The sequence below is a fragment of the Budorcas taxicolor genome, chromosome 6 (assembly GCF_023091745.1).
Source record: "Budorcas taxicolor isolate Tak-1 chromosome 6, Takin1.1, whole genome shotgun sequence".
Classification (NCBI taxonomy): Eukaryota; Metazoa; Chordata; class Mammalia; order Artiodactyla; family Bovidae; genus Budorcas; species Budorcas taxicolor.
Window position 1 is genome coordinate 6,700,857 of NC_068915.1, and position 243,793 is coordinate 6,944,649.

At 40.6% G+C, this 243,793-nt stretch overlaps 1 protein-coding gene, 1 long non-coding RNA gene and 1 other non-coding gene across 3 annotated transcripts; 2 read left to right on the plus strand and 1 right to left on the minus strand.

Moving 5' to 3' along the window:
• Positions 1-38,838: 38,838 nt before the first annotated feature.
• Positions 38,839-237,373, minus strand: SYNPO2 (synaptopodin 2). The gene is made up of 5 exons (XM_052641749.1): positions 237,269-237,373; positions 76,762-76,913; positions 72,719-73,518; positions 68,124-70,309; positions 38,839-39,378 (listed from the first exon to the last, which is right to left on the minus strand). The coding sequence occupies exons 1-5, from the start codon at positions 237,371-237,373 to the stop codon at positions 38,839-38,841; spliced, it is 3,783 nt and encodes a 1,260-aa protein (XP_052497709.1).
• Positions 125,980-136,090, plus strand: LOC128049487 (uncharacterized). Its single transcript, XR_008199591.1, has 3 exons — positions 125,980-126,170; positions 126,705-126,846; positions 133,501-136,090. It is a non-coding gene; the product is annotated as an uncharacterized LOC128049487 (long non-coding RNA).
• On the plus strand, positions 229,741-229,813 carry TRNAE-UUC (transfer RNA glutamic acid (anticodon UUC)). The gene has a single exon. It is a non-coding gene; the product is annotated as a tRNA-Glu (tRNA).
• Positions 237,374-243,793: the final 6,420 nt, after the last annotated feature.

The following is a 243,793-nucleotide window of genomic DNA, read 5'->3' on the forward strand; positions in this document are numbered from 1 at the left end:
AAACTATGACTTGAAGGACAAATTGGCCTACCATCTTTTTCAATTAAAAAAATATTTTATTGAAGCTCAATCATGGTCATTTGTCTGTCTTTCCATTTGTCTGGCTTTGGCACTTACAACAACACAGTTAAGTAGTCATGAAAGTGGAGAAGGAAATGGCAACCCAATCCAGTACTCTTGCCTGGAAAATCCCATGGACAGAGGAGCCTGGTGGGCTACAGTCCATGGGGTCGCACAGAGTCGAACACAACTGACTTCACTTTCACTTTTCACTTTCATGCATTGGAGAAGGAAATGGCAACCCACTCCAGTGTTCTTGCCTGGAGAATCCCAGGGACAGAGGGGCCTGGTGGGCTGCTGTCTATGGGGTCACACAGAGTTGGACACGACTGAAGCGACTTAGCAGTAGCAGCAGCAGCAGTCATGAAAGACACTGTATGGATCACAAAGCCTAAAATACTTATTGACCTTTTATAGAAAAGGTTGTTCCACCCCTGCACTAGACTACAAGCCACACAAAGGAAGGATCTTTGTTTTGTGCTCTCCCGTATCCCTGATACCTAGAAGAATACATGAGACTCAATAATTATTTGTTGAAGAAAGAAAATAAAGAATAAATGAATCATCTCTGGAACCATCTTGATTCAGTCTTCTCTGTCTTCAGTATCCTTCTTCCGTTTTCTATAAATGTCTGTCCTCTGATTTGTTTCCTCCATTAACCTTTTTTTTTTCCACATAAAATTTCCAGTTGGAGAAAAAACTCTAAAAATAGCTAAAAATTTTGGAAACATGAAAGTTAAGTTAGAGGAATTATTTTTCCTCTGGCACTAGTATTAAAAATATGTCTAAAACAATTAAAAATGCCAACATATGGAGGCTGAACAACATGCTGCTGAATAACCAACAAATCACAGAAGAAATCAAAATATGCGTAGACACGAATGAAAATGAAAACACAACAACCCAAAACCTATGGGACACTGTAAAAGCAGTGCTGAGGGGAAGGTTCATAGCCATACAGGCTTACCTCAAGAAACAAGAAAAAAGTCAAACAAATTACCTAACTCTACACCTAAAGCAACTTGAAAAGGAAGAAATTAGAACCCCAGGGTTAGTAGAAGGAAAGAAATCTTAAAAATTAGGGCAGAAATAAATGCAAAAGAAACAAAAGAGACCATAGCAATAATCAACAAAACCAGAAGCTGGTTCTTTGAGATAAATAAAAATGACAAACCATTAGCCAGACTCATCAAGAAACAAAGGGAGAAAAATCAAATCAACAAAATTAGAAATGAAAATGGAGAGATCACAACAGACAACACAGAAATACAAAGGATCATAAGAGAATATTATTAGCAACTATAAGCAAATAAAGTGGACAACTTGGAAGAAATGGACAAATTCTTAGAAAAGTACAACTTTCTAAATTGAACCAGGAAGAAATAGAAAATCTTAAGACCCATCGGAAATTGAAACTGTAATCAGAAATCTTCCAACAAAAGCCCAGGACCAGACAACTTCACAGCTGAATTCTACCAAAAATTTAGAGCAGAACTAACACCTAACCTATTCAAACTCTTCCAGAAAATTGCAGAAGAAGGTAAACTTCCAAACTCATTCTATGAGGCCACCATCACCTTAATACCAAAACCTGACAAAGATGCTACAAAAAAAAAAGAGAAAACTTCAGGCCAATATCACAGATGAACATAGACACAAAAACCCTTAACAAAATTCCAGCAAACAGAATCCAACAACATATTAAAAAGATTATACATCATGACCAAATGGGCTTTATCCCAGGGATGCAAGGATTCTTCAATATCCACAAATCAATCAATGTAATGACTATGCCAAAGCCTTTGACTGTGTGGATCACAATAAACTGTGGAAAATTCTGAAACAGATGGGAATACCAGACCACCTGACCTGCCTCTTGAGAAACCTGTATGCAGGTCAGGAAACAACTGTTAGAACTGGACATGGAACAACAGACTGGTTCCAAATAGGAAAAGGAGTACGTCAAGGCTGTATATTGTCACCCTGCTTATTTAACTTATATGCAGAGTACATCATGAGAAACGCTGGACTGGAAGAAACACAAGCTGGAATCAAGATTGCCAGGAGAAATATCAATCACCTCAGATATGCAGATGACACCACCCTTATGGCAGAAGTGAAGAGGAACTCAAAAGCCTCTTGATGAAAGTGAAGGAGGAGAATGAAAAAGTTGGCTTAAAGCTCAACATTCAGAAAACGAAGATCATGGCATCTGGTCCCATCACTTCATGGGAAATAGATGGGGAAACAGTAGAATCGGTGTCAGACTAAATTTTTTTGGGCTCCAAAATCACTGCAGATGGTGATTGCAGCCATGAAATTAAAAGACACTTACTCCTTGGAAGGAACGTTATGACCAACCTAGACAGCATATTCAAAAGTAGAGACATTGCTTTGCCAACTAAGGTCCGTCTAGTAAAGGCTATGGTTTTTCCTGTGGTCATGTATGGATGTGAGAGTTGGACTGTGAAGAAGGCTGAGCACTGAAGAATTGATGCTTTTGAACTGTGGTGTTGGAGAAGACTCTTGAGGGTTCCTTGGACTACAAGGAGATCCAACCAGTCCATTCTGAAGGAGATCAGCCCTGGGATTTCTTTGGAAGGAATGATGCTAAAGCTGAAACTCCAGTACTTTGGCTACCTCATGTGAAGAGTCGACTCATTGGAAAAGACTCTGATGCTGGGAGAGATTGGGGGCAGGAGGAGAAGGGGACGACCCAGGATGAGATGGCTGGATGGCATCACTGACTCGATGGACGTGAGTCTGAGTGAACTCTGGTAGTTGGTGATGGACAGGGAGCCCTAGCGTGTTGCAATTCATGGGGTCACAAAGAGTCGGACACGACTGAGCGACTGAACTGAACTGAACTGAATACACCACATTAACAAACTGAAAAATAAAAGCAATATGATTATCTCAATAGATGCAGAGAAAGCCTTTGACAAAGTTCAACATCCATTTATGATTTAAAATACCCTCTAGAAATCAGGCATAGAAGGAACATACCTCAACATAATAAAAGCTATATATGACAAACCCTCAGCAAACATTATCCTCAATGGTGAAAAACTGAAAGCATTTCCCCTAAAGTCAGGAACAAGACAAGAGTGCCCACTCTCACCACTACTCTTCAACATAGTTTTGGAAGTTTTAGCTGCAACAATCCGAGCAGAAAAACAAATAAAAGGAATCCAGATTGGAAAAGAAGAAGTAAAACTCTCAGTGTTTGCAGATGACATGATCCTCTACATAGAAAACCCTAAGGGCTCCACCAGAAAATTACTAGAGCTAATCAATGAATATAGTAAATTTGCAGGATATAAAATTAACACACAGAAATCCCTTGCATTCTTATACACTAACAATAACAAAACAGAAAGAGAAATTAAGGAAACAATTCCATTCACCATTGCTATGAAAAGAATCAAATACTTAGGAATATATCTACTTAAAGAAACTAAAGACCTATATATAGAAAAGTATAAACCACTGGTGAAAGAAATCAAAGAAGACACAAATAGATGGAGAAATATACTGTGTTCATGGATCAGAAGAGTCAATATAGTGAAAATGAGTATACTACGCAAAGCAATCTATAGATTCAATGCAATCCCTAACAAGCTACAAACGGTATTTTTCAGAGAACTAGAACAAATAATTTCACATTTGTATGGAAATACAAAAAACCTCGAATAGCTAAAGCAATCTTGAGAAAGAAGAATGGAACTGGAGGAATCAACCTGCCTGACTTCAGTCTCACTACAAAGCCACAGTCATCAAGACAGTATGGTACTGGCACAAAGACAGAAATATAGATCAATGGAACAAAACAGAAAGCCCAGAGATAAATCCACACACCTATGGACACCTTGTCTTCGACAAAGGAGGCAAGAATATACAATGGATTAAAGACAATCTCTTTTACAAGTGGTGCTAGGAAAACTGGTCAACCACTTGTAAAAGAATGAAACTAGAACACTTTCTAACACCATACACAAAAATAAACTCAAAATGGATTAAAGATCTAAATGTAAGACCAGAAACTATTAAACTCCTAGAGGAAAACATAGGCAAAACACTCTCCGACATAGACCACAGCAGGATCCTCTATGACCCACCTTCCAGAATATTGGAAATAAAAGCAAAAATAAACAAATGGGACCTAATTAAACTTAAAGGCTTCTGCACAACAAAGGAAACTATAAGCAAGGTGAAAAGACAGCCTTCAGAATGGGAGAAAATAATAGCAAACGAAGCAATGGACAAAGAATTAATCTAAAAAATATACAAGCAACACCTGCAGCTCAATTTCAGAAAAATAAAAGACCCAATGAAAAAATGGGCCAAAGAACTAAACAGACATTTCTCCAAAGAAGACATACAGATTGCTAACAAACACATGAAAAGATGCTCAACATCACTCATTATCAGAGAAATGCAAATCAAAACCACAATGAGGTACCATTTCATGCCAGTCAGAATGGCTGCTATCCAAAAGTCCACAAGCAATAAATGCTGGAGAAGGTGTGGAGAAAAGGGAACCCTCTTACACTGTTGGTGGGAATGCAAACTAGTACAGCCACTATGGAGAACAGTGTGGAGATTCTTAAAAGACTGGAAATAGAACTGCCTTATGACCCAGCAATCCCACTGCTGGGCATACACACCGAGGAAACCAGAATGGAAAGAGAAACGTGTACCCCAATGTTCATTGTAGCACTGTTTATAATAGGCAGGACATGGAAGCAACCTAGATGTCTGTCAGCAGATGAATGGATAAGAAAGCTGTGGTACATATACACAATGGAGTATTACTCAGCCATTAAAAATAATACATTTGAATCAGTTCTAATGAGGTGGATGAAACTGGAGCCTATTATCCAGAGTGAAGTAAGCCAGAAAGAAAAACACCAATACAGTATACTAACGCATATATATGGAATTTAGAAAGATGGTAATGATAACCCTGTATGCGAGACAGCAAAAGAGACACAGATGTATTGAACAGTCTTTTGTACTTGTGGGAGAGGGTGAGGGCAGGATGATATGGGAGATTGGCATTGAAATATGTATAATATCATATGTGAAACAAATCGCCAGTCCAGGTTCAATGCATGAGACAGGACGCTCGGGGCTGGTGCACTGGGGTGACCAGAAAGATGGGATGGGGAGGGAAGTGGGAGGGAGGTTCAGGATGGGGAACACATGTATACTCATGGCGGATTCAAGTCAATGTATGGCAAAACTAATACAATATTATAAAGTAAAATTAATAATAACTTTTTTAAAAAGAAAAAAATCTTTTTTTAAAAAATTTCTACCATCTGTATCATTGTGTTCATTTTGAAGCAAAAATTTTGTCAGGATATTTGTAAATAATAAAAACATAAATGATATTTCTTCTAACAGTCATTTTCCACAACTAGTCATCTAGCATATTGCTTGATACTCTTGGCAGTCTTTTTGCTAATAATGTTGACACCTGTTTTAGCTGTTTTAAAAAATTCATTTTATGGAGTTTGATTTTTATAGAGCAATCTTTCATATTTGGCTGCCTGAACACTTTTTATTATTAATATGTAATGTACTTACCCCTTCTTCAATTTTCACTCATGAGTCTCTCTCCAAAAAGTAAACTCTCTTGACACGTGCAGTTGTTTTGATTTCACAACTTACCCATGCCGGAGATAGTTTCCATACTAACTTTGATCTCTTGCAGATAGAGAACAAAACCAGTACTAAATAAGTGAACTTTCTATGCCTATACTTAAGACAAAAGAAAACAAACAAAAGCTTCTGCTGGATCTGATTACTCCTAGGTGACTAAAAATTCTATGAACCTGTGGAATCTGGAATGTACTGATAACAGAGCTGGGATTACCTAATGGAGTCTTGGATTATGATTTTTAAATAGGAGGTTAAAGCTCTGCTGTATCCCAAAATAACTCAAAGTGTGGAGTTGCTCCCTTAGAAGAAAATTCATAATTGTATAGTATCTATGGTAAAAGTATGTGATTCTGAATATGCAGTTATGTGTTAAGAGTGAATGCATGAAATCAGATCTAGCATTATTGTCCTGACGTGATCACTTTTGTCACCTGCTTCTAATACTGAAGAGACCTTCATGGTTCCTCAGTCTCCATGGTTCCTTCATGGTTCCTCAGAGGTGATTTAATGCTGCTGTATAACAAGTAATGATGAAGACACTTGCCCCTTCTCTCTGTCTCTAGCTCTGACCTCATTTATTTAAATTCTGAGGTTAACTCCTGACAGATCTTCAGTTTACATTCCACCTCACCTATATCTCCGTGCCCTCACTTGTGCAAGTCGCTTCAGGCATGTCTGAATCTTTGCTACCCTAGGACTGTAGCCCACCAGGCTCTTCCATCCACAAGATTCTCCAGGCAAGAAAGCTGGTGTGGGTTGCCATGCTGTCCTACAGGGGACCTTTCCGACCCAGGGATTGAACCCACATCTCTTACATCTCCCACATTGGCAGGCACGTTCTTTACCACTAGCTGCATCTGGGAAGCCTCCTATATCTCCTTAGTTACAATTTATTTGAGGCTCATAAGTAGTGATAATGGCAGAGAAATCCGATGAAAGATTTTTATTTCTAAATATCTAAATAAATTCCTAAGTTTATTTCAAAATATAGTTTGTAAATAATAAATGTTTTTTCTTTAATAATAATGACATCCCTAAATAACTTTGACATTTTCTAGTTTTCTAACTACTGTGCTAGTAAAGACAACTAAGATACTGGGAAACAAAAATATTCACCTATACTATGTGATGGAAAGTTGTTTGTTTGTTTACATATATAATTTATGCATTCATTTCGGCTTTATTTTTTTAATTAGTTTATTTTTTGGCTGTGGTGAGTCTTCATTACTGCACGCAGGCTTTTCTCTAGTGTCTGTGAGTGGGGGCTACTCTTCACGAACTTCTCATTGCAGTGGCTTCTCTTGTTGTGAGACACAGGCTCTGGGTACATAGGCTTCAGTAGTTGAGGTGAATGGAGTCAGTAGTTGCTGCTCGCAGGCTCTAGAACGCTGGCTCAGTAGTTGAGGTGCATGGGTTTAGTTGCTCTGCGACATGTGGGTCTTCCCAGACCAAGAGTGGAACCAGTGTCCCTGCATTGCAAGGTGGACTGTTAAACACTGGACCACCAGGGGACCCCTGGCTTTTGTTTTATTTTTGAATTCCAGTGGATTGTTTTTGCTCATTTTTCATAAATTTCTGACATTAGGTACTCAAACTAAATTTACAAAAATCTATCAAGTTTACTAAACATATTTATGATTTTTTTTTTTTTGGTAAAATAAAGCCTGCATATTACATGATAGCAATTCTTATTTGGCTTCTAGGCAGTTTCTATTGATTGTGGAAGGCCAAGAACCCTGGTTGGTATCAAAATTCCTGTGGTTTATAGTGATCATTCAGTGAAAGGTAACAATTATATTTTTTTAAAAAAGAAAAAGAAAAAAGAAGTTCCTGGGAATCAGGAGACCTTGTCCTGGAATTGCCTCTGTTTTGTGATTCTAAACAGGTCACATAACTTCTCTGGGATTTGGTTTCCTCATCAGTGATGGGAGAGGATTGAATTATGTGATCTCTCTTCCCTTCCAGTCTTACACTGGAATAGTCTCACACTCTATTTTAAGGCCTCTGGGATATGTGTTGTGAAAATAAATCCACAAACTGAAATCCAGGTGTTATATATCCCTACTTCCATCTTTAATTTTTTTGTTGTTACTTTCAGTATTTAGCTCAAAATGAGGATCAAAGTAAGTTCTTTTAGTTTATTCATCTTTTGTTATTCCAAAGGCACACCCAAACATGGGTCAGTGAGAAAAATGTTCAAACATTGGTCAACAATCAACTATCCTAATGTGAAGGCCAACCAAGCAGAATCCTAAACAGGGCAAGGCAATGAAAGCAGTCTGAAGTTCTGGCTCGGACTCCTTTAAGGGGTCCAGAATTAGGATTCTTTGTTAACTGTATCCTTTTTATCTCCCTTCCTTTTATAGCAGTGTTTTATTGCTTCAGGCAGAAATGGTGTGGAAAGATAATGCAGCTGACTCGCTGAAACATAAATCTCAGCATAATGATTTAAACACTGTGACTTTGTATTGGGCAGATACCAGGCAGGGTGATCGGGCAACCTGACTCAATACCAGACTGCACAATCTGTGAAGGGCAACCTGATGTTTTGAGTGCCCAGACAAAGCCTGTTGCTAAAAAAAACTTAAAATGTTGGTTGAAAAAAATCTTGATTGCATTCATAAGCTGGAATGCTCAGCCATGAAATCAAAGAAGGTGGTAAACCAGAGAAAGCAGCAGAGTAGTACATCTTTTGAGTTTATTTCCTGACTTGGATGAACTTAAGGGTTGATATTTGTATCTTTGCAATTTTATGGGGCTGGGTAACACCCAGAGGTGAAAGAATGACACCTTTGCTGGTAACCTGGCAGGAAAAGGATATCTGGAGAAGTGGAAAAATGTCTACCAGGAATTTTCAAATGAGTGGTCAGCTCTAGAGCTGTGTGCTTTGAATATTTCTTCCTTTGTTTCCATAAAATCTTTTGTCAACTTCAATTTTCTCAGCAATATTTTTCTGTGAAGTGGATTCATTATTTTGTGTATGATTGGAGAGGCTATTGGGGAGCTCAAAGAGAAGAACCAGGAGACAGATGAAATCTGAGTTGCATTTACACATGATTTCCTAATTTAAGCTGCCAAGGATACTTTTTCAACTATAGGAGAAAAGGAAGCGAAGATTGAATGGACTGAGTAAAAACAGAAAGGCTGTTTTCTCTAAAAACTCAGCATGACTTTAGGGTAGTGCCGCTTAATCCAGATGCCACGAACTGAGAAGAGAATCATCCTTCCATCTTTGACCTGTAGCTGGGCATTCTCTGGGGAGGAAGTGCACAGTAGTCCTTTTGAGCCCACAGTCTTGAGCAGCCCTGAGCCACAGTACAAGGTTTGACAGTAAAAGAGTCATGCGTGTCAGGAGATATACTGTGGGCATGTGGACTTGCTATTGTTAGCCTGGAGGAAATAGCAAGACAGAGAGTCTAAGAAACTTGCTCAAGGTCGCAAAGCGAGGAAGTGATGGAACTAGGATTTGAACACAGGCCACCTGACTGCAGAATCAGGTTCCTCACCACCATACTAGATCCTAGAGGACACGTTCTGGAAATCAGACACCTGAAATGTTCTCAGGCTCCACAACTGTATTCCATAGACTGTAAGCTCCATGGAAGTAAACTGGACAAGGCAAGGAGTATGTGTCTGCTCTGCTCATCAATGTACACTCAGCAGCTGTTAAATGGTAGGTATTCAGTAAATATTTATAGAATGAGTACAGTGAGATGTATCACTGCATACACAGGATGTCTTCTCTCATCCAGACTGGAATTCTCTACACTGTACAAGTCCATAGGATGTACAAGTCAGAGCAGAAGTATTTTTAAATTGTTGTTTTCCTTTGAAGGATAAAAGAGAATGATCTCCAATAAACTCATAGGGATTAAAGGAATATGACACAACACACCAACTTTATAAGTGAGCAAGACCCAGAGTGGTAGGAATCTGCCAAGGTCGCACCATCCAGACAGACTAGGATGGTGTTAGGAAAGGCAAACCAAACATGTGTCAGGGAGTGGTGACAGAGAGAGAGAAAGAGAGAGGTCATCTCTATAACTAGTTTGTTCAAAATGTAAAAATCACAAAATCTAGAAAAACAATTATCCTAATTTCAGCACATGGGTAAGTTATGTGTTATTAAAAACATTGATGTGTTATTTGAATTACATAATGGGAGCAGTGGTGGACCCATAGTTTTTGTATGCTTGGGACCTAGAAAGATCTAAATCCTACCCAAACCAGAACCAGGAACTGGACTCAGACAGCTTCTCCTCCTCCCACCCCACAACTGTCAGTCTATGCATTCCTCTTGAAACTAAGCAGGACCCTGCAAGGCCCTCCTGAGTCCAAGGGCCCATGCCTTCCATTTCCTGTTTGCAGAAAAAGGCTTCAGTCTCATAGGCCTTCCCTGAGTTCCAAGGTGCAGATTCAAGCAGTTACTACTTAGGTAAGTGAGAGAATGCAGAAACAAAGGAAAAGCAGACAAGAAAAAATAGTTCAGTGATAAAACACAATCCTAAACTTCATGATGGTGGAAACTTGAAAGAGTCTTTTACCACTCTGGATATAGTTGCTCATGTATAAAGTTGGTGTGTCATAGTCCCCTAATGTCTAGTTTCTCCTCAAGGGATACCCATAACAACCGAGCACACATCTTTGAGTTATTCTGCAGGAACTAAGACCCCCACCCAGATGGAGGGTGATGACTTCATGCTGCACACAAGCTAGTAGACTCCAGATTGGTCAGTACCAGGCTGGCGATTGAGATTGCTGAAACACCACCCTGTTACCTCACCACCAGCCAAATCAGAAGAAAGTAGTGCACCCCGCACCCCTCACCCCAGATGTTGCCTGTAAAATTCTTCCCTGAAAGCCATCAGAATTCCAGTCTTCTGAGTAGGAGCTGCTTGTTCTCCTTGCTTGGACCTGGCAGTAAACCTTTCTCCGCTCTAAACTTGAATGTTTCTATTTGTTTGGGCTCTATGTGCGACAGGCACACAAACTTAGGTTCAACACCACTCTTTCTCCTTTTTGTCACATGGAGCTATTATGTCAGGGCCTGGCTGGATTCTGAAGGAAATGCTGAAGGAGGGGTGGGGTGCAGAGAAGGAATGTGGATGACAGATTCTCAGCCCATCATTCCTTTCCTTTTGCACAGGGAGGCCACACATGACACAGGGAAGAACTGGACTCATTAATCGTGTTCTTTGTCATATGTCCTTCTTCCCTTTTCCCCTTGCTTCTAACTTCCCACTTCCCCTCACTTCCCAACCACAACAAGCGTGTTTTACTCTGAAATTTCAGACAGATCATAGGATTGGTGTGAACTGATGACACTGAGTGAGCCCGTGTGATGCATTTTCTGTTAGTAGCTCAGAACCATGGTATTCTGCTGTTCCTGAAGTATTTGTTATCTTTCTTTTCCTTCCTTATTTTCTAGTTCACTTCTCTTTTGGGGGCGTGGGTGGTAGGAAAGGAGAGAGACAATAGGAAACTCTCGATCAGAGGCCGCACCCTCTTTCTCTACCCTAGGGGAGGACTCAGGGGGCGGTGCTGAGCCTCTCCCATTCAATGTTCAGGAGGAAGCCTTTACCACACAGAAAATCCTCCCGAAGCACTATTGACTTTTCTTTAAGCTTTGTTTACAAAAATCTGTGACCATAGATAATCATCTGTCTTGGAACTAGAGGTGGCTCCAAGTTTTGTGGAGCCTGTTGTTGTTGTTCAGCCACTAAGTTGTGTCTGACTCTTTGCCACCCCATAAACTGCAGTACGCCAGGCTTTCCTGTCCTTCACTGTCTTCTAGAGTTTGCTCAAACACATGTCCGTTGTGTTGGTGATGCCATCCAGCCATCTCATCCTCTGACGTCCCCTTCTCCTCCTGCCCTCAATCTTCCCCAGCATCAGGGTCTTTTCCAGTTAGTCTGCTCTTCACATCAGGTGGCCAAAGTATTGGAGTTTCAGCTTCAGCATCAGTCCTTCCAGTGAATATTCAGAGTTGATTTCCTTTCAGATTGACTGGCTTGATCTCCTTGCAGTCCAAGGCACTCTCAAGAGTCTTCTCCAGCACCACTTCTCCAAAAGCATCACTTCTTCAGCACTCAGCGTTCTTTATGGTCCAACTCTCATATCCATACATGACTACTGGAAAAACGATAGCTTTGAGTATAAGGACGTTTGGTGGCAAAGTGATGTCTCTGGTTTTTAATATGCTGTCTAGTTTTGTCATAGCTTTTCTTCCAAAGAGCAAGCGTCTTTTAATTTCATGGCTGCAGTCACTGTCCACAGTGATTTTGGAGCCCAAGAAAATAAATTTTGTCACTGTTTCCACATTCCCTCCATCTATTTGCCATGAAGTGATGGGACTGGATGCCATGATCTTAGTTTTTTGAATGTTGAGTTTTAAACTAGCTTTTAAACAGACATTTCTCCAAAGAAGACATACAGATGGCTAACAAACACATGAAAAGATGCTCAACATCACTCATTATCAGAGAAATGCAAATCAAAACTGCAATGAGGTACCATTTCACGCCAGTCAGAATGGCTGCTATCCAAAAGTCTACAAGCAATAAATGCTGGTGAGGGTGTGAAGAAAAGGGAACCCTCTTACACTGTTCATGGGAATGCAAACTAGTACAGCCACTATGGAGAACAGTGTGGAGATTCCTTAAAAAACTGGAAATTGGGACTTCCCTGGTGGTCCAGTGGCTAAGACCCTGAGCTCCCAGTGCAGGGGGCCCAGGTTCGATCCCTGGTCAGGGAGCTAGATCCCACATGCTACAACTAAGACCCAGAGCAGCCAAATAAATAAATAAAACTGGAAAGAGAACTGCTATACGACCCAGCGATCCCACTGCTGGGCATACACACCGAGGAAACCAGAATGGAAAGAGAAACGTGTACCCCAATGTTCATTGCAGCACTGTTTATAATAGCCAGGACATGGAAGCAACCTAGATGTCCGTCAGCAGATGAATGGATAAGAAAGCTGTGGTACATATACACAATGGAGTATTACTCAGCCATTAAAAATAATACATTTGAATCAGTTCTAATGAGGTGGATGAAACTGGAGCCTATTATCCAGAGTGAAGTAAGCCAGAAAGAAAAACACCAATACAGTATACTAACGCATATATATGGAATTTAGAAAGATGGTAATGATAACCCTGTATGCGAGACAGCAAAAGAGACACAGATGTATAGAACAGTCTTATGGACTCTGTGGGAGAGAGCGAGAGAAAGATGATTTGGGAGAATGGCATTGAAACATGTATATTATCATATGTGAAACTAATTGCCAGTCCAGGTTCAATGCATGATACAGGATGCTTGGGGCTGGTGCACTGGCATGACCCAGAGAGATGGGATGGGGAGGAAGGTGGGTGGGGGGGTTCAGGATGGGGAACACATGTACACCCGTGGTGGATTCATGTTGATGTATGGCAAAACCAATATAATATTGTAAAGTAAAAAAATATATATATGAATACAAAAATAAACAAGCTTTTTCACTCTCCTTTTTCACTCCCATCAAAAGGGGAGTGAAATGCTTTCTGCCATTCAGGTTCCTGTGGAGCCTAAAATATGTCCAGATTTGGGCTCCACCCCCCCTTTAAGAAAATAAAGACGTAAAGTTAAAAATATAAAATTAGCACAGAACTTAAAAGGGACCTCTATAAATCAAGTCCCTTAAACTACATGAAAGTAGCTTAAAATATATTATCTTCAGGCTAAATCTTGGGAATCCTTTTGACTTTAAAACTGAAAGGTTTTATTTCATGACTGTAAATAAGTTATGAGGTTAAAGATTGTTTTATCTACCTTTTCCACTTCTCCAACATTTAGCCATAGCACCTACTACTGGTGTTCATAAGTATTGGTCCATAAATTGTGTTGTCAATGAAACAATCTGATAGGCAGGCATCATGCTAGCCTGATAGGATCAGTATAACAAAGTGCTCTGGAAAATTTTTGGCCCTGGAAGCAGTGGGGACATAGGGAGGAAAGGTCTGTTCTATTTGAGGCAGAGGCAGAGTAATCAGAAAAAGCTTCAGAGACAAGTTGATCTGTGAGTTGAAACGTGAAAGATGGGTGAAGGTGTGGGGATAGTGTTGAAAGGCATTTAAAGCAGGGAGAGAAGTATGAGCTGGAGGTTGCTGTCTGAAACCACATAAGGAGTTCGTGGAATTGTAAGCAGTTTGATATGGGTGGAGTATGAAGCACCAAAAGATGAAAGGTTATTAGCAAAAGGTAAGGCTGAAAGGAAGGAAAAGGTGAAACCCCTGTGGGCTTCACAGGAGTTAGGACATTAGCCTGTGAACCGTGGGGAGCTGTTGATGGCTTTAAAGCAGGAGAAAGGCATGATGTGCATTTTTTTGCAGCATTATTCTGGCACTTGCATGATAAACAGAGTGAGGCTGTGGCAGTGAGACACTTCAGACCCTGTTTCAGCGAAGAGCGATGATGTGTGTGCGCTTAGTTTCTCAGTCATTCCAGCTCTTTGCGACCCCATGGACTGTGGCCTGCCGGGCTCCTCTGTCCATGGGAGTCTCCAGGCAAGAACACTGGAGTGGGTTGCCATGCCCTCTTCCAGGGGCTCTTCCCCACCCAGGGATCAAACCCGGGTCTCCCATCTTGCGGGCAGATTCCTTCCTGTCTGAGCCAGCAGGGAAGGGAGATGAGGGCCTGGTCAAATGCTGTGACAATGGATGTGGCTGGGCAGGCAGATAACTAGAGACTCTAAGGAGGGAGCTCTCAGTGTTCAGTGATTAATGTGTCGAGTAAGGGCTGGGCTAAGAGGGGAAGCTAGAGCAATGATTCGAGGCCTGGCAGAGGTAGCTGGGCACCTAGAAAGACATGTAGGAGAATGAGCAGGCTATGGGGGGAAAGGAAGTGACATCTTTTTGAAATCCATGATGTTTGAGAGTCACCCAAATAGTGAAGTCTAGTGTGATTCAGGGCTGAAGTGGACGAGATCATTGAGTCAGGCTTGGATGTGGATCGTCTGTCACCACAGGGAGGCAGTTGTAATTGGGTTACTCAGGGAGAGCCTTCAGAAAGAGGAGAGCCAGGGCGGGCAGAGTTGGAGCACTCACATTAAGAAAGGCGTTTCCGTATCTGCTCTGTTGGAAGTTTTGGGTACCTGCTATCCTGTCAAATGGCACAGGTGGTCCTATGGTAGTTTCAAGATACTCTATCAGACTCTTCTCTTCTCTGGCTGAGAAATACTGAGCTGCGTCCTAGCTGAATCCTACCTAATTCTCACATGGAGGAAACTTCCTCATTTCCCCGTGTGTCTACTATTTCCAGCACACATCGCAGTTTATATTAATAGGTGGCGATGGTGGTGGTTTAGTTGTTAAGTCATGTCTGATTCTTTGCGACCCCATATTCTGTAGCCCACCAGGCTCCTCTGTCCATGGGATTTTCTGGGCAAGAATACTAGAGTGGGTAGCCTATCCCTTCTCCAGCGGATTTTCCCCATTCAGGGATCAAACCTGGATCTCCTGAATTGCAGGCAGATTCTTTACCAACTGAGTCACCAGGGAAGCCCTATTTTAATAGGTGGTTTTATTTTTTTTGTCTCCTGCTCTAATTGGGAGCTCCATGAAAGCAGGGAATTGTAGTTCTCATGTTTGCTCCAGTGCTTGGCTCACTATAGATGGCCAGTAAATAGTCTCCAAAGTGGATGACTGTGGATGGAAGTGGGTGTCTGTGGGTGATTGGCCCTGGAGAAGAGAGCTAAATGGGGATCCAGTTAATTCCCCTGGGAGAAGTCCTTGCTGAGCAACAGTCTCTACTTGGTGCCCAGTACATAATGTGATTTCTATAATGGCATTCATAATAAGAAAAGTTACTTTACTTCAGCAACAGAACTGTCATTTATTAAAAGTCAGTGTTCAATTAATCTTATCATGTAATGTTTGGAGAGCTGTTTTTGTGTCCTGTTGATTTTTAGAAGTAAATAGGATTTAATTACTTTCCTGGCACCAGGTCATTACTTTTTCTTTATACAGAGATTAAAAGGCCAGTCTCTGGAGTCAGACTGCCTGGCTTTGCTTCCTGAATCTGCCATGTACAAACTTCAGGCCTTGGGGAAGTATTTGACCATTCTGGGCCTTACTTTCCTCATCTGTAACATGTAGGTCACAATAGTAACTTCTTTATAGAGCAATTGTTTGGGGAATTATATAGCTTAATATGTAAACAAAGTGTGACACATGGTAAGCAATCCCAATGGTTATTAGCTATTCTTATTGTTACCTGATGATTTGTTTACTTTAAGAGCAGTTTTCTCCAAAATTTAAAATCTCCATTCTTAACATCAGTTCAATATATCCAAACATTAAACTCTTTTTTCCTTTCCTAAATTTATTTCTCACTTTAGTCTTCCTCATCTCAGTAAAAGTTATGCCATCCAAACAATGATCCAAACCATAAAATCTAAAAATAAACTGTAATGCCTCCCTTACTTTTTCTGCCCACGTCTAATAAAACATTTCCAAGACCTAGTGAGTCTGTCTCCTAAATATAACTAAAATCTGTCTGTGTTTCTTCCATATCTGGTGACTCCACTTTAACTATTATTTGCCTGGATTTCAGCAAGAGCTTCCTAGTTGGGCCTCCTACTTTGACCCTGGTCCTGCTTCAGTTCAGTTTCTTCATTTTTAAATACACAAGTCAGATCAGTTCCACTGACTCGGAACTCTTCCATAGCCCCCAGTGGTTTTTAAGGGAAAATTCTAATTGCTTATTATAGCCTACAAAGCATGTGAAGCATTCATGAGCTGTGATTGCCCTGCCTCTACAACCATTTCACCAATGTGGCAAGGGCCACATAAACCTCTTTCTTTCTTTGACCATAGTGATTGATCCTTTTCCTCTCTACTGCCTGAATGCTCTGACTAACTCTCTACCTGGAGAAGGTAATGGCAATCCACTCCAGTGTTCTTGCCTGGAAAATCAGATGGACAGAGGAGCCTGGTGGGCTATAGTCAATGGGGTCACAAAGAGCTGGCCGCAACTCAGGGACTGAGCACAAGTCTTTGCCGGGCTAGACATCTCATCCTTTGAGATCTTCATTGGAATAGTAAGTGCTTGAAAAAGGTTCTTCTAACCCCTCTTTCTACGATGGCCTTCCACAGTTACTCGCTCACTTCTCTGCTATCAGTTACTTCCTGACATTTATTTTTTGCATGTTATTTTTTGTTATCTGCATTTCTTGGTAGAAACAGTTCCATGAGGGCAGGAACCTTAAGGAACCTTATTTACCTTTAAAAAAAAAAATCACTATAACCCCTGAGCCTAGCAGAGTACCTAGCACAAAGAAGTATAATATTTGTTGAAGGACCAAAAACTTGAATGGAAGCTATTAGGGCAAAAATCGGAAATCAAGAAGCCATAGTACTCTCCATATATTCATTCAACAAGCTTGTACTGAAGATGTACTTTGAGTCATCCATATGATTTGTTAGATGTTAGAGTGAAAGATGAGCAAGTCCTTGTCTCCAATACCGAGTATAAGTGAAATATTATAGAAATGCAGAGGAAGAAGTTTGGAGAATGAAATACTTCACCAAGTGATATTTGAGCTGCTTCTTGAAGGACGAACAGGTTCACAGACTAGGAAAAGAGAAAGCATTTTAGACAGAGGGAAGAGTATACTGAACACAAAAGGAGAGGCACCTGAATCACAGGATTGTAGAAATGCATTATTAACCAGCTGGAGCAGTGGTAGGAGCTGGAGCAGGAAGGAGGCTAGATTGGTGCTTGATAAGGTACAGGTGTACCTTCAGGAAAACGAAGAGATAACCAGTTTGAAGAGTTTAAGTAGCTCAACGTTAACAGATGATATGAGTTTTAGAAATATAATTATAATGGAAAATAATGGAACTGGAGACAGAGAGACACAGTATGATGTATGATGCTATTTTAATAGTTCAAGGAACAGATGATGAGGACCCAGCCTTGTATAGGAACACTAGGAGTAAGGAAAGTGTTTTTGCACTCCATTGGGCATTTTGTCCTAGCTGGGTCTCAATTTTCTTCCTGCAGAATGAGAGTTTTGACTAGATAATTGCTATGATCCTTTTCTGCATCATGAACCAATATATGCCTTAGAATTTGTCTTTAGTTGTAAATTTACTATCTAGTTTCCCAAACATGGAGAGGCCACGCCATCTATATCTTTTTATCATGTATATATAGATAAGTGCAAAGAGAATGGACTGTGAAACAGGAAGGCCCAAATTCAAATCCTTGATCTACCATCTTCTGTTAGTATGATCCTGTCAGTTATTGATGTATTCTGTACCTCAGTTTGTTCATCTATAAATAAGGATATTAATAGTATCAAGTATTAAAAGTTAGGAGCCTTAACAGATAATAGAGTTAAAAGTGTGTAGGATTTAGTACATCGCCAGTATGTATAAAGGGTGATCATCATCATCAGTCTTTCTACTTAGCAGAGTAATTATCACCTAAAAATACTGTATTCCTGATGAGTGATTGACTAAACACCGTGAAAGAGAATATGTCAAATCTCTATTTTTTTCTTGATTATTGAATAAGATTAATTCTGTGAATAAATGGTCTGTCTCGTCAAGGCTATGGTTTTTCTAGTAGTCATGTATGGATGTGAGAGTTGGACTATAAAGAAAGAATTGATGCTTTTGAACTGTGGTGTTAGAGAAGACTCTTGAGAGTCTCTTGGACTGTAACTAGATCCAACCTGTCCATCCTAAAGGAGATCAGTCCTCGATGTTCATCAGAAGGACTGATGTTGAAGCTGAAACGCCAATATTTTGGCCACCTTATGCAAACAGCTGACTCATTTGAAAAGACCCTGATGTTGGGAAAGATTGAAGGCAGGAGGCGAAGGGGATGACAGAGGATTAGATGGTATCACCGACTCAATGGACATGAGTTTGAGTAAACTCCAGGAGTTGGTGATGGACAGGGACCCTGGCATGCTGCAGTTCATGGGGTCACAAAGAGTCGGACACAACTGAGTGACTGAACTGATAACTGATACTGTGAATAAATAAGCAGGGTGACAATATACAGCCTTGACATACTCCTTTCCCAATTTTAAACCAGTCTGTTGTTCCATGTCTGGTTAAAACTGTTGCTTCTTGACCAGCATACAGTTCTCCCAAGAAGGAAGTAATGTGATCTGGTATTCCCATCTGTTTAAGAATTTTCCGGTTTGTTGTGATCCATGCAGTCAAAGGCTTTAGCATAGTCAATGAAGCAGAAGTAGATGTTTTTCTGGAACTCTCCTGCTTTTTCTATGATCCAGCGGATGTTGGCAGTTTAATCTTTGGCTCCTCTGCCTTTTCTAAATCCAACTTGAACATCTGGAAGTTCACATACTGTTAAAGCCTAGCCTGGAGAATTTTGAGCATTACTGGTTCAGCTTGGGAAAGGAGTATGTCAAGGCTGTATATTGTCACCAGCTTATTTAACTTACAGGAAGAGTGCATCATGTGACATACCAGGCTGGATGAAGCACAGGCTGGAATCAAGATTGCCAGGAAAAATATCAATAACCTCAGATATGCAAATGACACCACCCTTATGGCAAAAAGCAAAGAGGAACTAAAGAGCTTCTTCCATGAAGGTGAAAGAGGAGAGTGAAAAAGCTGGCTTAAAACTCAACATTCAAAAAATGAAGATCGTGGCAAGCGATCCAATCACTTCAAATAGATAGGGAAACAATGGAAACAGTGGCAGATTTTATTTACTTCAGTTCCAAAAGTCGCTGCAGATGGTGACTGTAGCCTGAAATTAAAAGACACTTGCTTCTTGGAAGAAGAGCTATGACCAACCTACACTGTATATTAAAAAGCAGAGACATTACTTTGTCGATAAAGTTCTGTATAGTCAAAGCTATGGTTTTACCAGTAGTCATGTATGGATGTGAAAGTTGGACCATAAAGAAGGCTGAGTGCTGAAGAATTGATGCTTTTGAACTGTGATGTTGGAGAAGACTCTTGGGAATCCCTTGGACCGCAAGGAGATGAAACCAGTCAAACCTAAAGGAAATCAGTCCTGAATATTTATTGGAAGGGCTGATGCTGAAGATGAAGGGCCAATACTTTGGCCACCCCATGTGAAAAGCTGACTTATTAGAAAAGACCCTGATGCTGGGAAAGATTGAAGGCAGGTGGAGAAGGGGATGACAGAGGATGAGATGGTTTGGATGGCATCACCGACTCAATGGACATGAGTTTGAGCAAGCTCTGGGAGATGGTTAGAAACAAGGAAGCCTTGCATTCTGCAGTCCACGGTGTTGCAAATAGTTGGACACGACTGAGCAACAATTTTGTGGAAGTAGATGAGCAATAGCTAAGTCTCTAGTGCACATCTGCACCTTGACATATTTAAGAAGCTTTCATTTGGAGTAACAAGTGTGATGAAATCATATCAGATCAGAAGCACATGTGGCAGAATTGCTCAGGTTTTGTAACTTTTCATTTTTTTTTCTGTTTTTGAAAATCCATAATAATTGAACTCTTGTGACTTTGTCATAATTTTTCACATATCCTGTTGAAAGATTTTCACATCATTCTTGAGCTTGAACTATTTATGCGAGTATAGTAGACTGGCAGTTTCCAGACTCCAGGGCCGCTTTAGTTAGAACGAGTTATTATTGTAATATGGCCCTTTCTGACTTACTCTTTTGGAAGCACACATTATTATACTTCTTCCATTACTACCTTCCCATTCATTTTATGTTTCTCCACTTTGGGAGGATTTTAGAATGGAGATAATGATAGAGTGCAACATAAAATCTATCCACTAGATCGCCAGTGACATCACCTCTGTCTGTAGAACAGGAAGGGAAGAGTGATGTTAACCCTGGCTGTGTCTAGAACAGGCATAACATTGGTTCAGGTTTATACACATCAAACACCTTAAGAGTTTAAAATGGAGTAACATTCATGTTTGAAGGGCTTCTCTGGTGGCTCAGTGGTAAAGAATTCGCCTGCCAATGCAGGAGACACAGGTTCAATCCCTGGTTTGGGACCATCCCCTGGAGAAGGAAATGGCAACCGGCTCCATTGTCCTTACCTGAAAAACTCCATGGACAGAGTAGCGTGGCAAGCTATAGTCCACTGAGTCACAAACCAGTCAGACACGACTGAGTGCACACATACACACACATTCGTGTTTGAAAGCGGCATTTTACCAAAAGTGAGATAATCCTGGCATCTTAAAACTAGTAGATCTTGCCTTAGAAAAGCTCTGCAATCAATTGTTTGAAGAAAGAACATAACATTGAAAGGAAAGAGAACCTGATGCTCATTGTGGCTTTTTAAATCTCTCCTGTGTTTCACTATATGGTCTAGGTTCCCTTCTCATTTTAATAGTCCATGGGTTTTAAAAACTTACCAAAGCTATCCCTATTTTAGTTCTTAATCTATTAAAATCATTTTGATATCAAAACATTCTTGTGGGATATTTCATTTTAAATGCTTTGAAATCAAGACTCTTTCGCAAAGGAAAAAAACCTTAGATTACGTTGCAGGAAATAAGATGACATTACTTAATCTGCCAAATGCAAATTAAATTTTTAAAATGACTTACTCCTAGCAACTGGAAAATAAATGTTCCAAAGATTGTAACCACATCTGTAACATTCATTGATGACTTGGAGGAAGGTTGCGTCACCCTAGTGCTCACTCAGCCATTACCATCTTCCCAGAAACTAGAGAAGTGGGGCTCCTGGGGGTCACTCTTGCAGCACAATTTCCTGTTTTTTGTTCTGTTGAAAGAGTTTACAGAGAAAGCCAGCTGGCAGGCATGGTGTATGTCTGGGATCAAATGGTGAGGTGAGGAGGAGGGTGAGATAGGGTGCACTGTGGCGGAGAGAGGAGTGGGCAGTAGCAGGGGAGAGAAGGGACATGTAGGGGATATTCTAGTGTTGACTGATTTATTACAGAGTGTTCAAGGAGGCAAACTGTGCTCCTTTCCACAGGAAAGACTTAACAGTTCTCCCTGTCCTTCTTTCCTTGGGCTCTTCTCTCTCAAATGTATCTTCCCCACTGCTGCCATTACCTCTACCAAGAGGAAATGTTATTTAGCGGCTAAGTCATGCCCAGCTCTTTTGCAACCCTATGGACTGTGCCCACCAGGCTCCTCCTAAATCAGGCCATTTCCTGTTTAAAATCCTTTAGTGGTTTCACATTGTTGCCTGACAGCAGAAATTGGAAAACTGTGGCCAACGACCCAAGCTTAGCCTGACGCCTATTGTATACACAGGCAGTGACAAATAATTTTTACACTTTTAAGTGGATAGAAAAAATTTTTTAATAATATTTGATGAGTCATGAAAATTATGTGAAATTCCAATTGTCGTTGTGTTGTTCTGTTGTTTAGTCAGTAAGTTGTGTCTGACCCTTTTGCAGCCCTATGAACTATAGCCTACCGACTCTTATGTCCATGGAATTTTCCAGGCAAGAATACCATTTACACAGCACTACATACAATGCTTCACGCCAGGGATGTATCAATGAATAAAATGTGGCCTCACATCGTGAGTTGATAGTGCTAAGGATACAATATAAGGAGACAAGAACACTGGAGTGGGTTGCCATTTCCTACTCTAAGGGATCTTCCCAACCCAGCTTTCAAACCCATGTCTCCAGCACTGGCAGACGGATTCTTTACCACTGAGCCGCTAGGAAAGCCCAATTACAGTCTCCATAAACAATGTTATATTAAGCCATGCTCATTCATTTTCATATTAGTTGTGGCCATGTTTGTAGAGTTGAGTCAAAGCCCTATGCTTCTCTAAGCCTAAAGTATTTACTCTCAAATTTTTCAAAAAGGAAAAATTTGTCCTTCCCATAGGATAAGATCTACTGCTTCCTGACTCTCACCTTATTATCCAACAATAACACAGATCTTCCTTGAGCTTATTAGCTGTGCCCTCTGTCTTGAATGGGTTCCCTCTTGGCTGTACTCACCTCAACCAGTGACTAATGGTAGAAGTGAGTACAGTTACTCAGTCTTTAAGACACAACTCTGCCATGAATTCTTCCAAAACGGCTTTCCTTTCACCCCACACACAGCAGTCTCCCACCCTTAGGGCTGGATTTTTTCCCCCCACTCTTCTCATCATCTCTGGGTACAATCCTATCCATGTTCTCGTCTCCTTACATTGTACCCTTAGCACTATCAACTCACGATGTGAGGCCACATTTTATTCATTGATACATCCCTGGCACGAAGCATTGTATGTAGCACTAGTAGATAAATGATGATGGTTGCTGACTGATGCATGAATGCCTGCATCTCCCCATGACAGTAGTTCCTGAAGCTACCAACAAAAGGGCTTTCTGTGTTCTGGTCAAAAGTGATACATTCTAGGGGAATTACTAAATGCCCACCAATTGTGACATTTCATTTTCTTTCCTTGGGATATTTGCAGAGTCTATAGCTATAGACCATGATGAGCCTATTTATATTAGTTTCTGCTTTGGGAAAGGATTTGATTTTGCTGTCCCTTTAAACCCAATTCTGAGTACATTCATTGTACCAGGAAAAAAAAAAAATTTAGGACAGGACAGAAATATCATTCAGTGTTTTTAAACCTGTTCAGACTCATAAAATTTCATGTTTCCTTTTGTCACAGAAATAAAAAATCAGGATGAGCATTGCTTGCTGACCTGATAATTCTGCTGCCTTCACCAAAGGCACAGTTTTCTTAGATTAAAATCAAATTTTGCCATTGATAAGTTCAAATAATAATAACTTGGGGAAAGTTCAAACTTGAGTAATTTAATGCCTGAAGGGAGATTTCCTCCAGTGAATGCAATGCATGTTTTATGGAAATATTTAGCCATAAATATCAATGTCTTCATAGTAATAAAATCATTTGCTCTATACTTATGACTAAAATTCAACCCCTCCTTTTTTTGGCTTTTTGTTTTTTCCATATTGGAATGGCCTTCATTTAATGTGTTTTATTTTAAGAATAATTTTATAGTGGGGTAATGGAGAAATAAAAATCTGTTACAAATTATTTTCAAACTTCCTGAGGTAAAATATCCACAGATTTTGTTCATACCTCTGATTTTTTCCCTGTGTTAGCACTTTAGGCCTTGAACAATTCTTATTTCTTTCTTAGTGTCTTCCCTTTTATGCAGAGTGAGAAATCCAGTTACTTCACTTATTTAACGTGTTGTGGAAGTTGAATTTCAGTTGGAAACACTGTAAGATTTTCAAACACTATGGAAACCATGTAACTCAGATTGCTACTTGAATCCATGTGGCTTGGACTCAAATCTGGCCAAGACCCACACTTTAAACTGAGCTGATACATCTGGTTTCAGGACTTAATGAAACTCAGGTTCTTGAAGTCTCACTGCAGAAATAATTCAGTGAGAGACAAAGTGATAGGTAAGAAATGGATTTATTTAGAGATAATACACTCTTCAGACAGAGTACGGGTCATTTCAGAAGACAAGAGCAGCCTCAAAATATGGTGTGGATAGCTTTTATGGACTGGGTAATTTCATAGGCTAATGAGTGGGAAAATTAGAGATACCAAGGGAACATTTCATGCAAAGATGAGCACAATAAAGGACAGAAATGGTATGAACCTAACAAAACAGAAGATATGAACAAGAGGTGGCAAGAATACAATAAAAGAACTATGCAAACAAAAACAAAAACAAAAAACCTGATGACCCAGATAAGCAGGATGGTGTGATCATTCACCGAGAGCCAAATATGGAGTGCATAGTCAAGTGGGTCTTAGGAAGCATCACTACGAACAAAGCTAGTGGAGGTGATGGAATTCCAGCTGAGCTAGTTTAAATCTTAAAAGATGATGCTATTAAAATGCTGCACTCGACATGCCAGCAAATTTGGAAAACTCAGCAGTGGCCACAGGACTGGAAAATGTCAGTTTTCATTCCAATCCCAAAGAAGAGCAATGCCAAAGAATGTTCAAATTACTGCACAATTGCACTCTTTTCACACATTATCAAAGTAATGCTCAAAATCCTCAAAGCCAGGCTTCAACAGTATATGAACTGAGAAATCCAGACGTTCAAGCTGGATTTAGAAAAGGCAGAGGAACCAGAGATCTAATTGCCAACATCTATTGGATCATAGGAAAAGCAAGAGAATTCCAGAAAAACATCTACTTCTGCTTCATTGACTATGCTAAAGCCTTTGATGGCATGGATCACAACAAACTGTGGAAAATTCTGAAAGAACTGAGAATGCCAGACTACCTTACCTGCCTCCTGCAAAACCTGTATCCAGGTCAAGAAGCAAGAGTTAGAACCGGACATTAAACAGTGGACTGGTTCAAAATTGGGAAGGGAGTATGTCAAGGCTATATATTGTCACTCTGCTTATTTAACTTATATGCAGAGCACATCATGCAAAATGCCCAGCTGGATGAAGCACATGCTGGAATCAAGATTGCCAGAGAAACAGCAGTAACCTCAGATATGCAGATGACACCACCCTTATGGCAGAAAGTGAAGAAGAACTAAAGAGCCTCTTGATGAAGATGAAACAGGATAGTGAAAAAGCTGGCTTAAAGCTCAACATTCGAAAAATGAAGATCATGGCATCTGATCCCATCACTTCATGGCAAATAGATGGGGAAACAATGAAAACTGTGTCAGATTTTATTTTCTTGGGCTCCAAAATCACTGCAGATGGTGACTGCAGCCATGAAATTAAAAGATGCTTACTTCTTGGAAGAAAAGCTATGAAAAAACCTAGACAGCATATTAAAGAGCACAGACGTTACTTTGCTGACAAAGGTCCATCTAGTCGAAGCTGTGGTTTTTCCAGTAGTCACGTATGGATGTGAGAGTTGGACCATAAAGAAGGCTGAGCCCCTCAGAATTGATGTTTTAGAACTGTGGTGTTGGAGAAGACTCTTGAGAGTGTCTTGGACTCTAAGGAGATCAAACCAATCAATCCTAAAGGAAATCAATCCTAGATATTCACTGGAGAGACTGATGCTGAAGCTGAAGCTCCAATACTTTGGCCACCTAATTTGAAAAGCAGACTCATTGGAAAAGACCCTGGTGGCTGGGAAGGATTGAAGGCCATAGAAGAAGGGGATGACAGAGGATGAGATGGTTGGATGGCATCACCGACTCAAGGGACATGAGTTTGAGCTAACTCTGGGAGATGGTGAAGGACAGGAAAGCTTGGCATGTTGCAGTCCATGGTGTTGAAAACAGATGGACACAACTGAGCCACTGAACAACAAATGAGTGGCAGGGTCATTCCAACTATTTTGGGAAAATGGTGGAGATTTCCAGGAATTCGACCACCACCCACTTCTTGATCTTTGATGGTTGGCCTTGGAAAATGGTGCCTCTAGGTGTGTCATTTGGCTTGCTGATGTGTTACAATGAGCATATATTGAGACTTAGGCCTCAGTTCAGTTCAGTAGCTCAGTCCTGTCTTACTCTTTGCGACCCCATGGACTGCAGCATGCCAGGCTTCCCTGCTCAAACTCTATGTCCATTGAGTCAGTGATACCATCCAACCATCTCATTCTCTGTCATCCCCTTCTCCTCCTGCCTTCAATCTTTCCCAGCATCAGGGCCTTTTCCAATGAGTCAGTTCTTCACATCAGGTGGCCAAAGTATTGGAGTTTCAGCTTCAACATCAGTCCTCCCAACGAATATTCAGGACTGATTTCCTTTAGGATGGACTGGTTTGATCTCCTTGCCGTCCAAGGGACTCTCAAGAGTCTTCTCCAATACCACAGTTCAAAAGCATCAGTTCTTCGACACTCAGCTTTCTTTATAGTCCAACTCTCACATCCATACATGACTACTGGAAAAACCATAGCTTTGACTAGACGGACCTTTATTGGCAAAGTAATATCTCTGCTTTTTAATATACTTTCTAGATTGGTCAATAGCTATTCTCCCAAGAAACAAGTGTCTTTTATTTTCATGGCTGCAGTCACCATCTGCAGTGATTTTGAAACCCTCCAAAATAAAGTTTCTCATTGTTTCCATGGTTTCCCCATCTATTTGCCATGAAGTGATTGGACCAGGTGCCATGATCTTAATTTTCTGAATGTTGAGTTTTAAGACAGCTTTTTCACTCTCCTCTTTCACTTTCATCAAGAGGCTCTTCAGTTCTTCTTCACTTTCTGCCATAAGTGTGGTGTCATCTGCATATCTGAGGTTACTGATATTTCTCCCTGCAATATTGATTCCAGCTTGTGCTTCATCCAGCCTGGCATTTCACATGATTTACAGTGCATAGAAGTGAAATAAGCTGGGTGACAGTGTATAGTCTTGACATACTCCTTTCCTGATTTGGAACAAGCCCATTTTTCCATATCTGGTTCTAACTGTTGCTTCTTGACCTGCATACAGATTTCTCAGGAGGCAGGTAAGGTGGTTTGGTATTCCCATCTCTAAGCATTTTCCACAGTTTGTTGTAATCCACACAGTCAAAGGCATTAGCGTGGTCAATGAAACAAATGTAGATATTTTTCTGGAACTCTCTTGCTTGTTCTATGATCCAACAGATGTTGGCAATTTGATCTCTGGTTCCTCTGTCTTTTCTAAATCCAGCTTGAGCATCTGGATTTCTCAGTTTACGTACTGTTGAAGAATTTTGAGCATTACTTTGCTAGCATGTGAGATGAGTGCAATTGTGTGGTAGTTTGATCATTCTTTGCCATTGCCTTTCTTTGAGATTGAAATGAAAACTGAATTTTTCCAGTCCTGTGGCCACTGCTGAGTTTTCCAAATTTGCTGGCATATTGAGTGCAGCACTTTCATGGCATCATCTCTTAGGATTTGAAATAGCTCAACTCGAATTCCATCACCTCCACTATCTTTGTTCGTAGTGATGCTTCCTAAGGCCCACTTGACTTAGGACTCTGGCATGTCTGGTTCTAGGTGAGTGATTATACCATTGTGGTTATCTGGGTTATGAAGATCTTTTTTGTATAGTTCTTCTGTATATTCTTGCCACCTCTTAATATCTTTTTCTGTTAGGTCCATTTCATTTCTGTCCTTTATATAGAGTCCATCTTTGCGTGAAATGTTCCCTTGGTATCTCTAATTTTCTTGAAGAGATCTCTAGTCTTTCCCATTCTCTTGTTTTCCTCTATTTCTTTGCATTGATCTCTGAGAAAGGCTCTTGTCTCTCCTTGCTATTCTTTGAAATTCTGCATTCAGATGGGTATATCTTTCCTTTTCTCCTTTGCCTTACCTTGTCTTCTTTTCTCAGCTATCTGTAAGGCCTCCTCAGACAGCCGTTTTGCCTTGTTGCATTTCTTTTTCATGGGGATAATGTTGATCCCTGCCTCCTGTACAGTGTCACGCACCTCTGTCCATAGTTCTTCAGGCTCTCTTGTCCATCAGATCTAATCCCTTGAATCTATTTCTCACTTCCACTGTATAATCATTAGGGATTTGATTTAGGTCATACCTGAATAGTCTAGTGTTTTTCCCTAGTTTCTTCATTTTAAGTCTGAATTTGACAATAAGGAGTTCATAATCTGAGCCACAGACTTCTTGGACCCATTTAGTTCTAGTCAGCATTGGACTTAGCTTTCACCATGAGACACATAGACAACTGAGCAAAGTTTCCCCTTTGGCTCAATGAGCAGGAGATTGTGAACAACGGGACTGGTTGTTCTGGTCAGTTTACGTTGTGTCCTCGGGCTATGTCATTCTTTCCAGGTTTGTGCCCTGCCCCCTTCCTTCCTATTTCATTATCACTGGTGAATGCTGCAGGACATACAAACCTCTGCCTTCTTTTTATTTTCTTTATCAAATTCATGCTGGACATAGGGCTTGGCTTAGCTGAGCATTGAACTTTGGCCGCTTTATCCCTAAATCAGTGTTCTTTTTCCTCTTAGCCCTCTAGTAAGTATCCACTTCAATAAATTAAAGGCATTTTATATTGCAAATAATCAGACTTGTAGTTTTTGTAGACAGAAACCAGAGAAGATAGCATTCGAATTTAACAACCAAATTTAACTGGCATAAAGTTCCACATTAAACCACGTTGTGGGAAAATAGGTAAACTCCTCCCCCATTTATTTATTTATTTTAAAAGTATTATTCTTTTCTGTCTTATGCACTGGTCTGGCAGAAGGCTGTGGTATGAATGACATGTAGAATAGCAAGAAAAACTACCAACTTCTTGAAATGAACCTATTTCTGACTAGGTCAGCGATCAGCCCTGGGGTCCTGCAAAACTGCTGTGGACTCATGTCATGGATTTCTATGCTGCTTAAAAAATGGTTGTTCCATCCAAGTGAGAGTAAGGGCAGTACAGTGTATCTTCCCTAGTTTAAGGATGGCACTTTACTTTCCAACACATGTACTATATCTACAGAATATATCTGTAGCTGAATTTTCTCAGTGGATAATTTTTTCTAGAAGGGATGATGCTGGCAAAAGGCTAAAGCAGGGTCCTCTGAGTATTCATAGTAATGTAGACAGGGTTCTTCAAGATCAATTTGACCTTAGGTAAGATTGTGCCTTTACCTATACACACACCATTATAAGGGCTTCCAAAGTGATGCTGATGGTAGAGAACTCTCTGACCACTGCAGAAGACATAAGAGATTCAGATTCAGTCCCTGGGTCCAGAAGCTCCCCTGGAGGAGGACATGGCAACCCACTCCAGTATTCTTGCCTGGAGAATCCCCATGGGCAGAGGAGTCTGGAGGGCTACAGTCCATGGAGCTGCAAAGAGTCAAATATGACTGATGCAACTAAGCACACCACTCACATCCCTTTATAATTTATTTGGTAATTTAGGGCAAACCTCACATTTATACAGCTCATCATGTTGAGGCAGTCCTGCCCTAGAAAGCCTTTTCAGAAGTATAAATCTTAAAATCCTGAAGAGGTGGTGAAGCTTTTTCCTCTTGGCAGCAAGTGGGAATGGAGGACAGTTTATGAAGAAGAGTGGTAAAGAAGTCAAGGAGAAAGAAGGTGCAAAATAGCAACACTTCACTACAACTTTAGAGAGGAAAAAAAATCATAGCGAGACACACTGGTGGCATTTCCTCATAAAGTTACTTGACTTTTATAGAGAGGATTGCCAGACTCTTTCTAGAAATATAAACTGTTACATTTTTTTAAGACTGTGAATAATGAAATGTCCCTTTGTGAAAAATGCTGCTCCATTAAATTTGAGAAGTCACAGATTTTGTTATTTTCCGAAACGACTGAGTAAAAGCACTTTGCACTAAATACTTTTAGTGTTGTGTGGACTAGGGAAACATTGGCTAGTCCTGAAGCATCTCTGTTGCTGTCTTCCTAGTGAACTAGCCAGGGAATTGGACTCTCCTGGCCTTAGCCTGCCGCCTGGCTCCATGTGAAAATAACATTACAAATCTCTTGGCATGTTTTGGAACGTGTAGTTTACTGAGTGATAGGAATTCATAAGAAAAAATGGGCATTTTCTATGGCATTAGCATCTTCATACATGTGAACAAAGAAACAACAGAGTGTGACTCATCATCTAGTTATACAAGGGTTAAGTCAAATCCACTACAGTCAGCCCACCTACAGGACAGCACTGCCTGAGGGGAATACAGGATGGAAAAAGCAAGATGATGCATTCTGTGCTTTCGATAAACAGGCCTCTAGGTAGGTAAGTGAGAAAGCGGCAGAAAGTGAAGAGGTACTAAGTTCAGTTCAGCTCAGTTCAGTTGCTCAGTCGTGTCCGACTCTTTGCGACCCCATGAATCGCAGCACGCCAGGCCTCGCTGTCCATCACCAACTCCCAGAGTTCACTCAGACTCATGTCCATCGAGTCGGTGATGCCATCCAGCCATCTCATCCTCTGTCGTCCCCTTCTCTTCCTGCCCCCAATCCCTCCCAGCATCAGAGTCTTTTCCAATGAGTCAACTCTTCGCATGAGGTACCAAAAGTACTGGAGCTTCAGCTTTAGCATCATTCCCTCCAAAGAAATCCCAGGGCTGATCTCCTTCAGAATGGACTGGTTGGATCTCCTTGCAGTCCAAGGGACTCTCAAGAGTCTTCTCCAGCACCACAGTTCAAAAGCATCAATTCTTCGGCGCTCAGCTTCCTTCACAGTCCAACCCTCATATCCATATATGACTACTGGAAAAACCATAGCCTTGACTAGACGGATCTTAGTCAACAAAGTAATGTCTCTGCTTTTGAATATGCTATCTAGGTTGGTCATAACTTTTCTTCCAAGGAGTAAGCATCTTTTAATTTCATGGCTGCAGTCACCATTTGCAGTGATTTGGGAGCCCCAAAAAATAAAGTCTGACACTGTTTCCACTGTTTCCCCTGTTTCCCCATCTATTTCCCATGAAGTGATGGGACCAGATGCCATGATCTTCATTTTCTGAATGTTGAGCTTTAAGCCAACTTTTTCACTCTCCTCTTTCACTTTCATCAAGAGGCTTTTTAGTTCCTCCTCACTTTCTGCCATAAGGGTGGTGTCATCTGCATATCTGAGGTTATTGATATTTCTCCCGGCAATCTTGATTCCAGCTTGTGTTTCTTCCAGTCCAGCATTTCTCATGATGTACTCTGCATATAAGTTAAATAAGCAGGGTGACAATATATAGCCTTGACATACTCCTTTTGCTATTTGGAACCAGTCTGTTGTTCCATGTCCAGTTCTAACTGTTGCTTCCTGACCTGCATACAGGTTTCTCAAGAGGCAGGTCAGGTGGTCTGTTATTCCCATCTCTCTCAGAATTTTCCAAGTTTCCTGTGATCCACACAGTCAAAGGCTTGGCATAGTCAATAAAGCAGAGATAGATGTTTTTCTGGAACTCTCTTGCTTTTTCCATGATCCAGTGGATGTCGGCAATTTGATCTCTGGTTCCTCTGCCTTTTCTAAAACCAGCTTGAACATCAGGAAGTTCACGGTTCATGTATTGCTGAAGCCTGGCTTAGAGGATTTTGAGTATTACTCTAGTATTACTTTACTAGCATGTGAGATGAGTGCAATTGTGCGATAGTTTGAGCATTCTTTGGCATTGCCTTTCTTTGGGATTGGAATGAAAACTGACCTTTTCCAGTCCTGTGGCCACTGCTGAATTTTCCACATGTGCTGGCATATTGAGTGCAGCACTTTCACAGCATCATCTTTCAGGATTTGAAATAGCTCAACTGGAATGCCATCACCTCCACTAGCTTTGTTCATAGTGATGCTTTCTAAGGCCCACTTAACTTCACATTCCAGAATGTCTGGCTCTAGATGAGTGATCACACCATCTTGACTATTCAGGTTGTGACAATCTTTTATGTACAGTTCTGTGTATTCTTGCCACCTCTTCTTAACAACTTCTGATTCTGTTAGGTCCATACCATTTCTGTCCTTTATTGAGCCCATCCTTGCATGAAATGTTCCCTTGGTATCTCTAATTTTCTTCAAGAGATCTCTAGTGTTTCCCATTCTGTTCTTTTCCTCTATTTCTTTGCATTGATCGCTGAAGAAGGCTTTCTTATCTCTTCTTGCTTTTCTTTGAACTCTGCATTCAGATGCTTATATCTTTCCTTTTCTCTTTTGCTTTTCACTTCTCTTCTTTTCACAGCTATTTGTAAGGCCTCCCCAGAGAGCCATTTTGCTTGTTTGCATTTCTTTTCCATGGGTATGGTCTTGATCCCTGTCTCCTGTACAATGTCATGAACCTCATTCCATAGTTCATCAGGCACTCTTATCTATCAGATCTAGGCCCTTAAATCTATTTCTCACTTCCACTGTATAATAATAAGGGATTTGATTTAGGTCATACCTGAATGGTCTAGTGGTTTTCCCTACTTTCTTCAATTTAAGTCTGAATTTAGCAATAAGGAGTTCATGATCTGAGCCACTGTCAGCTCCTGGTCTTGCTTTTTTTTCACTGTATAGGTATAGAGCTTCTCCATCTTTGGCTGCAAAGAATATAATCAATCTGATTTCGATGTTGACCATCTGGAGCTGTCCATGTGTAGCTTGGCAAAACTCTATTAGTCTTTGCCCTGCTTCATTCTGCATTCCAAGGCCAAATTTGCCTGTTACTCCAGGCGTTTCTTGACTTCCTACTTTTGTATTCCAGTCCCGTATAATGAAAAGGACATCTTTTTTGGGTGTTAGTTCTAAAAGGTCTTGTAGGTCTTCATAGAACCATTCAACTTCAGCTTCTTCAGCGTTACTGGTTGGGGCATAGACTTGAATTACTGTGATATTGAATGGTTTGCCTTGGAAACGAACAGAGATCATTCTGTCATTTTTGAGATTGCATCCAAGTACTGTATTTCGGACTCTTCTGTTGACCATGATGGCTACTCCATTTCTTCCAAGGGATTCCTGCCCACAGTAGTAGATATAATGGTCACCTGAGTTAAATTCACCCATTCCAGTCCATTTTAGTTCGCTGATTCCTAGAATGTCGACGTTCATTGTTGCCATCTCTTGTTTGACCTCTTCCAATTTGCCTTGATTCATAGACCTGACATTCCAGGTTCCTATGCAATATTGCTCTTTACAGCATTGGACCTTGCTTCTATCACCAGTCACATCCACAACCGGGTATTGTTTTTGCTTTGGCTCCATCCCTTCATTCTTTCTGGAGTCATTTCTCCACTGATCTCCAGTAGCATATTGGTCACCTACTGACCTGAGGAGTTCCTCTTTCAGTATCCTATCATTTTGCCTTTTCATACTGTTCATGGGGTTCTCAAGGCAAGAATACTGAAGTGGTTTGACATTCCCTTCTCCAGTGAAGAGGTACTAAAGAGCCTCTTAAGGGGGAGTAAAAACCTGACTTAAAACTCAACATTCAGGAGACTAAGATCATGGCATCTGATCCTAACACTTCATGGCAAATAGAAAGAGAAAAAGTGGAAAAAGTGACAGATTTTATATTCTTGGTCTCCAGAATCACATGAAATTAAAAGACACTTGCTCCTTGGAAGAAAACCGTTGGCAAACCTAGACAGTGTATTAAAAAGCAGAGATTCACTTTGCTGACAAAGGTTCATATAGTCAAAGCTGTGGTTTTTCCAGTAGTCATGTATGGATGTGAGAATTGGACCATAAAGAAGTCTGAGTGCCAAAGAATTGATGCTTTCAGATTGTGCTGGAGAAGACTCTCAAGAGTCTCTTAGACTGCAAGGAGATCCAACAAGTCAATCCTAAAGGAAATCAACCCTGACTATTCATTGGAATGATTGATGCTGAAGCTGAAGCTCCAATTTTAGCCACCTGATACAAAGAGGCAACTCACTGGAAAAGACCCTGTTGCTGGGAAAGAGCAAAGGCAAAGGGAGAAGGGGCAGGAAAGGATGAGATGGCTGGATGGTATCATCAACGCAATGGACATGAGTTTGAGCAAACTCTGGGAGATAGTGAAGGACAGAGGAGCCTGGCGTGCTGCTGTCCATGGGGTCACAAAGAGTCAGACATGACTTAGTGACTGAACAAAAACAATAAAAGTAGTTAAGACATACATCTCAGGAAGAATTTCAATGACCCCACTTTCTTGCAGAAAAGCATAAAAATCATCAGTTTGATATATCTGTTCTGTTTGATTCAGTTCAGTTCTGTCGCTCAGTCGTGTCCGACTCTTTGTGACCCCATGAATCGCAGCACGCCAGGCCTCCCTGTCCATCACCAACCCCTGGAGTTCACTCAGACTCACGTCCATCGGGTCAGTGATGCCATCCAGCCATCTCATCCTCTGGCGTCCCCTTCTCCTCCTGCCCCCAAGCCCTCCCAGCATCAGGGTCTTTTCCAATGAGTCAACTCTTCTCATGAGGTGGCCAAAGTACTGGAGTTTCAGCTTCAGCATCATTCCTTCCAGAGAAATCCCAGGGCTGATCTCCTTCTGTTTGATTAGCAGTAGTCTTTTACTGAGATGTACACTTGACTGCCAGTATTTTCTAGCAATAACTTTCATGTACACTGGCTACTCCCCCACCTCTTCAGGGCAGTTTCTCAGAGCCACTGAGAGACTGTCTCCCAGGCTGTCATCCTGAGTAAGACCCTGAATAAAGCTTAAACTCACAACTCTATGTTGTGTGTTTTTCTTTAAGTTGACAGACAGTATGGTGCTGACTATCTCTTAAGTTTTTTAAATCTTTAAGTTGGTACTCATATTTAGGGAATATTTCAATATTTCAAGTGCTGGCTCGTTAAAACTCTTTTTTTTTTACTCAGATTGCCAAGAGAGTAATTTTATTCATAATTTTTAACAAGAAATATCAAAAAGCTGTGCTTGCATGGTCGCAGTGACCAGGGAGCTCACATTCCTGCTGATGGTTTTAATAGTATGTAAGAAGATGCAAGTCATTTTTAAAAAGTTTTCCTTAAATATGCTTTATTATGAAGCATTCAGTTTAATCAAGGTCAGTCATGGGGCAGTAAAGAGAATAAGTGATCAGAAGCAGTGGAATGACAAACATGGTAGATTCTCTGAGTCCAAAGTGGTTTTAGAAATTCAACCAACACATTATCAAGTCATATTACCATTGGCTATGCTTTTGCTTAGGACTGATTTTTCAATATTATGAAAGAAAGAATTAATAAAGAGTAATATTAAATTAAGAATAATACTATAATATGAAAACATGGGTCTAAGACCTCTTAACTTACACGTGAAACTGATCATATTTTCAGGTAAGTTGTTTTTTAAGTTTTTAAATGTTAAAATGTCGCCAATCAGCATGAAATTCTTTTAATGTGCCTGGAAGCTGATACTGTAGAAACTAAAATTTAAAAATAAGTAGTAGATAAGATTAAATCTTTGGGGTAAAGACTATTTCAAAAGAATTTTTTAATAAGGAAAAATGAAAACGCTCTTTAAATTGATTTTCAAGTTAATTTTTATTACTCATACAACTTTGATTTTCAGTATGCATCTTTCAAATACAGTCTTTTGGGATAAACAAAGGTAGAAATGTTAAGCTAATAAGCAGGAGAACATAGTCATTTTAGTAGATGTGTGGATAGTGTAAATACTTCTACTTTGAAAAAAATCAAATGTGAAAATCTACTTTCTCTCACAAACATTTCTACAGTTCCTCTCTAATTATAATAACTGAGCCTATTTGATATATTTTTTATCCAAAGTTTCAATTCATTAATGTATATATGTGTATGCTTGAGCCCTAACAGTGTAGCCCTTTCCAATATGAGTGATGAGGCCAAAATATGAGATATATTCAGAAATAAATGGACTAGAACCATGTAGTTTTAAAATTCAAAATACAAGCAGTGTTTAAATCATCTCAATAACAGATATTTCACACACATGCAATTATATTTTTAAACTGAAGATAGAAAGAGGTGCCAAATTAGTGTACTTCAAGAGAATGCTTTTTAATCATGGTAGCACAGAACCGTTTCTACCTCTTGATTGCTACTAGTAGAAAAATGTCTTACAACACATGTGGTATATATTTACAAAGCAGATGGCACTAGTGGTAAAGAAGCTGCCTGCCAATGCAGGAGACGTAAGAGATGTGGGATGGATCCCTGGGTGGGGAAGATCCCCTGGAGGAGGGCATGGCAACCCACTCCAGTATTCTTGCCTGGAGACTCCCCATGGACAGAGGAGCCTGGCAGGCTTCAGTCCATAGGGTCGCACAGAGTCAGACACGACTGAAGCAATTTAGCACACATGCAAGCTCTTCTCTGAAAAGAGTATTATTTGGAATATAAGACAAACCAATTTTATTTATGTATTATTATTTTGGCTGGTCTGTGCAGCATGTAGGATCTTAGTTCCCAGCCCAGGGGTGGAATCCATGCCCCTCACAGTGGAAGTGCGGAGTTTCAAACCACTAGACTGCTAGGGAAGTCCCAAACTGATTTTATTTTTGTGAGAACAGTAGTTATCTAGGTTTTCTCAGCAGGAATCAGATGTCAGCATGGCAGCCTTAGCTCAAACATTAGCTTGAGTGTAAGCAGTACAACTTTACTCCTTTTGTGAAAACTGGAGATAAATACCCATATATTTTGTGATGATTTGACAACACACTTTTTTTTTTCTGAATTATATCTGCAACGTATGAGTCCTTGAAACATTGACTTCTAATAAAAATGAGACATTAATTTCCCTGTGAATGAAAAATATACAACTTTCCTGCCATGTGTTATATCTTCTTTTTTTTGATGTCTGGAATAAATTCAGATAGCTTAATACAATGATTGTTTTGATCTAGTGCATGCAAAGAGGGACCTGTCTGTTTCATAATAATATTTAAGTTTAAAATGTCTGCATCTCTCTATTTTAAGTCTAGTGAAAGTTTTAGTGAATAATATAATTTATTATATATCAGCCTCTGGAACTGAAGTATCTAAAATCTAAGGAATGAAGGAAATAACTGCTAGCATTCATTTATAAAAGAAAACAACAAAATAGGATATGATCTTGTACAAAATTCCTTCTGCTAAATTCTACATATCTTAAAACACTGACATCTAGAATAAATGAACCACCACAAGAATTTTTATGTGGGGATTCCTGAAAATTGCTGACAGATTAACCAATATACCAGGCATTATTTTTTTTTAATTCCATAGGAATTCTTTAGGAATCCATAATTATATCTTCTAATTTGAGATATAATTCAAATTTCTATGAAGTACTCTACTTTTCTTAATAATTGAACTAATTAGTATCTGGGTGATTCTATTACCAGTAGAACTTACTGTGATTTCTTCAGCTTTTTTTTTTGTTTCCAAATAAAGGATTACTTGTATCCTGGCAGTTTTTTAAAAATATTATTCTGTGAGAGAGACGATCATAATAATAAATTCAAGAGTCAAAAAAGTAAAACAAAGCAAAATAACCATATTTAGAAACCTAAGAATGTTTTGAACACTCAAGATGTTTTTATTTTTTAACTATTCTCATACTTGTTTATGATGTAAAGTACTTTGAATTTCTTTGTGTTTAATCCTTTGTGGGTGTGACAGTGAGGAGCAGATGTTTACCTGATTGTCTCACGGTCATGCTAACCAGGCATGGGTCATGGAGTTGTCCAAGCAACTGTTTAACTTCCTTTGAACATCCTAATGATGCTTTTCTAAAGAAACATCACTTGTTGCATAGGCTTCTGTGGCATGCTTTCTGTAATTAAACAAATGTTCATGACCTACAGTTGTACAATAACAGACACATCCATCTACCACTTCCTTTAATCCATTAATAGCTTTTTTTCTTCTCATCAGCCCTCACTCATGTAACACATAGCTCAAACCCTGCTGCCCAGCAATTCCTCTTGGGCCTTTAATGATACATCTTGTGACACCAATGACCTAATCCACTCTTAAACTTAGTTTGATATATATATGATGAGCAACAAAAATGAATAATGCATCAAAGATCATTTTACAAATGAGAGAAACTCAGTTCAGAATATCAGAACTGTTAAACATCGAGGAGATTAAATAATCTGATCTTCTCATCTCACAAGTGAGGACATCTGAACCCAGAGTCTATTCCTGTCTCAGGCCCCTGCCTTTAAATAGGTTAAAAATAAATCCTATACCTCCATCTTCTATTCCCCACGTATTACACCACTTACCTCAGAAGTCCAACTGAAATGTATAATTGTCTTACTCTCAGATATTTATTTCTTTCTGAGAATGTCTTTGTCTCAATTCCAAAAACCAAATATGAATGTTATCAAATTTTAAAATATATTTCAAAGAAATGCTTAAAATAACACCAAGGAAATCCTTTTTATATAATTACTGCTCATACTACCATTGGAAACTTCTCCAATGTTATATTCCTTGCTGTTACTGCTAATAACAGTTAGCATACCATGTTTCATTAATTCCATCCTGGACTAAGGCACATACAAGAACATAGTTAATTTCGTTTTAATTGAGACGAGTTTAGTTGCCTAAACCTTCCATATTCATGAAATAAATGGAATTTCTGTGTCATGAGCACAGGAAATGAGTTCTTCTTTAAAGAAATTGTCTATGCATCTGCAGAGAAGGAAGTGATTTACACTCCAATGTGCATACACACACAGATAAATGACCTATGAGAACAAGCCAAGATCAAAAGTGAATCTAAACTATTAGAAAAGTGGAAAACACTGCAAAGAAACATAACAAAAAAATCTAGGTGGCATACAACCAGTTCTGCTAACTTCATGTTTGACGTCTCCATCCCCTCGGGTGTGGGTTATAGTTGCAGTTGGTTGTGGAGAGACAATAATCAGACCTGGTCTCCATGGACATTATTTCAGAATCGTTTCTGGAAGGCTGCCTGTAATATGCATGTAGTGCCTGTGAACCATACTGGGAGCTGGGCATATTATAATTGGGTAGGGATGCAACATTATATTCTTGCTTTGCAAATGAGCCCACACTGCTCTTCTGGGTTTGAGGGACATAGGACAGTCTTGCATTCCATTCCTCAGACTGCCCTGGAAGCACCTTTCTACGAGCTGCTGAGACCACATTTGCCACAATGGATTCCTGAATGTTTCTGGGTCTGAAGGCCTCATCCACTAAGCCAAGGGGAGACTTGGCAGCTGCTTCCCAAGGAGTCAGTCTCTTCTTTGCTTCCTTGAGCCCGTCAGTTGGTTTGCTAGCGTAGCTGTACGCAGGCTGGTATAACCAAGGAGATGTTGCAGAGATGGCAGGTGGGACTGGTCTTCCAGGAAGAGAAAGAGAGCGTCCAGTCTGCTAGAAATAATGAAAATGTTAACATATCTCATTCATTTTGGTTTATGCTGACTGGCTGCTAGTCCAAAGCATTCTCCACACCATTACTAAGCACTATAAAAATCAACAAATCCCCACAATGCTTATAATTAAAGCCAAAATAGGCTGCCTCTGCCCAGCGTATGATTAGTGCTGGTCTGGGACTTGACCTTCCTTTAGGACCTCCTTGCTCTGCTTTTCTGAACCCATAGCTCCAATTGCTACCATCTTTCTTAGGCATCACCACCATTGCAAGCACCCCGTTATCACTGGGGCCACCCTTACTTCTGTCTACCCTCTTCATATTCGTATCTACATCCACAGCCCACCCTCATTCTAGTCCTGTTTTTCTAATACCAAATAAGCATAAATATATAAATAACTCTGGAAACAGACCATGTTCTACTGGGCTTTGTACTTTTTCCAAGTGACTTTTAATATTTTGTCTTACTTTTATCTTATTTAATATTTTCCGTTTGATGGAGAAGATGACAGTTTTCCAGCCAAGTTCTGTTTATATATTGGTGAAGACCACGTGGATCTTTATTTCCTGAGTGTAGTATATTGCCTGTGTCTCTGAAGGAAACAGTTCAGCCACTTGTTTCATTTGTGCTTTGGTCCCTTTTATGCATATGGAGAAGGCAATGGCACCCCACTCCAGTACCCTTGCCTGGAAAATCCCATGGACAGAGGAGCCTGTTGGGCTTCCGTGTATGGGGTCGCACAGAGTCAGACACGACTGAAGCGACTTAGTAGCAGCAGCATGCATATTACATTCCTTATTTCTTTGAGAGTATGTGTCCCTGAAACATTCCCTTGTGTATGCTAAATGTTCAGTTTGTCTAATATCATGAAATACAACTCTGTGAAAGCTTTTACTCATTCTCTATTTCCAAGGACCTTGAAGTCTGGTTATACACATTACTTCCTTATACATTCCCATTTGCTTGAGACTCTTAGGAAAACTCCTGGCAAAAAGTGGCAAAGACACACTTGAGAGAAATGAATCAACTTGGGAGTATCATAACATTGTGTTTCTTGAACAAAAAGCATTTCCATGCTTTAAAATGTGTTCAAATTTCATAAATGGCTTCAATATATTTTCTTTCTATATCAAGTTCTTAAATTTAAAATGAATAGCAACACCTAGACTTGGACAAAATATCTCAGATTAAAATGTTTGGAGTTTTTGTTGCTGTTGTTCTATTAGGCACACAAAGGTAGGTGGTTCATTGTTGTTTTGCATATAAAGAATAGGAAGGTCAATATAATGGATCTTGATTCTGTCTTTTTAATCACTGAAGCTTTAGTAATAATGGAGAATTCCCTGGCAGTCTAGTGGTTAGGACTTGGTGCTTTCACTGTGAGGGCCCGGGTTTTATCCCTGGTCGGGGAACTAAGATCTCACAAGCCACAAGGCATACCCCCACCCCACCGCCTCCCCCCAAAAAAAACTCCTAGCAAAAACTTGTTTTCATTAATCTCCTTCTCTTAATCTAGATCTAATAAGTTACTATTTAAGGATTTGGTTTCTATTCCACATTATTAATGCATTTGTTTCATTCATTTAACAAAAATTTTATTGAATTCCTATTATTTCTAGGCATTTTCCTGTGAGCTCAAGATACAAAGATGCTTCAGATAAAGTCCATGTCCTCAGGAAGCACACAATCCAGTACTGTTTTTAGCTCTGCAGTTGTGAATTAGTCAGTCAGAGATCAGTTTAGAGAAGAGACTCATTACCTGTTTTGACAGGACCAATAGTTTTGTACATTAAGAAGTATTAACATTCAGTATGATAAGGGCTTCCCAGGTAGCATTAGTAGTAAGCAACACACCTGCCAAAGCAGGAAACGTTAAGAGTCACAGGTTCAATCCCTGGGTTGGGAAGATTCCCTGAAGAAGGCCATGACAACCCACTCCAGTATTCTTGCCTGGAGAATCCCATGGACAAAGGAGCCTGGTGAACTACAGTCCATCAGGTCACAAGAGTCGACACGACTGAGCAACTAACACACACATACCCAACCTTCCATACGATTAAGAGAAATTAGCTCTCATCTCCCATAAACGCGTCTATGCCTCCCTTTGTCCTTATCTCTGGAAGAAAGAGAACATTGATCTAGAGAGTCGCTGGGGCATTTTTCACATTCCAGATGATACCTATTTTCCATCAGATATAGCAGCTTCTTTAATCAGATCTTTAAAATAATAGAGACTTAAAGGATGGCAATAAAAGGATCCAAGTCTTCACAGAAATATAGGAGAAGTTCCTGAACATACATAAGGGTTACTACCATCACTGGCTAATAACTAGAAAAATAAATAATTATCAATATATTTGGAAGTATGAGGTACAATGTGAATGCATGCAGCTCAGTGACAGGGCATGCGAAACACTCGATGAAAGAGAGAAAGTTATTTTCTGGTCTTCTTCTTCCCACTTAGTCACAAAATCTTCAGAAGAATGGAATCTTACAGAAATGCAAAAGTTTAAAACACTATTGAATGATATTCTAATAACAAAGACATCAGGGATTGTTCTTCAGCTAAGGCAAAAACATCAATCAGTTGAATGTGGAGGAAAAGAGCAAAACTTTGAAGTATAATATTGAAAGAGTAACTCAGAGTTTTCTGAAGAGAAACTTAAAATAACACTGAGTTTACAAAAAAAAAAAAATATTGTAGAATAGACATATGCTAAGTATAGCAGCAGTGCTGTGAAGGAAGAGTGCAGTGACCTCAATGAACAAAATGACTGTTGCTCGTCTACACACCCCTCAGTCTGCCAAATGTGACTTCATGCTCCTTTAAGCGCTAACAATAGAATAAAATTACAAATTGTCTTAGGTTAGAAGTGCACCTGTGGTATAAACAAATAGTTCTTTAGGCACATTGTTGTTTCTGTTTATGCCAAAAATATTTCAGCCCTCTCGTTTCTGCCTGCACCCAAACCCCTCATTCTAACCTATTTCCCGAAAGCCATTTTCACATCTTGTTCTTTGGTGCTGTCTCCTCTGTCAGTCTCTGTCCTGAGGCTCATACTGTTCTCTGCTTGGCTGGGTGAATGAAGCCATGTGAGCCGTCCTGAGCCAGAAATGACCAAAGGCACCTGAAAATAACAGAAGCGTTTCTTCCGTTCCGGAGTTTGGATGTCTGATGGTAGAATCCCAGCATATCATGGGTTAGATTCTGGACTGGAATTTCTACCTTGGATTGTATTATTATCAAAAGAATTTAAAGTTTTGATATGAGAGTGCTTAATATATTAAATTGGTTATTTTTTGTGAATAATATTTGATGTGTCATCAAAATGCTTCTTTCCTTTTGTCTCCTACTACCCTTTAATTTTTTTACCATAAAATTATTTTATTATTAATCTAAACTGGATTAGATTAAGAAATCTATTTTTTAATAAAAGAAATTTTTTTCACCGCTGCTGGATCAAAACTTAGGTCCTGTGACATTCGACTTCCTTTTAGGATTAGACCATCATCTTAAGTTACTCAAACCATTATATTTCAACTTATAATATTACAGCCACTGGAATAAGAAATTTCAGTCTCCTCTTAGAGGTAAATCTCTTCTCCTTCCCTAACTAAGGCTCATTTTAGAAGGATCACCTTCCTTCAGGGAAGGCAATGTGTTTAGCTTCTTCATGCTTTCCTCCTCTTCCTCTCCCAGCTTGCTAACCCTGACTTTTACCCTGAGGTGAAAGTGCAAGGAGAGAGACCAAAAAAGAGTAGAAATTTTTTTTTTTACTTTTTATAGTAACATCATATTCTGGCTTTTCACTCTCAGAGCCAGAGAGGCGCAGAGAAGAAAACTTCTAAGGGATATTTGAAGATCCCTATCACTGGGGACATCTTGTCTGTAGTCCTCGATTAATGTCAGTTCATCTCAATTCTAGAGTTAACTTGTAACTCAGTCTACAACCCCTGGAAAGCTGTCTGCCTACACCTTGTAGCTACTAGGGTCTGTTTGCACCCTTGGACAGGCCCCGGGATGACCCCATCCAGCTCTGCCTTACTTCTGCCCTGCTCTGGTCCATGGGAAACAATCACATCATTTGCCCTTGGGAGTTCAGCAGCAAATTTCCCAATTCTTTGCCAAAACAGTTTTTCAGACCATCTCTCACTCTATAGATATCCTGGGAGGGAGTCAGACCCCAGCCCACTCTGACCTCCCATCCATCCTCATGCTGACATCTCATACCAAGTCTTTTAAGAAGTCACTTTAAATCTGTTTTCTCACAAGGCTGGAGGTGAGAGGGCAAGGTCCCCCAACTCCATCTACTCTAAACATACACCTTGATCTACAGAGTTCCAGAATTCCTTCTCACAAAATCCTTTCTTCCTTCCAGACTCTGACCCCCTTTAATAACCTGCAGCTGACTAAGGGGTTCAAGAATTGTGGCAGTGGTTTGCTAATCTTTGAGCACACCAGGGACACTCATGTCTACTGTTTTCTCCGTAAAGTCTGTGTTTATCTGGAATCTCACTTCAGTGTGCAGCATCTCTTGTATTTGAGGACCTGGGGAGAAACTTCCACTTTTAATATCCTATTATATAATATTATCATTTCTTTAGAGAGTATAGTTCTTATTTTCTTTTTAAAATGAAATATAGGCTAAAAATAAAATGACATGTGTGTTTGTTTGTTTTCCTAGTAACATCAAATAGTCTTGAGATAAAACCTTTTACCTCACTCAGGCCTTGCTCTAGAGAAGGCAGCTCACTAATTTCTAGGCCATCTCAGTCTTTAAGCTCTAAGTGTTGAGAATGTCATCCCTACACTGAAGCAAACTTTGCCTCCCCTAACTTTACCCCACTGATCCCAATAACATAGAATGCATCTACTTACACTCCTATCCAGTCATCCCTTCATATATTCCCAGTTACTTCCCTTCTCTTGGAACCCTTCCCTGTCCTTATGCTATTCTTCACTTTTCCAACTGAGAGGAAATAACATCGGTGGTATTCATTCTCTCAAGTTTTCTACATTCTTCTTTTCCTAGTTTGTTAGATAAAGCTAATGCGAGGATAATATCTTGATCTCCTTAAGTAGATGTACTTAAATAAACAATCGCCAGAAGCAAACCAATGAAGATATCATTTAAACTGACCAAATTGGTGTGTCCTCTGGCAGGTCACATAGTTAATATTGGACTTGTTAACAGTAATCTGTGTGTACTTAGAGTAGTGTGTCATTTAAGTGTTGAATCATGAGAGTATATGTCATTCTTTAGCAGGTCCAATATAATGTGAAGTGAAGGCTGCGAGCGTTTGCACTGAACTCATGAATCACCTAATGTTACATATTCCCATCAAAAGAATAAACTGGAAGGAAGTGTTTTCCTACCTCTGCCTTTAATAATAGCTGCCACTAGTAGATCACTTACTGTGTGCCCAGTGGTGATGCTTAATTGCTTTATGTGGAATATTTCATACAATCCTTTATATAACCCCATGAAGTAGGCACTTTTAAAATCTGTTTTCCAGATGAGGACAGCGACACTTAGAGAGGGTAAGTAAGTTCCCTGAGGATAGAAAGCTAATAAGTTCTGGTGTAGGGGGAGTTGAACCCAGGCAGTCTCATATGAGGTTTCTTAATCAAATACATCTGGCACTGTATTTGCAATGAAATTGTTTAGAAAAAAATTTAAAAAAAAAGATTTGAGGGACTTCCCTGGTGGTCCAGTGGTTAAGACATTGCCTTCCAGTGCACAGGGTTCGCGTTTACTCCCTTGTCAGGAAGATAAGATCCCACATGCCTCTCAGCCAAAAACCAAAAACATAAAACAGAAACAATATTGTAACAAATTCAATAAAGGCTTTAAAATAAAACAAATAAAACATTGCTTAAAAAAAGGGAGGAGGACTTCCCTGGTGGCGCAGTAGATAAGAATCCACAGTTACAAGAATCCATAGTCACTGAGCCCGCGTGCCGCTATTACTGAAGACTGCATGCTTTAGGGCCCACTAGGCTGGAGAATCCCAGGGATGGGGGAGCCTGGTGGGCTGCTGTCTATGGGGTCACGCAGAGTTGGACATGACTGAAATGACTTAGCAGCAGCAGCAGCCACAACTAATGAGCTCCTGTGCAGCAGCTCCTGAAGCCTGCATGCCCTGGAGCCAGCAAGTTGCACCCGTGAGCCCGCATGCTACAAGCACAGAAGCCTGTGCACCTAGAGCCTATGGTCTGCAGAGAGAGAAGCCCATGCACCACAGCTGCAGAGTGGCCCCGCTCAGTGAGCTCAAGAAAGCCTGCGTGCAGCAAGGAAGACCCAGCGCAGCCAAAAACAAGCAAGAAACAAAACAAACAACAAGTGCAGGTAAATAAGTAAGAAATCATAAACAAGCAGTGTATACAAAAAAAAATTTGAATCCAAGGAAACTAAATGGAATGAGACTTTAGAAATTTTGGAAAGGGACATTGAAATCTTAAATTTGGATTAATTGATATTGGCATCTTGCCATTTGTCACAAGCACCAGTAGGCGCCAGTGCATGGGGATATATCACATTGAGAGGCATTCCCTCTCTCTGAAGGGGAGACACAGGGCTCTCTGCTTCCAGGTCAGCTGAAAAGCTCAGAGGAGCTGGGGGCCTTTCTCCACTTAACATGGACCATCTTTTATGTCAAATAGATGCAGACTTATACACACAGCTTGTTAATGAAGTAGCTTAGTGAGCTTCCTTGTTACACAGTCTGGTAACCTATTTAACTTGACATTTTAGAAAAGGAAAGGTCATCTGAGGTTTACCTAGGACAAAGAAGTGAACTCTAAAGCAATGCAAATTGCCCTAGAAGCCAAAGAAGTTTAATGTGATATACTGATATATGCTTGGAAATTCAAACTATTTCTTACCATAAACCTTACAAGCTAAAAGAATTGTCTTGACTGAAATCCTGCTCAAACATGCACAGTAGAGCGTCTCCAGATGACAAATATTATTTCAACTCCTTCAACTTCTTTCTCTCTAAACATATATGAACAGTAAACACACATGATATCCCTTATCATAAACTGATTCCAATAATAGCCAACAGGAATAAATGGCATTTCTTTTGTCTTTTAAATTACTGGTTAAAATTTCTACAAACCAGGGGTCCATACGGGGCACATGGATACAAGAAGGCACCAGGCATTAGCCAGTGTTCCATTTGCTCAGGTCAAAATATCACTATTTGAAGTGATTGTTGACCCCACACTTGAACTGTCAGCTTTAAAATACATACAGCATCTGAACATTCCCTACCACTTCCATTGGTACCATCCCAAGTTAGCCTATCATACTCTTTTGCCTGGATTATTGCTATAGTCTCTTAGTTAGTTTCCCTGGTTCACCCCTGCTCCTTTAGTCTATTCTCAGTCTGGCAGTCGACGTTATCTTGTCAGAAACGTAAGTCAAATTATGCCACTTAGTCCTCTGTTTAAAACCCTGTCATGGCTTCTCGTTTCAAAACAGGGAACTCCAGGTTCTTTCACTGACCCACAAGGCCCTACAGAATCTGCTGATTTCACACCTCTTATACCTCTGATTTCATCTCCTCCTGCTCTGTCTCTCCCACTTTACTCCAGCTACACTGGCCTCTATGTTATTTGAATAGATCAGGTCCACTCATGTCTCCAGACCTTTATACTTGCTGATCCTCTGCCTGGAACACAGAATTCCAGGTATTAGGGAATGACCCTACTTTATTTTCTTTAGACCTTGCTCAGATATCATATGATCACTATTGGCTGTTCCCAGACTCTCTCTCTCTCTTTGCACCCTCAAGATTCCCTCTCCTCCTTCCCACCTTTATTTCTACCCTTAGGCTGATGCCTATCTAACATAAAAAATGTTTATTTAATTATTCTATTTATCTGCTTCTCCACTCTAGAATTTACCTCCATCCAAAGTAGGGGTTATTGTTTTACTCCTTTAAACATCCCTTGATCTAGAACAGTGCCTAGCAAGCAGCTGTTTCATAAGCATTTGTGAAATAAATGAACAATTTCTAGATCAGACTGCCATAATCAGGAAATTTGGTTATCTTTACCAAAGTTTTTGGTCATGTCCTAAGATGTAGCCTTTCTCACCTGTCAGTTACATATGGTGAGGGCATCACGCCGCAATACATGCACACCAAGATGTCTGGCAAAACAGATAGGATTAATCAACATTTACAGACAAATCAAATTTTCTAGACAGGTAAAAGATTTTAACATGCTTCAAATAAATGATTTTCTTTTAGGTCAGTGGAGGTGTAAGGGTTTTAAATTGCTTTGATTCTCTAAATGAGAAAAGTCATGGAAAATTATACATGAATCCTAAAGAAAGCCCAAATTAAGACCAAAGAAGAAAAAGATCATGGAAACTGGGATGAGTAACAGTTGGAGAAGAAAAAGTTAATTTATCACTGAGATTGCAAATAGCTATAGGAAATGGCAATTTCAGCTAGCTGATCTCTTAGGGGCCCCTCCAGCTCTATAGAGTCTTCACTTATAATTTCCTTGAAACTGGAAGCAGGTCAACATCAGAAGGAAGTTCTCCATAGGGATATAGAATTCCTTTATCTAGAGATCTTTAAATATAGGACAAATGCTCCCTTGAGATAATTTAGATACAGTTAGGTAGTCAGGAGAATTTTAAGGTCAGAGAATTTTAAGGTCAGGAGAATTTTAAGGTTAATTTTAAGGTTATTTTTGTTCTAGTCTCTTAATAACAGTGTCTATTTCCTGAGACCTGTCTTCTCAAGTGAATCTTAAATCTTTCTTTCCTGGAGTTTTGAGGAATTCTGTGGTAGCTCTCTCTTATCAAAAAAAAAGAAAAATAGAAGTGTGTCCATTTCTTTAGATAGAAATCAACAGTATTAGTCTGCTTACTAAGAATGTACAGATAACCAGTACAGGTGGCTTAGCGGTAAAGAAACTGCCTGACAAGCAGGAGACTTGGGTTCGATCCCTGGGTTGGGAAGATTCCCTGAAGAAGGAAATGGTAACCTGCTCCAATATTCTTGCCTGGGAAATCCCACAGACAGAGGAGCCTGGTGGGCTACAGTCCATGGGGTCGCAAAAGAGTCAGACACAACTTAGCAACTAAACAACATTTATCTTAATTCATCTTAAACTATCAGATTAAATTTTGGGTTCTAAAACAATAGACTTAAAAAAAAAAATTGTTTCATTTTAGATTTGAAGACAATCTTTTTGTGAGAAAGAGTAAGAGTTCTAACTGACAATAGGAGCCAGTACGTTGTATTGGAAAGAACGTGAATTTGGACATCACACTGACCTAGGAGTCCTACCTTTGCCTCTTTTTACCCATATGATTCAGCCTCTCCCAGCCTTACTTTCATTGGTTGTAAAATGGTAAGAATGCTGGCTACTTGCTTCAAGATTATGGGTAGAGTAGAGATTGTGTTTATAAATCAAATGCCACATAGCACAACAGATTATTCCTGTTATTGTGAGAAGAGTCCGCGAGGCCTTAAAAGGTGTCAGAGACCTGGTAGAACCTTTTGTTCAAGAGGCAACTGCATAGGCAGGCTGCTGACCCAGGATAAAAATAGGAGGAAGCTGCCTTTGAAGTGGCATTAGCACCGCACGCCTCAGATACTGTTGTGCCAGCCACTGCCTCCCTCATGCCAGGACACAGGCAGCAGGGTTAGCCAGAAACATCACCACTGACCTCATCTCTCTGCAAGCTCTGGGTGGGCCAAAGTATAGACTTCTTAGTCTTTTTTGACAATATTGTAAAGCAGTTATCCTTCAATTAAAAATAAACAATTTTTTAAAAGTTATATAGATTTCCACTATAGAAAAGAATGAATGATAGAAAAAGTTCAGCTCTCATCAGTTTCTAGAGAGAATTTCACAATAAATAAAGGTGTCGATCCTGTATAAAATAAACGAATTCTTGACCTTGTGGGAGGGTTTTGTAGAGAAAAATTATCAGTGCCTGGTATATAGAAAGCACTTCATAAAAGATAGTCATCTTTATTAGTATAAAATTAATATTTATCCTATATCTCATTTGAATTATGATAAATTACCAAACCCACTTAAAATGTGTTTAACTGTGTGAATATACCTTTAGCTGTTCATAATATTCTAAACACCTTTCTTTCCTGAAACAAATCCAGGTAACCATCTCCTCCCTCACTCATTCACAAAAAGAAAAGTTACCATGAATATACATTTATCCTTAGAAGGAAAGTAGGAATAAGAGATCGTTTCTATAGCTTATGTGCCTGCTATTTGAAGTAGAACTAATACCACTCAAGCAAACTTGTTTCCCAACTAGAGTGACTTTTGCTTTCTCAGAGGAAAATTTTATCAGCTAAGATATTAAGAATTCTTAAGATATATGTGGATGCTAGAGAAAAGCTTGCTTGGGCCCTTTGCATGATAACATTCTCCAGATTTCCCACTGGCAGATTTTTAAGCAATCCATCTGTAACAACTCCTGATTACATTTATAAAACTGGAAAATCAAGCTGCTTAATGTCAGTGACAGACACATCAACAACTACACAACACGTGACATTATTTCATAAGGATGTGGAGGATACAGCGTGAGGAAAATGACTTACTTGATCTTCGTAACTGTTTTTCTATTAAATTTCCAAGCTTATTAAGTGGATGCTTTGGTTCTTATTCTGGGCCGTGGGGAAAATGTTTAACACAATGTTTGTTGGGAAGTTTAAGATTTAGTGCCAAATCATATGTATGTTTCCTTTGTCAAAAACATGGCCTAGAGTGATGTTTAAAATTGGGAATAAAAAAAATAAGCCTTCATCTGGGAAATCACCTCCTTGTTTTCTTAAGTACAGAGGAGATAAAAATTTTGTTTAGTTGCCTAACCATATCTCTCTGGTACAAGTGATGAATTTTACTTAATGATATCTTTCTTGTTTGAGGGACTTTACACAGTAATTTCATGTATGTCATTTCATTTTAAAGACACAGGAATGGCATAAAGTGAGATTTTCAAATGAATAGATAGAAGACCGCTAAGGCGGATAATAGATTAAAGCAGAGTGTACCCTGATGGTGTGCTTTTCAAATGCAAACAGGAAATATGGAAACATGTTCTAACAGAAGGGTCCAGGTACCTTCCTTCAAAATAGGAAGTATTTACTTTACTTGAAAATACTAATCCTGGGTATAAATGTAATCCCATGAATGGTTCAAGGGGATGACTCATAAAGTGTTAGTTAGGATGGTTGTCAAACGTTCGAAATTAGAGAGCACATATTTAACTTTGTCTTTGGCATTAGCTGTTATTACAGCTTTTCCTATTGGCATAGCTTTCTTAAAGCACTTACAAAACAGCAATATATAATTATCTAGACATAACATTGCATATGAATACTATAGCAAATTTCTATATGTAGACCACTCATTTATTCAAAAGATCTCATTCCTTGTTATTTCCCTGACCACTCCTCATTTCCCAAACTCACCTTCAATTTGATATGATGTTAATAAATTATTGACTATCCAACTGCTAAACAATTGTTTCACTTTCAGTACTGACTCATGCAAACATACAGATGAATGAACAAAAGCCTTATGATCAGCTACAAACACTTGATCAGCCCTCTAAGCCACTTTGGTTGTGTAGTCTTAGTCTAAAATAAAAGGTAAATCCTTCTGGAGGTAGTAACATGTCTAGGCCCTTGTAAATACACATTGGAGATTGAGAGAAGAAGAAAAGAGATCCTTCAGTAAGATATATGTTTAAAGTTCTTATGCAACTACCCATTTAAAAAAAAAAAAAATCCTGGGGAAGAGAAGGGGGAAAAAATGTTCAAGAGCTTATCTATTTGCAAAAAGATTTCTTACACCAGCCAACAAGTACCTCTCAAGCCTGTTTTGATGGTTGTTTCCTAATTCTGTCCTTGTTCTTAATCTTGCTTCTTTCAATATTCATAAATCTAATGAAGATAAGTCCTTTTTAACATATAGTTTTAACATATAGTTAATAGATCAAGTGACCGCTGACCAGCTGAAATCACACATGTTAGTGACCTGGGCTGGAACTTTTGTGTGTTTTAGCTGAGAGGAAACTCATGTCCCAGTTCTTTCATGTTTTACAGAGCCTGAACGAAGTGTGGGTAGGGGCAGCAGCTCTTGCAATTTCTCATTGTGGGTCACATAGTCCCCGGTAAAATGCAGCTTTGATGTTACAACTGGTTGTCTAGATCAGTGCATTTTTTGCAAAAATGAAGTCTAATAAGACAAAATGAAGTCTGACAATGCAGTGTATCCCCACCATACACTGACAATTAAATGTCTATGCACCATTCACAAAATAAGATTTTGATTTTGACCACAGTTGACAGTGGTAGGTAGAATATTACAGAAGTTTGAGGGGGAAAAAGGGACAAAACAGAGATTGAAGAGTAAAGAAAAAAGATAAATATTGAATGGTTCTTTTAAAAGATTGCTTTTTGTATGAATGCACAATACATGTGAAATAATTTTATAAACTGGAACATGTGCATTCTAACAGCAAAGGATAGAGATCTGGTGATTGAGGTGAAATGATTAGCCAAGAGTAGTAGAAGTTCTGCTTTACAGCATTACAAACCCTTTTCTTACTTTACCTAAGGGAGCCTGACTTCTGCCCTAGGACTAGAGGTGTCTCTGAGTTTCAGAATGCTCCCTTCTCAGGAAGTGTGTGTGTGTACGTGTGTGTGTGTGTGTAGAATAGTCAGGAAGAATTATAATCATTTTACAGACACTGGAGCTAAAGCAAATCCTCAAGTCAGTGCTTCAGGGAAAGAAAAATTATTCTCTAACCTCCTACTCTCTCATTAGTAAAATGACATCTTTCATTTTAAGCTATTTTTCTTCAGCTACTGGAATTAAAGTGAGAAGGAACAAACAAATTCTGTCTAGTCAGGTTTTAAACTGACCTTGGTTTTTAAAACACTTAACTACATCAAAATATTCACATCATTTAAAAACCCAAATCTTCTTAAGGAGCTGCTGCTGCTGCTGCTTAAGTCGCTTCAGTTGTGCGCGACTCTGTGCGACCCCATAGATGGCAGCCCACCAGGCTCCCCTGTCCCTGGGATTCTCCAGGCAAGAACACTGGAGTGGGTTGCCATTTCCTTTTCCAATGCATGAAAGTGAAAAGGGAAAGTGAAGTCGTTCAGTCGTTTCTGACTCTTAGTGACTCCATGGACTGCAGCCTACCAGGCTCCACCGTCCCTGGGATTTTCTAGGCAAGAGTACTGGAGTGGGTTGCCATTGCCTTCTACGCTTAAGGAGCTATTTATATGTAAAATTATAAAATCTTAAAGATGGAAAGCATTTTAGGGATCCCGCAGTCAGGCTTTCACGAGGTACAGGAGTTCCTGTTACAACACACCTGATAGGCACTGCATTGGGGACATACAGGCTATGAACACGGATAAACTTGGATTCAGCCAAGGAGTCTGCTACCCTACTGGCTAGGTGACTTTGGACTATTTTCTTAAGCTGTCTGAGCTTTGATTTCCTTATCAGTTAAAAAAATGAGGACAATTTCCACCCAATAATGTTGTTGTGAAATTTAAACTAAATACATATACTAAGGCCTGTAACACATTTTATGGCTAATATATTAGTTCCTTTTCCATTCCTTCTCTGCAATTTTTTGAAGTTTTCTTAAATTAAACTGAAATTTACTGTCTTATGCTGCTAAGTCACTTCAGTCGTGTCCGACTCTGTACGACCCAATAGATGGCAGCCCACCAGGCTCCCCCGTCCCTGGGATTCTCCAGGCAAGAACACTGGAGTGGGTTGCCATTTCGACTTCCATTCATTAGCCCTGTTTTTCTTTTTCACCAGTGGAGACCTTTACTCTCTCATTCATACCAAAGTGGCTCAAATACCCAGCTCTCCAACCTCCTTTTAGTCTTTACCCCTCCCACTGGTAAATATATAAACATATATCTCATAATACAGAACTTCCAGACATATCACCATCTTTTTAGTTTTAGAAATAAACTGCACTGCATCAAAGGCCTGAAAACAATACTCTTGTTGGGATCAAAGCTGCTACTCAATGGGCCTACCCGTTCCTTTGTTCCATTCACCCTTCTAATGTCTAAACAGCCTCTTTACTGATTTTGTGTTTTGTCAATCCGCCACACCATTTGGCTGTCTTAAGTTTAAACAAAAATACTGGAATTTTTTCCTGTGATCCATAAAGTGCACAAACTTCTTTTTAGTTTTGAAGATTGTACCATCATGTTTGTTTTCTTTTTAAAAACTAATTAGCATTCAAAGTGCTTCAAAATTCTCCTTTAGTCTAGATCCCAAAATAAGACTGTTTTGATTATTGCCAGAGAGATTTCAGTTTGTTATTAGTAAGAACATTTTTGATTGGAGATAAGAGACTGTACTGCCCGACGGCCAAGGGAAGTCATACAATCCTTTTCCCCAGAGATAAGAAAAATCAGCCAAGGAACCTTGTACAGTCTCTTCTCTGGATGATAAAATTGTTATCAGTCTATTCCTAGAAATATTTATTCTGAGACTTGATGAGAAGCAGAGGGTCAGATAAAATCACATCTCAAGGTCCTGTTTATTCTTTTATTTAAAAAACAAATTTAAAAGACTGTTCAAAGCAAATTATTTGCTACAGACTGTAGAATGGCTGCCTGTGAAGCACTTTCTGATCGGAAAGGGAATTTGCTGCCACCTCGTGGGCCTTTATGATAAAGCCGTCAAGATCAGCAGCACTTCAGGGCCTGTACCCTTCAGACAACGTCAAGAGCGTTGGAAAGCAGGTGCTGTTTACAAGTCTGGCTGTCCCAGACTGAATGAACTGGAAACTATTTATGGGTTTTAAAGAATAAAGTTGACTTCAGTGTTTTGCGAGTTAGAAAACTGATATTAAACTGTGGTTCGCAATCTATTAGCATTAGAATCATCCAGGGTAAATGTTACAAAAACAAATTCCTGGGCCCCACTTTTCTTTCTTTGCTAAGTCACTTCAGTCGTGTCCGACTCTGTGCGACCCCATAGATGGCAGCCCACCAGGCTCTCCCGTCCCTGGGATTCTCCAGGCAAGAACACTGGAGTGGGTTGCCATTTCCTTCTCCAATTCATGAAAGTGAAAAGTGAAAGTGAAGTCGCTCAGTCGTGTCCGACTCTTAGCAACCCCATGGACTGCAGCCTACCAGGCTTCTCCATCCATGGGATTTTCCAGGCAAGAGGGGCTACTAAATCAGAATTTCCATGCTGCAAGGGGAATCTTAATTTTCCCCTTGGAACAAAAGTTGGAAACCGTGTGTTAGGATACTGTGAAGGCAATAGTTTGCAAACACTGGAACACTGTATATAAAGGAAATAGTAGTAATTGGTGAATTGAAGTGTAACAGTAAAATGAAAAGTTCTACAAGATATATTTTGATTTGCTCTCAATTTCAGTAATACCACCCAAAGTGAATTGTGACATTTTTCTGGATATTTCATAATGTTGTAGAATTTAAAATATATTTAGCCCATATTGAGTGTCTATGAAGAATTATAATTGGCACCATCTGATCGGAGAAAGCAATGGCATCCCGCTCCAGTACTCTTGCCTGGAAAATCCCATAGACTGAGGAGCCTGGTGGGCTGCAGTCCATGGGGTCACTAAGAGTTGGGCACGACTGAGCAACTTCACTTTCACTTTTTACTTTCATGCACTGGAGAAGGAAATGGCAACCCACTCCAGTGTTCTTGCCTGGAGAATCCCAGGGACGGGGGAGCCTTGTGGGCTGCTGTCTATGGGGTCGCACAGAGTTGGACACGACTGAAGCGACTTAGCAGCAGCAGATAAGCATTAACAAGTAGTCCAGTGGGCCAGACAATCAGTAAACTCTGAATGTGATTAAAAAACAAACTTCCAGCTAAGGGTTGATATACTTTAAATTAGCATTTTATTTATACAGTCCAGCCTACTCCATAGTAATTTTTTAGCTCTTGAGGATGGTTTTATGACTACTTCTTTGTCAGTCTGATACATGCTAGCACACACACACAAACCATGCAAGGAAGAGACCTTGTTATTTCTCACTTTTTAAGAAAAAGTGTAGCAAAATGGCACAAAGGGAAAACAAAAGTCAATTTAACTGTATTTGAAACAAAAGATATTTTAGATTCAGATAAAGTTTTCAGAATCTCATCTTGTGATCTTTCTGTCTTCTACATTAGTCCCAACTTCTGGCTCAGACTCAGAAGAATTCTAAAGTAACAGAAAACCCACAAAAATTCCCTGGGTTTTAAAGTCAGCTGGAATTTTAGGTTCCTCCCTATATCAGTCACTCAGCTTCTGAGAACTGTTTTTCGTCCCTTGCCCTGTGAGCTGCGAGTCTACTCTGTTTAGACAGAGGTTTCACTCTTTCCGGTTTTGGAAACTGATCATGCTTCTCAGGCAAGGGGATCAATTACTCTAAAGAGGCCATTTTGCCGACCCGTTGTCCTGGGACAGTGTTGGGGAGGAGAGATAAGAACAGCTGTTTGCTGCACCTTCAGAGGCAGGCAGATTCTGTCAGAGCCCCAGCTGCTGCAGGCCTGAACTGGGTGGCTTCAGAGATTGGGATGCCACTTTCTGTGCAGTAGACCTAACTGAGCTTCAGCTATCCTCCTAAATGGGCTTCCCCCATGGCTCAGCTGCTAAAGAATACACCTGCAATGCAGGAGACCTGGGTTTGATCCCTGGGTTGGGAAGATCCCCTGGAGAAGCGAGTGGTTACACACTCCAGTATCCTAGCCTGGAGAATTCCATGTATAGTCCATGGGGTCGCAAAGAGTTGGACATGACTGAACAACTTTCACTTTCACATCCTGCTAGAACCTTGCTCAGGGTACCAGCTATCCTATTTTGAGAATATATTTCATCTACAAGCATTTCCCCATAAGAATTCTCTCTATATTGCCACATACACCACACTTGTTTTCTTTAATATTGGCACTTTGAACTGAACACAGTCCCTTTATAGCAGAGTCTCAAAGCTGAAATTGTTTCTTTTTTAAAAATGTATGTATATATTATACCAGCCTGTTTGAATCCTGGTCTCATCCCTGTACTACAACATTTCTATACAATAGATGAAGACAAAGCAGAAAAAGTTGACCAATAGGCTGACTACAGAGGAATATAAAATATAAAGCTTAGATAAGAAGAAAACAGTAGAGAAGAAACAAAGATCTCCCAGTAAAATACTCCTGGGGATAGATTATTCTTCATGTCCATATCAGATTCATGCAGACATGGCTTTCTCTATTTTTGTTCTTTTAGATTCCTTAAACTGGGATTCATATGAACAAGGAAAACAAATGTTTAATTATCACGTGTGTTTTCCTCCTTGGAAGTTTTTGAAATGGTAGCTATTGTTAGTGAAGTGCCCTTTACAAGAATATTAATAGCTAACATATGTTGAATGCTTTCTCTGTGCCAGGCCCTGTTTTTTATACACATCAACATACTGGTTTGTCTCATCTTCACAACTTGTGAGATACACCTATTATTCTCTCCATATCACAGCAGAGGGTAGAGACACAGTCACACTAAATCATTATCATTAGCTTAATGTCTCCCAACTAGCAATTCCTGGAATTTAGCAGCAGGCATTTTGGCTTACCACATGCTTTCCCACTACAAAATGTCTCTGTATGCTTGGTGTTTATGTGTATGCCTCACCTAATCCTAGGTGAATTTCACTGAAGAAATGGTTATCTTTTGCTTCCCCTAAGTCAAGTTAGGCCTTTTGTATATTATTTTAATTTAAATATTTGCAGAACAATTTTTCTGCATTATTATTACTAAAATTTGAGGAATTTCTCATCACTATTTTTTCCCCCTTAATTTACCTGGTATAAATTAGCATAGCTGGGCTTCCTTGGTGGTTCAGATAATAATAAATCTGCCTGCAATGCAGAAGATGCGGGTTCAATCCCTGGGTCAGGAAGATCCCCTGGAGAAGAGAGTGGCTACCTGCTCTAATATTCTTGCCTGAAAAATCCCCTGGACAGAAGAGCCTGGTGGGCTACAGTCCATGGGGTCACACAGAGCTGGACACATCTGAGCAACTAACACAGTAATATATGATGGCTGCAAGTGAGTATCCGAGGAATTTAGTCTAATGCATCAATGGTCATAGCAAACACCCTCTTCCAATAACACGAGAGAAGACTCTACACATGGACATCACCAGATGGTCAACACCGAAATCAGATTGATTATATTCTTTGCAGCCAAAGATGGAGAAGCTCTATATAGTTAGCAAAAACAAGATGGGGAGCTGACTGTGGCTCAGATCATAAGCTCCTTATCACCAAATTCAGACTTAAATTGGAGAAAGTGGGGAAAACCACTAGACCATTCAGGTATGACCTAAATCAAATCCCTTGTGAGTATACAGTGGAAGTGAGAAATAGATTTAAGGGACTAGATCTGATAGACAAAGTGCCTGATGAACTATGGATGGAAATTCATGACATTGTACAGGAGACAGGAATCAAGACCATCCCCAAGAAAAAGAAATGTAAAAAAAGCAAAATGGCTGTCTGAGGAGGCCTTACAATAGCTGTGAAAAGAAGAGAAGCAAAAAGCAAAGGAGAAAAGGAAAGATATACCCATTTGAATGTAGAGTTCCAAAGAATAGCACGGAGAGATAAGAAAGCCTTCTTCAGTGATCAATGCAAAGAAATAGAGGAAAACAATAGAATGGGAAAGACTACAGATCTCTTTAAGAAAATTAAACATACCAAGGGAATATTTCATGCAAAGATGGGCTCAATAAAGGACAGAAATGGTATGGATCTAACAGAAGCAGAAGATATTAGAAAGAGGTGGCAAGAATACACAGAACTAAACAAAAAAGATCTTCATGACCCATATAATCATGATGGTGTGATCACTCACATAAAGCCAGAAATCCTGGAATGTGAAATCACAAACAAAGCTAGTGGATGTGATGGAATTCCAGTTGAGTTATTTCAAATCCTAAAAGGTGATGCTGTGAAAGTGCTGCACTCAATATGCCAGCACATTTGGAAAACTCAGCAGTAGCCACAGGACTGGAAAAGGTCAGTTTTCATTCCAATCCCAAAGAAAGGCAATGCCAAAGAATGATCAAACTACTGCACGATTGCTCTTATCTCACACACTAGTAAAGTAATGCTCAAAATTCTCCAAGTCAAGCTTCAGCAATACATGAACCGTGAACTTCCTGATGTTCAAGCTGGTTTTAGAAAAGGCAGAGGAACCAGAGATCAAATTGCCAGCATCTGCTGGATCATCGAAAAAGCAAGAGAGTGCCAGAAAGACGTCTATTTCTGCTTTATTGACTATGCCAAAGCCTTTGACTGTGTGGATCATGATAAACTGTGGAAAATTCTGAAGGAGATGGGAATACCAGACCACCTGACCTGCCTCTTGAGAAATCTGTATGCAGGTCAGGAAGCAACAGTTAGAATTGGACATAGAATAGCAAACAGACTGGTTCCAAATAGGAAAAGGAGTATGTCAAGGCTGTATATTGTCCCCCTGCTTATTTAACTTCTATGCAGAATACATCAAGAGAAACGCTGGGCTGGAAGAAACACAAGCTGGAATCAAGATTGCCGGGAGAAATATCAATAACCTCAGATATGCAGATGACACCACCCTTATGGTAGAAAGTGAAGAAGGGCTTCTTGATGAAAGTGAAAGAGGAGAGTGAAAAAGTTGGCTTAAAGCTCAACATTCAGAAATCTAAGATCATGGCATCTGGTCCCAATACTTCATGGCAAATAGATGGGGAAACAGAGGAAACAGTGTCAGACTTTATTTTGGGGGACTCCAAAATCACTGCAGATGGTGACTGCAGCCATGAAATTAAAAGACGCTTACTCCTTGAAAGGAAAGTTATGACCAACCTAGACAGCATATTAAAAAGCAGGGACATTACTTTGTCAGCAAAGGTTCATCTAGTCAAGGCTGTGGTTTTTCCAGTAGTCATGTATGGATGTGAGAGTTGGACTATAAAGAAAGCTGAGTGCCAAAGAATTGATGCATTTGAACTGTGGTGTTGGAGAAGACTCTTGAGAGTCCTTTGGACTGCAAGGAGATCCAACCAGTCCATCCCAAAGGAGATCAGTCCTGGTGTTCATTGGAAGGACTGACATTGAAGCTGAGACTCCAATGCTTTGTCCACGTCATGTGAAGAGTTGAGTCATTGAAAAAGACCCTGATGCTGTGAAAGATTCAGGGCAGGAGAAGGGGATGACAGAGGATGAGATGGTTGGATGGCATCACCAACTCAATGCAGATGAGTTTGAGTAAACTCCAGAAGTTGGTGATGGACAGGGAGGCCTGGCCTGCCTCAGTTCATGGGGTCACAAAGAGTTGGACACGACTGAGCAACTGAACTGAACTGAACTGATCAATTGCAACAAGCAAAATATTAAGCTTCCCCCAGCGTTTTTGAGTTATAAGCAAACAGGCTGATGGACGTAAAAAACATAGTTTTCCCCTTGTACCTGTTCAAAAGTGTCTATCATTTGGGGCTATCAAAACTTTTTCAACATTTCTTTGATTTAGAAGGTTTTGAGTTATTCCTGAGATAGGTGTCGCTTATCGCCTCTGATGGGTAACTTCTTTTATATATAGTGACCTTTGTCTTTTTGTGATCAAGGGCAGTAATGTAGCCATGTGATTTGATTAGAGAAGGGGTCTGGAGTCTGTTGGGTCTTGATCAGCCCCATCACTTAGACAGGTTCCTTATCTTTACTGTATTTTCTCATCTGTAAAATAGCATGATAATGGTACTTTCTTCATATGCTAGTCATTTTGTGATGACTGTGAAAGCTAACATTTGCCAAGTATTTAGAATGGCACCTAGCATATAGTAAGCCCTCAAAATTATCACTTTATTAATGGCTCTACAATTTTAAATCAAGGCCGTGAAACTCTCCAAAATATATGAGGGGTTTTTTTTTGTTTTTGTTTTTTTTTACGATTAACTTAGAAGTTCGCATCTTTTCTCCTTGAAATTTACACTAGTTCTTTAGGAGATGTTTTCAAAATGACAATTAGACATAGTTTAAAACAAATACAAACAAAAACCCAAAGCTAAAAAAACAAAGAACAACTAGAAAAATATAAGGTATAAAACTGCCCTTTCTGGGAACTTTTTGACAGAAATAACCTTTTGGGAAAACTTCCATCGAGGGTGTTGTGGCAAGAAAGGTTTGCTGCTTCATCCATACCCAGGGTGAATGCGTGCGAGTTCAGCCAAAAGAGACTTCATGGAACTCCAAGATTCCAGTGACGACTACGGTTTTAGATATATTTGAAACACTGAAAACTTGTGACTCTGACAGCATTATTCTGTTTAGAATTATCCTTGTTGAAATGTCTCAAGTTCTTATTGGTTTAGTAGCAAGCCAAGCTGCGTGCTGATTCATCATGATAAGAAAGTTCCTTGAATTACTTTTAGTGGGAAAGGCATGAAGGGTAGCACTTCCTTTTATGTAGAGCCTTTGATTTTTTTTTTTTTTTAAATGACATTCCTCACTACCCACAGCCCATAAATGTCACCTTTTCATCCTGAAAGAAAAGTGAATTTTGGGAATTCAAAAATACAAAATCACTGTGAAATCTATTTCCACTTATAAAACAGAGGCTTCTTTTTAGACTGTTTTTTCACTTCCAACATATTATTATAGCATCTGATTTTATAAGCAATCTTATGAAAGTAGTGGGGTACTTTCTAATGTCACCCAACATAGTAAAAGCCATCCATTAAGCAATATACAGTCGGCTGTTGGTGGATAGTTTGGTGAAGATACAATTAACAGGTCTCAGAGAGTGGGACATGTTCATGTTGTACTGAAGGGAGAGCCTGGGCTTGGGTGTCAGATAAGTATGTAGTTCCAACCCTAGCCCACTACTTGAAAGCTTGATGATTGCCAGACAAGTTGGTTAGCCTCTCTGAGCTTCAGATACCTCACCTATGAATGGAAGTAATAGTGCCTTCACTTTCAGGGTAATTCTGAGTAAATTAAATCACAATGTCATTGGTTAAGGGTGTAGGTCGACATGAAATCCAGGGTCCGCTGCTTAATACTGTGTGATCTTGGGCAAGATATTCAGCCTGTTTGTGCCTCAGAATCCCATCTATAAACTGAGGATTATGGTGATACCTATCTCATAAGGACTGCTGATTATAAAAGATAATTGGAGGTGGTTACCAGAGGGGTGGAGGTGTGGGTGGGCAAAAGGGGTGAAGGTGGTTAAAGGTACAAACTACCAGTTACAAAATAAATAAGTCCTGGGGATATTGTGTAGCATGTAACTGCAATTAACAATGAAAAAACAAGGTGAAAAAGTTAGCTGCTGTCATGTCTGACTCATTGTGACCACATGGACTGTAGCCTGCCAGGCTCCTCTGTCCATGGAATTCTCCAGGCAAGAATGTGGGAGTGAGTAAGCATTCCCTTCTCCATGGTGTCTTCCCAACCCAGGGATTGAACCTGGATCTGACATACTGCAGGCATATTCTTTACCATCTGAGCCACCAGGGAAGCCCATAGTTAAGAATACTGTATTGTATATTTGAAAGTTGCTAAGAGAGTAGATTTTTAAAGTTCTTATCGTAAGGAAAAAAATTTGTAACTATGTGTGATGATGGATGTTATAGCTGGGCTTAACTGTGATGATCAATTTGCAATATATACTAATATCAAATTATTATATTGTACACCTGAAACTAATAGTAATATAATGTTATATGTCAATTATATCTCCATTTTTTTAAAAAAAAGAATCTATGAAGATACTTGGGACAACTCAGGGCCCAAAGTTTGTGCTCAGTTAATGTTAGGTATTATAATTTACATAAAATATTTATGACCATTCCTGGCTTTTAGTAGAAACTTAATACATCATCCCCTCACCCTATCTTTTCCTTAGATCTTATGAGATTGTGTGAATGACTGTTACAGCTTACATCCCCACCCATGTCATCTGTACTTGAACTGTAATCTAAACTCAGGGTCTTTGTATGGTCTCGAGAACAGATTATTCCACTAACTAAAGATATCAAAGACTCTCTCTGACTTCTAAAATGTCTCCTGAAGAACAATTTAAAATACTTACTGTTTTTTTTGATATTTAGTTCCAAGAAGAAAATTTTTCTTAATTTATTCCCTAAATGTGCATTTCTTTTCAACTTAGAGCTAATTGTGATCTGTGTTTATATTCCATGAACACCTAATAATAGTTATCAGGAAGCTCAAGAAGTAGGGGCTATGAGGGCAGGATTCCTCCTTGGTATATTGGAATGTTATGATTTTAAATATTATTATTACTATTACCAGGTAGAGGAAGAAGGGGCTTCCCTGGTAGCTTAGACTGTAAAGAATCCACCTGGAATGTGGAAAGCCTGAGTTGGATCCCTGGGTTGGGAAGATCCCCTGGAGGAGGGCATGGCAACCCACTCCAGTACTCTTGCTTGAAGAACCCCTATGGAGAGAGGAGCCTGGCGGGCTACAGTCCATGGGGTTGCAAAGAGCTGGACACAACTGAGCGACTGAGCACAGCACAGAGGAAGAAGTGTCGGCTGGAAAGTAGGTCCTTGTAATTACTTTTATTAGGGACCCTGAATGTATTTCATCAGTCATGAAGCACACAAAATTTAGATAAACACAAGAATGAGGTACAAACAGAGGTAAACATGAGGAACTTTACATTTAGAACGAAAAAAATGAAAATTTATGAAATTCTGTGTATCAATAACAACTATTTAACTATAGGATCCTGTAGAAGTCTAACTTTTTATACTTAAGAAATACTTTATTAGCTGGCATAGCTCTGATAAAATCAGGAATCTATGAAATATCTGACAGGATTTGATATTTCTAAATTAAATTTCTCTTCATTCAGTTGCTTCTGAGTAGTAAGGTCTATGGGCTCTTCCTTGGTGGCTCAGATGGTAAAGTGTCTGCCCTACAATGTGGAAGACCTGGGTTCGATCCCTGGGTTGGGAAGATCTCCTGGAGAAGGAAATGGCAACCCACTCCAGTATTCTTGCCTGGAAAATCATATGGACAGAGGAGCCTGGTGGGCTACCGTCCATGGGGTCACAAAGATTCGGACACGACTGAGTGACTTCACTCACTCACTCACTCAGTAAGGTCTATGATTTCCAAGTGCCAAATGGTAATTCAGTATAAAAATATACATACTATGGAAATATTCTTTTTTTTTTTAATTTAAGAAACTGGCTGTACCTGATAACATCAAGGAAAAGATAATCTGATTTGGGGGCTTTTGGCTGTTATTGGCCTGATGTCTCACAGGATGGTCTGTAATTTTTTTCCTTTTACTTTCTAACTCAGACTAGCCTTTTAGCAATTTTGCCTGGTGTTTGGGTCCTGTGGGAATTTACTAGCTTGTTTTATGGCCTTTGGCCAATCTTGGTGGGAAGTCTACAGAAGAATTCAATTTTGCTTTTTCCCAGAATACTTGTTGACAAACTCAGTGGCACCGAAGTGTTACATGAGTCTTTATGTCCCCCAGAGTCCAGTGATAAGGGGACTTGAGACCCGCAAGGGTCAGTGCTTCTGGGAATATGATGTTGGTTCTCAGAATTTACATATTTTTCTCATGAACTTTTAACAATTTTTATAACAAACTCAACGACTCTGATTGTAAGAGGGAATGAGAACACAGCCCACTGCTTCCCTCTGGAAACATTTTAAGCATTTAGCTTTTTAGAAAACAATCACTTCTTTTTGATGACCATGACTTCAAATACCCTTCCTGCTCGGCCAGTGGTGACTCATAAAATAGCAATAGATTTCAGGAATTCACCCGTAGAATATGGGTGCTTGTAGGTTCTCGAATTTATAACTGGATTAAATGATACAAAGCAAAAAACTTTTGTTTGGAAGATTAAATCCAAACTCAGACACTAACAGCCGTGTGTCTTCTTGTGTTCTCAAGAGACTTCTGTGAAAGTGCTGCAGTCAGAGTGTATGATATGCCTGTCAGCGGAAAACGGCCTTCAAAGTTTTTTTAAGCTAGTAACTAAACAAAACAGTGGTCCCGCATAAGTTAGTCCATTCCCTTTAAACACAGATCATTTGTTCTTAACATATCAGATGTGACTCTTGCTGCCAGGCTAGAATTCAGCTGTGTGATAATATTCAGTAGCGCTATGAAACCCACGTTCTGAAAGGAATCAGCACTATCTTGAAGAGTTAAAGAACCCTGGCTTAGTCTCAAGAACTATTGTAACTCAGATCAATTTTCCTATAGTTAAGATGAGTTGCTTCTTGTGAAGATTAAATGAGATACATGTTATCATTAAAAATCATACTAGAAATATTTTGAAGTACTAACTTTTACATGCTTCAAAATGACAGCCCCAATGTGTCTTCTAAAACATATTCCTAAAAATGTATGCTTTATACTATCAATGAATATTCAAAATGCAGAAACAGTGTGATTTTCTTCTCTCAAAGAAGAATGTGTTTATTATTGAAATATTAGAAACAAAACTGTAACTGTTCTAAGATCAAAGTGGCAATGGTTAGATCCCCAATCTTAAGAGTTCTGTGATTCAATCTGCCCTTCTATAGGACTGAGAGGAGTATGTGTACTTAAATTTACAAAGCACCTTTCTTCATAGAATATCTGGTCTTGTGTGCTGTACTCAGTATGGTACAACATTCCAGGAAGAAAGGTTAGAGACATTATTAAGGGGACACTGGTGGAAAGAAATTTGCATAAGGTCTTGTAGGAAGTCAGTGACTATCGTTACATTTTATTTTATATTCCAGTGCCTGTAAACCATATAATGTACATAAGGTGCCTAACATAACACAAGCACTCAGTAAATGAACGTTGCCATTGTGTTGGTGATGAAAACTGACTTCATAGGTGTTCTGCATAGAAATAAAGCTAACAAAGGCCAAGCCTCCTCATACCCTCAAACCAGTCAACTAACCCACTGAAACATCTGCTACCAAGAAAAGCCAACAACATCCAGAACTCAAAGGGTGTCCAGTGGGAAGGAAGCTGATGTCATGAGTCCTAAGTCTCCCACCTGCCACACTGACATCATTTCCAGAACTCTAATCTGAGAGGTGACACACCCAGCTTATTCTGCATGCAAGTTCCCAGGGGCTCCCTGGCTGAGGAAAAAAGACAAAAAAATCTCTTCTCCTCCAGGGAGTTGGCTTAGTCCTTCTCCCCTCCATGCCTTCATCTCTCAGGATGAAGTTAGATTCTGCTGTGGATACAATTCTGGAAGATTCTCTGCCTTTTCCATAATTTGGGACTGTATGGTTCCAGATGAGAGCTATGCTACCAGCTCCCAGTCGAAGTTGTGGATGCTTTGACTACATACCTGCCATGCTTCTTAGAAGCTTTTTGGGAACCCCATGACAGTCTCAGCCATGTTAGCTGTGTCTTTAGTCATCAACTCCAAATAGTAGCTCTGCTCAGATGGCCACCTGTCCTACAGGAAACAGACCCCAAACACTCCTCATTCCTACATACCACAAACCACTGGACAACTGGGGATACTTGCGGGTCATCACCATTCTAGGATACTTTTGAACCAGAGGACTTGAATTGACTACCTTGTGTTCCACTGTCTTCTCCCTAATTCATGCCGTTCTTTCAATGCTGTGTTAAGAATGCAAAGTTATAAAAACGATCTCTTTTCCTGCTTCATCTTAAGATGCCTTTTTTGGTTGTTCTATTAGAAAAGAATGCAAAATGCACAGCATTCAACAGACTTCCTTTCCAGGGAACAAGTAGTACAAACAATAGTATTATATAATGGATAGACTGCTTTTTCCTTTATCCTGTATGAATCTTCCTAATTGATTTCCCAAAAAGGGAAAAAAAAAAAGAGGCCAAGCTACATCCTGTGGTTCTAACCTCTAGGTAAATTGCCATCAAAGCCAATAGAAGATTTTCCAGAGAAAAAGAATAAGCCCCATTGTTCTGTAGCTAACTTAATTCTCCTCTGTGTTATATCACAGAAATACCTATGGCTTGCAGTTTTGCAGTGTACAGAGAAGTGGAAATGTTCACAGAAAAGAAACTCAGATATTTGGAGAGTGATATAAGTGAACTATCAGGAAAAATGACTTAGAACAGCTCATACAGGAATTTTTTTAAAATACATTGAACAGATAAAGAAGAGAGTAATATTTTAATAGGATAGTGAAAATATAGCCGATTGACAGTGACAGCAGAAAAAGAACAGGAATACAGATATTTTCAGAGGATTAACATGGTACCATGTACCCTCACACCAGGCACACTTTTATGAGAAGTCTCTAGACATATCTCTTCTATTGAGAAGATGGTTTTCCTTGGAGTTGTCAAAAATGCTTTGTGGTTCTCTACATTAATTCATGTTGAATAGTTTCCGTGGTTGGTCAGACTTGGACTTAAAATAGATATGAGAAAGGTCTTCAGGTTTACTGTCAGAAACATTATTGACTTCAGAGCCAGCTGGATGATGACATGGTGTGTGACCAATCCAAATTTACAAGGTAACCTTGCCTTAATCCTCCTGGTCCATCACATATAGATAATAAAATGAAAGTGCAAGAATAGAATTGCCAGGAACAGTGGGAGAAACAGTGGTCAGAAAGAAAATAATAAACAGAAGAAAAAACTCCGTGAGGTCACTCAGAAATGATGCTAATAACTGTGTGTTCTCACCCTGCAGCCTCCACACACATGGGGTTCCTTGTGCTTCACAGTCAGCCCCCAGAGTCAGTAACCCTTCAGTAACCCAGAGTCTTTAACCTCCCAAACACATGGTTTCCAAAAGGAAAACAATGGTCACACATGTGCCTTTATCTGAAGCCTACCCACCTTTTGATATGTTCCTCCTTTATGTACTCTCCCGCTTGCCTCAGCTGAGGAAAACAAACTTACGCTTTCATGGGCAATTGGAGAGGTACTAACTGAGTTTCTTAAGTAATTGGGGAGGGAGGATGGGAATCAACCTGTAAGAATAATTATCCTTCTTGCCCAGCCAGTTTACTTTAAAGAAGTCTTTGAAATGAGCTAATATATATAAAACATCTGGCAAGAAGCCTGGTAGATAATAAGTACTCCATAATAATTAATCCCCTCTTTCTTATCTACCTTGGTCAACTATGTACATTCCAACAATCCCCAAGTTCTCTGTGACATCAAGCAGGTGGCTGAGGTTGACAGATCAGAGCTGATCCCTGTCCTCAATAAATTTCTTATCCCTTAATACTAGTAATAGAGATAAAGCACTACTTAGAAAGGAAACATCAGTCAATCATGTTATATTTTCACTATAATCGAACCTTTTCACTGTAGGAACACAGCTGTTCTGTCACATAAAGACTGTGTCCTAATGTTGATAACACTGATCACTGTCTTGTGGCTAAATGCATAAACCCTAAGTATCCTGCTTACTTAATACAATGGCCCATGTCTATTTGGGGGTGTTCCCAGATTTTTTTAACTGTGCAAAGAAGATAAATATGTTTTAAGTCAATCTGAGTTAGATTTCTGACTCATTAAAAACATTCTGCTTCTTGGACCCAGATTGGGAGGTGACATCTGAAATTAAGTAAGTTGAGGACTTGCTAGGCATTCTCTGGGACTCAAGTTAACACTGCAAACAATTCGTTTCAAGCAAAGTGGACACTCAGCTTCGGCTAAAAGATTACTCTTCCACCACAGATGGTTTCCACACCTGAACTGTGACACCGCTCTTCTTTGCTGAGAACTTTGGCCTTGGTGCCACGAAGTAGGATGTTGAGGCTGATTCCTGCTTTGGAGAGGTGGGGATGGCCACGGGCACTGGGGAAGCGCTGACCGGTGAGGTGGCCTCAGCAAAGAAGGAAGGTGGAGAGGTATAGGCTGGCACGGAGTACACAGAGGAGGCCTGCACATCAGTGGGCGAGCCAGCGTTCACTGGCCGAGGAGGAAGAGCTTGCTTCGCAGCTGGCACTGAACTGACCTTAACCGATGGCTTTGCGGGGAGGCCGTCCTTCGCATCTGGAGGTTGGAAAGTAAACAAGGACGCATTAAGCTGATAGGGTTGGTGCTTCATGACATCCAAAGCATTGAGGGGTTTCTTGCCCTTTTTCTTGCCTGTCTTGGAGGCCTGTGGGCCTGATGGCTGAGACTTGACAGCAGCCGGTGGGTAGGAGGGGGAGTGGATAGGATTGTAGGCCACAGGCGGAGGCGCTCGGACATTGGAGGAGTACTTCCAACCGGCAGGGAGAGACGGGGTGGGAGAATGAGCCCGGGCAGCGTGGGCCTGCACGGTGTCCGAATCTACCACGTACTTCTCCATCCTTGACTGCCTCTTAGCAAAGAGCTGGGCTCCCTTCCCACTCATTCCTGGAAGCTCATTGGATGCTCCCACTGCACCAGCATGAGCAGCGTTCACTGTCGGTGTGGGAGCTGCTGGTTTGGGAGTATAGTTCCGGCTGGCTACCGCTGCCTGTGGGCCTTTGAAAGGACCAGCCAGGTTCAGAGCACTTGCAGGCCGGGCGGGAGCGTAAGAAGGCTGCGCGATTTTGATGGAGGAGACCACGGTGCCATGTGACGGGCTGGATGTGGGGAAGGCAGGAGGTTGCGCTGGAGCCACTCCTGGCGACCAGACTGGAGAAACCGGAGTGACTGGTTGGGAGGATGAGGACTTGACAGCAGGCTTTGGAGCGACAGGAGGCGGGGTCTTCTGTTTTGCAGAGGAGCCTTGCATGAAGTTACAAGCCTCTGCTCCTAAACTGAGGTAGTCTTCTTCAGGTCCGGAATCTGCTCCCGCTCCAGGGCCCTTTTTACCCTCAGAATTTTGAAGAAGTGACAAGAGTTCAGGATTGGGGCTGACTTTGGGCTCTTTAAAAGTGAACATGGGTTTTGTCGTGCTTCTCCTTTTGGCCTCTTGCAATATCCCCGTTCTTTTTGCTGGCACCGCAATCCTTTCATCCCGGGAAGCTATTCGTTCCGATGAATCGTAAAAGGCCGGCTGGGACCATGGGGCAGGCTGGGGCCACGGAGGGGGCGGTGCTGGGCCAGCTGTTGGACTCGACACTGCTCTGGAGAAGGTTTCAGGTGGGGGTGTGACTGCAGAGTAAGGTGGGGGCGCAGGAAAGTCAGCGATGGGACTTGTCACGTTTCGGCTTGGAGAGAAGGGGGTTGCCGGCTGGTTCCCAGACCCCGGGAAGGGCTTGGCTGTTCTATTCACAGGGATCATCCGCTGAGCTTCTGCTGTCTCAGACACCCCAGTGAAGCCGTTCTGTTGGGGCACATGGCCGAGACCGTGGCTCACCTCAATGTAGCTTTTGCTCACAGAGCTCTGCACTCTCACCGACTCTTCCTCCTGCCTTTGGTAAGACGTCGCGGTTCTCAGGCCTGCTGTCTGGGCAGCGTCTGGCTCTCTGCTTGGCACTCCACCCGCCCTCTCCTCCTCTTTTTGGGCTGTGATCTGGTCCATTCTCTCCCTCCTCTTGGCAAACATGAGGGCCCCCTTGCCTGTGGTGTCTGGCAGCATCTCCATCTTGTCCCCTCTGTTCAGTTTCTTTTCAATGTCCACTAGACCAGAATCCCAGTCAAAGTTCACAACGTGTGTGTTGTCGTCAGTGTCAGACAACAATTCTTCATCCACCTCCGATTCGCTTGCACCCAGAAACGCTACTTCACATGGATCCTCTTTGTCGCCGGCTTCCTCCTCCTCCTCTGCCTCTCGCTCAAGTTCACCAGTCCCGTAGCTGACCAGCGTGTATTTCCTGGCCCTCCTTCGACGCTTCTTAAACATCAACACCCCCTTGGAGTTGGGGTTGGGGGCATCTGTCAGAAGGAGGGCAATGCTTTTGCATTTAGATTTTGCTTCTTTCACCTGCTTTTCTGATAAGCTTTCACTCCTCCTGAGCCCTAGGGAAAATACAAAGATTACATTGAGTTGATGAGTTCAAGGAAGACTGCATAGCAATCCAGAAATCAACTCTCCTGGGGGAAAAGAAATACAGAAAAAACATGTTTACAATTGGGTACTAAATTGTGATGCAATCCAACTCATTTCTCTTTCTTCTTTCAAAATGTATACTTCTATATTGATATATATGGTGATATAATATAGATATAACTTGCACATATATGTCACTTCATTTTTTTCTACAAATACATTTTTATATTGATTAGAATATGTCTCATAGTTTGTTTCTGTATAGCTCCTTAAACTTTAACAATAAACACTGGAAAATAAATGTCAGTTAATTGGATATAATTAAAATTACAATGGAAATAAATGAAGGACATAATATTTTCCAAAAATAACTTAGGACATACCTTGCATTTTCATATTTTAAAAATAAAATGTTAATATAAAACATTTCCAAGCATTTTAAAAAGGAGGGAGGGAGAAATAAGAAAATATTGTTTACTTAAATCTTTTAATGTAATGAGTTTAAATATTTAGGTTTTCTTTTTTTTTTTTAGTTTGCCATTCCCCCAAAGTCTTTGCATTCAAAGCTACTAAATAAAAATAAAATTTAAAAGGTAATGAATAATAATTGAAGGTACTGAATCAATAATGAGCAATAATTCAGAGTATAAAGTTATTGTGACTATATCTAAGAAACTTTAGCTACAAAGTTGTCTAGATAAAGTTGTTCATAAATGCATCGCTCTCTTGGAAATATAATTCTACTTTAGTTACAGCAAGAATAAGTGTAAATCTTGGGGAAATTTTAAATTATATTACTAGCAACCTTTATAGCTGTGGGTAGAAATGATACAGAAATCAAGTCATGTATAATGAGAACCTGACAGTTTTAGAAAAACAAAAATTTATATTTAAAATTTTAATATTAATATTGTTATAAAAAATAAATTGGTGGCAAGTTAACTTATAGCACTATTAATGATAAAAATAAGCATGATTCACAGATAATTTTTGAATTCCTCAAAAGAGTTAAGTAAAAATTTGACATTAAAAAAAATTGTTTTTGATTGAAAATTACCTCTGTTTGTGACTGGGGGAAAAAAACCAGACTTAATGGCTAATTTTTAAAAAATAAAATAGACTCAAAATAGTTTTACAACAAAATTACAGATATTCACTGGTAATCAAATTTTACTTAGAGAAAACAGTAAAAAGCATGGTCATCCCTAAATGTAATTCCTTTTTGACTAGTGTTATACAACTTACTATTAAATTGACAGTCACAGTTGCGCAGTTGTTGCTAACTTCGCTGCCAACATGTAAAGTATGTGAGTGCTGCCTTACTACACTTGTTTAATATGCTATAAATGTGAAGATGCATACAGATGCTTAAAGTATAAGGAATGATTAACAGCACTTGTCAATTCAGCTACACATGGTTACGCTAAAAATATGCTTTAAAAGGAATAACAGTAGTTAGGAGAATTAATATACTACTTTGAATAACCAAGATTATTACTGTTGTGTATCACTCATACATTCAAGTGCCTTTGATAGTCAACCTTTACCTCCTCAAATGCCTAAATGCAATTCCAAATTTGTTTTTAAAAAGTTCATGAAAGAAAATGATAGAAATCATAAAACCCAACTGCCATTCCTATCTTCATTCGCCTTTCTGTAATCACTCTCCTGGGTAAAATAAAACACCATAAAAGGCCTTGATTTTAAAATATATCTTGAGTTGGGAGACATTTAAATGACTTCACATGGCCTTGGGGATTGACTTCTGTGTCTAGAAGGTAGATGAGATGCTTTGCAGTCTAGTGAAAACTTAACAAAACGGAGAGGATCATGTAACTGCTCAGTTTTGCACATGTCCTTGTCCATCAAACTCCCTTCTGCAAGCATCATCATGCTGCACAATGATTTTTTTTCAAAACGAGGATCTGCTTTTAATATCAGTGGTTGAGCCTGTGTTTTAAAGACACCTCTCCGCAGCAAACTCCACCGTTTTTGACATTTAAACTCAGCATCCACATGACTGCAAAGACTCTCAAATGCTATTTTAACATGGAATATGAGACAAATCAAAAAAGGCACATTAACTTTAGTATTTTCTTTAACAGTCCCCATGTCTTTGGGAAGGAAAGAAAGTGCATTAAAAACATTCAAATCTACTACAAAGTTAAAACTTATTACTTCCAGTTCAGAAATTGGTGTTTTCTACAATTTCATGTTTGTTATTTTGTGCATTAGTTAAAAAAAAAAAAAAAAAGTCAATGAAAGACATAAGAAAAACCTTTAAAAGAAACAATCCAGGCAGGCGAACCAGCAGCAAAGCGCCCTAAGCTCCCAAGCCCCTTCCAGCTGCCCAGCAGTGCTCCCAGGGCAGGACTTACGTGCGTGGCGCGCTCTGTGCTTGTGAGGTCTGCTGTGATCCCTTTCTGAGCGTGGATCTTCTCCCTGCTCCGCGCCTTCTGATGAGACTGCAAAGGATACCAGAGAAGGAGGTGCTTCTGACTGCCCTCCTTCCACTGGAGAATCCACACACCCCTTTGCTGCCTGAAGCCTGCACCCTTCCGTCTTCTGCCTGTCAGAGCAGTCGAAGGTCACCTCCACGCGGGGCAGCCCCGTGTCTGCCGCTTCATTTCCCTGGATCACTCTCAGCCCCTGGCCACTGGAGATCTGGATTGTCTTGCTGGACCTCCGAGGAGGGTCCTCTTTCTCGATAGTGGGGGCAGAATTTATGTGGACAAGCCCGTCATGCTGTAAATTAGGCTCTGGGTCAGGAGACTTAGATTTTTCTGCTCCCAGGAGAGCCACTACGGCGGCGCTCGTGCCCTTGTGTCTCTCTTGTGACAGGGACAGTTGCAGCTCAACCACAGTGCCTGGCTGCCCCGCTTCTGCCTTCTCACTTAAGATAATCTCCTCTGGTGAGCGTCCACTTTCAGAGTCAGACGTGTGAGGGGCCAGGCCTGTTTCTTCTTTTATGCTCCCAGAAAAACCAGCACCACTCGCTTGCTCCTCAGCTAGGGGAGCTCCACTCTTGACAGGGACCATGTAGAACTCTCTGTACTGGCTCTTTGTGGCTGGTCGAATCTGTAGGGTGGTACTTTCCACGTACCCTTCATGGGGGACATTCTCCTGGTTTTTGTTTTCACTTTCAGAGATCGAAGTTTCACTTATTCCACTGGATGGTCTGCACACAGGAAAATTAGTCCAGACAGTTAAATCAGAGTGTATTACACCTGCCAAAGAACTTCCTGACACTTGTATGATGTCTAATATACAATACAGTAAAAATATTTCCCGCTAAATGTCAGCTGCAACATATTTGAAAACAGAACTTGGCAACATGTTTATATTATTATTTAAAGATCTTCCAAATAAACTTGTCTGTAAAGCAAAGCAAAAATGCTCACAAAAGTTTATAAAACCAAAATCCATCCTAAATTCACTTTTTTTTTCTTTTTTTTTTTAAAGCATAGGTTATAGCTATATGGATGCCCTTCACCTATAATTATTGGGGTGTTTTCAAACAATCATGTTTGTTATAATATGACAAAGCATTGTAATGTCTCATTGACTGAGTTAGGTCTGCATATTGTAAAGTTTTATAAACATATTCAGCAGCTTCAGAGCAATATTAGTATACAGATAACTCAAGTAATCCTTTTAGAGGCTGTGCTTTCTTGAAAGGAATGAAATAGAAGCTGTTTTTTAAGCTCCAATGAGCATGTGTTTTGTAATAAGTGGACCCCAGCCCAGTACTCTTGTGCAAAAAGAAATCCTTTCCATGCTGCAATGAATCATTGAGTCATGGAGTATTTATAATCTGAAATGTCTCTCCTTCTCTATTTGAACTTGTCACTTGGAGCATTTTCCTTATAGGATCTCTGAAGTCAAACTGTTCCTTAATCGCTCAGATAAGGAGCCCTCAGCTGTTCACCACAGTCTTTTTATTTTGACCTTAACTGTTCCCAGCTGGTTTTGCAAATTTGTGTTTGCAAGAAGCAAAGTCAGTTAAGGGTTAAATGACTTCTTGCATGAAACTCTAATTTAAACTCTTACTGCTTTTAGAAGAGAAGCATCATTCACAGAACAGCTGTAGGAGATGCTTTCATTTCTTACATTTGTAAATTTTTTAAAGAAGCAGTGGCATCTATCTCAGTCCCATTCTTTTTCCCTCAAAAGTACCCTAACTAATGCAGGATCATTTATTGAAGGGAGTGAGCCCATACTTCTATTATATTCGAAGGAATTCACCTTAGAATTTATGTAGTAGTAAAATTTAGACCAATATTCAAAATAATTACTCTTGACTTTGCTTTTCACTGAATTTAGCAAAACAAAAATAAACAAAGCACAAGCTAACAATCAAATGAAATCCAGCTTTCTCTGTGCAAATAATCTGTAGAGCTTCCTGGTAATAGCAAAAAAAAATTATAGTATTTTTAAAACATGGTGAAAGCAAATTAAATATTTCTTATCTAGGAAGTGATGAATACACTCTATGCAACTGAAATTTAAGCATTTCAAAAGGGCAGAGTTAATTTAGGAAGGTCTTGAGATAGAAGTAGATTAAATCACTTTGAATTATATTAGCAATAAATTATGAAGCTGAGAAGAGAGTAGTGTGAATTCATTCCAGCTTTACAGACTGTAACACAGGCAAATGGGTCAGATAAATATTAACATTTATTGGTAGCCAAAATAAAATGGATAGATATACATGAATACAAATCATAAAAGAATTAGAGGTTAAATAAAGCTTTATACCTTAAAATGCTCATTTCCATTCAGTGCACATAGGTACTTAATTCCAAAATTTATGTGTCATGATTATGTGTGTGTGTGTGTGTGTGTGTGTGTGTGTGTGTGTGTATAAAACATTTAAATAAAATTTACAATAATAGAGACAATGCTGATAGTCTGACCCAGCTATCTCTGGGTAATAGCCCAGGAAAAGTAAATCACTTGTCCTCTAGAGACAGATGACAGTTACATGAGCAAGAGAAATAGTTAATTCCAGGAGACAATGTTCAGATATCCAGATTTGTAGGTATGGTAGTGATGATGGTGATAATTACTTTGGGGATGATTTTAATTAGAGATTTCATTTAAAATCTCTGTAATTATTTATTTATTTTGTAAAAATAAAAATACTTAAGATAAAATAATAATAATCAAGATTCCAGTTATTAAAAGTAGCAGAGAACTAGTCCATTTACTTTTAAAAGTAAATCTGTACCTAAGACTCAGCTTTAAACCACCAAAGACTTTCCCAATGACAGTCATCAAAACAAGAACTAGTAGGGGATGTTCCACTCTACAAGTGTGTTCTGAAGAGACTGGCCTCATTAAATCAGCAAAGACACTAAAGGGGAATAAATTAGAAAAGGTTTTTCTCCTATTTTGGACGTGATTAGACCTTTACAAAGACGGAACTTCAAATACCTCAGAGATTTAAATGTAATAATGGCCAACACTGTGACTATACTTGGCAAGGATTCTATTAGATGCCTCGAAAAAGCAAATGGCAGCTTTATAAATAAGTAGAATCTCCGTGGTTTACACACTGGACTTGAGGGTAAACGTTTAGATGGGAGATTGTGAGAGAATGGTGAGATTTCTTTATTGTCACAAGATTTTGGCCAAAGTATGTTCGTGTTTGTATAGAAATGGAATCATATTGAATGATTACCAGGGGGGTAACGCTGTATGTGGCTTCCTAGATGACTCAGTGGTAAAGAAAGTGAAAGTGAAAGTGTTAGTCTCTCTGTGTGTCAACTCTTTGCGACCCTATGGACTGTAGCCCGCCAGGCTCCTCTGTCCTTGGGATTTCCCAGGTAAGAATCCTAGAGTAGGCTGACATTCCCTTCTCCAGGGGATCTTTCTGACCCAGGGATAGAACCCAGATCTCCTGCATTGCAGGTGAATTATTTACCATCTGAGCCACCAGGGAAGCCCCTCAGTGGTAAAGAATCCGCCTGCAATGTGGGAGACATGAGTTTTATCCCTGGCATGGTAGAGTGACAGACAGACAGGAGCTCTGACTGTCTACATCGAGGAGCAAAGCCATTGCCAAACCGTGGCCCAGCAGGTCCAGCAGGGACAGCATTTCCCTGCCCTCTCATTTCCCTTGCTCTTTCTCTCTTGTTGGACTTCCTGTTGACCAAAGCCAAGCTTCCTAAGGAAGTGGTCTAAAATACCTAAGATTTTCAACAAAATTCTTGAAACAAACTTTTCAAGTTAATTCTCAATTAACCAGAAAATTCAGCTGATTAGAATTACCATTTTCCAAACACTATGGTTTTTCTGTTTATACTAACATACAGAGCACCCTCGCTTCCCCATAGAGAACAGTTTATATGACAGTAGGAGCTGTAATTGTTGCCATGTAGTTTCAAGAGAAAATAAATATTCCAACAAATCTTTTTACCTTTTGACGAGCATTTGGAGAGAGTCTGTTATGCTCTCCATGAGCTTGATGACTTCTGGGTAGGTGAGGTCTGCACAAGGGTTGCCATTGATAGAAACCACTTCATCCCCCTCACAGAGCCCAGACCCGGAGGCTTTGCTCTGGCTTCTGATCTGAGTGGGGTAAAAAAGGATGCAATAATTAGAATTATATAACTTGTAAAAAAAAACATGCTACTGTCTTGGAGAAATTTTTACTTGAGAGTAGTAAATAGATCTGCAAACTAATATCAGCCCTGAGTTTTAATTCACCTGTTAACTTATAAGACAATCTTAAACACTTCTCACTCGTGTTACAATTTATTACATACCATACTATCAAACATTCAATTCATAGCTTTCTAGGTAAGTAGACAAAAAAGAAAGTAAATCTATGGTGAAGGAACAAGAATAATGAAATAAAGAATAGTGAAGAATGGCGAAGACAGAGGTTTAACTTAGTTATAGATTAAAAACAAATATTTCATACTGTGAAGCTTGATCTAATCATAACATGGCTTCTCTCATTAAAATAAATTTTAAGAGCCTTCTCATTGTGGGTGGAACACCAAGATGTATGGCAGGGCAATGAGTTTAAGGAGAGAGCTATACAGCTCAATAAACTGATGAAAACCCTTCCAGTAAAATGAGGGATATTAGGCAGCAAGATGTTAAGAATTATGTCAAAGAGAAAAATCCTTCATTGAAATCAGTTATTCAAGACTTGATAATAAGCAAACTTTAGCAAAAAAGGAAGAAAAAAAGAGATTATTTTGCAAAAAATAAAAACAGCCCTGTTTAAGGACTGCATCATATTCTAGCACAGATTCAGTGGAACAAGAACTGACTACAAACCTAGAAGAGAACTTTCAGATGCTGGAAGAAGAGAAATTCAGCAGAGAGCTCCCACCAGTCCTTAGTGAGGAACAGCAACAGTTCTCCCTGAAAGTTAACATTCTGTGTAATTACGATTATGGTAAAATGTTGTGCTAGTCATTCTCTGCCCATCCTCTACCCTCTCTGGCTCTGCTTTCTGGCCGCTAGAGACTGCAGTGGCCAAGTTCCCTTGCATGCTGACTCCTGGTTGGCGCTGGTCAACAGGAAGCTCCAACAAGAGAGAAAGAGCAAAGGAAATGAGAGGGCAGGGAAATGCTGTCCCTGCTGGACCTGCTGGGCCACGGTTTGGCAATGGCTTTGCTCCTCGATGTAGACAGTCAGAGCTCCTGTCTGTCTGTCACTCTACCATGCCTTAACTCTTGTTGTGTTCCAATAACACACACCACCTCCTTGCCTCTTCAGACCTAAGGGTAATAACAGCTTCCTGCTCTTGACCTCTGGGTGCTTCATTTTCATTCGCTGGCTTCCACGAGCCTGTACTATATTATCTTTAATTACTCCTGTGAATATGCCACCTATTTTCTGCTGGGACCCTAAGTGATACTAATATGTTTTAGATTTCATTTTACAATGTGAATTGAATGGTTTTTAATGAATCATGTATCATGATCACACAATCTCAAAGTTAGGAATACTTTAAGATCATCTTCTGTTTTCCACCAAAGGGATCCCTGTTTGACTATTAAACTCAAGATTATGAGTCCAAAGAGCTCAGAACCAGGTGAGCAGCACTTCTTAGAGTGTTTTCATAGCCAGGCTCACTTCTGATTGGGCACAAAATGTATTTCAGTTTATCTCTAACAGTTGCCCCCTAATTCTTGCTAAGGTCTTAAATGATAATTAATTTGCTGACTGATATAGCTTTAAAGTTTATATCTCCATGTTTATTTACATTTTACATGATACTCCTGGAGGCAGAAGCATATCTTTAAGTGCCAGAACAATGATGCTAATGAAATTTGAAGTGTTTCAGTTAGTTTTGTTCTGGGCGGGTCTATTCTTTTATTGTCATAAATTATAAGAAGGCCTTTCCCTTTTCTGAAAAAAATCAATCTCATTCCTTCTTTTTTTGAAAGCACACAACAATTTATTGCAAAATTAAATGAATTCAATATTTCCAAGGCTTTAAAGATGCAGCCAAAACAATGAGAAAAAGAATAGTTAACCCAGTTTTGAAAAATATCTGTTTATTGACTGCCAGTTATACTTATTTTGTTGTCTTGCATGAAATTATTATAATGGAGAATCATGAAAGAGTTGTTAATAAATCAAGGACAAAACAATACTCAACAATGAACATATAAGTTAGGGATATTTCATTCATTTAATTTTTTAAAGATAATAAAATAGATTAAAAATAGATAACAAAAAAGATAATAAAACATGTTTTTGAAGCATAAAATCATTCATTCAGTGGAGTCAGATGTACTAGTATATGAACAGAAAGTTCATCCTTTCGAAGACCAAAGAGGCTTCATGTTGATAAAACAGATGTATCATTATATCCTGTATACCCTTCCCCGAGGTCAGTCTTGAAGCTGATGCTCCATTTATCAGCAATAAGTTATAAGAGTTTAAGCAGCTTCATGGGTTTGCAGAGTAAGATGAAAAATTGGTTCTTGGAAGATAAACAAATCCTCAGCTTAACAGAGCTGTCTATCATCCAAACATGTGTTGCTTGATGGGGAAAGTGCAATTCATCATTGTGCTTGTCAAGCGGAGCTTTCAGTGGAATCCAAATAAGCAAAAGCACCGTGGTAGGAGCCATCAGCACTCCTTCAGAGTGTACATTCTGAGGTCAACATTCGGAATCAACTGCTGTGATTGTGCTCAGTTGACCTTTTACAACTGTCTGAACAGCGGGAACTATTTTTCCCTCATGAACCATGTTAAATATGGTGATACTTTCCTTGCCACAGGGCTTTTCTAAAGGACTACTCTTTCTCTATTTTTGATAGGACTAAACTAAACAAAGGTTATCTGCCAGAGTCATTTGTGCCCAGACATATCCCTTGCAATCGCCAGCTTAACCAATATGATTCTGTTCATAGGTGTATTATGAAGAATAAACATGTATTAGTGTATAAAAGATCTTCACCTTCTGTATACAATTATGCATTTTTCTAATTTGTATAATCGTGCATTATTATGAATCTAAGAAAAAATTTATCCCCTGAGAATATTCTTACTTGTTAAAATGAAATACTTTGTCGGTAAAAAGAGTAAGTTTGGACATAAAAACCGTTAACATTTACAATGCTGAATCTCTATGAATGAACTTATCAACCAGTCCTCTCCTCAGGCCATTAGGCCTAGATTCATAAAATATGTGTCCTAGTGGAAGAGAACACCAGCTCTGATGAAAGAAGGTGTAGGTTTCAAACGTGTGGCCCCAGTGCTTACTAACCCTCTGAACTTAGTCAGATGAGTTGCATTATCTTCTTAAGCTCTTGTTTTCCAAAACGTAAAATAAAACCAATAAATCTGATCTCTCTTGAGGGTTAATAAGGATTAGAAATAATATATGTTAAGTTCCATGATGTACATACACCTCACAGAAGTGCTCAAGAAGGGATTACTGAATAAGAATGCATTGACTTCCTATACACACACAACACACAAATACACACACACACACACACACACAGAAAGAACATGCCAATAGAATTTGTCTATGTTTGAAAATATCTAGATTTATTTTCAGTTTTTATACATATACTTGGTATTAGCTCATCATAATCTAAGATGAATAATTTTTCACCTGTCTTTTCCTCTGTAAGTACATATTTTATAACTGAATTGTGGATGAACACCAACCTATTTATTGTCTCCCAGAAGAAGTAATAATATAAATATGTAAATATTAGTGGCTTTTTAAAATTGAGCACTTAACTATACTAAGCTCTTTACTTCCTTAAATCATTTATCTCCAGAAAACTCTGATGAGAAGTATAAATGTACTTCTACTTGTATATGTTCAGATGGCCTGTCATTACCCTCATTTTTATGGAGAGGAAACCAGAGACTCAGAAAAGTGAGGTACTTTGCCTAAAATTATGCAGCTAAGACCAGAAATTGAACACGGGAATTCTGACTTCAGAGCTTGCATTTCTAATTACAGGGATTCCCTGGTAGATCACTTGGTAAAGAATCTGCCTGCAGTGCAGGAGACCCAGGTTTCATCCCTGGTCAGGAAGATCCCCTGGAGAAGGAAATGCAACCCACTCCAGTATCCTTGCCTGGAAAATCCTAGGGAAAGAACAGCCTGGCGGGCTTTTGTCCATGGGGTCGCAAGAGTCGGACACGACTTAGCAACTAAACCACCACATAAATTGCCTTCCTCATCAATAGTCTAACTTCTATACCATGAACCCTAGAATGAAGAGAGAGAGAGAAGTGCAAAAACAATTGACATACAGGGCATACAGTCAGGGAGGAAATGGAAAAGACTAGAGAAAGAGAAAAACTTGCCTGGTCAGTCTATAAACCAGTGTTGAGAAAGACAGATTTTGTTTATTTTGTTTCCCTTTTTCCTCTTTTATTATTTTAAGAGCTTTATATATATTAATCTTTAAAGATTTTTCAATCTTTAATTTTTAAATAGTTGATATTATGACTATTTGTAAAATAATATATTACAGATTCAAAATTGAGTAAAACTGTCTTTTACAAACTGTGATTTGGTACAACATACTTATGTGAGCATGTGATATAATTCCCTTTCTTTGAAAACATTCCCTTAGAGACCTCATTCCACACCTAATACATTAATCAGATGAGTGAGCTTCTGTCCATAAATACTATTTTCCCCTTCAGTGTCTCTCAATTTAATCAGATATATAACTAAGAGAAATACTGGTAATGTAAATATTTAAAAAATACTATGTCCTATTGCCTACAACCTCTTGACCCATGTCAGGTAAGATTTATTTTACTGAAACCAAGTGAAAATGTAAAGTTAAGGCTTCTGTGAGAAATTTAACATTATTTCACTTTGTAAATAAAATCTGAGAAGAGTATCAGCTTTTACTTTTATGATAAATAATTCCCTGGTAAAATTTTAAGAAGCTCCTTTTCTATTAACTTACTATTGCTTGATTTCCACATCTTCTAGAGCTGACTAGAAGGCAAGCACAAGATTTGAGTTCTCATGGAACCCTGGACTTTAACTATTCTGTATATTGTCTGTGACATATCAGTTGTGTCAGATTCGTGTCAGCAAAACTCAATCTTTACTCATGGGCTATATTTTCACATACAGTTCATTGACAAGTCCACTTGAAAGATGTCAGAGTAAGTGGTAGAACCAAGACAATCTCCTCCTGAAATTCCACTACTATATGTATTAAAATACATGAAAAGGAAAGAGAAAATTAGTGTAAATAAGCCTATCCCATGCAAGGCTATTCTTAATCCATAAAATAAAGTCTTGGGGCCTAAGGATAACCAAGACAGGATGAGAGACATGATCTCAGACAAGTAAGAACATTTTGAGGAAATTTGGAAAGTAGTCTATGATCAAGTAGCTCCTTCTGAAGCCCAGCCCTTCTTCAGTTTTCCACTTCAGGCTTTTGGCAAAACTTACCTCATACTTCTGAGACAAAATTTAATAAGCATTCCCTCACCCCAAGTGGCTCTTAAACTGAAGACTTAGGTAACCCCATATTCATCAGCTGTCCAGAAAAATGGTCAGAATGGTCAGTGGAAGGTGCAGCAATGATGTATAGTTAAGGTTTTAGAAGTAAGCAAATAATCCTACTTTTAATGGGTTTCCTATCCAGATTCCAAAATCCAACCTCAGCCCCTGCTGAGGGGTTTTCTAGTACCAAAAGCGAGTACACAAGTTGTTGGGAAGTCATGTTTACAGTGGCACAATATTTTTGGAAATCAATAGGAATATAACAATTTCAGGATGACAAGGCAAAAGAAAACAATAAGGACCAGCACACCATGTAATAAAAATAATAATAACCCAAGAAAAATATTAATAGTAGGAAGTAAAAAATCTTGGAATTTAGTGCAGAAATGCAAACAGTGAAATGGAAAAAAAGGTTGAGGAAATATCTGCTGCTGCTGAGTCGCTTCAGTCGTGTCCGACTCTGCACGACCCCATAGACGGCAGCCCACCAGGCTCCCTCGTCCCTGGGATTCTCCAGGCAAGAACACTGGAGTGAGTCGCCGTTTCCTTCTCCAATGCGTGCAAGTGAAAAGTGAAAAGTGAAGTCGCTCAGTCATATCTGAATCTTAGCGACCCCATGGACTGCAGCCTACCAGGCTCCTCTGTCCATGAGATTTTCCAGTCAAGAGTACTGGAGTGGGTTGCCATTGCCTTCTCCGGAGGAAATATCTCTAGACTGGAATAAATAAATAAGAAGTAGAACTAGTAACTGAGTAAATCAAAAGTCAGTAGAAAAGACTGGCAAACAGTTAAATGGATTGCTTGACTTTTGTCTCAAGCCCCTTGGAAAGTGTCTTGTGTGCAGCAGAAGCAAAGGAGATAAAATAATATTTCCCAGACTTTCCTTCAGCTTAGGTTCTAGGTGTGATTTAATTTCAACCAGAAGGTGTACCTGTAAGAAATTTGCACTTGAAACTAAATTAAGCAAAGAGAGGAATTAGACTGTAAGGCATCCATCTTGCTGCTGCAGATCTGGTAGAGATGACTGATACTCTGGATAAAGCAGTTCTACTGGCAGCGTCTTAATCCCAGATCACAGCTAAGGTATGTAACCCTAGACCCAGTGCTGGGCCAGCCCAATAGCTTCGACTCCTTAATTTCCTGATTGTGGCAAATGTTGCCAATCCCTTGGATAGCCAGGTCTGCAGTGCTTGTCTGAAGCCTTTTCTGGAGGACCTGTCTTTCCAGAGCTTTCAACAATTCTATAAGCACTTACATTCCTTTTCTCCCTAAAATAACTAGAGAGGCATCTATTTCCTGCAAATGAACTGTGAGCTGATACAGAAAGATAGAATTAACGGCAAACATAGAAGGTAAAAAAAAGACAAGAGGTAAAAGGGCAACTGTTTCTCAGATACAGAAAAGGAAAAAAAAGATGGACACAAATGCTGGTATTTCAAGACAGACAGGACAGTGCAGGAACTTACACTAGATAAATTGTATGGGGTCACCATCTGCCAAGAATAAAGGAGGAGAAACAGAGGGGGATTAAAACTTGAGGACAAGCAAGGAAGTTTCAGAAAAGCCACTGTTCTAAAAGAAGAATAGATAATTCCTAAAATTAAGCAAGGCTTTTCTCCATTAAAGCATTGATAAGTAGGTGAAGAACTTAATAAGAAATTAAATTACACGAATTGTCTAGTGAAAAGAATTCTTCAACTATATATACAAGTCAGGTTATACAAGTCAGGTCATGGGTGCAAAATACAAGTAGACACTAGGAATCCACACTCAATAATCTGTTCTCAAACTGATGAAGATTAGGAACTTTTCTGTTCTGCCCAGTAAATATATGTCCAGCTACTTGGCAAAAAGTTTTCCTTTTGGATGACTGTCTTTATCCTTAGGGACCAAGTCACCATAAAAGTAAAAAGTATTCCTGGTAGCAACTTTGGAAAAATTCCTGAAGTAAATAACTCTCTTTGACAGGAATGAGGGCCTTAATCCATGGGGGCTGCATACTTAAGAATCTGCATACCAATGTGATTCCACAGGCAGAAACGATGCCACAGTGTAAGCGCTATGTGCTGTTATAAAGCAGCCACCATGCTAGAAAACCAACAAGTACAAATATGGAATGGTATTCTCTGCTCTTCTTTCCTTCCAAAGAATGTAAACATCCCAGCTCTTTCAGAAAAACCCTGATGGGCCAGAGCCTTATGTAGGACATGTCCCTGTCTACGCGTTTGTTGGATTAAATTCTGAAAGATTGCACAAAGGCTTTGAACTGTATGCACTTTCTTTTTATAAATATTTACACAGAATTAAAAAAAATTTTTTTTCAAGACCTCATTTAAAAAAAGCACATGTAAAACCTAAAAGATTAGATAAATAAGTAGTATAATTAGGAAGACTCAGAAAAGAATAAAGCTAGAACTCACTATATGGGTTTCTCAAGTCTCTGTTTATATTTATTAACTGTACACCCAACTATTAACTAAATGTTAATTATGCTGCAATACCTAATCTATTAAGAATTTAGCTATCTAAAAAACCTGTAAGTATACTCAACAGTATTTTGAATGGTTAAAATACAGTTAAAAATACAGTTACCTAAAACTTCTGTACCTCACTCTAAGTATCTGGGATCTTTTTTCAGTCTATTTGCTCAATTTTGTACAATTCTAATAAGCTTTTTTGTTTGGTTTACAGAAAATTAGAAATGGAGAGGCAAGCATGAGCTTTGTTAAAGGATGTTACAGTTAAGACAACACCAAAGCAAGAAAGTAAAAGCCAACATTTAAAAACACATGAAAATCTTAAAAAAAAAAATACTCAGAATACATTTAATTCAAGTATAAAAAACTTCCACATGCTCAATGAGACTTAGTGCCTCTATGTATTTGAGTAAAATAATAGGAATTAATAATAATGATCACAAGTCATTTAAAATATTTAAATTATTGCAGTAGGTTGATTAGATGTAGAAAAACATATGACATCTTTTAGAAAGAATATCATTCCAAACAAATAAAACAGAAGTTTTTCTATTTAAAGGTAGAACTAGGCCTAAGGTATTGCTACATTAATAGAGAACTGGATTAGAATTCATAATCTGAGGTCCTAAATACTTTGCCTGTATTGCTGTTTTTACTGAAATTATTTAATTTCAGATGTGAATATGTCTCATGTACCCTGAAAAATGTATCTCTTTTTCCATAGCTCTAGATATCCTGATACAGGGGGCCCAGGAATGTTAATCAAGGACTATGCCTTTCATAGAAGGGCCAATTGGAATGATATCCTCCAAAGTTTTAGTTAACTGGAAGTTCATATAATCAATCATTAGTATATAAAAGTGTGTGACCTAAGGCAGCAGCTCTCAACCATTTTAGTCTAAAGACTTATTTACACTCTCAAAAATAATTGAGGACCTAAAAAAATATTTTGTCCTTGTGAGTTCTATCTATTGGTATTTACCATGTTAGAAATAAAAAGATCTATAACTGATTTATTAATTTTAAAATTCAGTAATTTTAGAGGGCCAAAAAGTTCATTTTTATAGGAAACCCAAACGAACTTTTCGTCAATCCAATAGTATGTTAACACAAATGTTTTATGAAAAATAACCATGTTTTCTGGCACTAAGATAATTTGATGAATACAGTGATATGGGTTTTGCATTTCTGTTAAATTGTTTTAATGTCTGAGCTTAACACAAGACAGCTGGATTCTCTCATGTGCTTTTGCATTCATGCTGTTGTGTTACACTGTGTTAACTGAAGTGTATGAAGATCTAGCTTCACACAGATACGCAGTTAGAAAGGGGCAGGGTATTTTAACAGCCCTTCAGATAACTTTGGATACTCTACGACACGACATCAAACTCAGTAAGTGACAGTTTCTCAAGCTGCAATGTAGAATCTGAAATCATAGCCATGAACTTTTCATGCTTCATTGTATTAAAATCCCCCAGTCTCTTTTGCACTTTGGATAGATCTTTGACCTATGCGTGATTCTGTTACATTATACACGAGTCATTTAGAAAATATTGGTTCAATGAATTATGCAGATGGTCTAAATGTGGATACATTTAATCATGTGCATGTGTGTGTTAGTTGCTGAGTCATGTCCACCTGTTTGCAGCCCCATGTAGTGTACGATATACAAAATCACACTCCTTAATATCATCAATGACCTCATCAGAGAAATGTTAAGTACTGTTGTTGTTGTTTAGTCACTAAATCACGTCCCACTCTTTTTGGTAGCTTTAAGTATCGGGAAGTTGTCAGAGTCATGGTGGCAGGTGCAACTTTCTGATTTTCCCTTGAAAATACACAAATACTGGCAGTTGTTTTTCTTGAAGTGACAAGCTCACTTTGCTCATTTTCTAGAAGAAGTCTGCTGAATACCCAAGTCTAAATAATTGTGGTTTGTCAGTCAGTCTTTAAAGTAAAAGTGATGTTCTATGAAAAAAAAATCACTGATTGAGCTTGCAGTTCAAAAACTTGTGCAAGTGCTTCCTCAAAACATTCAAAACGCCATACGTGTTTTCATTTTGTCACACAAAATATTAAAAGATATGTGCTATAAATTTAATAAAATGCAAACGTTTCACTGCTTTGTCAAGGACATTCTTATGTGAAACCGCCATCTTGTTTCTTAAGTGAAACAATGACAGTGATGAATACAAGGACTCCTAGTACCACCTCAAATGCTAAGGTATCATCGCTTTTACACCATCAGAGCAAATGTCAACACAGTAAAAAAAAAAAAAAAATGTCTTTAGTACCATTTTGAAAATCATTTTGACCTCATAGATCCACTGAAAGCATCTCAGAGACCCTAGAAGTCTGCAGACCACACTTTGAGAACTACTCATCAAACGGGAGAAATATCAACAACCTCAATATGCAGATGACACCACTCTAATGACAGAAAGTGAGGAGAAACAAAAGAGCCTCTTGATGAGGATGAAAGAGAGGAGTGAAAAAGCTGGCTTAAAACTCAACATTCAGAACCTTTTAAGATCATGGCATCCAGTCTCATCACTTCATGGCAAACAGAAGACGAAAAATTGGATGCAGTGGCAGATTTTATTTTCTTGGGCTCCAAAATCACTGCAGATGGTGAAATTAAAAGATGGTGAGTTTAATTTCAGCCATGAAATTAAAAGACACTTTCTCCTTGGAAAGAAAGCTATGACAAACCTAGGCTGCATATTAAAAAGCAAACACATCCCTTTGCCAACTAAAGTCCATATAGTCAAAGCTATGGTTTTTCCAGTAGTCATTTTCGGATATGACAGTTGGACCATAAAGAAGGCTGAGCACCAAAGAATTGATGCTTTTGAATTGGTGCTGGAGAAGACTCTTGAGAATCCCTTGGACTGCAAGGAGATCAAACCAGTTAATCCTAAAGGAAATCAATCCTGAATACTCATTGGAAGCACTGTTGCTGAAGCTCCAATACTTTGGCCACCTGATTCAAAGAGCCGACTCATTGGAAAAGACCCTGATGCTGGGAAAGATTGACGGCGAAAGGAGAAAGGGGTGGCAGAGGATGAGATGGTTCTATAGCATGAGCGAGTCAATGGACATGAATCTGAGCACACTTCAGGAGACAGTGAAGGACGGGGGAGCCTGGCGTGCTACAGCTCATGGAGTCGCGAAGAGTCAGACATGACTTGTCGACTGAGCAACAACAACCACAACATCTAAAGGGACCAGGATACATGATATGCATCCTTAGCCTGTTGGGTGTCTGAGTTTGAGAAAAGGAAATTCCATCAAACACAATGCAAGGACAAACCAGAGTAAGGTCTATCCTAGGGAAGAAAGGCTGACAGAAGCCAGGAAGCAATACATTTTAAAAGAATGTGCTAAGAGCTCATGCTACAGCCATGAATTCAAATAAAAGATCACTCTGGTGATCTGGAGAAATGCAGAAACAAGCAGTTTCAACCTAGATTGTCTGAGAGAGGAGAACTGGGCTGGAGCGTCAAGGGTTTTTGAAAATAACTTCTTCTCAGTTTCCAAACTACTGGCTAGTCGAAATTCATTGAGAGCTGTAACTGCAGTTCAAAGATCTTTGACTCTTTTATAGCCCAATGTATGTCTTACACATATTAGTTCAGTTCAGTCGCTCAGTTGTGTCCGACTCTGCAACCCCATGAATCGCAGCACGCCAGGCCTCCCTGTCCATCACCAACTCCCGGAGTTCACTCAGACTCAGGTCCATCGAGTCAGTGATGCCATCCGGCCATCTCATCCTCTGTCGTCCCCTTCTCCTCCTGCCCCCAATCCTTCCCAGCATCAGAGTCTTTTCCAATGAGTCAACTCTTCACATGAGGTGACCAAAGTACTGGAGTTTCAGCTTTAGCATCATTCCTTCCAAAGAAATCCCAGGGCTGGTCTCCTTCACATATAGGCATGCAATAAATATGTGCTAAATATATATCAATATGGCTTCCCTGGAGCGGTAAAGAATCTGCCTGCCGACGCAGGAGACATGGGTTCGATCCCTGGGTCAGTAAGATCCCCTGGAGAAGGAAATGGCAACCCATTCCAGTATTCTTGCCTGGGAAATCCCATGAACAGAGGAGCCTGGCAGGCTACAGTCCATGGGGTTAAAAACAGTAGGACACGACCTAGCGACCGAACAACAACAACAAAATGAGTAAATTTAATTTTATCCAAAAGTCTATTTCAACTTCCTTCAGCAATGGGCCAATAGTTGCTCCCAAGCCTACTAATTTCTATGTATTCTTTCTCTGTCATCTCTTTTAGGTTTGAAATTACTCCAAAAGTATCACGTGGATGAATGGGAAATTCCCAGTGTATCTGTGGGGAAAAAAAAAAGGTTCCATTGGATACTGGACATCAGAGATAACTGAGTTTTCCCCAGCCAAGGGGATGGCCACACCAGCAACTCTGCAGCTGCTCCTGCCAGTCACTCCATTTTGCCATCATTCCCTTGGCCCCTCGAGAGGTAAGGTCACAAGGCAACCAGTAAAACATACAACTTCACCAAATGCGGGTCTGGCTGCAATTTATGGAGATAAGCACATGAGCAGAAGCAGCGTGAGGCACTGGAGCTGAGACACTACCACAGGTGCTGCTGCAGCTTCCTGCGCTCTCTGTCTGCCTTGGCAGCTCCACATGAGCTTACCTGGGCTGTGGGAGTGACTTCCAAATCCTGTACTTCAAGAAGAGAAATCAGGTCATGCCAAGTGCCCTCTGTGTCCACATAAGACATCACTTCCGTTGATGCGTTTTAAAACTAGTCATGCTCCTTGCTGGGATTGACTAATACTTCTCCTATTTATTTCTGATTGACGAGAGACTACAAGATTGTCATCAACTGGCCAAAAATTTCTTGGTCAGTCAGAGCCAGCCAGAGGGAGCCTTGCAGAGGTAGGCAAGAGCCCTCAGCTACGCCCTCTTCACTTAGCTGGAGGTCATTGTAGAATTTACAAAGGAAATGAAGTTAGCTGGAACTTGAGGCTTTGCTTCCATTACCTCATTTAATTAATTGGTTTAGTAATTGTCCTACATAGTCAGTGCTTGTCTCTCATGGATGGAGTTCTGAGGTCTGAAGAGCCCTCAAAAGCTTTATATTCTAAGATAAACAAAATGTAGGTAATTATAACCAAGTATGACAACTCCTGTGATTAAAGTTAATGCAATATGCAGTGGGAACACGCAGCAGGGATATACAGCCAAGGATTATTGGAGTGGGTAAGGTTTTCCAAAGGACACAAATGTGAGCTTCATGAGGAAAGGCCAAGGCGAGTCAGAAACACAAAGATCTAAGAACCTGACATGCAGTGAATGCTTAGTCAGTGCTTGCTGGATAAATTATCTTCCAGCTGTCTGGAAGAACACAGTGCTGTCTCCCATTAACACTACAGTATCTTGTAGAATGGGCTTCCCCCAAGGCTTAGTGGTAAAGAATCTGCCTGCCAATGCAGGAGAGTTGGGTTTGATCCCAGGGTCAGGAAGATACCCTAAAGAACGAAATGGGAACTCACTCCAGTATTCTTGCCTAAGAAATCCCATGGACAGAGGAGCCTGGTGGGCTAAAATCCACCAGTTCAGTTCAGTTCAGTCGCTCAGTCAAGTCTGATTTTTTGTGACCCCTGGACCGCAGCACGCCAGGCTACCCTGTCCATCACCAACTCCCAGAGTTTACTCAAACTCCTATCTATTGAGTCAGTGATGCCATCCAACCATCTCATCCTCTGTCGTCCCCTTCTCCTCCTGCCTTCAATCTTTCCAAGCATCAGGGCCTTTTCATATGAGTCAGCTCTTCAGATCAGTTGGCCAAAGTACTGGAGTTTCAGCTTCAACATCAGTACTTCCAGTGAATATTCAGGACTGATTACCTTTAGGATGGACTGGTTGGATCTCCTTGCAGTCCAAGGGACTCTCAAGAGTCTTGTCCAAAACCACACTTCTAAAGCATCCATTCTTCAGTGCTCAGCTTTCTGTCGTCCAACTCTCACGGCCATACATGATAACAGGAAAAACCATAGCTTTGACTAGATGGACCTTTGTTGGCAAAGGAATGTCTCTGCTTTTTAAAAGCTGCCTAGGTTGGTCATAACTTTTCTTCCAAGGTGTAAGCGTCTTTTAATTTCATGGCTGTCAACATCTGGAGTGATTTTGGAGTCCAGAAAAATAAAATCAGCCATCATTTCTACTGTTTCCCCATCTATTTGCCACGAAATGATGGGACCAGATCCATGATCTTAGTTTTCAGAATGTTGAGTTGTAAGCTACCTTTTTCACTCTCCTCTTTCACTTTCTTCAAGAGGCTCTTTACTTCTTCACTTTCTCCCATAAGGGTGGGGTCATCTGCATATCTGAGGTGATTGCTATTTCTCCTAGCAATCTTGATTCCAGCTTGTGCTTCATCCACTCCAGCAGTATTCATGACATACTCTGCATATAAGTTAAATAAGCAGGGTGACAGTATACAGCCTCAACGTACTCCTTTCCCGATTGGGAACCAGTCTGTTGTTCCATGTCCAGTTCTAACTGTTGCTTCCTGACCTGCATACAGATTCTCAGGAGGCAGGTCGGGTGGTCTGGTATTCCCATCTCTTGAAGAATTTTCCAGTTTGTTGTGATCCACACAGTCAAAGGCTTTGGCATAGTCAATAAAGCAGAAATAGATGTTTTTCTGGAACTCTTGCTTTTTTGATGATCCAGCAGATGTTGGCAATTTGATCTCTGGTTCCTCTCTGCCTTTTCTAAATCCACCTTGAACACCTGGAAGTTCATGGTTCACATACTGTTGTCGTCTGGCTTGGAGGATTTTGAGCATTATTTTGCTAGAGTGTGAGATGAGCGCAATTATGCAGGAATTTGAACATTCCTTGGCATTGCCTTTCTTTGAGATTTGGAATGAAAACTGACCTTTTCCAGTCCTGTGGCCACTGCTGAGTTTTCCAAATATGCTGCCATATCGAGTGCAGCACTGTCACAGCATCATCTTTCATCATTCCACACTGGAATTCACCTTCACTAGCTTTGTTTGTAGTGATGCTTCCTAAGGCCCACTAGACTTCACATTCCAGGATGTCTGGCTCTAAGTGAGTGATCACACCATTGTGATTATCTGGGCCATGAAGATCTCTTTTTGTACAGTTCTTCTGTGTATTCTTGCCACCTCTTCTTAATATCTTCAGCTTCTGTTAGGTCCATGCCATTTCTGTCCTTTATTGAGCCCATCTTTGCATGAAATGTACCTTTGGTATCTCTAATTTCCTTGAAGAGATCTCTAGTCTTTCCCATTCTATTGTTTTCCTCTAATTCTTTGCATTGATCACTGAGGAAGGCTTTCTTATCTCTTCTTGCTATTCTTTGGAACTCTGCATTCAGATGCTTATATCTTTCCTTTTCTCCTTTTGCCTTTCACTTCTCGTCTTTTCACAGCTATTTGTAAGGCCTCCTCAGACAGCCATTTTGCCTTTTTGCATTTCTTTTTCTTGTGATGGTCTTGATCCCTGCCTCCTATACTATGTCTAAACCTCTGTCCATACTTTTCAGGCACTCTATCAGATCTAATCCCTTGAATCTATATCTCACTTCCACTGTATAACCGTTAGGGATATGATTTAGGTCATACCTGAATGGTCTAGTGGTTTTCCCTACTTTCTTCAATTTAAGTCTGAATTTGGCAATAAGGAGTTCATGATCTCAGTCACAGTCAGCACCTGATCTTGTTTTTGCTGACTGTATAGAGCTTCTCTGTCTTTGCCTGCAAAGAATATAATCAATCTGATTTCGGTGTTGACCATCTGGAGATGTCCATGTGTAGAGTCTTCTCTTGTGTTGTTGGAAGAGGGTGTTTGCTATGACCAGTGTGTTCTCTTGTCAAAACTCTATTAGTCTTTGCCCTGCTTCATTCTGTACTCCAAGGCGAAATTTGCCTGCTACTCTAGGTATTTCTTGACTTCCTACTTTTGCATTCCAGTCCCCTATAATGAAAAGGACATCTCGTTTGGGTGTTAGTTCTAGAAGGTCTTTTAGGTCTTCATAGAGCCATTCAACTTAAGCTTCTTCAGCATTACTGGTCGGGGCATAGACTTGGATTACTGTGATGTTGAATGGTTTGCCTTGGAATTGAACAGAGATCATTCTATCGTGTTTGAGATTGTATCCAAGTACTGCATTTCAGACTCTTTTGTTGACTATGATGGCTACTCCATTTCTTCTAAGGGATTCTTGCCCACAGTAGTAGATATAATGGTCATCTGAGTTAAATTCACCCATTCCAGTCCATTTTAGTTCACTGATTCCTAAAATGTCAATGTTCACGCTTGCCATCTCCTGTTTGAACAGTTCCAATTTGCCCTGATTCATGGGCCTAACATTCCAGATTCCTATACAATACTGCTCTTTACTGCATCAGACTTCACTTCCATCACCAGTCACATCCACAACTGGGTGCTGTTGCCTTGGCTCCCGCTCTTCATTCTCTCTGGAGTTACTTCTCCGCTGATCTCCAGTAGCATATTGGGTACCTACCAACCTGGGGAGTTCATATTTCATGGGTTTACAAAATAGTCGGACCTGACTTAGGGACTAAACAATATTCTTTTATTCACATGGGCTTCTCGGGTGGTGCTAGTGGTAAAAAATCTGCCTGTCAATGCAGGAGATACTATAGATACAGGTTCAATCCCTGGGTCAGGAATATTCCCTGGAGGAGGAAACGGACCCACTCCAGTATTCTTGTCTGGAAAACTCCATGGACAGAGGAGCCTGGAGGGCTACAATCTATGTGGTCGCAGAGTTGGACATGACATAGCTACTAAACAGCAACAGCAGCATCTTGTAGAATACTTCAAAACAAATACCTGTTAGCTCACCTACAAAATGGCTAGAAAAATCCCATCTTTGCTATTCTTAGTGAGATTCACAGACAAGCAACATTGGAGCCACCCGGGGACTTGTTGGAGCCACCCGGGGACTTGTTAGAACCACAGAATTCTCTCCCTCAACCCAGATGAATCAACATCTGCATTTTAAGATCCCCCGGTGATTGATATACATGCACATTAGGATTCAAGACTGTCCTGTACTAAAGGCTTGTCAACCAGTGATGGCCCTCTAGGACAGGGGTTTATAACCTTCAGGAACATCAGACTCTGGAGAGGAATTTTGAAATGCAAAAACCCAGTTTTTATTCCCCTCTCTTCCACAAAAACCAAATCTTATCGCCTGGGACCTATGTATGTGCATTTTTAGCAAACTTCCCAGGGAACCTTGAAGCCTGTTCTTTGATACCTGGTATTATTTCTATACAATACTATAAGGAAATATATTGGGGGCCAATCAGTTCTGTGTATGTGTGTATGTGAGAGAGAGTGAATGACTTAAAGACAGATCTTTATTGAGTGACTTCTTCCAAGAGACTGTGGTAACTCTTTTGAGCTTCAAAGTAACCATACTTTTCAATGAGACTAAGAAAATGAGTTTATGGTCTTTATTTTCAGGTTTTTTGGCATGTCCTTTTAACTATAAATCAAATCCCTTACGATTATCAGTGGAAGTGAGAAATAGATTTAGAGGACTAGACCTGATAGACAGAGTGCCTGATGAACTATGGACGAAGGTTCATGACACTGCACAGGAGACAGGGATCAAGGCCATTCCCAAGAGGAAATGCAAAAAAGCAAAATGGCTGTCTGAGGAGGCCTTACAAATAGCTGTGAAAAGAAGAGAAGCGAAAAGCCAAGGAGAAAAGGAAAGATATACCCATTTGAATGCAGAGTTCCAAAGAATAGCAAGGAGAGATAAGAAAGCCTTCCTCAGTGATCAGTGCAAAGAATTAGAGGAAAACAATAGAACGGGAAAGACTAGAGATCTCTTCAAGAAAATTAGAGAAACCAAGGGAACATTTCATGCAGAGATGGGCTCAATAAAGGACAGAAATGGCATGGACCTAACAGAAGCTGAAGATATTAAGAAGAGGTGGCAAGAATACACAGAACTGTACAAAAAAGATCTTCACGACCCAGACAATCACAATGGTGTGATCATTCACTTAGAGCCAGACATCCTGGAATGGGAAGTCAAGTGGGCCCTAGGACGCATCACTATGAACAAAGCAAGTAGAGGTGATGGAATTCCAGTGGGCTATTGCAAATCCTAAAAGATGATGCTGTGAAAGTGCTGCACTCAATATGCCAGCAAATTTGGAAAACTCAGCAGTGGCCACGGGACTGGAAAAGGTCAGTTTTCATTCCAATCCCAAAGGCAATGCCAAGGAATGTTGAAACTACAACACAATTGCACTCATCTCACTCGCTAGCAAAGTAATGCTCAAAATTCTCCAAGCCAGGCTTCAACAGTATGTGATCCATGAACTTCCAGATGTTCAAGCTGGATTTAGAAAAGGGAGGGGAACCAGAGATCAAATTGCCAACATCTGGTGGATCACAGATAAAGTAAGAGAGTTCCAGGAACACATCTATTTCTGCTTTATTGACTACGCCAAAGCCTTTTGTGTGGATCACAACAAACTGGAAAATTCTTCAAGAGATGGGAATACCAGACCACCTGATCTGCCTCCTGAGAAATCTGTATGCAGGTCAGGAAACAACTGTTAGAACTGGTCATGGAATAACAGACTGGTTCCAAATAGGAAAAGGAGTACGTCGAGGCTGTATATTGTCACCCTGCTTATTTAACTTATATGCAGTGTATGTCATGAGAAATACTGGGCTGGATGAAGCACAAGCTGGAATCAGGATTGCTGGAAGAAATATCCATAACCTCAGATATGCAGATGACACCATCCTTATGGCAGAAAGTGAAGAAGAATGAAAGAGCCTATTGATGAAAGTGAAAGAGGAGAGTGAAAAGTTGGCTTAAAGCTCAACATTCAGAAAACGAAGATCATGGCATCCAGTCCCATCACTTCATGGGAAATAGATGGGGAAACAGTGGAAACAGTGTCAGACTTTATTTTTGGGGGCTCCAAAATCACTGCAGATGGTGACTGCAGCCATGAATTAAAAGACGCTTACTCCTTGGAAGAAAAGTTATGACCAACCTAGATAGCATATTCAAAAGCAGAGACATTACTTTGCCGACTAAAGTCTGTCTAATCAAGGCTATGGTTCTTCCTGTGGTCATGTATGGATGTGAGAGTTGGACTGTGAAGATGGCTGAGTGCCGAAGAATTGATGTGTTTGAACTGTGGTGTTGGAGAAGACTCTTGAGGGTCCCTTGGACTGCAAGGAGATCCAACCAGTCCATTCTGAAGGAGATCGGCCCTGGGATTTCTTTGGAAGGAATGATGCTAAAGCTGAAGCTCCAGTACTTTGGCCACCTCATGCAAAGAGTTGACTCACTGGAAAAGACTCTGATGCTGGGAGGGGTTGGGGGCAGGAGGAGAAGGGGACGACCAAGGATGAGATGGCTGGATGGCATCACGGACTCGATGGACGTGAGTCTGAGTGAACTCCGGGAGTTGGTGATGGACAGGGAGGCCTGGCGTGCTGCGATTCATGGGGTCGCAAAGAGTCAGACATGACTGAGCGACTGAACTAACTGACTGACTCCTTGGAAGGAAAGTTATGACCAACCTCGATAGCATATTAAAAAGCTGAGACATTACTTTGCCAACAAAGGTTTGTCTAGTCAAGGCTATGGTTTCTCCAGTAGTCATGTATGGATGTGAGAGTTGGACTGTGAAGAAAGCTGAGTGCCAAAGAATTGATGCTTTCAAACTCTGGTGTTGGAGAAGACTTTTGCAAGTCCCTTGGACTGCAAGGAGATCCCTCAGTCCATCATAAAGGGGATCAGTCCTGAGTGTTCATTGAAAGGACTGATGTTGAAGCTGAAAGGCCAATACTTTTGCCACCTGATGGGAAGAGCTGACTCATTTGAAAAGACTCTGATGCTGGCAAAGATTGAAGACAGGAGGAGAAGGGGACGATGGAGGATGAGATGATTGGATGGCATCACCGACTCAGTGGACATGGGTTTGGGTAGACTCTGGGAGTTGGTGATGGACAGGGATGCCTGGCATGCTGCAGTTCATGGGGTCGCAAAGAGTCAGACATGACTGAGCGACTAAACTGAACTGAACTTTAACTATATAAATTCTATGGTTCTGGAAACTGAGATGATCCAAAATCAAGACTTTCTGGATTAGAAGTGGTAAACATAATATAAACTAGAGTGCAGCTAAAGGTTACTTATGGGGAAAATTATAATCCAGAAATTACCCCTTCATCAGATCATGCAGGCACTATTCTGTGTAGCCTGCAGCCATATGAAAATTCCAAGTACCATTTGACAATACTTGTACTAAATGCATAATGCAAATATAACAGCACATTCAAATTTTTATTACTTCAGGTATAATTTGTATTCTCTATCTGCTCATAAAATTTAACATGCTGAAGACAGGAATTTCCATTTGTTCTTGATTTTCATTTGAAACTAAATATGATGACATTTCCATTTCCTCTCTATTATTACATAAGCCTGAAGCAAAGAAATGGAATTACCAAGCCTTATTTTATAGGAAAAATTAAATCCACATTAATTAAATTAGTTGAGCATAATATGGCATATTCTAATATTTGAAGGAAGTTGAATAGTCAAATGACAAATAAATGCATTAAAGTATTTTAATCAATTAAGGTTCAGTATAAAATCATTTGGTGTAATTGAGCACACTACACAACATCCTGTATAAATTATGCTTTTAAAGGAAAAAAATAAACCATGTTAACTTATTCAAATCAGCGCTTGACTAATTTTACAAATTGTTTGTAAAAGAAAATTTAAGTGATACTGAGTCTCCTCCTCCTCTCATGAAACAATCTGAATTTGAATGAAAATATCAAATCAATACCTTTTATTGAAATGAAATGGTTTGGCACCCATCTTTTATAGTAACACATCTCTCTTACTGTTTGATCACATTTATATTTGCTAAAAGTTGCTTTCATTCAGAGTTTGCTTTAGAGAGTAATAAAAAGCCTCAGTTTTGAAGGCATTCAACCATTCACCAAGTACTGAGTTGTCTCCAGGAGCAGGTACTGTTCTGGGCTTGCCTTCACCAGGCTGGCTCCAGAGAACGGGAAGAACTTAGCAATTGAACCTATGTCTTAAAAGGCTGGTTATATGACGTGCCTTGATAACTACAGAGAATCATCAGAGTGAGAGGGGCACTGAACCCATGAGGATTGCTTTAACCCAGCAACAAATTATGTATAGTATGTGCAAAGTACCATACTCTGAAACATATGAAGATGTTTATGGTAGAGTTCCTGAACAAAGCTCTCTGAAGTGGAAAGCTGTTACATTATCTGCTGCAAAATGTAATCTCCCATTTCTGTCTTTCATTTATTTGTCTGTCCTTCCTTCCCCCCACCCTTTTATCCATCCGCTCCTCCCCTCCTCCTGCCTCCTCCAACTGTCTCTCATAATGATGTTTCTCGCAAATTCTCCATAGACGACAATTACAGTTGATGGACCCAATCTACTTGTTATTCACAATGATGTGAAAAGAGATCTCTTGTGCTTGAGTGTACATTTAAGATCCACTTTCACAGATTCCTTTCAGTTCAGTTGAGTTCAGTCATTCAGTTGGGTCCAACTCTTTGCAACCCCATAACTGCAGCACACCAGCCTTCCCTGTCCACCACCATCTCCCAGAGCTTGCTCAAACTCATGTCCATTGAATCAGTGATGCCATCCAACCATTTCATCCTGTGTTATCCCCTTTTCCTCCTGCCTTCAATCTTTCCCAGCATCAGAGTCTTTTCCAATGAGTCAGTTCTTCGCATCAGGTGGCAAAAGTATTGGAGTTTCAGCTTCAGCATCAGTACTTCCAAAGAATATTCAGGACCGATTTCCTAAAGGATTGACTGGCTGGATCTCCTTGCACTTCAAAGGACTCTCAAGAATCTTCTCCAACACCACAGTTCAAAAGCATCAATTCTTCAGCACTCAGCTTTCTTTATAGCCCAACTCTCACATCCATACGTGACTACTGGAAAAACCATAGCTTTGACTAGATGGACCTTTGTTGGCAAAGTAATGTCTCTGCTTCTTAATATGCTGTCTAGGTTATTCATAGCTTTTCTTCCAAGGAGCAAGCATCCTTGAATTTCATGGCTGCGGTCACCATCTGCAGTGATTTTGGCGTCCAAGAAAATAAAGTCTGCCACTGTTTCCACTGTTACGCCATCTATTTGCCATGAAGTGATGGGACCAGATGCCATGATCTTCGTTTTTTGAATGTTGACTTTTAAGCCAACTTTTTCACTCTCCTCTTTTACTTTCATCAAGAGGTTCTTTAGTTCCTCTTCACTTTCTGCCATAAGGGTGGTGTCATCTGCATACCTGAGGTTATTGATATTTTTCAGGGCAATCTTGATTCCAGCTTGTGCTTCATCCAGCCCGGTGTTTCTCTTGATGTACTCTGCATATAAGTTAAATAAGCAGGGTGACAATATACAGCCTTGACGCACTCCTTTCCCAATTTGGAACCAGTCAGTTGTTCCATGTCTGGTTCTAACTGTTGCCTCTTGACCTGTATACCGATTTCTCAGGAGGCAGGTCAGGCTGTCTGGTATTCTCATATCTTTCAGAATTTTCCAGTTTTTTATGATCCACACAGTCAAAGGCTTTGGCATGGTCAATAAAACAGATGTTTTTCTGGAATTCTCTTGCTTTTTCTATGATCTAGCAGATGTTGGCAATTTGATCTCAAAAGGTTCCTCTTCCTTTTCTAAATCCAGCTTGAACATCTGAAATTTCATGGTTCACGTACTGTTGAAGTCTTACTTGGAGAATTTTGAGCATTTTGACCATTACTTTGCCAGCGAGTGAGATGAGTGCAATTGTGTTGTAGTTTCAACATTCCTTGCCATTTCCTTGCTTTGGGATTGAATGGAAACACCTTTTCCAGTCCTGTGGCCACTGCTGAGTTTTCCAAATATGCTGCCATATCGAGTGCAGCACTTTCACAGCATCATCTTTTAGGATTTGAAATAGCTCAACTGGAATTCCATCACCTCTACTTGCTTTGTTCATAGTGATGCTTCCTAGGGCCCACTTGACTTCACATTCCAGGATGTCTGGCTGTAAGTGAGTGATCACACCATTGTTATTATCTGGGTCATGAAGATCTTTTCTGTACAGCTCTTCTGTTTATTCTTGCCATCTCTTCTTAACATCTTCTGCTTCTGTTAGGTCCATACCATTCCTGTCCTTTATTGAGCCCATCTTTGCATGAAATGTTCCCTTGGTATCTCTGATTTTCCTGAAAAAATCTCTAGTCTATCCCATTCTAGTGTTTTCCACTATTTCTTGCATTGATCACTGAGGAAGGCTTTCTTATCTCTCCTTGCTATTCTTTGGAACTCTGCATTCAGATGGATTTATCTTTCCTTTTCTCCTTTACCTTTTGCTTTTCTTTTTTTCTCACCTACTTGAGAGGCCTCCTCAGACAACCATTTTGCCTTTTTGCGTTTCCTTTTCTTGGGGATTGTCATGATCACTGCAACCTGTACAAGGTCACAAACCTCTGTCCATAGCTCATCAGGCACTCTGTCTATCAGATCGAATCCCTTGAATCTATTTTTCACTTCCAGTGTATAATTGTAAAGGATTTGATTTAGGTCATACCTGAATGGTCTCGTGGTTTTCCCTACTTTCTTCAATTAAGTCTGAATTTTGCAATAAGGATTTGATGATCCGAGCCACAGTCAGCTCCCAGTCTTGTTTTTGCTGACAGATTCCTTTACTAACACATTTATATTTGACATGTCTATAGTCCTTGAAGAGGATTCCCTGATGGTGGTGCAGCAGTAAAGAACCCATCTGCCAATGCAGGAGATGCAAGTGACACAGGTTTGATCCCTGAGTCAGGAAGTTTCCCTGGAGGAGGTAATGGCAACCCACTGCAGTACTCTTGCTTGCAAAATTCCACGGACAGAGGAACCTGGCAGGCTACAGTCCATGGGGTAGCAAAGGGTCAGATACGGCTGAGCAAGAAAGCACAGCAGATAGCCCTTGAAACAAAATTTACATAGTAAAAATATGAGATAATATTGTTTGCATATAAGTATATAAGCCAGATGGTCCATCTGTTCCCCCAAAATCAGTGTTTAAAAAACCGAAATCCATAGGAAAATACGACTGGAGGAAGCATGAGTTGATACTTCTGCATGGAGAGCCAAGATTGAAGAATGTAGAAGACCTGGGCCACAGAGAGCCTGACACCGGTGATGAGTACAATACTGTTCTGTGCTGTGCAAAGTGCAAATTGAATTGTGAACTTGATTCTGAGCAGTGTAATTGTGTGCTTATAAAATGATGAACACATTATGAAATCTAGATTTTGGCTTATGTCACATAAGGCTTATAGATATAAATCTAAGTACTTTATTCACTCTCTATTGTTCAGGAATTTAAAAGCCAAACTCTCAGATAAAATGGTATTACTTTCAGTTTTTAAAAATATTAGTATGACCATCGTTTTCCCATGCCCTCCATTAAAAAAATGTTACTAGCAAAATAGAAATGTGCCTTCTGATTTGTGTGTGTGTGTGTGTGTGTGTGTTTGCACTCAGCCATGTCTAGCTTTATGCAACCCCACAGACTGTAGCCCGCCAGGCTCCTCTATCCCGGGAATTATCCAGGCAAGGATACTGGAGTGGGTTGTTATTTCCTATTTCAGGCCATCTTCCTGAACTAGAGATCGAACCAGCATCTCCTATGTCTCCAGAATTGCTAAGTAGATTCGTTACCACTAGTGCCACCTGAAAGCCCACCTTCTCATATACCTTTGGGTTTTTGGTATATTTTAGTAATATTCTGGCTTCTCTCTTTCTTTTCATATGTGTTTGTGAAGAGAAATGTCTATCAGCCACTTGACAGTGTACATGACATTTTTCTACCTGCTAGAAAAAGCCAAATGCATTTCCTAATGTGATGTCTATTATCCCTAGAAGTCCATGAATGCAACTGAAAAAAAAATAAAATAGTGAAGCAACAAGGCAAAATATTAAGAGGACCAGAAGAAATATGAAATAATCTAGGTGGCCACAAAAATTGTTACAAGCATACAATAAAGGAAAGCTTGGTTGATATTAAATGTAGATCAAAAGACGGATGGTAATTAGGGAGACAGTGTCTGGGTGTTGAATATGCTGGCTATGGCAGACTACCCTGGCTCTTATAGCTAAATGGGAAAGCTGTTAACATAATGAAATAGTTACCACCAGATGTATCTATTATAAAAATAAAATATTATGAGTATTATAATAGAAATTTTAAAATAAATAACAATCATATTGGGGGAGGATTACTTACAATTCAATTCATTGATTTATATGCAGATATTAGTGATGCTCACTAGGTCTCTAATTGATTAGTTTCATGTTTGATTATTGACATTTTTTGATGGAATAAGTATCTTAGATTATGAAGCTGTCGTATTTTTTCCCCAAACATTCTTTTATTTTCTTTGTAAGACTGCCTAAGTACTTGGCAGTCACATGGCTTTTCTTAGTAAACCCCAAGGCTTCCATGAGCTTTTCTAGAGCTTACAACCAAAGCAGTAGTTATGGAATTTCAGATATTAAAGCTTTTTTCACAGTCAGAAGTTTCTTTGATGTTTGGGTTACTGAACACAAATTTCCTGGATAATTTGTATTCTAGTAAAAGACCGATATAGTCCACTTCTCTCCTAAGAGTATTTATCATGCTTCCTGTTCAATGAACACTCTGATTCCATCTTGAACTTCTTCATCAGAATCTTTTTTTCCTTCATATATTGTAAACTATATAAAAGGCACTGGTTAGGACATCAACTTTCACACCTTCACACTGTCTTCTCTTTAAGAAGTTGTATATTGTACTGCTGATAGTGTCAGGGTGAGTGTGGTCGGAGTGGGCTCCTGCTTCCCCTTACCCTCTGCTCAGAGCTTCCTCTTGCTAAGGAAGAGGACATCTTTGCCTTTCTGGTACCCCAGGGCCTCTGGTTAAAGGCTCAGACAACCCACCTTCCCTCCATAGACACACAGTGGGCTGATGCTTTGCTATCAAACAATTTACTCTCTTTGTAGAACATAATAATTATAGTTGCTCAGTGCTCCAACTGGATATGTGTTCCTAGACTAGCTTGGTGTTAAAGTTATTTCAAAACAATGATTTGGTTGTTTGGTATGTGCTCCTCGCACATATTGTTTTCTAAAGGTATTTATTTTCTGTTTTAAAACTTGCCTTGGTTATAAACAAAATTGATTTTTAATAGCTCTACAGACAGGCAGGCCCAGGAACACTGACTCCTAAGTCAGGAATGGAGAAAGCCAAGAAGCAACATTATTTGTTCTGTAGAATTTCCTAATGAGTCATGAATTTGTGGGAACAGTTCTCTCTGGAAGCAATGGTGAGGGTAGAATGAAAACAGGAAGACTAGTTGAAAAACAAGACATGAGAACCTCCCAATATCATTTCCTATTCTCCACAGCCAAGCAAATGTCCTTTATTCACGCTTGCAGGACACCAGATACAGCTAACGGTGGGTCTACCATAGGGAAAATAGAGGCTTATGTGAAAGATTAACTACTAGACCTTAAGACAACCTCCCCTGCCCCAGCCACATTTCGGTCTGGGCTCCTGGAACTCTGGCATCTGGACTTTATACCCTTCTAGAAGGAAATTAGATAGCATACTCAAAAGCAGAGACATTACTTTGCCGACTAAAGTCCGTCTAGTCAAGGCTATGGTTTTTCCAGTAGTCATGTATGGATGTGAGAGTTGGACTGTGAAGAAGGCTGAGCACTGAAGAATTGATGTGTTTGAACTGTGGTGTTGGAGAAGACTCTTGAGAGTCCCTTGGACTGCAAGGAGATCCAACCAGTCCATTCTGAAGGAGATCAACCCTGGGATTTCTTTGGAAGGAATGATGCTAAAGCTGAAACTCCAGTACTTTGGCCAGCTCATGTGAAGAGTTGACTCATTGGAAAAGACTGTGATGCTGGGAGGGATTGGGGGCAGGAGGAGAAGGGGACGACCGAGGATGAGATGGCTGGATGGCATCACTGACTCAATGGACGTGAGTCTGAGTGAACTCCGGGAGTTGGTGATGGACAGGGAGGCCTGGTGTGCTGTGATTCATGGAGTTGCAAAGAGTCGGACATGACTGAGCGACTGAATTGAACTGAACTGAGAAGGAAATTAGGAGATTCTGATTAGCCAAGAGCTTTGCCAAGAAATGGCCCCACCTGTTCGCCTACTTACTGTAGCAAGAAATTGGTCTTCTAACCTAAGGGAAAGTTTCTATTACAAAAGACACCAAAACAAGCAAAAGCAAACGTGGAAACTATGCTGGGAGGGGAAAACATCAAAAAGCTTGTCACTGATATCTCCAGAGTGATATGGAATTCATGAAACAGAAACAGGATGCTTTAGGAAAGAATGAGAAAGACTCTTGGCAATTAAAAATATCACAGCTCAGTAAATAATTTATAATGTTGAAGAAATTTTCTAGAGTATCCTAAAAACTAACTGGTCTAAATAGCAAGACACAGGTGAAAATAGAAGAAAAAGGCTACGAAGATTAGACAATACATACTAATAGCTCAATGTATAAATAACAAATTTCAGAATGAGAAAACAAAGAGAATAAAAGAAATAAATTATCAAATAAGTAATTCAAGAAAATTTCCCATAATTGAAGTACATGTTTTCTAGATCAAAAGGACCCACACAACAGATGAAAATACACCCAAACCAAGGCACATCATTTGAAATTTCACAAAAAAACTTATGTTTCCAAGAGAAAAAGTTACATGTGAGAGATGACAAAATCAGAATGGTTTTGGACTTCACAAGAGCATGGGAAACTAAAATATAGACTGCTGCTGCTGCTGCTAAGTCACTTCAGTCGTGTCCGACTCTGTGTCACCCCATAGATGGCAGCCCACCAGGCTCCCCCGTCCCTGGGATTCTCCAGGCAAGAACACTGGAGTGGGTTGCCATTTCCTTCTCCAATGCATGAACGTGAAAAGTGAAAGTGAAGTTGCTCAGTCGAGTCTGACTCTTAGCGGCCCCATGGACTGCAGCCTACCAGGCTCCTCTGTCCATGGGATTTTCCAGGCAAGAGTACTGGAGTGGGGTGCCATTACCTTCTCCAAAATATAGACTGAGACCTCCACAATTCTGAGAACTATTTCCAGCTTAGAAGTTTGAGGGTAGAATAAATACAGTATCAAATATACTGGATCTCAAAAAACCTAGCTCCCATCACTCTTTCTTAGGAAGCAGCTAGAGAAAGTGTGTCAAGAAAATGAGGAAGAAAAACTGAGACATGGAATCTAGGAAATAAAGAATCAACTCAAAGGACAGGAAAGTTAATCTTCAGAATGATTAAGAAGGGAGATTCCAGGAATTAGGTGTATACCTGGCAAAAAGAGCTACCAGTCCAAATCAGAACAGGTCAGAAGACTCTAGGTAAGATGTCTCCAAAACATATAATATTGATAGAGTTACTAACATGTCTTAAAATATCATAAGGTTTATTTAAACAGATGCAGAGAGTTTGGGGGTGAGTTAATGATAAATACATAGCAAAGTAAAAAAAGAAAGACGGCTGTTAATTCTAAGAAGAAAAAAGTTGTGAAAGAAAAGAAAAAGTACTCATAGCATATTCCATGGCTTAACTTCATAACACAAGCCTTAGATATTGATTCAACAAAATATGATGCAGTTATATTGGAGGGATGGAGTAGAGGCAGAGGAGATTATGTGAGGGTGAGGCAGGGAATGGTAGGGGTAACATCTATGATCTCCATTCTCCATAGTCCTGGACAAGTGGATAATGTTTACAACTAAAACAATACAGAAATTGCACAATAAGTGTGTTTTTGTATAAATAAGGAAACAGCCAAAGGTAAAAATGTCACCTTTGGGAAATCTAGAATTGCTTGTTTTCATCTCCAAGTCTTTTAGAAATATTTGACTCTTTAAACAAGGTATGTGTAATTTGATAAGGATTAAAAGCTAAACTCTAAAAAGCATCATGGCTTTCGTCCAAGTTTTTGTATTTTTAATATTCTGGTTCTCAGGTATACTGGATCTGAGTAACCTGTGAATCTGAACTTTGTGTAAATAAAAGTCATCTTGATTTACTCAAAATTCCACTGTAGAATATTAAATAATCTATGGGATTTATGGACATGAAAGGTTAGCTTCTTGCCTAATTCTTCAGTGAACTATGAGTATTTCATTAAGGAAAATATTGAAGAGCTGAGTTTTTTTTTTCCCCAGAATCTATCCTTAATCTACCAGCCAGTATCAAAACATGACTATATATAAATATATAAAGGTGCTTGTGCTTTATCTGTAAAAGACTCTCTTCTAAGATTTTGAGTGAGGCAGTTTGCCTTTGTTCTCTCTAGTCAATCGATCCATTCTTCCTTTAACTGTACATGGAAGGGCCAGGATGCTGCACAGTTTCAAGGGGCATGCATCACATTGCCCGCCAGGCTCCTCCATGCATGAGATTTTCCAGGCAAGGGTACTGGAGTGGGTTGCCATTTCCTTCTCCAAGGGATCTTCCTAACCCAGGGAATGAACACAGGTCTCCCACATTGCAGACAGACGCTTTACCATCTGAGCCACCAGGGAAGCATGCATCACATTCAGTTCAGTTCAGTTCAGTCACTCAGTTGTGTCCGACTCTTTGCAACCCCATGAATCACAGCACGCCAGGCCTCCCTGTCCATCACCAACTCCCGGAGTTCACTCAGATTCACGATGCCATCTAGCCATCTCATCCTCTGTCGTCCCCTTCTCCTCCTGCCCCCAATCCCTCCCAGCATCAAAGTCTTTTCCAATGAGTCACATTAGACACATGTTAATGACACCCCTTGTGGGGCACCAAATCAAGGAGAAACAAATGGTGGTTGAGTGACTTTTGACCTCTTGAGAGCGAAGTGTAAGGGCAGAGACCAGTGTGCAATACAAATTCTACAATGGAGAGCTGAAGAAAATTCTACTTCACTCATTTCAAATCCTAGACCCAGCTTATTTGTGCCCTAGCGAATGACTTCAGAGTTTTGGTGCTCAGAGATTTTCTAGGTGTATGTCTCAGCAGCACTGAGAGAGAAGGAAGGGAAGGAGGGAGGGGGGAAAAAGGAAGGAAGAAAGAACAAGAAGACATAGACCCCCTGCGCACATGACATCACTGAATTCTAAAGGTGGAATGAATGTTTTAATGTGATCAGCTTGCTGATCTTCGCTTCCTCTCCCTCCTGTCCTCCTCCCTTCCCCTTTCTCCTGGAGTCCAGCCCTGGCAACTCAGACGATGATGAAGTCATAGGCTCCAAAATATGGCCATGGTATGAAGGCAGCAGCACAAATTTTCAGACAGCATTTCAGCACCACACTGCAGGGCCGAGAAGGGAACCTTGTGTAATGTGAGCAGCTATGAGCCTGTGCTATTTAATTAATCCAGGATGTCTGTCCCTGGGGGTTGCATTACCTATGGGTGTGTGTGTGTCTTTTGCAGTCTCCTATTTTATACAACAGTCATCAAGAAGGCTTCCTTTTCTCAGACAAGCCAAAAGGAGAGCGGAGATAGCTCGGTATGAACCCTAACTCTGGGGTTCTCACCTTTGCGCAAGGTCTTTGACATTAAAAGCAAAGAAAGATTAAAATGACCTCTGACACCCCCTGCTTCTAGATTCGGCTTCTGTGTGTGTCAGCCTCTTGCTCCTTCTCACCTCAGTAAGTCGCCAAACCTTGCTACCTGCAAGGAAAGATTGATGGAGTGATAATGGGGTGTCTCTCCTCACACAGCAGCCAGTGTTCTCCCGCTTGCTTATTAAAGGAGGCTGGTCTCCAGGGGGACCCACATTCTGGAGCTCCTCCCTGTTAACAGACCATTCTTCAAAGCTCTTCAACTTCTCCCTTGCCAGATCCCTCAAAGGAAAAATAACTTCTTGGGCCACAACATGGAGGTATTTAATGTCTCTACTTGAAAACCTTGTAGAAATGCCAAGCAGCAGTGCAAAAGCTCAATGGAAGTAGGTGAGAAGAAAATTCTTCTCTGTGTGTAGAATCTGTTTTGCATTTCCCAGAATGTCCATCTTGTGTTCAGATTGGATGTTTCCTTCAGAACCCAGACCAAAGGGCTGTTCCTCCTTCATGGAGCCTTCCCTCTGATTACCCCACTTTACCTCCCAGGCAGGAGTATTTGTAGTCTGTGAACTCAAGAGAAATGGCTTTGAGGGACTTCCCTGGTAGTCTGGTGGCTAAGACTCTGCACTCCCACTGTAGGGGTCCCAGGTTTGATCCCCAATTAAGGAAATATTAATAGATTCCACGTGCTGCAACTAAGGCTTGGTGCAGCCAAATAAATAAACAGATAAATATAAAAATACAAAACTTTTTTTTAAAGGAGTTTTAAAAAATGACTTTGAGTTTCTCTTTTGGATAACTGCATAACTTTTAACTATTAGAAAACACATTGTCTCCACTTCTAAACTGTGTCTTGACAAAAACAGGAAACTCATTTAATCTCCCTACTATCCAGACATAATAAATTAGTAATAACAATGACCACAGCTAAACCATTTTTGCCATATACACACTGTGTCTAATTCTCATAGCAACCCTGAGAGGCAAGGACTATTAAGTCTATTTTGCAGAAGAAGAAACCAAGTCTCTGAGAGGTTAAGTGGTTTGCCCAGGATCTCACTGGCAGGAAGTAGCCAGCATCTCACTGAACTTATCATTTCAACCAGAATCTGCCTTCTTCATCCTCTGCTACAAGTTAGAAGGAAAGAAATGAAGGAAGGAAAGAGGGAGAAAGGAAGGGAAGAACATAAACTTAAAAATATCAGAATTTTGCCCACTGGAATAGTACTTCACAGACTCCCGGGGTAGTAACAGATTGAAGAAAACTTAACACAGCCCATCCTCTCCTTTATCCACAGAAAATAACTGAGACCAGAGAGGTTAAATCCCTAGTCAAGGTTGCACAGCCTGTGGCACAGCAAAGACTAACGCAGACCTTAAGGACCCTGACTCCAGTTCCCAAGCTGCTCTCTCTGTAAGATGGAAATTTTGAAGCCAGAACTAAAACATTAAGATGTTTAAAAGAGGACAGCAACTCATAGATATACAGGCTTGTTTGCTTATTTAAACTTTTGCTTATTAAGATCCTCTGGCTACTAAGAAGCAAGAGTTTTAATTGCTATAAGTTTTCTTGAAAATTTTTTCATCTCCAATATAATATCTAAAATATACAAAATAGCACAATTTTATTTTGTTGTTTCACCAAAAAGGAAATACTCTTTTAAAATGTCATTTGTTACTTAGCAGTCATAACACTGCAAATAGTGAATGCTTCACCTGCTAAATGCATACTTCTGAACAGCACAAAGGCAGCGAAGTTTAGAATATGATCAAGCCAGTGAGATGTGAGTATTAAAAATCTCTCTATATATAGGGCCAAGTTCAGGACCATGTCATTCCACCCAACTAGCTGATATATACTTAAGGAAAAATGTGTTCAGCAAGCATCATCAGGTGACCAAATCCTAGATGACTCCGAAATCTAAGAAGCAGAACCGTGTAGTTTCACAGTGTCGTGTCAACACCTCCACCCAACCTTCTCTCAGAATCCCATTACTGTCTCCTTCAGGAAGCTTTCCTCTTCTTCCTGAATTCTTTCCCTCCTCCCCCAAAGTGAAATGCATCCTGGCAGGAATCTGGGACATCTAAGATCCTAGGAATAAGGGAAAGGGGGTTGCCTCTGAGAGAGAACTCTAAAATCAGCAGCAACAGATGAGAACAGGAATTTTCAGAGTTGCTTTAGACAAATGGACTGAAAACGGACCAGAGCAGCCTAATGGAAAGAATTACCATACTGAAAGAAAGAAAGAGTCTTTCTGAATAGGATGTCCAGCTGCAGAAGTTAGAAAAGGGTGGGAGGTAAACAGTGCCCATAAAAGTACTGCCCAGAGGAGAAGGAACCCAGATGGAGGCCTTGATCCTCCAGTACCAGGTGCATTGAACTGTGGACGTGAGTGCAGCAGGTGCCCACAGTCGAGTCTTTCAACTCTTTGTTCTGATTCCACACACAAAGCCATTTTGTCATAATAATGTGGTTTCTAAGGGAAGATACAGCATTGGCCGGGAGAGGCAAGTATTCAGGCTTCTTGTCAATGTGCTTTAACCTCTCTCTAAAGGAAGAAATCAGAATTCTAGCTTACCCTTGGTCTTCTTGGTCTTTTAGGAACGTGAGTCAGTATCCCCAGAGTGCATTACTGCTTGAACAACAACAAGAACTGTTTTTAGAATTTGGATCATTGATGGTCAGGCCCTGGACTGTGTGAAATTTACAAAGATCAGGCCACTTTTGGTCAGTCTGTCAGTCAAACTTTCCCTACCTCAATATACCTTCTTTTAAATTTCAGTTAGAATTAATCGATTTCTTCTCTTACCCACTGGATAGACATTCATTTCTCTCTCTCTCTTAGGGCATATCTTATGCCTAATATTATATTTACTTTTACTGTAAGACAGTATATCTCATTGAGAGAAGGTGTTGTTTTGTTTATTCAATTGCTGTTTTCAGTGTCAGTATAGAAATGAGTAAGATATAGAGGATTCTATATACTCAAGCAGGGGTAACAGACAGGAAAACAAGTCATACATATGGCGAAGCAATAATAAAAGTATGTATAAAGAACAGAAGTGACGCAAGAGAGGGAGAGATGAACAATGCTGGAAAGCCTCCCCAGAGGAGGTGATGTCTTAACTGGATTGTGGAAAATAAATAAAACTTCACCCAAAAGATCAGAAGGGGAAAGAATATTCAAAACAAAAGGGAAAATATATGCAAAGGCAAAAAAAAAAGTGTGAATTGACTTGAGAACCAAATCACAGCTCAGTACTGAGAAAGTGTGAAGTCACTCAGATCCAAGCCTGAGGCTGGATGGGTAGAGAGAGAATGTAAGATTCATGTATTCACCAGGTGGAGTTTGTACTTTACATTGCAGATGACAGAAGCTAGCGAAGGCTTTCCACTACAAAAAAGACTGCATCAGATTTGTATTTTAAAAGATATCTTTAGTACCAGTGTGGACAAGGGAATGAAGACAGGTAAGACAGAAAACAGCAAGACCAGATATATAAATAGAGGAATCCTCGTCATTCAGTCACTCAGTCATGTCCGACTCTTTGCGACCCCATGGACTGCAGCACACCAGCCTTCCCTGTCCGTCACCAACTCCCAGAGCTTGCTCAAACTCATGTCCATTGAGTTGGTGATGCCATCCAACCATCTCGTCCTGTCGTCCCCTTCTCCTCCTGCCTTCAATCTTTCCCAGCATCAGGGTCTTTTCTAATGAGGCAGCTCTTCGCATCAGGTGGCCAAATAGATAGTGTTCAGCCAATTAAACAAGGAGGTCATTAGACAGAGGCGGCTCTAACGCTGTAGCTGCCAACGTAAGCAAGCCAAAACCTAAGTCTAAAGGTTACCGAATCAAAACACTAAGGACAAGCAGTCACAAACACCCAAGTAGGCTGTAGTTAGAGCCCATGTATAATCTCTTTTCTTTGCTTCTGCACCTTTTCTCTTGGTCTTTCCCCTATCTCCTGTTGGAGGCGGTGCTGCTAACCACTTCAGGTGTGGCACTGCCCAACCGGAATCTGCAAATGCTCAGACAGACTCTTGACATTTTCAATATACCTGAGTTTACCTTTTAACAATAAGTAGCAGATAGAGAGATGATAAAGAGATAAACTGAGAGATTATTATATAGAGAGAAAATAAGAAGGCATTTGGAAAAGTTCAGGCTAGTACTGGCCAACAAAAATATATGAAACACAGACATAGGCCACATGTCACATATATAACTTTAAATTTTCTAGTGCCCATGTTAAAACATAAAAAGAAACAGTGAAATGTTTTAATATATATATTTACTCCAATATATATAAATATCCTTTCAACATGTAATCAATGTAAAAATTATTAATGAGGTCTTTTGCATTTGCTTTTCATTCTGTTTTTGGACCCTGGTGTGTATTTTATATTCATGCATGAATGCATGCTCTGTCACTTCAGTCGGCTCAGACTCTTTGAGACCCTATGGACTGTAGCCCTCCAGGCTCCTCCATCCATCAGATTCTCCAGGCAAGACTACTGGAGTGGGTTGCCATCCCCTCCTCCAGGGTATCTTCCCCATGCAGGGATCGAACCTATGTCTCCTGCGTCTCCTGCGTTGCAAGTGGATTCTTTACCCGCTGAGCCACTTGGGAAGCCCATTTTATACTTACTTACAGTGCATCCCAATTCAAACTAGCCATGATTCATATGTTCAATAGTCACACCTGGCTGATGGCTACCATATTGGACAGCACAGGTTCAGACAATACATGATGAGGCAGTGACTCTTGTAGGGATGGGGAAGACGGGATACATTTATAATATTCTTATGAATTTGACAGAAATTAGGGACTTATTTATGTCAGCAATGAGACAATAGTTGAATATAAAGTTTTCCGATTTGGAAAATCTTGCTGGATGACAATGCCATCAGTCAAGTAAAGGAAGCAAGTTAGGGAAACTAAGATGATGGATTTGTTTGGGACTTATGAATTCGGGGTATGAGAAAGACATCTTGCCTAGTGGGTAGAGTAATGCCAATAGCCTATATTATGTGTTTCTATGTTTCAAACACTCTTGTAAGAGCTTTTTGTATACAAATTCATTTAATCCTCAGAACAGCACTAAAAGATAGATACTACCACCGTCTCCCACATTACAAATGAGAAAACTGGGGTACCGAGAGAATAAGTCACTTGGTCCAGGTCTCATTGTTATCAGATAGCAAATGAGAGAGGAAAGATTTAAACCCAGGCAGTCTGGCTCCAGGGTCAAAAGTTACATAACACACCGCAGAGCCACTCTCAAAACAGGGCCGACAGAATCACACAAGTCTGCATCTAAATAACTCCTCCTTCACTTACTAACTGTATACAGCATCGATTTTCTCATCTGTAAAAAGAGAATGATATGCCTAACCCGTGGGGTTATCAAGAGGAATGACTGACCTAAAGTGTTCCTCACAGCAATAGGTATACAACAAGTAGTAAACAATATTAATAGTTGCTGTTTTCATTGTATACATTGCACTTGGAGCTTAATGCAGACTTGAAGTTGAGATATCTATTTCCCTTCAAGTACCTAACTTGGGATGTGGTCTGATTTCTGTCTTTAAAAACAAACCAACAAACAAAAGGACTTTGATTCATTACAAAGACTCATTTAAAGAACTTCACATAGGAGAGCTAAAGGCTGGAATCATCCTGCAACAATAGTTAAAATAATCATGGGCATTTAGATCATGAGACAGCACTGCTGAGTGTTCATAGCAAGTAGGTCCTATGGAAAATTGCATTGGAAGTAAAAGTATTGCTTGTACCCTCAAGAAATCTAGAAGAATAGATTGAGTACATCATGAGAATACATTTGTTTGTGTGTATTTTTATTAGTTAGTGATAAAACAATCAATATAAATTATTTATGATGTAGGGATCTATGGTTATTTGGTTAAAAATTCCAGACAATTTAATCATAAGATCTAGGTTGATCACATCTCCCATCAGGATAATCTCATTCTTGTATGGGCAGGCATTTGGATAAACAAAAGACAAAATTAAATTAACTAAATAACCAAAAGCCATACACAAAGGACATCTTGCTCTACAATGCCTGGCATTTTAAACTTCAGATTTCCAATACATTCATGTTAATTACATGCCGTTTCCTGCCAAGCTTACAGTCATATGACCTAAATTAGCACTGTAATTAGCTCTTGCTTCTTACAAAACACTCTGCTTTTTTTTTTTCCCCCTCTAGCTGATGAGCTGCTGGGTGCAGAACCTCTTGAATAACTTTAAAGAAAACTTTGGCGATCAATCAGCGCTCAGACTTCCATGATCCCCCAGTTCACATGCTGAATCAACAAGCGCTCATACTGATGCATCCAATCCATTGTCATTCCATCCCTCAGCTCTCTACATTCCTTTAGGTGACAGGTCTCCTCTTTCATATCAGGACTAAACCAAAAACACACTTTCATGCTCTGAATGCCAAGCTCATGTGATTCTTCTCATCTCAGGTTCTGTCCAGAGGCCCTCCTAGGAAACCTCTCCACGACAAGATGTTCAAGTGGGCCGCATACCTTGGTTGCCCAACAGGCACAGCATATGAGTAACAAGTGTGTTTATAGATTTTGTGGTGTTCCAGCTGTCGCTGATACAAGTGTCTTCTGCTAAAATTGGTATATTTTTGGCTATCTGCTTCATCCCCTGAGTAGTTAAAACATCACCAGCAAGGGCCCAGTGGTCTGAGGATGCCACATTTAGATTCTTTGTAGATGTAAAACAATTTGTCAGAAGGTTGCCTAATATGGTGGCAGTAACTGACCCAGAGACCTCCAAAAGAACTAAATGTTCAACAGCAATAAAAAGGGAGCATTAATTAGATCAGGGACAGTGCACGGGATTGGAAATCAGCCAGTCAGGCTTTAGACTGTGTCTCTCCCAACTTGCTGGGTCGGTTCAGTTCAGTTGCTCAGTCGTGTCCGACTCTTTGCGACCCCATGAATCGCAGCACGCCAGGCCTCCCTGTCCATCACCAACTCCCGGAGTTCACTCAGACTCACGTCCATCGAGTCAGTGATGCCATCCAGCCATCTCATCCTCTGTGCCCCCTTCTCCTCCTGCTCCCAATGCCTCCCAGCAGCAGAGTCTTTTCCAGTGAGTCAGCTCTTAGGAGTAGGTAGAGCATGAACTCATACCATCCGCCCATCACTGTTAGTTCAGGAATCAAACTTGCTAATTGAATGTATTTTCAACCCGTTGAAGACAAACATTCATTTGAGAATCCTTTACAATTTAGAAAATTCAGAATAATGTTTCAAATGCAAAAAGCATATATATGCATATATACGTATGAAGAAGTGAAACGAAGTTGCTCAGTCGTGTCCGATTCTTTGCAACCCCATGGATTGTAGCCTACAGGGTTCCTCTGTCCATGGCATTTTCCAGGCAAGAGTACTGGAGTGGGGTGCTGTTTCCTTCTCCAGGGGATCTTCCCGACCCAAGGATCGAACCCAGGTCTCCCACATTGCAGGCAGATGCTTTACCGCCTGAGCCACCAGGGAGGCCCATATATATATGTGTGTGTGTATATATGTATGTATGGAGGGAAAATGTGGGGAGGAGGAAGAAGTGTGGAGAGGAAGAAAAGACTCTGGAAGCAGTTAAAGAGGTTCCCAACAAACATCTAAGAACACCTTACGAGGCCGGGGGTTATGTATAGGATGAAATCTTTGTCACAGGAGTTTAGGCCAAGGAATCTGTCTGCTAAGAGAACTGTGCTTGAAACGTAAATGGAGGAGGGAGGGGGTTGCTGGCTCACACACAACTATTCAGCAAGTGGATGGGTCCAAGAGTGGAGTGGAAAGCTGTTTGAAGATAGCAGAATTTCATGCAGACATGTTAACAAGCTGCACTTGGCAATCTGATCCAATGGACTACGTTTTTCCTCTGAATTTTAAACCAACTGAAATCAAGAGACTTCATAAAATGAAGTAAATTTGTCTAAAGTAAAAAGTTTCCAAGTAAATTTAAATCCCCTAAAATTATGTTTCTCTACAATGGCCAACCACACACACTCTACTGTGTTTCCTATTTCATTTCTACCTTGTAAAGGACTTTTTCCTTTTAAAAAGAACACACACACACCCACACACACACCCGATTCCACCCCATCCCTACATACTACGCACTTGGCCTCCTGCCTTCAGTCTCTTCCTTCTTTAATTAATTCTGCAAATCAGTGTCAAAGGATTCATAAGTATTTCTCTTAAGTTGCTTTACTATTCAAGGACTAACACTGACTTCCCATTAACTCTCAGATCTACTCTACTTGGTTTTAGTAGTTATCTTAATAAATTAAGCCTAGCTTTGCCTGACTACCTGCCCGGGGTCCAGAGTAGAAGATACTTTCTCTACGATCAGAGCCAGAGTAGAGCCTCTAAATAAAACCACCAGGAGATGCCTCAGATCTGAGTAGTGAGAGAAGCTGCAGCCATGAAGAGGAGTCAGGATGCAAAAACTGGAGTGTGTGTGTGCTCAGTCATGTCCGACTCTTTGCGACCCCATGGGCTGTAGCCCACCAGGCTCCTCTGTCCATGGGATTCTCTGCGCAAGAATACTGGAGTGGGTTGCCTGCCCTCCTCCATGGGATCTTCCAGACCCAGCGATTGAACCTGCATCTCTTTTGTCTCCTGCACTGGCAGGCAAGTTCTTTACCACTAGCACCACTTGGGAAGCCCAAAAACCGGAGGGCAGCGAAGAAAGCTCTGTAAGTGAGGGGCTTAGAGACAGGCTTGGAAGGCGGGCAGGAGCTTGAGACAGGCCAGAGTCCCAATCCTAAGAGCTAATAGCAAGTCCAGCCTAAGTCTTCACTTACCACACAAGCAAGACCCCCACAGATGGCGCAGTCTGATCCCCATCCCGGGGCCCCACCTCTCGCCACTGTTCTGCCTCACTCCGCTCCTTCCTGCAGCCCAGAGCGTGGTCACAGTGACATTCTCCCAATACTCAGAACATGCCAGGCTCTTGTGGGACTCTACACCTCTGCACATGCTGCCAACTCTGGAGTGAATTCCCATGAATTCTCTTTTGTTGAACTTCATTAAATGCTGTCGTCACCTTCTTTTTTATTCTTCTATTCTGTCCTTGCTCAGCCAAGCTCTTTTCTGCTTCACGACAACTGTACATGCTATTTCTGCCTAGAAAACTTGTACATGCTATTTCTTCCCTTCTCTCTTTGTATGGCTAACGCCTTCCCATCCTTTGGTTGTTGGCTAATGTCAGAACTGACATCGTCCCAGCCCCTTTCCCTGGAAGCACAGTCGTTAGTGCCACCAGCAGCCTCCAATCTGGCTCAACCCAAGTGCCCTTCAGAGTCCCCGGCAAAGGTCAATGGCTGAGGAGCCTCAACAGCAGCATGCTTCTTTCTCTTTCTCTCTCTCCATTCTCACTCCTCTCTCCTCTTCTTTAATTCTCTCTCCCAAAGTCTAATCACTTCAGTCGTAAGGGTTTCCAAACCTTGACAGAAGGTTCAGCTTTGATTAAAATTTCTCTAGATGATCACTCACATGTTGTAGATTACGAGCAGTGGGTCTTGCATTTCCCTTCCTTGATTAAAAGTAAATAAATAAGGTGATCACACCAAAAGGAGTCACTGAATGAGGCCATAAATGGCTTTGGGAATAGAATTTGAAGCCATGGAATCAGTGATCTTACCTGCATAATTTTATGTTTACACAAGGTAGCTGATTTGGAAAGACGTCTTAGCCTGGGCTGGACTGAGTCCCAAGCTACGTTAGCCTAGCACTCTTGCCAAAAGACCCTGAATACATTTGAAAGTCACAATTCCCCCATCTCAGCCCCTCTGTTTATCCTTAGTGAGTCTATTTGTTTGGTTTTGGCCTGCCCCACCCTGTGGCAGAGAGAGGTCCAGGGTCACATCTGTTTTGTTCACCACTGTGTCCCTAGCTTCTGATACAATACTTGATTCATAACCGTGCTCTCCAGTCATGTGCCAAATAAGGGATTGAACAAGGCTCTTACTTATTTTTTCAAGATTAAGCAAAAAAATGTTAATTTCTAGGTACAGCCTCCCCTCTTTCTTGGGCAGCTATTGGTTCTTGCCTCTAAGCACCCACCACATTGTATATACTACTCTTATAGAGCACGGGATCAAACATTTTCTGAGACTATCACATGCACTGTGGCAGGGACTATTTACACATATTTCTCCTTTCAACAATTTCAAGAGATAGATAGTACTTTTTTCCAGATTTACAGATGAAGAAACAGGCTTAAAAAATCCAAGTCACACAACCCATAATAGGTGTCAAAGCCTAGATCCAAAGCTAGGACCCCTTCCCTCTTTTGCAAAACCCCTTTCCATTAGATCATGCTGTCATACAGTTGGAAGCTTGATATCATAATTATCTGTTTGCTGGTTCGTACCACCCCTGGAAGCCAAGACCATTCATATAAACATTTTTATGTCCACAGCACTGAGCCATGCCATACTTGACATCAGAGTTAAAGAATATATGAATGAATGAATTTGGGTCTGTCTACTGATGGAAAGTCCATGGGAAATAGATGGGGGAACAGTGGAAGCAGTGTCAGACTTTATTTTTTGGGGCTCAAAAATCACTGCAGATGGTGACTGCAGCCATGAAATTAAAAGACACTTACTCCTTGGAAGAAAAGTTATGACCAACCTAGATAGCATATTCAAAAGCAGAGATATTACTTTGCCAACTAAGGTCCGTCTAGTCAAGGCTATGGTTTTTCCTGTGGTCATGTATGGATGTGAGAGTTGGACTGTGAAGAAGGCTGAGAGCCGAAGAATTGATGCTTTTGAACTGTGGTGTTGGAGAAGACTCTTGAGGGTCCCTTGGACTGCAAGGAGATCCAACCAGTCCATTCTGAAGGAGATCAGCCCTGGGATTTCTTTGGAAGGAATGATGCTAAAGCTGAAACTCCAGTACTTTGGCCACCTCATGCGAAGAGGTGACTCATTGGAAAAGACTCTGATGCTGGGAGGGATTGGGGGCAGGAGGAGAAGGGGACGACAGAGGATGAGATGCCTGGATGGCATCACGGACTCGATGGACATGAGTTTGAGTGAACTCCGGGAGTTGGTGATGGACAGGGAGGCCTGGCGTGCTGCGATTCATGGGGTCACAAAGAGTCGGACACAACTGAGTGACTGAACTGAATTGAACTGAACTGATGGAAAGAGGACTTCTGTGGCCTCAAGGCTTGCTCTCCAAGGCTGCTGCTAATACTGAACACGCACTCTCCAGAGAGCTTCTGCCCAGGCCTGAACACAAGTTTGCTCTCCTCCACCAAGTCCCCTTAATCCAACCCCTTGTTTCTTCTGTTTCCACCACAAGATTCCCCGGCGCTGAGTGCATCTTACGTTCTTCTGCCTCGTCTGGTATTTCTATCTTAGTGATCAGCACAGCACCACAGAGGCATGGCCACATGACACACTCCTTTGTTACTTGGAACATAAACACTTTTTCTTTATTTGCAGCTGAAGTCACTGCTACCAGGAGTTGTCAGTCAGTCCACAAGGTGAGCCCATGACTCTGACAAATTCTTTTGGGAAATCAAAAATAGCATGCGCTCTGTCTTCAGATTCTTTCAGGCTTGCTAGGGAGATATGATCGCACACGAAACAATTAGAGAATGGTGCAAACACGTTCAGAGTCATAGGCCAATTTGAGTCACAGTTTGAGGTCCTGACTCTCAGTCTTAATCTTGCCAGAGCCTTAGCTCTTCCCCACTGCACTCCAAGACTCTCTGCACATATTGTGCAGTCCCCAGAAGTTGACAGTCTCCTCCCCAGGTTGGGCACAGGGTCTCACAGGCAAAATCATGACCCAGGGCCTGATGCTTTCAAGTGTATTCAGTCTTTCAGCAAGAGCACCAGGCTAAGACAGCTTGCGACTCAGCCCAGACTAGGCTAAGATGCCTTTCCAAATCAGCTGCCTCGTGTGCAAACATAAAATTTTGTAGGTAAGATCACCCGTTTCAGGAATTCAAATACATTTCCAAAGCCTCCTTATGACCTAATTCAGTGACTCCTTTTCGTGTGACCACCTTATTCATTTTTTAGAAAACAAGTTTTAAAATTTCTTTACATATTGGCTGTGCTGGGTCTTCATTGCTCTGCAGGCTTTTCTCCGGTTGCGGCAAGCAGGGACTGGGCTTCTCAGCATGGTAGCTCCTCCTCTTGTGGAGCGTGGGCTCTAGGGCGTGAGGTTTACCAGTTGTCGTTTCCAGGCTCAGAGCACAGGCCCAGTAGTTGTGGTGCATGGAGTTAGCTGCCCACGACATGCGGGGTCTTCCTGGAGCGGGGTTTGAACCCGTGTCTCCTGCATTGACAGGTAGACTCCTTACCACTGAACAACCAAGGAAGCGCTTATTCATTTTTTTTTAATCAATAAAGGCAAACTATGAGACTTGCTGCTCATCATCCATACCAGTTGAGTAACCTTTAATCAGGCTGAACCAGTTGAGAGGAATTTCAATCAAAGTTGAGCCTTCCGTGAAAGTCCAGAGACCTTTAAGACTGAAGTTACTAAACTTTAGCAGGAAGGATAACAAAGAGAAGAGAAAGAAGAAGAAGAGGGAGGTGTACATTGCCTTTTGAAGCTCCTCAGCCACTGTCTCTTGCAGAGAAGGGCGCCTGAGCAGAGCCAAGAGGGGGGCTCTTGTAGCTCTGACATCTGTGCTTCCAGGGAAAAGGGCTGGGAGTCTGGCTCTAGAGCTCTTCATTTTAATGTGAATTGAATCCCTTCCTTCTGCCAAAATGAAAGGTACAGTCATTTATTAGTTTACAAATAGAAGTCCGAATTCTTATAGATTTTCTTCAGAATAACTTATAAAGAAACAATCCTTGGAGCTTTCCTAAAAGAAATACTGGGTGCACTCTCTAAAACGTCAGTTAGAAATAAAACAGAATCCAAGTGTCCCGCCTTGTAGAGTCCAAGCAATTCTTATTTTTAGAAAGAGGTGTCAGCCAACCTGCTGTATAAGGCTGTGCTAGGAGCCTTGGCTTTTAGGGAAGTTCCCTGCTCTTCCCTCCAACAGGGTTGTTTCATTTCACTTATATTCTTCTCCATTAACACCTCCCTCCCATTTCCAGGGAGAATGAGCTTCCTATTTGGCCTAAAAGTGCTCTTAAAAACATGACAGTGTACAATATGAAAAGCTAAACACAAAACCAAAACAGAAAAAATAATCAGAAGACACAGGTGCACATGTATCTAAATTAATGCTAGAGATATTGACAGACAAATAAAATTTATACAATATTTGCTCTAGTTGTTCAAATAAACAGGATGAAAATAGCTTTTTGCTCATAAAATTGAGTTTGAAAATCAAGGCTATGTTTGCATAGTACCAAATGCATTCTGTTTTATTTGTGTTTGAACTCAAATTCCCCCAATTAGGCAATGGCACCCCACTCCAGTACTCTTGCCTGGAAAATCCCATGGACAGAGGAGCCTGGTAGGCTGCAGTCAATGGGGTTGCTAAGAGTCAGACACGACTGAGCGACTTCACTTTGACTTTTCTCTTGGAGAAGGAAATGGCAACTCACTCCAGTGTTCTTGCCTAGAGAATCCCAGGGATGGGGGAACCTGGTGGGCTGCCATCTCTGGGGTCACACAGAGTCGGACACGACTGGAGTGACTTAGCAGTAGCTTGTATGAACTTGGGGAAAATGATGATAATTTTAGCTAATACATATTGAGAAACTATTACACGTCAGGCACTGAGATAGTTATTTTCCATGTTACATAACTTTTCTATGTCACTTTCCTTTTCTGTAGAGTTATGATGATAATATAGTCCTTATATGTTTTTATAAATATAGAAAAACATGAAAAACACCTAGAGATGCAATAAGTGACTATAAAAATAACTGTTTTAAAAATTAAAATGGAACATAGCAATAGCACTGCTAGTATATTTAAGCAGCCACCTAATTCTTATCTGTTCTTAGATGCATCAGTATTAAGAGTCTAAAAGCAATGATTCTGGTACATATTGGATATTTTAATAATCTGAAAAAAAAGTCAAACCAGAAATAACTAAGACAACATTATCTTTGGATCAAAGTGAAATTCTCAAGAGTGAAAAGCATATTATTTGATTTCTTTTCTTTGATGTCTTTTGAGTGGGTTCATCTATGTTCTGAGAGAAAGGGAATTTTATCAGAGTTCTAGAAGAAGGACTTAGACCTTAGTTCTCCATCTGTTCTATCTTTATTAACTTTTTCTGTGAACTTCATCCAGTCCATTAACTTTTACACTCATCCATTTGGATACCTATAATTAACTCATTAGAGATTATTTATGTGTAATTTCACCTAGAACAATGATAAGGATAATGAGATATCCAAAAAAGACTTGGTCTTGGCATACCTCAGCAAAACTGTGGTGGTTTTACCACGTGAGACATAGCACGCAGTGCAGCACACATGAATGGGTTACCAGCACCCCACTGGAGTTTTTTGGCCCTTTCAGAGATGTTGGTAGGGGAAGTTGTTGGAAGCTTTAGGGGAAATGTCAACAGCATGCTGAGTAACACTGTGTTTCCTGGTTCCTCTGATCCAGCCAGGGCATTCATTTAATGGCTAGATGAGATGGAAAAAGGAAGAGCATGTACAACAGTCAGCCTGAAATAGCATGTGGAACGACGTGGAGGTAGAGTTGCTGGCCAAAATCCCTCTCAGTAAGGGACTGGTCTCTGCTGCCCACGGTGGCTCAGCCCAGTTCTAACCCTAGCCCACTCGTATACTGAGGACAGTAGAAGGGGCCACATGTGCCTGCTATCTCCTCTCAAACCTGGGACAGGCCAGCAGTGTTTCCCTTACACACTTCTGATACAATCAGTGCCAGTTGAGATCAAAGGCAAGTTTCTGAGCTACTTTTAAAATCACACCAGGTCTAAGAAAGACAGAAGGCCATCATTTTTTCAGATCTTATCCTTGGTGACTTTGTTCAGATTCTATCTCCCAACAGGTAAACCTATTATTGTTGAAATCTGATTTGCAACACTCTGAGTGACCTTGCAGAATGTGCGATAACCTGTAAGACACTCTTGGCACTTCCCATTTGAGTTGACATTTTTAGATACATCGAACTTACTTTGCTATCTTCGGTTCATAAAAAGCTAAGCTGGTGGAAAGTGGCAAACTGTGTTGTACCCTTATGGCTATGGTCTCCATGTGACTGTTAGAAAATAAAGGAAAATATAAGTGTCAGTAAATGTGGCCTATAGCACAAGAACATTCTGTCTGCCTGTTGATATGGGAAAGGGGTACAGGGTTGGGGAACACAAGTGAATTTAAAAATAAACCTCAGCATGTAAAAGGATTTCAAATTGTCAAAATGAAGGTCACTGATGCTGAGTTGGGTTTTAAAATTTTTTTTAAATTGGAGTATAATTGCTTTACAATGTTGTATTAGTTTCTGCTGTGCAACAGGGTGAATGAGCTACAACTGGACATACACCCCCTTCCTCTGGAGCCTCCCTCCACCCCCCCGCCCCTCTAGGTCATCACAGAGCAGCGAGCTCGGCGCTCCCCTGCTGTCTGTCTGACACGTGGTAGTGGATAAGTGTCAGTGCCACTCCCTCAATTTGTCCCACCCTGCCTTCTGAGTGGGAGTTTTTGAGTGTAACGTAGAATGGCAGGCTAGAAGGAAAAAAAAACTTTCTTTCATGGAGTCATACACTTGTTTGTTGAGTTGCTCATTTTAGTTCTATGGAAGTCCAAGGAAAACTCGGCATTTTCAGAAAAACAACATCAAATTAAGATTGCTGAACAATTGGTCACATTGGAGGAGCTGGCCTACTTATGTTGTTCTTAACTTCATGAAGGGCTACAGAGTTATGTAGTAAATGGCAGTGTTCATGAGAAATACAGCTGAGTAACCTGGCATAACCGTAAAGGCAGGCAAATGTGGATGGCGCAGAACAGAATTAGATCCTAGGTCAGGGAGAACGTAAGGTCACTGAACCAAGCTCTGCACAGGGTCCAGCCCAGCCAGCAGATGTTAAAACAAGACACTTCTGGATGCCTAATCCACATTCAGTAAATACTTGTTGATTAATTGATTGACTTACTGATTGACAAAATGGTCTCTAGGGATGCCAGGTTGGATGACTAGGCTTTGACATTAACTCTATTAATATGTCAGAGGCTTAAGCAGCTCTCAATGTTTTCCTGCCTCAGAATTCTCAGGTCTACAATACAGAGATAATCACCTGCTCACAGCGATTACAGGAAAGAAGAGAAGATGGGAAAAAGGCGAGATTATTGTTGAAACCTGAGGCGCCCCTCTCCAGCTGAGAGGTGCCAGCACCAGATACTGCAGGGAATCAGCTGAACAGCTCTGCTGTCAGTCTCCTGAAAGGAGAGACAGAGGGCGAGTCCTGCTCCAGGAGCACGAGGCATAGCCAGGCGCATGAAGCAGGGTTGGAGGACTGGCAGAAGCCAAGGAATGCTGAGCAGACAAGCAGGAGCAGCTTGAAAATCTCTGGGAAGAAATCTCAGGGATGCTCTCCTCTAAGAACCTTCCCCCAAAGCCCGCTCCTGCTCTATCCTATTAGAGCAGAAGCTCTCAAACCTAAGTGTCTGTACATGAGGATCACCCTGGGATACTTGGTTTTTTTTTTTATCAGATTGCTCAGTCCTACCCCTACAGATTCTAAACCATCACATTTCAACTGGACCCCAGAAATCTGCATTTTAGCAAGGACTCCAGGTATTCCTGTAGCAAGCAGTCTAGGGCCACAATTAGAGAAGGACTGACTTAAAGGGGACCCACCAAGCTGTGTACTTCTTAATGACAGCGCCAGCACCCGGGATGACACGAAGATGCCATTGGGTCTCATATCCAAACAATGCTAGTTTTGGATTTCTTGGTGTACTAAGGACCAATATCATTCAGAAGACATTCTCTGAGAACCCATCATGTGAAAAGCATTGAACAGCATAAGAACAATCATGTGCACAGGTAATTTCAAAACCAGGCTGACTTTCATAGAATCAGCAAGTCCTTAATAGGAAACCTGAAGACAAGAAGGAGTCCTTCTAAATGCTGGGGTCTAAGAAAGCACCTTGCAAATGGTGCCATCTAAGGTGAAGCTGGAAGGAAGATAGGACTGCATCTGGTATGAAGAAAAGCACCTCAGGCAGAGGGAAAGGCTTAAACAAAGGCAGAGACACCTCAGAATCCAGAGCGATGGCATGTGCCTGGCCTGTGGGGTGTGAGATGGAGCAGGTTAGAAAAAAGGCTAAAAGGGTGGGCTGTGACCATACCTCAGAGAGCTCCAAACAATAGGATGAAGTTTGATTTTTGTCCTGAAGGCAATATATGCAGGTTTTGGGGAAGAGTAGCTAAAAAGGATGTTTCATTTGTTTAATTTAATAGGTAACACAATGTTTAACTTAAACAGTATTCTTTTTTTAAAAATTGAACTATAGTTGAAGTTATACATGCCGGGAAGTGCAGCCAAAAATTTTTTTTGGTTTCATCCATGGCATAGCAGGAAAGAATCCACCTGCAGTGTAGCAGACGTGGGTTTGATCCCTGGTTTGGGAAGATCCCCTGGAGAAGGGAATGGCAACCCACTCCAGTATTCTTGCCTGGAAAATCCCATAGACAGAGGAGCCCGGCAGGCTACAGTCCATGGGGTCGCAAAGAATCAGACGTGACTTAGTGATTAAACAACAACAACAAAATAGTTGTATTATGAGGTTGTGTCAATTTCTGCTACACAGCAAAGTGATTCAGTTATACTAGATATAAATCCTTTTTTATATTCTTTCCCATTATGGTTTATCACAGAATAATGAATATAGTTCCCTGAGCTGTACAGAAGGACCTTGTATATCTATTAAACAATATTCTTAGTAGTTAATATATCCATGGGGCACAGAATTTTAAAGGAACAAGATAGCACATAAATGTAAAATTTCCCTTCCTTCCACCCCTGTGCCCCTGCCGTTTATTCTGGAAGCAACTAATGCAACCTATTTCTTTTGTATGGAGACAACTGTTTGGTAAAATAGATAATGTGCCAATACTGGTTTGATTGTAATGGAGAAGAGAAAGATTAATGACAGAGACACCAGTTTGGCAGTCACTGCAGAAGTCCAGGTGATGAAATGAGGCATTAAGTAGAGTAGTTACTCTGAATATAAGAGACTCTAAAAAGACATTTCATCATCCTTTCCTCCCTCCAATCTGTTTAGAAATGGCTGAAATTTCGAAGATGACTGAAATTTTGTCTTGAGACTTGAGGAATGGTAAGGAGGGGAAGCTATTTTGTAACAAGGAGATGGGGAAGCTGTGTGGGAAAGATGAACCCTGTTTTGGAATTTTTTGCTTGTGAAATGACAAATATTCCATTAGCCCGTGAGCCACGTAGCTTGCAAGAGAAATATATACCGGGAAGTCAAGGGCCAAGAGCTGGTAGTTAAAGCTGTGGGATCAGATGAGCTTGAGAGAGGAAGATAAAAGGGGTACGGAGGACTAAAACACTTCCACATGTAAGGGGAGAGAAGAGGAAGCCGGCTCAGTGGAGACGGAGCAGGACCTGCGTTACTGCGTCCTGGGGGAGAAAGAGTTTCAAAGGGACAGGCATGGAGTTCTGGCTAATACCTCACTGCGGGAACAGAGACGTGATACAGTAAGGAGAAGCACTGAAAGGAAATCTGTGGACAACCTGGTGATGAGCAGATTACTGATGAGCTTTAAAGGATACCTGCTGAAGAGTGGTGAGGGGAAGTCATGCAAGGGAGAGAGTGAAGGGAGGCAAAGGTGCAGGACCTTGTGAAGACCCTTCTCTCAAGAAATCTACTATGGATGGAGGGAGAGGGGAAAGGACCTGGGGAAAGGGAATAAGGCAGAGAAAGGACTTTTTTTTTTTTTCCTGCAAGTGCAGTGGAAAATGTTGACGAGAAAAGGAAAAATATTTAGTGGAGCAAGATGACTGTAAGAGATCAAAGGGGAAAAACTGAAATGGAGGGAGGAAAACCGAGGAGTGGACACCTTATCACCTCAGCCCTCTCATGAAAGAAGTTGAGCTTAGCCCCCATGCTTGAGGGAGGCTTTTGGAGGTTTGCTCCCTCACCATCAGTCTCAAAAGAGTTGTGCTGAAAGTACATCTGGTCTCTGAGTAATCTTGGAAATGTATTCAAGAACTATCATGTTCTTTCTGTAGCCCATAAAGAAGAGCGGAGCAAGGGACACAGCATTCCTTCCAGATGGGCTTTGGGAGACAACCATGGGGCTCTGATATTGGAAAGAGAACGCAAACAGCAACTGCAGCTTGTCTATTAACATCCTGTGAAAACTACCAAAAGGTACGCACGAACAATTTACGGGGGAGATGCGGGAGATGAGTGGAGTCAGTATGACTCCCTGTGATTTGGGTCAGAGCAGACACTTCCCCAGAATTCATAATCAGTGATTCTCCAAGGACAGAATACAATGCCTTCCTCCTTCTCTTCCCTTTCCTTGTAAGCCTCCTTCCTTTATCTTCACTTGCCCATCCTGGATTTACTCCCAGAATACCAAAGAAAGGCAGAGAAGCAGCATTTCTGCTCAGGTTAAAAATGGTTAAAATAAGGACATATAGTTGTGAAAAACTGTGTCCTCCAAGGGGCTTCCCTGGTAGCTCAGAGGTTAAAGCGGCTGCCTCCAATGCGAGTAGACCCAAGTTCGATCCCTGGGTCAGGAAGATCCCCTGGAGAAGGAAATGGTAACCCACTCCAGCATTCTTGCCTGGAGAATCCCATGGATGGAGAAGCTGGGTAGGGCTACATGTAGTCCACGGGGTCGCAAAGAGCCAGACACGACTGAGCGACTGCACCTTCACCATTCCCTGATTTTGTTCCCAGGTTAATATATTTTAGTTTAGCTTGTTTTGTTTTTATGATGTCCTAGTCCTTTCTTCTTTATTTTTGTAATAACACTCCAATTTTAAATCTCCCTCGTATGAGTGGCTTATATTGTGCCTGCCTCAAGCAATTATATAAGAAAATTATGTAAGTACATTTAAAGTTAGACATTTATTCCTTCATTTTAAAATTTGATATGACTCCCAGGGAGTGTTTCTTATTGTTTACAGATTATTTCCTGAATTCCAATAGAGCAGTGTATATGTAAAACCCACATTGTGCGGTTCCTTCTTAGGCAGCGTATTAGTTGGTCAAAGCACACTTCTAAGGCTATACTGCCCTCAAGTGGTCTGGCTTGAGAACAAACAACTATTTTTTTTCTGGATGGAAACCGAGTTTCTAACCAGACTTGTCTGACTTAAAAGTAACTTCTGACCCCAGAAAAACAACAACAACAAAAATTATTGTATGCCAAGTCTGAAGAGTATGAGGAAAAGGAAGATTTTATTTCCCAATGTTCTCTCAAAAGGTATAGAGTAAAAAGTACAACAGCAAGAGCCACAAGCTTGTTTTGTTAATCACAGAGCAAAAGAGCCACAAGCTTGTTGTATTAATTTTAGAGGAACTGTCTGCACATGTGTGGCCACAGGGATGTAGCTGTGGGATACGGGTTGAACTGGCTCCGTTAGGCCTTTGGGGATAATCTTCAGCTTCTCAAGGGCAACCCCCTCATCAGAACTCATGACATCATGTTCCACAACTAAGGACACACAGTTGTTTGGAAAGAATGCATTCAGGGAAAACATTCAACTTTTCCCCATGTGGCCAAGACTCAAAAAGGAGGCCAACAATTAGGGTGATTACATTAATCACAGGATGGCTGGTGGAGGAGGGTACTGCTGTGGAGGGCCTGTAATGGTAGCCCTGTGGGGACTCTGCTCTAATTGGCCACCATCAAGGCCCTCTAATGCCTATGGTTAGCTTCCCACGTTGTTGGTGGAAAAAGGAAGAGACCACCCTCAAAGGGATGAACAGCCCACTCAGGATGCATTGGGCTGTTCTGGGCTGTTCTGGTCGGTTGTGGGGTATTTGGCCACTCAGCTAGAGAGTCCCTCCTGGAACAGGGGGGACAGCTAAAAATGCACGCGGTGGTGTCCCTTGTGGTTCGCCACACACTCTCTGGTATTTGGGGGTGATTTCTGTTAATCGTGAAAATCCTTCAATAATGGATGATTTTTGAGTGGGAAAACACTAGTTCTCATACACTGCTCTTTGGCTGGGCACAGAGATGAACTGGGCTGGTCCAGTGAGTAGAAACGAGCTTTTAATTCATCCGTTATCTGGTGCTATGGGAAAGATTGCTGAGCTTCATAACTTGGGATCTAGAATCATCTCTGCACACCAGTTATGGGACCATGAGAGACTCATTTAAACCTTCTGGGCTCAGGTTCCTCATCTGCAAACTCTGACATTAGCTCAGGTCAGCGGTTTAAAGACTGCTACGTGGATGTGCCCACAGGCTACTGCCAGGATGCAGAGTCCTTTTCCCCTCCTTCTTTAGGCAATAGCAAGCCCACTTGGATTCACTTTATAAATCTAAATTTGAAAACCACTGGATCAGATGGTCTATGCCTCTTTCCTTTCCAGCTACATTATTCTGTGGTGAGGACAGGTACTCTGAGCGGTGATGGTGACACTCACTGGTGACGTTGTTTTTCTTCTTAAGTGAAATCATATATGGCTCTCAGTCCAAATGCTTCCCTATAAAATGAGTCTCATCTGATTCTGGCATTCTGGGATGACACCAAGTGTGTGTGCTGGAAGAGAGGAGAAGAGGAAGAGGTGTGAATCACTGCAATCCCACAGCTCCTGGGGGACAGAGGCCAAGGAAGGAACTGGGCAGAGCTCACCAAGCAAACACCAGTCTAGGAGTGTAGGCATGTTAATAAGTGTGATTATACTCTATCAGGAAAATCAGCCAGAAAATGGAAGATCACAGCTAAGGAATGCTCTGGAAAAAATACTAGGGAGCATAGACAGAATAACAACTTTTTAAGGAAAATGATATATTAATATATATATATATATACATGTCATATATATTATATATAAGATCTAATTGCAACTTTTTTCTCAGGAAGATATAAGGTCTGAATGGGCCCCCAAAGAAAAATACCCTAAAAAGAATTAAAATTTTCCAGAAACGGAAGGTTTTAATACACTGTAAATGTGTCTCATTCCTAGTAGGAGCAATCATTAATAAAATTAATAAGATTTGTTTTCATCCAGGAAGCTTTCCCTTTAAGGTCACTTAAAAACAGAATAGAACATAAAATGTGTATAGTTTTATTTCTCAACTGCTGAAAGGTTTTCCCTCTGTAGTGTTTAAGTTGAGATCATACAAGTATGGATGAATAATATTTGGGCTTCAATCCCCTCTCTTGATAACATGTGATACAGATTAAGTACCCGACCAAGGGACTCAGCATCATGAAATAGCCACTGTTCTAGTTCAAGTATGCCAAGTAAATGCAGAAAAATTTTCTTTTCCACTTTGTGTTTTCATATCGGCATCTGTCATTTTATTAAGAGATTATAATTTATGAAATTGCTCAAACTGTAGTTCACAGTTACATGAACTTTTGAGGCCTGATCTGTATGCCCCTCAATAGATTTCTCTATTGATGTATCCCATTATTGTGCTGAAAATATTGTATAGATGGTGAATGTTCACCCAGTGAACAAATATTTACAGAGCACGTATTATAGGAAAAGCACTGAAGTAAACAATATGGGGGTGCAAAGATGGGCCAGACACAGTCCTTGCCCACAAAGTGCATACAATCCAGTAAAAAGTGATGTGTGGAAACAACCACAAAACAAGAAGGTAAGTGGCTGACTACTAGACACACGTGTAGTAATATGTGCTTCTGATATAGAGTGAAGGGTGGGATTTTAGGTAATTTTTTCAGGAAAGGGTTTATGGAGCAAACTTTTGGCCCAGGCCTAAGGTGTACATAAAATTTAGGTAGAGGTGGGAAGAGAGACTGCGGCAGGCGGGAGTGGCAGGAACAAAGCTACGGAGGTGGGAAAGCACAGCCAGCGCTGAGCGGACAGCGAGCCTGGCAGAAGGCTGTTGCTGCAGGGGATGAGGGGGTCGGGGGGTGAAGAGCAGCAGACAAGTCTTGACAGGACGCTGGAATTATACTGGGGAGGCAGTTTTATTTCTGCTGAGGGGAGGGAGGGGTTTTATGGCTGCAAGCACAGAAACAATGCACAGAATATTTAAAAGGGAAAGTGGCCGATCCAAAATAGCCTCTGGAAGACTATCAGGCTAGCCCAGGTACCAAATGGTGGAAGTCTGACTTAGAGTGATGGCATTGGAAACGTTGTGTGAATGTGCGCGTGGTGGGAAGTAGTACTGGAAAAAAATGCAGTTCAATTCAAAGTCACTGCACAGGGTGAAACAATAAGTTGGACAAAATGAAAAAAGCTAGAGCCCTACACATAAAAACATTAGAGCCACCTTTCAGCGGATGGGCTAAATGTGTGTGTGTGTGGTGTCATGTCTGGAGTAATTAGTCTGATATATTTGTACCTGTAATTAGCCATAAAGTCCTGCCATCATTTTCCAAAGTAAAGGAACATTCTTTTAAAATTAAAGTGAAAACACATAATCTGGAAGCAGGGAGATGTGGTTGGGTACTCATAATCATTACTTTGTAAAGGAGGTTGAGTATTTTTCCATTTCAGCAAGTCATTAGAACAAGTGGAAAATCTATTGGAAGACAGACACAGTCTGTAAACAGAACAAGATAATGTAAATTTCCTTACAAATAGTCTGTAGGTCTTTTCTTATTTAAAAAAAAAAAAAATGAGTATTACACCCAATTCTTTTGTATTTTACTTCCCTGTTTACCATGCTAGGGAAAATGTCACATTTTATGTCAGGTGTAACTAGACAACTAGAGTAAATGACTGTCTATAATTATAAAAATTAACAAGATGCAGTCATTGAATTAATTCAACAATTGCAGGTTGAATGCTTGTTCTGAAGGCAACTTTGGGCTAAATTTTCAGGGAACTGAGATAAAAGAAACTCAGTTCATTCATAAAAAGGCTTGAAATTTAGTTGACTAACTCTGACTAAAGAATAAGAGGAATCTAAAAATCAATAAATCATCATATTGTAGGCCCCTGATGTTATTCAGGAATCCGTCTGGAGAATTTAGAAAATTCCCAATCCTCAAATTCCATAACAGCATATCACTGCCATGAAATATTCATGCAGCAACAACTTGACATCATCAGAGGTATGCTGGACAACAATGGGGCTGGATTCCTGGGCTCACTCACTTGGCTAGTGACCCACTACCTCAAACCAGCTTTGCAGAACTCCTGAATGGAAGTCGTTGCAAGGTTGCAAACAGCAATACCATGAACCTTAGGGATTAACTGAAATGTCAAAACTGGGACTGTAGCACTACACAGCGTCAAGTACTGCACAGCAAGAAGCCTGTTTAAAAGGGACTGAAAGAACAAAGGCATCCTTAGTACAGAGTTGGCTTCTCAGAAAATGCGGGCTTGTGTTGAGAATGAGTCATGTTCAGGACTGGTAGAAATGAGAGAAGAATGGGGAAGGGAAACATCCCAGCATCTGGCCTTGCCTGACTTCTTGCTTCTGGGCTCTTTCTTCTCCGTCCTCTGTCTGGATTGGCTAGATCCCACCTACAGGCTTAGCCCCATCTCAGCCAGTAGGTCAGTCCTTTGCATGGGCATGTGTGGTTTCAGCAGCTCTGACAGGGCAGCAGGCCTATTATTAAGTGATAGGTGCCACAGCAGGCACTTTATTTAATCATCATACCAAATCTGTAAAATATTGTTTTCCCAAGTTCCCTGGTGGCTCAGATGATAAAGAATCTGCCTGTAATGCGGGAGACCTGAGTTTGATCCCTGGGTTGAGAAGATCTCCTGGAGAAGCAAATGGCAACCCACTTGCAACTAACACACAAATATATAAAGAAATCAAGGCTCACAAAAGTTAAGCTAAGCAACTTGTGCCGAATCATAAATCTGGTGGCAGGAGAAGAAAATTCAAGTCCAGAATCGTTTACTGTGATAGATTGCCTCTCAGGCTCTGAAACACATATTCTTAGCCTTAGGTGTCAGAGGCACAAGACTGGCTTCCTTGCTGGCAGGCTTTCATTGGGTGACTCAGTTTTGACAAGCTTCTACCTTGTTCTACAGAAACAATCCTGTAAGTATATTCCTGCTGGTCTCACTCTTTGTGACTTACCAGCTCTTCTGCAATGGGAGTCTCTTCTTGCCCTTTTCATACATCCTCCTTTTCCCAGGATGGAAATCTTGTTTCACTTGAATGTTTGGACTCTACTACCAGTTAATAGCTATCCCTGAAACTGTCTGTATAACTAGGTGTCTCAGAATGGTTGTCTTGGATTCTGCATATCTGTCTGTCATCCAGATACTCGTCCATCCCCACCCTTGAAGTCTGGCTCTTTCTGAAAGGAACTGCTTGCTCCAGACTACCCCCTGTTTTCTGTTCTCATATCTGTCCCAAACTCCAATGTTACACTTTCTTTCCTTCAGTACTTGTTATTCAGTTGCTGAGTCATGTCCGACTCTTTGTGACTCCATGGACTGCAGCACGCCAGGCTTCTCTCTGCCCTTCACTGTCTTCCAAAGTTTGCTCAAATTCATGTCCATTGACTCGGTGACACCATTCAACCATCTCATCCTCTGCTTCCCTCTTCTTCTTTTGCCTTCAATCTTTCCCAATATCAGGGTCTTATCCAATTATTCAGCTCTTCACATTAGGTGGTCAGAGTACTGGAGCTTCAGCTTCAATCTAGTGCTAGTACTAGACAGATTAGGGAATCTGTCTCCCAAATTATTTAGCCATCCATGTGCAGTCCTTTAACCAAGTAGCTGGGCTATGTGTGACTCACAATGTTAAGTATGGTAGAACAGTGGTAGGAAAAAGCATAGTGTATTCTTGAGAGGTGCAGAGCTTGACCTCACAAGGGTGGGAGGGTGTGTTTGACAGATCGTTGAAAATAAAGGTGAATTAGTGATGTGAATGTTCAAATTACCTTACAGGTGCACTCATTTCACATGCCAGCAAGATGATGCTCAAAATCCTTCAAGCTTTAGCAGTAGATGAACCAAGAACTTCCAGATGTACAAACTGGATTTAGAAAAGGCAGAGGAACCAGAGATCAGATTGCCAACATCCATTGGATCATAGAAGAAGTAAGGGAATTAAAAAAAAAAAAAGTCTACTTCTGCTTCATTGACAGTACGAAAGCCTTTGACTGTGTGGATCACAACGAACTGTGGAATGTTCTTAAAGAGACATGAATACCAAATCACATCACCTGCCTCCTGAGAAACCTGTATGCAGGACAAGAAGCAACAGTTAGAACCAGACATGGAAAAACAGACTGTTTCAAAATTGGAAGACAAGTACGTCAAGCCTGTATATAGTAACCCTACTTATTTAACTTATATGCAGAGTACATCCTGTGAAATACCGGCTGGATGAAAGCACAAACTGGAATCAAGATTGCTTGGAGAAATATAAACAACCTCAGATATGCAGATGATAACCACTCTAATGGCAGAAAGTGAAAAGGAACTAAAGAACCTCTTGATGAAGGTGAAAGAGGAAAGTAAAAAAGCTGGCTTAAAACTCAACATTCAAAAAACTAAGACCATGGCATCTGGTCCCATCACTTCACGGCAAACAGATGGGGAAAATGTGGAAACAGTGTCAGATTTCATTTTTTTGGGCTCCAAAATCAATGAGGATGGTGACTGCAACCATGAAATTAAAAGACGCTTGTTTCTTAGAAGAAAAGCTATGACAAACCTAGACAATGTATTCAAAAGCAGAGACATCACTTTGCCAGCAAAGGTCCATATAGTCAAAGCTATGGTTTTTCCAGTAGGCGTGTATGGATATGAGAGTCGGATCAAAAGCACCAAAGAATTGATCCTTTTGAATTTTGGTGCTGGAGAAGACTCTTGAGAGTCCTTGGACATCAAGCAGATCAAACCAGTCAATACTAAACGAAATCAACTCTAAATATTCATCGGAAGGACAGATGCTGAAGCTGAAGCTCCAATACTTCGGCTACCTGATGCGAAGAACTGACTCATTGGAAAAGACCCTGATGCTGGGAAACATCGAGGACAAGAGAAGAAAGGGGCAACGGAGGATGAGACGGCTGGATGGCATCACAGACTCAATGGACAGGAGTTTGAGTAAACTCAGGCGTGCTGCAGTTCAGGGGGTTGCAAACAGTCAAACACAAGTTAGCAACTAAACAAAAACAGTGAGGTGAAATCACATTAAAGACAATTTTAAATTTGGGATGAGGCACTTGCATATAACCCAACAGTGATGAGAAGTTATTACTCATGCAGGATGGACTGGAGAGGAAAAGACTGAAGAGAGAGAAACTGAGAAACCATTAAAGTTGTGCACAGTTGAAGTGATGAGAGCCTGGACTGGACTTTATAATAACCCAAAGGAAGGTGATAAGAAATACCACATGAAGCAAAAACTGTAGACTCAGTGACAGACCGGATTTTTAGAGAAGCAGAAATCAATAATGACTGCAAACTTGTAAGTATGGTGGTGTCATTGGTGGAAGCAAAGAAATCTAGGAAGGGGAATCAATAGAGTCGGGAGAGAACCCTAAAATCCCAGCTCTCTTTCCAAGATGTTTCAGTAATAGCACTGATTATATCTGAGTATGTTGTTAGTAAGCATTCAAGCAGAGGCATGTTTTAAAATCAGCTGAATTGTTGAAGTGAGGCTAGAAGGCGAATGAGAGGATCAGAGTTAAACGATCTGTCTGGGATGGGTGTGGGAGTGAACTCATGCCTATGGTTGAGGGAGCTATAGGGGAATTCAGTCCTAATCTGGCAAGTGGTCCACTGTTTGACACCATATTCTGGGGCTGGGTGTTTGCTGGGCCAAGGGCCAAGGATGGGGAAGGGAGTTATGGATGGACTGAATATTCATAATAAAAGAATCTGTTATACAACTTGGCTCTTAAAAAGTCCACCTCGGTGCCTAAGTATGGAATCTCGTGCTTGAGAACGCTGATGATTCAGCACCCGTGTGAGCCTCTCCCATCCCATCCCACCGAGAAAAGCAGCCCAAGGGCTGCTGCTATCACCCCCCTTGGGTGCTAAAACACTGAAAGTGCTGCAAAATGCCTCTCTTCTTAGATCAAATATGATAATTATTGAGTTGGACTTTAATTCAAATTCTCAGTTTTCCTTTCCATAGTGTAGATCGGTGACCACGATAAGCCAGTGGCTGACTGTGTCTAAGTCAGTGTCCTCAGCTGTAAAATGGGAACCTTAACACCTGCCTTCCCTTTCTGTGAAAACAGATCAACACAGAATTTATATTTTGTCTGAGTGATGGCAGATTGCTTATTTCAGTATGGTTCTTTTAGCTTATAAGTGTAGAGACCAGTGATGGGTGTAATCAATACAACTTTTATGTAACTTCAGGACGAAACTAGGTTTCTTTTAGTTCTGATCCTAATTAAAATTAAAAACTTTGTTTAAAAAAAATAAAATGAAGGAAGGAAGGGAAAAATGTGGTTATTTAAGGTGGGTTCTTTTATGAGGGGGAGTTTCTTGGATATGAACTGGCATTTGTCCAATAATACTCTGAGTTCAGTAAATAACTCAGCATACATGCATAAAGTTTCCAATGACAAACATGACGCTTAAAAAATTAAGTGGAAAGTACTTGGCAGGACACATAATTACAGTTTGATGAAGGGAAATTTTTTTGGTGGTTGGCCAAAGCTGACAGGCATAAGGATTAACCCATCCTCACTCATCACAGTAAGAGAAATTGCCAGTTATCACTGGCACCGTGCTGTGACTTTCCCAAAGAAACCTGGAAGGAAGCTGACCTCTATGTGAGTGTGGTGTGTGCGTGCGCACTGACATAATGCACAGGTATGCCTTACAAGTGAATGACTCATTGAAGACAGGAAACTTCTCTAATGTATAAACTACTTTCTAAAAAGGGGGAAAAAGTCTGATGGTGGTACTCTAATTCTCTTCTTTCAGACATGAGTCTGAATATAGGTCTCCCTTCTCACTATGATAACATCTTTTAGCACAGTAAAACAGATGTGATCTTCTGGATGACTTACCCATGGCCACACAACTCATGAACAGCAGAACAGAAATTCAAACCCATGACTGTTTCACTCAAAAGTTCAAATATTTTCTGCTACATCTGCTGCCTGCAAAAAATAATGGTGTGGATGTGGAGACGAAGCAGGAGGCTGGCGGGGATGACCCAGCCTACAAAATATGTATCTCTGATTTTATGACGTCTACTTTTTTCTAATGGTTGCAGTGGAGGCACTGAGATTGATAAGCACGCACTCCAAGACGGAGACAAACTCAGCCTCAGAGAGGCCACAGCAGCTTTGCCAAGGCCAGAGCCAGGACATGGGAGAGCCAGGACACAAAGCCAGAGATACGCGACTTAAAACATTTGGTTACGGGTGAAACGTTTTCAAGCATGATACCTCTTTAAACCTGACAACAACCCCAGGAGAGGAATGCTACGGTGATAGAAAGAAACTGGAATCAAACACAAGAGACAGATTCGCTAGGCGTCCTTATGGGTTATTTCAAATTAGCTCCCACATTTTGAGGCTGGGGTGGGGGAAGAAAAAAATAAATAAAAGGTTTTATTTTCCCAAATGGGAAACATAAGGAGATCAGATTTTGTTTGTAGGCTCTGATCTCTCTCTGTATGAATGGTAACTATGGTTCTATCTTCATTGTTCTGATGAGAGATAAGATCATTCTTATATCAGAATTTCTTAAGAAATTAAGTAGTGTTCTACATATAAATATGCAGTTGTGTTCAGGGCAATCTGCAGAGCACTGTGATGGTCACTGGAACTGCCCTGTGAAGTCTACCCCTGTAGAGTAATTTGGTACTGGGGAGACCTTCATTCCCCTTTTCATTCTTAAAAGAGGGAAATTTCATTCCCCCCTCAGGCGGGACCATATGACACTTCTAGATGTCTCCTGTCATAGAGGGAGCTAACCTGATTGGTTAAGAGCCTGAAAGCCACGTGCCATCGTTTCCCCAAGGAGTGAGGTCAGTGAATTGTAAAGCTAGTGATAGCCAATCCTTTCTCTTACTGGTTTGAATGGCTACGCTCATGGACAGTGGCTCACTTGTGCTTCAGGGTCTAGGAAGTAAGCAAACTTTCCCCCGGTAGGGTCAGCCGGGCTTCTGCTCTTGTTGCCAGCTTTCTTGTCTGTGAACGGGTGAGTCAGGAGGCCCATCACCAGAGGCGAATTAACTTTAATCTAATAAATCTTAATTTCCTAAAGGAAGTGCTATATTAGCCTAACTTAAAACATGTTAGTTCCCTAAAAGGAAGTACTATTAGCCTCAGGTCAAAGTCACATTTTCCAGGCTACATTTATTGTGACTAAAATTAATAATCTGAAATTAAAGCCTAAAAGGAAGGTAGACTATGCAAGTTAGGCATTTCAGTCCTCTGCTGTCTTCAAACACTGGCATAACATAACCATCAGCAGGATGTGGCTCCCAGTTCTTAAGAGTCATGGATTTGTTTTGCATCTTTCTTTGCTTTGCTTAAAAGGCACACAATAAATATCTGTTGATTGATTAATAATAAGCTATTAAACCAGAGCTGGTGTTTAAATTAATCCTACTTGAGCCAAAACAGCTGGCCTGAGGCACTGAGCAGATCTCACAAATCAAATGTATCTACCTTCCCACCAGAAAACAACATGCTGTATTTTAAGATGAAAGCAGAAGAGGAAGCGGAAAAGGAGCTAACAGGACCTCTCACTGGCACCGGAGGTGATCGGTCTGGAAGCCACTGCAGCTTTCTGCCTCCTCTGAGAGTGCTGTGCTTGTAGCCAGCAAGTCCAGAGAGGCAAAGAGTCATTGAGGAGCAAAACAAATTAAAAGATTCCATGTACTCTGGAATTTATATGGAAGTTCCTCTGAGGAAAGCAGAAATAACTTTTTTGATTGGTTGCTTCATCCATTCGTTTATTGGCAAGGAGATACAGAGCACCTGTAACTCTTCTAGGTAGAACAGGTTTCTTTGCACTTGCAAAAACTTCCAAGATGAAGGGAACCTGTAGAAAGTCCAATGTGGTTCAAACCATGTTCTCCAGGCCAACTTTACCAATAATAAAGCTGATTTTTTTGTTTTCCCTAGCTCCATCTTACTCTGGTCTATCTCTTAATTGATTCAGAAATTTAAAGGGGGTGATTCATTATTGCCCCCTAAAATTTCACAATGTTTATTTTTTCATACAAAAAATTACAGAACTTGCTCTTAGAATATTCCTTAGTTTAGACTGGTTTACATCAATTGGATATTTGGTAAGTGCTGACGGACAGCAGGTAAACGGTACACTTGCCGCCTTATTCCTGCGACTCAGCTAGCTGAAGAACCATGCTGGCTGCAGGGTGGAAGAGACTGCAAGAAGTCGCCCAGATAGAAAGCCACTCTGTGTCCACACTGGAAGACAGAGGTGGCCAAATACAGAGACAGGCCGGGCTTGGCTAAGATGCTCAAGAAGTCTGGGGTTGTTGTTCAGAGGTCATAAATATGGAAAGGTAACCAAGGCCCCCCATTTCACATCTTACACTATGACCTCATCAGCTTAATCCTGGAAATCTTTTGAAGCAAGGGTAACTAAATGCCTACCTTAACGGTAACAAAAGGGAAAGATTTATCAAAGTATTCAACATGGAGCCTGAGTATTCCTTATATGTATTTCTGAGTATTCCTTATATGTATTTCTGAGTATTATATGTATTCCTGGGTATTCCTTATATGGCATTTGAAGATTTAAACAAAACCCCTTCAGTATTCCTTGTGTTTTCAAAACACACTCTTGGTAACCAAATAAACTAACTTGCTAAATAGGTTTATTGACTCCCAGCCAGTTAAATGTCAGAATCATTTACCAAAGTCATTCACCTTGGTTCTGGAATGTTGGAATGCAGCTGTCTGCTTTGGCAGTAATTGGATACAGCAGGGTCAGTTTTCTCCTACATCTCCTCTCAACTTATAACAATAAAATAAGGTTATGTGCACTTAGAAGTATATTTATCTGTTTATTATTTACAAAGACATTTGTGTTTGGTGAGTTAGGAAAGATGCATGCATACATCTTCTCCAAGGGAGGTATCAAGTTATTAAAAGAATAAGAATGAAGTGAAAAAAAATGAGGTTAAAAAAATGAAGATGCAAAATCCATTCTTGTTTGTCTTAGTTTTTAGTGGGGAGTACTGCATGACAGAATTAGTCACTAGTGCCCTGGACCCTGATGGGAAATAATCAAACTCCTGGAACTCCAGGTTGACACAGACAGAAGCACAATCTGTGGAAATGTTTCAATAATACAGTTAGCTCTCACTAAACTGTTGACTACCTCAAGTCAGAAATTCAATTTACTCATCCAAGAGTCTGTACCTGGTACATGGTAGGCATTTGACATATAATTGTTAAGTGAATGAAATCTGCTGATAATTTGCAACTCAGGGGTGATGAGATTTCAGGTAAATGCTTCTGTTAGGTGAGTAATTAATACAATTACAAGCACATCTCCAAGAAACTGCGTGAATGTCAGTGTTATCTTTTGTTTTCATTATTAAACAGAGGCCCTAGAGAATGAACAGAAATGTCACCTAATATTATTAATTAAAAGTAGATGATGGTATAATTGAAACTATAAAAATCGCTCATAGTTTTTCTTATGTTGCTGCTGCTGCTGCTAAGTTGCTTCAGTCGTGTCTGACTCTGTGTGACCCCGTAGATGGCAGCCCACCAGGCTCCTCTCTCCCTGGGATTCTCCAGGCAAGAATCCTGGAGTGGGTTGCCATTTCCTTCTCCAATGCATTACACACCCAATATTAAAATGCAAACAATAGAATATCACCGCAAAGCAATTCTATTACGCTTCACTCACATGGAAAGTTTTCATCGATTAATAAATCACTTTTGTTGCCATTTCTACTAATTTTTTCATGTTTTAAAAGATATCCAATCTGTTTTTTAAAAACACCCTGTAATCCACTTCTAAATAAACAGCTACTTCCATGTATTAGTAATCTTGTAGAAAGAACACCCAGAACTTCATAAAATCTGAGAAGACTTTAGAAAATCCTGACTCACAAGAACATAGTGCTTGTTTGGTTTCAAGCCATTGGCCACTTCATTGTTGGGATTTTCTAAGTTAGGTAGTGTTACACTTGGAATATGCCAGCGAGCATTCATACCAACGACCGTAAGTGAAACGTCCAGGCTTTCCAAATCCAGTGTTCTCCTTAAGGCAGCAGAGGGCAGTAAACGCACTACTAGTGGATCACATAAGCCTTTTAATACAATCTGGAGAGAACTGTTTATTTCCATACAACTGCATTTTCCATTTTAAACATGACACATGTAGGTGGTTTGAAAGACAGCACATTTTTTTTTCTGTCTCAGATTCATTTTCGTAGCCATATAGAATATTTACAAAGTACAATGAGCTATCTACCCAGCAATTCAGGGACTTACAGTTCAATTTAATATAACAGAAAAGTGAAGATAATACTACATTGGGATCTTGATCTCAAATTTACCTCTGTAGCACAGAAGATAGTAAAACTGTGGTAGCCTATCAGAGACAGAGTGCTGTGCCCATATTAGCAATGAGTTTAAGAGGCGCATAGGCCCTTGAGATCAACTAATGAGCCAAGCCCCTCTCCTTAACCGACCTGGAAAGTTAACTGGATTCTCTCAACTGGATAGGGGTTAAACTACAAGCAGAAGAGTAGTCTCCTCATTCCTCTCATTCTTCACTTTTTTATTTTGCCACAAAGGTCTAGGAATACTAACTTGGCAATGCAGTAGTATTCAAATGATCTTGATCTTTGTTTCTGCAAAAGTTTCAAGAGGTGAAAGTGAAAGTGAAGTCGCTCAGTCGTACTCCGACTCTTTGTGACCCTGTGGACTGTAGCCTGCCAGGCTCCTCCATCCACGGGATTTCCCAGGCAAGAACACTGGAGTGGGGTGCCATTGCCTTCTCCAGGGGATCTTCCCGACCCAGGGATCAAACCCAGAGAAGAAAATAAACCCAGTGATATCACATACTTGGTTTTTGTTGTCTTTTTTAAACTTTTTATGTTGTATTGGAGTGTACCCAATTAGCAATCTTGTGATAGCTTCAGATAGATAGCAAAGGGGCTCAGCCATAATATACATGTATCCATTCTCCCCCAAAGTCCCCTCCCACCCACCCTGCCACATAACACTGAGCAGAGTTCCCTGCTAACATCAGATATTTGAAGCTTTAAATTCTTCTCTACCTGTGGCAAATCAATATATATTTCATGACCTTTGGAAGTAGGACCCTGTCGCTTCCTAACCCTAACCCCAGGACCGAAAGAAGACACTGCCCTTTTTTTTTTTTGGCTATGCCAGTTCCAGTACCCTAACCAGAGACTGAACCCGAGCACCCGGCATTGAGGACCCAGAATCTTAGCCACTAGACTGCCAGGGAAGTCCTCACACTGCTCTTTTAACCTCAGCAAACTCATTTAAATCTGGCCCCTTTCCTTCTCTCCAGCACTGGATCTTGGTTAGAAATGTTACGAAACGAGGCCAGAATTGGCTATGGATGCTTTCTTAGCTGTGATCTTCCAAAGTCTAGGCTTCAGTCTGGAAAGTGTGTCATTCACTTTCCCTACTGAGGTAGGAATGTCAGCATCAGGGGACACGGTGGTATGCCCAGTGGTGAAAGAACCTCTGATAGAACAGACGTCTCAGTGAAGCCAGGACACTGCTGTAACTGTCACATTGAAACGTTTCATTTCTGGTCGTTGTTTATCTATCTGGAACGGGAGGGCTGATTGACAATAGTAAGTTCAGGGGCCACCAGTGACTTTCTCCTGACCCCTGCAGCAATTTCTTCCTTCTTTAAAGAACACACATTAAGCCTCGGGCTCAAGAGCTCTTACTTTCATTTTTACTAGTTGCTTTGTTCTTAGCCAGCTTGCTTTGTTCTAAGTCTGCAGTCTTTCAGCAAGGGCCAGGCTGAAATCCCAAGCAAATTCTTCCAAGGCCAAACAAGGAAATGTACAACAGTCTCTGGAAACCAATAACCAAGAACATTAGGTTATCGTATTTGGATGTTAATATATTGGATGTTACATATTTTCCACCAAAATTAGACATTTTATGGATTAGCTGTTTATCCTCATTATGTCACATTCTCTAAGAAAGGTTTAAGGTGTATAGAGAGGTCTACGTTTTAAGTAGACTCTATATTTCTTATAAAGTAGAAGGTTTTTCAAAGTCAAAGGGAATACCACCACAGAGGTTCTGGTGTTATAAACTTTACTTGAAATGCTATATATCTTATGATTTCTTGAGGAGATGGCTAATAACTAACAGAATTAGACAGAGGTGGTGTTAAAAACAAACAAACCTGCCTGCCAATGCAGGAGATGTAAGAGATGGAGGTTCAATCCCTGGGTTGGGAAGATCCCCTGGAGTAGGAAATGGCAACCCACAATAGCCAGGATAGAATGGGAGTTAAAATGGGCTCTAAGTTAGAAACCACTAACTAGTTCAACCACCTAAGCCTCCTTCTCTGCAACATTAAATGGGATTAATAATACCCACCTAAGTTACAGGGTTGGAGAAGGAAATGGCAGCCCACTCCAGTGTTCTTGCCTGGAGAATCCCAGGGACGGCGGAGCCTGGTGGGCTGCCGTCTATGGGGTCACACAGAGTCGGACACGACTGAAGCGACTTAGCAGCAGCAGCAGCAGCAAGTTACAGGGTTATTCTAAGAATTCATTGACTTAATCTCTGTAAACAATATAACACAGTGTCTGAAACCTGTCAAGCACGCTCAGTAAAGCTACCCATTGTTACTGTTATTTTTAAATAACCGGATAAGAAGGAGGAAAAAGATGTACCCATCGCGAGGTACAGATCCTTAAACACTTCCATGTTACTAACTAATCATTTAGAGCCTTGTGAGGAAGGACCCACTCTTCCACTACATCAGTGGACTCAGGTCCTGGGAGAACTTCATCCATTTATAAATTTACAGAATCTGAACAACCCAGAACAAACCAGGTCACCATTGTTCAGATTGCACCCTGCCCAAAGGGAACTGTTTGGGGCAGTCTTTCATTTTCCAAGCCCTGCCCCCCATATTTGGGTTGTATCACCCCAGAAGAAGTGGCAATTTTTTTTTTTTTTTAGTTTTGCATAAATGTTCCATATGACGCAGCAGCAGCTCTGGGGTCCAATCCTAAATCCCACAGCTCTTTCATGACCCGACCTTCCAGTCATACCCTGGCTTCCCTTGTCTAGGGGAGCCTGCAGAGAAGTTCTCCCCTCACCTGGGATCTGCCCGGGTGAGGAGGGAGCTGTGCTCCCGTAACCTAGCCTCTGGTGAGGGAAACCAATCCAGGTCTGTCCTGGCTGTGGACTCCACCCTGAAATGCAAACTGAGGGAGAGAATGCCTTTTCTTCCTGCCTGAAACATATTGCTTGAGTATTGAGGCATGGGAGCGAGAGGGAGAGATGATGGAAAGCAACCACCTTTTCTGTTTCCCTTTTATACCAGCAGCCTGAACGGTTGGCTGGTGGAGAACTTCACGGCCGTTGTCACCGAGTCCCTCTGTCTGAACCACCAGCCTAGGTAGGATCCACCTAGATCAACCCAGCCTGTTCGGTCACGCTTGGCGTTCGCTGGTTTGTAATTCCACCGCTCTCTCTTGATAGCATCCGGCGCATACCGCCAGGAGCGTAAATCCACAGACGACAGGGCCTCGGTGCCTCTGCTTTTCGAAATTTTACTCCCGGACCTAAAATGGTACCTGATACATAGCAGACACCCAGCAAATGTTGTTGACTGGGTGTCTAAGTGGGTCAGTACACGTGCAGGAGGGAGAAACAGCGCAACCACAACTGCCTTCTGTACGGAGAACAGAGAGTGGATTCTCTACCATGAAAAGCCCCTCGCCTGAGCATCAGGGTGGATTTAGGCAGAAACAAAATGGCCCGGATTTGAACTGCCTGCAAGGAACAGAATGACTCTGCACAGCAGACTGCAAGAGCATCCCAGAGCTGCAGTGTTGGGGCAGGAGAGCTCACTGCAAGAGGGGGGCCTGCGCGGGAGAGTGAGCGGGGCGGCGCGGGCGAGGACCGCACGGGTGTGGGCGCTGCGCGGGGTGAAACCGACGGGAGAGCTCCGGTGACCGGGACCGACCGACCCACGACAGGAATGGCCCAGTGCCATTTGAAGTTGACTGCTGCCTTCTCCCATGACCCCAAAACTCTCAGTTCAAGTTTTGAAACATTATCAGTTTCGTTTTCAGGATGGCTTTGTGTGGGAGGAGGAGAGGCAGATAGGGAGAGGGAGAAGAGAAGAGAAGGATTTGCGACCCAAGCTTGGGTTTATGTCAGGACAGAGATAAAGAAACTGCTGCAAGAAGCAGAGAACATCAGACGGCAGGGAGTCAGAGCACAGCCCACTGCAAACGCAACAGGACTCGGGGCAATCTTTGGCCTTCAGATGGACACGACATGGGAATCGTGTGCTTCTAATCTTCACCAGATCTCAAGGGGTCAGAAAGTCCCAGCTAACACCTGGGGCATCATTCTGCCATAAAGCTTAATTTTCTTGTCTGTGACCCATTTGGACTATGAGTCCCCTAAGGGGATTTCCTTATTTGGAAAAGCATATGTACTCTAGCTCAGTGTCTAACAGAGAGTCGCCACTGTCTGTTGAATGAATAAACGAATGGCTTTACCACAGATCTTCTTCATGAAAAACTAACAAAGATTAATGAAAAATCAAATGGGAGAGAGAGAGGAAGGAAGAAGGAAATGGAAATAGAGATGATGGAGAGAGGGAGGAAAGAAGGGTGGGAAGGAGAAAAAGAATAAGAGTGGAACCCTAATACATAAAAACTGAAGGTTTCCTCAGGTGAGTTTTTTTTTTTTTTTCCTTGCCTCCAATTTATCCCTAACAGACTTTCATTGTCACTTGCTCCATATTCAAGGACTTCCCCGGTGGCTCCAACGGTAAAACGTCTGTCGACAATGCTGGAGACCTGGGTTCAAGCCCTGGGTTGGGAAGATTCCCTGGAGAAGGAAATGGCAACCCACTCCAGTACTACTCTTGCCTAGAAAATCCCATGGATGGAGGAGCTTGGTCCACGGGGTTGCAAAGAGTTGGGTTTCCTCAGGTGAGTTTTTCTTTTTTCCTTGCCTCCAATTTATCCCTAACAGACTTTCATTGTCACTTGCTCCATTTTCTAGAATTAGGTTGAGAAGAGCCAAAAAAACCTAGGGGATGGTTTCCATGGGAAGTCCTCCTCCTAAGCACAGGCCATGCACATCCCTAGAGGCTGCAGTCCCCTCTCAGTGAGAGCCACACATCACCTGGCCAGTGGCTGAATAGAAGGAGTCCCATTTCAAGGACGGAAAGTCTCCAGGACAGCTCTGGCCTCTGTGCTACTGTGCATCCACCTGGAGGCAGTACTCAAAGATGAATAACAAGGTTTCCAGACCTTTGTTAAAAGCTTAATACAAGTTGTTAGGTCAGAGGCTCTGGGGATACCCTGCAATAAAGGTTTTATAGATAACAGAATAAATTATAACAACATTTAATAATACTAATCTTTAAAAGTTGGTTAATCCTCATTTCTGTGTGTATTTGATCAATTATTAGAAAGAATAAGTAAAATCTGATGTGTAAAGAAACGTAAAGATGCAAAACTTAAAATAAGTTTTGGGACCAGGTCTAAAGACATGAAAATCCAAATGTCATAAGTTGTCCTTATTATTGTAGATATATTAAGCATTGAAATAGCAATTACTAATAGTATACATCAGTAAGTCAGGCAAAATGATTTCTTAGTCTGTTAACTGGTGTGAATATGCACTTAAATGAATTACCCCATCTTTGAAATTGTAGCTAGGATTAAAGCTTAGTTTTTCCTAGATGAAAATATGCTTACATAGGACAGAAACTACTGTCTGCATACTCACCGCGATCATCTGACAGGATAGATTTCTGCCCAGGATGCCTTGTGGAAAGTATCTGACTTCAGGAATGAGAGTGACTCTCTCATTAAAGGTGGTATAGAAGTGCTTCTTTCTTAGAATCAAATGAAATAACTGAATTCATTCTCAGGCACGTTTAACTCTTATTCTCTACCTGACTTTCAAATATGTCCTTGCTTTAATTTCCCTTTTCATATGACGGGACAAAATACACTATCGCAAGGCAAGTCAATAATATGCGCCTGAGATGAAGTAAGCTCTCGCTCAGTGGCTGTCCCCACAGTTTCTCTTGGTCCTCAGTTTATTTGCCCTCAGATTCTGGACATTACAGACAGTTTGCATTCCCCAAGGCCAGGATCATGGCTAACGGGTGGTAGGGAGAAAAGTGCCTGTCATTCTCCAAAGATACGACCTGCCAACAAAATGTGGATAAGCCCAAGAAACCACTTCCAAACATGGAAACATGACTGGATCAGTTTGAGGCAGATGGAAGATCTTGCCAGTTCTTAATTTTGCCAATCTCCCTAACTGATTTCTCAACCACTCAACACAGGATGAAAGGGGGAAAAAACGACTTCTATTTCCAACACTTTGGCACTATTAGAAATGCAAAGGTTTTCCCATAATAAGTAAAATACATAATAGAAAAATTGAGGATCTGAGGATTATCCTGAAACCTTTTACAATTTATGGAAATTTCATAGCAGAGTTTATTTTTTTCTAAGTAAGAATTGAATATATTCATTACCATCTTGGTAGATATTTTATAGCTAAGTTTATTTTTGCATTGCCAGAAAAATGTTTGCTGTTCACTGATTAATGGAAGGAACATGCACCCCCAACACAAAAGCATAAAATTCCAAAAATGCATTAACAACGCTTTCTTTATATACTTACTGTCTTCTATTACTCCATGACTGGGGCTTCTGAGACTTTTTTCCCTCTTACTTTTCTGATCAGTTTTCTCCGTTTTCTTTGAAGACTCTCCTTTCTCCTCTATTCCTAACCATAGGTTCCCTTTTTGGCATCTCTCTCTGAAAGCAATCCCTCAGTGGGTTTCTCTGCTCTCAGGGATTCATTCATCGATTCTATGTGGATGCTTAAAAATATGCAACCACATTAACAGCTGATTATCAGTCATCTACTATGTGAAAGCCTGATCTGTCTTCAGAACAGTAGATTCAAAAGTAAAATAACATCTTTTCCACAAACAAGGCCCTAGCTTCTCATTCTGTCAGTGGTGTTAAGACTTAAACGAAAATAATATCCTAAGAGCCATATACTAGAAACTGATGAGGGCTTAGAAATAAGCCTGCCTTCCTGGTGATTCACTGCATCACTTTTGGACCAGACATGTTATGGGTTATGTAACTATCCTCTATTGCTTTACATTTGATTTGCTGAGTATCTATTAAGCACTTACTCTGTGCCAGGTGCTGCTCTCGATGCAGGCAGACAGAAGCAAACATGAAAGACCCTGGAGGAGTTTGCAATTTCAGAGGGAAGAAGCGAACACCAAACTCATAAAATACAAAATGAGCCACCAAGAAGAGCAATATCGAAGGTAAAAACAGGCTGGGGCAGCAGAGCACCTGGGGTTAGGATGCTGTGGGCTGCTTTGGATGGGCGGTGCTTCTCTGAGGAAGCAGGATTAGAATTCATACCTGAATAAGGAAGATACAGAAACACAAAGATCTAGGGAAAGTATGTTGCAGCCCAGAGGGAGAGCATATCCAGAGGCTCTGAGATGGGAATAAGCTGAGCATATCTGAGAAACTGACTGAGCAGGTGCGCACACACACACACACAAAGAGAGAAAAGGAAATCAAGCCATAGAAGGCAGGTATCAGCTCATGTGGACTCTGCAGGGCAGGGTTTCTCAACCTTGGCACTGTTGACATTTGAGGCCAGGTAATTCTTTGTTGTATTGTGTACAGTGCAAGATATTTGGCAGCATCCCTGGGCTCTATGCTCTAGACTCCAGTAGGCTCTCCGTAGTCGTAGCAACCCAAACAAATCTCTAGAAATTGCCAAATGTTTTCAGGGTTGTGAGGAGCCTCCAAATAGCCTCCAGTTGAGCACCACTGGTGCTGGCCAAGGTAAGAAATTTGGATATTATTCTAAGTGCAATGGGAAGCTACTGGAACATCTTAGGCAGAGAGTGATAAGAAATGAGTTACACTGTAGGAAGTTTACACTGGCTTTCGTGGAAAAAGAAGAGAGTAGAGGCAGGGAGGAAATTAGAAGGTTACAACAGAAACATAGGTCAGAGACAATGGATGGTAGCCAAGAGGATTCATCTAGGAATTAGGTAGATGGGGTTCAGAGGAAAAGAATCAAGCATGATGCTTAAGTTCTTTGCTGGAGCCACAGAGTAGTTGGGCCTAAGCTCTAAGCCTGAGATGACAGTGACATTTATTGATAGGGAAGACAAGGACACAGATTTGTGGATGCAGAAGACAGAAATCAAGAATTCTGTTGGCCATACTCAGTTTGAGATGTCTATTGGATATCCAAGTGCAGACGTGAAACAACAGTTAGATGCATGAGCGCGGCCCCGGAGGACCGTCAGGATTGGGGTTAGAAATGTATAGATGGAATGCGAAGATGAGAAATAGACGGGATTCCTTAGCTTACTCACTTCCTTTGGATGCTGTAACAAACTGAGTACACACTTGTAGCTTAATACAACAAAAATGCATTCTCTCGATCTGAGGCCAGAAGTGCAAAGGCAAGGTGTCTGCAGGACGGCACTTCTGGAGCGTGCAGGGGAGAGTACATGCCTCACTGTCTCTCTTTTCCGGTGCTGCCAGCAGTCCTTGACTGCAGCCTCTGGCCACAGCTCTCCAAGCTCTATCTCTTTGGTCCTATCACTTCCTCTTCTGTCTGTAAAATCTCCCATATGTTTCTCTCTCTTTTTTTTATTCTTTAAAATCCAATCATTTAGGCCATGCTGTACAGCGTGCAGGATCTTAGGTCCCCAACCAAGGATCGAACCTGTGGCACTCTGCATTGGGAGTACAGTCTTAACCAGTGGACCACCACGGAAGTCCCTCCCTTATGTTTCTCTTATAAGGACATTTGTCATTTGTCATGATTAGGGCCCTCCTGAAGAATCCAGGATGATCTCATCTCAAATTCCTTAATTCAATTCTATCTGCAAAGACCCCTTTTCCAAAATAAGGTAACACTCACAGGTTCTGGGAATTAGGACACTGACATCTCTCTTTGGGGCCACTATTCAACCCACAATAACTGGTGTAGACAAAGAAGACAAAAGGCTTGTTCCAAAGACAGTGACACTCTAAGGACAGGGCCTTGCAGACTCCAAGCAGGTAGAGGAGGAGGAGCTAGGAAAGAAGGGCCAGATAGTACAGAGGCCACGGACGACTAGAAAGAGAGAGCCTAGGGCTCATGTTTCCTGTGTATCGCCCACACGTCTTTGTCCCAGGATAACTTTAAAAAAATAGTTGAATTGAGATGAATGTTTATAGTGATCTTCTTAAAAAGCACATTGTCAGTGCCAGTAAACTTCCTTGAGGTTGTTGGAAAAACTCAGGGGTAATCACCCACACATTTATTGTTTTAGGTAAGCACATGGAAAAAAGAGAAAGAAAGGAAAAAATCTGTTTTATTTTGTGCCAAGTTTTTACTATAAAAGTAACCATCACTCTTCTTTTAATTCTTAATTCCCAAGGCACAAAAGACTAACATTTGAAACCTATTTAGCAAATTCTTTGGAACTTGTAGCAAACTTACAAAGTTAGATTTAGGATTCAAACCTCCATGATGGTCAGTGAAGTGAAAGAAATGGAAAGCAATGATTCAAAGAAATTGCTTTCCTCTGATGCCCTGATATGGAAATGGGAAATACACCTTCACTCCTGGGGAAAATATACGTATTATCTTTTCATAGAAATAATAGATTTGGTATTACCAATAACTTTATAGTCAATACTTTTCAGCTTTATAGCCCTTCGAATAGAAATATATCATGCAGGATCAAAATGTCATCTGTTTTACAACGTAAAAATTGTTATTTAGAGGAGCACATTCTAAATCAAAATAAAACTGAATGTATGACTTCAGAATGCAGGAACACAAGTCTCTTTTTTTTAAACCCCAGGTGTGACTCTTACTGGCTGGCAGGGTGCTCTAAGCCTTACCCCTCTAAAGCTCTTGGGAGAGCAATTAGAGGGAAAACTTCAACTTTTCTTAGAGTCATCTCGCTTCTAAAAGGGAAACAATGACTGAAGCAGTCTGTTTCCTGAGACGGGTGATGACTGCAAGAGGAGGCTTGAAGAATTTTCTATAATTTCCCTCGGTTCACACACTGTGGCCAAGTTGTAAGGCAAAGCTATTCAGGAGCCTTGTCCTCTCCACTGGAGATGGATTCAGGACTTGCAGTCTCATACTTCTGACCCTCTCTCCTCCACCTCCTGCCTTCACTCCTACCTGCCACAGGACCCTAAGGATTAGACAGAATTAGGTAAGACTGAGACTCGCTTGTCTAGGGCCTTACACCTGCCAAGCAAGTATAATATCAAAGAAGTAATGAATCAGTCAATTAATTCGGTGTACAAAGTTAAAGAAAAGCATTTTATCAGAGGACTTAAAATAATATGACATGTATGAAAATTGTTGGGATTAAATTTCACTTGTACTTTCCTCTTGTTAACCACTCTCCACCCCACTACCAAACACATACTGTCTGAGCCACCAGGAAAGCCCATAAATAAGCCGTGAAATTCTCCAGGCAGGAACACTGGAGTGGGTGGCCGTTCCCTTCTCCAGGGGATCTTCCCAACCCTGGTATAGAACCCAGGTCTCCCACATTGCAGGCGGATTCTTTACCAGCTGAGCTGGCAAGGAAGCCCAAGAATACTGGAGTGAGTAGCCTATCCCTTCTCCAGGGGATCCTCCTGACCCAGGAATTGAAACAGGGTCTCTTGCACTGCAGGTGGTTTCTTTACCAACTGAGCTACTGGGGAAGCCCCAAACACACACATATATCCAAACCAGTACTCTGATCTGACTGGACTGGGTGAATTTAATTCAGATGACCATTATATCTACTACTGTGGGCGAGAATCCCTTAGAAGAAATGGAGTAGCCATCATAGCCAAGAAAAGAGTCTGAAATGCAGTACTTGGATGCAATCTCAAAAGTGACAGAATGATCTCTGTTCATTTCCAAGGCAAACCTATCAATATCATGGTAATCAAGTCTATGCCCCAATAAGTAAGGCTGAAGAAGCTGAAGTTGAATGGTTCTATGAAGAGCTACAACCTTCTAGAACTAACATCCAAAAAAGATGTCCTGTTCATTATAGGGGACTGGAATGCAAAAGTAGGAAGTCAAGAAACACCTGGACTTACAGGCAAATTTGGCCTTGGAGTACAGAATGAAGCAGGGCAAAGGCTAATAGAGTTTTGCCAAGAGAGCACACTGGTCATAGCAAACACCCTCTTCCAACAACACAAGAGAAGACTCTACACATGGACATCTCCAGATGGCCAACACCGAAATCAGATTGATTATATTCTTTGCAGCCAAAGATGGAGAAGCTCTATACAGTCAGCAAAAACAAGACTGGGAGCTGACTGTGGCTCAGATCATGAACTCCTTATTGCCAAATTCAGACTTAAATTGAAGAAAGTGGGGGAAATCACTAGACCATTCAGGTATGACCTAAATCAAATCCCTTATGATTATACAGTGGAAGTGAGAAATAGATTTAAGGGACTAGATTTGATAGACAGAGTGCCTGATGAACTGTGGATGGAGGTTCGTGACATTGTACAGGAGACAGGAATCAAGACCATGTGCAAGAAAAAGAAATGCAAAAAAGCAAAATGGCTGTCTGAGGAGGTCTTACAAATAGCTCTGAAAAGAAGAGAAACTAAAAGCAAAGGGGAAAAGGAAAGATATAAGCAGCAGAGTTCCAGAGAATAGCAAGGAGAGATAAGAAAGGCTTCCTCAGTGATCAATGCAAAGAAACAGAGGAAAACAACAGAATGGCAAAGACTAGAGATCTCTTCAAGAAAATCAGAGACACCAAGGGAACACTTCTTGCAAGGATGGGCTCAATAAAGGACAGAAATTGTATGGACCTAACAGAAGTAGAAGATATTAAGAAGAGGTGGCAAGAATACACAGAAGAACTGTACAGAAAAGATCTTCATGACCCAGACAATCATAATGGTGTGATCACTCACCTAGAGACAGACATCCTGGAATGTGAAGTCAAGTGGGCCTTAGAAAGCATCACTACAAACAAAGCTAGTAGGGTGATGGGCATTCCAGTTGAGCTATTTCATATCCTGAAAGCTGATGCTGTGAAAGTGCTGCACTCAATATGCCAGCACATTTGGAAAACTCAGCAGTGGCCACAGGACTGGAAAAGGTCAGTTTTCATTCCAATTCCAAAGACAGGCAATGCCAAAGAATGCTCAAACTACCGCACAATTGCAATCATCTCACACGCTAGTAAAGTAATGCTCAAAATTCTCCAAGCCAGGCTTCAGAAATACGTGAACTGTGAACTTCCAGATGTTCAAGCTGGATTTAGAAAAGGCAGAAGAACCAGAGATCAAATGGCCAACATTTGCTGGATCATCAAAAAAGCAAGAGAGTTCCAGAAAAACATCTATTTCTGCTTTATTGACTATGCCAAAGTCTTTGACTGTGTGGATCACAATAAACTGTGGAAAATTCTGAAGGAGATATGAATACCAGACTACCTGACCTGCCCCTTGAGAAACCTGTATGCAGGTCAAGAAGCAACAGTTAGAACTGGACATGGAACCACAGACTGGTTCCAAATAGGAAAAGGAGTACGTCAAGGCTGTATATTGTCACCCTGCTTATTTAACTTATATGCAGATTGGATCATGAGAAATGCTCGGCTGGAAGAAGCACAAGCTGGAATCACGATTGCTGGGAGAAATATCAATAACCTCAGATATGCAGATGACACCACCCTTATGGCAGAAAGTGAAGAACTAAAGAGCCTCTTGATGAAAGTGAAAGAGGAGAGTGAAAAAGTTGGCTCAAAGCTCAACATTCAGAATGGCATCCCGTCCTATCATACATGTCAAATAGATAGGGAAACAGTGGAAACAGTGGCTGACTTTATTTTTGGGGGCTCCAAAATCACTGCAGATGGTGACTGCAGCCATGAAATTAAAAGATGCTTACTCCTTGGAAGGAAAGTTATGACCGACCTAGACAGCATATTAAAAAGCAGAGATATTACTTTGTCAACAAAGGTCCGTCTTTTTCCAGTAGTCATGTATGGATGTGAGAGTTGGACTGTGAAGAAAGCTGAGTACCGAAGAATTGATGCTTTTGAACTGTGGTGTTGGAGAACACTCTTGAGAGTTCCTTGGACTCCAAGAACATCCAACCAATCCATCCTAAAAGAGATCAGTCCTGGGTGTTCATTGGAAGGACTGATGTTGAAGCTGAAATGCCAATACTTTGGCCACCTGATGAAGAGCTGACTCATGTGAAAACGCCCTGATGCTTGGCAAGATTGAGGGCAGGAGGAAAAGGGGATGACAGAGGATGAGATGGTTGGATGGTATCACCAACTCAATGGACATGGGTTTGAGTAGGCTCTGGGAGTTGGTGATGGACAGGGAGGCCTGGTGTGCTGTGGTTCATGGGATTGCAAACAGTCAGACACAACTGAGCGACTAAATTGAATGTCAACTGTTGGAAACAAGTAAACCACATTTTTTTGAGAGGCAAAAAGGATGAAAACAATGCCTACTACTCAAGATGCTAAGAATAAATTGAAAAGTGCCTTGAAAAATTAAAGCAGAATAATGGTCAAAGAATTGCTGAGGTTAAGAAACCATACACAACTTGCCAAAAGTTGAAAGTTCAGCAAGCAGCTCTTTGATGTGACTGGAGAATTAGCTCATCTCTGCATTGTGTTCACTACATAAGTGGAGGGGTATTTTGGCAAGAAAAGTGGCAGCAAATTCTTGGCTTTTCCCATCAGGCTCTGACAAGCGTGAGCAGCCCTGGGTTTCATTGCAGGCTCTGTGACCTTTCCACTTAGTGACTGAGATAAGTCCTTGTCCCTTGCTGAGGCCCTCTCTCTCCATCTGCAGAACAGGAGCAATAATGAACACACTGACTGATTCACAGGTTTGTTGTTAGGATAACATGTATTAGCAGATATTAGGAGCTTTGAAAAAGTTTAAAGTTGCAAGTCATTTTATTATGTAGGAAAAGGTTATCAGGATTGAGATTTTCTGACCCTATTCAGGCCTCATAATCAACCAGGATGAACACCATCCTTTCCATTCAGTTCAGTTCAGTTCAGTAGCTCAGTCATGTCTGACTCTTTGTGACCCCATGAATCGCAGCACACCAAGCCTCCCTGGCCATCACCAACTCCCGGAGTTCACCCAGACTCATGTGTATCAAGTCGGTGATGCCATTCAACCATCTCATCCTCTGTCATCCCCTTCGCCTCCTGCCCCCAATCCCTCCCAGCATCAGGGTCTTTACCAATGAGTCAACTCTTCGCATGAGGTGGCCTAAGTATTGGAGTTTCAGCCTCAGCATCAGTACTTCCAATGAACACCCAGGGCTGATCTCCTTCAGAATGGACTGGTTGGATCTCCTTGCAGTCCAGGGGACTCTCAAGTCTTCTCTAACACCACAGTTCAAAAGAATCAATTCTTTGGCACTCAGCTTTCTTCACAGTCCAACTCTCACATCCATACAAGACCACTGGAAAAACCATAGCCTTGACTAGACAGACCTTTGTTGGCAAAGTAATGTCTCTGCTTTTTAACATGCTACCTAGGTTGGTCATAACTTTCCCTCCAGGGAGTAAGCATCTTTTAATTTCATGACTGCAATCACCATCTGCAGTGATTTTGGAGCCCCCCCAAAATAAAGTCTGTCACTGTTTCCACTGTTTACCCATCTATTTCCCATGAAGTGATGGGACCAGATGCCATGATCTTAGTTTTCTGAATGTTGAGCTTTAAGCCAACTTTTTCATTCTCCACTTTCACTTTCATCAAGAGGCTTTTTCTGCTGCTGCTGCTGCTGCTGCTAAGTCACTTCAGTTGTGTCCAACTCTGTGTGACCCCATAGACAGCCTCCTACCAGGCTCCTCTGTCCCTGGGATTCTCCAGGCAGGAACACTGGAGTGGGTTGCCATGTCCTTCTCCAATGCATGAAAGTGAAAAGTGAAAGTGAAGTCGCTCAGTCGTGCCTGACCCTCAGCAGCCCCATGGACTGCAGCCTACCAGGCTCCTCCGTCCATGGGATTTTCCAGGCAAGAGTACTGGAGTGGGGTGCCATTGCCTTCTCCGCAAGAGGCTTTGGACCTCCTTAAATAATAATTAGAGTAGCTACCATGTCTTTAGTGTCACATGGACAGAGCATTTAACAATAATCTTTGATACAGGGTTACTACTTCCATCTTCACAGATGACAAAAGTAAAGTCCAGAGGGATTAATGGCTTTCCAAATCACAATTCTGATAAATGGAGAAGGTGGAGTTTGAACCCAGATCTGATTCACAGGCACATACTCTTCCAGAATGAAGACCAGAGAGACATGAAACATGGCCTCCAGTAGCATGAGTGGGTGCATTGACGGACCTCAGCCTACTTCTCTTCACTAATTCCCGAGTCTTTCAGATCAGCAGCACCCACTAGGTCCCTGCCATGGAAGATCACAGTGAACTTTGCTTAGGAGGAACCTACTGTGTTCATAGGAAATGGTTTTTCCAAAGAAAGACCCCAGTTTCAAAAATCTATTACAGGGATGAAATTTTCCAGGACATGCTTATAATCTATTGTGTGAGTGAGTTCATAAGCTTCTTATCAACAAGTTCTCTTCCTGCATCTATTCTCCATGTGCCTAAGGGAAAGGAATAAGATCACCTAAGCTATGGTTTAGAAACCTTTTTACTGTTCTGTGAGTTACACTTGCCTCCACCTCTCCCACTAAGTTTCCTCCCTATTGTTTTGTGACAAGTGCTCAGTAAGCATTACAGATTGACTGGCTATCTCAGAAAGAAGTGATTTACCCAGTAAAGAATAATTTTTAGGTTGAAAAAATTAAAATAAGTTAAAACAATAAAGTTGTGACTACTTGTATCTACACTGTGTAATGTGAGTGTCCTGGTTCATTGAGATTCTCTGTGCCCACACTCTCCTCTTCCTCTTTGAAACCACTTCCTCTCTTGGAGTCCATAAGTTTTACACCATCCTGATACTGCACAGCCTCTACTTTAATAACTGCATCTACAAGGACTTTTCCTCTACTTCCAACTCCTCACACATGGACTTTACCTCAGGTTTTATCAGTCCCCTTCAAAATTGGTCTCCATCATGAAGATGGCTTCTGAATCTCTTCATTTCCAGTTGGTATCTACTTTTCACTTGGATTCCATATAGTCTGTGTTTCCCAGGTTAAAAACCTTTGAAATAATCTTTGATGTTTCCACTTAGGTTTCCATAGCAGTTTAGGTAATTCCTCTTGATACTTCCTGAGAAATACTCCTAGAAGCTATGCCTTATTTTTTTTACTTATTTAAAATGGATCTTTGAATTCCAGGCCCTCCTCTTGAAAAATGCACAAAGGTCTGAGTAAGGCCCTGTTTCCTTTTTCTTATCCCTTCTATTCTTGCACATGGTTGCCAGATTAATATTCCCCATATACTTTTTTCTTTCCCACTCTTGCTCTTGACCTCTTAAGACAGCTTTGCTTTATCCATGAAATGAAATCAAATTCTTTGCCTGATAGTCACATCCTTGTAACATCTGGATTTAAGCAACCTTTGGAAACAGATCTATTTTTCTCTACTTTAACCTGTTGCTTTATAGACTGGTCTTCCCGCTGCTCCCCTCTAGCAATGCTGTGTATATTGGCTCAAACCTTCCTCTCACCCAAAATGCCTTCTGTTCTCTGCTACTCTCATCCAATTCTCCCAGTTAGAAAGGCCCAGTTCTTCAGTTCCTCTCTTCCCAGGAAGCTTCTCCTGGTTACCTCAGTCCAGACTAAAACAGGCAGGGGAAACACATTCTCTAAATCTGTAGCTATTGTGACCTCAGAGCCCACGCACCAGCTAAGACACACTACTGTGGGACATTCTGCATTGTGGAACGGAGTTATCATTTAGCTTCGCATATGTGAACATCTAAATTTCTCATTACACTGCACCTCCTCTGAGGACAGAAGCAGTTCGGCATGGTGGTAAAGCTATGAAGTCTAGAGCAAAACTGTCTCGGTTCTGCTTATCACTTACTACCTATGTGATCTTGGGCAGTGTATTTTATTACACCTCAGTTTCCTCATCTGTAAAAATGTGGATAATATTAGATTTCTTTCATAGACTTATCATGTGAGTTAATATGTATAAAATGCTGAGACAGTACCCAGCACATAGTAAGTACTTTGTAAGTGTTAGCTATTATCCTTTCTTTTCTATTTCCCCATGTATACCTAAATAGACAGATGCATGCACACATATCTATATCTACATCCATATATATACGCATTATATCTGCACTTACACCTATATATAATATAAGCATACACACACACTTTACATCTTCATCTATATATCTGGAAAAATAGTTAATAAACCAACCAGTAAATTTGGGGAGTGTGGAAATGCCATCTACTTCAGGAATAGATATGTGTTTCTGTGCAGCTCAGTTTTGTGCCTGGATTACGCCTAGAGTTCCTTCAGCCTCTCATTCTTTTCCTGACTGCACATGAGTGTTCTTCTGAGACAGACAGGTGGGTGGCAGACTTAATATCAGTTAATTCTGTGACCAGAATAGAAATGCTCATTTTCAGTTAAACATCTTTTCACATTTGAAGACATACACATTCCCTAGATGGCAATGATGAATCTATATGAAAGGGTGCTTTGTAATACAGTTTGTGTTCGGTTTGGAAATAGGATCTAGGACTTTCCCCCATGAATAATCTTCCTGAAGTTAAAAAGAGAGAGAGGGAAAAAAATGGGAAAAAAGCCAAACCCCCATTGAATGATGAAGACATTTAAGGCCCATCTGTAGGTAAACTGCCTATTTTAAAAACACCTTCTTTTGTTTTAAAGATGTGTACCGCTGTTGTAAAATATAATTATGTGGACGTTTATGTACTTAAATCTTTTAAAACCCAAATTAAAAGTGTGGTTTTATAATATAACATAGTAAAACCTATACGAGAAGAAAAGCATAAGTACTTGGGGATGCTAAGGAGAAGTGATGGTTAGAGTCTGAGGATAAGGCGACAGGTACCTGGAGACAGATGCAGCCATGTGTAGGAAAGTGGGGATGGACAAGGGCCTGAGCGGGAATCCGGGCCTTCTGGGAGGGGCAAGGGGGTCTGCTCCACTGTTTTCAGTCTGATCCATGCCTCACCAAGCCCAGAGAAGTCCAGTTTTGTCAGAGAAAAATTCACTGAAGAGGACCAAGAGAGGTCAGTACCTCTGATTCTCCATGGAACTCATTAATACCCAATTTCATGCTGACTTATGGTCTTCACTTAGGTGATATTTGGCAACCTATATTAATTCTTAGGCATCTATAATTAGCAGGGTGCTTTTGCAGTTACATGTGCAAATTACAAAAATTCTACACGGCACGAAGTGTTCAGAGCCTCATGGTGTGCACAGTTATGAACAATTTTTGATTTTCAAAAGGAATGGCTACAGCTGGAGAAAGGTTGAGTCCAGCAGAATCTCTCCTGCTCTGGTCTGAAGTGAATACCCTCTAACACTCATTTCTGAGAACTCTATGCCTTTAGTAATAATCAGTGAATAATGAGCAGCTATTCTGTCCCAATGAGAGGAATCCTCTGAAAGGAGAAGTACATGGTATTGTAGAACTTTAGAAAAACAATTGTGCGCCCACTAAAACTTCAAATTAGATCAATGTAGGAAACTTGTTTCATTTTCTCTAAGCTCTCAACATAGTTTGGATGAACCAGCTAAAATATTTTAGCTGAAAATGAATAATGTGTTTAAACTCATATGTGAAGATTTGAAAAGGGTTGTCTTCGTATCCCTTCTTACACTTCCATTAAGTGAGGTTCCAAGGTCACTTCAAAATTATGCTAATAGAACTACAGCCTTGTTTTCTTTCTTTTCACATTAGATTTTTCCCAGGGAGAGACTGAAGGACTTCTTTAAAAGGAAACAATGTGGGCTTTGCAGGGTTCTGAGTTAGAACTCTGACTTTACTAGTTTCAATCTGATACCTGTAACTTTGGGAAAATCACTCCACCTCTTTGAGCTTCAGTTTTCTCTTTTTAAAATTGAAATAATAGTAATTCTTTTGAGAGTTGCTAGGGGATTAGAAATAAAGCTTTATAAAGCACCTAGCCCAGCGCCTGACACATAAAGTACTTTATAAACAGTTTCTTAGTATCACTGTTGAAAAGTACCAAATACTTCTTTGTTGGCCTGGATGTGTAATAATGAGGATGTGCCTAATTGTTCTATATGGCAAGATGAATTAAATACCTACCATCCAATGTGTTCAAGTAAAATACCAACAAAACAACTGAATAGTAAGGTTTAATACTTATGCGTAAAGATTGCTATTGTATTATTTCTAACATTTTCACCAATCTACAGTCTTGCTGGAATGGAATTTGAGAACGTATATAAAGTCAGTGAGGTAATTCAGAATACATAATTATAAGTAATTCAGACAGAACATCCCCTTTTCTAAATGGAAAAGTATGGTGTCCAATATTAATAAGAGAAAAAAGAGAGCTATTTTATAAATTCAATTCCAGAAGAAGGATGAAGTCCTGGTGAATTTATCTCTTTCTATTTAAAATGCCTGTTGCCCTGGTTAAGCATCTTGCATATCTTATCTGTAATCTATCTTCATAAGACTCCTCAAAGTGGTGTAGGGGGATTTCCATCTCTACTTCTAACTTTCCCAGGGTGGGGAGGCAGGAACCCACTGTCTCTCCTTAACCACTCCTCACTCATCCTTGGAGGAGGAGGGCCTTGCCTGATCGGCTGAGATAGGGAAAAGGGACTGAGCAGGCTTAGCTTTTGTCAGACGCCACCCCCCACCCCCCACCCCCCACCTTGCTCCTCCCTGCTCAGGAGACCACTTACTTAGGATCTATTCTCAGATAGTCCATGTGATGAGTTTAGAAGAGTGGCAGGGAGTTCCCTGGTGGCCCATGGTTAGGACTCAGCACCCGCACTGCCGGGGCCCGGGTTCACTCCCTGGTCCAGGAACTAAGATCCCACAAGCCATGCAGCACAGCCAAAAAAAAAAAAAACCCACAGGTGGGCTCCTCCTTGGTGAAGTGAAATACTAAGATGCTCATTATGGCCATACATCTTGGCCACATCCTCAAAATCAGCTTAATTTAGTTTTTAAAAATTTTTATATTTAAATCTTCATCTGTTTCCTGGGTTTTGCTTCTCAGTTGTTTCTAATCTCAAGAATAGATGTAATTTGCATTTTATGATGAAAAGCCTCATGTCTGAAGAAGTAATATACATAGCTTGAGAATAGCTGAGTTAGAATTCCGGCCCTGGCCTACTTTACTCTACAATCTAGCTTCTTTTCAGGATGCAGCGCTGCCTTCTTTTTTTGGACAGTAAAAATAACATGACTAAATAATAAAAACTTCTGGACCTATTTAGAAGCTATATATTTTCACCCGCAGGTCCCAACAAACTGGCCATCTCTTTGTGTACCGGTACTGTCTGGTAACAGAATGTGTCTGCTCTGAACTTCCATCGTTACATTCTGTCTCTGCATGAACCAACCACATAAAGAAACAAGACGGGAGGAGGCAGAATTAATTAGAGCACAACTTTGATGCAAATCAACCCAATTCTGAGTCCACACCCCCACCTGCCTCCTCTATCGAGTACTCTAGGAGGCAGCATTCCTCTGCTGTAATCATCTCAAGGCCAGACAGCTAGGGACCACCCTGATAATCCAGAACCCTCCAAAATTATTCAAGTATCCAATCCTAAACCTGCTCACCTTGCCTTGCCCATTCCCTCCCTGGAAATCACAATAAAGCCTTTTGCCCAAGCTCTCCCCTGTCTCTCTGCCTCCTAACCAACCCTGGTTCTTCCCTGTGTGTCCCTTCATGGTGTGGTGTGTCTCCTCCCCCTGGAAACTGTGAGTGACAAGCCATATTGACCCTTGAACAATACAAGTTTGAACTGTGTGGGTTCACATATGTGAGAACTTTCTTCACCAGTAAATACAGTGACTACAAGATCCGTGGTTGGTTGAATCCAAGAATGGGCAACCATGAACACAGAGGGCTGACTGTTAAGTTACACATGATTTCCAAATGCAAGGAGGGTTGGCGCCCCTAACTCCCACGTTGTTCAAGCATCAACTATAACTTTTTAGTGGCAATATCTTCCGATCTGTTGGCCTCACCATATCTTAGTAAAAACAAAATCCTGAGTACATTTTAAAACAAATTTGTACCCTTGCAAATATCAGAGATATTTTAATATTTTTTTTTTGGTAGCAAGTTATATTCTAAAGCTCTATTACTATAAATTAATGAAGTAATAATTTTCTATAATTCTTTAGAAAAGTAATATTATTCAGACAAGGATATGGAGGTTGTTTTCTATTGTGGTTTCTTTTAATAGAATGTTGTTTTACGAACTTCATTACATGTGTTTGACAGTAGTTTAGTGTAAAAGCAATTTGAAGTCACCTGGTTGCCTTACAGATTCAATGGAATTTTTCTGAAAGCTTCATGAAGATCAGAGTTATATTCAATACAAAATAGTATGAAGCCATAATGAAACAAAACTAATTATAACTTCGGTGCATATTCTAGAGGAAGAATACAGGGTAGCATTACTCGATACTATACGTAAAAGCATCTAGCTAGGTGAGCAAAACGTAATCGAATTTTAAAATGCTATTCTTCCCCACCAGTATCTACAACAGCACCCAAAAAGATTTGTGTTGCATTTTAGAAGGAAGTTGGAGTATTGAAAATTAATAGCAGCCTCCCAGAGTTAGGGCAATGTTTCTCAATCTTTTTTCATGATCGTTTCCTAAGAGGTCTTTTTTCCTAATTCTCCCCATCCTCATTAATGCTAATACTATGTGGTGTTGGGGAAGACTCTTGAGAGTCCCTTGGACTGCAAGGAGTTCCAACCAGTCCATCCTAAAGGAGATCAGTCCTGGGTGTTCATTGGAAGGAATGATGCTAAAGCTGAAACTCCAGTACTTTGGCCACCTCATGCGAAGAGTTGACTCACTGGAAAAGACTTTGATACTGGGAGGGATTGGGGGCAGGAGGAGAAGGGGATGACCAAGGAGGAGATGGCTGGATGGCATCACTGACTCGATGGACGTGCGTTTGGAGTTGGTGATGGACAGGGAGGAGTTGGTGATGGACAGGGAGGCCTGGCGTGCTGTGATTCATGGGGTCACAAAGAGTTGGACAAAACTGAGCGACTGAACTGAACTACAGATAATACTACACACATGTGCGTGTGTTGTGGCCTGCTAACGGCCCACAAACCAGTATAACAGTTAAGATATATTATTTCCCCCAGAGAAATAATTTTCACCCCCGTGGGGATGATCTTACCTTAATGATAATCAGTGAGAATACATGGTTAGAGTTACCAATGGTTCTTAACCCTGGCTACACACTAGAACTAACTGAAAGGGGTTTAATTACCAGGCCCCCATTCAGAGATTTTGTGTAGTTCATCTGAGATGCGACCCAGGCTTTGTTATTTTAAAGTTCTCTAGTGGGTTAGCTCCAGAAGGATCCTTTACTGCTAATCAGAGAGGAGCACGTCTAAGTGCCTATTCCACGCCTTAAGCCTGTGACAAGCTAACCAAGTAACATGATATGGTGTGTTTCTAATTTACCTTCATTGTTAATGGACATACATCAAGTCTTTCATACTGGAATAAAAACTAGAAGATTTATGTATATTTATATGAAGGTTCCATGTATAATGAGGGGACAATTGTGAAGAAAGAGGACAAGGATCATGATTCCAGGAAAATGGTATTTGAAGGAGAAAATCCCCTCTTTTCATCTTGGGGCGGCAGAAGGCCGTTATCTGGGGCAGGAGAACACTCAGTTGGCACCATGACCCAGGGGGGCCTGTTTTGGTAGAACAGTAGTTTTCAGAGTGGTCCCTAGACCTTAGAACTTACTAGAAATGCAAATTCCTGGACCTTACACCAGACCTACTGGATAAGAAGTGTGGGGTGGGAGACAGTGATCTTTGATTTACTAAGCCTACCAGGCTATCATGATACACTCTAGAGTCTGAGAACCACTGTGGTAAAACATGTTTCCTGAGCATTTTATGTCCCGACCACTTCTTTTCTTTTCTTTTCTTTCTTTTATTCTTACTGCTGCTTTTTTTCCTGTGCTTGATTAAATTTGTTCTTAATTTCGTTTCTATTAACCAAGATCTTAACCACCTGGATCATATTAGTGCAATCAACAAACATTAAAAATTCCGACTTTCATAAACCACAGTTGGAAATAGTGTGAGACGGAGCTCTAAACCACTTTGAACCCCTCTCTGAACAAATTCTAGAGAGGGAAAAGAAAAGGTGTTGTTTTTGTTGTTGTTGTTTTGCTTCCAGAGTTCACTAGCCAAAGAAGTTTCCTTTTGGACTATTACATTTAAGCTTCTTTATGTTTTGCTGGAAATGCCAAACATAATCAAATCCCCCAAAACTAAGGTGACATTAAACAAAAAGCAATTTAGAGTATGGTAATAATGACATCTAGTCTCATTATTCAGAGAAGGCAATGGCACCCCACTCCAGTACTCTTGCCTGGAAAATCCCATGGACGGAGGAGCCTGGAAGGCTGCAGTCCATGGGGTCGCGAAGGGTCAGACACGACTGAGCGACTTTACTTTCACTTTTCCCTTTCATGCATTGGAGAAGGAAATGGCAACCCACTCCAGTGTTCTTGCCTGGAGAATCCCAGGGACAGGGGAGCCTGGTGGGCTGCCGTTTATGGGGTCGCACAGAGTCCGGACACAACAGAAGCAACTTAGCAGCAGCAGCAGTCTCATTATTATTTAAATCTTGCCGATTCCAAAGCTACACTGTCCTTCTAAAATTTAAACACACAGGCATACACACAGTGCTATGGAAGCAATTCCTAGCAGAACTTAAAACATAGCCCACATAACTAGAATTAAACTCTTCCATTCCCTTAAATTGCTTTAATTTTCCATGTAGTTCAAAATTTCCTTTTAACAAGGGAATAGATTTGAAAGCTGAAGTGGGGCGATAACTTCTTCTGGGCCAGGCCTAATTAACAGAATGCTGATTCTGCCCATTAGGAGAGAGGAAGACAGTGAAAGATACAGAGAATAAGTGCAGAGTTTGAGGCAATAAACTTATTTCAGGTGGCTTTAATCAAACTTAAGAGACTGGAATGAAGATCATCTTCCTCCTCTACATTTTAAGAGGAAATGCTGCTTTAAAAAGGTTCAGGTTGTTGACATGAACCTAGAAAATAATGCCGTATGGGAATCCAGGCATAAAAACAAAGCCCATTTGCTATGTAGCTTAAAGGGGAAGGCTGTAACATGTTACATGTCTCACTGCCCATGAAAGGTAATATATCTCTGCTTGTGACCTTATTGTTCAAATATACCTTGTGCCTGATGTAAACCATTTTCCCCATCTGGCTGAAAAGAGATAATACAGAGATGACAAAGAACTTTATCATTAGAGACTCTGAAGTTCATGGAATTCAGTCAGTCTGCCTAAAAATGAATTAAACTGCCTTGAAGCCAAGAAAAAATGTGATCTCTTGTAAAACCTGAAGCACTAGCGAAAAACTCATCTTGATAGAGAGATTAAGAAGAGTGTTTGCTTAAAATTTTTAGTTGTAACTTCACAAAAGTAAGACAACTAATCAATACAGTTAAAAAATTGGTCAACTTTAAGTGCTTGACCCCCTGAAGAAGCTGAAGTTAAACGGTTCTATGAAGACCTAGAAGACCTTCTAGAATTAACACCCCCCCAAATTTGTCCTTTTCATTATAGGGGACTGGAATGCAAAAGTAGGAAGTCAAGAAACACATGGAGTAACAGGCAAATTTGCCCTTGGAGTACGGATTGAAGCAGGGCAAAGACTAATAGGATTCTGTCAAAAGAATGCACAGGTCATAGCAAACACTCTCTTCCAACAACACAAGAGAAGACTCTACACATGGACATCACCAGACGGCCAACACCGAAATCAGACTGATTATATTCTTTGCAGCCAAAGATGGAGAAACTCTATACAGTCAGCAAAAATAAGACTGAGAGCTGACTGTGGCTCAGATCATGAACCCCTTATTGCCAAATTCAGACTTAAAATGAAGAAAGTGGGGAAAACCACTAGACCATTCAGGTATGACCTAAATCATATCCCTTATGATTGTACAGTGGAAGTGAGAAATAGATTTAAGGGACTAGATTTGATAGACAGAGTGCCTGATGAACTGTGGACGGAGGTTCGTGGCATTGTACAGGAGACAGGGATCAAGACCATGCGCAAGAAAAAGAAATGCAAATATGCAAAATGGCTGTCTGGGGAGGACTTACAAATAGCTGTGAAAAGACGAGAAGTAAAAAGCAAAGGAGAAAAGGAAAGATATAAGCATCTGAATGCAGAGTTCCAAAGAATAGCAAGGAGAGATAAGAAAGGTTTCCTCAACAATCAATGCAAAGAAACAGAAGAAAACAACAGAATGGGAAAGACTAGAGATTTCTCCAAGAAAATTAGAGATATCAAGGAAACATTTCATGCAAAGATGGGCTTGATAAAGGACAGAAATTGTATGGACCTAACAGAAGCAGAAGATGTTAAGAAGAGATAGCAAGAATAAACAGAAGAGCTATACAAAAAAGATCTTCATGACCCAGGTAATAACAACGGTGTGATCACTCACTTAGAGGCAGACATTCTTGAATGTGAAGTCAAGTGGGCCTTAGGAAGCATCACTATGAACAAAGCTAGTGGAGGTGACAGAATTCCAGTTGAGTTATTTCAAATACTAAAAGATGATGCTGTGAAAGTGTTGCACTCAATATGCCAACAAATTTGGAAAACTCCGCAGTGGCCACGGGCCTGGAAAATGTCAGTTTTCATTCCAGTTCCAAAGAAAGGCAATGCCAAAGAATGCTCAAACTACTGCACAATTGTACTCATCTCACATGCTAGGAAAGTAACGCTCAAAATTCTCCAAGCCAGGCTTCAGCAACATGTGAACCGTGAACTCCCTGATGTTCAAGCTGGTGTTAGAAAAGGCAGAGGAACCAGAGATCAAATTGCCAATATCCGCTGGATCATGGAAAAAGCAAGAGAGTTCCAGAAAAACATCTATTTCTGCTTTATTGACTATGCCAAAGCCTTTGACTCTGTGGATCACAATAAACTGTGGAAAATTCTGAAACAGATGGGAATACCAGACCACCTGACCTGCCTCTTGAGAAATCTGTATGCAGGTCAGGAAGCAATAGTTAGAACTGGACATGGAACAACAGACTGGTTCCAAATAGGAAAAGGAGTACGTCAAAGCTGTATATTGTCCCCCTGCTTATTTAACTTCTATGCAGAGTACATCATGAGAAACACTGGACTGGAAGGAACACAGGCTGGAATCAAGATTGCCGGGAGAAATATCAATAACCTCAGATATGCAGATGACACCTCCCTTATGGCAGAAAGTGAAGAGGAACTAAAGAGCCTTCTGGTGAAAGTGAAAGAGGAGAATGAAAAAGTTGGCTTAAAGCTCAATATTCAGAAAACGAAGATCATGGCATCCGGCCCCATCACTTCATGGGAAATAGATGGGGAAACAGTGGAAACAGTGTCAGACTTTATTTTCTTGGGCTCCAAAATCACTGCAGATGGTGACTGCAGCCATGAAATTAAAAGACGCTTACTCCTTGGAAGAAAAGTTATGACCAACCTAGATAGTATATTAAAAAGCAGAGACATTACTTGCCCACTAAGGTCCGTCTAGTCAAGGCTATGGTTTTTCCTGTGGTCGTGTATGGATGTGAGAGTTGGACTGTGAAGATGGCTGAGCACCGAAGAATTGATGCTTTTGAACTGTGGTGTTGGAGAAGACTCTTGAGAGTCCCTTGGACTGCAAGGAGATCCAACCAGTCCATTCTGAAGGAGATCAGCCCTGGGATTTCTTTGGAGGGACTGATGCTAAAGCTGAAGTTCTAGTACTTTGGCCACCTCATGCGAAGAGTTGACTCATTGGAAAAGACTCTGATGCTGGGAGTGTTTGGAGGCAGGAGGAGAAGGGGACGACCAAGGATGAGATGGCTGGATGGCATCACGGACTCGATGGATGTGAGTCTGAGTGAACTCCGGGAGTTGGTGATGGACAGGGAGGCCTGGTGTGCTGCGATTCATGGGGTCGCAAAGAGTCGGACATGACTGAGCAACTGAACTGAACTGAACTGAACTTACTCCTTGGAAGGAAAGTTATGACCAACCTAGACAGCATGTTGAAAAGCAGAGACATTACTTTGTCTCAAAGGTCGGTCTAGTCAAGGCTATGGTTTTTCCAGTAGTCATATATGGATGTGAGAGTTGGACTGTAAAGAAAGCTGAGTGCCAAAGAATTGATGCTTTTGAACTGTGGTGTTGGAGAAGACTCTTGAGAATCCCTTGGACTCCAAGGAGATCCAACCAGTCCATCCTAAAGGAGATCAGTCCTGGGTGCTCACTGGAAGGACTGATGCTGAAGTTGAAACTCCAATACTTTGGCCACCTGATGCGAAGAGCTGACTCATTTGAAAAGACCCTGATGCTGGGAAAGATTGAGAGCAGGATGAGAATGGGACGACAGAGAATAAGATGGCTGGATGGCATCACCGACTCAACGGACATGGGTTTGGATGGACTCCAGGAGTTGGTGATGAACAGGGAGCCCTGGCCTGCTGCCTTTCATAGGGTCACAAAGAGTCACATTCGACTGACCAACTGAACTGACTGAAGCGCTTGACCCAAAAATCTTAGCCTAAATATATTTCTTTTAACCATATTCATTTTTACAGTAGAATAGAAAGCCTTTTATTGATTTCACTCTTAAAATACTCATGGCATTCTCCTAGCACTTTACATGAGACATTTAGAAATGAGAACATGCTCAATTATGTTCTGATAGATTGAAAGGTTAGAGGAGATTATAGGAATAAACCTTAATATAACTTTTTAGGATTTTACAATCTCCAACAATGTTAATGAAGACAGAGGATGCACTGTACCAATTCCAATAATGTTTTAAGAACACAAAAGGAATAGCCAGAAACTGCCTTTGTTTTATAGCTGGAATGCAACAGAGTGAGCAAATGAAGTGGAGGCTCACACAGGAAAGCAGAGGCTAACCTGGGGTGATTACCAGGGTGTGGAATCCTTTGAGAGCTGTCCTCTTCTTGAGTGACAGATTTCTAAAACTAGGTCACAGAAAGAATGGGACAGTCAGTGACCTCTCCTAATCATCTGTCACTTGTATTCAGAACCGCTGGAGCCCCTAAACAGCACATCTTGAGCCCTCATTTGGCAAGAAAGTGCTGGTTTTGCCTAATATCTTCTCTTTCTTTCTAAACCCTCAAAGTCAGGTCTCGTACACAAAATGAAACCATATACACTACAGCAGAACGCACGGCTTTAAGTCTATGGCGTCGGGACCTATGTATTATATACGGAACTTTCTGGATGAGCGTTGCTTCAAGTGCTGTCTCCTCCCCTTCTTTCCTTTCACTCTACCTCCGGTTAGCTTAGTAGATGACCATGTGATCCTGCCATGCCTTTATCTGCAGAGTCCTACAATGGACACACGTTGCTTTTTCCAGGTATTTTCCTCATAATGTTTTTCAAGAGTGTTACAGTATTCCGTCAACAATTGCTGTCAAAACAGCCACAAGAGAAACTTTTGAGGGACAAAATGTTGACTATTTCAATTGCATATATGTAACACTAATTTTGAAGTCATCATGTTATAGAACTTCAGAAGTTAGGATAATCTGGGGCACATTATCTTGCTTTTTAATACCTGTATAACAACTGCCTTGGTTATCATCATTTGGTTGCCAACATCTTTTATCTTAATATATATGGATAACATATCTTACTTTCTTGTCCCAAATAAGATGTGTTTCAACATCTCCTGCCTAAGATATACATAAAGTCGTTTGCAAGATATACTAGTAGTTCAAATCTGGTTCTAATAGTTATTGACTTTTTTTCCTTTAATTGTTCACTTTTAGTTTTTAGAATTTCTTTTTTTTTCTTTAACTTATTTTGATTTGGGACAGCCAAGGGTTTTCTGTCATGGGTGAGCTATTTCTTTTCAGTATTCTTTTAGAATAACACTTTATATTCACCTCTGGAACCTAGAATGATACATAGCAAAACATCTTTTATCAAAATTCTTTGTGTTCTTTGTTTAGTTTTTAAACAAGATCCTTCTACAAAAAGTAATGGATAGAAAATAAGGAATCAAAGAAATAACATGACTCAAATACAGTCAGGATACACCATTACAGAAACTTTTGGTAGGTACAAATAACAATGGTTCACATTTATTTTGTGCTTAGTAATGCTAGGCATAGTACCAAGTATTGTACATTCATTGTCATTTAATAAACAGAAGTTCCAGGAGACAAGTACCATAACTGTACCTGTTTTAGAAAAAGCAAGAGAGTTCTAGAAAAACATCTATGTCTGCTTTATTGATTATGCCAAAGCATTTGACTGTGTGGATCACAACACACTGTGGAAAATTCTTAAAGAGATGGGAATACCAGACCACCTGACCTGCCTCCTGAAAAATCTGTATGTAGGTCAAGAAGCAACAGTTAGAACCAGACATGGAACAACAGACTGGTTCCAAATTGGGAAAGGAGTATGTCAAGGCTGCTTATTTAACTTATATGCAGAGTACATCATGTGAAATGTTGGGCTGGATGGAACACAAGCTGGAATCAAGATTGCCAGGAGAAATATCAATAACCTCAGACATGTAGATGACACCACCCTTATGGCAGAAAGTGAAGAACTAAAGAGCCTCTTGATGAAAGTGAAAGAAGAGAATAAAAAATCTGGCTTGAAACTCAATATTCAAAAAAATAGATCATGGCATCTGGTCCCATCACTTCATGGCAAATACATGGGGACAAAATGGAAACAGTGACAGACTTTATTTTCTTGGGCTCCAAAATCACTGCAGATGGTGACTGCAGCCATGAAATTAAAAGATGCTTGCTCCTTAGGAAGCAGAGACATCACTTTGCCAACAAAGGTCCATCTAGTCAAAGCTATGGTTTTTCCAATAGTCACGTATGGATATGAGAGTTGAACCATAAAGAAAGCTAAGCACTGAAGAGTTGATGCTTTTGAACTGTGCTGTTGGAGAAGACTCTTGAGAGTCTCTTGGACTGCAAGGAGATCAAACCAGTCAATCTTAAAAGAAATAAACCCTGAACATTAATTGGAAGGATTGAAGCTGAAGCTGAACCTCCAATACTTGGGCCGCCTGATGAGAAGAACTGACTCATTTGAAAAGACCCTGATTCTGGGGAAGATTGAAGGCAGGATGAGAAAGGGATGGCAGAGGATAAAATGAATGGATGGCATCACCAACTCGATGGACATGAGTTTGAGCAAGCTCTGGGAACTGGTGATGGACAGGGAAGCCTGGTGTGCTGCGGTCCATGGGGTCAAAAAGAGTTGGACACGACTGAGCAACTGAACTGACTGACTGATTCTGTGAAGGAACTGAGGTTTACAGAGGCCAACAACTAGTTCAAAGTCATACTCCAGTTAAGGCAGGATGCAAACACAACTCCTCCTGACCTCAGTACTTTATCACTGCACTATTCTTTTTCCTATATATATAAAACCATAAATATCACCTCAATGGTGTATATTTTTAATGTTAACTCTCAGCTAAATTCCACCATGGGCTTCCCAGGTGGCTCAATGATAAAGAATCCACCTGGCAGTGCAGGAGACAGAAGAGACACAGGTTCAATCCCTGGCTCAGAAAGATCCCCTAAAGAAGGGAATGGCAACACACTCCAGTATTCTTGCCTGGAGAATCCCATGGACAGAGGAGCCTGGCTAGCTCTAGACCATAGGGTTGCAAAGAGTCAGGTACAATTGAGCACAGATTCCATTATGATTCATTTTTCAAGCATTGTCTACAATTGCCAGATCTACTGTACAAAGTCATTGAATCACCAAGTAAATCCATTATTTCCTCGCCCAAGGACATTAGTTGTTAAAACATGTCTCCTAAAAACCAAAATAAATATGAAAAGCATAATGGGTAAAGCATAAAACTGTGTTATTATTCTTTTTATTATCGCAGTTGTTGTTGTTATTGTAGGTTGCTAAAACATGGCCTGCATTATTGCCATAAAGTAAAACTTGTGATTTCAGTTTAGGACTTCCCAGGTGGTGCAGTGGTGAAGAATTTACCTGCCAATGCAGGAGACACAAGTTCTACCCCTGGGTCGGGAAGATCCCTTGGAGTAGGAAATGGCAAACCACTCCAGTCTTCTTGCCTGGGAAATACCGTGGACAGAGGAGCCTGGTGGGCTACAGTCCATGAGAGCCCAAGGAGTCAGACACGACTGAGCATGCACACACGTACTTCAGTTTGAATCAGCATAAAAGTTAGTGATTTTTATGATTTCTTTCCTTCTACTAACTTTGGAGTTCTTCTGTTCTTTTCCTAGTTGCTTCAGGTGTAAAGTTAGGTTGTTTATTTGATGTTTCTCTTGTTTCTTGAGGTAGGCTTGTATTGCTATGAACCTTCTGCAAACTAGTACAATTACTATGGAGAACAGTGTGAAGATTCCTTAAAAAACTGGAAATAGAACTCCTATATGACCCAGAAATCCCACTGCTGGGTATACACACCAAGGAAACCAGAAATGAAAGAGACACATGTACCCCAATGTTCACTGCAGCAGTTTACAATAGCTAGGACACGGAAGCAACCTAGATGTCCATTGGCAGACAAATGGATAAGGATGTTATGATACATAAACACAATGGATTATTACTCAGCTATAAAAAATGAACACATTTGAGTCTGTTCTAATGAGGTGGATTAAACTGGAGCCTATTATACAGAGTGAAGTAAGTCAGAGAGAGAAACACCAATATAGTATATTAATGCATATATATGGAATTTTAAAAGACGATAATGACGACCCTATATGCAAGACAGCAAAAGAGAAGAGATGTAAAGAACAGACTTTGGACTCTGTGGGAGAAGGCGAGAGTGAGATGATTTGGGAGAACAGCATTGAAACGTGAATATTACCACATGTAAAACAGAACACCAATGCAAGGTCAATGCATGAAGCAGGGCACTCAAACCGGTCCACTGGGACAACCGGGAGGGAGGTTCAGGATGGGGGACACTTGTACACCCATGGCTGATTCATGTCGATGTATGGGAAAAACCACCACAATATTGTAAAGTAATTAGCCTCAAAATAAAATAAATTAATTAATTTTCTTAAAAAGTAATTAACTCAGCCTACTTTCAACTAACATGTATTGCTGATGACTCGAGTTGCTATGCTTCTCCCAGTAGGGATATGTCCTTTTCCTTTCTTTATTATGGGAAGGCACTGTTTTGTTTTCACTGTCATTGGTCAGTCCCTAAGTCATATTCAACTCTTTGCGACCCCACGGACTGCAGCACGCCAGACTTCCCTGTCCATCACCAGCTCCCAGAGCTTGCTCAAACTCATGTCCATCATGTCGGTGATGCCATCCAACCATCTCATCCTCCTCTGTCGTCCCCGTCTCCTCCTGCCTTCAATCTTTCCCAGCATCAGGGTCTTTTCTAATGAGTCAGCTCTTCACATCAGATGGCCAAGGTATTGAAACTTTAGCTTCACCTTCAGTCCTTCCAATGAATATTCAGGACTGATTTCCTTTAGGATTGACTGGTTTGATGTCCTTGCTGTCCAACAGACTCTCAAGAGTCTTCTCCAGCACCAGAATTCAAAAGCATCAATTGTTCTGTGCTCAGCCTTCTTTATGGTCCAACTGTCACATCCATACATGACTACTGGAAAAACTATAGCTTTGACTATACCAACCTTCGTCGGCAAAGTGATGTCTCTGCTTTTTAATATGCTATCTAGGTTTGTCATAGCTTTTCTTCCAAGGAGCAAACATCTTTTAATTTCATGGCTGCAGTCACCATCTGCAGTGACTTGGGAGCCCAAGAAAGTAAAGTCTGTCATTGTTTCCATTTTGTCCCCATCTATTTGCCATGAAGTGATGGGACCAGATGCCATGATCTTAGTTTTCTGAATGTTGAGTTTTAAGCCTGCTTTTTCACTCTCCTCTTTCACCTTCATCAAGAGGCTCTTTAGTCCCTCTTTACTTTCTGCCATTGAAGTGGTATCATCTGCATATCTGAGGTTATTGATATTTCTCCTGGCAATCTTGATTACAGCTTTTGATCATTTAGTCTGGCAGTTCTCATGATGTACTCTGCATATAAGTTAAATAAGCAGGGTGACAATATACAGCCTTGATGTACTCCTTTCCCAATTTTGAACAGTCCATTGTTCCACATCTGGGTCTATCCATTGCTTTTCGACCTGCATACAGGTTTTGCAGGAGGCCAGAAAAGGTGAGTTTTCATTCCGACTCCAAAGAAGGACAATGTCAAGGAATGTTCAAATTACTGTACAATTGTGTTCATTTCATATGCTAGCAGGGTAATGCTCAAAATTTTTCAAACTAGGCTTCAACAGTACATGAACTTAGAACTTCCACATGTACAAGCTGGATTTAGAAAAGGCAGAGGAAGCAGAGATCAAATTGCCAACATCCACTGGATCACAGAAAAAGCAAGGGAATTCCAGAAAAACATCTACTTCTGCTTCATTGACTACACTGAAGCCTTTGACTGTGGTGATCACAACAAACTCTTTTCACTGTAGATGGTCCAAAAAGAATAGAGGCGTTAGCTAAGTGACTGGGAGTTTGGTAACCATCTCAACTTACCTGGGATTAACGGGTTTCCTTTAGTTCCTCGGAGAAGGCAATGGCACCCCACTCCAGTGCTCTAGCCGGGAAAATCCCATGGACGGAGGAGCCTGGTGGGCTGCAGTCCATGGGGTCGCTAAGAGTCAGACACAACTGAGTGACTTCCCTTTCACTTTTCACTTTCATGCATTGGAGAAGGAAATGACAACCCACTCCAGTGTTCTTGCCTGGAGAATCCCAGGGACGGGGGAGCCTGGTGGGCTGCCGTCTATGGGGTCGCACAGAATCGGACACGACTGAAGCGACTTAGCAGCAGCAGCAGCAGCAGCAAGAGGTTTCCTAGGAAGCAGAACTTTCCGTTTTAAAATCAGGACACTCCCAGCCAAACTGTGATCCACTGCTCCTCTACCGGGAGCAGACTTTTATTACTTCTTCTGTTATAACACTAACCTATCTCGAGTACATGAGACAGACATTTGATTTGACACTGAAAAGCCATCCCAAATAAGGTCTATGTGGCCAATGTAAAGTTGACATCTGAGGAAAGAACTTAAATACCTTCTTGCCTAAAGTAGAAATTCCCAGATTTAGAAGTGTGGTTTAGTTCAGTTCAGTTCAGTCACTCAGTTGTGTCCGATTCTTTGTGACCCCATGAATCGCAGCACACCAGGCTTCTCTGCCCATCACCAACTCCCGGAGTCTACCCAAACTCATGTCCATAGAGTCGGTGATGCCATCCAGCCATCTCTTCCTCTGTTGTCCCCCTTTCCTCCTGCCCCCAATCCCTCCCAGCATCAGGGTCTTTTCCAATGCATCAGCTCTTCACATCAGGTGGCCAAAGTACTGGAGTTTCAGCTTCAGCATCAGTCCTTCCAATGAATACCCAGGACTGATCTCCTTAGGATGGACTGGTTGGATCTCCTTGCAGTCCAAGGGATTCTCAAGAGTCTTCTCCAACACCACAGTTCAAAAGCATCATTATTTGGTGCTCAGCTTTCTTTATAGTCCAACTCTCACATCCATACATGACCACTGGAAAAACCATAGCCTTGACTAGATGGACCTTTGTTGGCAAAGTAATGTCTCTGCTTTTTAATATGCTATTTAGGTTGGTCAAAACTTTCCTTCCAAGGAGTAAGTGTCTTTTAATTCATGGCTGCAATCACCATCTGCAGTGATTTTGGAGCCCCCCAAAATAAAGTCTGACACTGTTTCCACTGTTTCCCCATCTATATCCCATGAAGTGATGGGACCAGATGCCATGATCTTAGTTTTCTAAATGTTGAGCTTTAAGCCAACTTTTCCACTCTCTTTCACTTTCATCAAGAGACTTTTTAGTTCCTCTTCACTTTCTGCCATAATTACACTTTAACAGAGGACAGATTGGTGGTTGCTAGCAGTGGGAGTTGGAGGTGAAGAAGAAAAGGGATAATTTGTACTGAAATACAAACTTCCAATTGTAAGATTAATGAGTTCTGGGGATGTAGTGTACAGTATGGGGACTACAGTTAACAATACTGTGTTCTATATTTAAAGGTAGCTAAGAGAATAGATCTTAAAAGTTCTCATCACAAGGGAAAAAACTGGTAACTATGTGAGGTGATGGCCATTAACTAAACTTACTGTGGTGATCATTTGCAAGAAACACATATATCAAATCATTATTTTGTATCAGTCAGTTCAGTTCAGTTGCTCAGTTGTGTCTGACTCTTTGTGACCCCATGGATTGCAGCATGCCAGGCCTCCCTGTCCATCACCAACTCCCGGAGATTACTCAAACTCATGTCCATTGAATCAACCATCTCATCCTCTGTCATCCCCTTCTCCTCCTGTCCTCAATCTTTCCCAGCATCAGGGTCTTTTCAAATGAGTCAGCTTTTTGCATCAGGTGGCCAAAGTACTGGAGTTTCAGCTGCAGCATCAGTCCTTCTCATGAATATTCAAGACTGATCTCCTTTAGGATGGACTGGTTGGATCTCCTTGCAGTTCAAGCGACTCTCAAGAGTCTCCTCCAACACCACAGTTCAAAAGCATCAATTCTTCAGTGCTTAGCTTTTTTTATAGTCCAACTCTCACATCCATACATGACTACTGGAAAAACCAAAGCTTTGAGTAAATGGACCTTTGTTGGCAAAGTAATGTCTCTGCTTTTTAATATGCTGTCTAGGTTGGTCATAACTTTTCTTCCAAGGAGCAAGTGTCTTTTAATTTCATGGCTGCAGTCACCATCTGCAGTGATATTGGAGCCCCCCAAAAATAAAGTCTCTCACTGTTTCCATTACCTTAAACAAATACAATTTTATATAATTGGGCTTCCCTGGTGGCTCAGCTGGTAAAAAAATCTGTCTCCAATGTGGGAGACCTGGGTTTGATCCCTGGTTTGGGACGATCCCCTGGAGAAGGTAATGGCTACCTAACTCGAGTCTTGTTGCTTAGAGAATTCCATGGACTGTATAGTCCATCAGGCTGCAGAGAGTTGGACACGACTGAGCAACTTTCACTTTTCTGTCATATATATATGTCATTTATACCTCAATAAAACTGGGGGGGGATTTAAACTTTTACATATAAAAAGCACTATAAGACCTGTCCTAAACATTCTCATACTGACATAAACTTGGTTGTGCACACACCTGGCATTATTTCCACATATATCTGTGGCACTAAAATCAGTATGACTATTAGTTATGTTTTGCTAACAGTCATACCTCAATATGAGCATTTCTCCTGAAAATGATCATCTCCAGAGGCTATACATTTACTCCAATGTCATCAACTTAGCTCAAGACATTTCTAAAACTCCTTTTCAGAACTGCCTTTAAAGTCATATTAATATAATTTATAGCCTGTCTTCAATTTTTATGAACACTGTTTTAGAAGCATGGATGATTTTCCTTATTTACCATATATAGGTCCAAATAACTTGATTTTCCCCCAAAGCAAATTCCTGCCTAAAAGGGCAATGTTTGAAACTTCTGATGTTATTCAAAAGAGCATGACAAAAGCTCTAAAGACAGTTCCAAAAAGGAATGACAGCATTGCTTTGATCAATGGTAGTATGTTAAGCTGAAGAAGACAACTCCAATTTTAAAGAACAATTTTGGAGTTATAGGCTCTATATGATTGTTCCTTCCCCCCTACATCACTTATGTTAACTTAAAGTCATGCCTTTCAACTGTCAGCTAAAAAGCCTATAATTTCAGTACTCATTTTAAGCCCAGACCTCGGTGTCATCATGCTATGTATCAATCCACTTAGATCTCCTTTTGAGGTGCCTGCTCAAACGCTGAACCCCTCTCTGCAACTTGCCAGATGTCCTCCTCTAAGAATTACTTTTCCCCTCAGGGCTGTTGTGTTTACCTCTAAGATATCCACTACTCAGCTGGTAATTGCTTCATGGAAGAGTTGGAGGACGTGGTTAGCTGTAGGAGGTCTTTTTAGGTGAACTTGCCAAACACATCGCGTCTAACAGAAGGTTTTCCAATGTCAGCACTATTGAACTTTTAGATTGCAGGGGGCTGTTTTGTGTATTATATAGGATAGATAGCAACATCTCTGGCCTCTATCCACCAGATGCCAGTTGTGAGAACCAAAAATGTCTCCAGACAATGCTGAAGGTCCCCCACAGGGCAAAACTGCCCTGGTAAAGAATCACTGGCTATGCAAGAAACATGGGGATGTGTTGTTTTTTTTTTACAGAGTTTTAAATAATATACATTATGCTGAGACAGATTAGTTTGAAAGGAAAACACCCCTTCAAATTTAAACCAAATAAAAGTATATTTTAATTAATCAGTATAACAAAATCTGTATTTGGAGGGAAAAAAATGTGGTGCTTTCAGGTGAGACACTAACTCCATATGCCAGGTAGAAAGGTGTCTATTATTTTTCATTCCACTAATATTCACTGAGTGTCTACCAAGCGAGAGATACTCCCCTGGGCAATGGGGCTACAGTAGTGAGCAAGACAGACAAGATCTCTGGTCTCAAGAAGGCTACAATTTAACAAGTTTGGGAGATGTTAAGTAACCCAGTGCACTATGTGCCATACCACAACAGGTGATAAGTATATTAATCATGTTTTTTACTGTCTCTCTATATTTGTTATTGTCTATACTTTATGATGTTTCGACATCTTGGTGAAGGGTTTTGTGGCAGGAGAGAGACTGCTAGTTAATTCCTAAAACAGTAAATAACATGCCTGGAAGCACTCCTTCCATATGAGAACCAGCCAATCGTGAGTCTCCACCCTCAACCATCTTTAATCCTCATCCACCAAGCCAGTACTTCCCCTACCCTAAATCAATGTAGGTCCAGGTGTCAGACAAGTAGGACTGCCCCTATGCTCCAAAGCCTGCTGGAATTACTCAAACTAGCCAACCCTAAACTGTCTTCCTGCCCTGCTTTGCCTTCCCATGGAAAACACAGTATAGACTGTGGCCTATGCTTTCCCTCATTCCTTCCTACATCCTGACTGATATGGGTGCTTCCCTGTGTGACCCTGCATGGCACAACCTGCCCCCCTCCTCTCTACAAGTGTAGTGCCATTAACCTTGCTTCTTTCAATGGCACTAACCTCTCTGTGTTGTCCCTCAGTCACCCCTAAAAACTTAAATCCCACAGGTACACTCATTGAGATGACACATAGAAAGGTTAACGTGTTCTTCTCAGGGGGACCAGAAGTGCTTCCCTAGGGAAGGACAGAGTTGGTAAGGAGGATACATGGGGAATACATTTCATGCAGGGAGACAAGAATATATAAATGGCCAGGTGTGACCAAGCTGGGGTAAGAGAGCAGAAATGCAGATTCACTCAGAATATCATCCTGCAGGCAGCCAAAAGCCTTAAGTATTTAAATCAGGTAAGTAACAGGATTTACTCTGTTTTGCTAGAAGATCGTTCTGGATGCTTTGTGGGGGCAGTGATCAGTTAGTAGATTTTTAAAGCAATATCAGAAAAGATTGATAGAATCCTGAATGAAGTTGGTGACTGGGAATGAACATGCACAGAGTAGGCATTCAACTTATATTTGTTGAATAAATGAAAAAAATGTAAGTTCACATGCTTGAGTCATAGGACAGTTTTTTAGGGTAATCACTTAAAGCGAATTTACTCCTATTTTGGAAATAATTCTAGTAATTTTTTTAAAAAATCTACAGGTGATTAGAAACAAAAAATTAAGAGAGGGGAGATGGAACTAGAGGTAAACAGAGTCATACACACTGACAGGGCACTGAAAGCTAAAAAGTGAAAGAGAGGAAACTAAAAAAGCTTTGTATGTGGCATTCCAGCATTCTTTAGCATAAATGCTAACATGTTCACAAACTTTAACAAAATACAGTTTGAAAACTGATGCTCATGGAAAACTCTGTTAAGTCATCAAGATAAGATATGTAAACTTTTAATAGATTTATTATGCAATGGCAATTATTTTTAGTTTTTAAAAAGTAATTTCACTGGGTCTTTCTTTTGCCTGGGCTGGGTCTGTAGCTGGGGAAGTGGGGGTACTCTCTAGCTGCAGTGTGTGGTCTTCTCACTGCAGCGGCCTCTCTTGTTGGGGTCACAGGCCCCAGAGCACCGAGGCTTCAGTATCTGTGGTTCCTGGCTCTAGACCGCAGGCTCAATATTTGTGGCGCATGGCCTTAGCTGCTTCCCAGAGCAGGGACTGAACCTGTCTCTTCTGCATAAGCAGGCAGATTCTTTACCACCAAGCCACCAGGGAAGCCCTATTTTTAGTTTTTAAAGCAAAGGTTACATAAAAGTCAGAAAGATTCAAAGTGTAAAGTGATGATGCATTCCAGCTGAGCTTCCAGATAGCTGGGATACGCGCATATCTGGTGTAGCTCACTCTCTTATAGTGGGAAAGCCATATAAACAAGTTGCTGCCATAAGTGGAAATGCACCACTCAGAGTGACACAATGGAATCTCTCGCCTTTCTTGTTTATAAACTCATACAGACCGTGTTCCTTGCAAAGCACGTAAAGCATGACATAATGTTTCAAAGTGGCTATCCCACTGTTATCAGTGTTTTCTTTGTCAGTGTGTGCACGAATTTAGGGAGCTTTTTGCAATGTGAGTTCCCTCTCCGCCCTCTGCAGCACAGCACCAACATCACCATTCTGCCACCTTCTACAGTCAACATGAGCTTCTCTCCACAAACTTATGACCGCGTTCTTAGACATTAAAATAAAGCTCACTCAGAAAACATTCCTAAATAGGGCACAATGGTTAAACTGAACTGGCAATGCTATAAATATTACAGGGCCAAAGTATATTTTTGTCTTTCTCTATGCCAGATGCCGTTAAGCCAACTGTTAATATACAAACTTTGTTTTTGTTGTCGTCAAGGAGAGTATTCAGCTTCTTCAAGACTATTTTAAATTCTGTGCCTCATTTCACATAAATATTTACCCAAAGGAAGGTGTTTGACAGTGAAAAATCTATACAGTGTCATAATCCTTTTACATAGAGCAGTATTTCCACTGTATAGACCTTGCTGAAGATATAAAAAAAACTCTCCCCTGGAAATCCCACTCACCGTGAGAAGAGAAAGAGGAAAAAGGAAAAAGTATCATCATTCTTCAAAAGTTAAAGTTTATAAAAAGAAAACGTCTTTGTCAAGAGGCCCAAACAGTTTGTCGTGTGCTTAGAATATGTTCAACTCAGCAATATCAATGGAAAAAATAAAGAGTAATGGTGGGTTATTTTTAAAAGCATCTGAAAATAACTCTGTGAAGTGAAAGTGTTAGTCATTCAGTCGTGTCCGAATCTTTGCGATCCTATGGACTGTAGCACAGCAGGCTTCTCTGTCCATGGAACTTTCCAGGCAAGAATACTGGAGTGCGTTGCCATTTCCTTCTCCAAGGGATCTTCCCAACACAGTGATCAGACCTGGTCTCCCACATTGCAGGCAGATTCTTTACCATCTGAGCCACCAGTTCAGTTCAGTTCAGTTCAGTCGCTCAGTCGTGTCCGACTCTTTGCGACCCCATGAACTGCAGCACGCCAGGCCTCCCTGTCCATCACCAACTCCCAGAGTTCACTCAGACTCATGTCCATCGAGTCAGTGATGCCATCCAGCCATCTCATCCTGGGTCGTCCCCTTCTCCTACCCCCAATTCCTCCCAGCATCAGAGTCTTTTCCAATGAGTCAGCTCTTCGCATGAGGTGGCCAAAGTACTGGAGCTTCAGCTTTAGCATCATTCCTTCCAAAGAACACCCAGGACTGATCTCCTTTAGAATGGACTGATTGAATCTCCTTGCAGTCCAAGGGACTCTCAAGAGTCTTCTCCAAAACCACAGTTCAAACGCATCAATTCTTTAGTGCTCAGCTTTCTTCACAGTCCAATTCTCACATCCGTACATGACCACAGGAAAAACCATAGCCTTGACTAGACGGACCTTTGTTGGCAAAGTAAGGTCTCTGTTTTTGAATATGCTATCTAGGTAACCAATATAAACTAAACACCTGTTACATGCCAGGCACTCCATTTAGCACTTTACATTTTGTGACCTGAGCCTTGCAGCAACCATAGAAAAGGTTTTTCTATAATAAAATATTATTTCCTCTATGGAGAAGCTGAGGCTGGGTGTTCAAAGCCCACCAGCTGCCAGGTCAGGGTACGAGGATTCCAACCCCGTCAGCTGACCACATCCTAGAGATCTAGTAGTGCGCCAACCCACTCCTCCAGCAGCTTGTGGCCGACTGGTCACGGTGAACCTCAAAGAATCCAACAGTACAGACAGCCGACCTCATCTGAGGGGGTAGGTACATTCCAAGACTCCCAGCGGCTACTTGGAAATGCAGATAGTACTGAGTCCTACACATACTGGTTTTTTTTTTCTTATATAAACATACCTATGGTAAGGTTTAATGTATAAATTAGGCACAGTAAGTGATGAATAACAATAACTAACAATAAAAGCAGAACAACCACACTGCCATAATCGTGATATGAATGCGGTCTCTCCTCAATATCTTACTGTGCTGTGTTCACCCTTCCCCTTTTGATGACATGAGATGATAAAATGCCTAAGTGATGAAGTGAGGTGAATGATGAAGGCATTGTGACCTAGTGTGCGGCTACTATTGACCTTCTGACAGCACCTCAGAAGGAGGATCATCGCTTCAGGCGATCCTGGGTCACGTAGCCACGACGATGTCGATGGCTGGCTGTCAGGAGCAGAGGTCGGTGGTTGGGGGTGAGGATGGAGGGCAGGATGATGGAGTGGAATTTCATCATGCTACTCAGAATGGCATGAAATGTATTTATTTATTTAAAAAATGGGGGTGCACCATGCAGCTTACAGGATCTTAGTTCCCCCAACTAAGGATCAAACCTATGCCCCCTGCAGTGGGAATGTGGAATCCTAACCAACCGGCCTGCTAGGGAATTCCCTGGCATGCAATTTAAAACTTATGAATTGCTTATTTAGGGAATTTTCCATATAATATTTTCAGACTGCGGCTGACCACTGGTAGTTGAAACTGAGGAATGTGAAACCGTGGATAGGGGTGGACACATACAGGTGCTCTGAAAGAAAAGTAGAGAATGCTTTTAGAGACTATAAAGCTCAGGCTATCAGGGGAGAATCTAGAGTAAATGATCCTTGGCCTAAGAGGTATTAGTTAGGAGTCAGGCAAAGAGATGGGGAAAGCTCCAAGCAACACAGGGAATGTAGGGAAAGGACTTGAGGCAGAAAGAGTGGATTCTACTAGTGAAACAGAAAGAAAATGAATATATCTGAAGTGTATTAACTGAGAGAACGGAGGGAGATGGGCTTGGACGTGCAGACCATGTATTCACCCTGAACGCCATGAACATCGCTTGAAGAGTTCTGAGTAAACAGAAGAATGACGCTGTTTGCAGTTGAAAATCCTCTGGCGGCTGATTGGAAAATGGACCACAGGATGGGAAGACAGCAGTCTGGAGACCACTGCAGGAGTCCCAGGTCACTGATGCTGATTCCCGAACTGGTGGCGGCAGTAAGGTTGCAAGAACGGAAGTGAGCTCGAGGTGTCTGTAGAAGTAGATTGGCAGGACTTGGTGGTGGATTAATTGAAGAGGGAGATCTAGAAACCTCATCAGAGGCTTTCCTTAACTCAGTGCTCAACTCCTTCCCACTTCTGTTGTGTCTGATGGAGACCAGCCCTTTTCAGAGATAATACCAGTGCAAATATTTTATGAAAGGATAACCATGGATGTAACAGTTATTGGTTAGGGGTAATAGGTTGTAGGTGTAACTAAACTTTCTTGGTGTTTCTAGGTGGGAGAGGTAGACAAAGAGGTGGGAGAAAGCTATCTACCGCTAAGGAACAGCTGTTACATCTCCCTTACAAATGCTTCAAGTTGCAGATCCTGGTGGTTGTAACCGTGTTGGAGAACATTAATGGTTAGGACAGAATTCACAGTTCAAATGACAGAATCCAAAGGCATGTTGATGTAATACTTTCTCATTAACTTTTATGGGACAATAAAAAGAATTATCTTTAAAAACAAAATAGTATATGTTGTATATATATATCAGAGAAGGCAATGGCACCCCACTCCAGTACTCTTGCCGGGAAAATCCCATGGACAGGGGGGCCTGGTAGGCTGCAGTCCATGGGGTTGCAAAGAGTCAGACACGACTGAGTGACTTCACTTTCACTTTTCACTTTCATGCATTGGAGAAGGAAATGGCAACCCACTCCAGTGTTCTTGCCTGGAGAATCCCAGGGATGGGGGAGCCTGGTGGGCTGCTGTCTATGGGGTCGCACAGAGTCGGACACGACAGAAGCGACTTAGCAGTAGCAGCATATATATATATACTATTATATTGGAGAAGGAAATGGCAACCCACTCCAGTACTCTTGCCTGGAAAATCCCACGGACAGAGCAGCCTGGTGGGCTACAGTCCATGGGGTTGCAAAGAGTCTGACACGCCTGAGCAACCAAGCACACACTATTACATATAAATATAAAAAATATATATATAATAAATCACAAAATCAATATATATTAATGCTATCTATTATTAGGCACTTGTTTATTAGAATACTAATAATTCAAGTCTACAACAACAGAAATAAGTAATGAGGCCCAATATCAATGGCTGGAGATTAGCGGAATCATGTTCTAAGACATATTTTTTGCCCACATTCTGCAGGTATTTTAGTTTAGGTTCTGAGATTGATTCTACAGACTGCTACTTAGGTGATTCTCTGCAAGATTTAGCCTTCTTTTCCTCAGCAGCTTTCTACATATGGCAATAAACCACTTCCCAATGGCCATGTGGACAGTCTCTTTGTCAGTATATGGAACTGAATACCTGAGTATGGAATTGCCTAGCCAGAATTCATATAAAGAAGAAAAGTCAAAAGAGTGAGGGTGCTTTGACTCTGTCAACATCAATAACATTGGAGAGAATGGGGGATGTTGAGCCTGGAAAAGGGAGACTAAGAATGACTATCTTGCTGCAGCTGCTGCTAAGTCGCTTCAGTCGTGTCTGACTCTGTGCGACCCCATAGACAGCAGCCCACCAGGCTCTCCTGTCCCTGGGATTCTCCAGGCAAGAACACTGGAGTGGGTTGCCATTTCCTTCTCCAACGCATGAAAGTGGAGAGTGAAAGGGAAGTCGCTCAGTCGTGCCTGACTCTTAGTGACCCATGGACTGCAGCCCACCAGGCTCCTCCGTCCATGGGATTTTCCAGACAAGAACACCGGAGTGGGGTGCCATCACCTTCTCCAATGACTATCTTAACTATCTTAATATATATTAGAAAACCTGTCATGTGGCCACAAGAGTAAAACAAGGCTCAGTGGATAAGGAAGCAAATTTATGCTCAATGTAGAGGCCTTTCCCAGTAGAATTGTTCGAAAGTCACACAGGCTACGGTGGCTCACTGTCACGACAGACACTAAATGACTATTTTTGGCATCAATGTTTTGTAAAGTTCCGTCAGTTTGTTCAACTAAATGGGCTGTCTGGCAATATTAGAAAGTCTAGTTTGGATTCTAAGTCTTCTTCTATTCCTAAGATTCTCTGTGTAACTAGTAATGTCTTTAGCCCCCATGCTCACCCTTCTAACAGTCACAGGTCTCTATCTGGTGTTTGGGGTAGTTCACTGGCATCACACTGGGGGTTGGGAGGAGCTTGAAGCTACACTAAGAAATGAGTGCATTTTATTTCTCTGGCTACAGTGACTGGGTCATCTCTTGGGAATTCTGGGACAAATATGGTTTATTCCCACCAGTTATGGATAAGAGGCATGTGGCTTCTGCCATAACTGGCAGTCATCTTAGGATCGCAGGGGAGATCTTATAGAGAATGAAGAAACAAGGAAATCAAGCAAAGAACTGGAGAGAGAAAGACCCAGACCTGGTCAAGTTGCGGACACCAGCAGATCGAGCCATGCCTAAAGCTGCCTTTCTCAGCTTTTCAATCACGTGGACTTTTCAATTACATGAGCCAGTGAAGTTTATTTTTGGTTTAGGCAGTTTGAGTGTGTTTTCTACACATGTAAACAAATGATACCTAACTCCAATTCTTATCCAAATATGTGTAAAGTCATCCATTCTCAGAAACATAATGAAAAAGAGACAAGCTGCATTTTGCATGCAGGGATCCACTTAAAAACCAAGAGATCTCTTAATCTCTGAATCATATAAACTCAATTTATGTCAAAATCTGGCTTCTGTAACCATCAGGATCTCTTTTGGGACAAACTATGTTAATCAACACTGCAACTAAATATTTACTAAGGATTAAAACAGATCTAAAGTAGTCTTACAGAAAACTTTTCCTCCTATTTGCCTAAACTTAATCTTTCTTCCTCCATGCAGGACTACTGTCAATGAAAAACACAGTTACAATCAATTTAGACATCCTCTGGGTTAATGACCTTGTGAACTGATATTAAACGCTTAAATAGTTTCTTGGTTTACTTAAAGTTTCCCTAAAGTTTTCTCAACACTTAGAACTGTAAGAACCTTAAACTATTTTGCACGATGTTTTCTAATCTTTCATATCTTGATTTTATAGAATTTGGCTTTTAATTTCCACATCAGTAGGTCATCCTCAATGGGTTCAAATTTTACTGTCCTCTACTTATCTGTGTCTACATGTAAATTGAAAAATGAAACCACAGTCACACACTAAAGCCAAATGTTACCATCACCTTGCTTCCCAGCTGCTGGTTTGTGGTCCATTAAAGTGTTAAGATACTGATTACTTTCCCTTCAATCCTCTGGGCAGCTATGCAGGGCCCAGACAGACCCAGACCCTAGATCAGCAGCCAAAGGCCAGAAGCAACCTTGTCTGTTCACCCAAAATGCAACGAAAACATTTTCATTTCCTCTGTGTAGCACCACAATAAAAAGCCCATGATGCACTACCCTAAATAGCACTGCTTAAAGATTCCACCTTGTTCCTCTTTTATTGAACTTGGTAGATTCTGACTCTGGAAACCTATGAAAAATATTATTTTGCTGGCATATTGGTAAAGGAAGCTAAGCTTTCCTTTGAGTTGGAATTCAAAGAATTCCAAAAACTCCAAAATTTACTTTCTTTTTCAGTAGTGAGATAAAATATTTTCACTTGTCTCTTTCCCTTGAAAATTATTTTTATATTCTTTTGCTCCCTCTTATGAAAATGAATTTTAGCAAGTGTTAGCTGTGAAAAAAATTGTGAATTTTCAGGGTAGAGCATATTATACATGACTCATTAACGAGACTCCTTGTAACACAGAGATGTGAGAAATGCTGCAGAGATAACACCACCAGGCCCTTGGAAAATGTGTAAGGGACACTGCAGAAAGAGGGGAACTTCTTCCCGTGATGATGCCAATGAACTACCAAGAATCTGCCTGTTAACTCTCATTAGCAATGGTTATTTACCACTTCAGATTTCAAATTGCAGAGAGCAAATTCTTATACAGGTGCTCTCACATTGCAACTTAATGTTGACACAGGAAACACCATTTTATGGCAAGCACTAACCCTAAATAGGGTCTGTGCCCAGTTTCCATGAAGATTTCTTGGAAATCTTATCCATGAGCCAAGATGAAGTAATTGAGTATCAATAGTACCAGAAATCTGGCAATTGGTTGGCTAAAGTTTAAATTTTTCAACTGATCAATTGCTTCAAGATGCTTGCCTTCAAAGGATAAAATTTCTTATTTTATTAACAATAGCCAGTCAGATACAAGCTCAAAACTAGGCTCTGTTTCTGATGGCAGGACAGGAAGCTTTTCAGAGCTCTTACTCTTCCTAAACTAGAATATTCCTTTGAATCTCACACTGAGTGCTGCCTTATTCCTTGTGAGGTCAGCACTGCCGCTATCTCAGAATACAGGTAGGTCAACGAAAACGCTCTCATGTATTTTCAAACATCATGGGATCTTTGAAGTGAAAACTCTTATAAAGAGTTGAAAGCGCTATTATTAGAAGTCTTTTTGGAAGTTTATACCATTTTAGTCAGAACGAAAATACCTGCTGAAGAAAGAGATTACAATGCTGTGGAGAGCCAGAATCAAATGGTTTAGAGCAGCTGGCACACTGCTTATGCTTCACTGTGCTAAATGTGCCCCTTCCAAAATGGGCAATAGAAACAGAGTAGTTTAAAAGCATGCTGAAAGTTTGAGCAGTGAGAAGTGTTTAATTCAGAGGAAAAAACAAACTTGTGTTTGCAGAATTCAAATTAATGACTGCTGTAGTAAAGAGTTTTCAACCAGGAGATAAACAAATACTTGCTGATTTTTAAATTATGCATACAATTGACCCTTATTGACGCCAGTTGTTTTTGTTTCAGTCACTAAGTCATGTCTGACCCTTTGCAACCCCATGGACTGCAGCACACAGGATCCTCTGTCTTCCATTGTCTCCCAGAGTTTGCGCAAATTCATGTCCATTGAGTCAGTGATGCCATCCAACCATTTCATCCTTTGTCACCCCCATCTCCTCCTGCCCTCAATCTTTCCTATCAAGGTCTTTTTCAATGAGTTATCTCTTCACATCAGGTGGTCAAAGTATTGGAGTTTCAGCTTCAGCATCGGTCCTTCCAATGAATATTCAGGACTGACTTCCTTTAGGATTGACAGGTTTGATCTCCATACAGTCCATGGGACTCTCAAGAGTCTTCTCCAGCACCACAGTTCAAAAGCATCAATTCTGTGGTGCTCAGCCTTCTTTATGGTCCAACATTTATATCCATATATGACTACTGGGAAAACCATAGCTTTGACTATACAGACCTTTGTCAGCAAAATGATGTCTCTGCTTTCTGATACATTGTCTAGGTTTGTCATAACTTTTCTTCCAAGGAGCAAGCATCTTTTAATTTCGTAACTGCAGTCACCATGCTCAGTGATTTTGGAGCACCCCAAAATAAAATCTGTCACTGTTTACACATTTTCCCCATCTATTTGCCATCTATTTACTTTGGCTCCTGATATGAAGACTTGACTTACTGGAAAAAACCCTGATGCTGGGAAAGACTGAAGGCAGGGGGAGAAGGGGACGATAGAGGATGAGATGGTTGGATGGCATCACTGACTTGATGGACATGAGTTTGGGCAAGCTCTGGGAGTTAATGATGGACAGGGAAGCCTGGCATGCTGCAGTCCTTGGGGTTGTGAAGAGTTGGACACAACTGAGAGACTGAACTGAATTGAACTGATTTGCCATGAAGCAATGGTACCAGATGTCACGATCTTAGTTTTTTGAATATTGTGTTTTAAGCCAGCTTTTTCACTCTCCTCTTTCATCTTCATCAAGAGGCTCTTTAGTTCCTCCTCACTTTCTGCCATTCGAATGGTATCATCTGTATATCTGAGGTTGTTAACATTTCTCCCAGCAATCTTGATTCCAGCTTGTGCTTCATCCAGCCCAGTATTTTGCATGATGCTCTGCATTTAAGTTAAATAAGCAGGGTGACAATATACAGTCTTGACATGCTCTTTTTCCAATTTTGAATCTGTCTATTGATCCATATCCAACTTTAACTGTTGCTTCTTGACCTGCATACAGGTTTATCAGGAGACAGGTAAGGTAGTATGGTATTCCCATCTCTTTAAGAAACTTCCACAGTTTGTTGTGATCCACACAGTCAAAGGCGTCGGTGTAGTCAATGAAGCAGAAGTAGGTGTTTTTCTGGAATACCCTTGCTTTTTCTGTGATCCAGTGGATGTTGGCAATTTGATCTCTGTTTCCTCTGCCTTTTCAAAATCCAGGTTGTACATCTGGAAGTTCTTTCACGAACTGTTGAAGCCTAGCTTGGAGGATTTTGAGCATTACCTTGCTAGCATGTGAAATCAGCTCACTTGTAAGGTAATTTGATCATTCTTTGGCATTGTCCTTCTTTGGGACTGGAATGAAAACAGACGTTTTCCGATCCTGTAGCCATTGCTGAGTTTTCCAAATTTCCTGACACACTGAATGCAGCACTTTAACAGCATCATCTTTCAGGATTTGAAATAGTTCAGCTGGAATTCCATCACCTCCATTAGCCTTGTTCATAGTGATGCTTCCTAAGGCCGACTTGACTTCACGCTCTAGGCTATCTGGCTCTAGGTGAGTGATCACATCATTGTGTTATCCAAGTCATTAAGACCTTTTTTTGTGTAGGCATTCCATAAATGTCTGAGGCACTCTTTGGCAATCCCAACCAAAGAACTCTTGATTCAATGAGCCAAAGGAATGGAAAGAGATCCATGGTATACAGGTGGGTAGTAATGAACTGGGTGTGGAGTTGGTTTCTGAGAATCTGGCATCCTACTGATTTGCTCTCAGAATTTGCTATGCCTCACTCCCAGCTATTTCTGATCTGTGTAACAGAGCTGAATTCTGCCTACAGTTTAGATTACAGAGAAAATAAGTGATATCAATTCATTTCAATATAAGATCTCTTTTTTTCTTTCTTCCAGAGAGAGTCAAGCTTCCTGGGAATATGGCACTGATGTATAAAATTTTTCCAAAGGAGCCTGCTATTTTGTAAGTGTTCAATAAATATTAAAAACAAGAGTAGCTTAATGACCTAAAGTACAATCCTATAGAGTCCTTCAACTTAAGGAGCTAATAATTCTCATAAATTGAAATGTCAGCTGTGTAATAGTTTAATACCATAGCAAGGACCCAAACTAGTAATCAGAAGGCCTATGTTCTCATCCCAGCTCTGCTACTGAAAGCTCTATAAATGCAGACAAGTCACAAACTTTTCAATAGCCAATGTACATACTTATGAATCCCTAATTTCTCAGATTTACTGTAATAATTCAACAATGTTCTTTTAAAATTGGAAGGTCCTATAAATGGAGAATCTGTGTAAGATGTGATGGTATTCTCATATCTTAGTTAACATGACTTAATAGATATAATTTAACCAACTGTATAATAAATATTTATTGACTATAGCACTCATTTTAACTCTTAATCCAACTCAGAAAATATTACTTTGAGTCATCATCATGGGTAAAGAATTCGCAAGGCAGATATTCCCTATCCTCAAGGTAGTCATAATCTAACAAAAGTGACAGATCTAGATATAACCACTCATTTATTTGGCAAATATTTGCTGAATTCCTACTAGATAACAGGCACAAATATGAAAAGGTCCTGTACCATGACAGGTCCTGTTCTACAAATATGAAAAGGTCCTGTACATGACATCAAGGAGCTTGTATTTCAGTAAGAAAGGGAAACTTTTTTTTTTTAATCTGTGAATTATTCTGTACAAGACATGAATGCTTTAATGGAAGTATGCATAACAGTTTAAGAGTAGAAGTGGGAAGGGAACAATGAGGAAGATAAGAAGGCACTAAAATGTGATGACGAGTACAACTGATGAAAAGCTCAGGATAAAATTTACGTTAAAACCCCACCTATGCGACCTTTTCCAAGTTACGTGGTTCCTCTGTTAGTTTCTAGGTAGGTAAAATGGGCGAGGGAGGGGGAACATATTATCTTCCTCATAGGGCTTCTTTGTGAATTAAATGAGACAATGCAGAAAATAGTTTTGCACCTAGTGCATGATAAATGCTTAACAAATGTATAATTATTGTTATCACATTTATGTCCCATCTTTATTCTCTCTGAATGCCGAATAAAATGTTATATACATAACTGGTTCTCTAAATTCTTAGCTACAGCCCTACAGAGTTATTATTATGAACGTTAATCTAAAGGATTATCATCATAAATATCTATTCCAACAACAGAACACTGAAGAGGTAATTTTTGTTTACTAAATTAATACCATGCACTTACTTTCTTAGGCATTTGATTTTTCTCTTCTATGAGCAGAATGAAGAAAAAATAAATCAGAAACAAAACATACATATTGATAAATCATGGACTGGGGGTTCTAATTAATGGAATCTGACTTAAGCCAGATAAATCTATTTGTTATGATAACCACTATATATTTTTGTTTAAAAAGCTCATGTATACTTTTTTGGAAGTTTCCATCATAGTAAATTTAGATTATTGCAATTTTGTAGGCTCTTGGGAGATAACTGAAGGATTCCGTACACATACACACACAAAAAATGAGGATCTGAAAAAATCGTTTATCTAAAGTGAGAGGTAGGCTTCAAGAGGAAGAAATGAGGTATGCATTTTTCTGTTAAAAATTAAAAGCCAGCTCTCCTCTACTGGGGAAATTAACCAATATATATTTCTTTTTCTATATTATTAGCCAAAGTGAGATAAGAAACCTCTTGATTTTGAAGCTTTAAGAGGCATTTGATTTTCTAAAAGGACAGTCTGAATTCTTTATGTTGATATAAATTTAAAGATATAAATGACTCAGTTACTCATGCAAAAACATTAATCTCGATTTTTAAAAGATCCAAAAAACTGTCCAGTTTATATTTTTATGACAAATAAAAAATAGCATTCAACTGACTTTTTTTTCCCAATATGCATCTATTTTTTTTTCCTCCAGTTTTTCTGAGATATAATTGACATATAGCATTGTATTGGTTTTAGGTGTACAACACAATGATTTGATATATGTATATATTGTGAAACAATCACTATAATAAGTTGAGTTCATATTCATCACCTCACGAAGTTACGAACGGATTTTTCTTGTGGGATCTTACTCCTGTGGCCACTTTCACATATATCATACATATCGTTAGCTACAGTCACCAGGCTGTACATTACACTCCAGAACTTATTCAACCGGCTTTATCTTTTGCTTCTGCTCACTCTTTCTTTTTCCTTTCCTCTCTCCTTTCTCGTCCCCTCCATCCTTCCCTCTTTCCCTCTTTTCTTTCATCCCTTCTATTCTTCTTCTCTTTCTTTTTTCCTTTCTCTTTATCCCTACCTTTCACTTTTTCTTTTCTTTATATAGCCAGGGACCAGGATCTTTCCTAAGTGCTGGCAAGGAAACAGTGAATAAGATAAAAATGATTCCTTCCTCAGAGCTTACAATCTTCTATGGAAAACTGTTAATTTAATGAGTGTTTTTATTCCAACATTAGAAGTGCGATAGGCAGGCAGGTACAGTGTAGGACAAGAGCACATTACTGTGGAATGTTTAGTTCATGAACAAGAAACAGCTCATTATCCAGGGTTTTCAAAGTTGCTTTACAATGTACTGTGTAGGTATTTATGTATAAGTATATAAAAACGAAAATACAACATAAGCAGGCTTTGACTCACAGTATCCCAGGGTGATTAGGTCTAAGCATCTTGGCTCACTTTAATAGGCTTAATCCTCTTCGCCAGACATTTAAAAAATAAAGGAACAAATAAAAAAAAAAGGTTAAAGACAAAAAAAACATCCTATTGTATCTACATGGGGATAACCTAAAACTTTTTGAGTCATGCCTAATCTTTCCAAAGAAATGTCACTGCACACATTTGGATGTCTGGAACTAGTCTGGATTTTCAAGTCTCAAAGTATCAGTTATGACCTAATAAGACCTATGCCATCTGTTTTCTTCTTGCTTGGAGAAGCTTTTTTTAGTTTACTCTAGAAGGACATATTTCAAATGTATTTCTTCCCACACAAATTTATATGTAGGTTGGCAAGCTTTCTCAAAGGTCAACACTTCTGACTTCATCATAAGTCACAAGTGCTTTTTTCCTATAGTATAATCACCAATGACTGTTTTTCAAATGCTTTTTATGAGTTTTGATCCTGACCAATTAGCAAATAAAGCCTTACATGGACTGATTAGTTCTGAACAAACAAACCTCTTGCCATAAAATATCAACACTTCTTGAAGGGTAACACATCAGCAATTTCTAATTTACTGTGCCTACTTGTCTTCTGGGAAGATGGCGGCTGGCCAGGCAAGAATATCCAGGCTTGTTTGAAAGCTCACTCTGGTTGCCTAGCAAATCTCCTGTCATGGGAGTCGGGCAGCCCACCCTCTGCAGATCCTGAGCACCCAGCAGACACCCTCCTTCTCTCAGGTTGAGGTCCAAGCACAAATGCTTTTTAAATAAGAGAATAGTTTCTTCTTTTCTGTAATCTGCCCATATACATTTTTAACACAGAGCACTATGAAGTTTGAAATGGGGGAAAAGTTTAATATTTCTAGATAAATAGAGTTTCCTGACCAATTTCTATATAATACCAGCACAAGACGTATAAGCAGAATGCCTTTTTGTTTTCAAGATGGAGAGCAAAACTAAATTTTCCAAAAACTCAAATTATATCCATAGAATATATATGTAAAACTAACAGCAGCTACTAGATATCCTGTAGCAGCAACAGCTTTTGCAAATTCTCAGTCATCCATGGAAAATTAAACATCCATCATTTCCCAAAGTTCTGTCATCATTGTAACTCTTCAACCATTTTTAGAAAAAAACAAACCCTGGAATAACATTATTAAAAGCAACCCTGGGTCAGTATGGTGACTAGTACGTATCATAACGCAGAGTCAAGTCTCTACATTCATAGAGACGTAATATATTAATAGTACTATCTTGCAGCTATACTACTACACTGCTGTTCCAAAATACAAAAGATATAATTTTTTTTGGACAAATCTACTTTTCTAGTACAGAATGCTAATCAACCACACAGTTTCTGTTTCCCCTTCCTCTCTCTCCCCCTCTCCCTTCTCTTCCCCTCTATCTCTCTTGTGCAATTTCAAGAAAGTTCTGGGAAGCAGCTTGGTGATGGAAAAATACTGTTGGAGAGTCAGGGCAATTGAGTCTAGACTCTTCTCAGACACCACCTGGTTGCATAGCTTTATTTTTCTGCACCTCAGTTTCCTCACCTGAAAAAGGACAAGATTGGCCAAGGTAATTTTAGGATCTTTCCTGGCCCCAACATTTTATGTCTTGGCTCCAGTATAAACTGAAGAGAATCAGCAGCCACTATGAGTTGGAAAAATAAGAGTAAAGGTCTGAATAATGTCAAATCTTGGAGTTTGGTTTAAATGCAGAAAATATCTGTGGCAGGAATCTCCTCTTGCTCCTCTGCCCAGCACCTGCTACGGTCCAGGCAAGGCTGTGCATGTTAGACAAACTGGTGGCAGAGGACTAGAGCAGGTTTTGTGTTTTGCTGAAACGGAAAAAAGGAGAAGGCTCCAGGCAGAGAATTAAATAGATGATGTCTCCCTAAGCACTCCTCTAAGAAAGAGGTGTCAGTCGACTGGCGGGGATGGTTCAGGTGGGGACTAACGGAGGATGAGTCTCTGCTGCTTCTGTGTCTGCCTGCTAAGGTGGGCCCCAGGGAGGGCAGTGCATTCTTACTACTATGGACAGACGTGTGGGGAAGCGGGCTCCGCTGCTGGGCTTTGGCAGACTTAGGAGAGCTGGAAGACAGCACTCCGGCTCCTCTAGTGAAAGGCATATTTGGACTATAATAGTAATAATTTACCTCTATTACTGGAAAAGGAAATGGTAACCCACTCCAGTATTCATGCCTGGAGAATCCCATGGACAGAGGAGCCTGGCAGGCTTCAGTCCATGGGGTCGCAAGAGTTGGACACAACTTAGTGACTAAACCACCACCACCACAACCTTTATTACAGTTTATAACTTATAGCATCTTAAAGTTTTTGTTTTATTCAGTCAGTTCAGTCACTCAGTCATGTCCGACTTTTTGCGACCCCATGAACCGCAGTACACCAGGCCTCCCTGTCTATCACCAACTCCTGGAATTCACTCAAACTCATGTCCATTGAGTTGGTGATGCCATCCAGCCATCCCATCCTCTGTTGTCCCCTTCTCCTCCCACCTTCGAGTCGGGTTTTCACATCAGATGGCCAAAGTATTGGAGTTTCAGCTTCAGCACCAGTCCTTCCAAAGAACACCCAGGACTGATCTCCTTTAGAATGGATTGGTTGGATCTCCTTGCAGTCCAAGGGACTCTCAAGAGTCTTCTCCAACACCGCAGTTCAAAAGCATCAATTCTTTGGTGCTCAGCTTTCTTTATAATCCAAATCTCACATCCATACATGACCACAGGAAAAACCATAGCTTTGACTAGACAGACCTTTGTTGACAAAGTAATGTCTCTGCTTTTTAATATGCTGTCTAGGTTGGTCATAACTTTCCTTCCAAGGAGGAAGCGTCTTTTAATTTCATGGCTGCAATCACCATCTGCAGTGATTTTGGAGCCCCCCAAAATAAAGTTAGCCACTATTTCCACTGTTTCCCCATCTGTTTCCCTTGAAGTGATGGGACCAGATGCCATGATCTTCATTTTCTGAATGTTGAGCTTTAAGCCAACTTTTTCACTCTCCTCTTTCACTTTCATCAACAGGCTCTTTAGTTCCTCTTCACTTTCTGCCATAAGGGTGGTGTCATCTGCATATCTGAGGTTATTGATATTTCTCCTGGCAATCTTGATTCCACCTTGTGCTTCTTCCAGCCCAGCGTTTCTCATGATCTACTCTGCATAGAAGTTAAACAAGAGAGTGACAATATACAGCCTTGCCGTACTCCTTTTCCTATTTGGAACCAGTCTGTTGTTCCATGTCCAGTTCTAACTGTTGCTTCCTGATGTGCCTATAGGTTTCTCAAGAGGCAGGTTAGGTGGTCTGGTATTCCCATCTCTTTAAGAATTTTCCAGTTTGCTGTGATCCACACAGTCAAAGGCTTTGGCATAGTCAATAAAGCAGAAATAGATGTTTTTCTGGAACTCTCTTGCTTTTTCCATGATCCAGCGGATGCTGGCAATTTGATCTCTGGTTCTTCTGCCTTTTCTAAAACCAGCTTGAGCATCTGGAAGTTCACGGTTCACGTATTGCTGAAGCCTGGCTTGGAGAATTTTGAGCATCACTTTACTAGTGTGTGAGATGAGTACAACTGCACAGAAGTGTGAGCATTCTTTGGCATTGCCTTTCTTTGGGACTGGAATGAAAACTGACCTTTTCCAGTCCTGTGGCCACTGCTGAGTTTTCCAAATGTGTTGGCATATTGAGTGCAGCACTTTCACAGCATCATCTTTTAGGATTTGAAATATCTCAACTGAATTCCATCACGTCACCTAGCTTTATTCATAGTGATGCTTCCTAAGGCCCACTTGACTTCCCATTCCAGAATGTCTGGCTCTAGGTGAGTGATCACACCATCACGGTTATCTGGGTCATGAAGATCTTTTTTGTACAGTTCTTCTGTGTATCTCTTCTTAATATCTTCTGCTCCTGTTAGGTCCATACCATTTCTGTCCTTTATTGAGCCCATCTTTGCATGAAATGTTCTCCTTGTATCTCTAATTTTCTTTAAGAGATCTCTAGTCTCTCCCATTCTATTGTATTCCTCGATGTCTTTGCATTGATCACTGTGGAAGGCTTTCTTATCTCTGCTATTCTTTGGAACTCTGTATTCAGATGCTTATATATTTCCTTTTCTCCTTTGCTTTTCACTTCTCTTTTTTCACAGCTATTTGTAAGGCCTCCTCAGACAGCCATTTTGCTTTTTTGCATTTCTTTTTCTTAGGGATGGTCTTGATCCCTGTCTCCTGTACAATGTCACGAACCTCTGTCCATAGTTCATCATTCACTCTGTCTATCAGATCTAGTCCCTTAAGTACACCTTTGAATAATGTGCCTCTTGTAACTGACTGTGTTTTTCTCCGTGCTTTGACTGCTAGAAAGTTCCAAGCCTAATCTGTAGCCTGGCTCTCAGGTTACTATGTATTTTTGTACAGGTGTGCACTGCACTACTCAGGGAGTGCTATGTTCCCTTCTGAGTAGGTGTCAGAACCATTTAATCAAGGCAGAAGGAACAATCCATTAGTCATCCTTATTATTCTTTCCCCCTACCTCCAACGGATCATCCTAGTCTTTCCACTGTATGACACAGACGTTCCTCAACCGCATCCTATTCTTCTCAACCTGCTGCAGCTGCCTCAGTTCACCTCCTCACCGTATTCTACAGTTGCAGTAGCTTCCCAGCAGCTCCAGACATGTATAGAAAAGCAAAAGATTTTCTTTCTTCTCCCGGATGGCTCAAGAATTATGTAAATAAATTTCACTCTCACTAAGACTCTTGAGAGTCCCTTGGACTGCAAGGAGATCCAACCAGTCCATCCTAAAGGAGATCAGTCTTGGGTGTTCTTTGGAAGGAATGATGCTGAAGCTGAAACTCCAATACTTTGGCCACCTCATGGGAAGAGTTGACTCATTGGGAAAGACTGTGATGCTGGGAGGGATTGGGGGCAGGAGAAGAAGGGGACGACAGAGGAGGAGATGGCTGGATGGCATCACTGACTCAATGGATGTGAGTCTGGGTGAACTCCAGGAGTCGGTGATGGACAGGGAGGCCTGGCGTGCTGCGATTGATGGGGTCTCAAAGAGTCAGACGCAATTGAGGAACCAAACTGAACTGAACTGAACTGAATGCTCTGAATAGCTCACTATTACACACTGACAGGACAAAATCCAAGATCTGCTGGCCCCTGTCCACCTCTCCAGTTCATGTCCTGTAATCCCCAGCTCTGTTCTCCACTCACAGAGGTGCTGGTAGTTCCCCACACACCCATCGTGCCATGCCTCCTCACCATTTCATATATTGTTCCATCCGCTCCACTTGAATTTCTCCTCATCTGCCTCAAGAAAATCTGTTACTGTCTCCTTATAAGACTACATTTTGGAGGCAGTGTGTTAGTCACGCAGTCATGTCCCACTCTCTGTGAATCCATGGACTAAAGCCCGCCAAGCTCCATGGGATTCTCCAGGCAAGAATACTGGAGTGGGTTGCCATTCCCTTCTCCAGTTGGAGGCAGAGTCTGTGTCTAATTGGTCTTCATTTTCCCAGTTCCTAGCAAGACAAGGGTTGGGGAGTAAGAGGAACAAATTACTATATATAAAATAAATAAGCCACAAGGATACATAGCACAACACAGGAAACACACCCAATATTTTATACTAACTACAATGGAATATAACCTTTAAAAATTCTGAAACTATTTTGACCCCTTGAAGCTCATATAATAATGTACATCAACTGCTACTGCTAAGTCGCTTCAGTTGTGTCCAACTCTGTGCGACCCCACAGATGGCAGCCCACCAGGCTCTCCCGCCCCTGGGATTCTCCAGGCAAGAACACTAGAGTGGGTTGCCATATTATTCCTCAATAAAACAAAACATTGGAATTTTTTAGACATTTTTTAAATGTCTTGGAATTCTGAAACATCAAGTTTGGGAAACTGTCATACTGAGATTTCAGGACACCAACTCTGTATCTATAATTGTAACCTGAACCCAGCAGGCAAAGAGTTAACAATCATATATGGCACCCCTAAGTTCATGGGGAACTCTTACCATCTTTAAGGTAGATCCCACCTCCTCTTCTTCCAACTGTACTGGAGGCAGAATTAAACTGACCTTCAGTTCAGTTAGTCCAGTTGCTCAGTCGAGTCCGACTCTTTGCAACCCCATGAATCGCAGCACGCCAGGCCTCTCTGTCCATCACCACTCCCGGAGTTCACTCAGACTCACGTCCATCAGGTCGGTGATGCCATCCAGCCATCTCATCCTCTGTCGTCCCCTTCTCCTCCTGCCCCCAATCCCTCCCAGCATCACAGTCTTTTCCAAACAGTCAACTCTTCGCATGAGGTGGCCAAAGTACTGGAGTTTCAGCTTTAGCGCCAGTCCTTCCAAAGAACACCCAGGATTGATCTCCTTTAGAATAGACTGGTTGGAACTCCTTGCAATCCAAGGGACTCTCAAGAGACTTCTCCAGCACCACAGTTCAAAAGCATCAATTCTTCAGCACTCAGCCTTCTTCACAGTCCAACTCTCACATCCATACAAGACTACTGGAAAAACCATAGCCTTGACTAGATGGACCTTTGTTGGCAAAGTAATGTCTCTGCTTTTGAATATGCTATCTAGGTTGGTCATAACTTTCCTTCCAAGGAGTAAGTGTCTTTTAATTTCATGGCTACAGTCACCATCTGCAGTGATTTTGGAGCCCAAAAATATAAAGTCTGACACTGTTTCCCCATCTATTTCCCATGAAGTGATGGGACCAGATGCCATGATCTTTGTTTTCTGAATGTTGAGCTTTAAGCCAACTTTTTCACTCTCCTCTTTTGCTTTCATCAAGAGGCTTTTTAGTTCCTCTTCACTTTCTCCCATAAGGGTGGTATCATCTGCATATCTGAGGTTATTGATATTTCTCATGGCAATCTTGATTCCAGCTTGTGTTTCTTCCAGCCCAGCGTTTCTCATGATGTACTCTGCATAGAAGTTAAATAAGCAGGGTGACAATATACAGCCTTGACGTACTCCTTTTCCTATTTGGAACCAGTCTGTTGTTCCATGTCCAGTTCTAACTGTTGCTTCCTGATGTGCCTATAGGTTTCTCAAGAGGCAGGTCAGGTGGTCTGGTATTCCCATCTCTTTCAGAATTTTCCACAGTTCATTGTGATCCACACAGTCAAAGGCTTTGGCATAGTCAATAAAGCAGAAATAGATGTTTTTCTGGAACTCTCTTGCTTTTTCCATGATCCAGTGGATGCTGGCAATTTGATCTCTGGTTCCTCTGACTTTTCTAAAACCAGCTTGAACATCTGGAAGTTCACAGTTCACATATTGCTGAACCCTGGCTTGGAGAATGTTGAGCATTACTTTACTAGCATGTGAGATGAGTGCAATTGTGTGGTAGTGTGAGCATTCTTTGGCATTGCCTTTCTTTGGGATTGGAATGAAAACTGACTTTTCCCAGTCCTGTGGCCACTGCTGAGTTTTCCAAATGTGCTGGCATATTGAGTGCAGCACTTTCACAGCATCATCTTCCAGGATTTGTAATGGCTCAACTGGAATTTATAATAATGAAATATAGCTACATTCAGGAACTCTATTAGAATTAGACTTTAATGAGCCTAAAGGTAATAATAAATGTTGCTCTGAGAAAGCAAACGAGTTCAAGACATTTAGGCTTGTGTCCTCACACACGGGTCATAAGTCCTGATACCTGGGATCTGTATTAAATGTTGAGCTTCCAGTATTTAAGTAATGACAGTGAACTATGACTAGCCAAGAAAAAAGAATGCAATAACTAAAATGGGCTTTGGGGGGTGGAAAAAAATCCATGCATTATTTCCAAGTAGGCTGGGCTTTTAAGGCCAGGAATCAAGTGACTGAGGCTGGCACACTACTGGCTGGTTAGTCTAGGCAGCAATTCATATCTGATGCACATGACTGGGTAGGAAACGATATCCGATGCCTCTCATGCTAGTAAGTCCAGGTACTGAAATCGTATTTCCTTGTGTTCTCTTGCCATGTCAGCAATATTTTCCATCCTGATGCTTCTCTAAATCACATTTGTTTAGTTCCCATGGCACTGAAATGGCCACTTTCTTGAAACTTTGGTGCCCTCCACAACATTAACTGGACTGTAAACAGAAATTCTAACAAAGTGCTACATCTCACCATGTGATGGAATTCGCAGCACAGGTGGGAGCATATGCCTTGGAGGGAAAAGGACAATCCCTCTCACTTCAGGAAAAACATCGGTCACTGGATCCTACAGCTACACAGACTGTGTTCTAGGTTTGTGTGCCTCGGATAGCAATTCGCAGAATAGTTTCCCAAATCCTGGTAGTATGTTGGCTATTCAACTTCAGTGCACAATATTGGGGCTTTTGCAACTGAGAGGATGACAGATACAAGCCTGGAGAGAAGCTGCCTCACTGCCTGCAGACGGGCCTAGAGGAAAACCTCCCTTAGAACGGTGCAGAGGCCAGCGGGAAAGACCGTCGCTCCCTAATCACTGAGCTTTACTTACCTGCCCAGGGAAGACGTGCTATGAGAGGAAATCTCTCTGCGTCTCTTTGGAGACCCCTCAGCCCTCCACCATGCCCACACAGAAATGCTCGGTCACACACACTGGGACCAGCACGATGGCCCTGTCAAGTGCCCAAGAAGGCGGGCAGGAATGCACGGGGGCAGGAGAAGAAATGCCTGCAGGCACAATTCATCCAGCACTGAGCAAGGTCTTGCCCTTTCTCTCTCAATTCCCCTGTTGGCTTCTGTGTTGCCGATACATTAGGCGCACATCTGGGGAAGTACTTCTACCGTATCAAGAGCCATGTGGTTATTAATAATGAACTAACTCAGAACGCTTGTGGCTTCATTCCATCCCGTATAATAACACCTAAAAGGCCAAATTAAAAAGTTCTATACTCCTCACTGCAATCGTGCCACGAGACTTTCTTCTGCTGATTCTAGATCCCCATACTCTGCAAATAAAAAATGGGCAATGATTGCCTGCAGACCTCTACCATCCTAGAGTTAGGGCATACCCATGAGAGAGGGGTTGTTTTTGGTATGTCTGTAATTCTGCATTGATCTGTTGGTCCTTAATCCACTGTAGAATGCTACACACCCATACAAAGCCCCTGGGTACTGCCCGTCACATTTAAAGCTTTGATTTACTGACAGATGTGTAAACCTTGATGTATCTAGGCAGCTCCTGTCAACCACATGTGTACTGAAACACAGATTACATAGAAGTGCAAATTATTCCAGCTGAGATCAGCGTTAACTGAAACTTAGAATAACAGTCCCCTTACAACTTTCTTGAAAACCTTGTCACATGAACGCCAGTGGCTTTTGTTTCATGGTTTGTTTTGTGTGTATTTTGTACAGCCTATTGAGATATCTGTCCTTTCCTCATGCTAGGAACTTTTCATAAGCAGAGGTTCGGGAAGTTAAGGAAAGGAGCCTCGTTATAGAGAAGCACAACGGCCATACTGGTGTTAGAGCACGTCCTCTCCAACGGGTCTGCAGGCTCTAGGCATGTCCTCAGCTGTACTCAACAGCCAGCGTCTGTATGCATCTATATTCGAGGAGGGATGGCACGGGTCAGTTAACCACCCTTTTTTTTTTTTTTTTTTTTTGTATTTAGATCTAGGAAGCAACCTTCAAGGTCAATATTGGACTCTTGGACTAAATACTATGTGTGAAATTTGACCAAAACACCAACTATCTGAAGTTGCCACCAAGTTGTGTGTATGGCAGAGACTTTTCCCCCCAAATATATGCAAGGAACTTGGATGCTGCAGTTCCTTTATTATATATCCATGAGATGTACTGTCTTATTTACAGGATTTACTTTGTACTGTAGCACATATCTGTAATAGAAAATGCATGCATAGATAAAGCCAGCCAGTCCAAAAGTACATGGTGAAAGTACGCAGATGATACTTCCAGTAAAACCATCTTATTTCTTCCTAACAGCCTGAGCCTCTTAGCTGTCCGAAGTCCCTAACATAAAGTGATTCTTGTAAGGACATGAGTTTAAAATGTAAGACAATACTATGTCTCTCCATCCTGTTACAATAACAGCAATTAAATTCACAACTAACAGAAATCAGAAAATCCCAGGAGTTAATGTACTGGAAAAGACTGCTAACCGTCTTTGGTTTTATAAACAAATTTAACTTATATGCAGAGTAGATCATGAGAAATGCTGGGCTGGAAGAAGCACAAGCTGGAAATCAAGATTGCCATGAGAAATATCAATAACCTCAGATATGCAGATGACACCACCCTTATGGCAGAAAGTGAAGAGGAACTAAAGAGCCTCTTGATGAAAGTGAAAGAGGAGAGTGAAAAAGTTGGCTTAAAGCTCAACATTCAGGAAATGAAGATCATGGCATCTGGTCCCATCACTTCACGGGAAATAGATGAGGAAACAGTGTCAGACTTAATATTTTTGGGCTCCAAAATCACTGCAGATGGTGACTGCAGCCATGAAATTAAAAGACACTTACTCCTTGGAAGGAAAGTTATGACCAACCTAGATAGCATATTCAAAAGCAGAGACATTACTTTGCCAACAAAGGTTCATCTAGTCAAGGTATGGTTTTTCCAGTAGTCATGTATGGATGTGAGAGTTGGACTGTGAAGAAGGCTGAGAGCCGAAGAATTGATGCTTTTGAACTGCGGTGTTGGAGAAGACTCTTGAGAGTCCCTTGGATTGCAAGGAGATCCAACCAGTCCATTCTGAAGGAGATCAGCCCTGGGATTTCTTTGGAAGGAATGATGCTAAAGCTGAAACTCCAGTACTTTGGCCACCTCATGCAAAGAGTTGACTCATTGGAAAAGACTGTGATGCTGGGAGGGATTGTGGGCAGGAGGAGAAGGGGACGACAGAGGATGAGATGGCTGGATGGAATCACTGACTCGAATGGACGTGAGTCTGAGTGAACTCCGGGAGTTGGTGATGGACAGGGAGGCCTGGTGTGCTGCGATTCATGGGGTTGCAAAGAGTTGGACATGACTGAGCGACTGAACTGAACTGAACTGATATATGTCTCTGCATAAACATGTACATCTTAATCAAAATGTGGGTAGAACATATATAGGTCCCATAAACACGTAGGTAGAAAAGAGTTAAAAGCAAAACCTATTTGACCATCCTGTCAGGCTAGAAAGTAAACAGCTGGAGTTTCCTCAGGAAATTTTTCAGGAGGCTAAAGTAAGAAGTACCACCAATACAGCATGTTTTTACTTGCAGAAGGGATCAGCTACCTGTGCGTCTTGGGGCAGACAGCCAATCTACTTTTTTCTCCAAAACTGAAGGAGTTCTTCAGGGAAAGAAACAGCTCTGCACATCCTGTAAAGGTACGTCCATTTCCGATAGTATCTGACTAGAACTGGTAACAAAAAGAATTTAGCAGTAACAAATTTGCATGTGGTTAACTGGAATGACTAAGTGGCTAAAACAATTAAGCTGAAGTACAAAAACATGTTTTTCATGTGAGTTTTCCCTTGATCTTCACTCCTCCCTTATTTGTTTAACCATTCTACGAGCACATGCTAGTCGCTAATGATGCAAAGATGAATTCAACACAGTTGCTACCTGCAAGGTGCTCGCCGGGTAGTGAAGGAAACAGCCTTATAAACGGGTAATTATGAAACAATGTGTTAAGTAACAAGGATATGCACAGAGTATTATGAAAATAGAGAGGTAATTCATTCAGGGCCAAGACACCTCACCTTGTGAGGAGGGAGAGGGCTGCATATAGAGGCACAAGCAGGAGTGAAGACAGGTGACCCAAAAAAGTATACATACATGCATATATGCACGTATGTGAAGAGTAACCGTGAGCAATGGGTGGTACTGGAATTTAAGGCTCAAATAGTAAGAAGGAAAAAGATAAGGCTAAAGAATTAGAACATCATTGATAAAGGATCCCCAAAATTAAACAGCATTTGCTTTAGTCTGAAAAGAACCAGGACACACTGCAGGGTTTTAATCAGGAAGTTAGCAAGGGCCAATATGTGTTTTGCCAACATCAGCACAGCTTGCAGTTGTGTGGAGGACAGATCTGAAAGTAAGGTGCTAGGGACAGAGACGTGGACAGCATTATCACAATAAAGGCAGGAGAGTCTCAAAGGACGCAGTCATAGAATGCGAAGGCAGCGAAACTCTACAGCATACCAACACTTAGAGGCTAGGTAAAGAACTCAGGTGGACTTTAATAACCATCTTCCTTGGCTACAGGAGCTTCTTCCCTTTTTTTAAAAAAAACGTTTTATTTTGTATTGGGGTATAGCTGATAACCTGGAGGATGGCAGGGCAACCCACTCCAGTATTCTTGCCTAGGAAACCCCATGGATGGAGGAGCTGGTGAGCTGCAGTCCAGAGGGTCACAAAGAGTCGGACATGACTGAAGCGACTGAGCACAGCACAGACAGGGCTGATTAAACGGTTCGCAGTTGCTGCTAGTGGTAAAGAATCTGTCTGCCAATGCAGGAGACATAAGAGATGCAATATTCTTGCCTGGAGAATCCCCACGGGCAGAGGAGCCTGGCAGGCCCCAGTCCATGGGGTTGCAAAGAGTTGGACACGACTGATGGAACGTAGCGCGCACGCATACTGATTAAGTGCTGGAATAGTTTCAGGTGGACAGCAAAGGAACTCAGCCATACATATACATGTATTCATTCTCCCCCAGACTCCCCTTTTATCCAGGCTGACACATAACATTGAGCAGAGTTCCATGTACAGAGTTCTATACTGTAGGTGGAGGAGATTATTCTTGATTTGGGCAGTGTGCAAAACCTGCATCCTGGTTATCCCACGATTATATTGGTGTTCAAAAAAAAACAAATGGTTTCCTATGTGTATTTCAAACATACTCGCTTGACTTCAGATTTATTTCATCCTGAGCAAAACTGTGCCAGTATGCAATTTTAATAAAGCTGGAGTATGAAACGCATATTTCTTATTAGATCGCACTAAAGCTACAAAGAGTTTTCTTGATGGTTAAATTACCTTACAGTGGGCAGAGAAAGAGCACAGCAAGCAACTGCCTTTCCTCTGTTCCGTGCTGGGTTATTTTATCCTTAGAGCCTGTGCACCATCCAGGACAGAACAAGTACCTGGTCGTGTGCCCACTGTACGTGCCAAGAACTGTTGTTTCTACTCTGTGTGAAGCTGGACCACTTAGATAACAGTTGTTTTTCTTGATGTGGGTGATCTCACCCACTCCAATGACTTCAACCACCAGCTGCACACAGATGAATTCCAAATCTTTCCCTCTCTCCTGAGCTCTGGGGCCTTACCCATAATTGCCAACAAGACACTATGGATTTCCTCCAAAAACCTCCCACTTCAAATGCACAAAAGTAAGCCTGTTATCCTTCTTGTACACCTCTTCCTTCTTTTATAGTCACTATCTTCAAGAATGACCCTAAAATTTGCTCAGTTACCCAGGTCAGCTCAGATTCTTCTTTCTCCTATACTACCTGTATACCCACCTAATCCTACAGAATCTAATTATTCTGATCAATGGGCTTCATCTCCTCTTTTCTACTTCTCATCCTCTGTCCTCTCCCAGCCTTGAGGTCCCTCACCCAACCAATCCTATCTCCAGGGCTTGATCATATTATTCCTTAAAGGTGTAGAATGGTTTTAACGGATTCCCATTGCCTTTTGAAAATTCTAGCTACTTCGAGGTCACAAGTCCCTCCATGACGTGGCTCCTGCCTAACTCCACAACGATGTATCTCATCTGTAGCTTTCCACCCTCAAGTGCCCCACTCATGCACACCCCGAGGCCCTGGCTGCAGCAGACTCCTGCACTCAGAGGATCTAACAGGCCACACTGGCTTATGCCTTAAGGCTGTTCCTTCTTAGAACATGTCTTGTTTGCCCCTGCTCCATCCAGACAGAAGCCTTCCTGTATTCATGCTTCAGTTTATGTATTTCATCTTCCAGAAGACATTCTGGTCACCCCTGTATATCCCCCTTTGTGTCTCCATTATTGTCTACACCATCGTCTATAAAAACACTTAGAACATCATATCATGCTAATTGTATCACATATTTGACTCTTTCTATAATAATGCAGGCTTTTTGAAGAGAACTTTTTAATATTCATCTTTGCATCCCAGGAGCCTAGTTTGATTCATGGCGTTCCCTTAACTGATGTTTACTGACACCAAAGCAGTTTTTAAAAACTCATATTCAGATTAATACATTTTTCTCATTTCCTTTAATTACTTTGTTATTTGGTAGCCAAAATATGGGGCTGGGGACTGACTTAGCATGGTGATTGCAGAGACTGAGGTCAAAGTCCAACTCTAATTGCAGATGGCTGATAGAGCACAGACCTAAAGGACAGGGAGGCCCCATCCAGACTCTGAAGAATAAATGCCATGCTTTATTAGCACTTTCTGTCATGTTTGTCCCTTATATTTGCTCTCCCTCACTCAGTGTAAGTATTCACTAACCAAGTCTTTTTGAATAAGTATTCAATAAGTATTTTTAAAGATCTCATTGTGTTCACATGAGCAGAGTATCCACATTTTCAAACAACATATCCACACTGGGAACATCTTGCTAAAAACTGGCGAAGCAAAGAGCATTTCAGTTTGATACTGCTATAGAAATCTTAAAATGTATATTTAATTTTCGGAGAAGGCAATGGCACCCCACTCCAGCACTCTTGCCTGGAAAATCCCACGGACGGAGGAGCCTGATGGGCCGCAGTCAATGGGGTCGCTAAGAGTCGAACACGACTGAGCGACTTCCCTTTCACTTTTCATTTTCATGCATTGGAGAAGGAAATGGCAACCCACTCCAGTGTTCTTGCCTGGAGAATCCCAGGGATGGGGGAGCCTGGTGGGCTGCCGTCTATGAGGTTGCACAGAGTCGGACACGACTGAAGCGACTTAGCAGCAGCAGCAGCAGCAAATTTTAAGCTAGGCAGTATGGTTGGTACAATTATATTTTTTATATGCAACTCGATGAACTTAAGGATCTAAAGTAGTCATTGAGACACCTGAACAAGAATTAAATCATTTCTAATTTACCCAGTAATCACCTAACATAACAATACATGTCATATCTTTTGGCAAATACAAAACTAGATATAGTGAGTTAAAAAGGCAACTGAAAATCTTATCCCAGTGTTTGAATTAAGTCTTTTTAAAAAACAAGGAACAGCTTATTTTGTCAACAAGGTAGATTCAGGAAAATGCAATCCATAAAATTTCCTTTTAAAAATTACTCTCTTGTTCCACAGAGTTTAATTAGATTCTGTTTCATTATAATTTTATCTGAACTCTATATGCTGTGCACAGCCTTGTAAATGAGTCATAGCATAACTATTCCCACTTTGTAGCCAGTTCTCCAGAGAAGCGAAGGAGAAAAGAAACAACTGCCTTTTAAGGAAATCAAACCTGTTTCTAGAGATAAACCTCTGTCCATTTCTACTTGAACATATTCTCAGCAACCAAAAAATAGAACACTATAAAATACAGATCTAATTAGTGAGCCACCTGGCCAAATATATCTGTAGGTTTATTTAATGTTTCTCCTATGTTATAATCTATTACAGATAATCACACTACATAAACATGTGCACCTGGCCACATGTGAAACGGTAAAAAATGAAAGGACATTTCTTTACGCAAACATCGAAACATCTGGTTGCAGTTCAGGATTATATTTTGGCTACTTTATTAAAGAAATTTGTTTTCAAAAGTAAAAAAGAAAACTTGACATTTCTAGGAAACTTGTAAAACATGGAATTTGAATCTGAATAGAAAGCTAAAGGGGAAAGACTGTAAAACATAGGGCCACACAGTAAACACTGTTCAATTAACTCCCCTCTGCCTAGCTCTATAATTTGATGGTAAAATGATCACCTTAATTTGGACTTCTCTCTAACTCTGCTCATTCACTGAATTTGAAAAGTGAGAGAATATCAAATTTTAGTATATGGAGGCTTGAAATTTAGCTAATTTTCCAAATATTTTGCAATTGTTTTTTTCTCCTTACATTATACCAAAATATGCCTGCCACCAGTCTTTGTCTCACTGTCTTGGAATTAACTAGAAAAATGACTCCTGGCATAATCAAAATTTCTTTTAAATAAAGTACAAGTGATTGATTGATATTTATCCAGTACCACAAATTCATTTTTACAGACTGAAATATTTTTAGTGTTGCTCCCTGGAAGTCATACATAAAAAGGAACATACATATACATATATGTACGTATGGCTACATAGTATAAAGCTAGGTTTCATTTACTTTCCTACTTCACTTATCCAAACAACAAAGCTACAGCTGAAGAATTCAAAAATTAAAAAACTTGATTCCTAGCTATTGTCACAACACCCTGATGCCATTATTAAGTCAGAAAATTGCAATGGCTGAATTCTAGAAGTGTGAGATGGTGACGGCAGATTGGGGGCAGGGGATTGCTTTTAACCAAGTCACTTTTAATCTCCAAGATGATTAAAACAAATTTTTTGAAAATAGCTGAAATTTCCTGGAATTGAAAGAACACCATTATTTAAGAAAAATAAAAGGTTTATTGTAAAAAATAAATCTAGTAAAACATCTTGGAAAACACATTTTAAATAATAATTACTAAAACTCAGATCTTACAGAAAATACAGGTGTATATTTCTTAGACTTTAGTGTAATAAAAGATTTTTCTAAAAAGACCCAAAAAATTATAAAAGAAGATAATTGATATGTTCGGCTATACTGAAATTGTTGTTCATCCAAAGAAACCTTAAATAACATGAAAAGGTTATAAACCTTCTGAGTTCATTTAGTATACATCCAACTGACAAGGTTTATTATATGAAGAATGGGTAAAGTTCTTATACTAATCAGTCATGAAGGATGCAAATAACATAAAAGAAAAATATTCCAAAGATATGAATAAGCAATTCACAGAAGAAAAAAAACACATATTGCAAAAAAAAAAAAAAAAAGAGAGATATTTGAATTACCTGGTGGTCAGAGAAATACAAATCAAGACCACAAGAGATAGTATTTTACCGCCAAAAGAATGGCAAAAATTAAAAAAATCTGATCAAGTGTTGAAGAAGATGTGGAGGCATAGGGTTCCTTAGGCATTGCTGGTGGGATTGTAAATCATGTATCTATTTGAAAAATAGTTTTTCCTCCTAAGCTGATCATTTGCAAACCTATGACCCAACAACTGTACTCCTGCCTTTATAGCTAAAAGAAACCCTCACCCACTGGCAACAGGAGATGTTCTAGCAGCACCGCTCAGAGCGGCAAACACCCGGGCAGCCCACATGTTCTTTGACAAGAAAATGACAGGTAAACTGCGAGATGTTCGCACCATGGAACATTACACACCCAACACCGCAAACGAACAGGCTGCAGCCATATGGATCTTGGCCAGTGACAAAACACTGAGAAAAGCAAAACCTCCAAAGGCTAAATGCAGCATGAGGCCCTTCTCATAAAGCTAAAAATAACTAAACTTAAAACATCTCTTTCTTTAGAATGCATAAATATTCAATTCTATCTCAGTCCCAAAGAAAGGCAATGCCAAAGAACGCTCAAACTACCGCACAATTGCACTCATCTCACACGCGAGTGAAGTAATGCTCAAACTTCTCCAAGCCAGGCTTCAACAGTACGTGAACCATGAACTTCCAGATGCTCAAGGTGGTTTTAGAAAAGGCAGAGGAACCAGAGATCAAATTGCCAACATCCTCTGGATCATCAAAAAAGCAAGAGAGTTCCAGAAAAACATCTTTTTTTATTGACTATGCCAAAGCATTTGACTGTGTGGATCACAACAAACTGTGGAAAATTCTGAAGGAGATGGGAATACCAGACCACCTGACCTGCCTCTTGAGAAACCTGTATGCAGGTCAGGAAGCAACAGTGAGAATTGGACATGGAACAACAGACTGGTTCCAAACAGGAAAAGGAGTAGGACAAGGCTGTATATTGTCACCCTGCTTATTTAACTTCTATGCAGAGTATATCATGAGAAACGCTGGACTAGAAGAAACATAAGCTGGAATCAAGATTGCTGGGAGAAATATCAATAACCTCAGATATGCAGATGGCACCACCCTTATGGCAGAAAGTGAAGAGGAACTAAAGAGCCTCTTGATGAAAGTGAAGGAGGAGAATGAAAAAGTTGGCTTAAAGCTCAACATTCAGAAAACAAAGATCATGGCATCTGGTCCCATAACCTCATGGCAAATAGATGGGGAAACAATGAAAACTGTCAGATTTTATTTTCCTGGGCTCCAAAATCACTGCAGATGGTGATTGCAGCCATGAAATTAAAGGATACTTATTACTTGGAAGAAAAGTTATGACCAACCTAGAGACATTACTTTGCCAATAAAGGTCCGTCTAGTCAAAGCTATGATTTTTCCACTAGTCATGTATGGATGTGAGAGTTGGACTATAAAGAAAGCTGAAGAATTGATGAGCGCTGAAGAATTGATGCTTTTGAACTGTGGTGGTGGAGAAGACTCTTGAGAGTCCCTTGGATTGCAAGGAGATCAAACCAGTCCATCCTAAAGGAAATCAGTCCTGAATATTCATTGAAAGGACTGATGCTGAAGCTGAAATTCCAATACTTTGGCTACCTGATGTGAAGAACTGACTCATTTGAAAAGACTCTGATGCTGGGAAAGATTGAAGGCAGGAGGAGAAGGAGATAACAGAGAATGAGATGGTTGGATGGCATCACCAACTCAATGGAGTAAGCTCTGGGAGTTGTTGATGGACAGGGAGGCCTGACGTGCTGCAGTCCACGGGGTCGCAAAGAACTGGACACGACTGAGCAACTGAACTGAACTGAAATATTCTATTAAACTATATAAAAAACTATATAAACTATATTAGAAGAAAGGCAAGTGATAATAAATACAGAATTCAGGATGATGCTTACCCTGAGTCTGTAGAGGCAGGATAATATAGTGAGAGGTAAGGGCAGGTCATTTTCTCAGTTTTTGGTTGAGATCACATGTACTTACGATATTGTTAAAAATAGCTCAAGAAATGTGCTATGCACTAAGGATTATAATTACTCCAATTCTGCGTTCATGTTGTCCAAATCATTCAAATAAATAATAATTCCCAGTCCCCAGCTTAGACACTTTTAGAAGGCACTGTTTTTTAGAACAAATAATAGCCATAATTGTTTGTTTTTCTGTTCTTTTGTCAAAAATTTTTTACATCTAATATTTTCTATTAGTTAAGAATACTTGCAAATATCAAAATAAAATACCTAGCACTAAGTTCAATGGATTTAATCCTTCCCAAACAACTCTAACTTTGCTATAAGAGTAATTACCCTGTCTTTCTCTCTTTCTCCTGCTAATATTCTAAAAAACACTTTCCTAACTGAAGGAGATCAACCCTGGGATTTCTTTGGAAGGAATGATGCTAAAGCTGAAACTCCAGTACTTTGGCCACCTCATGCGAAGAGTTGACTCATTGGAAAAGACTCTGATGCTGGGAGGGATTGGGGGCAGGAGGAGAAGGGGACGACAGAGGATGAGATGGCTGGATGGCATCACTGACTCGATGGACGTGAGTCTGAGTGAACTCCAGGGGTTGGTGATGAACAGGGAGGCCTGGCGTGCTGCGATTCATGGGGTCGCAAAGAGTCGGACACGACTGAGCGACTGAACTGAACTGAAACCTCTTTTCTCTCAAACAGATGCCATCTTCACTCTTTCTGTTTTCTCACCCAGATCCTCTTATGTGTCAATGTATGGTCTTATCATCCTTTTCCTTAAACCCTGAAATATTTGTCACTGATAAGCAATTCCTTGAAATATTCTCCTTTCTTAACAAACCAGAAATGCTTATGCTCTTTCTGTCTCTCTTGTGACCTTTTTTAACTTCTTTTTCTCTGTCAAAACTTTGTATACTGATCTTCTCCAAGATTCTGTCCTGTATCCTCTTTGCTTCTTGCTTCATGTGTTTCAGCCATTTCCCCAGATAATCTCTAGTATTAGTAACTTTCCTGAGCCCGGACTCTTAACTCTTCATTACACAGCAACTTCTGGATGTCCAAATTCAGTTTATTTAGAATGAAATTTATTTTCTTTTCTCCATAATTGCTTCTTTCAATAAATGCTACATCCATCCCTTTGTCTTCCAAGATAAAACCTCCAACTACAGTCCACTCTTCCCCTATTCTTGCCATCCACAGCTATGTATTTCTAATTTATCTGTGTTTCTCCTTTTTCAGCCCCAGTGCCCTCAGCCTAATCTAGAGTCTCACTATTTATTTGTCATTGGTGGGGGTGGTTTAGTTACTAAATCTTGTGACCCCATGGACTGTAGCCCGCCACGCTCCTCTGTCCATGGGATTTCCTTGGCAAGAACACTGGGACGGGTTACCATTTCCTTCTCCAGGGATCTTCCCAAACCAGGGATCAAACCTAGGTCTCCTGCATTGCACACGGATTCTTCGCTGACTAAGCCACTGGAATATTCTAACCACCTCCTTCCTATTATTCTCCATCCTCCAAGCTCCACCTTTCAACCCATCTCCACATTACTGTCAGTCACCTTTCTAAGCATGCTCTAGATCATGCCAGTCCCCTGTTTAAAAATCTTTAATGAGAATTTTAAAGAAAGAGTTTATAACAAACAAGATGATGCATTTGAAAGAAAGAAGACAGTGACTTTTAATCCCTGGTTCTTCTCAGTTTCTCAGTTAATAAATTAAAGAGAGTCTAAAATTTGGTATCCTTTCACTCTTTCCATGATGGTGAGATGTCAAGACCTTCATTATAGCCTTTCTTACAAAGACTTGAGTCTGACACAAATGCTTCATGCAAACCATAGAAAATGAATGTAAAATTTCAGATGTTATTATAGTGACCAGTGAACTTTTATGCGTACATAAAGGAATGAACAATAAAAGAAAGAAGGCCAAAATATCAGACTGGTAGTATCTGATTGAATTCTATCTAACACATACTTCATTGAGATTTATCCAGTGCTCATGAAAGAGATCATTATAGCACTGAAACAGGACAGTTTCTCAGAAGATACTAGCCTCTGCAGCTGCTTGCTGTTCATTCACCACGCCACGCTCTCGCATGCTTTAGTGTGCGTGTGGAAGCTGTTCCCTAGGCCTGGAACGACTTTACCCACTTCAGGGTCCAGTTTGAATAGTGATTCCTCTGTATGGTTCCTTGATGCTACTATGCAGAATTAATTTATTCATGGTTTCTATTTTATAATACATTATACATTCTTCTCTTTAAAACCTTGTCACCTTCTTAATAGTTATAAATCTGCCTCTTCCATGGAGGTTTGCCTTTCTTAAGAGCAAAGATAATATCTCATTTATCCCAGAATTTAGCATATTTGTGGTATAACAAGACATATATTTTGTCTTTGTCACTAATACCTGGCACAAAACTCCTTAAACCGCTGGAATTTCCTGAGTGAGGAGTGTCTTTCACTATTCATAAGGAATCTTTTTGAGCACACCTGAGTTTATATAATGAGGTGACTGAGAGCAGGACTCCTGGATACCCTCAGGATGAGGCTGGTCACTACAAAGACCAAGTGATTAGGAAATTTCAGCCCCACCCATTGACCTCTGGAAAGGGAATGAGGTAGGAGGTGTTGCATATTAAGCCCTATAAATTCTTGAATAACAAGATCTGAACTTCTGGGTTGATGAGCATGACACTTGAGAAGGTGCTGAGCCCCATATCCACAAGGAAGAGACGCTGTTACACTCAGGACTCTTCCTGACTTTCTCCTACATACCTCTGCATCTGGCTGTTCATCTGTATCCTTTATAATATCTTTTATAATAAACTGGTTCAGTTCAGTCACTCAGTTGTGTCCGACTCTTTGTGACCCCATGGACTGTAGCACGCCAGGCTTCTCTGTCCATCACCAACTTCCACAGCTTACTCAAACTCATATCCATCAAGTTGGTGATGTCATCAAACCATCTCATCATCTGTCGTCTCCTTCTCCTCCCTCCTTCAATCTTTTTCAGCATCATGGTCTTTTCAAATGAGTCAGTTCTTCGCATCAGATGGCCAAAGTATTGGGGCTTCAGCTTCAGCTTCAGCATCAGTCCCTCCAATAAATATTCAGGACTAATCTCCTTTAGGATGGACTGGTTGGATCTCCTTGCAGTCCAAGGGACTCTCAAGAGTCTTCTCCAACACCACAGTTCAAAAGCATCAATGCTTTGGCACTCAGCTTTCTTTATAGTCCAACTCTTATATCCATACATGACTAGTGGAAAAACCATAGCTTTGACTAGATGAACCTTTGTCAGCAAAGTAATGTCTCTGCTTTTTAATATGCAGTCTAGGTTGGTTGGTCATAGCTTTTCTTCCAAGGAGTAAGCCTCTTTTAATTTCATGGCTGCAGTCACCATCTGCAGTGATTTTGGAGCCCCAAAAAATAAAGCCCCTCACTGTTTCCACTGTTTCCCCATCTATTTGCCATGAAGTGATGGGACCAGATGCCATGATCTTAGTTTTCTGAATGTTGAGCTTTAAGCCTCGTCTTTTACTTTAATCAAGAGGCTCTTTAGTTCTTCTTCGCTTTCTGCCATAAGGGTGGTGTCGTCTGCATATCTGAGGTTATTGATATTTCTCCCAGCAATCTTGATTCAAGCTTGTGCTTCATCCAATCCAGTATTTCTCGTGGTGTACTCTGCATATAAGTTAAATAAACAGGGTGACAATATACAGCCTTGACGTACTCCTTTCCCGATTTGGAAACAGTCTGTTGTTCTATGTCCAATTCTAACTGTTGCTTCTTGACCTGCATACAGATTTCTCAGGAGGCAGGTTGGGTGGTCTGGTATTCCCATCTCTTTAAGAATTTTCCAGTTTGCTCTGATCCACACAGTCAAAGACTTTGGCATAGTCAATAAAGCAGAAATATATGTTTTTCTGGAACTCTCTTGCTTTCTCCATGATCCAGCAGATGTTGGAAATTTGATCTCCGGTTCTTCTGCCTTTTCTAAATCCAGCTTGAACATCTGGAAGTTCATGGTTCATGTATTGTTGAAGCCTGGTTTGGAAAATTTTGAGCATTACTTTACTAGCATGTGAGATGAGTGCAATTGTGCAGTAGTTTGAACATTCTTTGGCATTGCCTTTCTTTGGGATTGACTTCCCTGGTGGCTCAGATGGTAAAGCGTCTGTCTACAATGTGAGAGACCTGGGTTCGATCCCTGGGTCGGGAAGATCCCCTGGAGAAGGAAATGGCAATCCACTCCAGTACTACTGCCTGGAAAATCCCATGGACAGAGGAGCCTGATAAGCTGTAGTCCATGGGATTGCAAAGAGTTGGAGGCGACTGAGCGACTTCACTCCCTGTTCTTTGGACTGTAATGAAAACTGACCTCTTCCAGTCCTATGGCCACTGTGGAGTCTTCCAAGTTTGCTGGCATACTGAGTGCAGCACTTTCACAGCATCATCTTTTAGGATTTGAAATAGCTCAACTGGAATTCACTAGCTTTGTTCATAATGTTGCTATCTAAGGTCCACTTGACTTCACATTACAGGATGTCTGGCTCTAGGTGAGTGTGAATGATCACACCATTGTGGTTATCTGGGTCATGAAGATCTTTTCTGTACAGTTCTTCTGCATATTCTTGCCACCTCTTCTTAATATCTTCTGCTTCTGTTAGATCTATATCATTTCTGTCCTTTATTGTGCCCATCTTTGCATGAAAAGTTCCCTTGGTATCTCTAATTTTCTTGAAGAGATCTCTAGTCTTTTCCTTTCTATTCAGTTCAGTTGCTCAATTGTGTCCGACTCTTTGCAACCCTATTGACTGCAGCACGCCAGGCCTCCCTGTCCATCACGAATTCCTGGAGTTTACCCAAACTCACGCCCATCGAGTCAGTGATGCCATCCAACCATCTCATCCTCTGTCGTCCCCTTCTCCTCCTGCCCGCGATCCCTCCCAGCATCAGGGTCTTTTCAAATGAGTCAGCTCTTTGCATCAGGTGGCCAAAATACTGGAGTTTCAGCTTCAACATCAGTCCTTCCAGTGAATATCTAGACTGATTTCCTTTAGAATGGACTGGTTGGATGTCCTTGCAGTCCAAGCGACTCTCAAGAGTCTTCTCCAACACCCAGTTCAAAAGCATAATTATTTGGCACTCAGCCTCTTTATAATCCAACTTTCACATCCATACATGGCTACTGGAAAAACCATAGCCTTGACTAGATGGACCTTTGTTGGCAAAATAACATCTCTGCTTTTTAATATGCTGTCTAGGTTGGTCAACTATTTTAGTTTACAGACAGTATTTTGCTGGCAAAGGTCCATATAGTCAAAGCTATGGTTTTTCCAGTAGTCATCTACAGATGTGAGAGTTGGACCATAACGAAAGCTGAGTGCCAAAGAATTGATGTTTTCTAACTGTGGTGCTAGAGAAGACTCTTGAGAGTCCCTTGGACTACAGGAGATCAAACCAGTCAATCTGAAAGAAAATCAACCCTGATTATTCATTGGAAGGACTGATCCTGAAGCTGAAGCTCCAATACTTCAGCCACATAACGCAAAGCACCAACTCACTGGGTAAGACTCTGATGCTGGGAAAGATTGAGGGCAGGAGGAAAAGAGGGTAACAGAGGATGAGATGGTTAGATGGCAGCCTCAACTCAATGGACATGAGTTTGGGCAAAGTCAGAGAGATAGTGAAGGACAGGGAAGCCTGGCGTGCTGCATTCCATGGGGTTGCAAAGAGTCAGACACGACTGAGAAACTGAAGAACAACAACAGATACTTCTTGGTAACAGATAACAACTTCTGGAAGGAGTCAGAGATAAGGACCCAGGCTGTGCTCTCTGTAAATCACAGATATGAGTGTGATCTCGATGCCCCCAGGGACACTAATAATTGGAAGTTTGCTAGCTGCTCCGCCACGCTCAGGGACAAGTTCACTCACATCCTTCAGCAGCAGCCTTCCTGAGGATGGATGTGGCCCATAATCCACCCACGTCCACCCCTTCAACCACTCTTTCCAGAAGAACTCAGGACAAAGTTGCCTTTCTCCTAGGAGTGCAGGGCTTCCTGTGTACGAAGCTGGAGAGCTGTAAAAACTTTAGGGGATTAAACTGCCACTGTCTCCAGGCCTTGCCATCCCCGACTATGTATGAGAAGGGAGGCCAGAGCACACCTCTCCACAGCACTTGTCACACGTTGACCCGATCATCTCATCCTCTGTCATTCCCTTCTCTTGCCCTCAATCTTTCCCAGCATCAGGGTCTTTTCGAATGACTTGGCTCTTCCCATCAGGAGACCAAAGTGTTGGAGCTTCGGCTTCAGGACCAGTCCTTCATAAAAACTAAATACAGGTTTGGCAACACAGTTTATAAATTAAACATCCCTCCAACAGAAAAAAATTCTAAAACCTAAATTTCAATGAGGTGTTTCTGAAAAGAAAGGCTTCTCTTAACCTACCCTATCTTTAAGAAAACAATACTAAAATGATATTTGTAACAATACTTTTATAATATGCCTTTATCATGTATAAAACCTACTTTCACATATCTTTCAAAGATATATTACTTATTTAAAGTTAGTTTTTAAAAATCTGATTTATCTGACAATGACATCTTGATCATTACATGCTGCTAAGTCACTTCAGTCGTGTCCGACTCTGTGCGACCCCATAGACAGCAGCCCACCAGGCTCCTCCGTCCCTGGGATTCTCCAGGCAAGAACACTGGAGTGGGTTGCCATTTCCTCCTCCAATGCATGAAAGTAAAAAGTGAAAGTGAAGTCGCTCAGTCGTGTCCGACTCTTCGCGACCTCATGAACTGCAGCCTGCCAGGGTCCTCCATCCATGGGATTTTCCAGGCAAGAGTACTGGAGTGGGGTGCCATTGCCTTCATGGAAAGCTGCAAACCCTCATTCCCTAGGCACTAATACCCTCTTGTCCTTTACTTTTAAACACTGATCATCTTTATGCAAAATTTTATCCTGAAACAATCTAGAAATTTAATAGAACTGGAATGTGGGAATTTTTTTTCCTCTCAATTTTCTTTTAACACATTTTAGAAATTACCAATCACTATCAATACTTTTAAGTGTTTTGAAGTGAAAGTATGTTACCTAGATTGTATGACCTTGACATTTACATATTTATCTGCCAAAAGGAATTGTACTGACTAGCATACTAATGAGTGACATGTACATGATAAGAAATTTTCTCCTTATATATTATAGTTGACACCAAATTAATTCAGATAGTCTTCATTTTCACCAAAAAAATATATAGCATATTCTCAGAGTAGTAATCTTACCTTTAAGGATTAATTCAATAGAAATGATCAGATAAGTACACAAATGTATTTTATATATGCAAAGTATTCATTTGAGTGCTATTTATAATAGTGGAAAATTATAAATAACTTATATGTTCCGTAGGGGATGGGTTACAGAAATTATGGTCAGCATGTAACACTATGCAGTTACTAAAAAGATGATGTAAATCGGGACTCACTGACACAGAAAGATGTTCATGTTGTGTGTTTAATAAGAGAATACATTTAGTACCATTTCATTTACATGGAATTGAACATAGGTGTGATTGTAAGTTGGCATGTGTGAAGAGAGAGAGGGAACTAAGGAGAATATCACCAAAACGTTAATAATGTGCTATTTCTGGATGGTATAATTTTTACTTTATTTTTATCTTTTCTGTAATATTTGAATATTTTAACAATGACAATGTGTCATTTTTATAACCTAAAAATAAAAGCCATTTTCAGTTCTAGCTATTTTATTTTTTTTAATATAGAGTTTAATCCATTTGTGGGGTGAAACTATGATTGGATTCAAAATACTGCACTTTGAGATGTGGAAGTAAACTAATCAAGGCCAGGTTTACCAAGGACTGTATCTTGTTTTTCTTTGACACAGTTTACCCAAATGAGAGGGGTTTAAAGAATAGATGAAGAGGATCAAACACATTCCCTCTTCTCCATCAAATTACAATCTGTCATAGAAGTCCAGCAACATCAGAATGAGTGGTTTTACTCTGTGAGGTAATCTATACCCACTCTCTACTCGGAGTTTCTAGTAGGGTAAGAAAAACAAACTTAAAGGCTCTTAATTATGTCAGATCCAGAGTTTGAAAAAAGAAATCAGATTTATAAAAACACCAGTTCTATTTAAATCCATGAATTCTTAGTGATACTTTTTAAATAGTTGATTACATTCATGTATGATAGTGAACTGCCTTTTTATTTAGAAAAGTAATAAAGAAAGGGAAAGAATAAAGCATTTATTTAAAAAATCATTAGAAAATGCTGAATTCAGTAGTAACTCACTGCAATACAATTTTCATTATTAAAAAAGTAAAATATAGCAAAAAAAGCACATTAAATCGATGTCATTTGAGATTTTTGCTTATTTATTTAAAACACATATATGCTACAAATTATGATTTGGTGAAATGAGACTAAGAGTCCCCTAGAAATGCCATATAGCAAATTGCCTTTTTGCAGAAAACACTGCTGTATTTTTTCATGTTAACAGAGGAAATATGACCATTGATGGGTGTTTTCATTCATCTATTATCTTCTTCATTTAAAATAGAATCTAGCTATAAGGCACTTTATGTGTTCTATCAATAAATCTTTCCCTTTATAAGTAGAGAAATGGGGAGTCAGAGAGTTTTAGTTGAGGTAGCAGACTAAACTCAAGTTAGTGCCTAAAATTCAGGTCTCCTGATTTCCATTCAGTCAATGATCTTTTCACTGAACTCTTAAATTGGCATCTGGTTACTAGATAATATCAAATCAATAGGAACACACACACTTACAAAGCATATATATCACTCTTATAATCACTCTTTAAACAAACTGCTCATTTAAAAAAACACCAGATAAAGCTTCAGCAAAATCAGGCTTTCCAGTAGTTGCTACCTCACACTACAGAATAGAAAATACACATCTACTCATTCATCCATTTATTCAACAATGTTTCAGTAAGTACATGGCTGATTTAAGTCCCTCGTTACACATGTATGTATGTTATCTACATTAAAGAGCCCTGTTTTAGGAGATACACGATATAGGCTCCTGCTTTCAAAGAGCAAAGGTGACAATATAAGCATGGAAAATGCAAATTTTTAAACCAGAGATACCAATGAGCAAAAGGCCTCTTTATCACAGCCATTAGCTCTATCAGAATAGTCATATTTGCTTGTTAAGTACAAAATAAGAAGGCATACTGTGATCTGAAGCCACCCTTTGCTACCTTGGCTCCAGGACCCTGGGGTCTGAGTAAGAGCTGTGGTTTGATGGTAACGTGAGTACTTTTAAAGGAAGAGTGCCCTTGTTTCATGCTGTGCTAACCTGCCACCACAGACCCCTTCTGGCTGCCCTTTACCCTCTTTAATCCTGCAGCAGAATCGTCTCCTGGCTCCCACTTGCCTTTGATACAGATTCTGAACTTCAATTCATTTACCTTTATCGTTCAAAACATTTATCCTTAAAGCTTCTGACAAAACTCATGAACTTCCTCAAACAATATGTCCTTGTTTTCGACTGAAAGTGATTTTATCCCTTACTAAATGAAAAAGAATCGTTATTAATCAGGTAAAAAATAATAGTCCTTATTGCATACCTTTTATGGACTGGGAGAATTAAATACAGAGAAACATTCCATTGCAGAAAAGATCACGGTCAAAGTCACAGAGACCTGGGAGAAGAATAAACATGTCATGTTCAGGAGAAAATGAGAACCGCCTCCCAGGAAGAAGCAAGCTGCTCCGACCAGAGACAATGATAGGAGGCAAAGGGCCTAAAGCCTTGAAAAGGAGTTTCTCGGAGTGAAGGACTGGACCATGGAGACACACTCCTGGAAAGTAATTCTCCACCCTAGTTCATATTAGTTCAGCTCTGAATTGAAAAATCCAGCATACTGTTACCTTTCCATGAAAATCAATTAAGGAAGAGAGACTTATATACAGCTTTCTCTTTTGTGCTCTCTCTCTGTCTCTTCTCTCTCTTTCACACACACACACAATATTATTCCTTTTTCTTGTGCAGATAAGCAATATCAGATTTGGTGTCTTAATTTGCTTAGGAAGCTACAGGGGGAAAGAGAGGCATAAAAAGAACTGGATAAACAATGAGAAGAGAATGGGGGCCGTGAAGACAGAGAATGAGGAATTTTCCTTCTCAGAGAAGAAAAAGAAGCTGAGGGTGAGAGTAGCTGACGGTAATGAAGAACAGAATGGAATAACTATCATAATGGGTCCTTAATTGAATTCATGTCTACCCTCAGCCCAGCGCCTGCAGCTGAAGGAAGCCCTTGGTAACTCACTCAACATGAAGCCGTGTGGCCATTTTGGCTCGGAGGAAGCAGACAACGACGGGCTTCCTCTCTCAGATTGCAGCTCTGCCTCAGGATGAAACTGTTCTGATCAACATTTCCCCATCTGGCAGGCAGGCGGCCAAAAGATTGGAGCCCTGAAAATGGATCACTGCGTTTTGACTCTCTGCAGCAGCCAATACATGTAATATAATATTTACACAATTCAACCTAATATCAGTCATGCTGAGCACCATCCAGTGGAAAATATTATGCTTTTCATGAAAGAAACAAAAATAAAGGTGACTGTTATGGTAGTCTCTGACTCCCAAAGCCTAAGCTTTTCACAAACTCTTTTTCATTTTAGCTTCATCTTGACTGATGAAAATAACTCTCCACTGTTGGAAAAGCTAAAAACACCAAGAGTTTAACTATTATCACTTACTCAGAAAAAGCAGCCTTATATAGTAATAACGTCTTCTAATTTAGCAGACAAGGGTTGTGGAGGTGGAGGCTGGGGAGGGATTGAAAGGCTCATTAGCCTTCCCCAAAGGCCCTGGCACAGAGTTTTCCTGACTATTCAGAGATCAACGTCCTATATATACTTACCAGGGAACAATTTATTTTTCTTTTATATTTTCAAAGCACTTGAAATGATTCCTTCTCCTCGTGATGGTTTCCATATGCTGCTTCCAGTGAAAGGGCAGTGGCTTACTCAGTGAGCATAAGGCCACATTCTGAAACCATTACAAGCCATCTCACAGGGAGAGATCCCGAGGACCACAGAAGCCCCTTCTTAGGACACTGGGATCTGGATCTCAAAAAGCTTTGCATGGAAGACAGCAGATAACCCTTCAATTTTATAAAGGTTGGTTAAATAAAACTGGGATAACCACAGATGTGGTAGTAGTAATTTTTTAAAACACTTGAATGTTTCCTGTGTGTTAAGTAATTTGCATATGCGATTTCTAACCCTGAAAACACTCCTCAGAGCTAACACTATCTCCATTTGATAAATGAGAAAACCGAGGCGCAGACTCAAATGATTGAAAGAGTCAGAGTTGACTTACTCTAAACGGAGCTAAACAGCACTATAAGTGACAATTCTTCATGGCTTGAGGTATTTTCCTTTTAAAAATCTGTACTCAGGAGAAATTAACACAACATTGTAAATCAACTATAGTCCAATAAAAAAAAGAGTACTATTTTTAAGTGGGAAAATCATTTTACTTGACCTTGTAAAACATATAACTTAAGGATTTACTGCCTCAAGCTGAGTAAACTACATAAGAAAGAAATCTTGATTCATAATTGATAGCTGCATACATTCTGTGAAATGTTGCATTTTATTAAAACTGAAAATTTTCCCTGGGTAAAATAATCATCAAAAATAGTTTATTTAACCTTTGTGCTCTTGACTTGCATTAGGTATCTGGAGAAAAGGGACTGGACGGCTTTTCTTAATTTCTGAAAAAAAAATAAATTTGTGTAGAAGACAGTTTGTTGCTGTTGTTTAGTCGCTAAGTCGCAGACTCTTTGTGACCCCACAGACTACAGCCTGCCAGGCTCCTCTGTTCAAGAGATTTCCTAGGCAAGAATACTGAAATGGGTTGCCATTTCCTTCTCCAGGGATGGAATCCAGGTTTCCTGCATCGCAGGTGGATTCTTTACCACAGAGGCACTAGGGAAGCCCAGAAGACAGCTACTTCCTCCTCTAATTAGAATTATAATAACAATGATAGACTCCTTTACTGCATGATTACTATGTATCAAATATGGTCTTAACATAGAATGTTTCAAAATTATCACAAGACACATTGTTAACTGATTGCTTGGCTCTCCAGATGCCTCACCTGTAAAACTGGTGACTTTTTTTTTTTTTCTGTAAAAACAGAAATTCCATTACATAGTAGGACATTTTACAGATGAGGAAACCAGCTCAGAAAAATCTGTTTAAAGCTATACAGTAAGTGGTAGCCAACATTAAAATGCTTTCATCTTTTCAGTGGGTCAGTTTCCAAATAACATCTAAATAAAACCATCTCTTTTTGAGGAAGAAATGAAATTAAGATAAATTAGAAAATATAGTAAAACTATCTGCTCTAGGTCTGACATTGATGTCAAAATAAATAGGATCTGTACATCAAATGCTCTTTCAAATCAGTTCAGTTGCTCAGTCATGTCCGACTCTTTGTGACCCCATGAATCGCAGCATGCCAGGCCTCCCTGTCCATCACCAACTCCCGGAGTTCACTCAGACTCACGTCCATGGAGTCCGTGATGCCATCCAGCCATCTCATCCTCTGTCGTCCCCTTCTCCTCCTGCCCACAATCCCTCCCAGCATCAGAGTCTTTTCCAATGAGTCAACTCTTCGCATGAGGTGGCCAAAGTACTGGAGTTTCAGCTTTAGCATCATTCCTTCCAAAGAAATCCCAGGGCTGATCTCCTTCAGAATGGACTGGTTGGATCTCCTTGCAATCCAAGGGACTCTCAAGAGTCTTCTCCAACACCACGGTTCAGAAGCATCAATTCTTCAGCGCTCAGCCTTCTTCACAGTCCAGCTCTCACATCCATACATGACCACTGGGAAAACCATAGCCTTGACTAGACGGACCTTAGTCAGCAAAGTAATGTCTCTGCTTTTGAATATACTATCTAGGTTGGTCATAACTTTTCTTCCAAGGAGTAAGCGTCTTTTAATTTCATGGCTGCAGTCACCATCTGCAGTGATTTTGGAGCCCAAAAATAAAGTCTGACACTGTTTCCACTGTTTCCCCATCTATTTCCCATGAAGTGATGGGACCGGATGCCATGATCTTCGTTTTCTGAATGCTCTTTAACACTTCTTAAATTCTTCTTATCTCACTGGGAGAATTAATTTCAGAGGAAGGAAAAGATTAATAAAATGTTTAACCACAAATATACGATGTTCATGGATTGGAAGAATCAATATAGTGAAAATGAGTATACTACCCAAAGCAATCTATAGATTCAATGCAAACCTTATCAAGCTACCAGCGGTATTTTTCACAGAGCTAGAAGAAATAATTTCACAATTTGTATGGAAATACAAAAAACCTCGAATAGCCAAAGCAATCTTGAGAAAGAAGAATGGAACTGGAGGAATCAACCTGCCTGACTTCAGGCTCTACTACAAAGCCACAATCATCAAGAGAGTATGGTACTGGCACAAAGACAGAAATATAGATCAATGGAACAAAATAGAAAGCCCAGAGATAACTCCATGCACCTATGGACACCTTATCTTCGACAAAGGAAGCAAGAATATTCAATGGATTAAAGACAATCTCTTTAACAAGTGGTGCTGGGAAACTGGTCAACCACTTGTAAAAGAATGAAACTAGAACACTTTCTAACACCATACACAAAAATAAACTCAAAATGGATTAAAGATCTAAATGGAAGACCAGAAATTATAAAACTCCTAGAGGAGAACATAGGCAAAACACTCTCCCACATACATCACAGCAGGATCCTCTCTGACCCATCTTCCAGAACACTGGAAATAAAAGCAAAAATAAACAAATGGGACCTAATTAAACTTAAAAGCTTCTGCACAACAAAGGAAACTATAAGGAAAGTGAAAAGACAGCCTTCAGAATGGGAGAAAATAATAGCAAATGAAGCAACTGACAAACAACTAATCTCAAAAATATACAAGCAACTCCTGAAGCTCAATTCCAGAAAAATAGACGACCCAATCAAAAAATGGGCCAAAGTATTAAACAGACATTTCTCCAAAGAAGACATACAGATGGCTAACACACACATGAAAAGATGCTCAACATCACTCATTATCAGAGAAATGCAAATCAAAATCACGATTAGGTACCATTTCACACCAGTCAGAATGGCTGCAATCCAAAAGTCTACAAGCAATAAATGCTGGAGAGGGTGTGGAGAAAAGGGAACCCTCTTACATTGCTGGTGGGAATGCAAACTAGTACAGCCACAATGGAGAACAGTGTGGAGATTCCTTAAAAAACTGCAAATAGAACTGCCATATGACCCAGCAATCCCACTGCTGGGCATACACACCAAGGAAACCAGAATTGAAACAGATGCGTGTTAACCCCAATGTTCATCACAGCACTGTTTATAATAGCCAGGACATGGAAGCAACCTAGATGTCCATCAGCAGACGAATGGATAAGAAAGCTGTGGTACATATACACAATGGAGTATTACTCAGCCATTAAAAAGAATACATTTGAATCAGTTCTAATGAGGTGGATGAAACTGGAGCCGATTATACAGAGTGAAGTAAGCCAGAAAGAAAAACACCAGTACAGTATACTAACACATATACATGGAATTTAGAAAGATGGTAACGATAACCCTGTATGCGAGACAGCAAAAGAGACACAGATGTATCAAATAGTCTTTTGGACTCTGTGGGAGAGGGTGGGATGATTTGGGAGAATGGCATTGAAACATGTATAATATCATATAAGAAATGAATCGCCAGTCTAGGTTCGATGCAGGATACAGGATGCTTGGGGCTGGTGCACTGGGATGACCCAGAGGGATGATATGGGGAGGGAGTTGGGGGGTGGGGTGGGGCTCAGGAACGTGTACACCAGTGGCGGATTCACGTTGATGTATGGCAAAACCAATACAATATTGTAAAGTAAAGAAAAAATAAATAATAAAATAAAATAAAAAATAAATAAAATGTTTAACCAAACATCTACATAAGACGCGGTAGTAATTATCCATTTAAATAAAGTTTTCCAAAGAATGGCCAGTAGGCTTCTACATTATAAAAAGCTGAAATGGATGAAAAGGAAATAGGAAGATGATAGCTTAGAGTTGTTCTCTGGGACCAGTGTGTTAATCATTTAAAGATGGGAAAATAGCCACATGGTCGGCATTCCCAGGAGAGAGAGTTTTTTGCTTTTATCACTGTGAAAGACTGGACTTCTAACAGCCATTTCTCATGGAAATGGTATCAGCTGCAACTGGCATCTTCACAGTTCCTTGAGTATGCCAAGCATGCTTCAATCCTAGAGCCTTGCCCTCGCAGTGCCCTGTGCCTGGAAGGCTACCCTCACTTATCTGCCAAGCCAACTAGAACTCCCATGTACATTTATTTTCAACTACAATATGAAAAGGAGCTCTAATGTTTGGAAAGTGAAAATGTTACTTGCTCAGTAGGGTCCAACTCTGCAACGCCATGAACTACCACCGGCCAGGCTCCTCTGTCCATGGAATTCTCCAGGCAAGAATACTTGAGTGGGTTGCCATTCCCTTCTCCAGGGGATCTTCCCGATCCAGGGTTTGAACCTGAGCCTCCAGCACTGTAGGCAGATTCTTTACCATCATGGATTGACATCAGTACCTTGTGTCCAGTCTGGTCCAGACAGTTAGGAATTTCAAACAGTACTTGAGGTGACCCCACTGCATAGGTTCACCTCCTAGCATGGCAGAGGGGAAAGAGGCTTCCTCACATGTTCCTTCTTTTGCAGTATATTATGTATTATGGTGCTCAATTAAATGAATTTCCATGTTTTTATCTATCAATAGTTATAACTCTCAAAAAATGACACAAGTTTTAAAATATTCCTGACAGGCAACTATTGATTAAAAATAACACTTACATTTCAGGCTCAAGAGAAAAGGAGTTGACCCTCCTCTATATTCCTTCAGAAACACTTCATCAGCCATGGAGTGAGATTAAACACAATTACTATTTAATCATATGTGACAGGTAGGTAAAATACTCAGAATTACTAAGAACACTATTTAGAATATGGATTTATATCCACTGTGGTTAGAGAGGAACTTCATCTTATTGCATTCTATGATATTAGTTAGTGTGAAGTAGTCAAGACTAAGAAGATATATAATAACTAAGCATCAGAAACTTCCAAATTTGTTTTTTCAACAATGGCTGAAGTCAGGCAGTACTCAGTTTAAACCATGACAGAATTAAACCAAACCATAATGTTTAGAAAGCTCCTCATGGATGCATTTTAAAATTGTTAAAAATAATACAATATGGGCAACAAACCAAGATATATTTTTTATCAGCAAATATTGTTGAAGATGTAAAGAAAAAAGAACTAGGAAATTGGTAGAAATAATATTAGAACAAACTATATGGTGGAGGAGTTTTGCTGTAAAGTTAGATAAAAGAACATGTTTCTGGCATGTCCTGGACTATTTTCTTGATTCTGTTTCAATACTGAAATAGATGAACTACTTCTTTGGAAAGCCAATAAGGAAGAGTACTGGAGATAGATAAGTTCTCAAAATAAATGAATTCTTTAATTAAAAAAAAAATCAGTGTTTTATGGGAAAAAAATGTAAATAAGGCCACTGATGAAGTACCAGCTTTAACATGGATTAACAAAGACAAAATTCTTGGAGAGGTTCATGAAATGCCTCATATAAAATTCATTCAGTGCATTATTTTAGGCAAGTTGAATTGAAGAGAAAAGCAAAATGAAAAGAAGGGCAAAAGAGGTTCAGGATGTCATCAATATGGCTGATTTTATAAGAACTCACACTTAATACATACTGGTGTCTATAAAACACGTTGCAGTGATATAGAGAGTCCCGGCGGCCGTTCAGAGCCTGTGCTTTGGTGTCTCACTGGCCTCCATCCTGGATGCCTGAACCTGCTCTACCACCTTACGTTACTCACCTAACTTCTCTAAGGTTCAGTTTTCTCATCTGTTTTTTTTTCTTTAAAAAAAAGGATAGTTAAGGCTATTGTGAATGATATAATATATAAAGCACTTAAATATACAGAAGATTTTTTTTTAATGTTATGGTTATTTTGATGACTATGATGGGAAGACTTTGAAGTATTTTAAGCAGTGGTATAGCAGGTGATTTAGAAAAGTCTCTCCGGTAGCTCACTATAGCATGAACCTGAGGAATGTGAAACCCTAAGCAGAGAGACAGTTAAAATGCCCAGCTAGTCATCTGAGAAACAGCTGGAGAGGGCCTGAGCTGAAGGAGCAGGAGTAATCACATATGGAGCAGGAAGTGAGTGAGCCGTGGAGGAGGTGAAGTCAGAACTCAGTTCCCACCGCAATGTGTCCTAAACTGTATGGTAAAATTCTCAAACATGGTCTTACTGCTAGAAATTTTTTGCTTCAAAATAAAGTAGCATGGGAATTCCCTGATGGTCCAGTGGTTAGGACTTGGTGCTTTCACTGCCATGGTCCCAGGTTCAATCCCTGGTCGGGGAACTAAGATTCTACAAGCTGCTTGGTGCAGCCAAAAACAAAAATAAAGGAGCAAGTCATATTTGTTTAGAAGACATGGGAAATCTGATCAGAAAAAAATAATTTAATCTGTTCTTCAGAAGACAGAATTATGAAAGTTTCTAGTCTATTTCTATTTCATTTCCTAAAATTATTTGTTCCAGAAATAAAAGCTACAAATAAAATGATCTGACACTAATTTAAATTATAATATACTTAATGTCAGAACAGAAGAAGTAAGTTTGGTTTATGGGACCACAACAATCTTTCTACCGAGGTCTGTTTAGGTCCTTCGTTTTGTCTTAACCAGCTGTTCAAGCTACACTTAACCCAAAAGTATCAAGTGTAGAAGCTTAGAAGACTGGGTGAACCCAGGTCTGGCTCTACTACTTATAAGACCTGAGGATGTCACTTAACCTCTGAAATGGGATCTTAAATGTGGTAACCTCATTGAGTTCTCTCATTATATTTAAAAGGTGATTGAAGAAGTGCCCAGCAACCCATAAGTAACAATATGAGTTTCTTGAAACTATCTCCAGAAGGTACTGTTAAAGGAAATAAGATGTTTGGAGGAAAATGATACTCTGACCATTATTATAGATTTCTTCTGGAAAAAATAATGCATTCTAAAAAGATTAAATTCAAGCCATGGAAGTTTTGATAAAGGAAGCATGGGGCTTCCCTGGTAGCTCTGCTGGTAAAGAATCCACCTGCAATGTAGGAGACCCCGGTTTGATTACTGGGTCAGGAAGATCCCCTGCAGAAGGGATAGGCTACCCACTCCAGTATTCTTGGGCTTCCCTGGTGACTCAGACAGTAAAGAACCTGCCTGCAATGTGGGAGACCCGGGTTCAATCCCTGGGTCAGGAAGATCCCCTGGAGAAGGCAATGGCAACCCACTCCAGTATTCTTGCCTAGAAAATTCCAGGGATAGAGGAGGCTGGCAGGCTGCAGTCCATGGGGTCAAAAAGAGTCAGACACAACTGAGCGACTCACACTTTAGACTGAGCAACTCACACTTTATAGACTAAGTGGGATCAGATAGAAGATAAGTGCATAGTTCAGTTCAGGAAAATTCATCCACAACATTGTTTTATCTTTGTAGCACCTACACTACTTCCAAAGTGGAAAAGCTAGTCTTGGGTGAGTAAGATGATGAAAACCAAAACCCAGTGGATAGGAAAACTATTTGTGACATAATCAAATAACACATCTTGCATTTATAATGTTTTGAATAGTAAATCCACCACATTTTTCAGTACTTTATCTGAAACACACCATATTTATATACCAGTTAAGGATAACTACAGCCAGACCATCATAACACCAAACTGCATCTACTATGGCTGATCTGCCGCATGCCAATGGCGTTCACAAAGACTTTGAAGACACAGTTTGTTGACAATGTGGCCATCTCTGCTTTTTAATAATAAGAAAAGAATGGTAAATAATTCAGAAAAATAAAGTGCCTAAGGTAATTCAATACTATAAATATGTTCTCATTGAGATGGTCAAACAATGAAATATCCCCCAAAGATCTAATGTTATTTCTGTTTCTCAGATAAGCTTTTAACTTCATGAAGTTGTTTATTCTTTCAGATTGTTTAATGAAGATGACACACGCATTCTCCGTTTCCTTTTACGAAAACCTCATGGCATTTGGTTTCTTCATGAATCTGTTAGAACAGACACAATAAACATTGGAGGCCATGTATTTTTCAGGTTTATTTACGAGTAAGCCAGTTCCCTTTCCAGTCTTGTCTCTCATTGCACGTTAGCTCAGAGATGCATTTCCTGTAATCCTTGTCCTCAGGCCCAATAAAAGAAGAAATCATTTCAAATGGTTTTAAAGATCAAATCTTAGATAGGTGACATTCTATTTGATACAATTCTGTACTGAAGTCACTGCAATTTTCAGCATTACTAAATGATAGACTGTTCTTTAACAACTGGACTGCCAGGGAAGTCCCAATTGGTGATAAGTTTCCAAGCTAACATACATCAAGTACGTGTGATTGATAAGATCAACCTGAGTTACGGAATCGATGTTTTTGAGGAGTGTCTTTCATTTGGTTATAAACATGAAACTATTTTATTTCTTTCAGTAACTGTTTTCAACTACCATAAAGCCAAATCCCTCCCTTAATAATTCTTTGGTCAGATCCCATGCCTTTTTGGTGGCTTTTGGTTATTAAAACAGTGTAGTCCAAATACAGCTTTGATCTAACATCTATCTCTAAGCTCTCTCCCAAAGCACAGTAGCTGGCTCCTGGCTCCAGGGCTTGGCATGAGGCAGAGAGTGTTGTCTGCGCTCTACCAACTTCCCTCCTACTCCTCCCAGGTTGAAGGCAGGAAGGAAGACTGAAGCAGGAGGGGGAAGGTAGATCCATTTATTCACAAGTGAACGTTGCAGCATTTCTCTTTGCGGGTTTTTGTACTTCTTTGGTTAATGTCGAGTGGCCATCACTGTCCTTTCTGCAGCTGGTGTCCAAACGCTGGGACACTTGTGTGCTTTCTTCTAGGAGCTGGGAGGCTTTCACCCTGCACGGTTCCCTGACAGAAGAAACAGGGCTCCCGCCCAACACTTCTCTGTCCCTTCCAAGGCCCAAGTAGTTTCTCAAGATGCCAGCCTGCTCCTGCAGGCCCTGGCTAAGAGTTTGACCTTTCTAGGTAGGCCAAGCAAGATGGCTCAAGTCCCACCAACGCCTTTCTGTGACAGTCATTCATCCAGAGGAAATGGAAGAATTCATCCAGAGGAATGGAAGTTCCTACTTGTCCATTCATTCTCGCTCTATCTCTGTCTCTTCTTCTCTCTCCTTTTCCCTCCCCCACCCTCCGCTCCATCTTTCTCCAGTTTTACTTCCCTACCTGCCTCTCCCTACCTCCACCCCACTGTTCATACAGGCACTAGGCAGGCCACCAACTGCAATGACAAAGAAGATAGCCTATCAAGGATGCACCTGGAACGGTTCCTGGCACAGGATAAATGTGAGCTCCATATGGACTCTGTCTAGATAATGGCAAAGTTCATGCACAGTCACGGTCATTATTTTATCTCATTGTCTTTCAAGAGTGATCTGTCTTAAAACATGCAAGTCCAAAATAAAAATTTTATGTAACATCTGCTTAATAGGTCTAGCTAGAGTGCATGGATTTCTATAAGTATAGATGTTTTTAAAATTTCTTGAAAGTGCTCAAAACATCAATAAAAATTCAGTGATCAGTCATATTTACTAATAAAGATATCCCTAGCTTTCCATATGTAGTAAGGAGGATTTATCCCAAAAGGTACATATTCAAACATCAAATATTTCCTATTTTTCCCTTTCGAAATCACTGTGTTTCTTGAATTTATTCTATTTGAAGCATTTTGATATCTCACTGATAGCACTAAGGGATATGAATTACGTATTTGAATGTGCTTTGCCTAAACACTTTATATTCAGACATTTAAAAAGAGGATATACAATAATAGCTAAGAATCATTAACTCCAACTCAACCTCATAAAACGGATGATTGTAATTTGTTATCTAAATTTTAATGGTTATTTGAAACTCTGAATTAAAATTCATTTTAATAAGTACCATAGTGGTCTATACTTTTGAAGAAAGCTTCCATTTCTAAACATTAAAACTCATGAAGAATAAACAGTCTAAACATTTTTTGTTCTTTATTTGCAAAATGTGAGTTACTTCTAAATGGTTCATAAGATTTGTTTGCAAAACAAAAACTTCTCCCTGTTTCTTTATGTGGCAATATTCTGAAGTGATTTTCCAAGAGTATGTCCAGGGACATGCCATGTAAGTACATGTTCCAAAAAATAGAGTTTTGTAAAGTAAAAGTGCTAACAGACTTTTTATAAGGACACCTGCACACACACAGTGGGGTTTTACGTTAAATTTTTTTCTGTGGGTGATCTCTTAGAAATATACCTTGCAAGAGTACTGTCTTACTACAGTGTATTAGAAATGTTTGCTTCCCATCACATGTATTTAGAACATAAATAAAAAGATATATGCACATTTAAAAACCTGGACAATGTTACTGATTCTTTGGGCCTTTTAGAAATTCAATTTATCTTGAAATCAAAACAGAATTTTATGGCCTTGAGTTTCAATAGCAATGAAAAATTTTATCTTTAATCTTTCTATAGTGATCTTTGAAAGTTGAGGTTCACCTACAGTTCAGCCAGCCAGCCAAATACTAAAAACATTTGAATATCTTTCAAAAATGACTAGACATGTCACTAGGAGGATATTTACTGGGAATTATAAAGCTATTAAATTTCTGATTATTCTTAATAATATTAGACTAGTTTTTCTTTTGCTATTTCAGCTTGCTAAATTTTCATTCTATATAGAACTATTGAAAATCTAAATACTAGGTATTTACAATGAACCAAAAATTTGTTGTTGTTATCTATAGAGCCTCTTTGTGGTATACCCATTTTAAAAGGCACCCATTTAAGCACTGTCTGAAATTTTCTTTTCTTTGAAAATATTCTCTTCAATTCCCAAATTATTCCTCTGCATGTTCTTCAAAACTGAGAATTTTTGTTGCCAGCAATCATTCCCTCCTTAGCGTTTCTATCTCCTTCCTCCATATCCTCCTACTTGGAGGTAACTTGGTTCTAGTAAGTTTTCACCATTCCTTGGAAAAGGAGAAAATCAAGCAACATATACATTACCTTGATCTCAATGAGAGAGAGACCTTTACTGGAATCAAGCTGACTTCATGTTTTGAATGAAAAACAGTGATCCCACTGAGGCCATGGCCTTGATAACATAGAGAGTGACAAGCACTTTGTTCCAAGGCTTTTCTAGGGCAAATAATGCTAGTCATAAATATAATAAGTTTTAATTAAGTATAAAACCAGACCAACAAAAGTGGGCATTGCTACAGTAATTTAAAAATTATGTCTTCTTTAGAAGGCTCTCGGAGAAGGCAATGGCAACCCACTCCAGTACTCTTGCCTGGACAATCCATGTGTGGAGGAGCCTGGTAGGCTGCAGTCCATGGGGTCACTGAGAGGTGGATGTGACTGAGCGACTTCACTTTCACTTTTCCCTTTCATGCATTGGAGAAGGAAATGGCAACCCACTCCAGTGTTCTTGCCTGGAGAATCCCAGAGATGGGGGAGCCTGGTGGGCTGCCGTCTCTGGAGTCGCACAGAGTCGGACATGACTGAAATGACCTAGCAGCAGCAGCAGCTAGAAGGCTCTCTGGTCACTTTTTACATGTGGAAAAAAATTATAGATTATCTCTCTCTTTTACACACACACACACACACACACACACACACAAAACAGTTAAGGCAAACATCCAGGTGCTTTCATAATATTTTAAGTCAGTAACTTTATAGTAACACAAACTAAAAAAATTAAAGCACACATCCTGATGCTTTCTTATAATGACCTTTTTAAAACTAAAAATATAGTTCCTAGATATTTGAGGAAAGATGATTTTGGGAAGAGCAAGAATGAATTTTTTGACCCTTATTCAAACAACAGCCTCTCTGAATCCTGATAATAGAGATCTTTCAGCAGAGAAACACTTCCAAAGTACCCTTCATGAGCAATTTGCTTCAGTTCTTCAAAAAATCGCCACTCAGTGGTGCCACTTTGAAATAAGCACATCAAGAACTGAGGAAAACCCATTCTATTTTGTAGGTGTGGCTATGAAAGAGCAAACAAGAATCATAGCTTCTAGCCACTTCTGTCCCCGCATTTTAACTGGTTGGCAAGTGATTCTAAAATTGTATTACTAATAGGGCTGTAGAAAATTCGAGCAAATAGAACCTCACTAATGGTAGCGTCCAGTTTCCAACGTACTTCTCCTCTTTCCCACCCCACTCAAAATCTTTGTCTCTTTCTTCTTCTACACACACACACACACACACACACACACACACCCCAAGTGAGTCAGGAAGAGTGATCTGTCTCAGGACCGACTGCGTGTTAGATCAGAGCTGGAATTAGAACCCAAATCTCAGTGAAAGGAGCCGGCCAACTGCTATTCTAGACTCGGGACAAATCCACTTCGGGCTCATGAATTCTACATACGCTGAATTAGGCATTAATATTTTGTCTGATGTTGCCTACCGTTGACTCCTAAAGAAAAACAATGAAACCAACAACCTTTGTACCTTTTAATCACTCTGCCAGTTCCAAACGTTAAGATCAAAGGCCCGAGGCAGGTTACTTAGCCTCCGAAGGTTCTTTCCTTATCTAAAATTAGCAGGTTGAACTGGGGATCTCTGAGAAACTTTTCAGTTCTAAAAATGTCTGCTTTTCATCTGCCCTTTTATGCTTCATCCTTGATGTTTGAAATTTTCACTAGGTGGCAGGATTCCACCATCACATTTTGAAAGGATTTTCTGAGGAAGCCTGGGTGCAGAAAATTTCAAAGAAACTCTTTTCTTCACAGTGAACATAAATTAAAAAAAAAAAAGCCAAAGGAAAAGAAGAATAACTACAAAGGCCTATGGTCCATATATTTCATGAGGATCTAGATCCATTTTTAATGTAAGTATAAAATAGAAAATTAATCAAACATGTTCTTTCCTAGGTACTTCAATTTAGTATTAAAATTGGGTAAAATCTGCTTTTTCTCATGTATTTTAAAATTGGTTTTAGCTGAATAACAATTAGACAATACCGGATCGCCTCAAACAAACTGGTAAGCGTACTGAGCCAAGAAAGAAAGCAATCTAACAGAAATAAAAACACCGAAAATATTTTAAACCATTATTAGATGCATTTCAAAGTTCACCTCTAAGTTATTTACAATATATTTCCAGTGTCTCTGAATTTTATTTTGAGCACTTAACAAGATGAATGTACATGATGGACCGGGGTACTTAGAATTTTGCATTTATTAGCCAAATCCTTAAAAGAATATGCTTTCAAATAAATTTATGAGATCTTCATATTTTAAAAAATTATTGCCCCAAGCTGGCCTTTTCATGGATGCTGTATGATTAATGTCATTAACAATACTTCATAAGAGCCCCCCAAATGGCCAAGCCAATTGGTTACACTGAGCTGAGCGTTTCTCCTCAGCCAGAGCCAAGTAAAGGGACACGAAACAGTAACAACTGTGGCTTCTAAGACTGCGGAGAAGAAACGTTCCCAAGTGTCTTGCTGGTTGCCAGAGAAGCAGCTGATTAACTAGGCTTTTCTTCAGCTGATAAAATATAGCACTCTTTCCCCACCCCATTAATGACTGATTAATTACATATGCGCTGTATGTTACTCTCCAAAGTTTTTCTGAAGGAAAAAAAAAAAACCCACATCCAAGAAGAATTCAGTGTCAGCATCAAAATCAAACTAATATAGAGACCTCTGAATTAGAGCTTGAATAAACCATCAACAAGTGGCTTTTATCCCTTCTCTCCCAGCCCAGAACAAGATGTGAGAGCCCATCTTTGGTGGTCCTACCTTAGCGACTTGTAAGGGCTGCTGCTGCTCCTTGCCACCTTGCAGTCGGAACCCCCAGGGCGCCCCTCCGGTCATGGAAATGCAGATAAAATCCCCCGTGCCCATTTTCTTCTTTCAGTCGGGTAGCATGAAGAGCTTGAAAAGACAGACGGAGTCTGGGTGCGGTTGAGTCTCTGTGCTCAGTTTCGGGCTCGCGCCGAGGAGGCAGCACTGGGGGCGCACGGAGCCTCCGCTGCAGCCGCCGCCGCTGCCCGGGCTGCCGCTTCGAATTTGCGCCGCTAATGGGATCATTCACCGGGCGGCAGAGGCGCTAGAGGCATCAAGGACACAGCCCACTCCTGCGTCACGCTGCTTTGCTCAGCCCACCTTCAGGGAATGGGAAGAGCCTCACACACAAGATAAAGTCCCCATTTTGCGGCGAGATGGAGGGGGGTGGGGGTGGGGATGGGAGCAAAAGTTCTCCAGCTCTAACGGATTAAATCCCAGCCCTCAAATGAAAAAAGAGAGAAACACTTACATTGAATAATTCTATAAATAGTAGAGGACATATGAAGGTTTTGCTCTCCAGGCCACAAGTGACATCCTAAAATATGAGCTCTAAGGGTTGTACTAGATGATTAGATTCCCTCAAACAAATGTTTTGAGAATTACCGCAGTAATGATGGAAACAGACAAAAGGGAGTTTAAAAAAACTATTATTTTTCTTAGCTCTGCTGTTTGCAGCCTGCAGAACTAATGTGCAGGAAATAAAAGAAAGCAAAATATTTATTTTTAAGAAACGAAAACAAAAACCTTGTACTCCGAAAAGCACTTTTCCGAACTGGTACTTAAGAGAGGCAGAGAGAGGGAGAGAGGAAGCCCCGGAAGCTACATTCTTATAACTACATCTATTGCATGATTTGCTTTTAATTTAAACAGTGTTTCATTTTCTTCCTTCCTCAACAGGAAGGAAACTTCTTAAACCTGAATAGTCAGCTAACTGCATACAGTGTCACTGCATACAGGTTTCTTATTTTTATATAGTCTTTCATCAAGTGTTCTGAGTCTGGGTGGCCCAATATAAATTTGATTTTATATGTGGCCCAAAATAGTTTAATGTTTTGAATCTGAATATGACCTACCAAAAACTGTCCAAATGGAACGGTTTTATTTTCCCATAATACTTTTATTTTCCATGACATTCCATATAAAAACACACTAAATAAAGGAGAGCCTGGGAAAGTTAGCATTACATGTGCCACCAGACCACTGACTTCCAGTCTCTGCCTTTTTCATTACTCGGAAGCATCATACAATGAGCATTTACACAGCTCTGCTCCCAGAACCTAAACATGCCAAATGATTTTGTGTCTGATCACCATGTAATCAGAAATCGTTGGCGCCGGAAGAGACCCTCCGAAGGTCATGGGGACCAGACTCTCATTCCAAGTTTGCTTCTCTTTGGAAAGGTTAATTGACTTTACCAACATCTTTCTTTTAAAAAAAAAAGAAGTTTGCAAGTACTGACATCCTAAAATAGGAACTCTGAGAACAAAAGAGAAAGCAAAAAACTTTTTTTACGCTTGTTCTTTCTGTTTCCTCCTCTCTTCCACTCCTCACCCACTCTAGTCTAGCTTCTGTCCCCACAACAGGAATGTCCTAAACTGTTTTCTCTTTTGGGCTTCCAGGACACAGCATGCTCTTGGCTCTGCTCTTGCCTCCCTAAACACTCCTGTCTCACTTTGGGCACTTCTTGGCTACTACTCAGCCATTAAATGTTGGTGTTCTGTGCCAGGGCCGTGTCCTGGTCCTTGTGTTTTCTCACTGTACACCATTCCTATGGATTCTCTCATTCACCCCACAGAACTTAACCTTCCCCCTCAATCCCAGATATCTTTCCTTAACTCCAGGCCTGTGTATCCAACTGCCTAATAAACCTCTTTCTATGTGAATATATCACAGAAACCTAAAACTCAATATATTCAAAATCAAGTTTGTTATTTATTCTCAAACTTCTGTCTTCTCCTCCTGTGTCCCCCATCCCAGGATAATTAACTAACCCATAACCTTTCTCTTATGCATGGCTCTTCAACCCTGACTTAAAAGTAAATATGATGCTGGAGGCTGGAACTGGGGCAGCCCTGTTGTGACTATGAGGTAAAGCCAAGAGTAACAGCAAAGATTCCAGTGCTGACCAAGTTAATGCCAGTAACTATCCATCTCCAGTTCTCTTTATTGCGCAGGAAAAATAACCCATACTTTTAAAAACTGCTGTGGGTCCAGTTTATTGTTACTTGCAGCCAGCAACTCCTGACTGCATTGAATGAAGTGTTTCCATCCAACCAGTTCTTTCAGACAGAGAAATAGGAACTGACATGTTGCTATAATTTATTAAAGATTTATTCTATGTCAGAAACTTGACATATAGTATTTTATTTCTTTGCATGTTTATCCTCAAAGCAGCTTTTCTAGGTAGTTATCAATGTCTCCTTTTTGCTGGTAATTAGCTCAGCGTTAGAAGCTACATGTAATTAGGATTTGAACCTTTGCCTACTCGAATTAAAAATATCTGTTTTTATCTTGGCTACACTACCCTATCTCCAGGCCTTCAATATTTCCTTATTCTCATCTCATGCATCCAATTACTCATTAAGACCTACAGATCTAACTTCTATTAATAAATAGATTGCAAATCTGTGCCTTCATCCAGTTTTCACTGATAGAATTACTTCTGTCTCTGTGCTGGATTTCAACAGTCTTCTAACTAATCTCTCTGTCCTGGCCTTGCTTCCTCCTCAATTCATTTTTCACTCTATATAGCCAGTGTGAAATTACTGAAATGCAACATCTACCTTGTTTTCCCTCTTTTTTTTGTCTTTAAGGTTTCTTAGAAGAGTCAAGTTTCCTTTACATAGGTAACACTTTCTGCCTCCCACTCCTCACTTCTGCCTCTTCTCTCACCTTGAATTTTATGATTCAGACACACAGGATTGCAGTCAGTTTCTCTAACTAGCTCTGTTTTTCCATCTCCCAAGGCATTCTTCCAAGCTCTCTGGTCCTCACCCACACACAGCTCACCTGATAACTTCTGTTCATCCTCTGGCTTCAGATTAGATATCATATTCTCCAGGAGTCTTTTCCTAACCTTCCCCCTCAGTGTCCAGGTGAGAGGCTCCCTCTATGCGTTACCATCACTCTGTATTTTTCCATCTCATCCTAATGGTCTCTTAAAATGAGTCCTTTACTGGATTATTAGCCTGTGAGATTAGGAGTCATTTCTGAATTGTATCCCCAAGTCTAATACAGTTCCTGACACCTAATTGGTGCTCAATTATTATGAATACAATGAAAAAATAGTTATGATATCCCAGAATAAAGGCATAGAAAAGAAGGCCAATGAGTTCTAATTTTTTTCTTTCTCTCCTCTTCATTTGACTTTCAAAACCTGAAATAGAGAAGAATTCTTGAATTATGCCATTTAGAGACCATGTAAAACAGGTAATGGCTGCCACCTAACATTTTGCTCTTCCCCACTGATAGCTATCAAGTTGGGTAAAACTGATCCTCCCACTGCAGCCAGCATGGATGATCTAAGTAATAAGAGTAATCTTCCTCCTTAACATAGAGATTAGTTCAGGAATGGGTGCAAATCTAGGCCTAAGTCAAGGACAGTCCTCTGGCCCCAGTGATTAATTTGTATGTGGTCCAGCCAGAGGGAAGCTCAAGGCTTTTCCAGGTAGCTATCAGGAGCTATGTCCACCCTTCGTGGATATTGACAGCAGTAGTGGAACCCAGGATGAGGATGAAAATCCACCAGGTGGTGGTGGGAGAGTCCTCCAAGGGTCACTAGGCTCCTTTATATCTTTCTAGGTGTCAGAACTCGAGATCCTAATGCTTCTTTTCCTGAGCTGTTGCTCAGGGTTGTGTTTGCAGCATGCAGGCTTGAGAAATGTGGTAATTTCCAAGCCTTGCACAAAGAGCAAGTTAGCTAGCTGATTGTTAGCCAAAAACAAAATAATAGCAATGGACTCATTAACTTTAGTGTTCCTTAGCCGTTACACAAACTTACTGTGTGTGTAACATCCATCTGGGTCATACCACATCGACCCTGTGGAGTCTGAGGCAAGATTCACTGGTGTCAACAGGCTGATATTCATACTGCTTGCTGCATCCTCGAAGTGAAGCTCTTTGTCTCCACCCCAGAGTTTCACGTCTGCTTTCAGCATCCATGAAACAGTAACAAGGTAGCTTAGTAACTTGCAAGGAGGGTAAAATTAAATCCCAGGCCAGTGGGGTAAAAATGAGATACTAGTAGAGGAATGGAAACAGAGCCCTGGTCAAAAACCACATAAGTCAGCTCTTAATTTTATTTGGGATGTAAGAATTATGTCAAGACCAAAATGCATATTTTAAGGGAAAAATGTGTCTTAAGTGGTTTTGAAAATGATCTTCTTAGACTGACTCTACTTCTGAACCTTTTAAATTACTTAAGACTGTACCAGATGCTCTACTCTTCCTTCGTTCATTCATTTGGTTTTTATTCCGCTAATAATATTTATACTGTCTTTCCCAATTTGGATAGCACATTAAGATTTCTGAGCCTAACATCAACTGGGAAGACATATTATGAAGCAAAAATATTCCATTAGGAATGACTTATTCTGCCATCATTTTACATTGGTCACCTATGCCTAGTTTAAGCCTTTTCTATTTTTCTAATTTAATTTTTCACTCAAATATAATTTTTACTTTCTATTTTGAGCTAATGCCTATGATCCCTTTCCAACTATTCAAAAACAGAAGCTATTCTTCATCATGAATAATATAGTAACATTTTAAATTTTGGAGAAAAATAAAGCATTACAGTGAACTTCAGTTCAGTTGCTCAGTCATGTCTGACTCTTTGCAACTCCATGGACTGCAGCACACCAGGCGTTCTTGTCCATCACCGACTCCTGGAGCTTACTCAAACTCATATCCATTGTGTTGGTGATGCCACCCAACCAATCAGTCCTCTGTTGTCCCTTTCTCTTCCTGCCTTCAATCTTTCCCAGCATCAGGGTCTTTTCCAATGAGTCAGTTCTTCACATCAGGTGGCCAAAGTATTGGAGTTTCAGCTTCAGCATCAGTCCTTCCAATGAATATTCAGGACTGATTTCCCCCAGGATGGACTGGTTGGATCTCCTTGCAGTCCAAGAGACTCTCAAGAGTCTCCTCCAACACCACAGTTCAAAAGCATCAGTTCTTAGGCACTCAGCTTTCTTTATAGTCCAACTCTCACATCCACACATAACTACTGGAAAAACCATAGCCCTGACTAGATGGACCTTTGTTGGCAAAGTAATGTCTCTACTTTTTAGTATGCTTTTTGGTATGCTTAGTTGATCATGAATTTTCTTCCAAGGAGCAAGCATCTTTTAATTTCATGGCTGCAGTCACCATCTGCGGTGATTTTGAAGACCAAAAAAATAAAGTCTGTCACTTTTTCTGTTGTTTCCCCATCTATTTCCCATGAAGTTATGGGACCAGATACCAAGATCTTAGTTTTCGGAATGTTAAGTTTTAAGCCAACGTTTTCACTCTCCTCTTTCACTTTCATCAAGAGGCTTTTTAGTTCTTCTTCACTTTCTGCCATAAGGGTGGTGTCATCTGCATATCTGAGGTTATTGATATTTCTCCTGGCAATCTTGATTCCAGCTTGTGCTTCATCCAGCTCAGCATTTCTTATGATGTATTCTGCATATAAGTTAAATAAGCAGGGTGACAATATACAGCCTTGACGTACTCCTTTCTCGATTTGGAAAGAGTCTGTTGTTCCATGTCCAGTTCTAACTGTTGCTCCTTGACCTGCATACAGATTTCTCAGGAGGCAGGTCAGGTGGTCTAGTATTCCAGTCTCTTTAAGAATTTTCCAGTTTGTTGTGATCCACACAGTCAAAGGCTTTGGCATAGCCAATAAAGCAGAAATAGATGTTTTTCTGGAACTCTCTTGCTTTTTCCATGATCCAGCGGATGTTGGCAATTTGATCTCTGATTCCTCTGCCTTTCTAAATCCAGCTTGAACATCTGGAAGTTCACGGTTCACGTACTGTTGAAGCCTGGCTTGGAGAATTTTGAGCATTACTTTACTAGCGTGTGAGATGAGTACAATTGTGTGGTACTTTGAACATTCTTTGCCATTGCCTTTCTTTGGGATTGGAATGAAAACTGACTTTTTCCGGTCCTATGGCCACTGTTGAGTTTTCCAAATTTGCTGGCATATTGAGTGTAGCACTTTCACAGCATCATCTTTCAGGATTTGAAATAGCTCAACTGGAATTCCATCACCTCCACTAGCTTTGTTCATGGTGATGCTTCCTAAGGCCCATTTGACTTCCCATTCCAGGATGTCTGGCTCTAGGTGAGTGATCACACCATCATGGTTATCTGGGTCATGAAGATCTTTTTTGTACAGTTCTTCTGTGTATTCTTGCCACCTCTTCTTAATATCTTCTGCTTCTGTTAGGTTCATACCATTTCTGTCCTTTATTGTGCCCATCTTTGCAT

Bases quoted from the DNA above. Each gene is read 5' to 3' on its own strand.
- SYNPO2 (XM_052641749.1), bottom strand. From the start codon at position 237,373: ATGGGCACGGGGGATTTTATCTGCATTTCCATGACCGGAGGGGCGCCC. The intron at 70,310-72,718 runs GTAAGTCCTGCC...TATTTTCCCTAG, and splicing joins GCACAGAGCGCGCCACGCAC to GGCTCAGGAGGAGTGAAAGC. The intron at 39,379-68,123 runs GTGTGGAAACCA...CATTATTTCTAG, and splicing joins AGAGCGGTGTCACAGTTCAG to CAGACTGGACGCTCTCTTTC.